The sequence below is a fragment of the Homo sapiens genome, chromosome X, assembly GCF_000001405.40.
Source record: "Homo sapiens chromosome X, GRCh38.p14 Primary Assembly".
In the NCBI taxonomy this organism is placed as follows: Eukaryota; Metazoa; Chordata; class Mammalia; order Primates; family Hominidae; genus Homo; species Homo sapiens.
The window spans coordinates 150273556-150517348 of NC_000023.11; the positions used below are offsets into that span (position 1 = coordinate 150273556).

A 243793-nucleotide genomic window follows, 5' to 3' on the forward strand; every position below is an offset into this window, starting at 1 on the left:
CAGGGGCAGAGCCCTCATGGAGAACCTCCACTAGGGCAGTATGGAATGGAAATGTGGGGTCAGAGCCCCCATACAGAGTCTTTACTGGGGCATGGCCTAGTGGAGCTGTGAGAAGAGGGCCACCATATTCTAGACCCCACAATGGTAGCTCCACTGACAGCTTGCACCATGCACCTGGAAAAGCCGCAGACAATGCCAGCCCGTGAAAGCAGCTGGGAGGGGGGCTATACCCTGCAAAGCCACAGGGGCAGAGCTGCCCAAGACCATGGGAACCCACCTCTTCATCAGTGTGACCTGGATGTGAGACATGGAGTCAAAGGAGATAATTTTGGAGCTTTAAGATTTATTTACTGCCTCATTGGAATTTGAACTTGCATGGGGCCAGTAGCCCCTTAGTTTTGGCCAATTTCTCCCATGGAATGCCTGAATTTACCCAATGCCTATATCCCCATTGTTTCTAGGAGGTAACTAGCTTGCTTTTGATTTTACAGGCTCATAGGCGGAAGGGACCTGCATTGCCTTAGATGAGACTTTGGACTGTGGACCTTTGAGTTGATGCTAAAATGAGTTAAGACTTTGGAGAACTGTTGGGAAGGCATGATTGGTTTTGAAATGTGAAGACATGAGATTTGGGAGGGGCCAGGGGTGGAATAATACGGTTTGGCTCTGTCCCCATCTGAATCTCACCCTGAATTGTAATAATCCCCACATATCAAGGGTGGGGACAGGTGGAGATAATTGAATCACAGGGGTGAGCAGTTTCCCTCATACTGTTCTTGTGGTAGGGAATAAGTCTCACAAGATCTGATGGTTATATAAACAGGAGTTCCCCTGCACAAGCTCTCTTGCCTGACACCATGTAGGACACGACTTTGCTCCTCATTTGCCTTCCGCCATGATTGTGAGGCCTCCCCAGCCATGTGGAACTGTGAGTCAATTAAACCTCTTTCCTTTATAAATTACCCAGTCTTGGGTATGTCTCTATTAGCAGCCTGAGAACAGACTGGAACAGTGGGTGAGTTACCAAAAATTCGGCTGTGAGGTCCACAGTGTTCTGCTTTAGGTGATGTGGGGAAAGGCCAAGGAAACTGAACATTTGAGTCCCGCACCCCTCCAGAGGTATGATCCAGTATGATCAGAGACAATTGTTCCAAACATCAAGTGTGTTCTGAGGCCTCCATTGTTGAGGCGGCTTGTGTTTGCTCCCCAGAATATTCATATTTTAAATATTGGAACAAGCAGCAAGTGTCACAAAAGTTTGGCTGGCAAGAGAGTGATGCAATTTGCCACCTACAAATGTGGGCAAGCTTAAGAAATGACAGCAAGAGGTGTTGGGGGCACCCAGTGAGGAGCTGGGGAGAAGGGAAGAAGGTGCTCCCATGTTTTCTAAGCACTTCCCTGGCCATTGGCTCTTTTTTCCTTTCTTTCCTTTTTTTTTTTTTTTTTTTTTTTTTTTTGAGATGGGGGTCTTGCTATGTTGCCTGAGCTGGTCTCAAATTCTTGGACAGAAGTGGTCCTCCCACCTCAGCCACCCGAGTAGCTGGAATTACAAGCGTTTACCACCACATCTGGCTGCCAATGGCTTTTTCTTTTTAGATGGAGTTTCACTCTGTTGCCCATGCTAGAGTGTAGTGGTGCAATCTCAGCCCACTACAACCTCCGCCTCCCGGCTTAAAGAGATTCTCCTGCCTCAGCCTCCTGAGGAGCTGGGATTACAGGCATACACCACCACACCTGGCTAATTTTTGTATTATTAGTAGAGACTAGGTTTCACCATGTTGGCTGGGCTGGTTTCGAATTCCTGACCTCGAGTGATCCACCCGCCTCAGCCTCCCAAAGAGCTGGAATTACAGTCTTGAGCCACTACGCCTGGCCATGCTATTGGCTCTTGACATCCCAATGCCTTTGAGGCAGGCAGAGCAAATACTATATTCATCTTTTGACAGCTGGAGAAACTCAGGCCCAGAGTAGGAAATATGAGGGATTACCCAATGAATTCAGTTCCAGTAAAACTGTTCCTGGACCCAGAACTCCTGCCTCCCAGTTTGGTAGAGGTTCCATTTCATCATTTGGCCCTAGGCAGTGGTATGCTGGAGCTGGTCCATACTGGTTCTCAAAGATGTTCATTAAATTTTCAGAAATTCTGGAGACAGTTGACAGAATGTTGGTAGTTTGAAATCAGTCATGATGTGACTATTTACACCATGGAAATTGGCAAATGCTACCAATATACCAGCAGTCCCAAGTCACTGCAGACCCATCTTCCATTGCCAAAGGCTGTGTCCACTGCCCGGGCCTGTGAGTTATGGTTTGGTAGCTGCATGGGAAAGTGGCTACCAGAGGAATTAGATGATAAAGGGATTTGAGGGTCAGCACTCTGGCTTGAGTCTTACAGAGTGTTTCTAGCACTTGTTCCAGAGACACCCAACTGGCCATGCTAATTTACTGCTGTTGCCAATAACCCAAAGAGAATTTCCACTTTTCCCATTAAAACACCAAGTTTTAAATTATGAGTTAGAGCAAAGGGGGACTCATTGGCATGGTGTCTCATTTCATTTCCACTATATTATTTTGGATATTAAACACATCTGTCTTAGCCTTTTAGCCTGACTTAGATCATTATGGAAAAAGGAAAACCATATCACACTAAATCCCAAGAAGGAAGATTCAGGATATGAGAATTCCAAGCAATGAAAGGCACCATTTAAGAAAGAAACCAGAGCTCTACAAAAATAGGTATATTATTTGCTGTACATCATCTTGTTTCTTATGTAAAAGCAAAATCAATTAGGGGGTTCACAGGCTTTTGGAGTGAAAAGAGTTAACAGAGAAGACAGTTTCTGCTATTCACCCTTAAATAAATAGCTGCTGTTCTTGCTTGTTAAAATGTAAAATTTCCAGATCCAAATGTCAGAGAATTCTAGGAAAAATTGCAAAACCATTACTTCATAAACATGTAATTGTGCTATTACTGCTAAATGCGATGACATTCTATAAATATCATAGTTCAGGCCTCATGGTCTATAAATAGACCCAGTTAATCACCGGAAATATATTTTATTTCTTGAATTATAATGGAGTAATTACAGAGTCTCCATTTTCCAGTGGCAGAGTCCATTCCCAGTTTTGGTGGTATCTTTCCTTCTGCTTGGGCCCTTCCATGGGACATAAATACTCTTCAGCAAGTATTAGGACAAGGACATTGCAGAGGATTCATTCCACTTGCCACAGCTCCAGCCTAGAACCCCGGGAAGTGTTTAGACTACACTTGTGAGGCCTTGTCACCCAGCACTGGTATAGATGGGTATTGGCACAGCTGACTGCACTGCATAGGGTGCCATTGTTAGGAGTGCACAGGCAGCTAGCTGATTAGATAAGTATGGGATGCTGTGGACTCAGGTGCAGATGGAAGGGCAATCTGCAATGCCTTCTACTCAGCACCAAGCTAGACTGGAGGACTGACTCAGGTAGTGACTACCAAGTGGTTTAAACTGAAGGCCTTAAATCTGTTGTTGATTCTTTCCCAGAATCCCCAGTTGTATCTGGCTGCTATAAACAACCTCACTAGGCCACCTATTTGGCTATTTTGTAGCTTAAACCACGTCTTCATTTACAGAGTGAAGGCCAGTACACAATTTGCTACAGAATAGAATGTATTTTCTCCTTCCTCCCTTACAGTATACACATCAGTGCCTTAATGATGCAGGGCAGGCAAAGGGCGGCCTGCGAGGGCTCTTGGCTTTGCCAAGGAAAGAATTCAAGGTCAAGCCAGAGATAGAAGAAAACAGCTTTATTGAAGAGGCAGTGTTACAGCTTCAGCGACTGCTCCCTCAGAGCAGGGCTACCCCTTAGGCAGAGAGTAGCAGCTCAGGGCATTTTTGCAGTAATATTTATACCCAATTTTAGTTGCATGCAGATTAAGAGGGAGTTTATGCAGAAATTTCTATGGAGGAAGTAGTAACTTTTGGGTCATTGAGTCATTGCCATGGAAAGGGGCAGTAACTCCTGGGTGTTGCTGCGGCAACAATAAATTGACATAGCACACTGGTGAGCATGTCTGATTGAAAGCTGCTTCTGCACTGGTTGGCCCTGTTTTAGCTAGTCCTCAATCTGGTCCAGTCTCCAAGCCCCACCTCTGGAGTCAAGTCCCACCTCCCACCTTAATAACGGGGTTATGTCAAGAAGTCAGGCATTCTTGGTGGCTTCAAGAATTCTGTGGACAAGGAGAGGTATCAAAGGCTACTAGCTTTTTCTGAGCATCAGTTTCCCCATTTGTAAAACTGGAGAGCAGAAGGGCTATGGTGAGACAGAGTGGTAACTAAGGAGAGATTCCTTCCAATTCTGACATTACCTTGGGCCATGACCTTGGACATGTTCTCTCCTTTTTTTTGAATTGAGGAAAGAAAGAGGGAGAATATTGGCCCCTTGACCAATGCTTCAGGCCTGCACAATGGCTCAGTCAGCTGGCCATCTCTTCTACGGGGCTCCCTACAGTTCCTCTCTGAGCTCCCATACTATTTGGTATCCCATAGAGAGAGTGTTCTTTGATCCAACCACACAGCTGGGTTATGAGTATTGTTCTAGAAAACTTTACTGAAAATATTGTTTGTATATTTCTACCATCACTCTATATAGACTTTGTGGTAGAGTGGGCATTGTCCTATGTTAATAAAATAGGAATACTAAGACAAAAATAAAGAATTAGAGGAGAAAAATCTTGATAATTCCAAGGGTTAACATGATTTGGGGACTAAAAATAACGTTTATCCAGCAGTTTACTGGCAGCCAGAGGATAAAAAGAAAAAATCATGTAGGACTCCAGAGTTTTCATCATCAGAAAAAATGGAAACATTTTTATCTTCAAAGAGGCCTGTTTTTTCTTCCATTGGCCCCAAATTCAGAAAGAAAATTTTTTTTTAACTGGGGATTTTTTTCATTTTATTTATTTTTATATTTTAATTATTTTAAAACTTTTAAATTTTTTAGTTGTTTAATTGACATAATAATTGTATCTATTCATGAAGTACATAGTGACGTTTTGATACATATAATGTAGAGCGATCAGATCAAGGTAATTAGCATATTCATCATCTCAAACATCATTTCTTTGTGTTGGGAACATTCAATATTCTTCTCCTAGCTATTTGAAACTGTATAATATATTCTTGTTAACTACAGTGGTATAGAACACTAGAACGTATTCCTCCTATCTAGCTGTAATTTTGTATCCTTTAACAAATCTCTTCCTATCCCCCACTTCCTTCTACCCTTCCCAGCCTTTACTATTCTCTGTTCTACTTTTTACTTCTATGAGATCAACTTTTTTTTAGCTTCCACATGAGTGAGCACTTGTGGTGTTAGAGTTAAGATATTCAGTGGAACACTCACTACAAGTTTGAAAGCAAATTCAGAAGACATTCATATGACGGCTTCTACGACCAATTTTTAATCAAGTTTAGGGTCCTTCTTGGCCATTCTGAGGGACTTGGAATTTATCTTGAGGACAATGGGAACTCATGGAAGGGTTTGGAGAGAGAAGTGACATGGTTAGCACCATGTGTGGGGCACACTTTGACTGCAATGTGTGGCACAAGCTAGAAGGGCAAGACTTTCAGGCAAAGAAGTATTGGAGTGGATCCTCAGCGATCCTACAGGTAACACGGCTAGTCTGTGGGTTGCACTGGTAGGAGGAGAGAGGGCAGCACCTTCCTTACGTGGAATTGAGCCATACTTTGCTGGTTGCTCTTGTCAGATTCCTGTATGCCATGGGCACAGGGCTTTCAGTTTTCCAAATGTGTCACTGTATCATGCTCCTTACTAAATCCCTGGGGGATTGGCTGGGCAGAATTCAAAACTGAGGGCAAGGGTCCTATGAAGTCATACACCTAATCAGGGCAGACGAGGGAGACAAGGGAGCCATGGTTCACTTCCAGTCTTCAGTCACCTCATCCAGGTCTCTGGCCCATTCTGTCCTGCCACTGGAAGTCAGACCCCTCCTTGTTGAATATGCCTGTGTGTGTGTGTGTGTGTGTGTGTGTGTGTGTGTGACCCATAAAAGATGGAATGCTAGTATTTAGAAAATAAACAGCTCTTCAAGACAAGGAGCAAGGTGCTCCCATTGCTGACTATGGCCTCCCTCTTTGTCTCCTGGCCCCTATGCTGCTCTTCCCCACCAGCCTGTGCCTCTTGTGCCTCACTCAGAGTAGGATTCTGCAGGCATGGGTCTGCTTACTCTCACCCAACCTGATGCACTTTCCAGCTAGAAAATATGAGGGTCCCTGGAGGCCCAGCTGGCTCTTTTTTCTCTTTGTTTGGAAATTAGTTTAGAGATACCAGCTAGCAGATTAAAAAGCCCATATCGGATCTGCTAAAATCTCTTCCCTTCCATATTTCATTTCTGCTCTTTCAGGAAATTTCTGCTTCTCTCTTAGAATGATGGATTTTCTTCCTCTTCGACTCTGGGAGAAGATGGCTGCCTTCATAAGGAGGGGTCTGGTGAGATTCTACATAGGGGGATGGTGAGGGCCTGCAACAGGACTCACCTTGCCTTCCATGTCTGGAGCCCCAGTAGGCCTCATTTCTGAGGAGCTGCAGCCCTTCCAACCCCCACCACTGTTTTCAGTTTGCTCTCCTTCCCAGAAAGGTGTCCCTGGCAACAGCTCCTCCCTACCTACTTATCCCTGCCTACTCTTACCCAGCCCTCCAGGGGTGGCACAGGATCTCGGTGCCTTTACCCTGGAGATCTGAGGGTGATCTGGATATTGCACCATTCATGGTACTTGAAACCAGGAATGGATGGGCACAATGCATGGTGCTACCTAAGCATTTGATCAAACTCACTTCATAGTGCCCAAAGCACAGGCTGGAGTGTTCCACCAGCTAGGCACATGTCCTTCCTCACAAGTGCTTTCTGAATGTGCGTGTAGAACGAAACCTCTTTGGCCGTAGTTGCTTCTTCCATCAGCTGCTCTCTCTACCGAATGGCTCCAAAAAGTGGGGGGGCTCAGAGCAGTAGGGACCTAGTTCCATGATGCCTTGCAATTTGTGGCTCTATTTGAGAATCATACTCAGAGGGATAAGGGTACAGTGATTGACTAAGGTCCCAGAGCAAGTAAGGTGCCAGGCTTTAATTCAAACCCAGGTCCGTCTGATACCAAAACGCAGATTTGTTCCACTATACCACAGCTAGATACTTGTGACTGCAGGATGGCTGCCAGGGTCTGTTTGCAGACTGGGCTGGCCTTCTGAAGACTCAGCATTAAGGAATACCCTAATGCTGAACAATAATAAGGCACTTTAGATGAGGTCCTATCATGGACCAAATGCAGGAATCACCCAAGAGACCAGCGAACATGGCACCAAACAACTCCGGTGGCAGTGAAGATGGGGAGACCCAGAGAATGAGGAGAGATCCAGAGGCTATAAGCTGGTCAGGTAAGGCACTAATGGAAACCAGTTACCTCTTCTGATTAGTCCAAAGGGGCTCTTAAAAGGATGTTTGGAGGGAACAAAAGCAGAGGCTGGGACATCATGGGCAGGTGAGGTGAGAGCCAATGGAGAGCCAGTAGGAAATAGACTGGAAGTTCTGTTGTGTGGGCACATAATCCAGGAGTCAGAGGCTCAGCTACATCCAGTCTAGCCCCTTCCTACTGAGCAGCTTTGACTTCCTGATGTGTAGAGTGGGGCTGGAAACCCTGCCTGACAGGCTTGTGGGAAGGATTTCAATTATGTAGAAATATGCTGCATATGGGAATGCATGCTGCCAGTTTGAGAGGTAACAGCCAATAAATCACCCAAGGAATCTACTTTGAGCCCCTGCTACACTCACTAAGTTGGGCTGCAAGAGAAGATATGTCCCATGGCCAGAGGGGCAGAAGATTCTAGGCAGAGGTGAGAGCAGCTCACTCACTTTCTGGATTGATGAGAAGTTTTTGGCTTGGGCAGGGGCTTTGAGTTCTTTGGAATTCCCTTCTCCCTTTCCCTTGGTATGACAGTGTGTGATGGTTTGAGCTGGTGCTGAGCTGGAGTCATTCTTGGGTGGGGCTCTGAGTTGAGTAACCCAGAGGTCCAGCCTTCCCCATAGTTGGCTTTGCAGCACTTTTCCCCATTCCTGTCCCCAGGAATTGCACCTTCCCCAAGGATTGGGCTTTCTTTTTTGTTAATCTGAAATTATCAGATATAGTCATGGCTTTAATGTTATGTATTTAAGGACTAAATTCTTCAACTTAAACAAAATTGCACTTCCCAGAAGTTATAGGCAAGAAGAGAGGCATGTAGCTGCCCACAAACCATCTTGACCTTCTATCTGATCAACGTGCATTGTCCTTGCTTTCCATTAGCCAGATGCACTCAGTCCAAGCTCCTGTGCCTGGCAAGCAGGACCCTCCATGATTTGGTCCTGCCTTCTTCCCCAACCACATCTCTCCATGTTTCAAGCCTCCCCAGGGTGGTCACCATTCCCTGAATTTCCTGTGTTCTTTCCAGACTTTCTGACTTTGGCTCATGCTGTTTCATCTACCTATAATTTCTTTCACTTCCTTCTCTGCTTATGGGATTTCCACTTATGTTTTAAGGCCCAATGCAATACCTCTCCTCTGGGAAGCCTTCCCTGATGGCATGACGTATAAACTGATTAGCACAGGGTTTGGTCTAGCATAGATGCTCAAGAAATATTTGTGCCCATTCCCTTTGCTGACTGTTCCTCATTTCCTAGGAATTATTCATCTCACTTTCCTCTCTATTCCCATTGCAGTTTGCTTATTCTTAGATCAAAGAATCCTTCATCATTGGGGGTAATTACAGGGCTCAGAAGTCAGATAGCTGTGAGTCTTCTACTAGTTGTGTGACCTTAGGGAAGTCATTTCAATTCTGAGACTCAGTTTTCTCATATTTCAAATGGGAATGTCAGTACCTGCTTCACAGAATTGTTATATGGATGAAAAAATGATATACAGAAAGCTTTTGGAAGAGAGAGTACTTGGCCTATGGCAAGCATTCAATATTATTGCTACTATGACTTTAATAAAATGTAGGGACTTGCAGGACTAGCCATCATTGATAGAATAGCCCCATTCCTTCCAGGTCCGCTCTGTGACAACTAGTAAGCCTGGATATAACACAACAAACAAACGTAGGAAGACTCCATAAGGTAGAGAGAAGAAGGAAGACTGTCTAGAGAACTTGATACTTGAGGAATGACATGGCAGAGAGTTTTCTGAGTTTTCTTATTTCCTTTCATATATCCCATACATGACACTACAGATACTTTCAAAATGGAATAGTCAACAGGCACAAATTTTTATAAGGCAAGCAAGAAAACAAACACAATACAAAAAAAAATTTTCTTTCTCTATCCAAAGGATTAGGAAGAAAATGACCTAGCAAAACAGAAACTTTTTTTATATGATCCACCCTTCTCTAACTAAACAACAAAGGAAAAACTTCCTTCCCCCCATCCTACAATGTCAGCAAGATCAGGTGGGGAGCTGAATTTTTGTCCCCATCATGATAGCAAGAAGGTGGAACAAGATAGCGAGAGGTTGTGCTAGTTGCCACTCCACTGATCCTGATAAGATAGTGTCAGCAGAGCCTAGCCACCCCCACCTGTTGGCAGCAAGCCAATGCAAGGTGGTGCAATTTAGCAATCTGCCTTTGCAGGGGTGGTAATAGCAGGGTATTAGTGGGGAGCAGAACATCTACCACTACCTGAACCTGCATACTATACCTCAACAGGGTGAACTGCCTACATAAACGCAGATTAAATAGGATACAAAATCTCAACATGATACCCCAAATGTCCAGGATATGTTCAAAAATCACTTGTCATGCTTAGAACCAGGAAAATCACAACTTGAATGAGAAAAGACAATAATTGTCAACACCTAGATGACAGAGGTGTTAGAATTATCTGATGAGGATTTTATAGCAGCTATTGTAAAAAATGGTTCAGTGAGCAATTATGAATGCTCTTGAAACAAATGAAAAAAATAGAAAGTCCCAATAAAGAATTAAAAGACCAACAAATAACCAAATTAAATTCTTAGAACTGCAAAATACAATAACTGAAATAAAAAACTCAGTAGATAGGCTCAACAGAAGAATGGAGAGGACAGTGGAAAGAACCAGTGAACTTCAGGATATTTTATATCATCAAAATCTGAGAAGGAGAGGAGAGGAGAGAGAGAAAATTATTGGGAAAAAAATATGGATGAAAAGCTCCGAAGTTTGGTGTAAGACATAACCCTACAGATTCAAAGAGTTAGGCAAAACCCAAGCAGGATGAATTGAATAAAATCCATTCTGAGACACATCATAGTAGAATTTCACGAAAGTAAAAACAAAGAAAAAAGTCTTAAAAACAACTAAAAAGAAATGACTCATTATCTATACAAGTATGTATCAGTCAGTTCAGGCTGCTATGAGAGAATATCCTAAACTAGGTGGCTTAAGCAACAGAAATTTATTTCTTACAGTTATTAAAGCTAGAAGTCTGAGGATGGGATGCCAGCATAGTAGGGTTCTCATGAGTGTCCTCTTCTTGGTTTGTAAATGGCCATCACCTTGCTGTATCTTCACATGGAAGAGAGAGACAGCAAGTGCTCTGATATCTCTTCTTATAAAGGTTACTAATCTTATTCATGATGGTCCCACCCTCATGACCTAAATACCTCCCAAAGCCCTTACCTCCAAATACCACCACATTGGGGATTAAGCTTCAAAATATGTATTTAGGTGGCACAAATATTCAGTCCATAGCAATGTAAACTAATTTGAATGACATTGTATTTCTCTTCAGAAATCATGGAGGCCAGAAGGTAGTGGGGCAACATTTCTCTAGTGCTGAAATAAAAGAACTGTCAGCCTAGAATCCCATACTCAGAGAAAAATATCCTTCAGGAATAAATGTGAAATGAACACATTCTCAGATGAAAAAAAAAAACAAAAAAACTAAAAGTATGTCACCAGCACATCTACTCTTAAAAAATGGCTAAAGGAAGTTCTCTAAATAAAAAGTAAGTGACAAAATTAAAAACCTTAGAGCATCAGGAATAAAGAACAGCAGAAAGAGTAATAACACATATAAAAATAGTAGACCATTTTTCTCCTAAGTTTTCTAATTATGTTAGATGATCAAAGCAAAAATTATGACATAGTCTGATGAATTCTAAATGTATGCAGAGAAAATACTTTTTACAATTATACTATAAAGTAAGGGGTGGGACAAAAGGACATAAATGAAGGTAAGATTTCTACATTTCATTTAAACTAATTAAGTGTAACACCAGTAGACTGTGATAAAGTTATGTATGCATAATGTAACACCTAGAACAACCACTAAAAAACTATTCAAATGGATATTCTCAATAACACTATAGATATTTCAAAATAGAATTTAAAAATGACAGGCAAAGTGGTTTGAAAAGCATAACCCAACTATTGTTGTCTACAGGAAACTCATTTTCATATAACAATATGAGCAGGTTGAAAATAAACGGATTAGAAAAATATCCTGCAAGCATTTATCAAAGAAGAGCAGGAGTATCTATGTTAATATCAGATAAAGTAGACTTAAGGGCAAAGAAAATTACTACAGACAGAGATGAACATTATATAATAATGAAAGAGTCAATCTAGGCCAGGTGTGGTGGCTCACGCCTGCAGTCCCAGCACTTTGGGAGGCTGAGGCAGGTGGATCACCTGAGGTCAGGAGTTTGAGACCAGCCTGGCCAACATGGTGAAACCCCGTCTCTACTAAAAATACAAAAAATTAGCCGGGCGCGGTGGCGGGCGCCTGTAGTCCCAGCTACTCAGGAGGCTGAGGCAGGAGAATGGCGTGAACCCGGGAAGCGGAGCTTGCAGTGAGCCGAGATTGCGCCACTGCAGTCCGCAGTCCGGCCTGGGCGACAGAGCGAGACTCCGTCTCAAAAAAAAAAAAAAAAAAATACAAAAAAAGTAGCCAGGTATGGTGGCATGTGCCTGTAATCCCAGCTACTCAGGAGGCTGAGGCAGGAGAATCGCTTGAACCCAGGAGGCGGAGGTTGCAGTGAGCTGAGATTGCGCCACTGTACTCTAGCCTGGGGGACAGAGCGAGTCTCCATCTAAAAAAAAAAAAAAAAAAAAAAAAAACAGTTAATCTACCAAAAAGACACTGCAATCATAAATGTATACAAACCAAACAACAACACTGCAATGCATGTGAAGCAAAACGGATAGAGCTAAAAGGAGAAACAGACAAATCCACAATTACAGTTGAAGACTTTAACGCCACTCTCTCAACCCTTGATATAACAACAAGACAAAAAGCAAGGATGTAGAAGAACTAACTCAACAACACTATCAACCAACAGGATTTAATTGACATTTGTAGAACACTTCACCCAACAAGCAGAAAAGGCATTTTCTTCAAGTGCCTGCGGGACATTCACCAAGATAGACCATATCCTGGAACATAGAACAAACCTCAACATATTTAAAAGAATTAAAATCATACAGAATGTATCATGTGACACAATGGAATAAAAGTAAAAAAAACACAACATATTGAAATTTTTTAGACACAGCTAAAGCAGTGCTAGAATGAAATTTATAACACTAATACATACATTACAGAAAATAAAAAGTCTCAAATCGTTAATTTAGGCTCTTCTTTTAAGAACCTAAAAAAGAAGAACAAGTATTCCAACACAAGCAGAAGGAAGAAATAATAACAGAAGTCAATGAAACTGAAAACAGAAAACAAGACAAAAATCTTTGAAACAAAAAGCTGGTTTTCTGAAAAGATCAATAAAATTGACAAACATCTAATGATACTGACAATAAAAAGAGAAGACATTTACCAATATCGGGGTGAAACAGGGGCTATCACTACAGACCCTGCAGTCACCAAAAGAATAACAAGGGAGTACTATGAACAACTCTACACACATACATTTGACAACTTAGATAAAATGCACCAAGTCTTCAAAAAGTACAAACTACCAAAACTTACTCAATATGAAAACAATAATTTAAATAGCCATATGACCATTAAAAATGCAATCATAGTTTAAAAGTATAACTGTGAGAAAGAAATCTCCAGTCTCAGATGGTTTGGTTAGAACATCTATCAAAAGTTTAAAGAAGGCCGGGTGGTGATGGCTTATGCCTGTAATCCCAGCACTTTGGGAGTTCTATGGGGGTGAATCACTTGAGGTCAGGAGTTCGAGACCAGCCTGGCCAACATGGCAAAACCCCATCTCTACTAAAAAAAAAAAAAAAAATTGGGTGGGCATGGTGGTGCATGCCTATAATCTCAGCCACTTGGGAGGCTGGGGCAGGAGAATCATTTGAATCTGGGAGGTGGAGGTTACAGTGAGCTGAGATCACACCACTGCATTCCAGCCTGGGTGACAGAGTGAGACTCTGTCTCAAAAAAAGAAAAAGTTTAAAGAAGAATTAAGACCAATTTTACACAGCCTCTTCCAGAAAATAGAAGATAAAACACTTTCAAATCTATTTTATGAGGCCAGTCTTATCCAATACAAAAGCTGGGAAAAGACAGTATAGAAAAGAAAACCACACACCAATATAACTCATGAATATAGACACAAACATTCTTTAAAAATATATTAGCAATATATGAAGAGATTTATACAGCATGACAAGGTGGGGTTTATTCCAGGTATGAAAGTCTGGTTCAATATTTTCAATCAATGTACTCCATCATATCAGCAGGCTAAAGAAGAAAAATCACATGGATTAAATCAAAAAAGCATGTGGCAAAATCCAACAGCCATTTACAATTTTAAAAACCTCTCAGTAACTTAGGAATAGAGGGTGTTACAGACTGAATTGTGTGTCCCCCTGCCCAAATTCATTATGTTAAAGTCCTAACCCCAAATTTGGCTGTATTTGGAGACAGGGCCATTAACAAGGTAATTATGGTTAAATGAGGCCATAAGAGTGGGTTCATAACCCAACAGGACTGATGTCTTTATAAGAAGAGGACAAGATACCAGAGATCTCTTTATCACCCCACAACTCTCATTTAAGCCATCCAGTCTGTGATATTCTGTAATGGCAGTCCAAGCAGACTAATCAGAGGGGAAGAGCATCTACATAATACCTATAACTAATGTCATACTTAATGGTAAAAGACTGAACACTTTCCCTCTAAAGCCTGAAAGAAAACAAGGATGTCTGCTAGTACCACTCTTACTCAACATGTCACTGAAAGTCCTAGCCAGCTCAATAAGAAAAGGAGATAACTGGAATAGATTAGAAAGGAAGAACTAAAACTGTTCCTGCTTGTAGATAACATGATAATCTATGTTAAAAATCTTGAGGTATGTATAAAACAAGTAATGAGAGAGTTCATCAAAGTTGCAGAACACAAGATCAACACACGAAAGCCAATCTTACTTCAGTATACTAGCAACAAGCATGTAGAAACTATAGTTAAAAGCACAATACCATTTAAAATAACTCTAAAAGAGAGAAGGAAATATTTAGCTGTAAATCTAACAACACAAGCACAGTATGTTTATGCTGAAAACTACACAATGCTAATGAAAGAAATTAAAGAAGATCTAAATAAATGGAGAGACATACCATATTCAGGGATTAAAAGATGCAACATAGTAAAGATGTCAATTCTCCCCATATTGAAATACAGTTTTAATGCCATTCCTATCAAAATTCCAGCAGGATTTGTTTGTAAATATAGACAATATTATCCTTAAATTTATATGAAAAAGCAAAGGAACTCGAATAGTTAAAACAACTTTGAAAAATAAAAATAAACTAAGAAGAATTTCTCTGCTTGGTGTTAAGGCCTATTGCATAACCAAAGTAAGCAGTATAGTGTGTTTAGGGCAGAGGAACAGACACTGATATAGATCAGTGAGACAGAACAGAGAATTCATAAATAGACCCACACAAATACGCCCAACAGATTTTTGACAAAGTTGCAAAAGCAATTTAATGGAGGAAGGATAGTCTTTTTAACAAATGGTACTGGAGCAAGTGGACACCCATAGTAAAAAAAAAAAAAAAAAATTTGACCTAACCGTCACACTTTTTAAACTCAAAATGGATCACAGACTTAAATATAACATGTCAAAGTATAAAGTTTTCAGAAGAAAACATAAGCAAAAATCTTTGGAACCTATGGCTGAGTGAAGAATTCTTAGACTTGACACCAAAATCATAATCTATTAAAAAAAAAATAGATTAACTGGGTCACACCGAAACTACTTTGCTCCTGAAAGGCACTGTTAAGAGGGTGAAAAGACAAGCTACAGACTGGGAGAAAATATTTACAAACCATATATTCAACAAAAGACTTGTATCTAGGATATATAAAGAGCTCTCAAAAATCAAGAGTATAATAATAATAATAAAAACTCCTGTCAGAAAATAGGCAAAACACACGAAGAAACATTTTGTGGAAGATAATCCACAGATGGCAAATAAGCACAACCTCATTAGCCATCAAGGAAATGCAAATAAAAACCACAATGAGATATCATTGCACACCTATCCGAATGGCTAAAATAAAAAATATTGACAACAACAAACGCTGAAGATGATACAGAAAAACTGGATTATACATTGTTGGTGGGAACATAAATGGTACAGTCCCTCTTGAAAAGAGTCAATTTCTTATAAAATTAAGCATGCAACTACTGTACAACCCAGCAATTTCTCTCCTGGCCATTTATGTCAGAAAAAATGAAAAACTTATTTTCACAAAACTATACACAAATATTCATAGCAGATTTATTTGTAGTAGTCAAAAACTGAAAAGACCTCAGCTATCCATCAGTGTGTGAATGGTTAAACAAACTATGGTACATCCAAACCATGGAGTACTATTCAGCAATAACCAGAAATGACCTAATGATACATGCAACAACTTGAATGGATCTCAAGGGCATTATGATGAATGAGGTAAAAAACAATCTATATAACAGTCTCGAAATGAAAAATTATAGAGATGGAGAACAGATTACTAGCTGCCAGAGGTTAGAGATGGTGGGATTGAGGGTGTGTGTCTGTGTGTGTTTAAAGGTGTAACACACGGAAGATCTTTGTGGTGATGGAACAGTTCTTTATCTTGATTGTGGTGATGGTTACAGGAATGTACACATGTGATCAAATGGCATAGAACTATACACACATTGTACCAATATCAAATTCCTAGTTTTGATATTGTACTATAGTTACATTTCATGTAACAACTGAGGAAAACTGGGTTAAAGGTACACAATACCATGCTGTAGTATCTTTGTAACTTCCTGTGAATCTATATTTCAAAATTTGAAGTTGAAAAGAAAAAAAGTAGGCTCCAAGATGTGTTAGAGTGGAAAGAATGTGGGCTTTGAGGTTAACCAGTCCTGGATTTGAAGCCTGTCTTGTCTTCCTAGTAGCCAGGTGTGAACTTGGGCTACCAAGTTATTTCATTTGTCTGAGCCTTGGTTTCCTGCTCTTTAAAATGGGGCTAATAATATGGCCTATTCCACAGGGTTTCAGGGAGGATCCAATAAGACGATGTATGTGAAAGTGCTTGGCTCAGGGCCTGGCCCATAATAAATGTTCAAGGAAATGAGCTACCTAATGGTGGCCTGATTTATTATGACTTCACACTTGTTTCATTTGTCCTGATATGAAAGCAATTCTATGCCTGGCCTTCCTCTCTCCACCAGACAAAAAGCACCTTAGGTGTAGTGAGTGTGCAACATTTGGTTTCATGGCCTGTTTCCCAGGCCATAGCCTAGGCTCTGCCCTGAGGCACATCCAACAGAGACCTGGACTACAGGCACTGCCAAGGGTGGCTTCTCCAGTAGGTAAACTCTATTCCTGTAGCATGGCTCCTGTGTGGATGAGTGAGGAGCTCTGTAGCAGGGACACATGGACACAACCTGGCATAAAACATCTGCTTTCACAAGTTCCCTCAGAATATGCACCCCATGACTTTGTTGGGCCCCATTAATCACGGCAGCGTTTCAAATTGCGTGTCGGAAAATGCACAGTGATAACAGATGTTATTGGAATGTTTTCATGAGGGATGGTTGGGAGTAAAAAATAATCCCACTTTCATTACTGTGGTCATTTTGCTTCCCCCACCCTACTTTTGCTCAAAAATACCACTTTTCCCTCAAGAGCCCTTCACTGGCCTTGAAGGTCTTCCCTATCAAGACTTCAACCTGCTTCCCTCCATCTGCTGATACTCCCCTTCTCACACACCTACTCTCCACTCTGGACAAAAGGAACTGCTCCATCTTCCACAAGTTACCCACTCCAGGCTTTGCCCAGGTTGCTCCCTAGTCCCAGATTTCTTTCCCTGCACGCTCTATGCTCTGCCCAGGCCTGATTCCTGTCCTTCCTTCTAGGCTCTCTCCTACCAGCTCTTCCCCACTCCCCTAACATCTGGCTGGGGTCTGTACCAACTTGTGCTTATGGATCCTTATGCTTTCTTCAGCCCCGCCCCCTGACCTGGTGAGCTTCTGGGCGCCTAGTCACTTCTTAGTGAATGTTTGCTGAATAAGTGCTCAATGCTCATGGCTTGCATACAATGAAGAGTGGCCTGAGCCCTGCCAGCCAGCAACTGTGCTTGCAGTGTCCCCACTTACGCTGTGGAAGATGGAGACTTTCCAGTCAACATGAAGGAGGAGCAAAGGCCTGAGAGTGTGAACTCTGTCATTGGTTTGGCAGCCACCCAGGATGCCCCTGGCCAGGAGGTGGCTGGGCAACTCTGGGCTCACAGACAGCCATTGAGCAAGCCTCATAAAGACGGTCTGTGTCCATAGGCCTGACACATCTGGGCCGGGTGCTTGCAAAGCCAGTTGATATGCTGGAGGGCACAGACAGTTTCCTGTGAGTTGTTATGGCCAAAGACCTATCCCTACCCCCACCTCTTTAAGCTTCAGCCAGACTTAAAGATATTCTGTTTGGCTGGTGTGGGCTGAGAGGCAGTAGATGGGGAAAGAGCACTTGACTGAGAGTCTGAAAATCTAGATTCAGTATGCAGCTCTAACTCATAAGGACTTTTTGGAAAACACATCTAACATGTCATGATCACAACCAAATTAACAATGATTCCTTATGAATCCATACTAAAATTATTTGATTTGAATCAGTGCAAACAAGGTTCTCATACTGCCTGTCTCTTTTAGTCAATAACACTCCCTACACTCTAACTTTTTGAACTTTCTATTATGGAAATATAGAATTATAGAGTATAAAATGGTATTATCAATCCCTTCTGAAGCATAACTACATCATTATTAGTATACCTGAAATAATTTATTACTCCTTAATGGTAAAAGAATAAGTGCTTTCCCCCTAAGGTCAGGAACAAGGCAAGTCTTCCAGATTTCAGCACTTTTACTCAGCATAGAACTGGAAGTCCTAGCAACTGTAATAAGGCAAGAAAAGGAAATAAAGGTATACAGATTGGAAATGAAGAAATAAAACTTCCTGTACTTGCAGATGACATGATCATCTCTATAGAAAATTCCAAAGCATCACTAAAAATATTCAAGATCTACTAAGTCAATTCAGCAAGGGTGTAGAATACAAGACCAACATACCCCAAAATTTAATAACACTTTTATACACTAACAATAAATATGTAGAAACCAAAATTCAAAACACAATACCATTAATAATCGCTCCAAAGAAAATGAAATACTTAGGTATAACCTTAAGAAAACACGCATCAGTATGCCAAAATTTACAAAAAGTTGACGAAGGAAATCAAATAACACCTAAACAAATGGAGAGATAAATCATCCCTATTCTTGGGTTAAAAGACTCAAGATAATAAAGATTTCAATTCTTATGTAATTGATACACAGATTTAGCATAATTCCTATCAAAATACCAGCAAGGTTTACTTGTAGATCTATACAAGCTTATTTTACAATTTACATGGAATGGCACAGGTTTAAATTAGCTAAAACAATCTTGTCAAAAAAGAATAAAGTTGAAGGTATCACTCTACCCAATATTAAGGTTGAGTTTATAGCTCCAGTAATTAAGACAACTCAGGATTAGTGGAGGGACAGATACATAGACCAGTGGAACAGAATGAAGAACTGAGAAATAGAAAGAACCATAATAGAACCACCCTTTGATTTTTGACAAAATTGCAAAAGCAATTCAACAGAGGAAGGTTTGTCTTTCAGCAAGTGATGCTGAAGCAATTCAATATCCATAAGCCAAAAAAAAAAAAAAACCCACGTTGACCTAAATCTCACAGGTAATGTAAAAATTAACTCAAAATGGATCATAAAATTAATTGTGAAATGTAAAACTATAAAACTCAGAAAAAAACAACACAAGAAAAAATCTTCAAGATTTAGGACTAGGCAGGGAGTTCTTAGCCATTACTCCAAAAGCATGTCCCATAAAAAGAAAACTAGATAAATTAGACTACATCAAAATGAAAAAATCTTGCTCTGAGAAAGACCCTATGAAAATGATCAAACAAGTTACAGACAGGGAGAAATTCTTTGAAAACTACAGTTTTGAGAACTCCTTATATATTCTAGATACAAGTTCTTTGACAGTAAAAAACAATTCAATTAGAAAATGGGCAAAAGACATAAAGATGTATTTCACTGAAGAAAATCCACAGATGGCAAATAAACACATGAAAAGATGCTCAACATTGTTAGTTATCAATGAATGCACGTTGTAACCACGATGGGATACCTTACACACTTATCAGAATGGCTAAAATTTTTTTTTAACGGAACAAAGCAGAACGGTCTGAAGGACTGAGAACCAGGAATATTGAGGGTAGGAGATCAACGTCTCAGCTCGAGCAGTCAGGCAGCATGAACTCACCCGTTCCACCTTTTTTGCTCTATTCTGGTCCTCAATGGATTAGATCATGCCCACCCACACTGGCAAAGACAATTCATTTCCTTGGTCTACTCATTCACATGCTAATTTCTCCTGGAAACAGCCCTACAGACACAACTAGAAATAATGTTTAACCAAATATCTGGCCATCTCGTGATCCAGTCAAGTTGACACAGAAAATTAACCATCTAGACCTGGAAAGTGATCTTAACCTTGCTTGATTAGCAAACACAACTACAACTTAACATGGTCTATTTCTTATAACGTCCATCTCAGAGAAAAGTGAAACTTAAGCTCAATCAATTGGAAGCCACCAACTAACCTATAATTATCTAACTTGGGATTTCCCAATGAGATAGACCAAACAAGGCAACTATACACATGTAACCAATCAAATATTTTCTTTGGCTTACTTCTGTGTTTACCCTGTAAAACATTCTCCCCACTCCTTCAGTAGAGCCCTAACCACTTTCTGTTTGGTGCTACCTGATTCATGAATCAATGTTTGCTCAAATAAACTCTTAAATTTTTGTTTTAAAAAAGGAACAACACTAGGTTGGCAATTATGTGGATAAACTGGATCACTTGTAAATGGCAATTAGAATATAAAATGATATAGCTATTCTGGAGAACAGATTGGCAATTGCTTATAAAGCTAAACTACCATATGTAGTTTATGTATGCAAATGCCATATAACTAAACAATTGCACTCCTGGACATTTATTCTAGGGGAAGGAAAGCCTATGTTCTCACAAAAATCGGTTTATGAATGTTCATAGAAGTTTTACTTATAATAGCCAAAATTGGAATCAGCCCAGATATCATTCAGTGGGAATGGTTAAACAAGCTGTGATACATCCACATGCTGGAATACTACTCAGCAATAAAAAGAAGCAAACAATTAATACACACAACAACCTGGTTGCAGCTCCAGAGAATTATAATGAGTGAAAAAGCCAATCATGATTGGGCTAAGGGATGCCCAGATATCTGGTTAAACACTATTTCTGGGTGGGTCTGTGAGGGTGTTTCTGAAACAGATTAGCATTTGAATTGGTGGGCTAAGCAAAACAAGTGGCCCTCCCTAATGTAGGTGGGCATCATCCAATCCATTTAGGGCCCACATAGAACAAAAAAGCGGAGGAATGTTTAACTTGCCTGATTGCTTGCGCTGGAACATCAATTATCTCTTGGCTTTGACACTCTTGGTTCTTGGGCCTTTTGACCTGGACTGGAATCTACACTGTCAGTTCTCTGGCTTTCAGGTGTTTGAACTACACCCACTAGCTTTCCTGGGTCTCTGCCTTACAAACAGCAGATTGTGGGGATATATGTACTACACACACACACACACACACACACACACGCATACACACACAGTCACATTCCACATCTGCAGATTCAACCAACCATGGATCAAAAGTATTTGGAAAAAAATGATAAAAATAACAATACAATTACAAATGATACAAGTAAAAACAATACAGTATAACAATATTTATATAGCATGTACATTGTATGAGGCATTGTAAGTAATCTTGAGGTGATTCAAAGTATACCAGAAGATGTACATAGTTTATATGCAAATACTATGCCATTTTATATCACAGACATGAACATGCAAGGATTTTGGTACCTGTTGGGGTTCCTGGAATTAATCCCCCATTGATACCAAGGGATGAGTATATGTTATATTGGCTGTTTCTCTGGAGAGCTGTGACTAATACACACTCACAACTGAATATCTGTAAAACTGGGGAAATAGGAATAACATCAGTGGATTGTAGCACAATGTCCATCATTTCATTAGGGTTTCAAAATGGTGATATTCTACTTTTCTCATTCCTTCTCATTTATTAGCTGGAATACTTCCATAAAAAGAGACTTCTCGTCATCAACTATTTGGTTACCTTTATATTGGAAAGGCAGGAGAAGTATTTATTTCTTTCCATTTATTTACCTGTTTTTAAAATAAGGAGTTGGGTTCCCTAGCATCCTCCAAATATGTGAACCAATGAGACCAATTTTTAAAACTTTTCACTATCATTAGAATCTCACAGATTTAGACAGATGTGTTCTGCTCCAATCCTTTCAGTAATTATTCTTGTTGATGCTCAAATTGTTATATCTTTGGCCAATGAGAGTTTATACAGGTTGGGTCCTAAGACCTTTTGCTATGATAGTAGTTTTTGACAACTTCCCTTGCTTTCTGGTATGACAGGCAGTTCCAGGGTTGTCTGGTACATTTTCTGCCCCAGACCTGAAATCAGCCACTTCTCCAAGGAACCTTTGTTCTTTTAATGATAAATGGTATTTAGAAATCAAGATCTGGGCACTAACAGTATCCTTGCCAATAGGTTTGCCATTGTTTCTAGGCCTTTTCAGAGACAGAGGTAGAAAATATTTTTTTAAGACAAAATAATTTATGAATCCATACTAACACTTTCAGTTCAGATTCAGGACTACAGGGTTTTTATTTAATCTCTTCCATCCAATGAAACCAGCACACTCGGTTAATTTTTCCCACAACATGAATGACAGTCTCAGAATAACAAAACTAGCACTGCTACCAACAATATGATTACCAAAAACAATTTAAGATTTTTTTTGCAGTTCTTTTTTTCCTTATAATAAATCCTATTAGCGATGCTCAGTCAAGTTACTATGTATTAAAGTCACTTGAAATAGTTCTCTACACAGATTCTTGTTATTTTGATTTTTGTTTTCATTTTACTTTTGATGTTTAGGGGCCGCTTTTTATGCACTTTAATTTGTTTTAAAATTCTGTAAAGGATTTATGTGGCACCTGTTATTGACTGAAGGTTTGTGTCCCCCTAAAATTTCTTTGCTGACACCCTAACCTCCAACATGATGATATTAGGAGGTGAGACCTTCGATAGGTGATGAGGTCATGAGGCTGGAGCCCTCATGAACGAGATTAGTGTTTGTATGAAAGAAGCCCCAGAGAGCTCATTTGCTCTTCTGCCAGGTTAGGACACTGGGAAGTAAACAGTCTATGACCCAGAAGAGAAGCCTCACCACAAATCAACCATGCTGGCATCCTGATCTCAGACTTCCCTGACTCCAGAACAATGAGAAATATATTTCTGTTTTTATAAGCCACCCAATCTATAGTACTTTGTTATAGCAGCCAGAATGGACTAAGACACGTCCAAAGTCAGTTGTTGGGAATGTGGCCTCTCTGTGGTGGCAGCCACAGCCCCGTAATGCAGCCTGGCTCTTTTGGTTTACCATAATTACCTGTTAACTCAGCAGTCTCCCCCACTACATTATCAGCTCCATGAAGTAGAGGCAGCAGATGTCTTGTCCACCTCTGTACCCCACTATCTAGCACGTAATACATAAAGTGGTGCTCAGTAAATATTGATTGAATAAATAAACTTGGAGAGATTTCCTCAGGATTTAGAGTAGCAATCATCTCAGTGACACAGCCCTGTACCTCCTTACCAGGGTCTAAGACAAAGCACAAGGCGCTCAGCCCTCTCTTGCTGAGGAAACATTTCTGCCCTCTTTGCCTAGTCCTCCCAACTCAAACCCCGTTCTGAAAACTCGTATCCCACCGTAACAGTAACCAAAATACCAGTCTTGATGTTTCCCTCAAGAAACCTACAGGTTCTTAAAGAAACAAGAATCCAGGTAGCAAATCTGACATCCCAGAATTCCTAGGGAAGGCAAACAGATTAGGCTCCCCACAGTAAACAGATAGCTAAAATATAGCCATCTTTTTAAAAAGTCCTGCTTATTTCTATAGAGAACATACTGTAGAGAAGGCTAAAGATTGTCCCACAGATTTCCCATATTGTTACACAGCATTAGATTAGGAGATGAAATTAAGACTACTGATTTTCTGATTGTGTGGATTTTAGGTGTATTTTGTTTGTTTGTTTCACATACTAAAGTAGGAAACCATGAACAGATCTCCCCAAACTGGAGCGTGGGTCCAAGGCTCTGGTTCTATCCCAGGGATCAAAGCAGCATGGCCCAGTCCAATGGGAGGACTGAGGAAGTCCTGGGTTCTGGCCTGCTCCTGGCACAGTGGTCTCATCTCTGCCCCAAAGAGGGAGAATAAAGTGATTTTTAGGGCCTTCCTGTCCTTCCAGCACTGTTCAGCTGAAACTCTATGGTGACCTCCTCCCCTGTAGCACTGCAGAAACTCTACAAGTGGGAGAAGTTGAAGGCTATCTGGGGCTTTTCAACATGGCCCCCATTCTTTAGTGGGGCATGGCCTGGGGAGCCTGACATGGGGTCAAGCCATCCCAAAGTTTTCCAAGACCCACATTTTTTTTCTCCAACCCCTTGAATGACTAAATTCAGCTGGTAACCCCCTCCCCAACCATAAAAGGTATTATTACTCCTGAAAAATATTATCTTCCCTCTTATGGGACTGTCCATGTAGGTGTGGAACTGTAGTCAGAGGAATTAAAATATGCAAATGAAAAATGCAAATGATAAAAGCTAGGCATTGCTCACCATGGCGTTCCCAGGGTTTTCTTGAATAGCAGCAAATTAAAGAAATGCTATGTAATCAAAGTTTATATCAAGCCTTAAGAAAGAAAAACTCCATTATCTCTAAATATAGCGATGTATTTCAATGTACGCCTTCGTGTCTTGAAATTATGTGCGGCTCACTGAACCAGTGTGCACACAGTGCATTGGGTTTCCTTGGGGTGGGGGGCCGGGGGGCGGGCAAGGTCTCTGCTTGCTCTACCCTTTGTTCTCATGTAATTAACAGATTACAATTAACAGAGAAATGTAATTTGCACCACAAACCCTTTTGGCCCAGATTTGGTCCCGGTGTTTTCCCTGTGCAACTCAGCTTGCAAATTCCCAGTTTAAATTCTCAATTTGAGGAGGGGGCTGGGGCAAGAACAGGAAGCGGGGCGTTCTGCAAGCTGGGTCTCCATATACTTGGTCCTTTCTTAGCAGGAGGGGGTTTAAGTACCACTCCAGACACTTAAGAGCTGTTCTTTCCTCTCTCCTGGGACTACCGGGGCTGCTTAAACTTCCCCAGGGATTTTTGATTCTCACATTGGGTTTGGAGTTTGAAAGTGTTACATTAAATAAGTCTTGCATTTCACTTCACACCATGGAGCCAGGGTAGCCATGACTTTCACCTCCACATAGCTCATATCTAGAATGGAGCCCTTATCAAGGATCTTGGGCCCCAGAAGGCTGATCTACAGCACAGCTCAGCAATGAATTCACCCTGCTTTCCTTGACGTAAGCATTTGTTTTGGGCATTTGGTAACGCCTGACATAAACAAGGTTGATGTTTTGACTAGGGCTTGAAATATCAGCAGTGTAGCAGAGGATTTCAATGCTGCACTGTTAGGAGTAGCTTTGGGCACAAGAAGATGGAGAGGGACCCCGTGTTTAGGAGGCTGAAAAAGAGCAGGCAAAAACATTCCTGCTTCTAAACTAAAGGAAAGCTGAAAAATAGAGACCGTTTACAAGTGTCTTTCAATTTACCCTAAATAGACTAGAGACACAGCCCCTCTGAAAGGGTTTATTTAACTCTCTGGCTTTCAGACTAAATTCAGGCAATCTTTCTGCTGATCAGGAAAGCAAACATTTTTGTGGCTTCTTCAAATCCAGGATGACTTCCTGGACTGATTTATTTATATTTTATTTAACCAACACTTACATAGTACTTAGTGTGTGCACAGTCCTGTTATAAAATCTTTCCAAAGATGAACTCATTTAATCCTCACAACAATCCTACGAAGTAAGCACTATTATAATCTAGATCTATGAAGGAGGAAACTGAGTGGTTACATGTCTCACCCAAAACCATGCAACCAGTCAATGGGGTGAATGGGTACACAAACTATGGTACCTCCATCTCATGGAATACTCCTCAGCAGTAAAAAGGAACAAACTATGGATACACACAACAACCTAGATGGATTTACGGAAAATTCTGCTGAGCAGGCAAAAAGAAGGATCCTTGTGGTGATGGAATTGTTCTGTATCTTGACTGTAAAATGTCAATATCCCGGTTGTGACATTGTAACATAATTTTGTAAGATGTTACCATTAGGGGAAACTGGGTGAAGGATATATGGGATCTTTCTTACAACTGCATGTGAACCTATAATTAGTTCAAAATGAAAAGTTTAACTCAAAAAATTTACCTCATGTGTTGTTGCATCCAGAAATCCTATCCACAAAGGCCTGCCCCACCTTCACCCTTTATTTAACCCTTACTTAACCCCCCTGTGCCTCAGTGACCTTATTTGCAAAATGGGATATTAATAGGACCTACCTCAGAGGAATGGCTGTGAAACCTCTGTGGCTTCTTTCTTAAGTGCTGAGAAGCAGTGATAGAGCTGTGGTCACAGAAGGCCTGAATTGAGGGTCAAGGCTAGAAAGACAGCTTTTAGCAGAACAGGTCTGGTCTTTGCCCTGCCATACTCATAATGGAACCATAGGCAAGCCTCTTCCTCTCTCTGGGCTGCAGACTCTCTGTTGCAGGAACAAAGGGGGATTGGTTGGCCCAAGAGCATGGAAAGGAAATTGCCAACACCTTTCCAGTACTCATACAAGTTATTTTGTTATTCTGCCATCTTGCCAGGAGACTCTTCCCTGGCATTCAATCTTAGTGTTAACTAAGTGTCAACTTAGTGTCAGCTAAGTTGATATGCTTGAATTGCTCATCTGGCTCCAGAAACTCTTATATAAATTACTTATTTTTAAATTTTTTATCAGAGTAATACTTGTAAATAGTTATCAACATCAATTAGAGCACCAGTTCATACTCCATAACGGCAGCCATTTCTAACTCTTGTATCTCTTCAGCTTCTGGTATGTACTTCCATATTTCTACATAGCATGTCTATACTGAAGTTTTTCATTTTACCATTTTAGAAAATTATTTGCCTCCCTACCCTGGAAGATAAAGATTTAACTGTCTTGGACCACCTCTATATAGTCTACTCTTTCCCTACCCCAAACTCCCAGTATAACCATATCACCATTTTTACTTAAATCACGATACAGTGTTTCTGTTATTATAATTATGTAAATATAGTTCACAGCAGAGCCAGGTAGTACACTATAATTATGTTTAATTTATCCTTTATCATACAAACTTTTTCTCACTAGAGTTAATCATTGCCTCATATTTTTTTTCCCTTTTTTTGGTAACGCATATCACTATTCATCCCCAAACAATATCTTCTTGATATGGTTAAACACATCACATAATTACAGCAGTCATCCTGGGAACTCTTTTTCCATTTCTCCTGTTTCTCATACTGTGTATTTCTCTTTCTTGGTTTTCTTCCTCAAATTGATGGAGATCATATTAATTTATCTTCCTGAGAAGAAGCACATCTGAGGCAAAATTTCAGAGGCCTTATTTATTAAACCCACATACCTGAATGAAAAATTGGCTGAGTATAGAATCCTAAAGTGGAAATAATTTTTCCCGAAGATGGCAAAGGAGTTGCGCCACTGTTGCCTAGCTTCTAGTGTGGCTGTTGAGAAGCCTGAAGATATTCTGATTCAAGATCATTGAAATTTTACCTCTGTTTCTCCCTTTGGAAGCTTTTAGGATCTTCTCTTTATTGCCAATGTTTTGAAATCTCATGATGATGTTCCTTTGTGTCAAATTTTGTTATTGTTTGGATTCACAGTGCTTGGCACTCAGTGGACCCTGTCAAGTTGGAGGCTCCTCTACTTTAATTTCAGGAAGTGTTCTTGTGTGATTTCAGCAATAATTTTCACCTCCATTTTCCCCGGCTTTGGGAATTCTCATTAGTTGGATGTTGGGCCTCTTGAATTGATCTAAAGATCTTATCTTTTCTTCCATTGGCCCATTTCTGTCCATTTGTTTTACTTTCTGGGATATTTACTCAACTTTATCTCCACCCTTTCTATTGGTATTTTTTTAATGTATGCTATTATATTTTTATCTTCCAAGGGCCCTATCTTGTCTATAGCATCGTAAATGCTTGCAGTGATGGATACACCCTTATTTTTTAATAGACTTTATTTTTTAAAGCAGTTTTAGGTTCACAGAAAAACTGAGGGAGAAGTAGAGAGTTCCCATATTCCCCTGACCCCCACATATGTACAGCCTTCCTCACTATCAATATCCTACACCAGACAGGTGCATTTGTAACATTTGTAACAATTAATAAATCTATATCAATATATCATTATCACCCAAAGTCCATAGTTTACATTAGGATTCACTCTTGGTGTTATATAGTCTGTGGATTTGGACAAATGGATAATGACATGTTCCCACCATTATTGTGTCATATAGAGTAGTGTCACTGCACTAAAAATCCTCTGTGCTCTGCCTATTCATACCTCCCTCCCCACTAACCCTTGGCAACCACTGATCTTTTCACTGTCTCCATAGTTGCACCCTTTTCCAGAATGTCGTATCACTGTAATTATATAGTATATAGTTGTTTTGAGATAATATTTTCTCTTATGTTTCTAAGGATATTAATATATTTTTAAATAACATAAACTTATTATCTTCTAATTCCAAAGGTCAGAAGTCCAAAATCTGTCAGTGGGCTAAAATCTAACTGTTGGCAGGCCTGTGTTCCTTTTGCTGGCTCTAGGGTAGAACCTATTTCATTGCCTTTTCCAGCTAAGTATGCTAATTTTAATTTTTTTGAAGTTTTCTTCAGCTCCTTGCATTGTCTTTGCTTCCTTTGACTTGTTTTTTGCTTGTTTTATGGCTGGCTCTGGTCTCTGCCTTTTGTATAAGAGGCTTTCCACAAATAGCAGACCCTTGCCTATCCCTGCATAGTGAGAATGGGGCAATAGCATTCTGTCATTCTGTTAGAAGCTCTATGTTCAGGATAAGGCCTTATCACTTGATGGACTTCACTGTAGGGTGATCTTATGGGGACTCAGTTAATTTATTGGGGGCTCCCAAGTGTCAGTTTCTGCTGCTCTTTTGCTGGCAAGATGGAGGTGTCCTCCCATCTTTTGCCTGGGGCAATATAAATCTGGCTGTGTTGGCATTCTGGAATGCAAGTAGGAGAGAAATTTGGGGGTCTTCCCACCATCAGTTATGAAGCTTTCAAGTAATCCCTGTTTTCAGTAAGTTACTTCACCAGTGTGCTTAGCTGGATATCTCCAGCAAGTGGAACCTCCTGTCTTCTGCCAGGGTAGTTGTGCCCTGGTACAGGGAGGAGACTAAGGGGCTAACCACTACCCTTGATACACATTCTGAGCCAGCACTCTTGCCCTCAGCCCTATCGCATGCCCTGCCTTTAAGGATACCCTGCTGCCTCCCATTCTTGAGTCTTCCCAGTTCCTGTCTTATAGTTTGCTTTGCTTCTTTCTGGCTTACACGGATTTAAATTTCTGTTCTCTTCACTCTGTAAATTCACCCAAAACTCATCCATTCACTTTCCAGCTGCATCTCTTGTTTGCAGTTGCCTCATTTCCCCCCATTATTTTGCTCCTACAGGTACAGGCTTTTCTTTATTTCTTTACTGTCATTTGAGTGGGGTTTGGAGAGGGAACACAGATAAACATGGGTGCTCAATCCACTGTGTTTAACCAGCAATCCTCAAGACTTTGAGGCCAAGAGTTTGTCTAGAAAGAGGAAAAAAGTTTACTTTTTTATCTCAACAACTGCTTTTACCCCAACAGGGCATCCCTTCCTGGCCCAATGCCAGCATCCCCTCTTGGTTAATGCAACACATTCAAGCCAAGGTGGTCACATAAAAGGTGTCTGGGGCCTTCTAGGGTACACATCCTAGACCTCTGGGGTCTCAGAGAGTGTTTTCTGTCACTTTACTATACCCAGATTTTGAGCTTTGGGGGTCTAAACCAAGGACATGCTCAAACCAAGGGCACAGACCTTTGCTTAATCCAACACATTCAAACCAGACTGGTCACAGTACAGTCATCACGTTAGAGCCCAGTAACAATAGTTATTAAGAGACTTTCAATCAGGAAAACACAATGGTTTTTGCTCAAGAGATACTGATTCTCTTTCAATTCTAAGAAATAATCTTAGCCTCAGTTGCTGTGGAAGATGGAGGTCACAGCAGGATATAGTAAGAACATCTTATTGTGGTAACTCAGTTTTCTTCTCTGCAGGAAAATGCCAGACCTTTTGCCTAGTGTCACTGTGCCATCGAGACCCTGAGTCACTGCTACCATAGCAATAAAAATACAAACCCATCTGGCATTTTTGGAAGCAAAAGGATTGCCAGTAAACACCTGCCACCCAATTGCCTCCACCACGGAATGAATGCAGCTTGAAAACAAACACTGGAGTTTAAGGTGACTTGACCTGAGAAAGCCACTGAGATTTTTAAGCAAAGCATGTACCATCCCCCTCCTCCATCTTTGCCATGCCCTGCACATCCCTATGAATCCCCCTAACCAGGGATGGCAAGAAATTTACACACATGACATCACCCCTCCTTCCTGCTTGCCTGGCAGACATTGCTAATCAATCATGGTGCTCATCCCACTGAGCCTGGATTCAGCCACTTCCAGTCTGTGAATGTTGGAATACAAGTCAAAATCCCTGTGCCTTCCTTGTCCCGGAGTCTAAGGATATTGGTTGTTGAAGTAACCTACCCCTGTCAGCAGGCAGAAGTGCCTTCAAACTGTGCACAGGCTTCAGACGTCTTCCTCATGGTCTGTCTGCCCCACACTCCTTCAAGAAGGAGCCAGATTGAAGCCACATCACTTCCAAGGTCAAATGGGAATGGCATGGGCAGACTATTCTCCTCAATTCTCCATTACCTCAAACTTACAGGCAGCATGGGCTCCCAGACCTCAAAATCTGGGTGGGGTAGAGTGACAGAACACACTCTGTGAACCCCCAGCTAGGAATCAGATGTGCTACATTCCCTTAAGAAGCTAAGAGGTAAGTCAAGGAGACACCACCACATCTAGAAACCTTGGTCTCCTAGGTGAAAAGACCCAATTCCCAGATGGCTTGAAGAGCCCAGTCACTCCAAATAGTGGTGGAGCCTTCTGTTCCTTAGTCAAGCTTGTCCATCCCTGGATGCACTTCCTTCCCAAGATTATGACCAAGACTTTTCCATGTCACTTTGTGGTCCCAAAAGGGTCACCAGCAATTCCCCAGGCAATTGTGGTGAGTTTCCCTAAAACAAGACTAACCTCTGAGCCCCAGGTGATATTCCTGCCCTGGTGGACATCTGTTGCTCCTCTTCTGAGAGACGAACAAGGCCTACCTGACAAGGATGACAGCGGGATCCTACTGGGGGTCAAGGTTAGAAATGAGAAGAGCTGTAGCTTGCTTCTCATCTTCTCTGTCTCGGTCATTTCTGCAGTTGCCACCGTCTCATCCTCTCTACTTCCCCGAGCACCCTGGAGATACGTGTACAGAGAAGCACTAAGCCTGCTCAGCTGTGGCAGTCTGAAGCCTCACTTCCCACAGCACCATGCATGCACCTGCCTCTCCAGACTGTGAGCTCCCAGCAGGCAGGGACCCCATGGGCCAGGCAGCCTGGCCTGTGTCACAGCTACAAACACCAGGCCAGAGAGACAAAACTGCAAGCCAGTGAGCAGACCCCATGCCAGTGGGCATAAGCCACTCGAGCCTCCCCTGCCTCGGTAGCCAGAGCATAGCCTGAAAAAGCACAGGGCTGGCAAATGGGGATTCAAAGGCCAGACCATGCTCAAAAACCAGCCCAGGCAAAGCTTGATGGCTCACATCTATAATCCCAGCACTCTGGGAGGCCGAGGCAAGAGCATGGCTTGAGCCAGGAGTTTGAGACCGGCCCTGGCAACATAGCAAGACCCCATTTCCACAAAAAACTTTTAAAAATTATCTGAATGTGGTAGTGCCTGCCTATAATCTCAACTACTGGGAAGGCTCAGGTGGGAGGATCACTTGAGCCTGGGAGTTCAAGGCTGCAGTGAGCCATGGTAGCACCATTGCACTCTAGCTTGGGCAACAGAGTAAGACACCGAAAAAAAAAAAAAAAACTTAGCCTAGACCCCAGTGGCTTCATTGGTGGCAAGGCTTCACAGCAGCACTTCTGCTGGGTTCTGGCCCCCAGCTCCTCACAAGCACCCACTCTTAACCTAAGAGCCCAGCTGTGAAGAGGGCCCTGGTGGATCTATGGCTCTGCCCCCAATCCTCACAGTGTGAGCAGAGCCCGTGTCCAGCACAGGGCCAAGCACAGGAGAAACCCCATGTTCCTCCACGCCCCTCGGCCCCACAGAGGAGCCTGACCTAGCTGGGGAGCCAGGGTTCTGTGACCTCAGGGACCCTGTCAGTTCAGCCTCCTTTACTCAAATTATAGTGAGGCTCAAAGAGGAAAAAAATTGTCACCTGGTCAGGCAGGACTCAGGCATTTGAGAAGGTGAGGCGGGGCAGAGGGCTCCAATTTATTTTCCATTTCCTGTATATGCTGCACGGCTTTCAGTGTTTTAATTGATTACATCAACTGTGCTCATTTCCCTGGACAAATTGGTCTTTACACAGAAGAGGCAATTACCTGGGCTTGTTCCATCCCAATCGTCAGGAGCAGGCAGGAACCTCTTTGGGGCTGCACAAGATTATGTTATCTGAAAAGACTCAGATTCAAAATGAGGGCAATTATTTCAGCCTTATAACTTTTTTCGTTTGCCTAACAATATCTGGTGCTGCTGTGGGTCCTACAGGGCAGGAGGAAGAGCGCCTAAGTCTGCCTAAAGGCCTCAAGAACAGGCTTTGCCTGGTCACTGTGAGCAATGTGGGCAGGCAGCAGTTCCGGAGGAGCTGGATGTAGGATGACGAAAAAGGGCAGGGTGAAGGGCTAGGCTCAAGCTGCATTCTGCCACCTGTGGGCCATGTAGCTTTGAACTACTCAGCCTCTCTGAGCCTCGGCTGCCCGATCTAGGACAAGGAGCTAAGATTCTTTGCCTTGTGGCAATTAAAGGAAGGTTGTAGAACCCCATGGATCATGAGTGTCAATTTGTTTTGTTGACTCTCAAAGCTTTGCCCTTGGGAGAGCAGCCCAGGAACCCAGAGGCATCTGGAGAGTAGAAGCCCCAGGTCTGATGGAGGAATCCTCAAGACTATCATGAAAGCCACTGGATTTGGGGTCTGGGATGGGGAATAGGGTGAAGCCAGCGAGACATCTAAGGAGGCCTCACCTCAGCTGTGCACAAGTGCAGGGTCGGCATCTTGGGCACCTCACTGGCCTCACTCTGGCCCTCACTCTGCATGGGGCCTTTTACTTTCAGCCAGGAAAGTAGGCAGGGCTTGGGCCAAAGTGGCTATGGACTATTTGCTTTGGATCCTAATTGTTCTAGAAAGTCTTCTAGGGGTCTATCTGTGCCTCTATCCCAAGCAGAAATGGCTCTCAGAGAATGAGGCAGGGGCTAGCAAGGATGCAGAGCAAGCCCTGGGCTAGGAGGGGGAGGCCTGGCTTCCAGGTCACGTTCTGCCACTGGCTCATGGTAAGCCGTGGCCAGGTCCACACTCTCTGTGGACTTCAGTGTGCCCATTGTTTGGTTAGGGCCTTGGCCTGGATCATCTCTAAGGCTAGTTCTAGCTCTGATATTCTCCAAAGTGATAACCTCGAGGGTTGCAGAAAGTCCCAATCACTTGGGCCACAGCCCTGGGCTGGTGTAGAGTTGCCAACAGGCAGTGAAGGTGGCTTAACACCCACCATCTACTGGACCACTGGCTGCACCTCTCTGGTGAAAATGCTGTGCATGTGCCTGAGCAGGACTGATTGCTTTGTTCTAGCCAAATTGAATCCGAAGCAGATGCTCTAATGTGAGTTTGGGGCGTAGGATCTGGATTTTTAAACTGCCAAAGGAAACAAGGTCACCTTATGCATGCATGGTTGTCCAATTTTGTTTCTGAAAATCAAAGCTTTCTTATTTTTTTTTAAAGTTTGAGATGCTCTCATGAGGACTTTAATGCAGATGAACATGTGGAATTTAGACTTTTTTTTTTTAGTTTATTTTCAAAAGGTGCTTGCAGCCAATTCCAAGTGTTATATAATTCAGGCCTTTTATATGAACTACCCTTCATATAAAAGTTAGAAACTCCAGAGAAGCCGAGTCTTTAAGGAAAGTGCTAACCCAGGCTTAACTTGAAGAGCATACATTGTTCAATTCTAGTGGTCCTGGGAAGTAGGCAGAAAAAGTGATGCTTGTCTCCTTGTCATAGATGACAAAACAAGGCTCAAAAGGTGAAGTCATGTGCCAAAGTCACACAGTGAGTAAGAGGGTTCACTTCATGCCCATACTGTGAACCTCACACCACCCACCAAGGTTGCCCTGTTGGCCTAGAAGCATGGGGTGTTGTGGGATCAGCCTTGCTTAGCACCCATTCATGTGCAACCCAGAAATAAGAGGTGAGCCCTTGATGAGTGGAAGATGGGAGCCTGTGGCTACATTCTTCTTCTCCTTCCAGACACATGCCTTGAGTTTATGCAGGGTCAAGCAGTCAGTCGCAAACAGCAGCCACCAGATCAGCAGTGCATCTCACGTGGGTCCTCCCTCCATTGTGGCATCACTGCCCCTTTCCTTCACTCTTGCCCCCTGTGGCATCCCACTGCCTGGTAAAATCTTAGTCGCTATAAGACTGCTTTCGGGGAAAACCAGACTAAGGCTTCCTGGCATCAGGCACAAAGCCTGGCATGTGGTAGGTGCTCACTAAATGCCAGGGAAAGGTAAGGTATACGAAAAAGATGACCTTCCAGAAATGTCATCCTGGAGTCCCCATGCACGCATGACTCAGGGGTCAGCCAGAGACTTGGGCAGTGTCTATACACAGGATCTAGGACTCCTCCCTGCCTCTCCCATCTATAGGATTCCCCTTCACTTTTTAGCAGCTGAGATGATTGCCCTGAAGGCCGTCATATTGTTGTTCATACCAGAAAGACTGTGAGTTTGCCTTGGGGTTACCCTGCAAGGTGCAGAGTGGGGCTGCCCCAGGCTAGAAGCTGTGTAAGCAGGAAGTACATCCAGGACTGTTTCCTTCCCCCAAGCGTTGACTTTCTTCCAGAATCTGCCTGCTTTGGGTAGCTCTCCAGTGCCTTCAGGTGTGTGTTTTGGTTTGGTTTGGTTTGAAATGCACAGTTGTCATCCGCAGGAGGCTTGGTCCCAAAGGAGCTTACTCAGCATTGCCAGAAGTGGAAGCTCCCCAGGGTGAATTGGATCCTATCGTCTCTGGGCCCAGGCCCAAGGCAAGATGCAGGAAAGTTCCCCTGAGGAAGACACAACCTTGAGAGGCTCTGTGCCAGGGACCCTGACATGTTGGCCTCGGCACCTCTATCCCTGATTGGCTGGCCCACAACTGACAATACCACTCATACCCTGTACTTGCCCAGACGGGGCCAGGAAGTCAAGCACCCCTGGCTTCTGGGCCGCTTCTCGATGAGTCATTATGGCCAGATGCTATGGGACCACAGGCTGGCTGACCACTGGTTCCCTGTGTCTCTGAGGTGTTGAGAGCACCCTTGGGCTGCCTGCTAAGTGATGTCGGCTTGCCTTCCCTTGGGAACGATTACCTGTGTTCAGCATCAGTCCTCATCAACTTCTTGAAATCCTCCTGTGGATCCTTCTCCCCCAGTGGCATCTCCCCTTCTTGGGAGGGTGTTTCTCTTTTCCTAGGTCCTTAACTTCTCAACAGAGCTGGCTATGGGGGCTGGTGGTTGGGGCCTGCCTCCCTAGCCTCTGGCATTGCAGGTACAGAGGGAGGCCAGGGTCGTAGGGCTGAGACAAGGCGGGAAGACTTCCCTGCACCATCTGGGGAGAACTTAGGATGAGGCTGAGGTAGATGCTTGGCAGGAAACAGGGTCAGACACATTCTCAGGAGGAAGGCACAGGACAGGCTAGTGCTGGAGGACAGCAGAAATATGGGGCTGTGTATCAGTTTCCTGTGGCTGCTGTCATGAATTACCACAAACTTGGCGGCTCAAAACAACACACATTTATTCTCTTACAGTTCTGGAGTTCAGGAAGTCTAAAGTCAAGGTGCCAAGTGGAGGTGGTTCCTTTTGCAGACTAGGGAGAATCTGCTTCCTTGCCTTTTCCAGCTTCTGGAGGCTGCCTCACCTCTTGGCTCATGGCCCCTTCCTCCATCTTCAAAGCCAGAAGCACAGTGTCTTCAAATCTCTCTTTCTCTTTCTGAATCTGACCCTCCTGCCTCCCTCCTTCTCTTATAAGGACCCTTGTGAAAAACTAGATAATTCAGGATAATCTCCTCGTTTCAGGATCCCTAATTTAGTCATATCTGCAAAGTCCCTTTTGCCATATAAGGTAGCATTCACAGATTCCAGGGAGTGAAGTCATGGCCATTTTTGGAAGAAAGGGGCATTATTCAGCCTATCCCAGTCTGGGAGGGGCTGGGGCCATAGACCAGGTAGGCCTCTGTCTCAGTCAGCTCAGGCTATGTAACAAATACCATAGACCAGGAGCTTAAACAACAGACATTTATTTTCTCACAGTTCTGGAGGTAAAAATCCCAAGATGAAGGTGTCAGCATGATCGGTCCCTAGTGAGGGTGCTCTTCCTGGATTATAGATGGCTGCCTTCTCACTGTGTCCTCACACTAGGGATATATATATATATCTAGAGAGAGAGAGAGAGAGAGAGAGAGAAACACTCGGTGTTTCTTCTTACAGGGGCTAATCCCATCATGAGGGTCCTACCCTCAGAACCTCACATAAACCTAATTACCTCCTAACAGCCCCATCTCCAAACACCATCATGCCAGGGCTTAAGGCTTGACATATTAATTTTGAGGTGACGCAATTCAGTCCATAGCAGCCCCTAGGCACACCGGCAGCAGCCCTTAGGGAGGCCTAGTACGGCAGGAGCAAGAACTGGGCTCATTGCAACAGATGGTAAACAGAGGCAGGCAGTAGTTCATGGCAAACAGCACACCAGGATCCGGAGATCAGTCAGTAGGGAAAGAGCTCCAATGCCTGGGCCAAGATGGAATGAGCTGGGCTGAGATTTAGAGATGGCTCCAGGACTGACAAGTTCCTGGGGATGGGCCTGCAGGTCAGGAGTTGGGAGAGGACGGAAGCAGGGGCTGGAAGCTAGGCAGGGCCTGATTCCAAGCCTCATCTTCATTTGGAGAGAGCTGCAGCTGTGGCTAATTAGAGCATAATTAGATTTGAGAAAGGTCACTCTGTCCCTCACTCAAGCCCATTTTGCTGTCATTATTGAGTACCTGTTGCATTCCAGGCCCTGAACTGACCCGAGGGGAATGCAGTGAGGGACCACGCTTGGCCTCTGCTCGCCAAGCTTGCAGGAGAGTCAACACCAACACACACACACATGCAACAACTAAACAACCATGCAGGGGTCTTTTGTTAGAGGCTCAAAACAAATTAAAACAGGTTCTAAAGCAACCAGGAAAGGCTTCCCAAACAAAGCAGCCCCCAAACCTGGCCCAATAAGATGGGAAAGATTTGACTTGGCGAAGCAGAAGGCATCTTGTGTGACAGGACAACAGACACAAGGGCCCAGATGTGGGAAGCATGTGGCACTGTCCAGAAGGCTTTGACCAGCCAGTCTGGCCAATGTGGACAATTGGGGGTCTATGAATCAAGGAAAGCCAGACTCCCTTACTGAGGCAGACAGGGCTGGCTCCCAAAGGGTTTTCAGTTCCCCTGCAAGGATTCTGGATGCCATCCTTCACCCAGTGCCTCTGCACTGGTTACCCTGAGTGGCTGCAGGCAGAGCTGATGGTCAGCAGGTCCAGCCAGTGCCCAGTTTGAATAATCAGTACCCAGGTCACTGCTCCAGGTCAAAGTAGCCTCATCTGCTCACAGATACGATCATTTTTTAGGTGGTCTAATACTTATAAAAGGTCAGGAAGGACCACTTTTCACAGTGAAGAATGATGGAGGCTTTTAGAGCAAAGAAATAAGGCTACTTTTGGCCCTGAAGTGCCTGAGTCTGCTGGCACTGGAGAGGGGTCAGGAAGTCTGACAGGAGAGCCTCCTATTGATGCAGGATGAGGAGTGGGAGTGAAGGTCCAGAGTAGCTGGCTTGGAAAAGGAGGGAAAGACAAAACCACAGAGCCTTGCTTCATCATCTGCATAATGTGGCGGACAGTCCTACAGGAGACAGCCCCTCCACATAGGCCAAGGTCAATGCCATCTAGAACCAAAGAGTTGCACAGCTTCCTGTGCTGTGTGGATTATTTTTGCCTCCAGTTCTGGGATATGGATATGATGCTTGGGCGACAGCTCTCAGAATTGTCCTGTCTCTTCTGCTGCTATACCACACTGCTGCACTCCGGTGCATTCCCTCTTGCTTTTAGGGTCTAAATGTCCATTAATAAACCCATGTTGTTTTATAGCCCCAGGTCCACTGTCACTTCAAGCTGGAACGTCACTAATGTGTTTCCTTCCCCTCATTGACTGTGCTGCCCGTTAATACCACATCTCCTCCTGGCCCATCCACCTGGTCGCCCAGCAGCTGCCAACCAGCCTGTAGCAGTGTCGTGCTGGAGTCTCAGTATGTAAAGTAGATGCAAGGGTATAGGCCCATCCTGGAAGCTGGAAGCATGGAAGGTGAACTCATGGCCTCCCCTAGCATGGTAGCCCAGGGTGGGGCTACTGAATGATCCTAAAGGTGTGTCATGGATTGAATGGTAGCCCCCTAAAATATATCCGTGTCCTAATTCTCAGAACTTGTGAATATTGCCTTATATGGCAAAAATGTGTGATTAAGCCAATGATTTGAGATTAAGAGTTTATTCTGGAGTATCTGGTTGGGTCCCAAATGTAATTGCAGGTATCGTTATGAGACAGACATAAAGGAGGGCATGTGAAGATGGAGGTAGAGACTGGAGCAATGCAGCACAAGCTAAGGACCACCTAGGGCCACCAGAGGCTGGAGGAGGCAAGGAAGCACTCTCCCCTAGAGCCTTCAGAAGGAGCACAGCCCCACAACACTTTGATCTCAGATTTCTGTCCTCTGTATCTGTGAGAGAATAATTTCTGGTGTTCTAAGCCACCCGATCTGTGGTACTTTGTTACAGCAACTGCAAAAAATGTATTAAAGGAGGGAAGGTTGTTTCAAGGGGACACAAATATGGCCTTAGTCCCAGCACAAAGTTCCCTAGATAAGACCCCACCTTAGCCCAATTCTGACCAAAAGGCTTTGGTCTCAGACAACTAGGTTTTTTTTCCTATAGGAAGAACATCATGGCAATTGATGAGTCAACATTGCCCTGTAGAGATACACTTCAAAGGCAACTTTGCTTGCTGAAATATATCCAGTCCTGAAAGGGCTGGAGCACTGCCTACCTTCAGAGTTCTAACTTAGTAGGTCTGTAGTTTGAGTTCAGGACTCATATAATTGTTTAGGGAAATGGGACCTTACCCTAAAGGAGGAGCAAGAAGACATGAGTGTGAACTATGAATGACACAGAGGTGAGAGGAGCAGCCGGTGTATCTAACTCCAGCCCCAGGAGCCCCGAAGAATGTGGGCCAAACAGAACAAAGTTATAAGAAGTAATGTGAGAGCCTCAACTGAGAGAGCCTAAACCAAGTGTCCCAGAATGTGGCAGTGGAAGTGAGCTTGGAGAAAGGAGTCAGCAGGGAGCTGTGGCAGCCAGACATGCCATGGTGTGCATTCAGAGGTAGAATCCCCAGAATGACGGGGGTGAGAGTCCTGATACCCCTCCATCCCTATAAGGCTCGGTTCACTTTGGGTTCTATACTGTAAGAGGCCTAGGTATAAACAACAGTCTTCTGGGAAGGACAGGCCCCAAGTGGGGAGGGGACCCAAGCCCACAGCATCTGAGGCAGGTGTGGGAGTCTTAAGCAATGTCCTCAGCTCTCCAGAGGGCTGGCCTGGGATCGAAGGCCCAGAATTGTCTTTCTTAGGCAATGGCATTTGTTTTCAAATGAGTAGCAGTGCCCTTTCCATCTGCTCCTGGCTGCCATGGTGCTGGTGTGGTGGTGGCCTTGGGGACAGTGGTGTAGGTGAAACAATGTGCTGGCGAGGTCAAGGTTGGGCTCCCCACTTTTTGGCATGCTGGATGTCAGCAGCCAGTGGGGAGAGAGAGCTTAGTGCCAGCCAGCCAGTCTTTTCTCCTGCTGTTTGGGCTGGTCAGTACTAGAAAGATGACAGCCTACCGAATGGGGTCCTGGCCTTGGAATGGCTGGCTAAGGAACACAGATCCTTTGAAGCTGCACACAGGAGCAAGCTTTTGTGTATTTGGTGTTAGTGCTAATGGCATTGAAGTGTGTTCTTGTGGCAAGCGAGAGACTGCGGGTGACAGAGGAGCAGCCAGCTAAAGGGTGAGTTATCTGGCGGGGAGAGGGCTGAGCAGGGGAGCCAGACAAATAGGCAGTCAGGCAGAAGTGCGAAGACTGATAGTGAGGGGGCCCGGTCCTGCCCACAGGAAGCTAGACCAGAACAGTGTCCAGAAGAGCTTCAGGCCTTGAGACTCAGGGGGGCAAAAGGTATAAAGCCATTTTCCCCTAGTGAGCACTGGTGACAGGGAAGCCACAGGCAGTGGGAGAATCCCTGGGTAGAGGAGCTTGTAAGATAAGGAGAAGACGGCCAGGAGCAGTGGCTCATGCCTGTAATCCCAGCACCTTGGGAGGCCGAGGTGGGCGGATCACAAGGTCGGGAGTTTGAGACCAGCCTGACCAACATGGTGAAACCCTGTCTCTACTGAAAATACAAAAATTAGTCGGGTGTGGTGGTGTGCGCCTATAATGCCAGCTACTCAGGAGGCTGAGGCAGGGGAATTGCTTGAACCTGGGAGGCGGAGGGGGAAGTGAACCAAGATCGCACCACTGCACTCCAGCCTGGGCGACAGAGCGAGACTCCATCTCAAACAAACAAGACAAAACAAAACAAAAGTCAGGAAGCCAAATCTCTTGGAAAGAACAAGTGTGCAGGCTGCACCCCTGCCCACCCCAGGAAGCAGGGGACTTGAGTTGGTCTCAGCCAGCCACTGCCTCATTGTGGACTCTCAGTGAGGCCTTTCCCTTCTCTGATCCTCAGTTTCCCCATCAGCAAGAGGCCTGATGCAGACCATTGTCATGGGCCCTCCCAGTGTAGCCAGTTCGTGACCACCCCTCCTTTTGCCAGAGAAGGGTACTCACATCAGCCCCTCTGTGTCAGTTTGCAAGGGCTGCTACAGCCAAGTACGGTAAACTGGTGAGCTTAAAACAACACATTTATTCTCACACTGTTCTGGAGGCTAGGAGTCCAAAATCAGTATCACTGGGCTGATCAGTATTAGCAGAGCCCCACTCCTTCTGGAGGCTCCAGCGGAGATTCTGTTCTTTGCCTCTTCCTGCCTCTGGTGGCTATTGGCATTCCTTGGATTATGGCTTCACCATTCCAATCTCTGCTTTTGTGAACACAAGGTCTTCTCTTCTGTGTGTCTGTGGCAAGTCTCCCTCTGCCTCTCTCTTAGAAGGACACTTGTGATTGTATTTAGGGCACACCTAAGTAACTCAGGGTAACCTTCTCCTCTCACAATTCTTAATCCCATCTACAAAGTCCTTTTTTTGCCCTATAAGGTGACATTCCCACGTTCCATGGTTCACAATGTGGATATCTTTTGGAAGACATTTTTTTTGTTTGCTGCACCACTATTTGGGCCTTTCTTGGTATTTCTACAGCCCTCCTATATCGACTCCAATGTTTTCACAAGATTCACTTGTTCTCAGCTGTCAAAAGAGGAAAAACACCCAGAACTCCCTCACCAAATCCAACACTTTGCCATATCCTGGTATATTAAAACAAAAATCCCCTGTGGCCCGTTTCAGACCTAACCCAGTGAAACCCAGCTCACTGCACCTCTGGACATGTCACAGAATCCAAGTCCAAACACCTTGAAGGCCTCAAAACATTCCTTCTAGCATTTGGTGAGCTTCTTAAGCATGTCTGCATATGCACACATTTGTGTGTGCACACATGTGTGTGCATGTGTGTGTGTATGGTTGGGGTAGGGAGCAGAGACATTTTGAGAACCCTGAGGTTCTGTACATCAACCCACCTCCTGATCTTCAAGGAGCCCTTCACATCCTAGATTTTGAAGCCAAGCAATGCCACATCACATGGCTGAAACACTGACAATCTGCAGTAAGTACCACATCACATGGCTGAAACACTGACAAACTGCAGTAAAGAGCTGCATCAAAGGGAATGAATGAGCCATATGTGTATTACCAAGGACAGGAGACCAAGAAAGACATTGGAAATAATCCACCAGGTTCAAGGGTAAAAGATAATTGCCAAAGGGGAAAATATTAAGAGCCTAAGCACCCAACTCCCTTGCCTGGTCCCTGTGCCCCACACCCACCACTTAGGGAGAACGTGCTCAGAAAAATGAAGTTTAAAGTGTGACCAGGAATTCAGCCCCCAGTGTCTGGCCACCATGTGGTGACATGACTTGGAGGCCACCAAAAATACTGTTACAATCTCACATCTGAGGAGCAACATCCAGGCTCCCAGGGTTTGCTTTTCTGATCAGACACTGACCCTGACAAAAGGCTGCAGCAGGCAGCTAAGGTACCCATGATGGTTAATTACATGTATCTATTATTCCACGCTTTATGTCCATGTGTACACATTATTTAACTCTCACTGGTGGGGTGGGGGTGGATGATGAGAAATTACTAAATGGGTACAATGTACATTATTCAAGTGGTGGATACAGTAAAAACCCTGACTTCACAATTTATGCATGTAACAAAATTACACTCTTACCTCAAAAATTTACGCAAGTTTAGAAAATTATATGTGTCAACTTGGCTAGGCTGTGGCACTCAGTAATTTTGTCAGTCTAGATGCCATTAACTTTTACAATCAGTTGATTGAAGAAAAGAAGATTAGTAATCCTTGATAATGTGAGTGGGACTCATCCAATCAGTTGAAAACCTTAAGAGCAAAGGCTGAGGTTTCCCAAAGCTAGACTGCAATGCATAAACCCTGCCTCAGTTTCCAGTATTTGAATCCAAGCCTGCAACATCAACTGTTACCTGAATCTCCAGCCTGCCTGCCTTGCAGATTTCAGACCTGTCAGCTCCCACAATCACACGATAGATAGAGAGAAAGAGAGAGATAGACAGATAGAGAATTTCCTATTGGCTCTGTTTCTCTGGAGAATCCCAACTAATACAATGCCTAGGTGGTCCTATAAGGCTTCTGTGTGAGTTCTGAGGAGGGAATGGGCAAGCCCTGAACACAACCTCCAGTCCATGCTGTAGGAAAAGAAGGAGGCATGACTGCCACAGACATGTGCCTTCCCAGCCCTTTTCCCTCTCAACCCCTTATGCATCCCACCTGCTCCCTGACTCGGCCCTGCCTTTTGAGTGCATCTGTCCTGTCCACCCACCCCTCTCACCACACACACTCCTCCACAGCAAGCTCCAAAGCTCTCCCGGGGGTGGGGGTGGGGCAGCCCTGGAGAGGTCACCCTCCCAGGGGCTCACTGCCAAGAGCTGGAGTTCAAGAGGAGGACAGAGGAGCCCTCGCATTCACTGACAGTCATTGCCTTATTCAGTATGCACATTAACCCTATAAGATAGGGACCATTAATTACACCCCCCTTTATCAGATGAGGACTCTGGGGCCCAGAGAGGGTATGTGGCTTGCCTGAAGTCACGCAGCTAGCACAGGAGTAGCTAAGAGCCAAATGCCGATCTGTGTGACTCTAGAGCCTGTGTTCTTTCTATCATGTCCGCCACCCAAGATTACTATTCTCTGTAGACACAGGGTAACAACAAGGCTGCTCCAGAAACGTGCTCTGCCTTCCGTGGTCACGCAGGGGCTCAAGCTCAGACATGAGAGGTGTAACTCAGCAGCAACGGTTACCTATGTGCGGCTGAAGGATACAGCCGCAGGGAGCATGAGGCTCTCGAAACACAGAAAGCCCTTCAGAAGCGGATTCTGCCTGCAGGAATGACAGACTACCACAGCTCATCTGACTAAGTTGGGGGAGTCTAAATAGAATTGAGCATCTAAGAATGAGAGAGACTTTCTTCCAATGACAGTGTTGCCATTGAACTGGATTTCAATAGGGGTGGTGTGGAGACCAGGACAGGCTCTTTGGAGGAAGAAAAGCCTGAATTCAGCTCCAGCCAGGATGGCGGCCATGCTGGAGTAAAATTCAAGAGACTCAGAGAGAGAGGCCTCACCCCCGTGGCTCCAGCCTCCTGTGCAGGAAAAAACACAGAGGCCTTGCCTAGGAAGGAAAGAGGAGTGCCTGTGAAGCTGGCCCTGTTGCCGCAGGGAGAGAATACAGACACCTGGCCAGTATCTGAGCTCCTGAGCTGGTGAGTGGAGCTATACAGACTGTTGAAGGCGTTTCTTCCAAAGGTATTTCTTTCAAAGAATCTTTGTTACAGCAGCCTGGCATTTCAGCTTCCAAAGGCATTTCAGCTCTGAATCCGAATCAACGAACAGAGCAAATGAGATATACTGGATAAAGGGCAAAACTGCCAGGCAGTGATGCAGCGATCTTGATTATGGAGAAATGCAGATGGATAGGCTGAGGGGTTCCAGGCATGTTCGTGGGTCTCCTCAGCCCTCCATTTGTGCATCTATCCACTCATTCTTCCATCCATCCTCCATTTTGTGCCTCCTTCCAAGCCTGCCTGAGACCTAGTACTGGCTTGTGCCCTGGGCTAGCCTGTTTTATAGGAGGAACACAGAGGAATCCCACACGGACTTTGACTTCAGAGCAAAGCACTCGCTCACTGCACCCTTGTCCTGAGCCGGCCCCCTCCATCTCAGCAATGCTCAACTGCTCACAGTTCCATCATGCCTCTGCTTGGAAGCCATTCTTCATCTTGTCCCCCTGGAAGACTAGCGGCAGCCCCTGCGTGGTAGGCTGGAAAATGTTTCCCAAAAGATATCAGCCCCTAATCCCCAGAACCTGTGAACATTACCTTATATGGCACAAAATGTGATTAATTTTAGGATTTTGAGATGGGGAGATTATCCTGGATTATTTAGATGGGCCATAAAATTAATCACAAGTGTCCTTATGAAAGGGAGAATAGACAGAGACAGAGACTGGAGTGATGCAACCACAAAGCCAGGTGTCTTGGTCAGTTCAGGCTGCTATAACAAAATGCCATAGATTGGGTGGTTTATAAACAACAGAAAGTGATTTCTCACAGTTCTGGAGGCCGGAAGTCTAAGATCAAGGTGCCGGCATGGGCGGGTTCTGGTGAGAACCCTCTTCTGGGTTGCAGACAGCTGACTTTTCCAGTATCCTCACACCACAGAAAGGGCAAAGAGCTCTGTCATGTTCATTTTACAAGGGCACTAATGCCAATCAAGAGGGCTCCACCCTCATGACAGAATTACATCCCAAAGGCCCCATCTTCTAATACCATCACATTGGGGGTTAGGATTTCAACATAGGAATTTTAGGGGGACACAAGCAGCTAGTCATTGCACCAAGGAATGCCAGAAGCCACCAGAAGCTGGAAAAACCAAGGAAAGGATTCTCCCCTGGAGCCTCCAGAGATAGCTTGGCCCTGCCAACACCTTGATTTCAGTGAAGTGATACTGATTTTGGACTTCTGGACTCCAGAACTGTGAGACAATAAATTTCTGTTATTTTAAGGCACCAAGTTTGTGGTAATTTGTTACAGAAAACTCATACATCCTGGCAGGTTGATTGTAAAGGTTCAAGAAGATGCTTTATTTATATGCAGGCTCTAGCATGTAGTATGAGTTCAATGAATTGTAACTTAACTGAGCACTAACAGAAGATGCTAGGCCAAAAGGTTACATATCAGAAGTCCAATCAATAATTGCAAACTTTCATTCAAGACTGCAGCGCACTATGATTGTGCCTGTGAATAGCCACTGCACTCCAGGCGACATAGTTGAGACCCTGTTTCTAAAAATAAAAATAAAAATAAATTAAAAGTAAAGAATTGCAAACTTTCCAGCCTCCCTGGGCCTAGTTGGATACAAACACTTGGTCTCTGAAGAGAATTGAAAAACATAAAGTTGATTTGATTCATAAGTAGAAGACTTTCTTCTTACTAAGTACACCTTCTGCCACCAAATCTAAAAATGCCACAGGGCTCAGGTAGTAATAGCTGTGTAGTTGGATCACATATAGTGTCTTTGGGGGTGGATGGCTATCCCAGGAACAGCAGACATGGAGCTGATACATCTACCCTTCCCCCAGGCTTCCCATCACACAAGCTCCCAGGGGAAAGGGTTCCCTAAACCCGTAATGCAGTAGGCCTGACCAGTTTATGCCAACTTGCCAGGTGGCATGTCCAGTCTCCCATACCATCCCACCAGCCTGGCAAGCCCCCAACACAGCACCTCCCTGGCTCTGTTAGTAGAATCCTGGCCCTGGTAGGTGGGGTTCAGGCCAAGTGAGCAGACCAGAGGAGTTTGACTCACCTTGGTCGGCAGGAAAAATATTGCTGCCTGCCCCTCTCAAGACAAGCCCAATGGTCACTCAGTGAAGACAGCCCCTTTCCTAGTTTCTGCAGTGCCCACCGTAACAAAGCTACCATGGAAATACAACGGGCCCCATTACCCCACAGTCATTCTATAATGCTGTAAAATAGTTTCTCTCTTGCCTGGTCATGGAGAAAAACACCACCAGAGAATTGCTTCGTGTGTATGTGCCTGTGTGTGTGTGTGTGGCCAAGTGCACCAAATTACTGGGGTTATTGGATGCTACCAAGAGCCTCACTGTGGAGGAGTGAGATGAATCCTCTTCCTCCAGTCTCCTGAGCAGCTCCCAGCTCAGACTAAGTAGCAGTTTATTATGAATCTTATCTGATAGCAGTATTTCTATTTAGCAGCACATATATAAGCTCAGCCTGGTCTAAAAAGATGTGACATGAGATATGTCTGCTCAGCCACAGTCTGGGGCCCTGTAATTGAACACTTGTAATTAACATGAAGTCACCAGCTTGGTGCCACTCAAAGGGCACCAGGTAGGGCAGGAAGGGGGATGGTTGCTAAAGGCCTATACACAAGAAGATTTTCTAAACACTGGGGAGAAGGCAGCAAAAGACCCTACCATTGCCCACGGACCCTGCTGCTATGCTGGCAATGCCCCTCTTGGTTAATGCCAAGCCTTAGGCCATCCATCCCTTGGTCTTTCTGGAAGTAGGGGGTGGGGCAGGTGTCAAAAGCCCCAAGGTCAGATGGGCTGGTTATAGTGGGCTCCCTCTTCATCTTTGCTTTCTGCCTGCACCCGGGGCTTGGCTTCCTGCACACAAACAAGAGTTGAAACTCTCTAGTGGGTTCCAGCCCCCACCTGAATCCCACCCACAATTGAGCCAGGGATAGCAGGAAAGCAGGAAACAGGAAGGAAATACTGTATCGGGCACTGAGCTCGATGCTGTATCGGGCACTCACCTCTGTATCGGACACTGAGCTCAATGCTGGTGACTAGGAACTGAATCAAGTATGGTCCCTCCATCAGCCCCCAAGGGGCTTATCAATAATAGGAAAGCCAGATACACAAACATTGAGGAGTTACAGAACTTTCTACAAGCCACTTTTCCTTTCTAGCCCTCAGTGTCCTCATCTGTAAACTGGGGATAATAATACTAACAGAAGTGGAGTCTCTAATGAGGTAAAGAATAGGCAAGTGCTTCCAAGGACATAAAGAGGCAGTGAGTGTCACAGATCAACCCTGCACATTTCTCACCATACCCACCTGTGCTCCCTGGAGCAAGAGAAGTGTGTAGGCCTGCTGCCACTGATCTGTAGCTTGGAAATGCCTGTAGGGCTTTGCCTTGGCTCTCAACATGATGCTCTCATGGCCTGCCCATCTATCTTCCAACTTGTGAACCAGGACCTTATGCTGAGAAATCCAGGTAAGAGACATGCTGGCCAGAAAGGTTGGCATGTGAGAGGATCCCATTCCTTGCCCTCAGAAGGCATGGGCGAGCAGAGCCATTGCCTATCATGAAACACCCTTGCATGGGACAAACCTTTGATTTGAAACCCTATGCCTGCTGTCTATCCTGGGTTCATTCTTTGACACCAAGTCCATTAGTTTTTTTAAACACCTCTCCTTTCAACTACCTGATGACAAGCTGATCCCCTCTTGCTGTGTTCTGCCAGTGTTTTATTGGGTATCAAAAAATATGGGACACATGGAAATGTGTTTTATGTCATTGAATAAACTCTGCACCAGGAGTTAAGAGTCCCGGGTTCTAGCCCAGACTCTAGCACTTCAAATCTGTTTGACCTCCCCTGGCTTCAAATGCTTCATCTTAAAAATGGAGAGGACATTAGTACCTGTCTCACAGGGTTGTTATGGGGGTTAAAAGAGATAAAGTCTAGCTGGAACAAGAGAGAATAGACATATTTCTCCCTATTTCTCTCATTAAATGCAGCTAAACCCCTGGACGTGATAAATAAAACAAACATACAAGATTCTGAAAGGCAGAGAGAAGAAATTAGACAAGTTAGAGACTGTAGGACCCGGGGAATAACACAAGGGTGTCTTCCCTGGGTTTTCCTTTTACCTTACATATCCCAGATTTAGAGCTGAGGAAACCAGCAACCCAGAAACATCTGCAGGAGCAGACCAAAAAAGGCCCCAAAGAAAAGCCTTCTCTCTCTAGCCAAAGGACTAGGAAAGGGGCAGCCTAGCAAGACAGAAAACCTTTACAAAGTAACGATTCTATTCCAGCCAACCATCACAGAAAACACTATGGTCCTCACCCCTTCCCTACCAGCAAAGACTGAGTGGAAAGCGTATACTTCCACCCTCACCAGGCTAGAACAAGGCACTCCAACCTCCCCTTCAGGTGGTATCCAAGAAGACCAGTCAGAGAGCTGGAATGTTCTTTCCCACCCAGCGCTAAGGAGACCACCACCCACAGTGTCATGGAGGCCACATAGGGAGCAGTAAGGCAGTATCTCTCCGCATTTCAGCCAGCAAGGCATCATTGGCAACTTAGTGGGGAGCCTGAAATCCCACCTCCACACAGCAGTAACAAGGTTCCCCAAGCCCCTCCCAGGGTGTCAAAGGAGATTAAGTGAAGAACGTAGACTTCCAACCCCACCTAGCAATAACAAGGCAGCACTTTCCTTTACCCAACAAGTGGTATCAGGTAAGGCCTGTGATAACAAAAGGCCTAAACAAAAATCCAAAGTCTCACAACATAATACCTAAAATGTCCAGGATATAATCAAAATCACTTGGTATACCAAGAACTAAGAAAATTACAACTTGAATAAAAAAGACAATCAACAGATACCAACATTGAGACAAATCAGATGTTGAAATTATCTGACAAGAACTGTAAAGCATCTGTCACCAAACTACTTCAGAAATCAATTGCAAACATGTTTGCAACAAATAAAAATCCAGGCAATCTTAGCAAATAAATGGGAGATATAAAAAAGAACCCAGTGGAAATTTTAGATCTGAAAAACACAGTAACTGAAATCAACATCTCTCTGGATAGACTCAATAGTAGATTGGAGATGACAAAGGGAAAATCAGTGAACTTGAAGGTGGAACAACAGAATTTACTCAAGCTGAAAAACAGAGAGAAAATTTAGTGGAAAAAGATAAACAGAGCCTAAGGGATCTGTGAGACTATAATGAAAGATCAATATTCATGTCATCAGAGTCCCAGGAAGAGAATTAAGAAAAGACCATGAGCCTGAAAAAGTATTTGGAGAAATAATGACTGTAATTTTTTCAAATTTGGCAAAAAACAGAAACCTCAGGAGGTTAAATGAATCCCAAACAGGATAAATTCAAAGAAATCAATGCCACAACACATAACAGTCAAACTCCTGAAAATGAAAGGCAAAGGAAAAATCATGACTGGAGTTCAGAAGAATGATATCTTCCCTATTGGGAAAAGACAATTTGAATGACAGCAGATATCTCATCAGAAACCATGGAGGCCAGAAGGAATTGACCCAACATATTTTAAGAACTGCCAATCCAGAAACCAATATCCAGAAAAACTATCCTTCTGAAAGAAAACTAAAAGGCTTTGTCACCCAGAGACCTACCTTAAAAGAATGGCCAAGGGGAGCTCTCTAAATAGAAAGGGAAAATGAATGATAAAAGAAGGAATCTTGGGACATCAGGCAGGAAGAAAGAATAAAAATATGGGCAAATGCATTAGACATTCCTCCTCCTCTTGAGTTTTCTGAATTATGTTGGCAGTTGCAGCAAAACAAACAAACAAACAAAAACTAATTACATTCTCTGAGGCAGTTCTCTATGTACATACAGAAAATAGTTAAGACAATTATATTATAAATGGGGGAGGGTAAAGGGGCATAAACACATCAATACCAACAACAGACTACCAATTAATTATGAGTATATAAAGTATACTCTTTTAATTAAAAGAGAGGGAGAAAGTCCATGAAGTGCCTTTCACATGGCAAGTGCTCCATCAACATCACTTGCAGTCAGTTGTAATATTGTTAATGTCCACAATACTATACAACAGTAGCTCAGTGCTGAGCCCTGGGGAAACTGGGTTAAATGGCTCCCAGTTACCTCCCTTGAGTAGATTACAGTTCAGTGGGAGAAACAGACTCAGAAACAACTGAGTGTGCTCAGAGGCTGAATTGTGCCCCCCCCCCACAAAAATTCATATATTAAAGCCCTAACTCTCCAAGAACTCCAGAATGTATGTGGAGAATTAGAGTGGGCTCTAATCTAATCTGACTGGTATCCCTATAAGAAGAGATTAGGACAGTGGGACACACACAGGGAAGACCATGTGAGGACACAGGGAGAAAATGGTCATCTGCTAAGCCAAGGAGAGGGGCTTCAGGAGAAATGAACCCTGCCCACACCTTGATCTTGGACTTTCAACTTCCAGAACTGTGAATAAATACGTTCCTGTGGTTTAAGCCACCCAGCCTATGGTATTTGTTATGACAGCCTGAGCAGACTAGTATAAGGGGTGTTCATTGCAGCATTATTTATAAGATAAAAATATTAGAAACAACCTAACTGGCACATCCATGCAGTGGAACATTGTGCATCCATCAAAAGGAATGATATTAAAGCATTTTAAATGATGTGGAGCAATATGTCTGTTCCAATGGGGGTAGTAGACATATCTGATGCCCCACATCACATTCCCACCGGTTTCAGTCACAATGCAGTGCACACTTCCATGGGAGCTATGACTCACCTACCACTGACATCATCTCCCCTGGAGATTAGGCCTCCTGTCTTTGCATGGTCAGCTCCAGAGCTTTACTCGAAGCTACGGGAGCCCTCCCAGCTGGCCTATAAACACAATCTGGAAGTGCAGGATTGTTAATGGCTCCAGGAGCAACCCTTGGCTGATGCAGCCAGGGGCCAATGGATAAATACTCCAACCTCCCACCCTTCAGATGGGCAGGCAACTATGGAACGCTTTCTAGGCACTTCCCAGGAGGCCCTGACGGAATCAAGTTCTGATTGCCCACAGCAGCTCCTTCAGTAGCATACACTAACATTGATGGTCCCTTTTTCCCTGTGTCATGCTCCCCACCCCTTCATACCTGCTTCCTGGGATCAGCTCCTGTGTTAGTCAGGGTTCTTCAAAGAAAAGAGAGAGAGAGAGAAAGAAAGAGATTGATTTTGAGGAATTGGCTCATGTGATTACAAGACTGCCAAGTCCAAAATGTGCAGGGTGGGCTGACAGGCTGGAGACTCAGGGAAGAACTGCTGCTGCAGATGAAGGCTGAAGGCCATCTGCTGGCAGAATTCTCTCTTGCTCAGGAGAGGTCAGTTTTTTGTTCTATTCAGACCTTCAACTGATTGGATGAGGCCCACCTACATAATGGAGGGCAACCTGCTTTACTCAAAGCCCCCTTATTTAAATGCTAATCTCATCCAAAAAATACCCTCACAGAAACATCCAGAGTAATGTTTGACCAAATATCTGAGAACCGTGTCTCAGCCAAGTTGACATATAAAATTAACTATCATATCTCCACGATAAACTACCTGCACCAAAATATTGTCTTGGGCTCTGCTTCCAGGACACCCAAAGAGATGATACATGAAAAAAGAAAAGGATACAAATGTGTATATATAGTAAAGAAACTATGTATGGAAATATGCCAAAATGTTAACAGAGTTCTTTCTGGAAGAGGGAATTATGGGTGATTCTCCCCCTTGACTTCTTTGTTTCTGCTTTTCTGTTTTTGTCTAAATAGTCTCCATCAGCATGCTTGGATAATCAGAAACAGTGATGTATACAGCAGAACAATAAAGGGTTAAATGAGTTAAAAGCAAATTGCTCTTGGAGATAAGAGGGGGAAGTGAGTCATTATCCTTGAGGTAATTCAAGAGGACTTATTCATGGAGGAGGGGGCATTTGATTTGCCACATAGAAGAATGGATGGGGGCAGACAGCTGGGGAGGACATTCCAAATTGCAGAAACAATGTGACAAAAATCACAAAAGTCAAAAAGTAGAGGACACATTCAACAAGGATGGAGTCATCCAGTGTGACCAGCCTATAGGGCTTGTGAAGGACATAGGTGAGTCACCACATTTACTGGGAGGTCCCAAAGGGGTCTTCTGTATTTGGTGGGCCCCAGAATAAAAAGGTAAAGGATGTGTTAGTTACTTCTGCAGACTGGGAGGCTTCAGTGCACAAAAGAACATGGAAGGTTAGTCCTAGTCTGAGGTAGGTCCTTCCTGTACCTTCCTACACTTCCTTCTTCCTTTCTTCCTTCCTCTTCTGAGAGTGTAGCTTCCCTCTGGGGGAGTAGGAAAAACAGCTTGATTGTTTTCCTCATCTGCTCCCCTCCACTACAATCAAATACACATTTCCCCTCCTCCTTCCACCACCACATTCTTTTTCCCACTAAGATATGTTGTCACTAGCACACATAAGACTTACCTCTCCAGCAGTGTACAGTTGTACAGTTCTCTCTCTCTCTCTCTCTCTCTCTCTCTCTCTCTCTATCTGTGTGTGTCTCTGTCTCTGTCTCTGTCTGTTTCTCTCCACCATGTGTGTGTCTCAGTGCTCTGGAGATGATCCAGATGCTGGTACCAGAGTGAGTGTAAAGATGTGAATGGGAGTCAGAATAGACTAAAAGCATCCAAGGCGTCTAACAGGCCAGCAACAAAGTAGAAAGAGTCGGGACTCTGGAACCAAAATGAAAGGAAAGGTAGCAGTGTCATTGCCCTTGTAAGAAAGTGAGAAGTCTCTTTAGTAGAGGCTTTTGTAAGTGGATCTCTAATGGTGCATTAAAAAGAGAGGTTCCTGTGCAGCTGGGCTAGTTCCTGTGCCTTGCAAAAGGCTGCCTCATTCTGCACTAAAATAGAAAACAAACTCCAAAGCAAGTCACTCAACCTAAGCTGGCTTTGCAAGGAATAAAGCACAGCTTCCTCTTTGGGGAGACATGAGTAGTGGGTCAGAGCCTGGGCTAGAAGCCAAAGTTCTTAAATTCAGTTCGGAAGGTTATCTGTCACTTCCAAGTTTTGGCTAGCTCTGAGCCACCTCTGTCACTTCCGAGTTTTGGCTAGCTCTGAGCCACCTCTGTCACTTCCAAGTTTTGGCTAGCTCTGAGCCACCTGAAAGCTGGTAGAGACAGGTGAGCAGCAAAGGAGTGTGTGGGGACCGTGAGAATGCACCTCACAGATGTCCAACTGCAGGAGGAGGCCTTGACCTGGGGCCCCAGCGAGTGTGCTCTGAAATCCATCTCTGTGTTTGCACGGGTCCATGCTTCCCACGGACTGTTTATGGCCAGTGACTGAGCTGGCAGGGGTACTAAATTAGGTCATTCCTGGGAGACAGGGGCCTCCTCTGGTGATTGACTCTTGTTGAGGACTTCCTGATGGCCTTGCCAAGCCTTTCTTATACTGCACGGTGGTCTAGACACTTTAATACAACCTTCCTTCTCTCTCTTTCACTCAGGGTCAGCCTTGCACTGTGGTGTGGTGGTTCTTCAGACTTCCTGGGCTACCTCCTCATTTTTCTCACAGGAATTTCTTATAAAGAAAATCCTGGCTCAGCGCGGTGGCTCACACCTGTAATCCCAAAACTTTGGGAGGCCGAGGCGGGCGGATCACAAGTTCAGGAGATCAAGACTATCGTGGCCAACATGGTGAAACCCTATCTCTACTAAAATACAAAAAAAAAAAAATTAGCCGGGCGTGGTGGTGCGCTCCTGTAGTCCTAGCTACTCGGGAGGCTGAGGCAGGAGAATCACTTGAACCCAGGAGGCGGAGGTTGCAGTGAGCCGAGATCACGCCACTGCACTCCAGATGGTGACAGACCAAGACTCCATCTCAAAAAAAAAAGAAAAGAAAAGAAAAGAAAAGAAAAGAAAATCCTTGGATAATAATCCCATCTTGGCCTCTGCTCGTGGAAGGGCATAACGCAGTGTAAGGACTTCATGTGGTGACATTCCCATTAGCTAGGCTGAGAGAGAGGACCAGACCGTAGCCCTCCACAGCCCCAGCTGGTCTGTCTGAGATGAACTTCCAGGAGGAACAATTAAGTGATAAATAAGAACCATGGTGCAGCCTGAACCTTCAGGTGCTCACGTGTTCCCCAGCCCAGGGTGATTACCAATGCCAAATGCCACTCCCATCCTACCCAAGATGTATGCAGTGGGGCTCAGTAAACTCCTTTCCCTCTCTCTCTATCTCCTACCACTAACCATCCCCTTCCTTCTGCCTTCTTCCCCGAGTAACCTCAGCTCCCCTACCAAGGGCCCCAAGGACAGCCGCATGACTCAGGGACTATGCAAGAGCCTCCTTTCCATCACCAGCACCTCTACCATCCACACCTGCAGCATCAAAACCTCCGCTTCCACCATCACCACCCTCATCTCCACCACTACCATCATTACTATCTCCCCATCCATCATCACCATCACTTCCATCACCTCCACCCCAACCTTCACTACCTTCCACCATCATTACTTCTACCAACATCATCTCTTCTGCCTCCACCTCCACTTCCACCCCACCCTATAATTTCCTCTACCACTTTCTGTAAGACTCCAGAAAATGCTCTGAGCATTATATTGTGCCACAACTGGCCATGTGATGGTATGGTGGAGCCATGACTTCAATTCCTGCATCTACCTACTGCTCACAGGCTGTGTGACCCAGAAGAGATCTGTCTGGCTGTAAGCATCAGCTTCCCAATTTATTAATTGGGAGGTGTGTTAGTCCCTTTGCATACTATTTTATTCTTTATAAAAATTTATGAAGAAATTACCCAGTCTCAGGTATTCTGGGGGTATTCAGGTATTCTGGGAAGCTTTTATCCACCCTCCACAGGATTTTTTTTATTTTCTCAGTAGACTATTTCTCCTTCTCTCCCTCAATTTTAAGATCAACAACTAAATCAGGTTCAGGGCCATCAACATAATTAATGCCATTTTTGGTGGGCTCTGAGGTTTGGAGTGTTGTCACTCCTGACTAGCCCTTCACTGTGAGCAGGATTCTGGTCCAGAAGCCAAGTTGAGGCTGTCAGTGGCTGTGGCATTAGGTGAGGCCCCTTGGAGGGGGTGGCCCTAACCGCAGCCTCCGTCCTAAGCAGACGCCCTCCAGAAGCTTGGAGGCTTCCCAAGCCGGAAGCCCCCATCCACCTTCCAGGGCAGCCTTGGAGCTGGCTCTTCCAATGGGCTCCAGGAAAACCTGCTTCCGCAGCTTGCAACTGAAGTGCTCATCTTGGGGATCCAAGCGGGGCTTCTTGTTTCTAGCTGTTGTCAGTTGGATGACGTGGGGGACAGGCTCCTCTTGTCTCTCAATTTCTAGCTCCTAGGCCCCTGAGCAGCACAGATATGGCCAGTCACCTGATTCCAGGGGAGCTGAGAAGTGGGGCTTTCACCACAGCCAGTCCTGCTCCTCCTTCCTGTGCCCCGTTAGTAGTATGACTAAGTGACAATTACCTAACTCTCCCATTTGAAGTTGGGATAGAAAATGTTGTGGCTGAAGTATTTCTATTTCTCACTTTCCAAGCTCGCCAGGGCATCCGCATGTAAGAGCTCTCACTCTATTTCTGGCTGGGTGCTTCGTGAATGAAACAGGATATTCTGCCAACTTCAGAGCACACCTTTTATCATGCACTGCGAGATCGGCTGACTTGCCTATCCTCTCCCCAATCCCCCCAGTCAGCAATATACCAGCTCCCAGCGGGTGGAGAGCAGGAAGTCACTGAGCTAGCCGACTTGTATGGGGCTCCTAAATTCCCCTGAAGCAAGGGCAGAGAACACACTTCCTTCGATGACAAGAGACCTGAATGCTGATAATGGGAGTTTCCTGCCTGCTTGGCTTCTAGCTTTCTCTCATTCTCCTTGGGCATTGAGCAGGGAGCAGAGATCTGGGCTTTTGCATGGTACCCCAACCCCTGGCTGGCTCTTCTCCCTTCTCCTTGCTAGCCAAGAGTGCCAATTCAGAGCCTCTTCTTCCTTATAACAGATGCAATGCTTCTAAAGCCTAGTATAGCTCTGTCACGAATGAGTTGTGTGGTCTTTGGACAAAACATTTCACCTCTCTTGCCTCCATTTGCTCATCTGTGAAAGGGAAGAAATACCTACCTCACTGGATTTTGTAGAATAACAGTGAGACTCCATTGGGCACATGGACCTCAATCCACACCTTTTGTCTTCAAATTGAAATGCTTCATAATGCCTATTTAAGTCTACTATAGACCGTATGCTGTACTCAGGCTGTCTTGAGAGCTGAGACATGAGCAGCTGCATTGGAAGATATTTATTATGAGATGACATCATATTCTTGCATGCAAAGGTCAGCCCATGGTTGGGATTCCTGCCTTTGTTGTTTTCTACCTTGGGAGTTTCAGGGTCATTACCCACATCCATCTGGGTTTGCCAAGCTTGGGCTGTAGCTAAATTTCTTTGCCAAACACACGTTCCCTCAGCTTGGGAAACAAGTTGATTGGAAGGCAGATTTCATCTCTGTGTGTTTGCCTTATTTACACTAAAACCCTCGAAGTTGGACCTCATGGTGAAATCATTTCGGGAATTGCTAGAGAAGTCCTCATCCTTTCCTAGCCATCAGCCCCTCTTTGCAAAGGGCCCAGCACCAAAGATCGGCAATGCCACTGTCCATGCCAACCCTGGCCAAGTGGAACAGACTGAAGGTACATAGGGGCAGGACCAGGCCTGGCTCTTCCCCCAGGAGCTAGCATGGAGGCTCCCACATCCTTCCCATGGGACCGTTTGAATCCCCTTCATTGGCTAGAGGAAAGTCTCAGTCTCTCTCTGGGAAAACTGTGCTCTGTCATGAGGAGAGAAATTGCCCTGATGAGTGAGCTGCATTTTTCTTGGCTATAAGCTAAAGGGTGCAGGTGCTGCCAAGCACTAGGGTAGGTATGGGTGAGAACAGAAAAGAAAACTAGTTGTTTCTTGTAATGAGGTAAATACAACTACAAGACCTCAGCACAGAATGCATTAGCAGCTTTTTTTAAGGGGTGTTGCTGTGAGAAGGTTTGAATGATTCCAGTTCTTGAGTCCACCAAAGGCAGGCCTGGGTCTGATGGCCTTTGCCTTCTCACCCCTCCTCTGCTTCATGCCACACATCACTTGCTGCCCTGCAAAGAGACCTCCAGGCTCTCATGGACTTCAGAAGCCCATCCTGGGGGTCTAGAGAAAAATCAACAGGGGTTCACAGATAAAGGTTTTCTGAGGTCAAAGCAGCTGGGAAAACCCTGCAGATTCCACTGTTGCCTTGGAGAATCCCAATGCACATGGCAAAGAAAAGGCCCTGAGAAGTCCTGCAGTTTAACTTTGTTGAATTTAGCATTTATCAAGTGAGTTTCAACTGGAAAATTTTGCTGTGACACCCCTGTTAACAAAGTGTCAGTGGTATGTGATGTGGGAAACAGGGCTGGACAGTATGTGTAGGGATTCCAGAAAGGGCATAGAGCTAGGAGTCAACACACCTCGATTCCAATCCTAGCCCCGTCACTGACTCACTAGGCGACTTTGAGCAAATCCCAATCCCGTCTGGGCTTCTGTTGCACCTCATGGCTCTGAGAGTCTGTGCTAAGAGGAAAAAGCGGAGAAAGTCAACTGTGGGGCATGCATAGGAGTCCAGAGTACCTGGTCCCAGGCCTGACTGTCACTTTCTTGTTCTGTGATAGGTGAGCTCTTTGCCCTCTCAAGGCCTCGGATTCCTCTCGGAGAAATGAGGAGTTGAGCTAGATGGGCTCTACTCTGTGGTTCCTCTGGTCCCGCTGGGATATCATGCATTGGAAGGGACCTGTGCTGGCCTGGTGCCTTAGGACCCTGGTTCAGGGCACTGGTTTGAGACAAGCTCCACTCCACATCCACTTACAGAAAGGAGCTGTGGCTCTTTCTCTCCATAACTTTTTTTTTTTTTTTTGAGATGGAGTCTTGCTCTGTTGCCCAGGCTGGAGTGAAGTGGCCCAATCTTGGCTCACCACAGCCTCCGCCTCCCAGGTTCAAGTGATTCTCCTGCCTCAGCCTCCCGAGTAGCTGGGACTATAGGCGTGTGCCACTGTGCCCAGCTAATTTTTGTATTTTTAGTAGAAACGGGGTTTCACTATGTTGGCCAGGCTGGTATTGAACTCCTGACCTCATGATCCGCCTGCCTCAGCCTCCCACAGTGCTGGGATTACAGGCATGAGCCACCATGCCCAGCCTTCTCCCCATAACTTTCTAAGGGACTAGATCGAAGGAGAGCCCTCTCTTGGTTCTCATTGATTCCATGGAGGGACAGGGCCCAAGGTAGAGTTTCCTGCGTGGGCTACAACCCCATTTTTAGGGGTTGGATTATGTCCTCCCAAAATTCCTATGTTGAAGTCCTAAGCCCCAGTACCTCAGAATGTGACTTTATTTGGAAATAGGGTCATTGTAGATGTAATCAGTTCAGATGAGGTCATACAGGAATAGGGCGGGTCCATAATCCAATGTGACTGGTGTCCTCATATAAAGGGGAAATTTGGAAACCAGCACCACAGGGAAAATGCTGTGTGAAAACAAAGGCAGAGGTCTGAATGATGCTCCTACAAGACAAGAAACCTGAAAGAGGGCCAGCAAACCCCCAGAAGCTAGGGGAGAGACATGGAACAGACTCTCCCTCATAGCCCTTAGGAGGAATCAACCCAGCTGACACACCTTGACCTCAGACTTGCAGCCTCCAGAACTAGGAGGCAGTACACTTCTGTTGTTGAAGCCATTCAGTTTGTGGCATTTTGTTATGGCAGCCACAGCAAACTCATATGGCCATGTCCTTGTCCCCACCTCTGACGTGGTCCTGCCACCCATGCTTGGTAGATGGTATGAGGACTGTATGCAGGCCATGCTTCCTATACCTTCAGGCCACGAAAGCTTGACCAAGAGGTTTTCAATCGATTAAGTGGCAGCTAGCCTGGCCAGCCAGAAGCTGACCTGCTCTGCTTTAGACAGTGCAGGATGAAAACCCTAAAAAAATGCTCAACATTTTGACCCATTAATTCTATCTCTGGGATTCTGTCCTGAGAAATTTGCCTAGATACAGAAAAGCTTCATACCAAGAAAGGTCCACATCAGTTTAAAATAGAGAAAAAGCAAGAGCCAACTATGTTTCCAACAGGTGGGACTGCTTAAAACAATGATGCTTCACCCATTTGATTAGAAGAGTATTGCCTTAGCTCGCATTCTCCCCAAAAGTAGAGTCTGAGACAAGTTTCTTTTGGGAAATGGTCCCAGGGAATAGGAGGGAAGGACGGGAAAAAACGAAAGAGGAAAAGAGGAAAAGCCAATCTAAGGTGTATTACTGAGTTGCTCACTGCTGTGGGCAAGTAAAGCTCAGATCCACTGGGAATTCTCTGAGGATCCAATGGAATGCACCTTGGATTGTTTGCCCAAGACATGGAAGAAAAGAGTATTTATCTTTTCATCAAAGTTTGCCTCAGTGAATATTGACTCTCATGTTTCCAGGTTTGTACATGTGGCAAGAATGATTTAGCAGACTGCCACAGTAAAATGACTCTGGGGAAGAAAGTAGGGGCACACTGATGCAGCTGAGGGTATGAGGATAAAAGCTGGTGACACAGATATGCAGCCATTATGAAGAAGACCTGACTGTGTGGAACACACTTATGATATGTTAAGGAAGAGAACACGGTACACCCTTGAAAGTTTGGTGGGATCACATATGTACATAATAACCTAAAACGTGTGCAAAGAAAACAGACAGGAAGGAAATATGATGAAGAGTTAACAGTTTATTTATCTCTAAGTAGTGAGATCATTTGTGGTTCTCTTTCCTTTTCATTTCCTTCTTTGCATGTATCTGTATTTCCTGGTTTCTTTAACAAACAGGTATTACTTTTAAAATGAAAAAGAGTTAATGAAGTAGTTTTCACACTTGAGTGGGCACGGAATCACGTGGAGTGGTTGTAAAAACACAGTTGATGGACAGAAGCCTGGCTTCATGAGTGTGCACCCCATGCAGTCACACAGGGCCCTTGCTCAGATGGGCCCCATGCTTGGTTTGATGCTTTGCTGTCACCATCTTGAAATGCTTAATAATTTTTGAACAACAGACTGCATTTTCATTTTGCTGTGAGCCCCACAAGTTATGGTAGTCAGTCTTGGCTGGGCCCTATACCCAGAATCTCTGCTTCAATAATCTGGAGGCAGGGCCTGAGAATTTGAATTTCTAAGATGCTCTAGGTGATACTAATACTACTGGTTTGTGAACCGTACTTTGAGAACCATGGTATAAGAATAATAAAAAAGATTGCACTGACTAAACAGCTCCCAGGTGCATTTAAGAATGTATTTATAGACCATTAAGTACTTTGGAGTAGAGAAAATGTATTGAAGATCAATCAGAAATGAAAATATGGTGGCTCCCAAATGAGAATGCAAGTCAATGAGAAATCCCAAAGTGTGGTTCAGTGATAATAGGTCCCTCAGAGGATGGCAACCTGGCACTGGTCTTGACACACCCACTTTGGGCTTCCATCTCTGGTCAGCTCCTTTCCAACTGAGCAACACTGGGCAAGCTGCCCTCAGTCTGTCATCACTTGTGAAATGGGATAACAAGACCTGCCTCACAGAGTTTTGGGTGACAGTTGAGGGCCTTGAAGTCCTAACTCATGATTCCTTGGGACACATGGCTCCTTGGGGAGCCCCAGCTCCCCCATCTCTTCTCCACTAGACCTTGAGTTCTCGCTGAGAGCAGGGACCCCCGCTCTGACCTTCTGGGGTCTGCTGGAGGGCAAGGTTGTTGAGAGGCTCCAGAGGATAAAGCTAGGACCCTGGATGGGAGGTAGTGGTGGTAAAACTACTTCCTACAACACCAGGACTCTCCTGCAGTTAGAATCCCCCAGGAAGGCCCCAGCTGCCCTGGGAGTGCCTGTGGGCTTCCCAATGAGCCAGAGCTTGGAAAAGGGGACCACACCCATCTTCTTGAGTTAGTGTTCTGAAAGGTGCTAGAATTACACCTGTGGCATTGCCCAAAAGGAGGTCCTGGCAGCAAGAAGAAAGGACAGGGTACAGATGTGGAAGCATCTGTCTCCCAACCCACCCCTGGCCTTCTCCTCCCAGATGCAAGTTGGGTGAGATGGAAGCACATGCCTCCCTCTCCTGCTGTGGCTGGTTTCCCTGTGGGGGTATCATGCGAAGGCAAAGATGACGTGGCCATCCATGTGAACTGAGGTGCCTCTCAGCCACTGCCCTTGTCACAGGCTGGCAATTGTCAGTGCTAATCTGAGTAGCTGGGAAATAAGACTTGTGTTAACACTTTGTGTTATTCAAACAGGTCTTTCAGGGGCCAGTGAAGAAATTCACTTTGCCACACTTGCTGCCATGCCAGCAGGCTAATTGTGTGTTGCTTGTGCCTGCTATTGAATCAGGTCTCTTTGGCTGTTCGACTCATAAATCAGGGCCAACAATCCCAGCCAACAGGGAGAGCCAGCTGCTGCTAAGCAAGAGCTGCAGGCCCCACCTTAATCTGACATTGACCCAGTTAGGTGACCTTGGGCGAAAGCCCTATCCTTTTCTGAGTCTTAGTGTCCAGGTCTGCTGGGGCCTTGGGACACAGATGTTGCAAACTCCCTGGGTTTCAAGGAATATGATGGGACAGAGAGGCTGTTTAGCCACAGCAGTTCCATGTGTTCTGTGAGCTCACTGCCCCAGAGGCATTCTGGCCAAAATTTGGGGATCAATGCCCAGGCAGGGGTGCTAGAAAAAGCATCACTGCTGGAGCTGCAGGCCACTGGAAGATGCTGACACCCAGGCTGGCCCAGGGGAGTCAGTGATGGAAGTCAGTGATGGAAGGTGAGTCAGTGATGGAAGGTGAGTCCAGCCTGATCTAGAATAGCACCTTCCTTCCCCAGCACTGAATGGCTGCAGAGGAATCTGCCCTCCAATCTGGGAAATTCCATCCCTTCAGCAGCAGTTGGGGAGCACACAGCCCAGAGTCCAGCAGGCCTGAAGCCAGTCCTTGTGCTATCACATCTCCTCTGGGTGAACATAGGCATAATCCTCGTCTGTAAAATAGGCATTATAGTAAGAGCTTTCCAAAACCATGGAGACTGTTCTATGAATCAAGGGAGACAATCAGTGGCAACCCCAGAGCACAATGCCTGGCATACAGTAAGAGCTTAAGAGCCAATTCCTTTCTGGATCGGTTTCCTAGGGCTGCTGTAACAAATTACCTCCAACTTGGTGGCTTAAAACAACACACATTTATGCTCTTACTGCTCTGGATATCAGAAGTCTGAAATGGGTCACACTGGGCTAAAATCAGGGCACCAGCAGGCTGTGTTCCTTCTGAAGGCTCTAAGGGAGAATCTGTTTCCTCGCCTTTTCCAGCTTCTAGAGGCCACCTGTGTTCCTTGGCTTGTGGCCTTTCCTCAAATCACTCCACTCTCTTGCTTCCATCCTCACATCTCCTGCTACTGACACTGACCCTACTGTGCCCCTCTCATGATTACATTAGGACTCATCCGGATAATCCAGGATGATCTCGCCATGTCAAGAGTCTTGATTTAATTCTACCTGCAGAGTCCCCTTTGCCTTGGAAGGTAACATACTCCCAGGCTCTGGGGTGTGGGGAGAGGCATTGTTCTACCAACCACATCTTCTCTCCTCTCTCTAGGGTTCCTATTCCTGATCAGGCCAGTTTGGAGCAAACTCAGGGGGCTCAGAGCCAGAAGAGCCCTTAGAGGCCACCTATTGTGTTTGGCTCTGTCTATTCCAGCTCCCTGGCTAGACTGTCAGCCCCTGAATGCAAGGACACAAACTAGTCTTGTTCACTGCTTAATGCTCACCTCCATACCACCTCAGCACAGAGAATGGACAGAGTCAGCACTTGGTACATCTGTGCCAATTTCATGTTGTGGAATGAACTTGAAGACACTAAATAGATGCCTCCTGACCCTCAAAATTCACTATCCCCCACCCCGTTTAAAAAGAGTAGCAACTGGTTTATCTGTTTCTTTTTAAAAAGTTATCAGGATGGCGAAACTGGCCCAGAGAGAGGAATGGACTTGCCCAAAGCCACAGGAACTAGCATGCATCCCAGGCTTCCACCATCCTAGAGCAAGTTGTGCTTCCCATTGACACTCATTTTGTAAATGAGACCTGTGTGGTTCAGGAGGTTGTACAGCTGACAGGCAGCAGAACCTGGGTGTACACCAGGGCTTTTTGCCTCCTAGATCAAGAGAACCTGAGTTCTCTGACCACAGCATGCTAGAGGCCACAACCAACAGGAACACAGGAATGAGGACAGACAAGTGCCCTTGGGGAGGCTCAGGCTGGCGACTACCCCATGCAGAGGAAGTGCACGGAACTTGATCTGGGAGAAAGAAGGCTGCCTGCTGGCTACCACCCTGAGTCTGCCCTGACCCCAGCCCCTCTCACAGGCTCTGAGGCCCCAGCACATCATTACTCTCCCTGGGCTGCTCACAGCCTGTCATCCCCACCTTAGCATGGGCCCTGGTGACATGCAGGTGGCAGTGGCTCAGCACTGCCAAAGGGGCACAGCAAGGGTTGCCACCTGCAGTTCACTCACACACAAATACACATGTGTGTGCACACACTCGCACGTGTACATTCACACGCGTACACATGCACACACACACACTCATATGTACCTCCCCTCCCCCACCCCACACACGGGCAGATTCAAGGCTGCCTACCCTCCCTTTTCCCCAGGATTGCAGTAGCTGCCTCCTCTGCCCCCATATTGTGCCCCTTTGCCGGCACTCCCGGGCTCGTGGCAGTGGGGGTGGGGAAGCACAAGCAGAAATGAAAGTACAGATTTTGATCCATCCTCATCAGGAACGGCTGTCCCATCTAGGAGTCCCCGGACAGGATTTTCCATGCCTTTCTGAAAGGGCCACTCAGAGTCTCAGCCTGTGCAGTGAATAGGACACTAAGCATCTGTTCTAGACTTTGCTTCCGTTCATGGAGTGGAGGCTTTTGACTGTTTGCCAGGAGCAGAGAGGCCTGGGGTGCTGTGGAAAGTGGGGCTCAATGTTCATATGCTGTGTGCATTCATTTGTGGGCATGTGCATTTATGTGTGAGTGTGCCCCTGGGCATGCTTCTGGCTTTGGGCACGTCTGTGTGTTGACAAATGAATATGTGTGTGTGTGTGTGTGTGTGTGTGTGTGTGTGTATGCCTGTCTGTTGGTATGTGTGCATGTGTGTACATACGCATATGTGTGTGCATGTGTGTATGTGTCTCCATGTGTGTCTGCACATTGCCTGTCTCAGTCGGCTTGGCTGCTATAACAACGTACCATAGACTGGGTGGCTGAAACAACACATTTATTCCTCACAATTCTGGAAGCTGGGAAGTCCAAGATCAAGGTGCCAGCAGATTCAGTTCCTGGTGAGAGGTCTCGTTCTGTCTTGCAGACAGCTGCCTTTTCACTGTGTCCTCACACGGCAGAAGGAGACAGTGAGCTCTAGTCTCGCTTCCTTTTCTTATAAGGACACTATTCCATTGTGGGTCCCCATCCTCATGGCCTTACCTAACTTTAATTATCTCCCAAGGGCCCCACCTCCAAATACAATCACATTGGGGTCAGGGCTTTAACATGAATTTTGAGGTGGACACATTTAGTTCATGGCAGTGCCCGTGTGTGTGTGCGCGCGTGTGTGTGTCAAACAATCAGCAGCTCTACCATGCTGCTGCCACCATCGTCCCCTCTGGATTTCCTGAATGAGGTTATCTTCTGCCTTCTCCAGATCTAAGCACTTGGATCTCTGGACTTGGCCAGTCTCCATCACAACCCTGCAATCACCTCTCTCAGTGTGGGTATCAGCATTGAGAACATGAACAAGGCCAGACGTCCCTGGCTACCTTCACAGCCAGGGCAGCACCATGACCTCAGAGCCTGATCCCAGAGCCCACTCGAAGCTTCCATATGCTTCCATCGTTCTCTCTGCTTCTCCCCCGGAAGATCCCTATTACTCCTTTAAAGCCCAGTTCCAACACCTACTCCCCAGGAAGCCTGGCAGCTTGCACCCCAGGAGGCTTAGTCACTCACTCCCTTGCCTGGGCTCCCACAGTGTCTTGCATGCAGCACTTTTACAGCTCTTGCCAGGTGGTACTTTAGGTACGCCTGTCTCCACAGCTACCAAGTGAGAACCCGGCGCTGGTTCATTCTGTTGTACCCAGCACCTGTTTGTCGAGTGACTGAAAGAGTGCCTACTATTGTCTCATGAAGATTCAAGGGCAGTGCCCAGGGGGAACATCTGGCTAGGTCTTTTCACTGGTGACGAATTTCTGACAAGATTGCACCATAGGAGGCAAGGACAGTCAGGAAACATCGTGCTGCAGTTTCTCTCTCCATCAAGGTCAGTTCCCATCTTCCTCCACCCCTGGCAAGCAGCACAGGTCACAGAGGAGGTGCAAAGCTCTGTGTCCTCCCAAACAGAGCCCCTCCCCACCATAGCCAGGAGGCCTGCTTCTCTTGACACTGGGAAGCCTCCATAAGCATTGGAGTGATCACAGACCCAAAGACTGGCTGCCCCTTCTCCAGACCGATAGGGACACCAAAGCCTAGAGGGACAGCATCTAACCAGGGTCTCTCAGCAGAGCAGTCACAGAGCTGGGTTCAGCCATTCCCCTGTGTGGCATAAGACGCCCCACCCTGTCCCAGGGAAGTAGAGGCTCCAGGCTCTTCCTTTCCTGCAGACATGTGAGCAGCAGATGGAAGCCAAGTCCAAGACCCTGAGAAGCACCATGGCAGCTCAGGGCACTGCAGCCTGCCAAGGAGATGAGGCTAAGGAGCCGAGCTGGCTATAGCCCCTGATTTCTCTGAATGGAATTGAAAAGAATGAGGCTATGGCTGTCACTCCCACCTCTATGTGCCATGCTGCCAGCACTGGGAAGTAACATCTCTGCTCATCACCAGCCTCGTGTCCTATGAACTTGGGGAGCCTTCAAAGTGCCCACTTAAATAAACGCAGGCACTTCCAAATCCCCACTGCTGAAAAAGGGCAAAACCTCAGATGGTCCCAACTGAACTCATGGCACAAGAGCCAGGCCAAGACAGAGCATGACCAGGAATGGCAGGCCAGGGGCAGGGAGGAGGAATCTTTGGAGGTTTTATTACTTTTTGCTTTGTGATGACTGGCTTGGAGCCCACACAGTTCTTGAATACATAATAGGGAATTGGGTGAGCCTGCAGAAATAAATTTTATTAGCACACAATCACTGCAGCCCCAGACAGGGCCTTCTTTCAACAGGTCCGGTCAATTAGCAGAATAATGCAAGGGCTGGTTTTCGTTTTAAAAGGTTTAATTAAAGTTTGGGTACAATGAACATGCAAGCCACCAATCTGTCTTTCAAGGCATGTATTATCTGGAAATTGATTGTAACTTATGCTTCTTTCTAGAAGTGTAATTCCTTAGAAGACATGGAAGGCACCCCTCTCCACCTCTCCCCACCCCACCCCCACGAACACTTCTCCCTATCTCCCCAGCTCCTCTCCCACCCGACCCAAACTGCCCTATCCCTCTGCCTTAATATAGTCAACAATGCCAAGGTTTCACGTGTGGTTCAGTGGGGACCAGTGTTCCTCTGGGGAGGAAACCCAGCCCCCAGGTCTACTGTGTGTGGGCAGGAGCTGGGAGCCCAAGGTACCTCTTCCCTCCCTCACAGAGCTGGAGGCCAACACGTCAGCTTTATTTGCCCTGAAAGAACAGAGAACACCAAGTCTCAAGTCAGCCACTGCTGCCGAGAGCAACAGGTTTGAGTGGGAGGGTGTGCAGGGCTGGCAAAGGACAGCCTTTTTGCAGAGACAGGCCTCCCTCATACAGGCCCCATTTGTCAGGACAGGCCTGGACAGGGTGCTGCTCCCTCTCTAGCTGGGTGGGCAGCTCCTTCGGCTGGACCACCCTTTAAGAGATGCCAACTGTTTGTCACTTTTCTGCCTGGCACAGTGCTGGGCATTGGACAGGATGGGGGTCTAGTGAGGGCCTCCCCTTTGGGGATCTTAGAGCATAGCCGGGAGGCAGCATGAGCCAGTTTGGGGGTTATGAGGTCAGTCAAGCCTGAACTGGAATACTGGCTCCTGGGGCCACCCCTGCTGGGCACTGCGTGGCGTTGGGCCACCGTTTCCTCATCTGTACAATGGCTAGACAGAGAGAACCTGCCTCCTCCACACTCACAGCTTCTGATCATCACCCGCATCACAACTCTGGTTGTCCTGTGAGGACCTCCCTGGACCAGCACTGTCTGCAGTGGGGCAGGCTGCTCTGCAGGGCTGGGGGAAGCACCCAGTCACTGGAGCTGTGGGGACAGGGGTGTCCCAAGGCTGGGCCTGCCCTGTCTCATCCCCTCCACCAGTGTGGTCTCCCGTGCCCAGGCAGCAGGCGGCAAGAGCTGATGCAGGGTGACTCCGGGGGCCCTGGCACGCCTCGAGCCTTAAGCCGGTCAGTCTCTGGGAGCCTGTGGGAAAGACAGGCAGGGCCTCTCGGGTCAGGCAGGCCCCCAGCACAAAGTGCTGACAGGTGGGGAGATCCAGGCCCACAGGAGGCAGGGCTGTGCCCGAGGTCCCTTGCAAGTCAAGGCCCCGGGGCGGGGGCGGTCCCTGAGTCCTCAGCTGGGGCTCTCAGCAGGGCCTCCCCAGGTGCCCTGGGCTCTGGAGGACCCAGTAGCCCCGTCCAAGATCCTCAGAAGGAACCAGTATAATGCTGGGGTCAGAGTGGGAAAATGTCCCACCTGGTTTGGGTGACTCTGAGTCCTTCTGCAAATTCACCTGGTGAAGGTGGCATCTGCCCCATGGGTGCACACTGTCCCCGGGAGCACAAGACACATCTCAGAAACAGCGGCCTCGGCCCCAGTGGTGGCTGATGGGGCTTTCCCAGTGGATGCTCAGGGGAACCATGGACCTCCTTCCCTCCTTCCCCCTCTCTCCCCCTCCCTCCATCCCCCCTCCCTCTCTTTCCCTTTCTTTCCATCCCTCTCTCCCTCCTTCTCTCCCTCCCTCTTTCCGTCTGTTTCTCCCTCCCTTCCTCCTTCCCAGGCTGTCAGGGAGATGCAGGGATGGGGCCTGGGCTCTGAGTTCCTTTGGGACTCCTGCCTGAATGTCTATCTGTCTCCCATAGCCCTTCGAAGGAGTGGCCTCCTGCCCACAAGCTGGAGGGCTCTGCCATTTGCAGGCTGGTGCCTTTCTCAGCTGCTCCTCTTGCGGGGCCACTCTCTAAAGAGAACAGGTGAGAGATCAGTCACAAACCCATAGGCACGTCCCTGGCCTGGCTAAGACATACAAGGGACTGATATGACCCTGGGCTCTGGGGGCAGAACCCTGCCCTGCCACAGCACAGATGTGGGTGGTTCTGTGTCCCCAGCACAGTGGGGATGCACTGCAGAGACACAGCATGCAGTCCAGGCTGTCCCCTCCCCGCCGCCGAGCTCGCCATTGCCGTCAGGTGCCATGGAGGGCCATCATTGTCATCACTGCCATAGAGGGCCAAGAGGAGCGGGAGCCACTGGGGAGGCAGAGGTCTGCTGGGGCTGAGGGTGGGCCTTGGAGAGTGACACCTCCACAAGACTAGAATGGAGCCAGAGAATGAGGACACATCAGCAGAGTCTGACCTGTCAGGGTCCCCCCAGTCCCCACTAAGGGCAAGTGGCTAGAGGTCCTCAGAAAAGTCCCCCAGGGAAGCCCAGAAGCCCCCAGCATAGAGCTCCAGGGATTGAGAAGAGTTTGGTGAAACCAGAAACTACCATGTGGCCCTGGTGACCCTGGTGCCAGAGGAGGGAGTGGGGTTGGGGGAGGGGACTGCCACTCCCTGGGGCTCCAAGCGCCACGTGTCCCTCAGCTCCAGAGCTGGGGCTGAGGATACAGTTTCACAGAGTCCACCCCTTCTTCCCTAGACCCCAAAATAAGAAAGTGGAATCTGAGAGCCTAAAGAATTCCTAGGATTCCTCCCCTGCCAAATTTAGCCCTGGAATGGTCCGGACAATTCATGGTGGAGCTGCTGAGATTTTCTGGGTAATGACAATTGGTCATCACTTCCTGTAGGGACTGGTCTCCTGGTCGGAAATCACTGGTTTGTCACAGCTAAGTTAGGCCTCAGTGCCAGGGTCTAAGAACTGCCTGTTAGCCCCACTCTAAGGGGGAAAGAGGCTGATGGGTCTAGTCACGGGGCTGGAGTCAGGGCTTCCTGCCCCTGGTGGAGCTCCTGAAAGAATGGAGTCCACGTAGCAGCTAAGGGAGCCAGTGCTCTAGTGTGAAAGAGCTGTCCAGAGTTATAGATTCTTTCGTCAATTCCAAGGAATATGGCTCAGCTGCTGTGAGCTAAGGCACAGGTATGGACAACTCAACACAGGGCAGAGAGACTTGAGAACATGGCTGGGAGCTAGGTGGCCTCAGGCATGTGGGTTCCATTCTCAGCCTCCAAGTTTGCTATTGTAAAGTGAGACTGCCCACTGAACATCCCACACAATGCACGAGTGGGGATTACTTGAGACAATCGGGCAAATGCTTAGCAGAGCTGGATGGAGGCAAGGCTGACTCTTGAAGGGCCTTGACTACCGTACAGAAATGCCTAAGGAGAATGTAAAGCAAGGACAAAGCAAGAAAAGAGGACATAGGTGTGGCATATCACCTTTGACCTCTACAGGCATAGCAGCGCTGGCCTTCACACCTGGAGTACCGTCCAGTGAATCCCTCAATACACAACTCCCTAACTCAAGGCCGGAAGGCCACCCAGCCCCCAGGCAGCCTTGTTCTTGCTCTTTTCTGACCCTCTTTGTTGCATTCTGGACTCCCTTATGCTAGGAACAGTCAATGTCAGGTCCCTCTCCCTTCAAAACCCTGTGAAATCAAGTGATATTGGGTAAGTCACATTTCTACCCATTCTAAGCATCAGTTTTCTTACCTATAAAATGCAGGCTTATTGCACACAGGAGGGGTCCAAAGTTGATTGGTTCCCTCTACATCCTAAACACAGTTATACCCACAGCTTTCCTCTTCAAGGCAGGTAATTCCCTCCCCAGCCCCAGCTTACAGCACTCCACCTTCAGGTCCCTTTAACCTGGCCTCACCCCAGGTGTCAGGAGTCTCAGGGTGGAGCCCGACTTTGCCAGCTAGAGTGGGAGGCTAAGGAAGGTTGATAAGCTGTTGTAGTTATCCATGGCTTGGCCTTCTCTCAAGATTGCCAAGAGCTTCAGTTTTGTCCCCTGGTTTGGCAACAGGAAGTCAGCACAGGATCTTATCATTGGCCAAGCTCATTGAATGAATGACAGTGAATGACAGTGCAATTGGCAGCAGCTGGGGGTAGGTGGAAAAATAAGGGGAGGGCAGTGAAGAGAGGTGGAGAAAGCCCTGAGCTGGGAGGTAGGACACCTGAGATCAAACAACCCCACCCCACTTAGTCTTGAGCATGGCACTCTTCACTGCCTTTTTGGGCTACAGTAGAGTCTCAAAGTCTTTGAAATATGTACCTCTCTTGGAATTCTTTGTTCCTTGTCTCACTTCCCTGTAAAATGGCAAATATCAGAAGGGCAGCAATAAGCTTGATCTCAGTCACTGTTCCACCTCCAATGCCAAATACACACAATCAGCATTTGATAAATATGCAGCAAACAAGAGAATCAACAGATGAATACATGAAAGGAAGGAACAGGAACATGTTTGGTAATTTGCAAAGAACTGTGCACACCCAAGGGAGCCCTCTTATGGAAGCATAGTGGACCAAAGGCAGGATCAAGAAGTCAGGCTCCTAGGCTCTTCTTCTTGAGACAGCCAAGCAGAGACAGCCTACTCAGAGTGCCTTGGCCAGGCCAGCTCTTACTTCTAAACTTAGTGTTGGTCAGTGCTGTCTTCAGGGGAGTTACCTGCATTCCCTGTGATCAGCGTTCAGGTCCAAGAGTGAGCCACAGTGGGGCCCAGAAGGAAGGAGAGGCTGAAGCCTGTCGCACCCCCGTCTACAGTTGTATGCTTTGAGGACAAGCTGCCACTATGGATCTAGGGCTCCAAGGTCAACACACATTTGTACTGCTTCCTGGAATCTTGGCATTTTTCTTTTAGAATAATGGGAGGGTGTGTGTTAAATGTGAGGAGGAGGCAGGAGAAGAATGCTGCCGTTCAGTCCCTCCCCAGATGGGCCAAGACAGCATGCCTGTCCTTGCTCAGCTGTTTGAGCTGACCTGTGCCTGGGGTAAGATAACAGACAGCAAGTAAGGAAGAGAGGGAGAGAGAGAGGGAGACAGAAAAACTGAAAGAAGGAAGGAAGGAAGGAGGAACGAAGGGAGGGAACGAAGGAGGGAAGAAGGGAGAGAGGAAGGGAATCTTTTTTTTTTTTTTGAGACGGACTCTCTCTGTCTCCCAGGCTGGAGTGCAGTGGCGCGATCTTGGCTCACTGCAAGCTCTGCCTCCCAGGTTCATGCCATTCTCCTGCCTCAGCCTCCCAAGTAGCTGGGACTACAGGCGCCTGCCACCACACGCGGCTAATTTTTTGTATTTTTAGTAGAGACAGGGTTTCACCGTGTTAACCAGGATGGTCTCGATCTCCTGACCTCGTGATCCGCCCGCCTTGGCCTCCCAAAGTGCTGGGATTGCAGGCGTGAGCCACCACGCCCAGCCGAGGAAGGGAATCTTAGAGACTGCATCTTCTAAATGTCTTAATTCCCCCCAAGATTTGTCTCAAGATCACCATCTCTTGCCTTTAGAATGCTGTGTTCTACTAGAAGTTTTTCGTGTTTGTTTGTTTGTTTTACACAAGTGTGAAAACAAGCAATGCCTAACTATTAGCTGTCAGTAACTGACTCCCAACACCCAATTCCAGAAAAAGAGTCCCCAGCCAAGCCCTCTGGAATGTCTTTCTTGGTGCCCTAGAAAAAGGAGGGCTGTACCTTCGAACTCTGCTGTTTTAAGACCAGTTTTAAGATGAAGAGCACCCTAAAGATCATTCTATTCTTTCCCTCTCATCATAAAGATGGGAACACTGAGGCTAGAGAGGGGGGCAGGGCAGGCCTCTCCTGAGATTTCCATGTCAGGTCCAACCAAAAGGACTGCCATATCATCAGCCCCCATTTCAGCTTCATCTGAGCTCAGACCCCCATCAGAATACAGGGCCTGCAGTATAGCCCTACGGCCAGCATGGAAGGCACTTCTGGACATTTCACAGAAGCATGCCCATATGGGAATTTGCCCATATGGGAAATTTATAGCCCATGGTCCTGGCTTGGGGTCTGAGCTGGGCATGCACTGGGACATAAGCTTGGAGTTTTAGACTTTGGGATGGCTCATGGGCTGTGCTGGAAGCACAAGGATATCAAGGCTCTATCTCATAACCAGGCTACGAGTGGGCATCCCCTACCCCTGCAGGCCTGAGCACACATGCCCAGAAAATACAACCCAGAGACATTTTCAAAACCACAGGCAAATAAAGCCCTGCAAGCCTGGCCCAGACAGGTGCCAAGCTTCTGCTGTCTTTGTGTGAACATCTCCTGTCAGTGGTCGGAGTATGTACCAGCTCCAAAGCCAGACCTAGGAGCCAGTGAGCTGCCACCCTGAGACCTGTGACACTGTGGGCAGGCTGCTCTGAGAGGCAGTGGAGACTCTAATGGAATCTGAAGTTAGGCTCCCTGTGTTCAGACCCTGCCTCTGTCACTGACTGCCTGGCTGCTCTTGGGTGTGTTACTTATTCTCTGGGCCCCTCAGTTTCCTCAAAAGCAAAATGGAGCTAATTGTAGAATTTTTGTAAGGCCAAAATGAGTGTGATGGTCAGGTTTATGTGTCACCTGGTCTAGGCTCTAGCCTAGCAGTTTGGGCAGGGCAGGGAGTTAGGAAAGAGTGGTAGTGCCCCCACTCTCCACTTATCCCCAAGGGTGCTCATGTATCCAGAGAGTTCGCTGCTTAGGTGGGGGGTGAAGAGAACTTCCTGAATCTCAGGAAATGATTTCCAATCCAAATCTGGCCAACAGAAGACTACAAATAAGTGACCCACAGGGCCCCCTCATCTTACTTGAATATACCGCCGAATCCCCTGGCGAGCTTGTTCGAGTGCATATTCTGAGTTGATAGGTCAGGGGAGGAGCCTGAGATTTCGAGATTCTGATGAGCTCACGGGGAATGGTGACATGGCTGGTCCCTGGACCACCGTTTTGGTAGCAAGATCCTAGACAACACCCTTGCTGAGGGATACTTGGCCCTCATTCAATCCTCCAGGGCTGCACAGGGAACTCACTACCAACTAAGGCAGCCTATTTGTTCCTTGGTCTGCATCCTCCCACCCCACCCCACCCCAGCCAACAACCTTACAGCTGCCTTTAATAACTGAATAGTTTTGTAAATGACCTTGGGCTGCAAGACCTTTTACTTCTCTGGGGCTTCATTTTTTCCTTTGTAAAAGGAGGGGGTCAAATTAGACCTGTGGATTAGAGCACTCTTTGGAACTCTGCTTCTGCCCAGATACTCTGTGAATGAATTTCGTAGCTCTTGAAATAGAGTTGGGAAACACTGTTCATTTTATCTTCTTCCTGAAAATTCAAAGCATATAACATAATAAAGGCTCCGATAAGTCCCACTAGAAAGAGAACTACTTAGTGTTGTTTAGCCCTAAAGCTCCCAAGTTATTTTTGATCTCTAAATCTTTTTTCTTAGTATCTTTTTTCCACATCTGGCAAAACTCATGTTCCATATAACACATTTCTGGAAATACTGAACTCGATGGACTTTAAAAGGCCTTCCAGAACCAACAGGTTTATTAATTTCCACAAGATTCATAAACGTGGATGGCTCTTAATTGTCATCCATTCACTGGGATGTTGAGGGATGCTGTGGCTCACAGACTGGATTCTGGCTGAGTACAAATAGCCACAACACCCTTGCCAGTAGCCCAGGGACTTTGGTGTAGCAACCATTTGAATGTCTGAATTTGACACTCTGACGGCAGATGAGCTCTGCAGTGATTCCTCCCAGTACTGCACCCAGAATAGAGAGTGTAGGCCAACTGCAGGCTGCTGTCCACCAAGAAAGGCAGCAGAGGATCTGGGTTATTTGAAGATTATAGATGTATTTTAAAAAGCAGATAAATGTTAAGGAACTTCTACCCAGAAAAATACACAGAAGTGCATCTGCACACATGCATACATATGCACATACAATATTCTGCACCCAAATCCAAGGGTCTCATAGATAAATTGAAGCCTCCATGGGCTTCCTAGGAGCGGGCATCCAAGCTTGACTCAAGAATCCCTGGAATGGTCTTCGGACTCCTGGGAGGGGCTTACCTCTGACCCCCTTTGAGTGCCAAAAATGTCTGGAGACTTCCTACTCGTCTAGCGCAAGCAGGGGCAGGAGTGGAAGGTGGGCTCAGTCCCTCCCTGCCCTTCAGAGCTGCCATTCTCACAGGGCCATGAGACAGGCACTAGTTGTCTCCCAGACCTGGCTAAATTCAGAAGGCAAAAGCAATTATAGGAGCGCATTCGACAAGAGGGCAAGTTTGGGGCTTCTGCTGAGGGGTTTGAGAATGGTCGGTATTAAACACAAAGATAGTTTCTTCGAGGTGGGGCTTTGAGTTGTGATTTGAAGAATGTGGGTTGTGGCTTGGGGGAATCTAAAACCAGTTGTTCCTTGCAGAGGGGGCTAAAGGTTTGGGGATGGGAAAGTGGGTTCATTTGAGAGAGTGGAGAAGGCAGTAAGAAGGAAAGACAAGTGTGGGTCAAGTGGAGGGTAAGTGTGAACTCACAGCAATTCAGGTGCGATTAGCAAACCAGCTCTCCTTTCAACAAAGTGCCCCAGGCTCTCCTCTATGCAAAGCCTGCAGGCAGGTAGGGCAGACAGAGCTCACTCAGCCAACTCAATCGCTCTGGAATTCCCCACCCCCCGCCTAGCAGCTGTCCTGTGCCTTCCCCACAAGCCTCCTCCAGCCTCAGCCCCACCCTTACTCTGCCAGCAACAGGCTTAGCTCAGGCTTTGCAGAGAAGAGGCTTTCAGCGTCCTCCCCACCTCAAAATGCCCACACACCTCCCTTCCCTCTTTCTTCTTCCACTTCAATCTCAAAAGAAGAAGGATTACTCCTTCCTCTGTGGAAGGCTGATCTCTTCCTCTGGTCCTGGACCCCATTCTGCCTGCTCTGGCTGCCTCCACTTCCCATGTACCCTCAAACCACCCCAACCCCTGCTTCCAACGCTGAAGCATCCAGCAATTTTTGGTGCATCCCCTTCTTCTCTCCACCCTGTAAAAATACCTGCCCCACAAAAACACTGGTCCACACTCCTTTCTCCTGACTAACCTTCTACCTATGCTTCACGTATCAGCAAAACTATCACAACTTAAGGGAACCCTCCGTCCAGATTACTTAGGGTTCCTATGATCTCCTTCACTCCTGCTGCACTGGGCACAGTCCTGTATGGTACACGTTATACCAGGTTTATAAATACCCTGTGTTTGTTTCCCCAACCAGACTGGAAACTCAGTGAGGGTAGGCATGTGCCTACTCTCATAGCCTGCACTCCTCAGAGAGTAGAATTGAAGACAAAGGCTTATGTGTGAATGTTTTGGGAGGAAGATGACTCCAGAAAGCAGAAGTGAGAGGCAGGGGAGCAATGCATAGGATAAAAAGCCAATATAAGCATGTGTTATCAAGTTGCCCTCCATGAAAGGCAACTGGCTGCTTGAATTTCCAGGGCTACCTAAGAAACCATATGAAATGCATCTTGGGATCATCCATGGGGGAAGAAAAAGAGAGGCAGTCATCTTATGGGATGTAAAAGCCCCCAAATGCCAAGGTACACATAAGTGGGTGCTGTGAGAGTTCCCATGCTGGCATCAGAGATGCCCAAGGGAAGGAGAGGAGAAGCAGGCATTGCAAGGCACTGGCAGGTTGCATTGGCATGGAGGTGTTCAGAATCTTCACAGAACCAGTTGTCACAGCAGTGGCTGAACTAAGGGTCAAGTGAGGCCAAGAGGACTTAAAGTGGGACATAAATGGTGTTTGATACAGTCCATCCCTTGTACCACTCAGGTTTGCTTGTATCTTCCATTATACTCAGCTCCCATGTTACAATATGGAGCCTCCATGTTTTGGGAAACAAAATGCTCTCACTTCTTCCTTGAGACAGGTGAGATCCCAGATCAATCTGTCTCAGAGGCCCCTTCAAGGTGGTGGCCAACTGCAATTTTTGCAAAGACCTAATTCAAGAGGGTTAATGAAGAAACTGATGGTCTCTGGTGCCACAGATATCAGCCTGGAGGCAATAAAAGACAGTGGAGTCAGGTCTTGAGGAGGAAAAGCATTGTATTGTAAGACACCTGCATCAGGTGACATCATCACAGGATCTCCACACAAGAACAAGCTGCTTTTCTCTGACAAAAAGAAAATGGCTACCAGCATGGAGGCTTCTGGAAAATATGGGAGTTCAAGTTCTCACAGTTATCTATCCAAATATTTACATCCTAGGTGTCAAGGTCCCACTGTTTTTCTGTCAGGGCCTTGATATAGGAAACTATTGAGGCTGCCATTCAATCTTCTTTGTGGCATGCTAATCTTACAATTTGGTGTTGGGTCTGATTTTCAGCATGGCCTGCCCTGCCACGGCAGGAGATAAGGATCCTTTTATATACATCCATAGAGGCCCTCTAGCTTTCACAGAGTGTTTTAAATTAATGGTTGGCTGACCCAAGCCTGTCATTTTCTTTACTGCAAACTTCCCAAAGTAACAAAAGCCAAGCAACTCTCAAATCCTTACAATCACCATTGTCCCCGTGCTAGTCAAGGGTCACAGTTACCACATAACCACATGTTTCACAGGTGAAAGCAAATAACTGTGATGCCACTGCATGCCAGGGCTCACCACAGCCCCCTCTTTTCACCGGAAATGGGGTTCTTATTCTCATCTTACTGGTAAGAGGTCCAGTTCTATAATTCCATCCTTAGGATTGGTAAAACCCTTCCTACTAGCAACTATCTGGTTCCCTGGAAAGCAGAGCCTAAGACATCAGCTTTTATGTGAGTACCTTTATTGGGAAATGTGATCCCAAGAACAAGAGTAAGGGATGAGATGGGAAATAGGAAAGGAAGAAGAGCCAAAACAAGGATATTATATCTAATTGCCCACCATAATTTGTGACTGATTGCTTGATGGCATATAACCCTCTGAGAAGCCAAATGAACTGTGTCTCAGAACTGGGGGAAAATAAGGGAATCAGTTATCCATCACCTCCTTTCCTCATTGGCCAAAGTTTCACTCCATAGAATCTTAACTCCCCTCTGTGTACACATGCAAAGCAAGTTTCCCTGACATTCTATGCCAATGTCAAAAAAGAAGGTCAGGTAGAGGCATGGGGTGTAAGCCTGAAGGGACGTGCTATCAAACTGTACCTGCATGAAATTTGTTGGAGACCACACAGAAAGAAGTGGGTGCTTCAGAGGTGGCAGGAATAAGAGACAGACAAGACTAAGCAGATGTCATAAAATATATAAGAGGTTTCTGGTAGACCTTCCTTTTTTTTATATAGCTCTTTCTTCTGCAACCAGTATGGTGCTGGAGGAAGGTTCTCAGGGGACACTTAGGAGAGAATGTATGAGTGCCCATTCTTTCTCACATTGGAGGCTGGATCTGGGAGTCACAGACAGGGCTGGGAAAAGATTGAACAACCTCACTTTAAGATTCCTTCCAGGCCCAGGAGCATGGTGGTAAAGAAGGCCCAAGGCCACAAGATAATACAGAAAACTGGCCCAAAAGTTCCTGCTTCCTGCCAGGGTAGGGAGGTCACCATTTTCCATGCTGAGGGACAATGGACCATTAGGAAGAAATGGGAATCCTTTAAGAGAGATAAAAGGAGAGAGGCCTCCAGGGAGCAAAGAGGCAGGGTGAGTCCTGGGAGGTGGGAACAGGATCCAGTCAGGGCCATTTATAAAAAATCATAAAAGCATCCACTTAAAACCCTGTGTGCTCCCATCTGCAGCTGGGGCTTTGGGGGAAGTGGGATGGAGGGCTTTTCAGGGAACAGTGAGTGGAAACTTAGGAGCAGGAAGTAGTGATGGTTTCCTCTCCTGGTGTTTTCAGCAATGGATGAGCTACTTGCATCTGAGCCCATGGCCTCAAGCAAATGGATGTAGATCTACAGGCAGGATGCCTTCGATTTGCTCCATCCCTCAGCCCCTGGAAACCACAATTGAAAATCAATAATCACTAATAAATCGCTAAGTAATGTTACACTGGCAGAATAGCCATTTCATTAGCAGGAACAAGCCCTGAGCGGAGAGCAGGAGTTGGCATGGAGTTTGACAGGGGACAGCTAGTTCTGGCCTCCATCAAGGGTAGGAAATGTTCTGCTTGCCGTTTACCCTACTATAGAAAAACGTGGCCCCTGGTGTTCTCAGCTGCTTTAGGGTTACAGAAGCTTCTCGAGGCTTCTGCTCTGATTTTCTCAGCCTCTGCTAAGGGTTGCAAAAGCTTCTTGAGTCTTCTTCTCTGATTCTCCTAGAGTCACTGGGCCTATGGAGTGGCATGGTAGAGTGGAGCCTATAGGGTGGCACACTGCCACATTCACTCTTCAGGAATGTGAAGCCAGTGTGGGACTGTGGTTTCACAGATAGACCAGGGCAATGACATGGGCAATGACGTGTTCTGGGAAGGATGGCTTCTGTGGGGCAGGGCTACAGACAGGAAGGATGTTGAGCACTGCATGGCTACCTATAGGAAGCTTCTAGATGTCCACTGCAAGGGTCAGTGTGACACCATGTCTATCTTTCTTGGACCTCCACGGTTCTAAAGCCAGGCACCATGGCCCTCCTAGCCAGCAAGGCATCTGCCACTAGGTCCAGGGGATTTTATTACTAAAGCCGTTTGTTTTGCCACTGATGCAACGTGACACCAGCCTGTGTGATCCAGCTCTGGGCATCACGTCTCCAGCACACAGCAATGAGATGGAAATTTGGCTGCTGCAAAAGGCATCGATTTTGCCTTATTCTGTGAATCTCCTTTCTCTGAACAGCAGGGACATTTCAGTTCCTTGTAAGGCACACACTCTCTTCCTCCTGGCAACTGCCCAATACCGTAATTCCCCATATAGTACCACCTTGGAAGTGCCTTGAGCAGCATCCCAGGAGCAAGAGGGCCACTCTACATCCCATGCCCTGAGGCATTAAGGGCTTAATGAAGTACCCAGGCAGAATGCACTCAGGGAGGAAAGCATCCCTAGCCTCACCTGCTTCCTAGTTCAGGAGAAAGGGCCTGAGAGACAAACACCCTAGCTTACAGAGAAAAGCAGCAAGCTACTTCCTTGCCTTCCTTCCTTTGGTTTTGTTACTCTAATTTCACTGAGTGGCATCTACACTCAGTCCTTAAGGGAGCAGGGTTTCCTTGCTGGCAGATATGCTATGGGGCTGTGAGGCAGGGTACTGGGGGTATAGCTATAGTGCCAACACAACTGGCGACCACCCACAGTCCAGGATTGGTCTCCTGGCTACCAGGACTGGTCTCCTGGCTACCAGGGCAGGTGAGGGGAGCTCCCTGGAAAATGCTAGAAATGGGAGGTCCAAGCTTGTGAGAGAGCCAGAAACTCAAGCCCAGAAAGGGAAAAGAGCTTGTCCCAGGTCCTACAGTGGGCCACTTGCAGGATGGGGCCAATAACCCAGAATCTTGTTCATGGGGCTGCCACCACCTGACATGGTGCATCACTAGCTCTTTAGGGGCCTACTCTCCTCCCACATGCACATATTTATTTGTACTTACCTGTTGCTTGTTGGTGCACTGAGTTATTTCACATAGAGGACAGCAGCACTTCACAGGAGAACTGGAGGGGCCCTTAGGACTTATTTTGCCCAGCCCTGACGCTCAGCAGTTAAGCATGTTTTGCTCTCAGCAAGCATTTTTCAGCAGGAGCAGCAGCAGGTTCTAGGATACCTATTAGACCCTGGCTATATCTGAATAATAGCTAACATCTGAAAGATGTTAACTGACTGAATCCTCATGCCACCCTGTGAGGTAAGTGCCACTGCTAGTCCCATTTTACAGATAAGGAAACCAAAAACACAGAGGGGGTTAAGTAAGCTGCCCAAGGTCACAGAGCTGGTAAGAGGCAAAGCCTGGATTCAAAGCAGGCTGGCTCCTGATTGCTTGCCTTTACACTACCCTATGTTATATCTCACAGAGTTGGTGTAATGATCCAATCAATGAGTTAATAAGTCAGGTGTCAGCACCTGCTGCTAAGGCCCTTCCAGCTCTCAAGTATGGTACATATGTTGTCTCTAATGATGAATGTGAGAGAGTTTGTCCTTGTGTCTGCTCTTTCCAAGAGTGTACAGCCCAAGTCCAATGCTCTGCACACAGTAGGTATTCAGAAAAAGCTCCTCTGTGCATTTGCTATCACAGAAACAGGCATTTGTATATTGCACACCAGCTCTGTGCCCAATCCCATTTTGCAAAGACATGACAAAAATGAGAACTTGTGCTTAATATCAAGTAGTTCATAGTCTACCGAGAAAACGGGTAAATCAACAGTTACAAGCCAAGGTAGTAACGGCTGCAATAGAGTCAGCTCAGATGCTAGAGGTGCTTTTCACAAATGGGGCAGCTCCGTTTCCTGGGCCTCAGGGAGGAGGGAGTCAAAGAGGGCCTCACAAACAAGGACCTTAGGCTTCAGCTGAGGCCTAATGACTTCAGAGGAGTACCCCAACTGACCAGGGGAAAGGAGGGCCTCCTGCTGCCTGAAGGGAACAACGGGTACACAGCATGGAGGTGTGAAAGAACAGTGTTTTTCAGAACAATGACTTGTTTGCTCTGTCCACCACATGAGCTACCTTTGTAGAGGCTCGGGGGCAAACCCAGAGGACAGAGCATCAAGCCAAAGAGGATTATCCTCAAGCCTTAAAATCAAATGAATCAAATGGAATTTGTGCTGCTAGTTTTCAGACTTTCTCAGGATCCATGACTCCTTTTTCCCTTCCAATTCCTCCTTCTTGGAATGGGAATGTCTGTCTTATGCCTGTCCCACCATGACATTTTGGAAGCAGAGAACTTGTTGCCTGGTTTCACAGGTACACAGATGGAGAGAAACATTGCTCCAAGATGAGTTATACCCCCAGTCTCACCCATATCTAATTTAAATGATGTTTAGATAAGATTATGGACTGAGAGTTGGTGCTGGAATGGGTTAAGGCTTTAGGGGGTGTGGAGATGGAGTGACTGTCTTTTGCATGAGAAAAATGTGCACTTTTGGGGGCCAGAGGGCAGACTGTTACTGGCTGAATTGTGTCCTCCCACCAAATTCATATGTTGAAGTCCCAACCTCCAGTATTTAGAAGTACCAAGTTGAAGTTGTATGTTGAAGTCTCAACCTCCAGTATCTCAAAATGTGATCTTATTTGGAAATAGGGTCATTGCAGATGAAATTAGTTAAGATGTGGTTATACTGGAGTAGGATGGGGCCCTAATTCAATATAACAGGTGTTCTTTATGAAAGAGAGAAATTTGGACATAGAAGTATGCATTAAAGGAAGACTGTGAAGAGACACAAGGAGAAGATGGCCATCTAAAGCCAAGGAGAAAGGCCTAAGACAGATCCTTCCCTCACAGCTCTCAGAAGAAACCCCACTGACACACCTTGATTTCAGACTTCTGGCCTCTAGAACTGTGAGACAAGAAATGTCTGTCGTTTAAGCCCCCTAGGTTGTGGCACTTTTTTATGGCAGCCCTAACAAACTATGACAGATTTTGGTATTTTGGAGTAGGGGCAGGTCAGGTAGACCACATATCCTAAGCAAAGGAGGTGGGACTTTAGCCCTCAGGGTTAGAGGGAGCCAAGGAAATAGTTTAAGCAAGGAAGGATCTGTATATGGGAAATTTACGCTAGTGGCTGTCAGGAGAATGTATTGGAGAGGACAAGACTGGAAGAAAGGAGACTAGTTAGGACATGGTTGCTGTACTCTAGATGAAAGTGAATGGCTGCCTAAATATAATAATGAAGATGATAATAATAATAAGTAGTAGTAGTAGTAGTTGCAGTATAGTTATGTTTACAACTAATGTGAATTGATTACTTATGCTGTGCCAGGTAATTTACATGGATTAATTAATGATTGCAACAACCTGATGAGGTGGGCACTATTGTTATCTCCATTTCACAAATTAGGAAACTTGCCCCAGGCCACCCAGTAAGTGCTGAGGCCAGGAGTTGAACCAGGCCGTCTGACTCTGACACCTGTGGTGCAGTGGTATGTTGGTAAATATTTAACAACCAGCCCTGATTTGTAGCATTTGCCCATTTTGGTGGTGTGCCTATTCCCACTATTGCCAATTTCAGGCTACCAATGTGTCATCAACAGGTTGACAAGATTTCTGAAAATGTAACCATCCTTTCTCACAAGGTGATGCAAGCCAGCTAGCGAAGCACCAGGCACAGAACTAGCCATGTGTGAAGTACATGTTACTTCCCTCCTCCCTGCTGAGCTTTATGTTAATAGGATACTCTTGAGGCCACTCAGTTCCAGACTGCCTAGGACATCCAAATCTTGGTTCCACAGGGAGTAACTGTGTGATCTCAGAAAAATTGCTTAACCTCTCTGAGCCTCAGTTCGCTTAGCCCTGAAATGTGTTTTTACAAGGCTTCATTGAGCTCGTAGATGTTAAGCATAGGGCCTGCCACATAATAGGTGTGCCCTCAAGCTTTAGCTGCTTTTATTGCTTATATGATTGTGCTTTCCAAACACAGGTCACCTGGAGCACATTGTCTGGTTTTCTCCAGACGTCCTGGAGAGTGTGCCTGCCTGACGGTGGGCCCAGCTGGTTTCCTGGAGTTAGGTCATATTAACCTTGAGAATGATTGTAGTGATGGTGCAGCAGCAGCCTAGATGGTTGCTAGGACAGGCATAGGCCAGAGTTGTGTTGTTTTCGCTTTTTAAGTCACAAAATTGCAAATGATCTGAAGCGTCCTAGAACAGTGGGTAGAACCTCTTCCCATGTGGGTCCTGAGTTGGGCCTTTTCTCTTGGAAAATAATGTCATTGCATGAAGAGTAATAATTAGCATGCCATCTGCATACTTTTTTCTATATAAGAGCTTTGACAATGTCTTTCAGTCCTATGCATGGTGCAAGTGGGAAACTGGCAGCCATCTGGATTTACATTAATTCCCTAAACTGTTTATCCATCTCTGTTTAAATGACCATATCCCATCCTTATCTAGGCTTTGGTAGCATTACCTATGGCATTTTGGAAACAGCGTTCATGGTAAGTAAGCAGCTACGGAGGGAAAAATTGACTTGTAGCCACAGTTTTCTGGTTTCATGGTGAAATCGATGCAAACCATTCTACAGGCCCTTAATTAACTGCTTGCTTGCTAATGAGGGCTTTTTTTTTTTTCTTAAAGGTTCCTGTATTTTAAATCAGTGAAGTCGCCAGGAAATTACAATCAATATTTTAACCATTTCCCATTTGTTTCTATTGTGTTTCTTCAACATCCCCAAGAATATTAAAATTGTTCAAGAACACAGCAAAAAGAAATAAGTCAACTTGTTTCCCAGTGGCTCTCCTCTGCCCCACCGGGGCAAAATGCCGATGTGTCCTCTGTGAGTGCCCCAATCTGTTTCCTTACCTGGCACAGACTCATCTTTTTTTTTGCCAGACATATCAAGCACTTGCAGAGTGTTCAATATCACAAGATGTTTTGAACGTACATGCAAGACCTGAGCTTTTGTCCGAATACTTTTCATTTGATTAGGTTCAAGGCTGGCTGCCTCTTGTCTTTTAGGGTATGTAGGATAACAATCACGATAGCATCCTCTTCTCTGAGGGCTAATGACTCATGGGGTAGACACCTTGACTAGGGTGGTCCTGTCCATGACAGAACTAAAACCCTGACTACACACCAATAAGGCCGTTACTACTGTGACTCCATTTTGGAAATGAGACCTGTGAGGCTCAGGAGGTTGTACAGCTGGGAGACAGCAGAATCTGGGTGTACACCAGTGCCTTTTGCCTCCCAGATCAAGTTCACTGCACTTCCTCTGCATGGGGTAGTCGTCACCCAAGGCCTTCCCAAGGGCACTTGTCCGTCCTCATTCCTGTGTTCCTGTTGGTTGTGGCTTCCAGCAAGCTGTGGTCAGAGAACTCAGGTTCCCTGGGGCTAGGACTCTGTGCAGATGAGGAGTCCACAAGCCCTGAGCCAATGCCCCAGGAGCCTAGAGCTCAAGAGCCTGGGGGTGGGGGTCTCTGGCTTTGCTGAGGGCCTGGGGTGTGGCATCTGCCTGGCTGAGTGAGGCATGGGTGTAGGGGGCTGGGAGCCAAGGGAGCAGGTGGACGTGGTGGCCTCCAGTTGGGCATTGGCTAATGGCCTCTGAGCATTAGAGGTGAAGTGGGGGATGCCAGAAGGTGCTGGCCACATCCATCATCTCACTTTCTCTCTCTGGATTCATATTCTGCCATCCAGAGGGTACCCTGAACACCCCCCAACACACACACCCACTGCAGCTGAGGATTAGCCATGGGTCCATCAGGGAGGCTTTGGGGAAACCCCAAAAAGCACTGTTAAACTGTGAAACAAGGAAGAGCTGAGGACAAAGGCCTACGGTGTCAGAAAAGGACAGCTAGGGCTGAGGATGTCCAAAGGAGGGAGGGCACCTGTGCTGTGATGGGACTCAGGACAAGCTTCATTGAGGAGAAGGCCTTTGAGATGAGCCTTGAAGGCCAGGCAGGATTTTTTTTATATATATAGAGATGGGATCTCACTTTCTTGCCCAGGCTTGCCTCGAACTCCTGGGCTCAGACGATTCTCCCTCTTTGGCTCCCCAAAGTGCTGGGATTGCAGGCGTGATACACTGTGCTCAACCCAGGCAAGATTTTGAAAGGAGAGCTGGCATGGGGAATATATGAGCAAAGGGGCAGAAGTGGGAAGAACCAGGAATTGTTAGGTGTCCAGTCAGCAGTCCAGCCAAGCAGGAGACCCAGGTGCATGTGTGAAAGTACCAAGAGAAGAATCTAGAAGTAAACAGAGACTGGTGCTCACTATGAAGGGCCTTGCATGTCAAGCTGAGATGTTGGGATTTAGTGCTGTCAGCAGTAGAAAGCCGCAGGAGGCTTTTGAGCATGGGAGTAATGAGAAATAGAGTCACTGGATGTGTATTTCCTCTTTCCAGTCAACATGTGTGTTCTCCATGCGCCCCTACCTGCGCAGGCCACACCCAGAATTCCAGAGGCTGCCCAGTTAAGTCCCAGTATTTGTCAGATGAACTTGGGAAAACTTGCCATCTGTTCACAAGAATATGACTATAAATGACAGGTGGCTGATGATTGTATTTTTCAAATCCATTGAGCTCCAGGTTTGGGTCAGAGCAAAGACAGGGCTCATATCAGCCCCGGCATGGTATCTCTGGACCCCAATAGCCTAAGCCCAGCTTTTTGTTTAGCAACCACTCAGCAAAAGGACCAGGAGTTCCCCTAGGAGGACAGCTCCTTGAAACCCCATGGTATTCTTTTCCTTGCCTGGACCCACAGGCCAGGACTGCACACACTAAACATGGGTGGCCACATAGCAAGTGGAAATGGCCCAAGCTTTGAGGCCCAATTGCTTTACTGCTCTACCACTCATGGGTTGTGTGCCCCTGGATATGTGCCTCTACCTCTCTGAGTGTCTGATTTCCTCATTTAGAACATGGAGATAATGATCAACACCTCACTGGGGACACGGACCCTGCACGTAAAGCACAGGCTAGTTCTACGTTAATGGAGGAAGATGTGCTGCTGAGCTCCAGACTTGGTCTTGCATTTTGGGTGAAAAAAGGGCCCTGGCTCTCAGAGCCAGTCTACTCAGTGAAGAGAAAGCCCTCACCCTGCCTCTGTCTCCGGCCTCCTCTCCCATTTGTCCATCAACCTTGGGATACCCTAGGTGACAACCACAAGGAAACCTCTTTCCACCAGTAACTGAAGGAATCACTCTCTGTACCTTTGTGACTGCCTGTAAGACTGCCACCAATGCATGTGTGCCACACTGCCCCTTGGTGACATGACCCGAAGCTGGTTTCATGTCATTAACACAAAGCTCTTTGCCTGCCCTCTAGCCTTCTTAACCTTTGTTTAGGTCATGAACCACCTTCAAATGTGATGACATCTATGGGCCCCTTTTCCAGTGGGTGTGTACAGTGCAGTGGCCCCCAGAGTTTCCTGAAAAGTTCCAGGAAAGCAGAATCTACTAACATTCATTGAACAGATACTCCATGCCAGGCACCGTGCTGGGAGCTGGGAAGACAGCAGTGAACAAAACAGACGCTGACTGCTACCCTCTTGGGATCTAACCTATAGAGGAGGTCAGCTAGCGGTAAGCGCTAAAGAGAAAACAAAGCTGGGAAGGAGAGAGGAAGTGCCAGAGATGGGCGTGGGGCTTTGAAATGTTACATAGGGTGGCCAGGTGACATTTGTGTCAAGACTAAAGGAAATGAGGGAGCCAGCCCATAGATATCTTGGGGAAGTGAATTCCAGCCCAAGGGAACAGCTAAAGCAAAAGTCCTAAGTAAAGCAGGAATGTATCTATGTGTTGAGGAAGAGTTGGGAGGTCTGTGTGGCTGGAGCACAGTGAGTGGAGGGAAGATGACGTTATTGAGATAGTGGAGGGACATGCCTGAAGGGCCCCAGAGGCCACTAGAAGCACTTCAGTTCTACTTTGAGTGCAATGGGGAGTCACTGTGGGGTTTGGCACAGAGATCGGGGAATAGACTGCAAGGAGAGGGTTGAAGGGAGGGAGGAATGAGGGCAGTCTGTGCGGCAGCTACTGGAGTTATCCTGGGGGGAGAGGCTGCTGGCTGGTACCCGGGGGGAGCAATGGATGAGCAGACTGACATTGTGGATACATTTTGATGATGCAGATGGCAGAATTGTCCACTGGACTGGCTGTGAGGTGTGAGCAAGAGAGAAGAATCGGGGAGGATCCCAGGGCCTTCTGCCTGGGCAACGTGAAGGATGGAGTAGCCATGAACTGAGGTAGCAGACTATGGGCTCAGCACACTTGGGAGACGATCAGGAACTCGGTTCAGTCAGGCGATTTCTAATGGCCATCCAGGTGCTGGTGCCAAGCAGGCAGTTAGCCATCTCGCAGACGTGTGGCTGTGATATTACAGGCTTCTTAGGATGCTCTAGGGGAATGGGCATCATTTGTCCCACTGAGGAAGATGAGAGCAAGTGGTCCAAGGGTTGAGTGGAGGTGCTGGGAACAGAAACCCACCTTCCATCTCCTTGGCTAGTGCACTTGGAGGTTGCAGATAGAATTTTAAAAGCATCCTGCCAATGCTCCGTGATAGGCATGGCCATCTCCCATTCAGCTTTGTTTAATCAGATTTCCTTCAAGGGACTCCCGCACTCTCGCAGTTCTACCGGGGCACTGGCAACCCTGAGATGACTCTAGCTCTCCCTGGAGGGCCTTGAAGGTAAGGTTCAGTCACCAGAGAGCAATAACCTCTTCTGGCTGCTTGCCCTTTGCAGAGCAGACAGGACTGGACCCAGACAAGGCGGATTCCTTCACAACTGCCCTGACGAACTGTGTACCCCCAGCCTCGCCCTGTTGGGCTGGGCGCATCCTGGCAGCGCTGGGGCTGCGAAGCCACAGCCCCTGCATGTGCCTCGCGGTTGGGCCTGGACGCCGCTCTTCCTCCAGGTAACTTCGTGAAACGCTAGGAGGCAATCGCCCAGCCTCACTGCGCCTACGTAGCCCACGAAGGGATCTTGCTGGGTTCTCGGAGGTGGCCCCAGCGCTTTCCGAGGGCCGAGAGCGTGGGCGTGGAGGGAAGGAGGGGCCTAGTGGGCGGCGGGCCCACCCCTTTATTCGTGGCCTGCGGCTCCGCTGAGCGTGACCAGATGTGTTGGTGACAGGTTGCTACTCAGAGGTGCGGACAGGAGCTGAGCGCTGCTGCTGTCGGAGCAGACGCGGCGTTCCCGGGTTGTGCTCAGCCCCTGCAGCTGCCATCGGCTGGAGAAGTCCAGGTTAGGAAACGCATCCGGGGAGGGGATCCTAGAGAAGGGGCGCAGCCAAATACCCGGGAGGTGGGATAGGTGGGAGGGGAGTCGCTGGACTCGGCGCCAGGGCAGATGGTGGACAGGGCGCGCTGGCCCGCCCGGCAGTTCCCAAGGAACCTATGTTCCTGCAGAAGCCGCAGGTGTCCGTCTTGGGATAACTGCGGAGGGAGCCAATCCAGCCCAGCTTGGGCGGGAGCATCGCGTGCCCTGGTCCAGTGGAACGGGAGACTGGCCAGCGAGCCTGGACTCTGAGCTAAGCGTACTGGCGGGCGACGCCGACAGCGTCCGCGCTAAGGGTGGGGGACTGGGAAGTGGGGAGTGGGGCACTCGGCCGGGATGGAGAGAATGCAGTTCACTAACTGCCACCTGAGAGCCCTGGTCCCCGCTGCCGCCACAGCGGGTCTGTTTGGCAGTCAGGGCGCGAGCTGGTGAGCGGATGCGTGGGCGGAGGGACTGGCGCTACCCACCCAGCAGCCACCCACTGCAGGTGAGTGCCCCTCCCAGGGCGAGGGGAGGAGAAGGGCCTGGCCGCTAGCCCTAGGGTCAGGCTCTGGTGAAAATGGGAAGGGGGATGGGGGCTGAATAGGCTACTTTGTGATGAGACTCCCGTCCCTGTGACACTTCAGGGTCCTCTGGGGATCTGTCATTCCTCTTGCAAGCTCTCTTGTTCTCTGGTCCCTCTCCTCCTCTCCTTATTTCCTCCTCTCCTCTCCTCTCCTCTCATCTCCTCTCCTCTCCTCTCCCTTCATCGTGTCTCTACCTCTATCTCCGCCGGTGCCTCTCTCGGTATCTGTCTCTCAGTCTCTGCCTTCTCTGTGTCTCGTACGGTCTCCTGTCTTTCTTGGTCTCTCGGTCCTGAGCGCTCTCTCGCCCTGTCACTGATGACCGCTGGCTTTTGGCTCTCCGTGCTCGCTCTTCGTGTGTCCCGGCCACGCACGGCTCACCAGCTCGTTTTCCCCAGACGCGGAAAGTCTACCTTCGGCGTGCGGGTTTCCCAAGCGCGCCGGGCCCCGCCTGCGGCCCTCCGGCGGGCTCTGTCTGCTGGAGGCGCTCCGCTAACCCTGCTGTCGCCTCTTTCCACCAGCGCACCGCCTAGGCAAGCCAGCTGACGCCGGGGGCACAGACCACCCTCCACTGAGTGCGGAGCAGCCAAGGTGAGTGCACCGATGCCCCTTCCGCCCCTCCGATCCCTCCCCAGCTGCCCTGGTTCGAGCCGACTGGAGAAATGAGGCTGCAACAGCGAAGCCAGCCTGCGGCCGCTTTCTCCTCTAAAGACTGGTGGGAGGGCCCGGGAGGCCCCTCGGGCGGCCGCAGCTCTTTGGCTGCCCGCTGCCCCATCCCGGAGTGGAAACCCTGAGTTTCCAGGCTTCGGGCTGGCGGGGTCGCGGGCAGGGCAGCGCGGCTTCCCCTTTAAGGCCGGAGCCGCTCGTCGCCGTGAGTGTGAGGGTGTGTGAGTGTGCGGCGTGCGTGTCTCCTCCTCCCCGAGTGACACAGCAGTGAGAAATGCCTATCAGTAACTTAAACCCCCGAAACTCCACCTTCCGGGCGCGCGGCGCGGAGCCGGGCGGTGGGAATGGAGCGAGCAGATTGAGGCCGCCACTGCAGCGCCGCCAGCATGAACTTGGCCGCGAGCTGAAGCGGCCGGCGGCGGGCGGGCGCGGGGGCACCGGCCGCTAGCCAGGGGGTGATCTGCAACAGGGCTGGGTTCCTTGGCGGCCGCCTGAGTCCAGGCTGCCCGCGCCGGCGGCCGCCCGCCCCTCGGACACTGCCCCCGCCGCCGCCGGAGCTCTGCAGCACGGTAAGGCTGAGGGCGGGTGCAGGAAGTCTGACTGTTCTGGGGGTTCCGGGGTACACTTGTAGCCCCCAGTTATGGTCCCCATCGCTGAGGATCGGGGTCCCAGGGGTGCTTCGAGTCGGTAGACCCTAAAGTTTGCTCTGAGCACACGGCCCACCTGGCGCTGCGGGCGGCCACCCCCTTCTCGAACCAGCCCGGCTGGGCTGGGCGCAGCTCGAAACGCCGGAGACCACGGCCTTTGGCTCGGCGCCCGTCGGGCGTCTGAAATCCGGCGGGGACAGCCACGTACCGGGGAGGAAAGGTAGAAGGGCGCAAGCTCCTCGGGCTACGCTGGGCTACTGGGAGGCTCCCACTCTGTCCCAGCACCCCCGGGTCGCTTGCAGCCTGGGTGTCACCGGCGACGGTGCCTTCACATGCCAGCTGCCTGAGCCCAGGCCAGTAGGCAGTGGGCGCTGGATGAAGGATTTCCCCACCCCAACGCTGTTTGCCGCCTCTGAGCGAGAGTGTGGAGTGTGCGCGCCGAATCCGCTGCCCTGCACTCCCTCCCCTGCCAACTCCTGGGAAGCGCAGCCCGGAGCTGAGCTGGTGTTCAGGGCAGCCCGGACTGGGTTCCTGCGGAGCAGCCCCGGCGCCCCTGCGTCAGAGTCCGCGCTTCAGGTTCCCCAGCATCCGCGCGACGACAGAGCTGGGCGCCCGGCGCCGGCTAGCGCGGGCGGGAAGCCCCCCGGAGCGCCGCCAAATACTTTTCTCGGCCAGTTGGCTTGGCCAGGCTCCGTCCCAATGCAGTGTGTCCGAAGCCTCCTGGAAAGCTGGAGATGTCGTCTGATTCTGATCCGTGATTAAATTCGGACTGAGCAGACACTAATAGGATTAGCCTGCCAGAAAGCTCGGCCCTGAAGCCATCGGAACCTGTGCAAACACGCGCCTCGGGCTGGAGCATTCACTCCCGCCCCGCCGCGCTTCTGCAGCTGGGTGCGGCTGACCTGGGCACCCGGAGTGTGGGTGTGTGTGAGCGGGCGGGAGCACAGCGTGGCTGGGGGACGTGGGGAGAAGGGGCTGCTTTTGCTGGGGTGGCTTGTCGTTGTTGTTTGGCACCACGGTGCCCCCCGGGGGCGCGGTCCCCACGGTGAACGTGCTGCTCACGGGTAGGCAAACCCAGGCCGGCTCCGGGACATTGTCTGCAAGGGCGAGCGAGCCGAGCTTACTAGAGGCGGCTGCGCTGGAACAAAGGCGCAAAGTCTCCCTGAGACCAAGCAATTTTGAAAGAGTTGGCTAGGGAGAGGGCCTGGGTCTCCCGGGGTAGACCCCCGCGGGAATTGCGCCGCCCCCAGCGGCCCCGGCCCGCGCCTGGGGAATTGTGTTCCCTGGTTGCGGTGAGCCGGCGAGCGACATCGCAGCGGCGCGGCCCAGCTCTTGGCAGGCGTGGGTTGCCGCCCGAGTGCCCACCGGCCGGGCGGGGTCGACCGTGCACCCGCCGGGGCTTCCCGGCCGCCACCGCAGCTCTGGGCCCCTGGAGGCCGCGCAGCTTCTTTCCTTCCCTCCCTCCCACCTCTTCTTGTCTTTATAGATCCCCCCTCCCTCCCACCCCCGCCGCCGCCGCCGCCAACAATCCGCTTTATAAAAAGCCCCTTTGTTTCCCAGGAGGCTGGAGAGAGGGAAGGGGAAAAGGGACGCAGAGGCAGAGGGCGGGGGCGGCTGTCTCCAAGTGGTTTCGAGCCGCTCGGGACAGGAGGGCAAGTGTAGGCGATGGGGGAGGGGGCTGTGTTTCGAGGACCCTCTGTGGGAACCCACGAAGGCGCACGGAGCCTCAGCCCCGGCCCTCGCTGCACGCCCGGCCTGCCAGCCCTGGACACCCTAAATCCTGGCGGCCGGGACGGCCGAGTGGACTGCACTGCGAGCTGGCGGGCGCGCGCAGAGGCCCTAGGCTGCAAGCGCTCCGCGGGGTGGGCAGACGCGACTCGCCGATGCGCTCGCCGGGCTCGGGCATAGGGGGCGCCCTTTCCTTGGTTTCGCTTTGCAGCGGGCGCCCCTCGCCGCCGGAGCTCAGGGCAGCTGTCGCGCCCGCCGGTGGCTAAGACGGAGGCGGCAGCTCGGAGGCTTAGGCCACCCGCGTCTGGCTACACGCCTCATTTCTTCCCGCGCCCTCCTGCCACACCCTCCGCCCCACCACACACAAGGGCTCAAACTCTCCGAGCGCCCTTTGTTTGGAGGCGCGGAGGCAGTGGGAGCCGCCACCTCCGGGGTTCGTGTAGCCTAGGCGGGCAGTGAGGATGAGCGTGCTACTCTGGACTGCGCGCTGGCCTGCTGCCTCTGCACCTAACCCAGCGCCTGACACTAAAGCTGCCAGCTTTAGTTAGATTGACCATTTAGCGGGTCCTTGTCCCTTATAACTGCCCCCCTAAAACTTTCGAGAACCAGGGCTTGCACTGAGGAATGTCAAATATAATGTTAGAAGTAACCTTTCGCCATTCTGTTGGCCTGCTCCGCCCCTGTGCCCCAAAGTGGTCGGTGTCTCTCATAGAGTTTGTTCGGGAAGGGAATACTGAAAAGAAAAAAGTGACAAATAAGGAAAGTGGGCGGGGCCCAGGCTCAGGCTGGTGGGTCTCCCAAGCGAAGTCAGATTCCACCCGCTCTCTGGCCGCCTCCGCCCCTCCTACTTCCATTTAATCTGATGTCGACGTTTTATTTGTGCCTTTTTGCATATCTTTCTCCTACTCCCCTCCCCTCCCATCTCTGGAGGTTATTGATAAGTGCTGCTCAAACATTTGTTCTCTGCGTCTTTGGAGTAGAAGATGAAGCGTTAACACCCTCAACGCGCATACACACATCCCAAATGCGCGCATACACACATCCCAACTGCATCTAAAACCACAAGAAAGTAATCAAAGGGTAAACTACTGGTTCTGCCTTCTCCTCCCTCCTTTGTGCTTCTCTTCTGGAGCAAGATCATTGGAAAATAAAGCTGCTGATGTGCGAGATGGAACATATGGTGCCTCCATAAGAGAGAAGCTGAAATGGCCTTGAACCTGCCGGACAGACCAGCTGTTTGCTGCCAGCCAGAGCAGCTAATCAGCTTCTTCCCCTTAAAGTAACAGCCCTCTTTTCACTTCATGACCAGTTTGCATATTAAATAGGATATTCTCCAGAGGGGAAAAGTGATGGGCTCCTATACTGCTTTGTGCTTGGTGGTTCTCCAATGCCTGCTCCCTGCTCTGGGGGCCGCCCTGCCCTCTCCCGGTGCCTGCCTGCGATGTGCGAGTGTTTCTTTCAGTACTGAAGTAAGAATGTTGCTCAAAGTGGAACTTGGGACAGACGAGGCAGGAAAAAAGAAAGAAAGAGGTGGGGCTGAGAGATTTCCAGATGCCTGGGAGGAAATCTCTCTGTTTTGTTCAGCTTCGGAAAAAACTAGCATTCTTTCCCCCCTTTCCCCCTTTAAAAATATCACAAAGAGCTGAAGCTTTTCCTTACAAGATCTCCTTAAAAATCATCCTCTTCCGGCTGTGACCATTTTCAGTTTTTCTTCAGTACAATGTGTTGGGGTGGGGGGTGGGGAAGAGTTTGGCGTTGGAAGAAGAAAGCCTTTAGGAGATACAAGGAAATTCCATGTTAGGAAATCATTAGCAAAGGGTGACTTCGTCTGTTTTCCTGCCACTGACGCTGACAGTGACACAGATGTGTGGGTTGAAATAGGAACGTCATTGAATTTTTACACTCCACCAGGAAATACCCTGTTTCTGGGGTGGGGGTGGGGTCTACAGATTCACTGCAACTTAAGGTAGGAGATTCACTACTGTCAATCCTTTTTACTAAGGAAAGGGATTTTTTTAGCTTAGCCAGCATGTTTAATGTATTTTCTTCCCTTTTAAATTGATCACCTAAAGGCATAAAATGCACCTGTTAATGGATGGTCCCTAGGAAACTCAATTACTATTTGGGGTTATGAAAGGGAATAAACTGGTCTTAGACAAGTGGCTCTTCTGAAAATAGCTGGACTATGCCTCTTCTTTAAAGGAGCCTCAATATACAGTAAAACCTTTTTTTATTATTGCACTTTAAGTTCTAGGGTACATGTGCACAACGTGCAGGTTTGTTACATATGTATACATGTGCCATGTTGGTGTGCTGCACCCATTAACTCGTCATTTAACATTAGGTATATCTCCTAATGCTGTCCCTCCCTCCTCCCCCCACCCCACGACAGGCCCCGGTGTGTGATGTTCCCCTTCCTGTGTCCATGTGTTCTCATTGTTCAATTCCCACCTATGAGTGAGAACATGCGGTGTTTGGTTTTTTGTCCTTGCGATAGTTTGCTGAGAATGATGGTTTCTAGCTTCATCCATGTCCCTACAAAGGACATGAACTCATCCTTTTTTATGGCTGCGTAGTATTCCATGGTGTATATGTGCCACATTTTCTTAAGCCAGTCTATCATTGATGGACATTTGGGTTGGTTCCAAGTCTTTGCTATTGTGAATAGTGCCGCAATAAACATACGTGTGCATGTGTCTTTATAGCAGCATGATTTATAATCCTTTGGGTATATACCCAGTAATGGGATGGCTGGGTCAAATGGTATTTCTACTTCTAGATCCTTGAGGAATTGCCACACTGTCTTCCACAATGGTTGAACTAGTTTACAGTCCCACCAACAGTGTAAAAGTGTTCCTATTTCTCCACATCCTCTCCAGCACCTGTTGTTTCCTGACTTTTTAATGATCGCCATTCTAACTGGTGTGAGATGGTATCTCATTGTGGTTTTGATTTGCATTTCTCTGATGGCCAGTGATGATGAGCATTTTTTCATGTGTCTGCTGGCTGCGTAAATGTCTTCTTTTGAGAAGTGTCTGTTCATATCCTTCGCCCAATTTTTGATGGGGTTGTTTTTTTTTTTTCTTGTAAATTTGTTTGAGTTCTTTGTAGATTCTGTATATTAGCCCTTTGTCAGATGAGTAGATTGCAAAAATTTTCTCCCGTTCTGTAGGTTGCCCGTTCACTCTGATGGTAGTTTCTTTTGCTGTGCAGAAGCTCTTTAGTTTAATTAGATCCCATTTGTCAATTTTGGCTTTTGTTGCCATTGCTTTTGGTGTTTTAGACATGAAGTCCTTGCCCATGCCTATGTCCTGAATGGCATTGCCTAGGTTTTCTTCTAGGGTTTTTATGGTTTTAGGTCTCACATTTAAGTCTTTAATCCATCTTGAATTAATTTTTGTATAAGGTATAAGGAAGGGATCCAGTTTCAGCTTTCTACATATGGCTAGCCAGTTTTCCCAGCATCTTTTATTAAATAGGGAATCCTTTCCCCATTTCTTGTTTTTGTCAGGTTTGTCAAAGATCAGATGGTTGTAGATGTGTGGTATTATTTCTGAGGGCTCTGTTCTGTTCCATTGGTCTATATCTCTGCTTTGGTACCAGTACCATGCTGTTTTGGTTACTGTAGCCTTGTAGTATAGTTTGAAGTCAGGTAGCATGATGCCTCCAGCTTTGTTCTTTTGGCTTAGGATTGTCTTGGCAATGCAGGCTCTTTTTTGGTTCCATATGAACTTTAAAGTAGTTTTTTCCAATTCTGTGAAGAAAGTCATTGGTAGCTTGATGGGGATGGCATTGAATAAACCCTTTTTTTTTAAGATTCTGATTTTTTTTTTTTCTGCAACAGTGCATTGCACAGATCATTAGCCTAGGAGCTGGGAAACTTGTGTTCTAGAAAGTTCTGCCCACTAATTAACAGAGTGATCTTGGACAAGTCCATCCTTTCTCTCCCCCAATCCCATGACCTCTGAGTCTGAGTCCCTTCCAGTTCTAAAACACTATGGTTTGTGAATGAAATAGTCATTTTCTGGGAAAGTGAAACATCAAGTTCAACCTTGTCATTGGGAAACAGCTAGACAGATAATAAAAAGGGGCTGATATTTTGAAGGGCAAGGATAAAAAGGAGGAGTAAAAAAATGGCAGAAGGCCAATCAAAACAATACAAAAGTGTGAAGTGTTCACCTTTTTGTGTCTTTTGCAAGTGTGAACTTCTAACCCAGAATCAGAGACAGCGGACATCAGAAATCAACCCAAAGTTTCTCTTGTCCAGTACTCCTATTGATGGCAGGCCTCCTAATCATTGGGTTGGTATACAGATAACGGGATCTAAACTCTTTAGAGTAGACTGGCATATTTCCAAAGGACTCATCTAATGTAGAGCAGATTTGCTGCTTTGCAGTTATTTAGTGAAGGTTTCAAAGACAAAAAGGCCTTCCATCCACACACACGTGCACCACTGGGGTGTGGGTTCTGAACCCATTGTTGAACCTTTTCTTTTCTTCCTAATCCAGCTGTTTTTTTTTAAATCACATTTCCAACTTTGGGGATACAGCAGCCATGTAAGAACCTGCTGCTGTCCTACTTGATGTTAATATTGATTTTTTAAAGGGGCAGGGGTGAACATTATGAAGAAGGACTCTTTATCCTCTGAGTTCTTTGGCAATTATCTTGCTGCCATAAATGTTGATACACATATAATGGATGTAACTAAAAAACTCCTTATCCAAGCAGAAAAGGCTGAGTGTTTGTTGGAGCAGATAGAATGCTGAGAGTGTGAATAGACCAACCCAGATGTCACTGGGGAGGGAGATAAATGATGGAGGAACAGGAGCCGGTTACTATGGATCAGCACAATAAACCAATTCCCATCATACACCTCTCACAACGCCACCGAGGGGTAACCTAGGCAGCACCAGTCAACTGTATGGCAGGAAAAAAGCATTGCAAAGCTCAATTGGAACTGGCCTGGTTTTGTAGGCATTGGGTCCTTAAACATCTTCAGTACTTCGAGGAGGAAAATTTCATAAATCCGAATGAACCTGAAGAGACTGTGTTGCAAATACTTATTACTTCTTATTTTTGTTGTGTCATTGTTGTTCTTTAGTCTGTAAAGGTGTCAAAGGAAGAAGAAAAGGCCCCATGGAGCTGTCAGGACAGTTAGTCAGGGGGTTGTCCATGGAGGTAAGAAACAGTAGCTTGTGTTATAGGATATTTACATGCCAAGATTGGAGGTGCATAGTCCTGTGGGGTCCTGCTCCCAAATTACCAGCCCAGGGCTGCTGAAGCCCCAAGAGCATTTTCTTCCAGAGGTGGAGACAGAAGCAAAAGAGTTGGGTTACCTTATTTCCCTGCCTCCACCCCCCCAGCTCTGGTTGCTTTCTTTCTCCCCTTCACAGAGCCTCCCTGGTTTCCTTCAAACCTCGAGTTTTCTCCTAAAATCTGACATCTTTATAACATCCAAAGCAATCAGATATGAAACAGTTCAAAAATATTCCCCCCGGGGGAGGGAATAGCAAGGGGCCTCCCTGGCTGTAGGCACTGAGCTCCCAGAGTAAAGGCTTCCAGAGACAGGGCCTAAGGAGGGTTTGGGAGCAAGAAGCAAAAAGCTCTTTGCAAAGTTTAGGAGAGCTTTCCTTGCCCAGATTGGCTATCTTGAGCCTCCCTGAGGCCCCAGCTTCAGACTACTCCCTCCCTTCCTCGGCCTGCAAGAGGGTGGGCTCTTCATACCCCTGGAGGAGGACCCCCGACCCACCCACCAAGGCAACTCAGTCCTGCCCGGCTGCCCTCTGACCTGGACACAGCCAGTGCCCCTTTCTGCACAGCCCAGTTGGAGCCTCCCAGACCCCCATTTCCTTGGTGGGCAGGTGGGGTAAGCTACCTTACCCTCCCATGTGCCCTGCTGCTTGTTCTGCCAAGTAAATAACCAGTAAGTGGATTTTGGGAAAGGCCATTTTCTTAAGGCTGAGAATTGTTCCCTGAGGTTCAGAGAAGGATGGAGTGGACCAGGTGATATCATCTTGTTGGAAGAGGGCCTAGCAGGCCAGCCGTTGATTTTTTCCCCTTTCTTCCACCTGTGCGAGTACCTAGACACTAGACCACAGGGACAGTTTTCTGCTGATTTTGGAAGAGATCATTGGAGGCCACAGCACCTGAGCTAGTTAATGGCATCCAGGTCAAAAAGGCCTGGTGGCCCCAGCTTGTGTTCACCTGTGAGAGGAAAGTGTGGGTCTTTGGAGCATAAAGACAGGAAAAAAACAAAGTCAAGTAATTCTGAACACATTGAGGAATTCCAAGTTCTTGGTCCAATTGTCCCAGCTCCACCCTCACCCCACAAGTAATGCATTTCTATTTTTTCCTGCATTTGAATCCGAAATTCCACTCTCAGCTTCGGCAGCGTGCTGTGACAGAGTGGGGAGGAGGAAGACAGGACCCAGCTCTGCCTTCCTTTCTGTGGCTATGCCAGTCAGTTGACCATTGCACCTGTACATAGTTAGCACAGGTGCACCACCTCACCTGCAAACTCAGATGTTGAAAGATGGAGAATCTTACAGCTGGAAGAGTAAAACCCCATGATTTTACAGAAGAGGAAACTGAGGCCCAGAGAAGCGTCTGACTTTCCTATGGGGACATAGTAAAGGGAGCCCAAAGTTGACAGAACCCTGGTCTCTAGTTCTCAGTCAAGTGTAGAACATCCATTTTGCACCCATGTGTGGGCAGACAGGCTTTCCTTTTGAGGCAGAGCAAATGTGGTAAAAAGAAATGCAGCCAATGGAGGGGGAGCGCTTGTAACTGTGGCGTAATATAATCTACCCTGTATCAACGTGTGCTTTGCTCAGCATTGTTAGGACAGCAAAGGGGCATATTAGAATCTGAACTCGAAGTCTGGAAGTAGCTGGAGAATGGAGATTGTAAATTAAGAATTAGAAGGTAGTGTGTGTCTCGTTTTCGAGTTGCTGTCAGAGAGTCAGGCAGCCAGCCCTGTGGAGGGCTTGGCTGGGTGGGCTCCTCTGGCAATGGTGGGAGGTTGTTTGGGTTTGGCTCTTAATGAGATCTCAGTGTTAATATCTGCCTCTGGAAGTTCCAGCACCAGCCTCGGAATTTTAAGTGGGACAGTAGTTTTGGTGCAGTTGCCAACGTCACATGGTTTGCGTGTCTAATTCTGAAAGACTGGCATGCTTTATGCTAGGCTTCGGGAGGAGGGCACAGCGTTTCTAAGCTGCTTGTCTGTCAAGGATTAATTTAACCTCTAATTACTACATTTTCTTCGCAGTTTGCTGCACGAACATGTTGTAACAAAGCTCAAAGAAGTATGCCATTTTATTTCCCTGCCACTCTAAAATTAATTTCCGGAATACGGAGTCAAACCTGACACACTTGGTGTTAAAATAATTGTGCTGACATTCGAGCTAAAGTGAACAATCTGGTTGTTTCTAGTGATCCCCCAGCCATGGGGTAAAGAGCATTATCATGTTAGTTGCCATGACAGTTCTCGAAATGAGCCCTGAAAATATCAAGGAGTGTCACTGCACTAATCCCACCAGGGGAGCACCAGACACAAAGGTAACACCCGAGCACGTGGCTGGGGTGTTAGTTTTGGAGTATGACTGATGCCCTGTGCAATAGGGCAGCCAGGGAGTCCTTTCTCACCCACTAATAGGGCTCGTGGTGAGGTCTTGTCCCACAGCACGAGGTGAGCACATTATCAAATCGGAGGCTCCCAAGAGCCTGCCCCTGGGGCCAAACCTGTTCTGAGTGGCTGTGACAATGAAATCACAAGATGAAGTTAATGGGGATTCTCCAGGCAGGCTTTTCTCCCTCCTCCTGCCTGCTCTTCCTGGGCGTCCCGCACCAGCAATCCCCAAGAGTAACAGCCCTTTGGCAGTCCCACATATATCTTTTATCCCCACCTTCCCAAACAGCAGCAGTGGATCCCAGAGTGGGAGGCCCGTTCCCCATTCTGGGTGCTTGAGAAGACTGCATTCTCAGGCCCTGGTTGGGGAGACTTAGCAGCATTGTTGGTTGCCTAGTTTGGGTCCACCGAAGCTGATTTGTGGGATTTGAGAGTTGGCCAGGTTAGCCATTTGAGTTCTCATCTCCTTGCTCAGGTGGTTGTGAAGAGCTCTCTCTCTCTCTCACACACACACACACACACACACAGGTACACACACACAGACACACTCACACACTCACCCTCTCTCAGGAGTAGAACTTTGCCAAGATAGCAAAGGCTAGGTCTGAAGCCCTATTCTGCATACGGCTGGGGACAGGCTCACTGGCATTTTCAGCCATGCCTTTGGCTGCCAAATCCCGAGCAAATCGAGTTTAGGTTCAGTACCCCTACATTTTCCTTACCGGTTTCTAGACTTGCCTCCTGCTTCTCACACCCCCTCTCCACCTTACCTAGAAAGATGCCATCCTCAGCCCGCTGTACCTTAGTGGGATTCCCTTCCTCTGGAGAATCTGGAGCCTCTAACTTGAATTAAAAGATGCAAGAGTTACCATGCCTTGGAGAGAATCTGCTGTTTAGGGCACAGGTAAGGAGGTATTCAGGGCTTAGGGAAGCCCTCTAATCCACACCCCACCCTCCACCCCACCAAATGGTACCATGCCTGGCATAAAGCTGGTCCTATTTATGAGTTAGAGAACTGCCTGGTTGCCAAGGTTTTTCTGAGCTTGCCCTCAGGGAAGCTAACCCCAGTTGGTCTCTTGAACCTCAAATCATAACAAAAATGACTCCCTATCCTCTGAAGCAGGAGTGGCTGTTTGCCTCTTAGGGATCACAGACTTCTTTGTGAATCTGATGAAAGCTCTGGGTCTTCTCCTTAGACAATTGAAAAATAACACGCAATGTTGCATCTAATTTAGGGTACTACTAGGCCTTAAGCCCACTCATGGTTCTCTCGAGGATCTTTTGTCACAGGTTAAGAAAGCCTCAATATGAGCTTTCGGCAGGAGACATTGACCAACTGTGGGATTTTAGGCAAGTCTGTGAACCTGCCAAGTCTCAGTGCCCTCAGTTGTCAGATGGAAATATCAGAATGTCAGTTCCACCAAGTTTGGAGCATTGTGGGAGATTCAAAAGAGACGGTGTTGGTGAGATGGTCCTGTAAATATCAGGCTCAGGGCACACTCATGGGTTGCTCTCTTTAGTGTCAGTGTTTACTATTTATTTTGCATTTCCATTTGATGTGAGAAATTTAACAAGAGAAAATCAGGCTTCTTTTGACTTGAAAAGTCATTTTGTCCCTTTCTTTGATACTGCATAAGTTACGCCCAGGCAAACTGGCATTAAAGAGACTCTGGCTTGGGAGGGACCTCAAAGAGCATGCAGTGTGTCCAGGATCTAGACAGTTTTAGAGATCCCAATTACCCAGCCCTCGGCAGTTCCAGAATGGGTCAAGGATGTGTGTAGCCAGTCCAGTGCCTTGAGGAGGTTCCACATTTGCCTGCTGCAGAAGTGAGAAAATGGGATCTGAGGAGGCAGATAGTTGTTTGGTTTTTCACATTTCAGTACGGTCACACCGGGCATGAGAAGGTAAAGTGGATCCTGGGTGTCTCTCTCATAGTCACTGAAAGGGCCTAGCCAGACCCTCATGAAAACTGGGAAGTAGTCTCACCCCAGGATCTGTCCAGGGCCCCATCCTGAGGAAGTGGGGTCGTGTCCTTTTGGAGAGGAGCCTCAGGTTGGGCCTGCTGGTGTGTGGGGGGTCTGCTTAGGAGGGAAGAGGATGGCTGGACTCCATTCAAATAAGACTTCCACAACCTTCCCCGTCTAACCCTGGAAGTGTGGAAAGTCTTCTCATGGCAAGGCCACGAGGGCTCATATATCAAAGATGGGGAAACTGAGGCCCAGAGAGGAGCAGGTGCTGGCCCTGGGTCTCATGACAAGTCATGAAGACATTTCCTTGGCCCTTGTTGATCCTGTGCACCTTCCAAGTTCTCTGTCTGGCTCCTCACAATAGTGTATTTTCAATTCTCCTAGAAACACAAGCCCATCATCATATTAACCTGGCCCTGATGAATGCTCAGGTCCTCAAAGTCAGCCCTAGAAAGTAAATAGCAGGTTTGGAAAGCCCTTTGAACCCTCAGAGGGAGATCCTGGCCTTGCTCAGCCTGTTGCTATGCAGTTCCAAAGTGGAGGCTGCCACGCATTTGCAGAGCTTTTAAGTCCCTTCCCCCACCCCATGTGCATTTTAGGAACCTTTTGGAAAGAAATGTGTTGCTAGGAGCTTGGGCTTTCCCTCTCCTTTAGAAAGAGAGAACTGTTTTTGCTTTGAATTGCCTTGCAAACAGATTGAGGTGTCTCCCTACCCATTCTTTCTTTTGTTAAACCAACCCGATTTGCCACGGGTAGTTAAGTGGAGATCATGTTGAAAAAGAGTGCTTAGCACAGGGTCACTACGCAGAGTGGCTCCCATTCCCATCCTTGGCAGAGCATCTCACCCTTAATTTCATTATTAATCTGGAGGGAGAGGAATCGTGCAAGTCAGTTGAAAGCAGATGCCACCTAGGAATTTTAGGTCCATCACGTCATCAAACAAAATGAGAGTAGTTTGTAAATTGGAAAGTTTGGCAGTGGGTGGTTGCCCTTTGGAAGATTCACTGTTTCAGACCAGCTTTCTGAGTCTGGGAGGAGTCCCTGGTGCTACAGTGGGAAGAATACCCACCTGAGGGCCACCGACATGTGGTCTGGCTTCAGCTTTGATACCAACTAGCCATGGCACTTGGGGCAAGCTATTTCCTCAGACTGGGCATCATTTTCTCCATCTGTACAATGAAGGAATGGTGTAGGGGCATCCAAAGGGCTCCTCCAGCTCTGGCATTTCTGAATTCTCCAGTAGCAAGTTAAACTCTAAGTTACTTAAAATATTTGAAAAGGATAAGTAATAATTTGTTCTTTTTGAAATTACCAGAGACTTGAAAGCATGGGGTTGTATTTTTGTTTGGGTAGGTGGGGACTGTGACTGTTACATAAGTGATAACAGTTTTAGAAGTTTTAGCTAAAGACAAAGTTGACATGTATTTATGTAGGACCAAATAATAGAAAAAAATTCCTTTAGAGACCCCTTGTTTTATGCTTGAGGATGCTGCAGCTGAAGAAAAATATCATGCTTGCCCAGGCTTCCCTGGCAAGCTGCTAGGAGCTGAGGTGGTCCAGGACCCAGGAGGCCCAGCTTGCAACCCACTGCTTGCCCCACACCGCACTTCCTAGGATCTTACAGAAGAAGCCTCCAGGCCCTCAACTCCAAATGGGACCTGCAGTCAGCAGAATATAGGGCTGAGTGATTCTGATTTCTAGCTATCAGATACTAGCTTATCAGAATGGAATTTTTATTCTCCACCCCTGCCCCCAACATCCAAGGGTTCTCTGTTAACAGTAAATATTTAATTTTCTTGGTTTTGTACCAATGCCTAATTTAAAATAAAACAGATTTTTTGAATATTGGGGGGTGGTCCTTAGGGGCTTGTTATTTGGATTTATTTTATTTCAAACAGATGGGCTGTTTTAGGTTTGACTTCATATTTGCTAATTTTCATTATGGAAAAAAAAAAAAAACAATCCCAAGCCACCCCACCCTTATTTTTGTACTGAGTAACAGTTTGTCTTGTCTAAAAGAAGCTTTTATTTTCTCAACTGTTTGCACCCAGCGTATTCAGCCTTATTTTGTATTTTTAATCACATAAATGTGTTGGCCACCTATAGCTTATGGGATGTTCACAAAATGCGCCCCACTCATTCCCGAACAGCCACCAACTTTGGGACTGTATCTCTCAGCTCCAGCCCAGCTACCTCTTGTCTAGTTCCCAGCCATCCACTCCTCTGGCCTGAAGCCAGACTGTATGGAGGTGCAGAGTCAGAGAGGCCTTGGCCTTGGAGGGAGGCACCCTGGTGCCTGGCCCAGCTCTACTGCCTTGCTGTGTGACCTTGGGCAAGTCCCTTCCCCTCTCTGGGCCTCACGGTTCCCACTGTTACAAAGAGGAGGCTGACCTAAAGGGGCTTTGTGGAATTTTCCTCTTATTATGTTAGATTGTTATATTTGGAAGATGTGACTTGACCAGTACAGTACATGACCTTTAAATCCTTTCTAGAAGCAATATTTAGTGATGTTTCTGAAAGAGTTAGGAGGTCTATATCTCTGAGATGAACTAGTACTTTCTGAAATTTATGAAAACAACAGTTACCACTCTTTGAATACCCACTGTGCCTGGAGACTCTTGTCCTGCTGTTTCTTAGAAACTCACCCATCAGCTGTGAGCATTTTCTAATGGTTTCCCCTCAGGCCTTTAATCTTTGATCTCAATACCTTCTCCCTAGGAGATTAATTGATCACTTCTAACTCTTTTTTTAATTTAATTTTTCACTTGACATAAATTCAGACTCTCAGAATATTTGCAAGAATAATACAAATAATGTTTAAATACCTTTCACTTGATTCCCCAAATGTTAACATTTTACCACATTCTATGTTATATCTACCACCCCCTCACACACACACACACACACACACACACACACACACACAATTTTATTCTGAACTTTATGAGAACAAATTGTAGGTATGATGCTCTTTTATCTCCAAATACTGCATTATATATTTCCTAACATTTCCTAAAACGTTCTCCTGCATAAGCACATATTGATCAAAATCAGGAAGCTAATAGTGGTACTAATCTATCTAAAGACTTTAATCTAAAGGCTTTATTCAGATTTTGCCAATTGTCCTAATAATGTCCTTTATAGCAAAAGAAAATCCAGGATCATGCAGTGCATTCAGTCGTTTTGTCTCTTTAGTGTCCTTTAATGTTGAATGGTTCCTCAATCTGTCTTAGTGTTTTGTAGCATTGACATTTCTGAAGAGTACACGCCAGTTATTTTGCATAAAGTCCCTCAGTTTGAGTTTGTTGCCTGATGTTTCCTCATAGTTAGATCAGGGTTATGTACTATTGGCAGAAATACCACAGAAGTGATGTTGTCCATCAGTGTATCATATCAGGAGGTCCACGATGTTAGTTCCATTCATCCTATTCCTGGTGATTGTCACTTTGATCACTTGGTTAAGGTGATGTCTGCCAGATATCTCCACTGTCCAGTTCCTATTTCTTCCCGTTGCAATTAATGAGTATCTTGGGGAAATAAATATATTTTGAGGCTGTTAGTATCCTAGTACACCTCAAACTTTCACTCACTAGTTTAGCATTTATTGATGGTCTGTGCCTGGGGCAAGATGGTCAGTGCATTATGCTGGTTGCCAAATAATGAATTTCTGATTCCATCATCCATTCTACATTTATTAGTTGACTTTCTACTATAAGAAAGAACTTTTCTTTCACTCCCATTTATTTACTTATGCTTTTATTTATATTAGGTTGACTTGTGCATTTTTACTTTGAGTTATAATCCTTTCCTATCATTATTTATTTTGATGCTCAAATTGCCTGAGGTTTGTCCCGTGGGAACTCCTTCAAACTAGTTCCTATGTCTTTCTGACATGCCCCTAATCATCCTCTGAGCGCGCCCTTAATTTCTGGCACATCTGCTCCAGGCTCATCTTGTGCTTTCCCTGCCTTAGCCTTAATATCAGCCATTTTCCCATGGAATCTTAACTTCTTTTAGTGAAGAATGGTATTTAAAAACTAAGATCTGGGTACTAAAAGCATGCGCATTTCTACAGATGTGGCATTGTTACTAAACCCTCTCAGTCCACAAAGCTAGGAAAATAATTAACTCACATCTATATCTATTCCTTTTTATTTATTATTTTGGTAATATCTATTTCTCTATCTATCTATCTACCTGCCTACCTACTTACCCATAAACCATGAGTTCACACTGATAACCTCCAAATTCCAATACAACAGCAAAGTTCATTCTATCTTCCCCCTTCCCATATTTGTAGTTTCCTTGCAAAACAGTGAGAAATCTCTCTGCCATTACCATAATATATTTACTCACTTAATCCTAGAATATATAGAAGCTAGTTTCAGAGTTGCTAACCCATGACTCTATGAAGAAGCCAATTGACAAGAGTACAATATTTGTTCAGAATTATTTTTGTCTTTTCGTAAGAGTGAATCCTTCAAGCACTGTTAAAAAGTTACCTGGGCTAGTTCATCTCCCGGGCCCCACTGAGGTCATTTGAATATGGTTTAGTTCACTTGTTTCTGTTTAGATTCCTTTTTGTCTGCCCCCCACCCCTGAACCATCTTTCTTTGTTAATTTTAATTATTTTTCTGTGAGCATGTGAAATAATAACATAGTTTCAAAAGTTAGAACTGTACAAAAAGAAATCCTCAGAAAAGTGACATCTCCCATTACTTCTGTCCTTTCCACCTCATTCCACTCATTTCCTGTAAGTAACCAACTTCATTAGCTTTTCTGTGTTTCCTTTTGCACAAATGAACAGATATCTGTGTATTTTCCCATACCCCTTCCTTACATAAGGGTGGCTTAATAGACATACTCTTTTGAGCTTTGCTTGTTCACTCAAACGCATGTCCCAGAAATCACTCCATATAGAGATCTTCTTCATTCTTTCATTACAGCTGCATAGTACTGCATTGTGTAGATGTACCATAGATTATTCAACCAACCTCCTATGTGTAGCCATTTAGATTGTTTCCAATATTTTGCAATTAAAAATAAAACAAACAACCCAGTACATATGTATTTTCATATTGTTAGAGGTATATCTTAAAGAGTACATTTCTATAAGTGGGATTAATGTGTCAAAATGTAAAAACAAATGTAGTTTTGTTAGGTATTGCCAAATTCCCCTCCAGAAAGATTGTACCAATTTGCATTCCCATTAGCAATGTATGAGAGTGTTTTTTTCCCCAAAGCCTCACCAACAAAGTATTTGCTTTACTTTTTAATTTTTACAAATCTGATAGGTGAGAAATGGTATCTCAGTGTAGTTTAATTAGCATTTTTCTAATTAGGAGTGGCTTGGAACATCTTTTCATATGCTTAAGAGCCCTTTTGATATTTTTATGTGTGTGAATTATCTGTTCATGTCTTTTCTCCCTTTTTCTATTGGGTTTTTAGTCTTTTACCCTCAATTTTAAGAGTATTTTTCTGTGTTAGGTATATTAGCTTTTTTTATTTGTGATATATGTTGCAAGTAATTTCACTTAATTGGTTTGTGGTTTTTTTCAATGTTTGTTTTGTTTTGCCATGCAAAAAATTTTTTTATGTCGTCAAGTATCAGTCTTTTCTTTTATCATATCCGGATTTGAATCACAGTTAGAAAGCCTTTCCTCACATCCAGTTTAAAGAGAAATTCACCAAATTTTCTTCCAGTATTTGTATGGTTTCATGTTTTACATTTAGATTCCTAATCCATTTGGAGTTTATTCTTATGAATGGTATATGGGAGGGATCTTACTTTACCTCTTTCCTTTTTTCTTTTTGTTTCTCTTTTTTATTCTTTTTTAGAGACAGGGTGTCACTCTTTCACCCAGTCCGGAGTGCAGTGGCATAGTCATAGTCAGTGGTGGGGTGGTGTGCCACAACCACACTTGGCTAAATTTTTTTTTTTTTAATGTTTTGTAGAGAGTGGATATTGCTATGTTGCTCAGGCTGGTCTCAAACTCCTGGGCTTAGGCGTTCCTCCTGTCTCAGCCTTCCAAAATGCTGGGATTATAGGCATGAGCCACAGCACCCATCCCCTTCCCTTTTTTCAAGAGACTACCCAGCTATCGCAGCCCCATTTTACAAATGTTCATCTTGCTCCAGTGATTTGAAAAGTCACCATTATTATATATTCAGTCTCCACATATACTTGGGTCTATTTCTACATGCATATTTTATTCCACTGGTCAATTTGCCTATTCTTCTTCCAGTACCACACTGTTTTAATTATAGAGGCTTTATTGTGATTTTTAACAGCCTTTTATTTTGAGATAATTGTAGAGTCACATACAGTTTTAGGAAACAATACTAGAAAGATCCTATTTACCCTTCACCCAGTTCACAGCCAGGACAGTCACATTGATACACTCCATCCACCTTATTCAGAGTTTACCAGTTATACATGCACTTATTTGTGTACATGTGTGAGTATTTAATTCAAAGCAGTTTTATCAAATGTGTAGAGTCATGTGACCACAGTCAAGAAAAAGAAATAGTGCCATCACCACAAGGATATGCAATCCTTTGTGTTGCTGTTTTATACCAAACCCACTTCCCTCCTGATCTGCTCTACCCCAACTTCTGAACCCATGGCAACTAACCAGTAATCTGTTCTCCATTCCTATAGTTTTGTTATTTCAAGAATGTTATGTAAATTCAATCATATAGCATGTGATCTCTTGAGATTGGCTTTTTTCCCTCAGCATAATTCTGATAGTGGTGTAGTGCAATACAGGAGTAGTCCATTCTCACAGGTGTGTAGAGATATCTCATTGTCATATTAATTTGCATTTCCCTAACGCCTAATGAGATTGAACATATTTTCTGGAGTTTATTTTTCATCCATATAACTTCACGGAATGTCTGTTCATGACTTTGGCCCATTTTCTAGTTGGATTATTTGCATTTTTTCTCTTTTTTTTCACTGTTGAGTTTTGCAAGTTCTTTATATATTCTAGATACTTGTATTTTGTCCAATATGTAATTTGAAAATACTTTCTCTCAGTCTGTATCTTATCTTTCCCTCCTTTTAATAGGTTCTTTCACAAAAAGACTATTTTGGGGGTCAGATTTTTGTGGTTGAGTCTAAGAACTCTACCCCAAGTCTTAGGTCCTGAAAATTTTCTCTAATATTTTTTAAGTTTGATGGTTACACATTTAAGGCCATAATCGATTTTGAGTTGATTTTTGTATAAGGTGTGAGGTTTAGGTTGATGTTTATTATTTTTTTGCCTATGGATGCTCAATGGCTCTAGTAGCATTTGTTGAAAAGGCTATCCCCACCTCACTGAACTGCTTTTACACCTTTGTCAAAAATTCGTGGGAAATATTTTTATGGGTCTATTTCTGGGCTCCTTATTCTGCTCCACTGATCTATGTGTCTATCCCTCTGCCAATACCACACAGTCTTGACTAATGTAGCCATATAAAAATGTTAATACTGGGTAAAAGTACTCCTCCCATTGTATAATTGTTTCTCAAAATTGTTTTAACCTAGGACTTGTGCCTTTCCATATATTTTAGAATAACCTTGTCTACGTCTACAAAAAACTTTGCTGAGATTTTGATGAGAACTGCATTAAACCTACAGGTCAATTCAAGAATTGACATCTTTACTATGTTGAGTCTTCTAGGCAGTAAACATAGTATGTCTCCTCTTTTATTTAGGTCTTTATTCTTTTATGAGCACAAAAAAGGTGTTTATTATTATTTCTATTTGATGTTCAACTCTTTTTTTCTGAATTCTTTTTATTAAAATTCAAAAATGTCAATATTTTCAAGGGAAATACAATAAGTGAAAATATTTTAAATATATTCTTATAAATGTATTCATACTTGTTGATGTAGTATAAGACTGCAGCAATAGAGTACAAAATTTGAAACACTTCAGATTACAAATATTTTGTCCCATTTTATTTTATTTTTTTTTTTTTTTATTTTTTATTTTTTTTTTTTTTGAGACGGAGTCTCGCTCTGTCGCCCAGGCTGGACTGCAGTGGCGCGATCTCGGCTCACTGCAAGCTCCGCCTCCCGGGTTCACGCCATTCTCCTGCCTCAGCCTCCCGAGTAGCTGGGACTACAGGCGCCCGCCACCACGCCCGGCTAATTTCTTGTATTTTTAGTAGAGACGGGGTTTCACCGTGTTAGCCAGGATGGTCTCGATCTCCTGACCTCGTGATCCGCCCGCCTCGGCCTCCCAAAGTGCTGGGATTACAGGCGTGAGCCACCGCGCCCGGCCCTGTCCCATTTTAGAGTAGAGTTTTAAAAAATCACTATTTTCATAAAGAAAATATAGAGTTTTTTTAAAGAGAGAAAAGAAATTGCTTATAAATGTCAGTTGCAAGTATAATTTATTGTGATTGGAACTACTATCAAGATTTACTTCGTATGTAAATTTCTTTGATAAATTTTATGGATTTTAATAGGTCACAGGAAATCTCATTGTGCTCCTCTTTGATTTTTTATATTTTATTTTATTTTAAGTTCCAGGATACATGCACAGGAGTCTTTATTTCTTACAAAAGCATTTTGTAACTTTCTGGATGCAGATCCTATACACATTATATTATATTAAATATCTAAGTATTGCATTTTCTATGCAGCAGTTGTAAATGGTATGTGTTCTCTTAACACAGTTTTATTGATACCATTCACATACCACCGAATTCACCCATTTAAAATATTCAGTTCAGTGGCTTTTAGTATATTCATAGTTGTACCATCATCACCAGTATCTAATTTCAGAATATTTTAGTTACCCTGAAAAGGAACCACATATCCATTAGCAAACATCCTCAATTACCCCCTGCCCAAGCCCTTAGTAACTATTAATATGCTTTCGGTCTATATGGATTTACTTATTCTAGGTATTTCCTATAAATAAAACCATAAGATAAATAGCCTTTTGTGACTGACTTCTTTCCCTTAGCATAATGTTTTCAAGCTTCATCCATGTTGTAGCTTGTATTAGTACTTCATTCCTTTTCTTTGCCAAATAATATTCCACATATTATTTGTGATACACCATATGTTGTTTCTCCATTCATCAGTTGATAGAAATTTGAGCTGTTATCACTTTTTGATTCTTATGAATAATGCTGTTGTTAACATTCATGTACAAGTTTTTGTGTGGACATATGCTTTCATTTCTCTTGGGCATATACCTAGGAATGGAATTTTTGCATCATATGGTAACTCTATGTTTAGCATTTTGAGGAACTGCCAAACTGTTCCAAAGTAGTTGTGCCATTTAACAATCTCACCAACAATATATAAGAGTTCCAGTTTCTCCACATCCTTGCCAACACTTGTAAATTTCTGTCTTTTTTATTATGGCTGTTCTAGTGAGCATAAAGTGGTATTTCATTATGATTGTGATTTGCATTTCCCTGTTGGCTATGATTTTGAGCATCTTTTCACGTGCTTTATTGGCCATTTGTATATCTTCTTTGGAGAAGTGTTTATGCAGAGCCTTTGCCCATTTTTATATTGGATTATTTGTCTTTCTATTGTTGAACTGTAAGCATTGTTTATATATTCTGAATTCTAGACCTTCATCAGATATAAGAGTTGCAAATATTTGCTCCCATTCTGTGGGTCATATTTACACTTCCTTGATGGTATTATTCGCAGCACAAAAATTTTAATTTTGATGAAAGCTAATTTATTTAGTTTTTCTTTTCTCACTTGTGCTTTTTGTATCATATCTAAGAAACTATTTCTTAACCCAAAGTCAAAGATATATTTCTATGTTTCTTCCAAGAGTTTTATAGTTTTAGTTCTTACATTTAGATTTATCTTCCATTTTGAGTTTTTAAATTTTAAAATGTTTAGTTAATAAAAATTGTGTATATTCAAGGTGTACATGATTCGATATATGTATATATTGTGTAATGATTACCACAATCAAATTAATTAACACATCCATTACCTCTCATAATTACCATTTTTTTGTGTATATATGTGTGTGGTGAGGACACTTAAAATCTGCCCTCTTAGCAAGTTTCAAGGGAACAATGCAGTACTACTAACTATAGTCACCATGCTGTACATTAGATTCCCAGAACTTATTCATCTTATAACTGAAGGTTTGCACACTTTCACCAAGATCTTCCCATTTCCCCCACCTCTAAGACATTAACAACCACTATTCTACTCTCTGCTTCTAGGAGTTCAGCATTTTAAATTTCTACATATAAGTGAGACCATATATTATTTGTCTTCTTTGTCTGGCTTATTTCCACTTCAGGTCATGCAGGTTCATCCATGTTGTTGAAAATGGCAGGATTTCTTCTTTATGCCTGAACAATACTACACACACACACACACACACACACACACACACACACAGAGTTTATGCTTGAACAACATAGTGGTTTGGGGTACCAACCCCCTGCACAGGCACAAATCCACTTATAACTTTTGACTTCCCAAAAACTTAACTACCAATAGCCTACTGTTGCCTGGAAGCCTCACCAATAACATAAACAACACATATTTCATATGTTATATGTATTATATACTGTGTTCTTACAATTAAGTAAGTTAGAGAAAAGAAGAGGTTATTAAGTAAATCATATGGAAGAGTAAACATATTTACTATTCACTAAATGAAATGGAATCATCATAAAGGTCTTCATCCTTATTATCTTCATATTGAGTAGACTGAGGAGAAGGAGGAAGAGGAAGGGTTGCTCTTGCTGTCTTGGGGATGACAGAGGCAGAAGTGAAGGAGGTGGAAGAGGAGGCAGGAGAGGCAGGCCCACCCAGTGCAAATTTATGGAAATACATCATAATTTCTCTCTAACTTTTTGCTTTTTTATTTCTCTAAAAAATGTTTCTATATAATACCAATCCTTCTTCCACCATTTGCTTTAGCTTCAGGTCCTGTATCATAGAAGGGTTCATGCTGTAAAGGAAGTCAGAAGCTGTCTTGAGTAATCAGAACCCTTCTGTTCAATTGTCTAATGTCAATTTGTTTCCCAGCACTGCTTCTTTTATGTCTTTGTCCTCATGGTCCAGCACTAGTTAGGAAGCACTCATCTCCATAAAGTTGTCTTCTGTTATTTCCTCTGGCATGGTGTCTATTAGCTCTATAATTTCTCCAAGATCCATATCTTGAAATCCTTCAACACCCATCTTTTTTTTTTTTGCCATATCCACAACCTCTTTCATGATTTCCCTGTTTATTGTCATAAATTCTGTAAAGTCATGCACAACATCTGGACACAGTTGCTTTTTCCAGCAGTAATTTACTGTTTCAGGCTTGATGGCTTTCACAGGTTTTTCTAAACAATTATGGCATATTCAATAGTGTAATCCTTCCAGACTTTCATGATGTTCTTTCTATTGAGGTTCTCTTCCAAAACATTGACAATCTTTCTATACAGTAACCTGTGTGGTGAGTCTTAGAAGTCCTTATGACCCCCTGATCTAAGGCTGAATTAGAATTGTGTTTGGGGGCAAGTAGACCACTTCAACACCTTCAGTGTTGAACCCATGGAGTTCTGGGTGGCCAGGAGCATTGTCCAATATCAAAAGAACTTTAAAAGGCAGTCTCTTACTGACAAGGTACTTCCTGTCTTCAGGGACAAAGGATCGATGGAACCAATCCAGAAAAAAATTTTTTTATTGTCCAGGCCTTCTTGCTGTGCAACAAAAAGATCGGCAGCTGGTGTTTATCTTTTCCCTTCAAGGCTCAGGGGTTAGCACCTTTATAGATAAGGGCAGCCCTGATCATGAACCTGGACTGCCTTTGCCCGAAATTGCAAAGTTAGACTATCCCTTCCTGCCTTAAATCCTGGTGCTCGCTTCTCTTCCTTACTACTAAATGTCCTTTATGACATTTTTTTTTTTCCAGTATAAGGCACTTTCATCTGCATTAAATCCTGTTCAGGCAGATATCCTTTCTTATCAATGATTTTCTTTTTTCTTTCTTTCTTTCTGTTTTTTGGATAACAAAGGATCTCCAAATTATATTGAAAAATAAATCATAATTAATATTACTCAAAAATTTTCAGCATACTTTTCAAAAATGATTTATGTAAAAGAGAAGAAAATACACATAATTTTAAAATATCTTAAACTCTTTTATTCCTTACTATAGACATTAATTTTGTCTTTTGTTTTCTTTCAATTTTCTACAATTTTCAACTTGTACCTGTGTTTAATAGGTAAGACATTAACTGATTGCTTTTCTCAATCTAAGGATTATATAGTTTTAGTATAAATATATATCACATATTTTGGTAAAATTTTGACAAAACTGAATAATCATGCCTTGTTTTAAGTCCATACTCCTTCCACTGTTTATCAAATCTGATTTAATGGTCAAAAAATTCTTGGTTGTCATTCTTCTTTTACAAGTCTTCCTGCTAAACTGCCAACCAGTTTTTACGTAGTAATAAAAAGCAGTAAGAAAGCCAAAGAAATGGTGTCTGGGAACATCTCTGCTACCTCTTAGTCAACAGAAGCTGCTTCTCCTGTTATTTTGATATTTTTTAAGCCAAACTGCTTTCTAAAATTTGTGAAAATACAGTATTTGTGGGATGCGTATACAGAGGGCTGACTTTGCTCACACATAGGTTCTGAAGGGCTGACTGTAGGACTGTAGTATGTGTGGATTTTGATATATGAGTGGGGTCCTGGAACCAACCCTTCATGTATACCAAGGGAGGATTGTAAAATATTATCTGTAAAGTTTCTGTAGATGCTTGTTATCAAGTTCAGGATGTTCTCGTTTGTTCCTAGCTTTCTGAGATTTTTTTTATTATTATAAATGGATGTTAAATTTGCTAAATGCTTTTTCTGCATCAACTGTTATGATCCTGTGATTTTTCTTTTTTAAACTGTTAATATTGTGGATAACATGGAGTGTTTCCAAATGGTGAACCAGCCTTGCAATCCCGAGATAAACTCCACTTGGTCATGGTGTATTATTCTTTTTATATATTCCTGAATTTTATTTGTAAATCTTTTGCTGATTTTTAAAATTTAAGTTCATAAAAGATATTTATTTATAATTGTCTTTTTCTGTACTGTCTTTGTCTTGTTTTGGTATCAGAGTTATAAAATGAGTTGGGAATTCTTCCTTTCTCTTCTACTTTCTAGAAGACATTATGTAAAAGTGGCACTAATTCTTCTTTAAACATCTGGGAAAATTCTCCAGTGAAACCATCTAGGTATGGATATTTCCTTTTCAAGAGTGTTTAACTACAAATTCATTTCCTTAAGGTATATAGGGCAATTTAGATTATATATTTCATGTTGTTTAAGTTGTGACAGTTAGCTAATAATTTCTTATAAATTTTTGCATCTATATTCATGAGGGGTTTTGGTCTGTAGTTTTCTTTTTTGTACTCTTTTTGATTTTCATATCAGGGTAATACTAACTTCATAAAATGGATTGGGAAGTAAGTATTCCCTGCTCTTCTGTTTTTCAGAAGAGAATGTGCAGAATTGGTTTGGTTTTACTTTTTCAATGTTTAATAAAATTCTCCAATGAAGCCATCTAGGTCTGGAGATTTTTGGAGGGAGTTTTACAATTATGAATTCAACTTCCTTAACAGTGATAGTGCTATTCAAATTGTTTATTTTGGTAGTTTGTGCTGTGCAAGGAATTGGTCCATTTTATCTAAGTTGTCAAATTTCTGTGTAGAGTTTTTGGTAATATTCCCCTATTTTTCTTTTGATTTCTGTCAGATCTGTGATATTCTCTGCTTCATTTCTGATAGTAGTGATTTGTATCTTCTCTCTTTTCAATCTTGCTAGAGGTCAATTGTATTGACCTTTTAAAAAAACTAGCTTTTTGCTTCATTGATTTTCTCTTGCTTTTCTATTTTCAAATCCATTGATTTTTATCTTATCTTTATTATTTCTTACCTTCTGCTGCTTTGAGTATATTTTGCACTTCTTAGATTCTTGAAGTATAAGCTTACATGATTGATTTAGCTTACATATTAATTTGATACCTTTCGTTTTTCCTAATGTACATATGCTTTTAGTGCTATACATTTCCCTCCCAACTCTGCGTTAGCCATGTCCCACATGTCTTTATAACTGCTGTTTTCATTTTCATTCATTTCAATGCATTTTTTTTTTGAGACAGAATCTCACTCTGTCGCCCAGGCTGAAGTGCAATGGCATGATCTCGGCTCACTGCAACCTCTGCCTCCAGGGTTCAAGTGATTCTCATGCTTCAGCCTCCTGAGTAGCTGGGATTACAGGCACACACTGCCACGCCTGACTAATTTTTTGTACTTTTAGTAAAGATGGGTTTCGCCATGTTGCCCAGGCTGGTCTCGAACTCCTGAGCTCAGGCAATCCGCCCACCCTGGCCTCCCGAAGTGCTAGGATTACAGGCGTGAACCACTGTACCCGGCCCATTTCAATGCATTTTTAAATTTTCTTGGAGACTTCCTCTTTGACTGATGGTTTATTACGAAGTGTGTTGTTTAATTTCCAAGTATTTGGCGATTTTCTTGATTTCTTTCTGTTATTGATTTCTAGTTTGATTCCATTGATCACATTAGAGAATGCTGTGATTTCAATTATTTTAAATTTGTTGAGGTGTGTTTTAGGGCCCAGGATGTGGCCTATCTCAGTATATGTTCTATGAACACTTGAAACAAATGCGTAATATGCTGTTGCTGGATGGAGTGTTCCATAAATGTCATCTAGAACCTTTCAGTTGACGATGTATTGTTGAGTTCTTCATCTTTGCAGATTCTGTCTAGCAGTTGTATCTGTTGTTGAGAGTGGAGTGCTGAAGTACCCAGCTATAATTGTAGATTTGTCCATTTCTCCTTTTAGCTCTCTCAGTTTCTACTTCATGTGTTTTGAGACTCCATTGTTTGGTACATACACATCTAGGACCATTATGTTTTCCTAGTGCATTATTATTTTATCATTATGTAATGTCTGCCTGTCTCCAATAATTTTCTTTGCTCTGAAGTCTTTTTTGATGATAATGTAGCCACTAATGCTTTTGTAAAATTAATATTTGCATGGTATGTTTTCTCCATTGTTTTACTGTCAACTTACCTATGATGTTGTATTTAGAGTAATAGAATAGAGTTTGGCCATGTTTTCGTTTGTTTGTCTGTTTTTGTTTTTGTTTTTTTGAGACAAATTTGCTGTGTTACCAGGCTGGAGTGCAGTGGTGCAATCGTTGCTCACTGTGTCCTCAAACTCCTGGGCTCAAGTGATCCTCCCACCTCAGTCTCCCAAGTGTCTGGGACTACAGACATGCGCCACCATGCCTGGTTAATTTTCGTATGCTTTGTACTCTGCCAACCTCTGTCTTTAATTAGTGTTTTAGACCATATAAATAAGAGGTATTGTTCACATGTTCTGGCTTAAGTCTGCTACTTTATTATTTGTTTACCCTTTGCTTCCTCTGGTTCTTGTCCTCCATTTGTTTCTTCTTTGTATTCTCATGCTTTACTTAAATCTATTTTAGGATTCCATCTTGGTTTATGTTTTATGGTTTTTAGCATATTACATTGTATAATTTTCTTAGCATTTACTCTAGATATTACAGAATATGTATTAATTTATCATAGTTTACAGTCTACATTTTATAAGTTCGAGTGAAGTGTGGAAATTTTACTTCCATTTAGGTCCTTCTACCCTTCCTACTTTTAAAATGTAATTATCTTAAATATTTCCTCTATACACATTCAGTATCAAATAAGATGGCATTATAACTTTTGCTTCATTCATCCAAGATGATTTAATAAACTCGTGAGAAAAATAGTTTATTATACTTATCACTATGTTTGCCTATTCTGAATTTCTTCTTTTCTTTATGTAGTTTCAAGCCTTTTTCTGTTATCATTTCCTGTCTGTTTGAGAACTTCCTTTAGGCATTCATTAAGGGTGGGATTCTTAGCAACAACATCTTTTAGTTTTTCTTCATCTGAAAATACCTTTATTTCCCCTTCATTATTGAAGGATATTTTTGCCAGATACATAATTTGGGGTTGACAGTTCTTTTCTTTCAGCACTTGAAAAATGTACCACTTCCTTCTGTACTCCATGGTTCCTGAAGAAAAATCCACTGTCATTTGAATTAGTGTTCCTCTTTAAGTAATGTGCCATTATTCTCTGATTGCTCATAAGGGTTTTTTTCTGCTTCTTTTAGTTTTCAGAATGTTAAATGCAATGTGCCTTGGCATGGATTTCTTTGGGTTTATTATGTTTAGATCCCTCAGATTCTTTAATCTGTAGGTTTATGTTTTTCATAAATTTTGAAAATTTTCAGCCATTATTTCTTTGACTAATTTTTCTTACTCTCTCCGCTCTTCCTCTCTTTCTGGGTTTCCAATGATAGAAACGTTTGGATCTTTTGTTATTGCCCACAGATCCCTGAGCCCCCTCTTCTTCTTCTTCTTTTTTTTGTTTTGTATTGTTTTGTTTTGTTTTCTTTAGATTACTTTCTCTTTGTTGTTCAGGTTGGGTGAATTATACTGATGTGTCCTCAAGCTCATTAACTCTATCTTCTTTCATCTTTACACTACTAATTAACCCATCCAGTGAGTTATTTTATTTTTGTTATTGTATTTTTCAGTTCTTTAATATCCATTTGTTTCTTTTTTATAATCTCAATTTCTTTGCTGAGATTTTCTATTTCATTAATTTGTTTGAAGTGTATTTGTGATTGCTGGTTGAGCATTTTTATGATGATTTATTTAACATTCTTGTTAAATAATTCTAATATCTGAATCACCTTGGTGTTGACATCTGTTGATCATCTTTACTCATTCATTGTTGTGATTTTCTTGGTTCTGGGTATGATTAATGATTTTATTATCATACCCTAGACAATTTGCATATTATATTTTGAGACTTTGGATGGTATTCAATTTTACTTTTTAGCGGGCAGTCTTTGTGTTAAAGTGTAATGTAAGGGCCAGGTGGACATATTGTTCATTTTCTTGCTAGGCCCCACTAACACCACTCTGGCAAAATAGAGCGCTGACTGACAAAGCCTTATTGCTGATAGGTGGAGTGGAAGTTCAGCTTACCCTGGGCCCTGCTGGGGAAAGTGGGGTACTAAATTGCCCTGCCTTGTTGCCACTGAGTAGGATGTAAGCCCAGCTTCCCACCAGCCCATGCTAGGGAAGAGGGAAATAGAGACTGATCCATATTGCCTTTTTGCTGCAAGGTGAAAGAGAAATCTCAAATCCCTGCTGGGTCCATCTGATACCAAGTTGAAAGGGAGGAACAAAAGTGCAGTCTAGAGCTGCCTATTCTTCCTTATTCAGTCTTGTTGCTGCTAGGCAAGGGTATGGAGGTTCAGCTCCCCACTAGTCTTTGCTGATACCAGTGATTGGGTGGAAAATGGACTGCTGGCCATCCCTGACTTGCAGGACTGAGTAGGGGTGGAAGTAAAGGTTTCCAATCCACCTCACTAATACCTGAGGTGGGGGTTACTTGGTAAAGTCTAGTGCTGATTTAGCCCCATCTCGTACCACCTCATTAAGTCTGCCAGGTGGGAGTGGAGACTCAACTCCCCTCCTGACCTTCCTTACACTACCCTGATGGGGAAGTGGTAGCATGCTTGGGCCCCTGACACCTCTGGGCAGGGGAATCAGAGGACCGACATCTGCTTACATGAGAATTGGGGATGGGGTGGAGTGGAATATCAACTTCCCACTTTGCTAGGCTGAAACCACAGGAGAGGGATGGTTTTTCTGTTGGTGTTGACTAAAGTAGGGTGGGTAATTTCAGAAAGGTTTTCTGTTATTTAGGCCACCTTTTCCACAGTCCTTTTACTAGGGGAAAAGGCTTTTCCTGGAGGAGTTTTTTAATTAAAAAAAAAATACTTTTTTTAACAGCAGCTTTAATATTACAGCAAAATTAAAAGAAAGACAGAGTTCCAATATACCTCTTGCCCCTTCATGTGCATAGCCTCCCCCCTCCCCCATTACCTGCATCCTGTATCAGAATAACACATTTGCTACAATTGATGAACCTACATGGACACATCATTGTCACCCAAAGTCCATAGTCTACGTTAGGGTTCACTTTTGATGCTGTACATTCTATAAGTTTGAACAAATATATGATGACATGTATCCATCATTACAATACACAGATCACTTTCATTGCCTTAAAAATCCTCTGTGCTCTGCCTATTTATCCCTCCCTTCCAATCCCTGGCAACCACTGATCTTTTACTACCTTCATAGTTTTCCTTTTCCAGAATGTCATATAGTCAGAATCATACGGTATGTAGCCTTTTCAGATTGGCATCTTTCACTTAGCAATATACATGTGAAATTCCTCTGTGTCTTTTCATGGCTCAATAACTCATTTATTTTTAGTGCTGAATAATATTCCATTGCCTGGATGTGTCACAGTTTATCCATTCACCTACTGAAGAACATCTGGGTTGCTTCCAAGTTTTGGCAATTATAAATAAAGCTACTATAAATATCCATGTGCAGGCTTTTGTGCTGACATAGGTTTTCAACTCCTTTGGATAAATGTCAAGGAGCATGATTGTCAGATCATATGGTAAGAGTATGTTTCGTTTTGTAAGAATGCCAAACTGTTTTCCAAGTGTCTGTACCACTTCGCATTCCCACCAGCAATGAATGAGAGCTCCTACTGCTCCACATCTTCACCAGTATTTGTTGTTGCCAGTTTTCCAGATTCTAATAGGTGTGTAGCCGTTATCTCATTGTTGTTTTAATTTGCATTTCCTTAAAGAAATAAGATGTGGAGCATCTTCTCACATTCTTATTTGCCATTTGTGTATCTTCTTTGATGAGATGTCTGTTCAAGCCTTTGGCCCATTGTTTAATCAGGTTGTTTGTTTTCTTATATTGTTGAGTTTTAAGAGTTCTTTGTCTATTTTGGACAGCAGTCCCTTATCTGATGTGTCTTTTGTAAATGTTTTCTCCCACTCTATGGCTTGTCTTTTCATTCTCTTTGCAGAGCTGAAGTTTTCCATTTTAATGAAGTCCAGGTTATTAATTCTTTCTTTCATGGTTTGTGCCGTTAGTGTTGTATCTAAAAGTCATTGCCACATCCGGGGTGATTTAAGTTTTTTCTTATGTTATGCTCCAGGAGTTTTATAATTTTTTCTTTTGCATTTATGTCTATGATTCATTTTGAGTTAATTTTTGTGAGGGGTGTAAGGTCTATATCTACATCCTTTTTTTTTTTTTTTTTTTTTTTTTGCTTATCAATGTCCAGTTGTTCTAGCACTATTTGTTGAACAGACTATCTTTGCTCCATTTTACTGCCTTTGCTCCTTTGTCAAAGAACAGTTGAGTATATTCCTGTGGGTCTATTTCTGGGTTCTCCATTCTGCTGCATTGATCTATTTGTATATTCTTTTACCAGTAGCACACTGTCTTGATTATTCTATCTTTATAGTAAGTCTTGAGGTCAGGTAGTGTCAGTCCTTTGACTTTGTTCTTCTCTGTCAATATTTTACTAACTATTCTGGATCTTTTGCCTCTCCACATAAACTTTAAAATAAGTTTGTTGGTGTCCACAAAAGAATGTGCTGGAGTATTGATTGGGATTGCACTGAATCTATAGATCAAATTGGGAAAAACTGGCATCTTAACAATATTGAGTCTTCCTATTCATGAACATGGAATCTCTTTCCATTTATTTAGTTCTTTGATTTTTTCATCAGATTTTTTGTTTTCCTTATATAGATCTTGTGCGTATTTTCTTAGATTTATATGTAAGTATTTCATTTTGGGGGTGCTGATATAAACAGTAATATGGTTTTTTTTAATTTTAAATTCCACTTGTTATTGCTGGTATGTAAGAATGTGATTGACCTTGTGTCCTGTAACCTTGCTATAATGACTTATTGGTTCCAATGGTTTTGTTGCTGTTGTTGTTGATTCTTTCAGATTTTCTACATAGAGGATCATGTCATCTGCAAACAAAGGCAGTTTTATTTCTGCGTTCCCAATGGGTGTACCTTTTGTTTCCTTTTTTTGTCTTATTGCTTTAGCTAAGACTTCCAGAACAATGTTGAAAAGGAATGATGAGAGTGGACATACTTGCCTTGTTCCCAATCTTAGTAGGAAAGCTTCTAGTCTCTTACCATTAAGTATGATAGTAGCAGTTTTTTTTTGTAAATATTCTTTTTCAAGTTGAGGAAGTTCTCAATTCTGAGTTTAATGAGAGTTTTTATCATGAATGGGTGTTGGATTTTGTTAAATGGCTTTTCTGCATCTATTGATATGATCATGTGATTTTTCCTCTATAGCCTGCTGATGTGATGGATGACGTTAATTGGTTTTTAAATGTATAATCAGTCTTGCATACCTAGGATAAATTCCATTTGGTCATAGTATATAATTGTTTTTATACATTATTGGATTTGACTCATCAGTATTTCATTGAACATTTTTCCATCTATGTTCATGACAGATAGGAATCTGTAGTTTTCTTTCCTTGTAATGTCTTTGTCTGGTTTTTGTATTAGGGTGTTGCTGGCCTCATTAAATTGAGTTATAACATATTCTCTCTGCTTCTATTCTCTGCAAGATAATGTAGAGAATTTGTGTCATTTCTTCCTTAAGTGTTATGTAGAACTCACCAGTGAACCCATCCAGGCCTGGCGCCTTCTGTTTGGAAAGGTTATTAACTATTGATTCAATTTCTTTAATAGATACAGGTTTGTTTTGATTGTATATTTCTGCTTGTGTGAGGTTTGGCAGATTGTGTCTTTCAAGAAATTGGCTCATTTTATCTAGGTTATCAAACTGGTGAGCCTAGGGTTGTTCACAGTATTATTTTATTATGCTTTGAATGTCCATGGGGTCTGTAATGATGTCCCCACTTTCATTTATAATATTAATAGGTCATGTTCTCTTTTTTTCCTTAGCTTTGTCCAGAGGCTTATCAACTTTATTGATCTTTTTAATAAACTAGCTTTTGGTTTCAATGATTTTTCTCTATTGATTTCCTGTTTTTAATTTCTGCTCTAATTTGTATTATATATTTTATTCTGCTTACTTAGGGTTTAATGTGCTTTTTTTTTTCTTTTTTCTTTTTTGAGACTGGGTCTCAGTTTTTGCCCAGGCTGGAGTGCAATGGTGCGATCATAGCTCACTGTAATCTCAAACTTGTGCACTCAAGCAATCCTCCCACCTCAGCCTCCTGAGTAGTTGGGACTACAGGCATGCACCACCATACCTGGCTAATTTTTTTTTTTTTTTTTTTTTTTTTTTTGTGGAGGCTTGTCTTGCTATGCTGCCCACACTGGTCTTGAACTCCTGACCTCAAGTGATCTTCCCAGCTCAACCTCCCAAAGTGATGGGATTACAGGTGTGAGCCACCATGCCTACCTAGCCTCTTCTTTTCTAATATTTACATTCAAAGCTATAAATTTCTTCTTTATCACTGATTTTGCTGCAGTACACAAAGTTTGATAAGTTGTGTTTTCATTTTCTTCAAAATATATTTTCAACTTCTCCTGAGATTTTTGACCCATGTGTTATTTAGAAATGTGTTGTTTAATCTCCATGAGTTTTGGCGTTTTCCCATTATCTTTCTATTCTTGATCTCTAGTTTAATTCCATCGTGGTCTGAGAGCAGACATTGTATGAATTCTGTTCTTCTAAATTTGGAAAAGTTTATTTTATGGCCCAGAATGAGATCCATCTTGGTGAATGTTCCATATGAGCTTAAGAAGTATGTGTATCTACTGTTGTTTGGTAAATGTCAGTTATATCCAGTCGATGGTGTTGGTGTTGAGCTCAGCTACGTCCTACCTGTGTGGGGTTTTTATTTCTTTGTTTTGTTTTTTGTTGTTTTTCTTTTGCCTGTGCCTGTTGACAGTTCCATGTTGGAAGCTTCTGTAGTGTCCTGTCCAGAATATATGGGAGTCAATATGGAAACCTATGGAACTCATTGCTATGTTATTTCCCAAGTCTAGGACTCTAGGTTGGTCACCTTTTCTTTCTACTTTCTAGAGGCTTTTTATGCTTTTTTATTATGTTATGCCCAGATTTTTGTTTGTTTCTGTAGTTTGCTTTTTAAAACACTTTAAATTGTGGTAAAATGCATATGACATAAAATTTACTATCTTAATCATTTGCAAGTGTATAGTTCAGTATTGTTAAGTATATTCACATTGTCGTGCAATGTCTCCAGGTTTGTTTAGTTGTAAGGAGAGAGACATGGGAGAAGTAAGGCTACTTCATATTGGTCAGAACCAGAAGTGACCTATAGTATGTTTTCCTGGCTCTTCTTTTATGTTTTATTTTTTTCCATATGGAATTTAGTATCAAATTGTCTAGCAAAATTAAAAAACTTGTTGGTATTTTAAAAATTGAGATTTCATCTTATATGTATAAATTGTTAAACAGAACTGACATCTTTATGATGTTGAGTCCTCCTATTCAAGAGCAAGGTGTGTCTTTCCATTCATTCATGTCTACTTTTGCATCTTTCAGGAGTGTTTTAGAATGTCCTTTGTAGAGGTTTTGTACACTGCATGTCACGTTTATTTCTAAGGATGATTTTTTTTGTAGATAAGGTTTTATTTCCTATTGTGTATTCCCCTTTCATGGTTGTTTGGGAATATGGAATAAACTAGTGACTTTCAAATCTGGATCTTAGCCCTATCACCTGAGCCCAGACCCAGATTTGTGACAGTTCATCCCACCTACCCATTTAGCTAGTCCTCTCATACCTTCAACTCAATGTGTGCAAAGGTCAACTTGTGTTCTTCCCTGATCACTCCAACCCTCACTTGGACACTCACCAGACACTGAATTTATTTCTGACTCATCCCTCTACACCCCCTTACCAGCTAATTGGTCATTCAGTCCTAATAATTCTCTAGCATTCTGGAAGCTATGGTCATGAAATCTATGTGTTAGATGGAACCATCAAGTCATCTATCATAACCTCATTTCTGATGCCTAAATTCACTATTCAACATCCCCATTAAGAAGTTTCATGGCATATGCTTGGACATATATTTCCAGGGACAGGTAACTTACTACCTTATGAGGCAGCCCATTTTATTTCTGGCCATTTTGATCATCACATACTTTTCCATGTATATGTCAGTCAAATCCATCCCCTTCTTTCTAAAATTATCACCCCGTGCTTGCTCAGCACCCACTCCACCCACAGTGACCCTTCTGCAACAGTTCTGCCAGGTTCCAGCACACACAGACTGAAGGGTAAAATTTTTCACCTAATATCCATCGCATTTTGTGATGCTGGCCCCAGCCTACATCTACCACTTCATGGCTTACCACAGAGAGAGGAGAAGAAGGAGAAGGAGGAGAAGGAGAAGAAGAAGAAGAAGAAGAAGAAGAAGAAGAAGAAGAAGAAGAAGAAGAAGAAGAAGAAGAAGAAGAAGAAGAAGAAGAAGAAGAAGAGGAAGAGGAAGAGGAAGAGGAAGAGGAAGAGGAAGAAGAAGAGGAAGAAGAAGAAGAAGAAGACAGGGAACGAAGGAGCAAAAATACACTAGCTTTCCAAAGGTCCATACGAACATTAGTTGTGGATATTCCTTCTTTCCTGCTGTATCAGTGGGGGTTGCAGGGAACTGGGAGCACTGGTATTTTCAGTAGGAAGGCTGTCAGTGATAGTAATTACCCTGGGGTACTCTCAGTGTGGACTCAATAATGGATGCTACTAAGCACTTGACACAATTGGGATATAGAGATATACACACTGCTATCAGACCAATAACTCAATATAACACCAATGACTATAAATACAAAGCAGACTATAGATTACTACCTCCTCCGTGAACTCTCATAGGACATTTCTATGTCCTATGACATAGAAGGTACAGAGTGCTTGCAGCCTTATGGTGTAATTATTTATAGAAGGTTAGTTCCTGTAGGGCAGTTCTTTTTTATCCATGTCTGCATCTCCCACTCTGTCTTCTTCCCTTATCAGAATCTCATGCACTCTTTAGGGTCCCACTCAGATGTCACTTCTGCTGGAAATCTTTCTCTGGTCTCTTTAGCCAGAAGTCAGTCTACAAACACTTCCCTAAGCACCCTCTCTGTGCTAGGTACTGTGCTAAGCACTGAGTATGACATGCTGGTAAACCTTTGGAACTTTCCCTGGAGAAAGTGGGAAGCCACCATATTTTCAAGCAAGGAAGATGGTCAGAGCAGTGTTGTGGAAAGGTTTCTCTACCACAGTATGGAGGACAAATGGGAAAGCCAAGACTGGAGGCAGGGGAAGCCCCCTGGGAGGTGGCTGTGGCAGGAGTCCAGGGAAGAGATGATGAGGATAAACCGGGGCAGTGGAAGGACACAGACCTGGCAGACGGTTGAGAGGCAGAATTAACAGATGGCTATTACTCCAAAGACAGATTTGAATGATGTGTCACTCATACAGAGATGCGGGCTGGAATCTGTGATAGAAATATTATCATCGGCAACTGTGGATGGTATTCAACACAAGGACTTGAATTGGGCTGTGAGTTGAATTGTGTCCCCCAAAACAATACATTGAAATCTTAACCCTTAGAACCCGTGAATGTGAGTTTACTGGGAAATAGGATCTTTGCAGATGTAATCAAGTTAAGAAGAGGCCATTAGGGTAAACCTTAATCCAATATGACTAGTGTAGTTATAAAAAGAGGGAAATTTGGAGACAGAGAAGGACACAGAGACATACAGGGAAGAGAAAGCCATATGAAGACAGAGGGAGAGATAGGAGTGATGCATCTTTAAGGAACACCAAGAACTCTTGGAAGCCACCAGAAGCTAGGAGAGGGCAATGGGGCATGGAGGCCTCAGAGCCTCCAGAAGGAATCAGCCCTGCTAACATCTGGATTTCAGACTTCTGGCTTCCAGAACTGTGAAAGAATGAATTGCTGTTGTTTTAAGCCCCACAGTTTATGGTCATTTGTTATGGCAGCCCCAGCAAATGCATACAAATGGTGCGAAAGAACAATTGAGCAGGCTTTCAGAGGCTATTGAGGGGCTGATGAGGAGACATTCATTTTGTAAAACTCTGGCATTGGTGGTACTCAATCATCTTATATTTAGGACCCAGCCTGCCCTGTTTTCTTGCAGGGAGGTTCGCTCATTAGAATAAAAAGTTGTCACATGCTGTTGTCAGAGAAACAAGACGGTGGCCTAAGAGATCTACAAATTCACTCTGCTCTAGGGCTGAAGTAGCTCCCTCTTGGTCACAGACTGGAAGGGTTCAGCACTCTTTTGTGCAGAATGGAAGTTCCCTGGGGAGGTCAGAACTCAGAACTTCCAGAGGAATGTACTTCTTGCTCTATCTCAGCATCCCTTATCTCATCTCTTATTGTGACAGCTACAGAGACTTCAACTAATTTGAGTTATAGTGAGAGGATTTTGATCTAGAAAGTGGAGAAAAGGCAAAGATGTTAAAAGTCATTGTGGTTTAAGGAGATTTTGGGCTGAGACAATGGGGTTTTCTAGATATACAATCATATCGTCTGCAAACAGGGACAATTTGACTTCCTCTTTTCCTAATTGAATACCCTTTATTTCCTTCTCCTGCCTCATTGCCCTGGCCAGAACTTCCAACACTATGTTGAATAGGAGTGGTGAGAGAAGGCATCCCTGTCTTGTGCCAGTTTTCAAAGGGAATGCTTCCAGTATTTGCCCATTCAGTACGATATTGGCTGTGGGTTTGTCATAGATAGCTCTTATTATTTTGAAATACGTCCCATCAATACCTAATTTATTGAGAGTTTTTAGCATGAAGCGTTGTTGAATTTTGTCAAAGGCCTTTTCTGCATCTATTGAGATAATCATGTGGTTTTTGTCTTTGGTTCTGTTTATATGCTGGATTACGTTTATTGATTTGCATATATTGAACCAGCCTTGCATCCCAGGGATGAAGCCCACTTGATCATGGTGGATAAGCTTTTTGATGTGCTGCTGGATTCGGTTTGCCAGTATTTTATTGAGGATTTTTGCATCAATGTTCATCAAGGATATTGGTCTAAAATTATCTTTTTTGGTTGTGTCTCTGCCTGGCTTTGGTATCAGGATGATGCTGGCCTCATAAAACGAGTTAGGGAGGATTCCCTCTTTTTCTATTGATTGGAATAGTTTCAGAAGGAATGGAACCAGTTCCTCCTTGTACCTCTGGTAGAATTCAGCTGTGAATCCATCTGGTCCTGGACTCTTTTTGGTTGGTAAGCTATTGATTATTGCCACAATTTCAGCTCCTGTTATTGGTCTATTCAGAGATTCAACTTCTTCCTGGTTTAGTCTTGGGAGGGTGTATGTGTCGAGGAGCAACTTCAGCAAAGTCTCAGGATACAAAATCAATGTACAAAAATCACAAGCATTCTTATACACCAACAACAGACAAACAGAGAGCCAAATCATGAGTGAACTCCCATTCACAATTGCTTCAAAGAGAATAAAATACCTAGGAATCCAACTTACAAGGGATGTGAAGGACCTCTTCAAGGAGAACTACAAACCACTGCTCAAGGAAATAAAAGAGGATACAAACAAATGGAAGAACATTCCATGCTCATGGGTAGGAAGAATCAATATCGTGAAAATGGCCATACTGCCCAAGGTAATTTACACATTCAATGCCATCCCCATCAAGCTACCAATGACTTTCTTCACAGAATTGGAAAAAACTACTTTAAAGTTCATATGGAACCAAAAAAGAGCCTGCATCGCCAAGTCAATCCTAAGCCAAAAGAACAAAGCTGGAGACATCACAGTACCTGACTTCAAACTATACTACAAGGCTACAGTAACCAAAACAGCATGGTACTGGTACCAAAACGGAGATATAGATCAATGGAACAGAACAGAGCCCTCAGAAATAATGCTGCATATCTACAACTATCTGATCTTTGACAAATCTGAGAAAAACAAGCAATGGGGAAAGGATTCCCTATTTAATAAATGGTGCTGGGAAAACTGGCTAGCCATATGTAGAAAGCTGAAACTGGATCCCTTCCTTACACCTTATACAAAAATCAATTCAAGATGGATTAAAGACTTAAACATTAGACCTAAAACCATAAAAACCCTAGAAGAAAACCTAGGCATTACCATTCAGGACAAAGGCATGGACAAGGACTTCATGTCTAAAACACCAAAAGTAATGGCAACAAAAGCCAAAATTGACAAATGGGATCTAATTAAACTAAAGAGCTTCTGCACAGCAAAAGAAACTACCATCAGAGTGAACAGGCAACCTACAAAATGGGAGAAAAGTTTCACAACCTACTCATCTGACAAAGGGCTAATATCCAGAATCTACAATGAACTCAAACAAATTTACAAGAAGAAAACAAACAACCCCATCAAAAAGTGGGCGAAGGACATGAACAGACACTTCTCAAAAGAAGACATTTATGCAGCCAAAAAACACATGAAAAAATGCTCACCATCACTGGCCATCAGAGAAATGCAAATCAAAACCACAATGAGATACCATCTCACACCAGTTAGAATGGCGATCATTAAAAAGTCAGGAAACAACAGGTGCTGGAGAGGATGTGGAGAAATAGGAACACTTTTACACTGTTGCTGGGACTGTAAACTCGTTCAACCATTGTGGAAGTCAGTGTGGCGATTCCTCAGGGATCTAGAACTAGAAATACCGTTTGACCCAGCTATCCCATTACTGGGTATATACCCAAAGGACTATAAATCATGCTGCTATAAAGACACATGCACACATATGTTTATTGCGGCATTATTCAAAATAGCAAAGACTTGGAACCAACCCAAATGTCCAACAGTGATAGACTGGATTAAGAAAATGTGGCACATATACACCATGGAATACTATGCAGCCATAAACAATGATGAGTTCATGTCCTTTGTAGGGACATGGATGAAACTGGAAATCATCATTCTCAGTAAACTATCGCAAGAACAAAAAACCAAACACCGTATGTTCTCACTCATAGGTGGGAATTGAACAATGAGAACACATGGACACAGGAAGGGGAACATCACACTCTGGGGACTGTTGTGGGGTGGGGGGAGGAAGGAGGGATGGCATTGGGAGATATACCTAATGCTAGATGACGAGTTACTGGTGCAGCACACCAGCACGGCACATGTATACATATGTAACTAACCTGCACATTGTGCACATGTACCCTAAAACTTAAAGTATAGTAATAAAAAAAAAAGTCATTGTGGTCCATACACTGAAATATGATTCAGCCCCCAAAGGAAATAAAGTACTGATCCATGCTACATCATGGAGGAATCCCCAAAACATGATACTGAGTTTAAGAACCCAGACACAAGAAGTCACATACTGTATGATTCCATTTACATGGAATGTGGCAAATCAGTAAATCATAAGAACAAAAAACAAGTTAGTAGTTGCCAGGGACTGAGGTGGGGTGTGGGGGATGATGAGTGACTGGTAGTGACTAGAGAGTTTTCTTTTGGGGTGACATAAATGTTTTGGAACTAGCTAGAAAGTATAGTTGCACAGCAGTGTGAATGTACTAAATGGCACTGAATTGTAAACATTAAAATGGCCAATTTTATGTTATGTAGATTTTACCTCAACAAAAAAGTCATTGCAGGCTTGAAATCATATTTTTGTACTCAGTTTATGGAAATTGAAGGTCAAATTTGTGGCCCTAAGGAGGGCAGGGCAGTCTTCTCACTTTCAGCTAAGCAGTGGGCAGCACAGACAGCCCAAGTGAGCCAACATTAACTCCCATTTGCCAACATGGAAAGATGAGCAAGGCCAGTCACTGTGGCTCATGCCTGTAGTCTCAGCACTTTGGGAGGCAGAGGCAGGAGGATCGCTTGAACCGAGGAGTCTGAGGTTGCAGTGAGTTGTGATAGTGCCACTGCACTCCAGCCTGGGGTGACAGACTGAGAGAAAGAAAGGAAGAAAGGAAGAAAGAAAGAAAGAGAGAGAGAGAGAGAGAAAGAGAAGGAAAGAAAGAAAGAAGAAAGAAAGGAAAGAAAGAAGAAAGAAAAAGAAAGAAGAAAGAAAAAGAAAGAAAGACAGAGAAAGAAAGAAAAGAAAGAAAGAAAGAAAGAAAGAAAGAAAGAAAGAAAGAAAGAAAGAAAGAAAGAAGAAAGGAAGGAAGAAAGAAGAAGGGAGGGAGGAAGGGAGGAAGGAAGGAAGGAAAGGAAGGAAGGAAAGGAGGGAGGGAGGAAAAGGTAGGAAGGGCAAGGCAGATCAGCCCTTCTGAGAGCCACCACAGGCAGCCCACATGGCAAAACATTTCACAGGACATCTTACTTCTGAATGGATCAACTGCACCCTGTAATGGAAAAAGGTAAAAACTGAAGGGTAAGGAGGCAAGGTCCACTGTATTCATTGGATCTCTACTAAAGGTATCACAAATGATTGTTATTTTAAAGAACAATTTCCTTCATAAACAGCTTCTCTCTAGGCTGTGGCTTCCTGAGAGCCCTTCAGAAAGTACAAGTGAAAATATATTGGAGATTCTCACCCAGAAAGCTAAGAAAGCACAGGGCCATCAGAGCAATGAACAAAGCATGTTAGTACATTATATATGAAAACATTGCACACATTCCCATTTTCTGAGGCTCAGGGATGTCACCAACAACTGCAAGATGAGCTGCTGGGGTGATTATTCTACAGCTTTGTTGAGGTGTAATTGATGTACAGTAAACTGAAAATATCTAAAGTACAATTTGATCAGTTTTGCATATGTGTACACCATCACCCCAGTCAAGATGATGAATATATTCATCAGTCCCCAAAGTTTCCTTGTGGCCCTTTGTAGTCCCTCCCTCTGGCCCCTCTCCATCATCTGCAGGCAACCACTGATCTGTAGTTTGCATTTTCTAGAGTTTTGTATAAATGCAACCATAGAATAGGGAATCCTTTATGCCTGGTTTCTTTCATTCAGCATAATGACTGAGACCCATTCAGGTTGTTGCATGCATATTCATCATTCATTCCTTTCTACAAATTACTGAATAGTATTCTATTATATGAATTATACCACAATTTATTTATCTATTTACCTGTTGATGGGCATTTGGATTGTTTTCTGGTTTGGGGTGACTACAAATACAGCTGCTATCAACGTAGCTATACAGGTGTTTGTATGGACATACACTTTCATTAGTCTTTGGCAAATACCCAGCAGTAGAATGCTTGGGTTATATGGTGTACGTTTAACTTTTAAAGAAATTCCCAAATTGTTTCTTTCAAAGTAGTTGTACAATATTACATTCCAGCACTGGTGTAATTGTTTAAAAATCCATGGCTCTCTATGGAGTTGGCAGAGGTTCATGATTTTTCACACATGTTCTGCAGCAAATTAGACATTGGGCTGGATCCAGAAATAACCTGTGACCTGATTCTGGAGGCTATATTATTACACATGATTGGGAGGAGGGTCAAGTGGTGAAGGGAAAACTGGATGTGGGGAATAGGGCTGCATTGGGAATAGGGGGCCATCAAAAGGAGTCAAACTAGGTCCTTTGAGGGGAAGGCTGACAGCTGCAGGTGGATGAAGGAAGGGAGGGGACAGCCAAGTGTTCAGAGCCCCTGATTGCCTGCCTAAGGAATTGGAACTCCCTGAAGAATGAATGGGCAGTTTTTCTGGGCACTCACTTCCAGATCCTGGAGCCCACCTGTGCAGCCATGTTATTGCCTGGATCTGGGAACCCATCGCAATGGGACAGGATATACTTGGCCTATAACTTGGAATAAGCTAGAAAGAGAGGGTGGTTGTGATGTTATATGTTTTCCACGCTTTGAGCACTTACTGTTTTTTACAGCCCTTCTTCTCTTTTCTTATCATCTCTTTAGAGGTCAGTTGGAGAGAGGCAAAGTGGGGAGTAGACGAGGCTTAATATCAGCGAATTCCTCACCTTACAGAGGCCCCCTGCTGGACAGAGGCCTTTGTGCTGGGCATTCTGAGGCTCTGGAGGTGTGTCAGAAGGTGCCTGAGGACTGTCAAAGTGGGGGAGCAAAAAGAATGCCAGACCTGGAGTCAGGAGACTTCCACTCTAAGGTCACCAACCCTCCCCAGCGTGGCCATTTTCAGCTCCTCTGCTCCTGAGAGCAGACTCTGACCATCCTTGGATTTAAAGTGATGGGGTGAGAGGGTGGGATGAGGAGGAAGAGAAAGGTCTTGAACGTTTATTCAGCCTACCCTCTTGGCCAGGCATATGTGCTGTGTGTCTTTCGCATCATGCTAAGAACTATGACAACAGTTGATCTTTACTGAGTTCTCCCTCTGGATTGAACATGGTGCTTAGGACCTTATAGTGTCTCTTTTTAACCCTCGCAGCATCTGATGGGTAGATGCTATTATTGCCTCCATTTTACAAAGGAGGACACTAAGGCACAGAAAGGGTAAAAGCCTCACCCCCATCACATAGCAGGTAATGGAAGAGCTGGGAAAAAAAAAAGAAAGGAAATCTTTCCCAGACAGATGCAATCTAAAAGTACAAGTCAGAAAGGAAAGGCACACTGCTCCAGACCCCATCACCTCAAAGAGCCTTCATTGTGAGGTAGAAATGACCAAAACCAAGTAACCCCACATCCCAAGCTGCAGCTTCAGCTTGTTAGTCTGTTGAAATACAGGTGTCCCTGGGCTCATGATCCCTGATGGTCAAGTCAAGCAGACGTGGGTCCCATAGTCCTTGGAAGACCCCCACCATTGATATTTTTCCATCAAGATAGTAACACACATGTTCTAGAATTTCTCTTTGGCACACATTGGCTGGGTTTGGGGCCCTTCATTTTGGCCTCAAATGAAGGCCTGGAGCCCTACCAAGGGAAATTCAGGCAGAGGCAGAAGAGCAGAGCCACCCTGGTATGATTCAGCCCCAAGAGGATGAGACAGTACCCCTAGAAGAGTGGTCGAGGGTCTGACTCAGCTTCTCCCCTGCCCCTCCTTCATTTGCGCTCTCCACTTCATTTTCATCTCTGAAAGCTTCTTCTCAGCCATTTCCCAGGAAGGACTGACTCATGGCTCCCAAACTCTCTCAGTGGGGAAAAATGGTGGAGTGCCCATCGACTATTACAGGCGACGGCTGTGTCCTCTGTCCATATGGGCCCAGCCATTCCGGAACTCAAACATAAAGCTCTCAGGAGAACCTCTCTAACTGGCCATAAAAAGTTTCATTATACCTGAAGAGGAAGCAGAGAGGCTATAGATTCATGGATGCCCTCGATTTTCTGGTGAAACTTAATGACCCCATCTCAGGAAAAAAATAATAATAATAAATAAATGTTTTTAAAAGCATAAAATAAAACAATGGGATCAAAATAGTTATTAACATATTAACAAAACAAATTTGCGATATATTAATTTATGTGCTTCTTAACTCATTAAATAAGACCTAGCAGTAGGTCTCATAATTACTGTAATTTCAAGGTAGTGATATTTGAAGATTCCTGCTATGACTGTAATGTGAAATTAAAATATCTATGATTTCTCTTGGCGACAAAGTCACAGATTATGTAAATACTACTGTGGTTTGTTGCCAACATGCATAATTGAAGAAAGGCTGAATTTCAATTAGAGGTTAGTGAAAACAGAAATATAATTTTTTCCTCATTCAAGTTTACAGACTCCCTGAATTCTATCCTTGAATCCTAGGATAAGATCACCTGCTAAAGAAACACTGAAACCTATTTGATTACTTAGGCTTTTTTTTTCCTGATTCCTCAGCTAAGCCAAACTGTTGTCCTTACCACTTTTTCTGATACTGTGTTTTCTTCTTACTGCCAAAGCACAACCAAGGAGCTTAGGTTCTAGTCCTAGCTCACCCACTTACAAGCTGTGTGACTTTGAATGAGTTGCTGAATCTGTTTGAACATCAGTTTTCTCCTCTGTGAAATGGGGATACTAATAGTACCTACTTCTTGGTATTGATTAAATGAAATGCTTGTAAAACATTCTGGCACTCTGTTAGCACATAGAGGTTAGTTTAGCCACAATAATTAATGTTGGGGAAAGAGTTTATAAACCAAAAGGTAGCATGTGTGTGTTGATCATTATAACAATCTGTCTTATTCTTATGTGATTTCTCTCTTTGCTGGCTCTATGATCCCAGAGTGGAGAGCATAGGAAACATACAGGCAGAGGAGGGGACAGTGGTGGGCTAGAGTTATCTCAAACGGGCTCCCAAAAGCCAACTGTTATGTTTTCAGGAATTTTGCAAGGTGGGTGACATCATGTTGGTAGCTAGAAATCGGCCACAACAAGAGTATTTACAACACGGCAGTCAGTGCTATCACTTTAATCAGAGCTTTTTTTTTTTCCTCCTAGAGAGCCCCTTGTTAAACACTTCACAGTGCATCACTGGGAGAGGGTGACTGGGGCGCCGCTCTTATCAAAATGATGGTGAGGCCACCTGTACTATATCTGGGGAAAATGAAACATCAAATGGATTTCAGGGGCAAAAACATTAAATATTCTTTGTGGTCCAAGTTAATTTAATTTGCTCTCCATTTTTTTTTCATCTTTTTCTTGATTAATGCTCTCAGTTCTTGACAATTACTTCCATTTCATCAATTCTACAAAAAGAGTCTGTTTTGAGATAAGAAAAAAAGAATCTCTGTTCCCTTTATCTGCAGAGTGAAATATACTTTACTTAAAATCCAACATTTCTATATATTAGTAACTTGCCTCCATGTCAACTTTTATCTGTAAGAGTCTACTGCATCTTTCCCAGAGAGTGTTGCAAAGGCACAGAGCAGAAAAGTGAGTTTACTGATTATGCAGCCCTGTTGGTGTTACTTGAGTCCAAATGTTGGCTTAGATGGTGTTTTCAGAACTCCTAAGTGGATGTTTATGTCTGCAAATGGAAGCACTGAGTAGCTAGATTTTCAGGGCCAACGCGGGGGAGTCAGTCCTGAGTGGTGGTTTGCTCAATCATTGGCATTTGGTTGCATGAGCTGTTTTCAAATGTGCCTCTGCTACCTTGACAGTCCTGTAAGCCACTTGTATATGCTGTTCTCCATCTGTTAAGTATGCTAACACACAATGGAGAAAGGAAATAAGATAGGGAGTGGCAAAGGAAAAAACTTAAAGCTATGAAGATGTGGAATCTGGCGGAGAAGAATGGCTATAGAGTCGTGGGCTCCCATGAGTCCTGGAAGGGACTAGACAACCTCTTCTGCGGGGCTGCTATACAGGTGCTCCAACAGGGAAGGCATGTCACTAAATTTGCTCTGGCCTTGAGTTGTTCCATGGAGACTTTGGGTGGCTGTTGAGCTATTGGCCCAATGCTATCCCCACGAGGATTCCATTTCTCTTGGATTGTGTTGGGTTTTATGCAATGTGGTTACAGTCAGTGTGGTGCTTCAGAGTGTCTCAAGCTTACCTTTGCTGGGTAGTCAGCATCATTGTGCTCCATGCGCCAGTTCATGTCTCTGGCTTTTCCCCTTGTTAAGACCCCATTCAATTGAATAAGGCTGCCTGTGGCAGGCAGGCCTGGCAGGCTGCCGTGGCTGGACTTGAGAAAAGTGAGGACTACAAGCCTAAAGCCAAGCTCGCGATTGGAGGCCCGCCCATCTGATCAGTTCTGGTCTCTCAGTGGGAAGTTCAACCCCTCACCCCAGATAAGTATTGCATGTCTGAAAAAGGCTTTGAAGAGAGATGCAAAGGGCTTAAGGGTGCACTGGGACATTAATATTATGATTACCTAAAGACAGTAAGGAGCCAGGGATGTGAACCATTGCTGCCAGAATGGGATCTGGTTTCTGAAAGCAAAGGTGATAAAATTAGCATCCAGCCACTTGACTAGTCCACACTCATCCTTTCCTCTGATAATGGCATGGCTGGTATACTTCATTCAGATAGTCACTGGCTCGGCCGGCTCTCCACTAAACGGGGCTCTCAGAAGCAAACCAAACAGTATCCACTTGTATGTGTTTATGCCTGTGGCAATTTCAGATTGTTCCTGTCAAAATGTACCTGTTTTCCAAAATGTCTTTTTAAATCCAAGTTTCACATTTGTGGGGAGGTGGGGGAAGTAATTAACATTTTATAAAGTAAGCTGGAGAAACTGGCTCCTATAATTGACATAGAAATGGTATGTGGATATTGCTGTCAGAAATTGAGCAGGACCTTGAACCTGATAGTAGTGAGCCCAGGCCTAGGAACTGGGTGTGTTCCTTGATCTCTTGTTTGTTCTGGGCCCTGATAGGAAAGGAACTCCCTGGAGGTCGCAGACCTTGGTCCCACCTTACATTGTTTGTCATTCAGAGAGGACACTGAAGCTCAGAAGAAGTCAGGAGCTGGCTCAAGGCCCCACAGCAACGAAGCAGTAAAGCCTCTCAAAAGCCAGCCTCTTGACTCCTAGGCCAGCTCTTAAGTCTACCCCAGTAGAATGTCTGGCACCTTTATAGGTCCCTTTGTTCTCTGCTACCCAACTGCATTTGCATTGAAGTTAGTAATTTTTTAAGGTTGGCATTCTTTCCAGAGCCATTTGCCACAAGGGGGAATTCTTGCACTCACTCATTAATTTATCATTGTGCACCTGCCACATGCCAGGCTGGCTTCTACGGACTGGACATTCAGCATGAGTCTCCTATTTTGGAGGGGAGAGACAGACAGAAAAACAATCAGCATTGTTTTCTGCACCATGACAATGTTTCACTCCATCCAGCAGCTATCATCACAGTGGCCAGGTTTCCCTCTGCTAGGACTGGAATGGAGGCTTGGAGGAAGACAGTGCCACTAGCTAACATCGGTAGGGCTTACCACATGTCAACAACTGTTCTAAGCATATTACAGATGTGCCTTTGATCCTCACCACATCCTTACAAGGCAGATGCTATTATTATCATCTCTCTTTTACAGATGAGGAAATAGATAAACACAGAGAGGTTGAATATCTTCCTGCAAGGCCACACAGCTCATCAGTGGCAGAGCTAAGATTCAAACACAGACCACTGGGTGCCAGAGTTCAGCTTGAACCACCTGACTACACTGCCTGTCAGGATGGCTTAGAACAAGCTTGTCCAACCCATGGCCGGTGGGCTGTGTGGAGCCCAGGATGGCTTTGGATGCGGCCCAACACAAATTTGTAAACTTTGTTAAAACATTATGAAGTTTTTTTTGATTTTTTTAGCTCATCAGTTATTGTTAGTTTTAGTGTATTTTATGTACGGCCCAGGACAATTCTTCTTCCACTGTGGCCCAGGGAAGTAAAAAATTGGACACCCCTGGCTTAGAGTCTAAAGCCTCTCCTGCATTCCCAGACCCCGCTAAGTCCAAGGAGGCATACCAGCCAGGCCAGGGTCCTCCCTACTAAGGGTAAGCACCTTCACTCTGGAAGGAAGTCAGAGGCAGCCATGTACTGGCTAGGTATCGCCAGGCCTGACCAGTGCTCCGTTCCCCTTCCTCAGCCAAAGTGCTTTCCTCTGGGATAGGAACCACAGCCCCATTTGCTTCACAGGATGGTTGTGAGGCTCCAGGGAGCTGGCTCCAATTACACCAGCCCCTGTCCCCCACAAGTTTGCCAGCACTGATGGCCCCCCACCCCAACTCTGGATTCCAAGCTGGGACATCAGGTTTAGCAGAGGATGATAGATTGTTGCCTTGCTTGATGAGTTCTTTGCCACTGCTCCCTGTGCTTTGGAGCAGTCTTGCCAGCAGCAAGTCCAGTTCAGCCTTTGGTATGCACAATGCCTCTTGGCCTCCAACCACCTGGAAAAGCTCTAGCTGAGGCCGCTTTAATGAACAGAGGGGATATGTACAAGTAGGACCAGAGGTTGCTCAGAGGCTGTCTGTCATGTCTAGGATGCTGCCACCACATCCCACATTGCCCCAATCTCAAGATTTCCCTAAAAACCTGCCCAGTGAGACCCTTTGCTGCCAAGGACACTTTCTCTGGCTGATTTCCTTGCTTCCCCGGTCCCAGCAAGCCACCTGTCAGGAGTTGTGAGCCCCAGAAGCAGAAACTAAACTTACTTATTGACAGGAACAGCAGGCAGGCTGCCAGTGAATGGAATTCACTTCATTTAACTGGCCTGTTTGCTGTGCAAATCACATGATTTTTAGTCAAATTTAGGGAATAAAAATTTAATAATTAAAACCATATGATCGAGAACCATATTTTTAAAAGTTAATGATTTAAAGTGCCCCCACAAAATGTTCTAAAACTAAAATGGTGTTTGTGTGGGGATACAGATTTTCATAGAAGGAAACATAATCAAACACTTATTAAGAAGAGAGAAGTCCATGTGTCAGCATGTTGACAATACTGGGATTCTATTTTGTACTTTTGGCTACAAACAACAATGTGAAGGCTCTGAGACTCGTGACTTGACATCCAAACACATCAAAACAATTAGGAGTGTGAGAGGGAAAGATTTCAGTTCTCCCTGAAATCTCATACCTAACTAACTGGGAACAACATGTGAAGCTCTCCCCAGTCTTCCTTGCATTGTACCCCCACCCCTCCAGGCTTCCCCTAAGCTTCAAGCACTGACACAGACGGAGAAACCACCTGCACTCCCTGCAAATCTACCTCTTCAGCTCCATCATCAGGCTCTTTCCCTTCTTGCATCCCTCAAGATGGACTCTACATCTTAGCTGGCTCTCCACCAGCTGAAACCTTTTAGGTGCTTCTTGCCAGTTCTTCCACTGGTCCAGCCATACTTCTCACTGGCATCTCAAGCTCAACCCCATAGACTCCATGTGGACTGATGGAGTTTGCCTTAAGCCCTTACAGAGTTGTTACAACTTCCCCCACTAACTTGATTTCACGGCTACCCTTTATTTCCTCGCCCTCTCTTCCCCGCCCCATCCATAAACAGCCTTACGAGTTTTTGTTTGTTTTTTTGTTTGTTTGTTTTTTTTAATGAAACAGGGTCTCATTCTGCTGTTATTTAGGCTGGAGTGCAGTGGCACACTCACAGCTCAGTGCAAACTCGACCTCCTGGGCTCAGGTCATCCTCCCACCTCAGCCTCCCACATAGCTGGGACTAGAGGCGCCCACCACCATGCCCAGCTAATATGTTTTTTGTGTATTTTTTGTAGAGGTGGGATTTCCCTATGTTGCCCAGGCTGGTCTTGGAACCCTTGGGCTCAAGTGATCTGCCTGCCTCAGCCTCCTAAAGGGCTGGGATTACATGCCTAGACCACTGTGCCTGGCCTGCTTTTAAGTTAAGGTAAGTACTATTAATTTTACTCCTATCACAACTCTCCTTTAGCTACCTGAGGCATTGCAAACCTGACTTGGACATTTTTGGGGTGTTCACTTGCTGGTATCTGTATTTCTTGTTACTGTGGGTGATCAGATCACCGCTCCTACTTATTCATGGATCTTGAGAGATCATCTGAGATGTCTTTTTGCTTACAGACCACTCAGTTGCCCTTACTTGACTTCTCTTCCACAGTATTTCTTGAATCCTTCCCTTCTGTGTAAGTGTCATATGGTCGCTGTTTTGGAAATGCAATGATGGAAGCTCAGCCATCACTGGAAATCTGTGGGCCCAGGGCAATTCATAAGCCTGGACATTGATGAGTTTGCTACGGAGGTGCAGCTTCTCCCTTTCCACGCTACCCAGGAACACTGTTTGAGAACAAAAGACTGAATCAGGAATGCAAAGAGAAGCACGAGGCAGGGGAGAAGAGAAGAAACCCTGTTCCACTAAAAAGAAACAAACAGTTGAAGGCTCATCACACCAAGAAGAGGAAAGGGGAGAGGTAGCAGCTTCTTCAGGAGAGGCAGCAGCACCTGATGAATGCAACCTATCTATATGAATCACAACCAGAGTCAGGGGGAAAGGGGGAAGGGGTGGGAGGAGCTACAAGAATGTACCCCTGAAAGAGAAAAGAGATAAAGAGACACCACACCCCTGGAGTCCCTGAATAGCAAAGAGACTGTCATACCCCACAGAAGGAGAAACCAGAGTCTTTGGAGAAAAGTTTCAGGCTTCTTCATAGAATAGGAGAATGATCTTTAATGTACAAAGGATAGAACTCCTCAGTTGGCCTTGAAGTCTGTGATGGAGGAAGTGATTGTGAGAGAACTGCCTGGTCATCGATGGCCAGGGCAAACGACATGCTAGGGTGCTGAGGGAGAGAGAGAGAGAGCACTTGCTAACAAGACTGTGAGCTTTTATCATGGAGCATTAAGGAACCACAGAAAACTGCAAAAAAAAAAAAAAAAAAAAGAGCCATAAACTACTAGATGGGCATGTACTGCCAAATTTCCGAAGGAAAATTCCTTTAACTGAATATCTTATGTAGCTATGGTTTGCTTGATGTGGCCCCCCTGGAAAAATTCAGGAACATACTATTAAAAGAATAGTGAGTGAGTGCTTAGAAAAGGAAGCCAGCGCAAAGTGTGTTTAAGACAAAAGCAAAAAAGAGCTCATTAGGAGTAGCTTGCTGTGTTAGAATAGCTTACCTTTTTTGTTGGAAGAGCTCACCAGGCAGGTGGATCACAGAAAAGCAGGCAAGTGTTTTTGAACCTCAGCAAAGCACTAGGCAGCATCTGTTGTAAAATCTTCATTTACAGCCCAGTTATGTGATTGCGTAACCAATTAAAAGACTGAATCTAAAGGCCATGGATAATGGATTAACACCCTCCCTTACAGAGAGGGACCTGGAGGCAAGTCCCAGGGCTGCCTCCCGGCTTCCTTCACTTTTTCTCAATGATCTGGAGGAGGATTGAGAATTCACTCTTACCACATTTGCCCCTGAGATAGTGCCAGAAGGTGATGAGTTCTCTGTAGCATGAAATTGAGATCCAAAAAGATCTTGACGAGCTCAAGATGGTCATGGGAAATTTAACAGGGATAAATGGCAAGTTCTACATTTGGGTTATCTGCTGAAGTATAGTGTGGAGGAAATGTGGCTTGAGAAAAAAACTAGGGACTGTTAATTGCAGTCATCTTGGTATAATTCAGCGGTGAGCTGGGCCTGCCAGCAATCCAGTACCATCATCTCAGGCTGCTCTACAAACTATGACCTGTAGGCATCAGGGTGAAGGTGCTGCTTTTTGACAACCCTTAAGCATGGAGCTCAGTTCATATCAGTCATATAGACAAGTAGAGGTATCCAGGCTCTTGAGACACCAGGGTGATGAGGAGGCTTATAACTGCATGCATGCATGCAGCCAGTGAATGATCTCCCTGGGCTGAGACTTGAACCCAGGGCTCCCAGTTCCAACTTCAGCGCTTTTTAGAGAACATCTGTGCAAGACTCAGCAGGCAGCATGTCTGCTGCATACTGGATACCAAGCCATGGATTCATTTTATTCTGATTCTTCTGGGTATATTGACAAATGCTGTGAGAATTGGAAAACATTTTAATGGAAAGCAAAGACCCTATTGACCTTCGCAGATGTGTGGGCTACCCCCTCTAACTTCCAATGCCCAAGAGAAACTCAGCAGAAATACTCTCTCATAAAAAGCAATTTCTTAAACGAATATAAAATGAATTCCATAAACCGCCAGAGGCATCTTCATCATTTAAAAGGTAAGCGTCATTAAAACAATACCTTTCAGATGCATTAAGGTTACATCGTTAACAGGACTTTACTGTACCTTAACTTTGAATACAGAATGCAATACAGAATGAAAAGTTTGTCTCTTTTCTATACCTTTTCTACAATTCTCTCATACTTGCTTTGCATAAGCAAAAAGAGGAAGGATGAGTACTGGAATCAGTATGACATAGGCAGCTTGATTAGATGAATAAACAAATGGCTAATTGGATGAATGAACTGCAAAGTCTTGGCACACAACTGCTTATTCGGAGTGTTTCTGAATTGATAATCAACTATGCTTACAGTCGAGGAATGGTAGTGGATGACATTCCACTGGACAGCTCTGTGGGTCTGAAACATGTTAAAGTAACATGCCTTTCAAGCTCTAGCTGTGTGAATCCTTAAACCCCAGAAATATAAGTTTGTATTTGACCCAAAATGGAGTTAAATATTTATCCTTGAAGGAATTGGAGCAAAAAAGGCTATCAAAGTTGTGGAGGTGCTACAGATTTCGATTTTGGAGAAATCAGTTCAGAAGAAATAAATACAATGGACAAAGTCAAGCTCAGGAGAAACTAGAGCTGCTTACTCTCTGGCTGGCTCAAGATGTCTCTTCAGGTGAGCACAGTTGACTGGGGGCCCCTGAGAAGAATGGAATAAGCCTGAAACCAGATGTTGGTCGTTTTCCTGGAACTTCCTCCTCCTAGTTAACTAGCACATTGCACATGTGGCCTCAACAGTTATAAGCTTTGTCCAGGGGCATGTTTTCCTGTTGACTCCAGGAGGAGAGTTTTGGTTTTTTTCAAATGTCTTGTTCACCCTGATATGAGCTCTTGGGCTTATGGGATAGAATAGTTTTGAGCAACGGATCAAATGATTTACATCTAAGATCTGCTTGGGACTCGGCAGGTTCTCCTTTGCTCACCATAGATCACAACAATGGAACTTTGTGTTTGATAAATAGGGGAACTCGACGTAACACAGGCAATAGAAATAGAATCATATTGTTTTAACTGTGGAAATAAACTCTTCCTAATTTCAACCAGGGTAGCCTGTTGAAAGTGTTCATGTCAGTTTTCCCTTCCAGCTCTCTTAGAAGCCAAAAGCTGGCTGGCTGCAAAACACTCGTCTTGTCTATTTATCATGCCATGCAACAGAATGGCTGCCTATAAAATTGCATTTGTCTTTAATGCCTGCTTGTATGCGTTTGGTTGCTTACGTTTTCGAAGGGAAGTGTCTGGGAACCATTTCCGAAATGCGCAGCAATTTTCCCACTGTCTTTGGAAACCAGAGCCATTGTTGCCAACTCACAATAGATACATATCTTGAAAATTAAATTGTTCCCTCCAAAGCTGGTGGTAGCAGCCTTCTCTGTTTTCTTTCATTTGTGAAATAATATCTAAAATATTTGCAAAGAAGTGGTTCCAAGAATGGAGATAATTTATTTCATCATTATAAGTAATGAAAGCACATTTTCTTCACATGAGATGGGATTTCACATGAAGTCTCTAAGCGCAACACTACGGTTTTTTTCCTATTATTCTAAATCCATCTAAAGAGTGGAATGTATTAAGGAAGACAACTTAAATGTGAACTCTTCACAAATCTTTTCTTGCCTCACATAGTCTTTTTTCTTTCTTTCTTTCTTTTTTTTTATTATACTTTAAGTTTTAGGGTACATGTTCACATTGTGCAGGTTAGTTACATATGTATACATGTGCCATGCTGGTGTGCTGCACCCACTAACTCGTCATCTAGCATGAGGTATATCTCCCAATGCTATCCCTCCCCCCTACCCCACCCCACAACAGTCCCCAGAGTGTGATATTCCCCTTCCTGTGTCCATGTGATCTCATTGTTCAATTCCCACCTATGAGTGAGAATATGCAGTGTTTGGTTTTTTGTTCTTGTGATAGTTTACTGAGAATGATGATTTCCAATTTCATCCATGTCCCTACAAAGGACATGAACTCATCATTTTTTATGGCTGCATAGTATTCCATGGTGTATATGTGCCACATTTTCTTAATCCAGTCTATCATTGTTGGACATTTGGGTTGGTTCCAAGTCTTTGCTATTGTGAATAGTGCCGCAATAAACATACGTGTGCATGTGTCTTTATAGCAGCATGATTTATTGTCCTTTGGGCATATACCCAGTAATGGGATGGCTGGGTCAAATGGTATTTCCAGTTCTAGATCCCTGAGGAATCTCCACACTGACTTCCACAATGGTTGAACTAGTTTACAGTCCCACCAACAGTGTAAAAGTGTTCCTATTTCTCCACATCCTCTCCAGCACCTGTTGTTTCCTGACTTTTTAATGATCGCCATTCTAACTGGTGTGAGATGGTATCTCATTGTGGTTTTGATTTGCATTTCTCTGATGGCCAGTGATGATGAGCATTTTTTCATGTGCTTTTTGGCTGCATAAATGTCTTCTTTTGAGAAGTGTCTGTTCATGTCCTTCACCCACTTTTTGATGGGGTTGTTTGTTTTTTTCTTGTAAATTTGTTTGAGTTCATTGTAGATTCTGGATATTAGCACTTTGTCAGATGAGTAGTATCTGAATGATGCTGGCCTCATAAAATGAGTTAGGGAGGATTCCCTCTTTTTCTATTGATTGGAATAGTTTCAGAAGGAATGGTACCAGTTCCTCCTTGTACCTCTGGTAGAATTCGGCTGTGAATCCATCTGGTCCTGGACTCTTTTTGGTTGGTAGGCTATTGATTATTGCCACAATTTCAGCTCCTGTTATTGGTCTATTCAGAGATTCAACTTCTTCCTGGTTTACTCTTGGGAGAGTGTATGTGTCCAGGAATTTATCCATTTCTTCTAGATTTTCTAGTTTATTTGCATAGAGGTGTTTGTAGTATTCTCTGATGGTAGTTTGTATTTCTGTGGGATCGGTGGTGATATCCCTTTTATCATTTTTTATTGCGTCTATTTGATTCTTCTCTCTTTTCTTCTTTATTAGTCTTGCTAGTGGTCTATCAATTTTGTTGATCCTTTCAGAAAACCAGCTCCTGGATTCATTAATTTTTTGAAGGGTTTTTGTGTCTCTATTTCCTTCAGTTCTGCTCTGATTTTAGTTATTTCTTGCCTTCTGCTAGCTTTTGAATGTGTTTGCTCTTGCTTTTCTAGTTCTTTTAATTGTGATGTTAGGGTGTCAATTTTGGATCTTTCCTGCTTTCTGTTGTGGGCATTTAGTGCTATAAATTTCCCTCTACACACTGCTTTGAATGCGTCCCAGAGATTCTGGTATGTTGTGTCTTTGTTCTCATTGGTTTCAAAGAACATCTTTATTTCTGCCTTCATTTCGTTATGTACCCAGTAGTCATTCAGGAGCAGGTTGTTCAGTTTCCATGTAGTTGAGCGGTTTTGAGTGAGATTCTTAATCCTGAGTTCTAGTTTGATTGCACTGTGGTCTGAGAGACAGTTTGTTATAATTTCTGTTCTTTTACATTTGCTGAGGAGAGCTTTACTTCCAACTATGTGGTCAATTTTGGAATAGGTGTGGTGTGGTGCTGAAAAGAATGTATATTCTGTTGATTTGGGGTGGAGAGTTCTGTAGATGTCTATTAGGTCCGCTTGGTGCAGAGCTGAGTTCAATTCCTGGGTATCCTTGTTGACTTTCTGTCTCGTTGATCTGTCTAATGTTGACAGTGGGGTGTTAAAGTCTCCCATTATTAATGTGTGGGAGTCTAAGTCTCTTTGTAGGTCACTCAGGACTTGCTTTATGAATCTGGGTGCTCCTGTATTGGGTGCATATATATTTAGGATAGTTAGCTCTTCTTCTTGAATTGATCCCTTTACCATTATGTAACTGCCTTCTTTGTCTCTTTTGATCTTTGTTGGTTTAAAGTCTGTTTTATCAGAGACTAGGATTGCAACCCCTGCCTTTTTTTGTTTTCCATTTGCTTGGTAGATCTTCCTCCATCCTTTTATTTTGAGCCTATGTGTGTCTCTGCACATGAGATGGGTTTCCTGAATACAGCACACTGATGGGTCTTGACTCTTTATCCAATTTGCCAGTCTGTGTCTTTTTATTGGAGCATTTAGTCCATTTACATTTAAAGTTAATATTGTTATGTTTGAATTTGATCCTGTCATTATGATGTTAGCTGGTTATTTTGCTTGTTAGTTGATGCAGTTTCTTCCTAGTCTCGATGGTCTTTACATTTTGGCATGATTTTGCAGCGGCTGGTACCAGTTGTTCCTTTCCATGTTTAGTGCTTCCTTCAGGAGCTCTTGTAAGGCAGGCCTGGTGGTGACAAAATCTCTCAGCATTTGCTTGTCTGTAAAGTATTTTATTTCTCCTTCACTTATGAAGCTTAGTTTGGCTGGATATGAAATTCTGGGTTGAAAATTCTTTTCTTTAAGAATGTTGAATATTGGCCCCCACTCTCTTCTGGCTTGTAGGGTTTCTGCCGAGAGATCCGCTGTTAGTCTGATGGGCTTCCCTTTGAGGGTAACCCGACCTTTCTCTCTGGCTGCCCTTAACATTTTTTCCTTCATTTCAACTTTGGTGAATCTGACAATTATGTGTCTTGGAGTTGCTCTTCTCGAGGAGTATCTTTGTGGCATTCTCTGTATTTCCTGAATCTGAACGTTGGCCTGCCTTGCTAGATTGGGGAAGTTCTCCTGGATAATATCCTGCAGAGTGTTTTCCAACTTGGTTCCATTCTCCCCATCACTTTCAGGTACATCAATCAGACGTAGATTTGGTCTTTTCACATAGTCCCATATTTCTTGGAGGCTTTGCTCATTTCTTTTTATTCTTTTTTCTCTAAACTTCCCTTCTCGCTTCATTTCATTCATTTCATCTTCCATTGCTGATACCCTTTCTTCCAGTTGATCGCATCGGCTCCTGAGGCTTCTGCATTCTTCACGTAGTTCTCGAGCCTTGGTTTTCAGCTCCATCAGCTCCTTTAAGCACTTCTCTGTATTGGTTATTCTAGTTATACATTCTTCTAAATTTTTTTCAAAGTTTTCAACTTCTTTGCCTTTGGTTTGAATGTCCTCCCATAGCTCAGAGTAATTTGATCGTCTAAAGCCTTCTTCTCTCAGCTCGTCAAAGTCATTCTCCATCCAGCTTTGTTCCGTTGCTGGTGAGGAACTGCGTTCCTTTGGAGGAGGAGAGGTGCTCTGCTTTTTAGAGTTTCCAGTTTTTCTGTTCTGTTTTTTCCACATCTTTGTTGTTTTATCTACTTTTGGTCTTTGATGATGGTGATGTACAGATGGGTTTTTGGTGTGGATGTACTTTCTGTTTGTTAGTTTTCCTTCTAACAGAGAGGACCCTCAGCTACAGGTCTGTTGGAGTACCCTGCCATGTGAGGTGTCAGTGTGCCCCTGCTGGGGGTGCCTCCCAGTTAGGCTGCTCGGGGGTCAGGGGTCAGGGACCCACTTGAGGAGGCAGTCTGCCCGTTCTCAGATCTCCAGCTGTGTGCTGGGAGAACCACTGCTCTCTTCAAAGCTGTCAGACAGGGACATTTAAGTCTGCAGAGGTTACTGCTGTCTTTTTGTTTGTCTGTGCCCTGCCCCCAGAGGTGGAGCCTACAGAGGCAGGCAGGCCTCCTTGAGCTGTGGTGGGCTCCACCCAGTTCGAGATTCCCGGCTGCTTTGTTTACCTAATCAAGCCTGGGCAATGGCGGGCGCCCCTCCCCCAGCCTCGCTGCTGCCTTGCAGTTTGATCTGACTGCTGTGCTAGCAATCAGCGAGACTCCGTGGGCGTAGGACCCTCCGAGCCAGGTGCGGGATATAATCTCGTGGTGCGCCGTGTTTTAAGCCCGTGGGAAAAGCACAGTATTCAGGTGGGAGTGACCCGATTTTCCAGGTGCCGTCAGTCACCCCTTTCTTTGACTCAGAAAGGGAACTCCCTGACCCCTTGCGCTTCCCAGGTGAGGCAATGCCTCGCCCTGCTTCGCTCGCGCACGGTGCACGCACCCACTGACCTGCACCCATTGTCTGGCACTCCCTAGTGAGATGAACCCGGTACCTCAGATGGAAATGGAGAAATCACCCGTCTTCTGCGTCGCTCACGCTGGGAGCTGTAGACCGGAGCTGTTCCTATTCAGCCATCTTGCCATTTTTCTTCTTTCTTTCTTTAATGGCTATTCTGGTTCTTCTCTTAACTCACTGCTACTTTTGGCCACTTGTTAAACACTCTTTCTCTCCCTACCCACCTTCTTAGGTAGTTTTCTCTGTTGGACTTACCACCAGTATAATTGGAGACAGAGGCTAGACATGTATGCAAACCTATAGGGACATCCCCTCAAAATGCCGAGTGACAACTGCCCACATCTCTTTCTTAGCTGTGAGTTTGTTTTCTGACACTTTCTTTTTAGAACGTGTTGGGCTCTAAGTTTGCTGAATAATCTTGAGCATTGTCCCAATTAATGATTCAGGGCTTCAATTCCCCAGATTGCTTTGCTTGAAATCTGGGGGAAGAGGGATGTCTCACTAGTCTTTGGTTTAATGTGGAAAGAAGGGACCCCAAGCTCCACCCAACCCCACTGGGAATCTGGAGGCGGTCTAAGATCTTTCCAGCAGCCACTGAAGGGAAGTCTGTTCGTACCCTCCTCTGGCTGGGGAATTGTAATCGGTGGATGACCATAGAGGAAAGCTAGTCACCAACACAGGGATGATGCCAGCTGGCAAGCCTCGTAGAGTCCTCCTGGCCAAGCTCTTTAGTACATCGAAAGAAAGTGCAACTCAGAGAGGTGAAGCTACTCGTCTGTCAGCTTGCCAGGGAGAGGTTGAAACCTCAGTGATGTCGGCACTTCTTTAAGGAGAGGCGGTCACTGGACAGCCTGGGAGGCTGCCTTGCAGATTTATGAGGCTTCTATCCAGGATCTTTCAGAATGTGGACCCAAGGAAATATTACATAGAGCGTCTGTCTTTAAGTCCGGTCTGCTGGGCTCATGCCCTGGCTTGGGATTCAGGGAATCTGACTTCTAGAGTCATCTCTCACCATCTTTTGCTAGCATATGTTCCTGGGTGAGTCTCTTCCTCAGTTTCCCTATCTGTACAAGAAGGGGATTGGACCTTTTTGGTGTGTGTGACAGAGACTCGCTGTGTCTCCCAAGCTGGAGTGCAATAATGTGATCTGTGCTCACTGCAACCTCCACCTCCCGGGGTTCAAGCAATTCTCCTGCCTCAGCCTCCCAAATAGCTGGGATTAGAGGTGAGCACCACCATGCCCAGTTAATTTTGTGTGTGTGTATTTTTAGTAGAAATAGGATTTCACCATGTTGGCCAGGCTGGTCTCGAACTCCTGACCTCAAGTGATCCACGCACCTCGGCCTCACAAAGTGCTGGGATTACAGACGTGAGCCACTGGGCCTAGCCTGGACTTTATAATCTCTAGTTTTCCCTCCTGATATTAACATTCTAGGATTCTAACCAAGCTTTGCTATAAAAAAGGAGGAGAACAAAAAGGGATTGCTGTCCTTCAGCTCAGTTGCTGTCTCCATTGCCTGCATTGAAAAAAAAGGGCTGCCCTTCCCTTGTGCCTTTAGTGCACACAGCACCACCCTGTCCAAGGGGCTTTCTGGTTCAAGGTCTCATTTGATCCTTATGTGCACCATGGGAGGGGAGGAGAGTAAAGAGGATCAGCCCCATTTTGTAGATCAGGAACCTGAGACTCAAAGAGGTCAAATGACCTATGGATGGAAGTGGAACTCAGGTCTCCTGGTCCTCAACCCCATGTTCGTTTCATTATTTCTCCTAGACCGCCAGCTAAAAATGCTTTGCAAACCTTTGTTGGGCCAGCTGGTATGACTGGCACCTGGGCCCAAGTGTAACATGTTTGCAAACTGTTTCTACACTCTGAGGCAACTGCCTGCTGAAATTACTACAAAACCAAACAATTTCCAACATTTTCCTCCTGCCTAGTGCAACATTTCCAGTTGTTCCTGTAGGGTAAGTCTAGGGACACATTGTTTTTAAAATCATTTCCAGGGGGGAAAAACATTATACTCTGTGTGTGTGTGTGTGTGTGTGTGTGTGTGTGTGTGTTTGCACCTTTGGGGCTACGGTTGAGCAGTCCATAAGGGCAGAAAAGGAAAAGACCAGCTGCTGCCCGTTTCCTTTGCTAGTCAGCTGTAGAACAACCGGAGTAGCAATTTGAGAGGAAGATAGAGGAATCTATGCCTACCAGTACTGATGGGGATAACCCCAAGCTTAAAGAGGGGGCCCTTTTCCTCCAGGGCTTCTAGTGCCATAGTGCTTTCCAGAAGAGAGAGAAAGAGAGAGAGAGAGAGAGAGAGAGAGTATACCAACTAATGAGTGGTATGTTGTGTCCCTGCAATGGACACTGGAACAGCACCCTCCAACACACACCAACTTTGGTGGTCGACTATGGAAAAGCTTAAGGGAATTAAGCCTGTAGGCATTTAGCTCATGAGAAAACTAGCACGGAGATCACTTGAATTTTCAGTTTGGACTGCCACTTTAAATCCAAGGTATCTTTGAATTCTCAAAGTGTATGATGTTTATAGCATAGGAAAAGATGATGCTTATAGCATAGGAAAAGATGATGCTAAACAAGTTCAACTTTTCTTTTTCAAGAAATAAGGACTTGAAAAAACTTGGACTCACATTACTTTGAAGGCTAGTTCTGCAGTCAATCATGTGACAAGATGAGCATTGCTATTGTTGGTGTAAGATAGTCTTGCTCTGCCTTCGTTTCTTGATGTCCCCAAGTTCCAGAAAACTCTGTTCTCTGCCATAATGGGAGGTCACTGTGTGCTGTTTGATTTTAGAGTCAAATAAGTTTTCAGCACATGGTCAGCTTGAGAGACAGTTTGCCCTCAATTGGCTTATTGGTTTGTACAATTCTTGGCTCCTTCAAGCAGGGTCCTGCCATCTGAGCCCACTCTGTGGGATTATGGGATACCTGTACTTGCCAGGAAGTCCTGGCCTCAAGCTGATTCATCACTGGGTAGCACATGACGCCCAGATGAGAGGGGGGCATTTTTAACCTCAATGGCATGAAAATTTCCTGAAATCAAAAGGACAGAGATTGGGAGTTCCTGGGGAGCAGCAGCAGCAGCAATGTCAAAAGTAGGATCAACCAGAGCTTAGAATATTCCTACACCAACTTTGCAAGTTGTTCATTGATATGTGGGTTGCTGGAAGAAAGTTTCCAGCACTGCTAGGTCAGCATATAAACAAGGAAAAAAGGGTGTGTTGATGGCCCATTTCAAAGGGAACCAGTCTTGCTAATGGTAGAGGGTATAAACATTTTTCTCCTTCAAAACTTAAAAGATTTTGTTGTATCTTTTCTCTAAAAGAAACATCTTTCTAAAATGTCAAATTAGAGCAAAGAGTGATAACAATTTGGACTAGAAAAAGCAGCCTCATTAAGATATAATTCATATACCATTCAATTAATCCATTGAAAGTTTACAATTCAATGTGTTTTAGTGTTTTCACAGAGATGTGCAACCATCACCACAATTAATTCAAGAACATTTTCATCACCCTCAAAAGAAACCCTGTACCCATTAGTAGTCAGTCCACATTCTCCCTTCCTTCCCCTAGCCCTAGGCAACCACTAAGCTACTTTCAGCCTCTATGGACTTGCCTATTCTGGATATTTCGCATAAATTGAATCATACAATATGTAGTTTTCTGTATCTGGCTTCTTTCACTTAGCACGATGTTTAAACGGTTCATCCATGTTATAACATGGATCAGTACTTCATTCTTTTTTATGGATGATAATATTATACTGTACAGCTAGACCACATTTTACTTATCCACTTACCTGATGATAGACATTTGGGTTGTTTCTACTTTGGGCTACTACTATGAGTAGTGTTTCTATGAACATTCCTGTTCAAGATTTTGTACGAATCTCTGTTTTCAATCCTCTTGGGCATATATCTAGGAGTGGAATTGTAGGATCATATAGCTACTCTATGTTAGTTTTTCATAACAACTTCACTGTTTTACATTCCCACCAACAATGTATGAGGGCCCCAATTTCTCCACATCACTTTGAGCTTTTTAAAGTCAACTTTTCAAAGCTAAAAGTGATGTTTTAGAATATTGATATATCTATTAGCACAAGGCTATAATTATATGCCTCACAGCTCTTGTATAGTGTCAAAACAGTCCTTTAAAATTCACAGAAATATTAAGCAATGTGTTATGCATTGCTAAGCTCACTTGTGCTCCAGCACACCAAGTCATCCAGGCTCTAGGTTGGGTGATGCCTTCAGAGAGTTCTAGTCCAGCCCTCCACCCAAGCTTGAATCCACCCTGCAGATCCATTCGGGAGATCATTCCCGAGACCTTACTATGCTCTGAACACTCTGGGGCTACAGCCACATATAAGACATGTTTCCTTCTCTCACAAGAATTTACAGTCTAGAGGAGGAATCAAATGCTAGACAAATACTTCCTGCCAAGGACCTGGGGAACACAGAGGGAGCACCTGTACAGAAGGCTCTTCCTATGTACCTTGTGGGGTTGTTGGAGCGAGCCAGTGAAATGCTCTGTGTAAATTGTCAAGCCCAGTGTCTGGATCATAGCAGGCACCCAAAGATAGCTGTTATATTCCTGTATAGAACTTTGCATTTTACCTATGAGGAAACTGAGTCCTAAAGTTTAAACAGCTTTCCCAGAGCCCTGTAACTCATGACTGAGAAGCCAACCTTTCTGTTTCAGGTCCTGCTTGTTGGGCTCCAAAGCCTTGGCTATACTGACATCTAGGAGGCCAGCCTTATTAACCTTGCCCTGCCTGTCTCCAGACTGGGCTCTTCTGCTTCTCCCAGGTCTGGTTTCCTGGATCAAGGCATCCTACTTTATTCATGTCCTAGCATAACACTAAGATTGTTAGTGGTATACAGTAACTAGTAACAGTTAGCTAGTCCCTAGTACAGCAGGGTGATCTGCTCTAATTGCAGCCAGAAGTGGTCATGACTGATGACAGTGGCTTGAGGAGTCTATTGCTGGTGCAGCATTCTCTGCCTATCAGCAGCCCCACATTTCTTCCCAACATCCAGGCCGGAAGTCTGGAAAGTAGGAATGGCCTTAGCCTCCTGGTCTGTATTCAGCTGGCCATCAAGCCATGCAAAATTTCCATGAAGATGCTGCCTTCCGATTGCTTCTTCTCCATTCCCATATGGCCCCTGTACCACAGTTTTGTCTACAGAAGTTTATAAGCATTTGCCATGAGCAAAGTATTTTGTTGGGTTTTCTGGTTGAGAGCCACCTGAGATAAATGATCCCTGGTTTCAGGCTCATAGGGATAGCAGAATAATAAGAATCCAGAGCTAGGTGTCCTCTAAATGCCAAGAGCCAAGGACTGCTCTGGGCTCAGGATCTCAGGATGTTCCAGCTCTTATTCATCATAATGAGAGATGGTCAGTCCCTCACCACAGAAGACTAAGCAGGCCCAGAAGCTCAAAGTAACCAGCAAGTATGGTCTGCTGTGGAAATGGGCCAGTCTCCACTGGCATCTTCACCTTGCCTGCAGAAACATTTTTATCCCCAATGTATTAGTTTGCTAGGGCTGTCATAACAAAATATTAAAACTAGATGACTTAAGCATCAGAATTGATTGTCTCACAGTTCTGGAGGCAGAAGTCCAAGATCAAGGTGTGTCAGCAGGGCCACACTTCCTCTGACAGCTCTAGGGAAAGACCTGTTCTAGGCCTCTTTCCTTGGCTTGAGGCAGCAGAGCTCCAATCTTTACATAGTGTTCTCTCTGTGTGCATGTTTCTGTGTCCAAATTTCCCCTTTTTATACAGACACCAATCATATTGGATTAAGGGCCCACCCTACTCCAGTAAGACTTCATCTTACCTCATTATATCTGCAATGGCCCTATTTCCAAATAAGATCACATTATGAAGTACTGGGAGTTAGAATGTCAACATATTAATTTGGAGGACATAATTCAATCCATAACATCAACATGCATGTTTGAAGATAGACTTGAATTACTCTGCCATCAACATTATCTTCACCCAAGTAGATGTGTTCCATTCTTCTGCAAGCTCATTTGAAAGCAGGAGTTCTTTTGGCTTTTCTTTTCTTTGAGGGCCAAATTTCACCCTTGAAAAATGATGGCTCTAATATTCAATGTCTTCTGCCTTAACCCCAAATCTGCCCAATAGTCTGGAGACTCCAGGTAGGACATGATGGCCTCACCTCAGAACTTTTCTTGGGAATGCCTGAACCACACCTGTCTCCTCATCCTCACCCTATCCAGGGAACAGAGGAAGAAGCTATTAGGATGAGGGACAGACTCAGGCATGTCCAGCAACTTACCTGGAGTCACTAAGAGTACAGCTCAGAAACAGGCACAGAGCTTGACTTCACAATGCAGCTCACCTTTGGACGTTCCAGGCTGAAGCCCAAAGTTGTTTCTGCCCCTTAGTTCATTTTTCCTCTGATTTGGTGAGGGTTGTGGGACTCAGACACCTTTGAGCTTCTAAAGATTTCAGCCTTTTGGGGTTGCTCAATCAATATCCACATACTCCTCTTCCTTTCTTGCCAGGTGCCTTTGATTTGGTTCCTCATTTACTTCCTGTCATGCCTAGAGTCAGGTGGCAGCAAGGTAGATCTAGCTCCAACTGGCACTTTGAGATGGGCATTAGGGATCCAGCAGGGTCCATGGTCTGGGAGCTAAAGGTCCCAGATAAGCAAGAGGTCGTAGATAATGTAAGGAGGGGTAAACCAGTGATAACTCTGGGGTTACTGGGGTGCCTTCAGAGCCCAGCACAGAGGGTCTTTGCTCTCTTTCATATCTTCTTCTGGGTATGGGTGGCTAAGGGCTCCCAGGTGTGTACTTAGAGCCTGATGTGGGAAAAGAGACTGCCCACAGGCCTCTGTTTCTGTGACTAAGGTGTGAGTACAGTACTCACTCCACTCCACTTCCTGGGTCCACAAGTAACAAAGCCATAGAGCAACACATGTCCCTGGAACAACCATTTACTTGAGGACGCAGGCATTTTTTCCTATATTAAAGCAAACATGGATGTAATATAAAATCGAAAGTTGAAGACCCACAGATTTATTTGACTAAACTCCAAATTGCATGTGGCAGATGGCTTTGGAGTTCCTCTTTATCCCTGGATTGTTCATGAGTGAGAAACATTGCTGAGGATTTGGTTTCTTTCTATCAGAGGCATAGGCTTCCTGGGCAGGTGCTCATGAACATTGCCATGGGAAGATGGTACACAGCCAGGCATTTGGATGCAAAAGGTGGCTTACTCCTGCTTTGGACAGAAAGGTCTGCTTAAGGGCTATTTCATAGGCTTGGATTCATCTAGAGGGAAAGAAGAAACAAAGCTGTGTCCACAGGCTAATGTGCTGAGGTTGTGAGATACCTTTCAACTTGGACCAAAGTCAATGTACAGGCAGTGATCCCTCTCCAGTGTCCCCTCCATTGGCCCTGCTTCCTGGGTCCAGCCAGTACCTGATGAAGATTGTGGTGGTGAGGGAGTAGGCAGCTACTGCACACCAGAGAATTGAGCCTTTGTGTAGGAAGTTTTGGCCACTACCTCACCAGTCCCCTTTACATTGGCTCCGGGTGTCACAAAGGGGGAAGGCATAAAATCAATAGAGTGGAGTCTTTGAAAGCCAAAGCAGCATTTTAAACCTTTTTTCTTTAGGGCTGAATGGGCAGCTTGCTTGAAGTTGATAGGTTTTGTGTTGCCAGTCCTATAATGAGATCTGAGCTTCCATCCTCCAGAGAAGCTGGAGATGCTGGGCCTATCTGGATGAGGGAGTTAGTGATGGCCTTAGCAGTATCAGAGGCCTCTTTTTTTTCTTCTTCATTTGGGTGCATTGTATATCATGCCATTTTATCTTTACTGGGATGTCTCTAGACCCTCACATTTGTATGAGGTCACTCCTGAGGCCTCAGGCTTGGCCCCTGAAGCACCCAAGAAATATTTGGGTGGGAATTGGTTTTTTTTTAAATAAGAAAGTCTGTACAAACATCAAAAGTTGATTGAAAAAAATAGTGCTATGTAGGAAAGGTCCCAAAAGCAGTAAGAAGAATTGATGTCCCCCTGCATCTGGACCCTGAAGTCCTTTTGGAATAGCAGTTAGTTTCTTACTTGGGAAAAATTAGATTCACAGGAAGTTGCAAACACAGTAAAGAGGCCCCCCTGTACCTTACATCTAGTTTTCCCCAGTGGTTACAACTCATATAACAATAGTGCAATATCAAAACTTGGAAATTGATATTGCTACAGGTTTCCGTATAAAAATTTTAAAAATTTATAAGAAACATTTTCTATTCTAAAATATAAATTTTTATATATAAATTTTTGATATAAACTTTCATGTCTCTGGGATAAATGCCCAGGAGTACAGTTGCTGAGTCATATGGAAGTTGCATGTTGAGTTGTGTAAGACACTGTCAAACTGATTTCCACCAGCAGTAAATGAGTGATCCAGTTTCTCCACTTCCTCACCAGCATTTGATGTTGTCATTGTTTTTTAGCTTAGCCACTCTGTTAAGTAGGTAGTGGTATCTCATTGTGGTTTTAAATTGCATTTCCCTAATAGCTAATGATGTTGAACGTCTTTGCATGTGTTTACTTGCCATCTGTATATCCTCTTCAGTGAAATTCAGTGAAATGCCTCTTCATATCTTTTGCCCATTTTCTTTTCTTTCTTTCTTTTCTTTTTTTTTTTTTTTTTTTTTTTTGACAGTCTCACTCCTTTGCCCAGGCTGGAGTGCAGTGGTGTGATCTTGGCTCACTGCAACCTCCACCTCATGGGTTCAAGCGATTCTCCTGCCTCATGAGTAGCTGGAATTACAGGTGCACACCACCACACCTGGCTAATTTTTGTATTTTTAATAGAAATGGGGTTTCGCCATGTTGGCCAGGCTGGTCTTGAACTCCTGACCTCAGGTGATCCACTCACCTTGGCCCCCAAAATGGCTTCTGCCCGTTTTCTAATTAGATGGTTTGTCTTCTTACTGTTAAGTTTTGATATTCTTTATACACTCTAGATACAAGTCCTTTATTAAACATAAGGTTTGCAAATATTTTCTCCCAGTCTACAGCTTGACTTTTCATTCTATTCACAGGGTCTTTCACAGGGTCTTTCACAGAGCGAAAGATTTTATTTTTGATGAAGTCTAGTTTATGAATTTTTCCTTTTATGGGTTATGCTTTTGGTGTCACGTCTAAGAAAGAACTCTTTGCCTAGCTCTAAATCCAGAAGATTTTCTCCTATTTTTCCTAAAACTTTTATAGTTTTATATTTTAAATTTAGCTCAATGATCACTTTGAGTGAATTTTTGTGTAAGGTATAAGGTATAGATTGAAGTTCATGTTTTGCCTATAGATATTCCAGAACCATGTGTTGAAAAGGCTATTATTCCTCCACTGAATTGCTTTTGCACTTTTGTCAAAAATCAGTTTGGCGTATCTACGTGAGTCTATTTCTAGGTTCTCTGTCCAGTTCCAATTATCTGTCTGTCCCTCTGCCATTACTGCACAGTCTTGATTAATGTAGCCCTATAATAAGTCTTTAAATCAGGTACACTGGTTATTCTTCTTTTTCACAATTGTTTCAGCCCCTCTACTTCCTTTCCATAAAATTTTGGAAAAATCTTTTTTATATCTACAAAAAATCTTACTTGAATTTTGATAAGAATTGGTTAAACCTGGATGTCTATTTGGGAGAAGTCAATGTCTTTACTATGTTGAGTTTTCCAATCTATGAACATGGTATATTACTCCATTTCTTTAATTCTTTGATTTCTTTCATCAGTGTTGTGTAATTTTCAGTTTATACGTCCTGTACATGTTTTCCTTGATTTACACGTAAGTGTTTTTTGAGCAATAGTATATGGTATTGTGTTTTCATTCCGATGTCTGTGTGTTCATTGCTAGTATACAGGAATGCAATTAATTTTTATATGTTGATCTTGTATCCTGAGAATTTGCTGAACTCATGTATGAGTTCTAGCAGTTTCTCTGTAGATACTTTGAGATTTTTCAGATAGACAATCATGTCAACTGCAATCGTTTTACTTCTTCTTCTTCCTTGTTTTTTTTTTTTTCTACTTTTTAAAAAAAAATTAGGTCAAGGGGTACATGTGCGGGTTTGATATATAGGTAAATTGCATGTCACAGGGGTCTGGTGTACAGGTTATTTTGCCACCCACGTAATAAGCATAGTACCTGATAGGTAGTTTTTTGATTCTCACCCTCTTCCCTCCGTCCACCCTCAAGTAGGCCTCAGTGTCTGTTGTTCCCCTCTTTATGTCCATATGTACTCGATGTTTACCTCTGACTTGTAAGTGAGAACATGCAGTTTGTGGACTTTTGTTCTTTTCACTTAGGATAATGTCCACCAGCTCCATCCACATTTATGCAAAGGACCAAAGGACATGATCTCCTTTTTTTTTTTACAGCTGCATGGTATTTCACAGTGTATATATACAACATTTTCTTTATCCAGTCTACTTTTGATGGGCATTTAGGTTGATTCCATGTATATGCTATTGTGAATAGTGCTGTGATGAACACATGCGTGTGTGTGTCTTTATGGTAGAATGATTTATATTCCCTTGGGTATATACATGATAATGGGATGGCTGGGTCAAGTGTTAATTCTGCTTTGAGTTCTTTGAGAAATCACTAAACTGTTTTTGTTCTGTAGATGTCTATTAGTTCAGTTAGTTATATATTCCCACTAGTAGTGTATAACTATCCCCTTTCTCCACAACCTCTGTTTTTTTTTTATGTTTTAGTAATAGCCATTAAATGTCTGGGGTGAGATGGTATCTCATTGTGATATTGATTTGCATTTCTCTAATGATTAGTGATGTTGAGCATTTTCTCATATGCTTGTTTGCCACATGTATGACTTCTTTTAAAAAGTATCTATTCGTGTGCTCTGCCACTTTTTAATGGGGTTATTTTTGCTTGTTGATTTAAGTTCCTTATAGATTCTAGATATTAGACCTTTGTTGGATGCATAGTTTGAGAATATTTTGTCCCATTTCGTAGGTTATCTGTTCACACTGTTGATAGTTTCTTTTGCTGTGCAGAAGTTCCTTAGTTTAAATAGGTCTTATTTGTCAATTTTTGGGTTTTTTTGCAATTGCTTTTGGCATATTTGTCATAAAATCTTTGCCAGAGCCTATATGCAGAATGATATTTCCTAAGTTATCTTCCAGGATTTTTATAGTTTGAAGTATTACATTTAAGTCTTTAAACCTCCTGGAGTTGATTTTTCTATATGGTGTAAGGAAGGGGTCAAGTTTCAATCTTCTGCATATGGCTAGCCACTTATCCCAGCACCATGTACTGAATATGGAGTTCTTTCTTCATTACTTGTTGTCAACTTTGTTGAAGATCAGATGGTTGTAAGTGTGCAACATTATTTCCGGGCTCTCTATTATGTTTCACTGGTCTATGTGCCTGTTATTGTACCAGCATCATGCTGTTTTGGGTACTGTAGCATTGTAGTACAGTTTGAAGTTTGGTAACATGATGCCTCCAGCTTTGCTCTTTTTCCTTAGGATTGCCTTGACTATTTCAGTTTCTTTTAGGTTCCATATGAATTTTATTTTTTTTTCTAATTCTCTGAAGAATGTCATTGTTAGTTTGATAGGAATAATATTGAATCTGTAAATTGTTTCAGGCAGTATGGCCATTTTAACAATATTGATTCTTTCTATCCATCAGCATGGAATGTTTTTCCATTTGTTTGTGTCATTTCTGATTTATTTGAGCAGTTTTTTTTAGCTCTTGTTCTAGAGATCTTTCACCTCCTTGGTTAGCCATATTCCCAGGAATTTTTCTCTTTTTGTAGCTATTGTGAATGGGATTACATCCTTAATTGGCTCTCAGCTTGGATGTTGTTGGTGTATAGGAATGCTACTGATTTTTGAACATTGATTTTATATTCCGAAACTTTGCTGAAGTTGTTTATCAGATCAGGTAACTTTTAGGCAAGAATATGGCATTTTCTAGGAATAGAATAATATCGTCTGCAAATGGATAATTTGGTTTCCTCTTTCCCTATTTGGATGCCCTTTATGTATTTCTCTTGCCTGATTGCTCCTGATAGGACTTCCAATACTATGTTGAATAGAAGTGGTGAGAGAGAGCATCTTTGTCTTGTCCCAGTTTTCAAGGGGAATACTTCCAGCTTCTGCCCATTTAGTATGATGTTGGCTGTAGGCTTATCATAGATGGCTCTTATTATTTTGAAGTATGTCCCTTCAATGCCTAGTTTGTTGAGATTTTTTAACATGAAAGGATATTGAATTTTATTGAAAGCCTTTTTATATCTATTGAGATGATCATGTGGGTTTTGTTTTTAGTTCTGTTTATGGGATGAATCACATTTATTGATTTGCATATGTTGAACCGACCTTGCATCACAAGGATAAAGCCTACTTGATCATGATGAATTAGCTTTTTGATGTGCTGCCGGATTCAGTTTGCTAGTATTTTGTTGAAGATTTTTGTATCTATATTCATCAAGAATATTGGCCGTAAGTTTTCTTTTTTGTTGTGTCTCTGCCAGGTTTTGGTATCAGGATGATGTTGGCCTCACAGAATGAGTTATAGAGGATTCTTTCCTCCGCAGTTTTTTGAAATGATTTCAGAAGGAGTGGTACCAGGAATTACACATCTGGTGGAATTTGACTGTGAATCCATCTGGTCCTGGGCTTTTTTCTGGTTGGTAGGATTTTTATTACTGATTGTATTTCAGAACTCATTATTGGTCTGTTCAGGGATTCAATTTCTTCCTGGTTCAATCTTGGGAGGTTGTATGTTATCAGCAATTTATCCATTTCTTCTAGGTTTACTAGCTTTTGTGCATAGAGGTGTTGGTGTAGTCTCAGGGGATTTTTTGTATTTCTGTTGGGTCAGTGATAACATGCCTTTTGTCATTTTTTATTATATTTATTTGGATCCTCTCTCTTTTTTTCTTTATTAATCTATCTAGTGGTCTATCTGTCTTATTAATTCTCTGAAATAACCAACTTCTGGATTTTTCAATCTTTTGTATGTTTTTCACATCTTTTCCCTCAATTCAGCTTTGATTTTGGTTATTTCTTGTCTTCTGCTAGTTTTGGGGCTCATTTGCTCTTGTTTCTCTAGTTACTCTACATCTCCTGTAGTGGCGATGTTAGGTTGTTAATTTAAGATCTTTCTAACTTTTTGATGTGGACACTTAGTGCTATGAAATTCCCTCTTAACACTGGTTTAGCTGTGTCCCAGGGATTCTGGTATGTTGTATCTTTGTTCTCCTTAGTTTCAAATAATTTGTTGATTTCTCCCTTAATTTCATTATTTACTCAGAAGTCATTCAGGAGGACGTTGTTTAATTTCCATGTAATCATATGATTTTGAGAAATTTTTAGCATTGATTTCTTTTTTTATTGCACTGTGATCCAGGAATATGGTTGGCATGATTTCAGTTTTTTTGAATGTGCTGAGGATTGTTTTATGTCTGATTGTGTGGTGGATTTTAGAGTATGTGCCATTTGCAGATGAGAGGAATGTATATTATGTTGTTTTGGGGTGGAGAGTTCTGTGGATATCTGTTAGGTCCATTTGGTCAAGTTCTGAGTTCAGGTCCTAAATATCTTTGTTAGTTTTCTGCCTCGATGATCTGTCTAATACTGCCTGTGGAGAGTTGAAGTCTCCCACTATTATTGTGTGGTTATCTAAGTCTCTTTGGAGGTCCCTAAGAACTTGCTTTATGAATCTGATGCTCCTGTGTTGGGTGCATATGTATTTAGGATAGTTAGGTCTTCTTGTTGAATTGAGGCCTTTACCATTATATAATGCTCTTCTTGTCTTTTCTTATCTTTGTTGGTTTAAAGTCTGTTTTGTCTGAAATAAGAATAGCAACCCCTGGCCAGGCACGGTGGCTCACATCTGTAATCCCAGCACTTTGGGAGGCCAAGGCGGGTGGATCATGAGGTCAGGAGTTCAAGACCAGCCTAGCCAAGATGGTGAAACCCCATCTCTACTAAAAATACAAAAAATTAGCTGGGCATGGTGGCAGGCACCTGTAATCCCAGCTACTCGGGAGGCTGAGGCAAAGAATTGCTTGAACCTGGGAGGTGGAGGTTGCAATGAGTTGAGGTTGTGCCACTTCACTCCAGCCTGGGCAACAGAGAGAGACTCTGTCTCAAAAAAAATAAAAGAATAGCAACCCCTGCTTTTTTGTGTTTTTTGTTTGCTTGGTAGATTTTTCTCTATCACTTTACTTTGAGCCTATGGGTGTCGTTGCATGTGATATGGGTCTCATGAAGACAGCATACCATTGGGTCTCACTTCTTTACTCAACTTGGCACTCTGTGCCTTTCAATTGGGGCATGTAGCCTATTTACATTCAAGGCTAGTATTGATATGTGTGCATTTGATCCTGTCATCATGTTGTTTACTGGTTATTATACAGGATTTTTTGTGTGGTTGCTTTATAGTGTCACTGGTCTATGTACTTAAGAGTGCTTTTGTAATGGGTGGTAACAACCTTTCCTTTCCATATTTAGCACTCCCTTCAGGATCTCTTGTAAGGCAAGTCTGCTGTTAATGAATTCCCTTCACATTTGCTAGTCTGAAAAGGATCTTATTTCTCCTTCACTTATGAAGCTTAGTTTGGCTATAAATAAAATTATTGGTTGTAAATTATTTTCTTTAAGAATGCTGAATATAGGCCCCCAATCTTTTCTAGCATGTAGGGTTTCTGCCGAATGGTCTGCTGTTAGCCTGATGGGGTTTCCTTTGTAGGTGACCTGCCCCTTTTCTTTATCTGCCTTTAACATGATTTTTTTTTTTTTCATTTCGATCTTGGAGAATGTGATGACTGTGCATCTTGGGGATGGTCTTCTTGTGTAGTATTTTCAGGGGTTCTCTGTATTTCCTGAATTTGAATGCTGGCCTGTCTAGGTAGGTTGGGGAAATTCTTGTGGACAATATCCTGAAATATGTTTTCCAAATTGTTTGCTTTCTCTCCTTCTCTTTCAGGGATGCCAATGAGTCATAGATGTGATCTTTTTGTATAATCCTATATTTCTCAGAGGTATTGGTCATTCTTCTTTATTGCTTCCTCTTTATTTTTGTCTGAGTTATTTCAAAGAGCCAGTCTTCAAGCTCTGAGATTCTTTCCTGAGCTTGGTCAGTCCTGCTGTTAATACATTCAGTTGTATCCTGAAATTCATTAAGTGAGTTTTTCAACTCTCTCAGATCAGTTTGGCTCTTGCTTAAGATGGCCATTTCGTCTCTCATTTCCTGTATTGTTTTATTGTATTCCTCAGAATCCTTGGATTGAGTTTTGACTTTTTCCTGAATCTTGATGATCATCATTTCTATCCATATTCTGAATTCTATTTCTGTCATTTCAGCCATTTCAGCCATTTCAGCCTGGTAAAGAACCATTATGGGGAAGTAGTGTGGTCACTTGGAGGTAACAAGACACTCTGGCTTTTTGAGTTGCCAGAGTTCTTGGCCTGGTTCTTTCTCATCTTTGTGGGCTGAAATTCTTTCAGTCTTTGAAGTTGCATTCCTTTGCATGTTTTTTTTTTCTTTTTTGATGTCCTTGGGGGTTTGATTGTGATATAAGGTGAGTTCAGTTGGCTGGTTTTGTTTCTGGGAGATTTTAGTGGGGCAAAGCTCAGCTCAGGACTTCTGGGCTGTGTGTTCTAACTCTGAGGGGCTGGTATCAAGTCCTCAGTTTTGTTCTCTGGCCCTTCAAGGTTAGAAACCTGCTGTGCTGAAGGGGCTGAGGTGTTCCTGGACTGCTGGTCACAACACTGCAATGGATGGTGCCAGCCAAAGCACTCCATCGGACAGTAGCAGCAGGATCCATGCTCATTCACATGTGCCAGCAGCAGTAGCAGAACGGCAGGGTGCACTTTCTTTGGTTGGGGTGGGTGCCGGTAGGTGCAGGGGTTGCCAGCCTCCATGCAGATGTTCACAGTGTCAGCGATGGCAATGTGGCATGGAGGCAGCTACTTCTTCTTTTTTAAAATGTGTGCATTTTATTTCATTTTCTTGCCTTATTGGACTAGCTAGAGCTTCCGGTATTATGTTGAATATCAGTGTCAAGAGCAGATAGCCTTGCCTTGTTGCCACTCTTAGAAGGAAAGCAGTCAGTCTTTAACCATGAAGTGTGATGTTAACTGTAGATTTACTGTAAATATTCTTTATCAAGTTAAGGACATTCCCCTCTGTGCCTGGTTTTTATCATGAATAAGTGTTGAATTTTGTTGAAGGCTTTTTCTGCATCACATAATAGGATACTATGATTTTAATTATTTTTTTGAGATGATGTAGATTCAAATGAAGTTGTAAGAACTAATACAGATAGATGCTATGTACTCTTCAGCCATATTCCCCTAATGATAACATCTGGTGAAATGATCATACAATATCACAAATGGGATATTGACATTGACACAGTCAAAATACAGAACATTTCAATCACCATGGGTAGCTCTCATTTTGCTCACATATAGACATATCTACTTCCCTTCCATACCCACTCTCTCCTTAATCTCTGGAAACCACTAATCAGTTCTCCATTTCTATAGTTTTGTTATTTTAAGAATGTTACATAAATAGAATAATATAGTATGGAACCTTTGGGGATGGTCTTTTTTTTTTTCACTTACAATCATTCTCTACAGATTCATCCAGGCCGTTGCTTGTATCAACTGTGTATTTCTTTGTATCGCTGAGTAGTCTTCCATAGTATACATGTACCATCATTGAAGCATTACTGAGTTGTTTCCAGTTTTTTACTATTATGAATAGTGCTACCACAAACACTTATGTGCAAGTTTTGTGTCAACACAAGTCTTTATTCCTCTGGGATAAATGCCCAGGAGTGCAATTACTGGGTCATATAGTTGCTGGATATTTAGTTTTTAAGGAAACTGCCAAACTGTTTTCCAATGTGGCAATACCATTTTACATTCCCACCAGCAATGTTATGAGTGATTCAGTTTCTCCACATTCTTACCAGCATTTGGTGTTGTCACTATATTTTTACAAAGATGAAATTCACATAACAATCTGTGATATTTAGTACATTCACAATGTTATGCAACCATCACCTCTATCTAATTTCTAAACATTTGCATCACCATAAAATAAAACCTCATACTCATTCGGCAGTTAGTCCTCATTCTTCCCCTCCCCTCAGTTCGTGGCAACCACCAATCTGCTTTCTGTCTCTATGGATTTACCTATTCCAGACATTTTATGAAGATGGAATCATACAGTATGTAACCTATTATGATTGGCTTCTTTCAGTTAGCTTAATGTTTTCAAGGTTCATTCATGTTTCAGCATGTTATCAGTACTTCGTTCCCTTTATGGCTGAATAATATTCCACTGTGTGGATATACCAAAATTTTGTTTATCTGTTTATTAATTGATGTACATTCGGTATGTTTCCACTTTTGGTGCTGCTAAGAACATTTGTGCAAAAGTATTTGTTTGAGTCCTTATTTTCAATTCCTTTGGGTATATACCGAGGAGTGGAATTGTGGGGTCAAATGGTAATTCTATGTTTAACTTTTTGAGAGACCGCCAAACTGTTTTTGATAGCAGGTGCAACATTTTAAATTCCCACCAGCAATGTATGAGGGTTCCAATTTCTTCACCTTCTCACCAACACTTGTTATTTTCTTCTTTTTTAATTATAGCCATTCTAGTGGGTGGGAAGTGGTATGCTGTGGTTTCGGTTGTCATTTTTCTGATGACTAATAATGTTGAACATCATTACATATGCTTGTTGGCCATTTATATATCTTCTTTGGGAATAAATCTATTTAAGTCCTTTGCCTGTTTTTTATTGTGTTGTCTTTTTTATTGTTGCATTTTAGGTGTTATGTGTATATTCTAGAGACTAGGTTTTAATTAGCCATATGATTTGCAAATGTTTTCTCCCATTCCGTAGGTCTTTTCATTTTCTTGATAACGTCCTTTGATGCCCAAAAGTTTTTATGAAGTCCAATTTATCTATTTTGTTGTTGTTGTTCATGTTCTTAGGGTCATAAAGTTCCATTGCGAAATTCAAGGTCATGAAGATTTACTTCTATGTTTTCTTTTAAGAGTTTTACAGTTTTAACTCCTATGTTTAGGTTGTTGATCAGTTTTGAGCTGAATTTTGTATATGATATAAGGTAGGAGTCCAACTTCATTCTTTTCTCTGTGGATATCCAGTTGTCACACTACCATTTGTTGAAGACTAATCTTTGCCTCATTGAGTGGTGTTGGCACCCTGGTTGAAAATCAATTGGCCATAGATTAATGGGTTTAGGGGCCAGGCATGGTGGCTCACGCCTGTAATCCCAGCACTTTGGGAGGCTGAGGCTAGCGAATCACTTGAGGTCAGGAGTTCCAGACCAACCTGGCCAATGTGGCAAAACACCGTCTCTACCAAAAATACAAAAATTAGCCGGGCATGGTGTAGTCTCAGCTACCTGGGTGCCTGTAATCCCAGCTCCCCAGGAAGCTGAGGCAGGAGAATCGCTTGACCTGGGAGGTGGAGGTTGCAGTGAGCCTAGATCGAACCACTGCTCTCCAGCCTGGGAGACAGAGCAAGACTCTGTCTTAAAAAAAAAAAATGGATTTATTTCTGAATTCTCAAGCCTATTTCATTGGTCTATATGTCTATACTTATACCAGTGCTACATTGTTTTGATTACTATTGCTTTGTGGTAAGTCTTAAAATCAGGACGTGAGTCTTCTTGTTTTTCAATATTGTTTTGAGGTGATCACATGATTTTTAGTCTTTGCCTGTTAACATAGCATATTATGGTAATATGGTGGTATGTATGATTAACATGGATTGACTTTTGCATATTGAACTACCCTTGCACACCAAGAATAAACTCAACTTGATCATGGTATATAAATCTTTTTTATAAATTGCTGAAACTTTCTTAAGGATTTTTGTGTCTATATTCATGGGAAATATTGGTCTGCAGGGTTTTTTTTTTTTCTTGCTTGTACAGTGTTTGTCTTTGCTGTCAAGGTAATACAATGAGTTGGGAGGTGTTTCCTCTTCTCTTTTCTGTAGGATATTATGTAGAATTGGTGCTAATTCTTCTTTAAACAACTAATATAATTCTTTAGTGAGGTCATCTGGGCTTAAAGTTTTCATTTCAGATTTTTAAATTATGAATTTGATTTCTTTCATAATTATATAGCCATTCAGATTATTTCATATTGGGTAAATTTTGGCAGTTTGTGCTTTTATAATGATTGGTCCATTTTATCTAAGTTTCCAAATTTATATGTGTATTCATAGTAGTAGTCCCTTATTATCCTTTTCATGTCTGCAGTCTATAGTAACATCTCCCTTTTCAATCAGAGTATTGGTAATTTGCATCTTCCCTTTTTCCTTTGTCAGTCTTGCTAGAGATTGGTACATTTTATTAATTTTATGAAAGAACTAGATTTGTATTGGGTTTCTCTATTGTTTTTCTCTCTTTAATATTATTATTAATATTAAATTATTATTTATTTAATAATTAATAATATTTAATATTTAATATAATATTTATTAAATTTAAAATATTATTTATTAAATATAATATTATTATTTATTATTAAAATAATTTAATAAAAATTATTAAATATAAAATAATATAATATAATATTTAATATAAATATTAATATTTAATAATTTAATAATTAATAATAATAAAAATATTATTAATATTATGTTTATTGATACAAATATTTGTACATCTTCATGCGGTACATATGATATTTTGTTAAATGCATAGACTGTGAAAGTATCAAGTTAGGGTACTTGGGGTGTCCATTATCGCTAATATTTATCATTTCTATGTGTTGGGAACATTGCAAGTCCTCTCTCCTAGCTATTTAGAAATATACAATACATTGTTGTTAGCTATGGTCACCATATACTCTGCTATCAAACTGTCTTCAGTATTATTGATTTTTATTATTATTTTCTTCCTTCTGCTTGCTTTGGGTTTATTTTATTCTTATTCTTGTAGGTTCCTTAAGTGGAAGCTTATATTATTAATTTTAGATTTTCCCTCATTTCTAACACAAAAATTTAGTTTTATACATTATCATCTCAGCACAGCTTTACCTGTGTCCCACAAATTTTGATACATTGTATTTTCACTTTAATTCAGTTCAATGTAATTTTTATTTCTTTTAAGACCTCGTTAACCCATGAATTTGTTTCAAAGTATGCTTTTTAATTTCTAAGTGTTTGTAGATTTTCAAGTTGTCTCTCTGTTATTGTTTTCCAATTTGATTCCATCATAGAGAAAACATCATTTATTATTTGAATTCTTTTAATATTTTGTGGATTGTTTTATCACCAAAAATATGTCTATATTGGTATATATTTCTTGGGTGTTTGAAGTAATGTAAATTATATTCTTTTCAGGTGGAGCAATCTATACATTTTATTTAGGCCTTATTGAAACCTGTTGTTGGGCTCTTATACATCTTGCTGATTTTCTGTGTAGTTGTTCTATCAGTTGTTGAGAGAGGGTGTTGAAGTCCCCATCTATAAAGGTGAATTTTTCTATTTCTCCGTTCAGTTCTAAAAACGTTTGCTTCCTATATTTGCAGGTCTTCTGTTTAAAGCATACACATTTAAAAGTACTATGTCTTGTTGGTGGATTGACACTTTCAGCATTATGTAATGTCCCTATCTGTCGCTGGTATTTTTTTTTTTTTTTGCTCTGAAGTCTACTTTATCTAATATCACTAGAGCCACCTCTGTTACTTTTTAAAATTAATATTTGCATGGTGTATCTTTTTCCATTATTTTACTTTCAGCCTTTCTAAATCATTATATCTGAGGTGAGCATCTTGCAACAGCATATCATTGGATCATGTTATCTTCTTTGCCAATCTCTGTCTTTTAATTGGTATGTTTAGACCATTTTCATTTATTGTATTTATTGATAAATTAGTGCTTAGTTCTGCCAATTTATTTTTGTTTTCTGTTTGTTCTCTGGTTTTTTGTTTTTCTATTTTCTTTTTTCTGACTTCCTGTGGGTTACTCAAACAATGTTTAGAATTCCATTTGGTTCATGTATAGCATTTTTGAATCTATCTTTTTGTATAGCATTTTTAGGGATCACTCTAGGTATTACATTATATATATGCATAACATAATAATCTACTGGTGTCAACATTTTGCCAGTTTCAGTGAAGTATAGAAACCCTACCTCTCCTTTCACCCCTTTACTTTCCTCTATTTATAATGTAATTGTGTTAAATATTCCTTCCACATACATTTACAGACACATCAGACAATGTTATAATCGATGATTTAACCTTCAAACATAATTTGGAAAACTCAAGAGGAGAAGGAAAGTCCATTATATTTACCCATAATTTTTTCTCTTTCCATTGGTCTTTATTCCCTTCTAATGTTCAATATCCTTTCTTTTATCATTTCCTTTCTGCTTAGAGAATTTTCTTTAGATATTCTCTTTGTAGAGGCATATTGTTGACTAATTTTGTTAGTGTCTCTTGATCTGAGAATGTCTTGATCTCCCTTTCATATCTGAAGCATATTTTCACTGAGTATAGGGTTCTGGGTTGACAGTTCTCTTTATTCAGCATTTGAAAAATATTATGCTACTTCCTTCTGGAATCCATGGTTTATGAACAAAAATTCACTCTCATTCAAGTTATTTTTCTTCTATAGGTATCATTTCTCTTTCACTGTATTCAAGGCTTTTCTCTTCATGTTTCAGAAGTTTTGTTGTTACAGGTCTTGGAGTGGATTTCTTTATATTTATACTGTTTGAGGTTCACTCAGCTTCTTAAATTTCCAGATGTATGTCTTTTGTCAAATTTGGGGAGTTTTCAGCAATTATGTCTTTGAATACTTTTTTTTTTTTTTTTTTGGTCTCATTCTCTTTCTCATCTCCTTCTGGAATTCCAGTGACATGAAAGTTAGATCTTTTGTTTGTAATTCTGTATGTCCCTGAGTCTATGTTTACTTTTTTTTCCAGGATATCTTCTCTCTGTTGTTCAGATTGATCATTTCTTTTTATTTTATTTTATTTTATTTTATTATTATTATACTTTAAGTTTTAGGGTACATGTGCACAATGTGCAGGTTAGTTACATATGTATACATGTGCCATGCTGGTGTGCTGCACCCATTAACTCGTCATTTAGCATTAGGTATATCTCCTAATGCTATCCCTCCTCCCTCCCCCCTCCCCCCACCCCACAACAGTCCCCAGAGTGTGATGTTTCTATTGTTCTATCTTAATTCTTTCCTCTGTTCTTACCATTATCCTCTTGATTTGATTCACTGAATTTATTTCCATTATTGTATTTTTCATTTCTAAAATTTCCATTTGGTTCTTTTTTATATGTTCTGTTTCTCTGCTGAGAATTCTGATTACTTTGCTGAGACTTTCTATATTTTTTTCATTTGCTTCCAAGCATGGTTGTAATTGTTGGTTGAAGCACTTTAATGATTACTTCTTTAAAATCCTTGTCAGGCAGTTCTGACATCTGTGTCATCTTGCTGTTGGCATCTGCCGATAATATTTTCCATTCCATTTGATATCTTACTGGTTCTTGGTCTGACAAGTGCTTTGCTACTGAAACTTGGGCATTTTGGATATTGCATTATAAGACTGGATCTTATTTAAATTTTCTGTTTTAGCTGACTTCCTCTGACACTGCTCTGGCAGGGAAGGCGGGCACCATCTTATTCTTCATTGACATCAGGGAGGATGGAGCTCCTCATTACTGCTGGACAGGGGTGAGGATTCCAACTCCCTACTAGGCTTTTACTGATACTACTCTAGTGCGGATAGGGAAGGGCACCTCATTACTGCTATGTGGGGGTGGAGTCTAGGCTCCTCATTTGGCTTTTGTTGATGGAATATAATGGGACTGCATTTTCTTCTATGGTGTTTGGCTGGAGTAGAGCAGTTATTGTCTAAAAGTTTTCTGTCTTGCTAGGTTACCTCTTTCCTGGTCTTTTGGCTAGAAAGAGCAGGCTTTTGTTGGGGCTTCTTTGTTAGTGCCCATTGGCATTCTGGGTTTCTGGCTTCTTCAGCTCCAAGTCTGGTATATATGAGGCAGAAACAAAATCCAGAGAACTCGCCACTGCATCATTGCTCAGGTCCCAAGGTCCCTAACCAGTATACTTTTTTCTTTCCACCTTTTAATGTCTTATTATGTTTGTTTTATATATAATGCCCAGAGGTTTTAGTGATACTCAGTGAGAGAATGGGGAAAAGTACTTCTCCATATTTCCAGAGGCAGAGGTTTAGACTTGAGATTTTAGAGGCTGATGCTGTACTGCCAAGGAGGTTTATGGGAAGTAGAGCTGTCCTTATATATTAATGTCTTAGTGGAGCTCTTATTTCATGTCTACATCATGAAAAACAAAAAGAAATGAAACTTTACCTGGGTTTGCATATGTCTGCTTATCTGTCACTGGAGGAGTAGCCATGATCATAACCTGCTCAGTCAGTTTCCTTTACATCAGTGCACCAGGGTTTCATGAGCCCCCTTTCAATATCTGTTGCTCCCTTCCTGTGTCTGTCAGGCTTTGAACTGTTAGCTCACTTGGCTGTATCCTAACAGTGCCACAGTTGGTGGCTGCTTCTTCTATGAACCATAAGGCTTACTCTAGTAGAGCTGAAGAGGCCCTAAGCCATCACCTAATTTAGCCACCATGTTTTCATATAAGGAAATTGCATCTCAGAGAACAGAGGAAGTTTTCCTGGATCTCACTGCATATCACACAAAAGCAAATCCAGACGTAGGACCCAGATATCATACTTGTAGGCCCAGTGTTATTTTAGTCACATGAAGCTGCTCCTCCATCCACCCCTCTACCTTCCAGTGAACTTTGTTCTTTCCTCTGGTCAAGGACTGTCATTTTATCCCAGCCAACTGTCTCACAAAAATGCCCCTCATTCTTGGGGGTGGGGGTGCTCAATGAGGGTGGTGGGTGGGAGGAAGGGAAAAGGAATGTGGCTGACTCCACACAAACCTGTCTTCAGAGTGAAAGTCTGTGATTCACGGGGTCAGTGGTCTCATCTTCATATCTGAAAGACAGTGTACTTTTTGTCTCCCTAAGCCCTGTGTCTAGGTCGTTTGGGAAACGCCTTGGAGAGTCAAGAATAAATTTGCAGGTCAAACAATGGATGACTGGAAAAGTCGGCTTGTAATCAAGAGCATGCTTCCCCATTTCGCCATGGTGGGAAATCGTCAGGAGCCCAGAAAGCTCCAGGAATCGGTCAGACAATGGGCCATGGGGGGAGGGGGGTATTTAATGCTTCTAATCTTAAACTTGAACGTAAGATGTGTTATTGAAATTTTCTGTGCAAACTTGGTGGCAGGGATCCAACTCAAAATATAAGGAATTCAAATGTGATCTAGAAGAGATCTAGGAGATGAGCTGATCCCACCCCTTGTGGGTTTCTAGAAGAGCTGGAAATATAGTCTAAGGTTCCATATAGCCTCCCAGTCTAGTAGTGATCACTGCATTGCACCCATTCAATAAGAAAAATGAGGAAGGATGAGAGAGGGAAGACGAGTTTACTTTTTCTCTTAATAGAAGCCAGTCAGAATGGCAAGCACTAGATATATTGCATGAGCTTCCTAGTATGACTGAGAACAAAAAGCTAGTGAGTAGGCACAGAGAGGTCTTCCCATTCAACTTTCTGGCCCTGTTGTCCTTTTAGAAACTCATCTGACACACTTCTACTTTCCTCCCTGGGAACTCAGACATCATCCAAGTGTTCTGAACCTCAGGATTAGGGATTCCAGTGGTAGTTCTAGGAGCAGGATGATGATAGAAGGGACTATGAGAGCCATTGACTAGTTTAATTTGACAATAAAAGCCTGCAACACCACCAATCTACCAAGATTAGCTCTGTTAGCAGGAATTGCAGCAAACACAATAGCTGTTATCTCAGGGTATTAGGGCCACAGAGGAGTGGCTTGCTTAATCTCTGGAATTAATAGAGCAGAGAGGAAATGGCTCTTATAGAGCCGTGGGTCGGCTTCCTTCCTTTTCATAGAACTGGAAGCCCTGGGCTCTGAGGTAATGCCATTTCACATAACTAGAGGGCCTGTCTTCTCCAATTCCCAGGGCAATCCACTTTCAGCAAGTCAGCTTTCAATTTATTTTAAAATTCTGATATGTGCACAGATGTGGATGGAGGTGATTGAAATCTTGTTTTCTCTTTGTTTCCTCATTGTCAACCACCAACAATGTATTGAGAATGTGCTATCAAGTTGAGCATGTAGACATTTACAAAACTGTTTACTGCACTCCCCAGCTCTCACAGAGATTGCAGTCAGGTGGGATGGCAGAGATGGAGACATTACTTGGCCAGCAGCCTGTCCAAATTGCCAGGCCTTAGGCCTCTTCTAGAAAGAAATCTCTAACCTCCATCCTAATTACCCTTTATATTTCATGCTTCTCTTTTATGATCAACAATTGAGTCAGTAAAGAAAAACCTGATAATGCTCCCAGAGTCCGTGATCAGTTTTAGCATGACTTTAAATTTCTCTTTTATTTCCCACTTGTTTCCATTCACTTGGGCCAAATTGTAGAAGAAAGTGTTGATGGATTGTGGATGCAGGGGTCCTCTTCCCCTTCTCCCCAACTCCATCAACACTCTTAAAAAGTGTGGCCAGTAAGTAACTGCTTTGGTTTTGATCAGTGTACAGTTGAATGCACAGATTCCAGTGGGGGTTGTCCTTAGAATAGGTCCTTGGAGTGGCCATCTGTGCATTTACTCTGGAAAAGTTGTCATTGCTTACGTCATTTCCAGGCTTGGCTTCTCTTTGCAGATGGCCTTTAGAGCCCTTTGTAAGCTTTGCCAAAAATTCACATTCATTGCTTTAGAGTCACACTTTGGATTTGATCAAGATCAGCCCTCTGCCTCCTCTATGCCACACCTTGTTCTCTGAAAGAGTTCTCTGTTGGTTCTGAGTGGCTTGACTCTTTCTAAAACTTCAAGCTGTCCTAGAAGACCAAGAATTCACCCCAGTTGAGGAGAACAAAGAATTTTAAAAATTTGCCTCAGCCTCCAAAAGCAACTCTCTCAGATGGTCTTCTTCACAGTTGAAACAGCATTGGATGACATTGAGAGAGCCCACTCCTTTGGCTGGACGTGACAGGTGCTGCTGTACGGTATCCCTGTAGCCTCAGAAAGGTACCCAGTGCTAATATGAAACTCTGCTGCACATGCTGAGGATCTCAGCATCTGGGTGCTTGTGAACTGAGGTTGACCAAATAAAAGCAGAATGGCCTGTGAGTCCACCAAGAAACCTGCAGTCCAAACAAGTTATTGTAAGGCCTGGAAGGTGAGTGGCCAAAGGAGGTCCTTTGCAAGAGCTGGGCTTGCATTTCCAGGGTGTAGCCTTAGCTGGATCTCAGATGTTTCCCTTGTTTGCTCTCCTTCTGACACTTAATAACACCCAGGGATGACACCCTGAACCCTAGTCCCAGGAAACCATGTGCATCTGGAAGCACGTTTCTTGCACCACTCTCCCTCATCCTGAAAACATCGCTAACAGAGATTTGCTTCAGGCATTCAGCTTAACTGGTTCTCTTGTTCTTTCCTAGAAAACAAACAAACAAACAAAAAACATGTTTCAAATCAATCTTGAAATAAAATGATATCAGTCCCAGAGGAGAGTTCTCTTTTAGCAGTCCTTGAATTTACATGGAAATAATTGTGAGCTCCCTTGAAGGAAAACGTGCATCTCACGTAACAGTTGTTCTTGGCCTAAGACTAGGGCTCAGAACACCTGGGTTCTAGTCTTGCAGCTACTCCTCACTAGCTATGGGGCTTTGTCTATCCTTTGCCCTCCCTGAGAACAAAGTTCAAATGAACGAAAAGTAAGAATAACCACCTTTAATTCAGCATTGACTAGGTGCTAGGCACTTTACTAAGCATTTTTGGGGCATTATCTCCTGTAATCCTCATGATAACCCTGGGAAGAAGAAGCTATTATTATCTCCAGGAAACCGAGACTCAGAGAGATTAAGCAATTTGACCAAAGTCACAGATATAAGAAGTGGCAAACTCAGAGGCCAATGTCATCACCACTATACTCTAATGCACATTGAAAACTACAAAATGCTGAATACATATCAGGCAGGGGCCATCACCATAAGAAATCTCAGTAATGCAAGTACCTTTTCAGCATCTGTTCATTCATTTAATAGTGTGACTGGTTAATGACTCTGGCGATCTGGGGAACAGAAGAGTTTGACCTTTTGAACATTTGGGCATCTACCCAAGGTTAATAAGGCATCCAGTCTCTGCACTTAGTGTATGGAGTTTTAACAGGAGGCAGAACATTTTGTCCTTCCCTTTGAAGTTAAGATCACGATTCTTTCCCTAGATCCCTAGATCAGTAGGTCAAAGGATTGCTAGTGTGAGAATTTAAAAGGCATTAGTACTCCAATTTGAGAGTGCTCCAGAGCCTGCATGGAGTTGAGACTCAGTGCGCATGTCACATGCCATCTCTGTCTCAGTCCATACCCCACCATAAGTGGCAAAGATTCCTCCAGCTCGGAGCAGGTACCTATTCCCTTCATAAGGCAGCTCCTAGACAAAATGAGGGTGCAAAGGGCATGAAATGTTCAGTTGGAGGAGGAAGGGGACACAGTACTTTTTGCACATCTTCTGTGTTCAGCCATTTAATATTAAGAAGCGACTCACTCTATAGATTACAATGGGATGCCGTGCCCAGTATTTCTTCTGAGCTTCCCAACCAGTCAGTGGTTGGGCAGGGTGGGGGGATTATTATTATTCTCCTTCTTTATGGATAAAGAGAATAAAGTCTGAGAAATTCAGTGACTTTCAGAAGGATGGCCATCCAGAAGGTGGGGTGCTACATCAAGGTCCACATTTGGATGGCCCCAAGGGCAGTGTGCTTTCCATCTACAATACGATGAAAAACAACCCCTCAGCCCATATCTTTCTCACCTCTAAATGCAAGTAGGGCTGAAGACGGGGGAGAGAGGAGCCCTCAGTGTAACAGCGTATGTGGACATTTGGATGGCTGCAAAAATACTGGCCTCATTCTATCCATCCCTTTTCTTTAGACTGGTGACCTTAGACATATCCAGTAGGAGGAGCTCTAGTCACCTCCTCCCTTTGTGTTTATGTGACGGGGTTCAAGATTTGCGCCCATCAGCTTTGGAGGCATATACTTCTTGCAGAAAAAGTGCTGGACTCAGGAAGGAGTCCTCAGACTCGATTCAGGGTTGGAACAAGCTCTTTGTGAGATTTTGAGCAGGTTTCTTTCTTCTTGAGGTCAGAGGGCATGGGTATGAGCTCTAAGGGCCTGTCTATCTCTGGCCTCCTGCCACATTTCCAGGGTCCCTTCTGTGTGCCTGGCCCTGTGCTCGATCTTGAGCCCCAGGAATTCATAGTCTAGGGGCAAATTATTCCCAGGCTTCCTCCACTGGGAACAAATCTATCTTACTCTGTAGTTCTCGGTGAAACCTGGAGGCAAGTGTTTGAGCGTCTCTCTTGTGCAAGGTACTTTGTGCACATTCGCTCATTTGCTTCTGTGTCACAGAGATTGATATTTCCACTTCCCCAGGGTGGAGACTGAGGCTCAGAAAGGATGGAGACTTTCCCAATGTCACACAGGCAGGAAGTTGTAGATCTCAAACTCAGGTGCCCTGCCTCCAAAGCTCTTCCTACTCCTATTCCCAGATTAGGAGCTCAGGTATTTCCAGGGCCTTCTGCAGGCCAGGCACTGTTCTCAGTGCCTTTCATTCCAGTGGCAGAGACAGCCCATAAACAGGTAAAGAGTAGAAGCAAACTTACTTCATTCTGGTAGCTCTCTGGGATGTTCTGACCAGCGTTGTCCACTGCCAAGCCTGGCAGAAAGCTAGGCTGCTTTAAAACCCTATGCAGGGGCAGCCAGCTGGGAACAGAGTGAGTTGTCGAAACAGCTCCCTTAGAAGCCTCAAGAGAAAACCCAGATTTACAGCTTTGAGTCTTTGCCAGCAGCCCCTGCTTCATGCAGGCTGAAGGCGCGGCACAGGTGCAAATCTGGCCCCAAGAGAGGGGAGCTCATGTTTATGGGTCCCCTTCCAAGACCCAGGTGATCCTAGGGGCTAGTTAATCTAGAGGCAACTGTCCCTGCCACTTACTGATAACTTGCATGAGCCTCTGGGCCTCAGTATCCACATCAGTAAAGTAGGGTTAATAACTCTGCTCTTTGCCTGCGTCAGGGTTTCTGGGATGGTGATGAACAAGGTGTGGTTGTGCACGTGTTCCAAACCACACAGGGCATGATCCTAAACCACACACTGCTGTGAGCACTTTTTTTTAATGATCAGAGGTTGGCATTGGCTCAGAGGTTTTTTGCCATCAGAAGAGTGATGGAAAATGTGTGTCCTGACCCCTGAGGATGCCACAGTCTCATCAGCAGCCCCACTACACTGAGGAGACCTGAATCTGTAATGTAGCTGTGAGCATTCTGGGTCAAGGGCTGCAGTGTGTATGCGCCTTTCTACTTTGGGGATCCTCCCCATGGAGCACGCAGCTGTTCGCTCCCTTTGCTCCCTCCTCCTTTTTCTGCAGTAAGGGCTCCTTCCTGTTCCAGACACCCAACTGGGGTGAGAAGCCAGGCAGAGGCCTTGCCTTCACACAGACCTTTTTTTGCAAGAACTGAGCACTGCTCAGCTTGCAGGACACCACTGGGCTTGGCATCTGGGTCCTGCCTGGGTAGCCTGGCTTGGTAAACCAGTGACCTGCAAATCACAGTCTGTTTGAAGGGAGAGTGCTGGTGAGGGGAGCTCCATTTTTCAGCTGGTTTATGCAGGCACCTGGGAGCATGACACTGCCTATTTCTAAACTTTTAGGAGCCCATGCTGGCCTCATCTGCATTCCTGCCTAGCTCTTTCCCACAGTTTCCTTGACATAAGGCCCAAGGTAACAGGTTTCTGGAGGTGGAACTGCCCCAGGAAGGAGAGGGATGCTGTTAGACTCCAGGACAGAGTTGAGGCTCAGAAGTGTGCACATTTCTAGGGAGTATGCAGACCCAGGGGCCAGCCCTGTGGGTGTGGGCCTGGGGTTCCTCAAACTCTGGGCTGGCCTGTGTAGGCTGAGGCCTCTTGCTTTTACTGGGAATCCACAGCTGGAAAGCCCAATGTTTCTCTTTTTACAGATAGATATTTGGGTTATAAGCTACCCCTGGAGTGCTGCATTCCAGACTTCTGGGGAGGAGGGACATGAGCTTCTAAGATTTGGGCAACAAATTTTGATTTCCGCAGTTGATATAGAATAATTTGTTGGAAACCTTCCTCCTCCCCTTTTGCTTTTCCTTTCCCTCCCCTTCCTTCCTGCCTTTCCCTTCTCCTCCTCATCTCCCTCCTACCTTCTCACCAGATCTCCAACCCCTAAATTCCAAAGTTAGAAAGGCAAGCATCAGCCACAGGGAAGTGGATTTGACCACTGGGCACTCAAACCCAAGGCGCAGGCATGTCTCTGCTGTCATTGCCTCCCTCTCTCTTGCTCCGGGCCCCCTCAGCACAGGCCTGTCTTTGTCTGCCTCCCTCCAGTGCTGCAGGCTTCCATCACCCTCTCAAGTCCCCATCCAGAGGCAGGGCTGGCATAGGTGCTCGCTTGCTCACTCACTGCCCTGACCCTGAGAGCTCCTGCTTCTATGCCCCTAGAGCTGTGGCTGAGTATATGGCACATAGTAAATGCTCAGTAAGATGCAGCTGCTGTTCATCTTGGCCAGAAGTCCCTTAGAAATCATCTAGGCCACCCACATTGCTGGACACAAGAGAAGGCCAGTGTCATACAGAGGGGAAGGGGTGCAATTAAAAAGTCATTGTCTCTAGGCCTTACACAGGAAATGGGAAAATAACAGAGTTATTTGCAGAGTACCATTTTCTCCAATGGTTCATTCACATCCGCAGATGCCAGCTGAGCCCTGTCACGAGGCTTTGGGGTTACCAAGATGAATAGGAAACTACCTGGCCTTCAGAGAGTTATGTGGTGGAGGTGGGAAATGCATAGACCTAACATGGCAGCCTCAAGGTTGGCCATAGCACCTAGGATGGTGATGGAAAGGGTAGAAGGTGAGACTGTATTATCATAGAGACCCTTGAGGGCCTGAGGGTGGAGGGTGTGCTTTAATCCACTAGCCCATGCAAATTGTTCAACAATGTACAAGACTATAAGAACAAGGCCCAAGGGTATCCTGGAGGGGATGATGTTTCTCTCCTCTCTTTTTTTTTTCTTTTATTATTATACTTTAAGTTTTAGGGTACATGTGCACATTGTGCAGGTTAGTTACATATGTATACATGTGCCACACTGGTGCGCTGCACCCACTAACTTGTCATCTAGCATTAGGTATATCTCCCAATGCTATCCCTCCCCCCTCCCCCCACCCCACAACAGTCCCCAGAATGTGATGTTCCCCTTCCCGTGTCCATGTGATCTCATTGTTCAATTCCCACCTATGAGTGAGAATATGCGGTGTTTGGTTTTTTGTTCTTGCGATAGTTTACTGAGAATGATGATTTCCAATTTCATCCATGTCCCTACAAAGGACTGGAAGCTTCGGAGCACCTGAGAACGGGCGCACAATGAGAAGTGAAACAACTTTTGGGACTGCTGGATCACTTGCACGGTTTAGAAATGGTCACCTTACTTGCACTACGGAAGAAATCTTTACGTTTTTCTGCTCCAGAAAGGTTGCCCACCCACTCTTCTGTGAATAATGGGCCTACATGGCCCCCTGCAATGTGAGGAGGGCAACTTGGAAAGAACTTATTTCCCTCCAAGAAGATGCTCAGTTCATGCTCTAGGTCAGAGGTTGGCAAACTACAGCCTGTGAGCTAAATCCAGCCCACGGGCTGTTTTTGTAAATAAACTTTTATTAGCACACAGTCACGCCCAGTCATTAACATATTGTCTACTACACAGAGCTTCAACAGAGACCACATGGCCTGCGAAGCCTGAGACATTTACTACCTGGGCCATCACAGAAGAAGTTTGCCAACACTTGGTCTGTATCACTGGGCATTTGGTTCATTTGTTTACCCTAACAAATGGTACCCATTTCAGGTAGAATTACAGGCCCTCATGCGGCCACGTGTTTAGCTTCCCCTCCTGTGCCAAAGCTGGCCCCAACTCCACACTCCCAATTCCACCCTTCTCAAAAGTTCTTGCCCCTAAAAGTGTTTCTTTTCCTTCCATTTCTCCTCCCATCAGCATCCAGAGAGAACTTTTTCAAAGAGATGAAGCCAATCCTTCCTCTGCTTAAGTCCCCCGATGGCTTCCCTACAAACAAAATACAATCCAATCCCTTTCCCATAGCCTGCAAGACCCTCTGCAAATTCACGACTACTTCCCTGGTGCATTGTGTGACAGGCACACTGGCTGCCTGCCCGTCACTGGAACAGTCCAAAAGCCCCACCCCAGGGCCTTCCCACTTGCTGCCCTCCTGCCTGGGATGCTCTGCCCCCAGTCCTTCTCCTGGCCTGCTCAGAGCCACCTGCCATTCTATCACATCACTATTTTTTCAGTCTTTGAAAGAATACTGCACACACTCTTAACTTGTTCTTGTTGTTCACTTACCGTTTGTCCTACTAGAATTCCAGCTCCTTCTCTCTGGTTCCCCACTTCTCTCCCTGGCCTGTGCTCATTCTAATGGAAGTGTCAGTTCTGGGCCCCCTAGGCAGCCCTGCCTGCCCTTTACTGTCATATGACTTCATCTCTATAGTGGAGGGGAGCCCAGTGCCACTCTGTAGGTGCTTCTTTCCTAGAATAAGCTTCAGGCCCTAAAGTTGTCTAGCCTTAGGGCTGCCCATGTGATGCTGTCAGCAAAACTAAACATGTTCTTGCCTCTTTTCCTCCCTCAAGTCAAGCCCTTAGAGTTTAGAACAATGAACTTGGCCTATATAAAATACCTCCAGGAAATCAGTCCTCAAACACCAACTCCCAACATCTGCTTTCTGAATATATGGCTTCAAACAGCTAAGTGTACAGTATCTAACTGCTGTCCATCCTTTTGTTTTTTTTAGCCACATGACATCTAAGGAACTTAGAAAATGCCTTGCCCTTTCCTGTAGTTAAATTTGACATAAAATTACTTTATTGGCAGCATATTAACAAACAAAAATCTCCTGTGTTTTTCCCGGTAATTCAGTTTCAGTTTTCCAGGTAAGAAAAAGATAATTTTGAATGACTACAAGGAGACAGACTGTTTTGAGGTTTCTGTTAATAACACATTCAGAGTGTGCCTTCTTCCTCTGTCCCAGTCAGTGGTGCTGTTGACAGAGTGGTACAACAAGAATGAAATATACTGTGGGAACTCACCCTGATCCCAACACCCTCATCAACACCATCACCACCATCACTATTGCTACCAGCACCACCACCTCCACCACCACTACCCTCACCTTCACTACCACCACCCTTTAAATCAACACCATTACCACCATCACCATGGCTACCACCATCCCACCATCCCAATTGCCACCACCACATCCACCACCATTACCACCACCACCATCATCACTACCACCCTTACCTCCGTCATTACCACCTCCATCACCTCTACCATTACCATGATTACTATCGCCATCCCCTCTACCACCACCACCCTACCACTTCTCTCTCTATCTCTCTCTCATGTACACGTACATGGTTATATGACACTTCATGATGCAATCATAGACACTGTCCACATACACACATACAGTGAAATAAGTACATGTTTTTAAATTGTCATTATTTTCAATATAGAACCTACTCTTGTTGCTATGTGCTTTGGGGTGGGGAACATCAACGTGTGTTTATGGCCAAAATTGAATTAGGATTCATAAGAAAGGGCTATATCTCCAAATGCGCACTTTTAAAAAAGTTAAGTTTGGATGAGGGATCTTTCATTTCATAAAAGGATATACTGAGGATTTCCTTTCAGTGACAAATTTTTGCTGCATTTTATTTTGATTTGGTTTACAAAAGTTAGCCTTTCACACAGCTGTTCAGGAGCGCAGCCAATGACTAAAGGCAGATCTGCCTTGAATAGCAAATGCTGCTGAGTAAACCATGTTACAGGCTATTTTAGGACCACCAAGAATGTGTTTGCATTTTCAAGAGTAGAAGGAGAGATCATATTTATTTGGTATCTACACTATGCCACACACTATGCTAATTACATTTCTAAGCTCATGTAATCCTTACAACAAATTTACGAAGGCTTTACTTTCCCCATTTTGTAGGTAAGAAAACAGGCTCACAGAGGGAAAAATGACTTGCCCAAGGTGACCACCAATTAGAGACAAGGTTTAAACAGACCATGAGGGCTCAGGGCCTACCTCAAGCCCTCTAATCACCCTACACTGCTAAGTTCTTCTATTAGAATTTGTTGTGCAGAAGGTTTTCTTCTTCTTCTTCTTCTTTTTTTTTTTTTTGTATAATCAGATTATCCATTTGCCTACAAAGCCTATAGTGTGCAAGGAGTGTGTAGTGGTCCAGTCAGTGTACCCTGGCACTTGAGAGCTCATTAAGGGCCCAGGAGAATCAGCAAATTCTCAGCAGCCAAGCTACCCTAACGTATATCATAGAAACTACAATAGGAGATTTCTTCTCTGAGGTCACTGCTATCTGGCACTATCCTGTGATGTATGGTTTGGAAAACCGTGGGTCAAATACAACCGTCCCTACAGGCAAGTCAAAATATCGTGGCTGAAACTAAAAGTGATTTTTTATCCTCAGTCTAAGTGTGAAGAGCTGAAGTGATCTGCCTTTCCTTTAGCACCCCAGAATTACCTCTGGGTTCATTCGGGGAAGGCTGGCTTACTGCTGAGGTGTCCACACATCTACCACTATACATGCCTGGGGTTCTTGGGGGTTCTGTTACCTGGGCTGAACTCTGGAGTCCTGAGTGCCAAGCTCTTCTCTGCCACTATCTATATGACTTTTAGTAAGCCACCTGCAACTCCTTCACCTCAGTTTACCCATGTGTAAATCAGGGACCCCAAGCAAAGCCCTGCCTACCTCCTAGGATTCTTGTTAGAATCAAAGGCTGATGAATGAGAAAGTACACTGTCCACTGAAAGGGCCTGGGATTTTATAAAGGCCTGTAGTTGGTAACACCAAGACTTGGATCTGAAGGTCTAGAAAAGCACAACATCCTGAGACTCTGTGTGGATCCCTTTAGCCTACTGTGAGTGCTTATGTCATGTCATGAACATGATATACCCCCCATACAGCCCTAAAAAGTCTTTGCTACTAGAAGCCGCATCCTGTATGTGTATAAAAATACAGAACCAACCTCCCAGGTACACACCCGTTGCACAGGCAGTCTCTGCTGAGTCATTGTGCAGACACGTCTCTTGCTGCTTCTGGCCATGTTGTTCCCAGAAATGGCTCTAGAGGGATTTCCCGCATGGCTGAATAGATGGGGAGCATACGAGGAGCTCACCTTTTCAGGGTTCCAGATATACAGCTGGGCCGGAGGGGCTGGGAGGCAGAAGAGTGGGTGCAGCAGAGTAGGCTTGTGGAAGACAAAGCCTTCAGAAAAGTTTCTTGCCCGAGGCAAATGCAGTCCATGCTAGATGGTACATTCCCAGCCAGGAAGAGAGTGCAATGTCCTCTCCAACTCAAATGGCAGTGACCAGTGGGTCTCCCCAAACTCTGCCATAGGACATTAGGGCTTTACCAAGCACTGTCCAGGTTGCAGTTTTAGATGGGAAAGGGCACTTGGCCTTGAGAAGGTACAGAAGCCAACTCCCTGGTCACCGCATTTGTTCATGCTTTTTCCCTTGGCCCTCAGCCTCTGGATGCCATCATTTGGCCTGGAGATAGGAAAAGTGTTGCCTACATCTGCCTCTGGTACTAGCAAAGGGCATGGTACAGTGTGGTGCAGACCAGCAGCAGGAACAGAAAGGTGCTTCTCTAAGGAAGCTGCAGAGATTTCTCTGCCAGTCTGGAGATCAGCTTTGGGTCCCAGCTCTCCCTGCTACTCTTCCATATACCTCCAATGATGCAAGTTTCCAAGAAGACCAAGGCTGTGAAAAACAGTGTGGTGGTTCCTCAAGAAGTTAGTTCAACATAAAATTACACCATGACCTAGCAATTCCACTCCTTGGTATACACCCAAAAGAACCGAAAACAAGTGTTCAACAAAAACTTGTATGCAAATGTTCACAGCAACACTATTCACAATAGCCAAAAGACAGAAACAACCCAAATGTCCATCAGATGAATGGACTGACCAAGTGTGGCACGTCCACACAATGGAATATTATTTGGCCACAAAAGGAACGGAGTACTGAGGCATGCCACAACATGGATGAGCCCAGAAAACATGATGCCGGGTGAAAGAAGCCAGGCACAAAACGCCACATATTGTATGATCCCATTTATATGAAGTATTCAGAATAAGCAAATTCATAGAGACAGAGGGTAGATAAATGTGTTGCCAGGAGCTGGGGGTTTCCATTTGGGATGATGAAAAAGTTCTGGAACTAGATAGTGGTGATAGTTGCACAACATTGTGAATGTCCTAAATGCTACCGAATTGTACACTTTTAAAAAGTTAATTTCATGCTATGTCTATTTTACCTCAATTTAAAAAGAGAGGACCTAGACCATGGGAAGAGTCTTTGGACTGACTCCTTATCCCATGTTCCCTCCAAGTTTCAGCTGCTCTGATGCCAAGACTCTCATGGCATCAGAGCTCACCAGCCTGGCTCTAAATCTACTAAGTGGGGTCGATATCTCTGCAGGCTAAAAGTTGGCACTCAGGAGCTAAAATGTGCTTATTCAATAAGCATGTGACCCCTCTGCTAAGCTACATAGGCATGTTCTGGACATAAATTGTTTTAAATGTGGCCATTGATAGCAGCATCTCTCTTTGGTGTGTCCTAGCAGGAAGAGGTCATAGACAGGATGCCCCTCTAGAAGGTTCTGAACTAATCAGGTGTCTCTGGAATCTTCTCCCACCTACATAGCAGTTGAATTTCTCAAGCAGGGAAATATTCTGCATGGTCTGAAGCTTGTTGCCATTTTATTTAGCCTACTGTTGGGGCACAGAGAGAGGTAAGGTCACCTCTGGCCTAAGCTTCAAAGTTCATCCCTCAAGCCTTCTAAGACCCGGTACCTAATTTTGTTTTAATTTTATATTCTGTTTCATAAAGAGGGCCCCAGATTATAAAAGCTTCAGTCCCAAAACTAGAGACCCAAACACCTCACTATAGGAAAGAAGGCTCTGATTAACCAGCAGCTGTTTTTTTTCTTTCTCTTTATTCTTTCCAGCTCTATTGAGGTATAAGTGACAAATTAAAAATGTATATTTAAGGTATACAGTGTGATGATTTGATATACATATATATTGTGAAATGATTACCACAATCAAGTTAGTCAATGCATCCATCCATAACTTCATCTAGTTATATTTGTTTCTGAACTCATAGAACTGTTTTAAAATCATAGAAACAGTAGAAGGCTGGTTACCAAGAGTTGCAGGGGGTGGGGTGTGAAATGGGGAGATGTCAGTCAATGGGTACAAATTCTCAGTTATAGGATGCATAAATTTGGGCAATCTAATGTACAGCACTGTGGCTATATTTAATAATGCTGTATTGCATATTTGAAATTTACTGTGAGAGCAGATCTTAAATGTTCTTATAGCAACTATTTTTCTATTTGCCCCATTTAAACTACTCTAGTTGGTGTCCTGGCAATGAGGAGGACTGTCACCTTGTTTCCTGACCTTGCCACTGCAATCCAAATGGGGTCTGTTTTTATCATGCCAGGAAAGGAGGGGGAGGCTGCGTGGGTTCAGCAGGGGTGTCTCCTGACTGCGCCTTCCAGGCAGTCTGTCACTGTGTGTTCCCCCAGGAGGCCCTGGACCAAAGGCCTTTTCATCTCAGTACCCCAATTTCTAACCTCATAAGGTTACACTGAAGATGAAAGGAATTGATGTAGTTAACAGGGCTGAAGCAGAGGCTTGGTAACTAGTTGCTCTTGTTATTTCCTCTGCTTGTAGAGGAAGTTGGTATAGTCTCTCTCTCTCTCTCTCTTTCTCTAGCTCTGGCTCTCCTTCAACCATTGCCCTATCATCTGAATGGCACCTTGGCCCATTTCCTCCAAGCCCCACTTCTGCTTGAGGACAGGGCTCTGGAGGCTGACAAACCCAAGTTCACTCCCTGGTTCCACCACTTTTTAGCCAGCCAAATGCCCTTAAGCAAGTGACACTCCCTGTCTTCAACTGGGCACCCTCATCTGTACAATGAGGGTGGGGGTGATCACATTAGTACTGACTTTCTTGAGTCACTGGGAACATTAAGGTAAAGCCTAAAATGCATTTGGAACTGTACCTGTCACTTAGTAAGTATTCCAAAGTCACTCTTGAAGTCTACTTATAAATCAGGTCTCCCTTACTAAAACAAAAGGAAATGGAGAAAGAGAAGAAAGGAGAAAGATGGGAATAAGAAAGGAAGAGAGGGAGGGATGGAGGGAGGGAGGGAGGGAGGAAGGAAGGAAGACAGGCAGGCAAGACTCTTTAATCTTTGCTCCTTGTTCTCTCTAGCCACTCACACTCAAGTTCCAGCCCCCACCAATTTGGAGATGATTCCCTGATAAACCTCTAAACTGCAGGCATCTCTGTTCTTCATTTCTAAGATGAGGATGATAATGGGAATATCTTTCTCATAGAGTTGTGAAGATAACTATGTGAATGCATACAAAGTGCTTAGTACCACAATAGTCATTTGTGTCTTGTGATTCCAGGAGTTTTGGGCAGAGGATTGTGTGCCCTGGTCAGGGTGCCCACAGGCAAGGTTGCCACTGATCTGATGGGGCCAATCCAACAGGCATGGAGCCCAGAAACAGGCTTCCATGTCCAATCCCATGTCCTGCTCTTGGGAAGGCTTTCCCACTCCGAACCACAAAACCACTGGGTTTATCTGGGCCACTCTGATGAAAGTCACATTCCCCTGAACAAAGATCCTCACCACAAGGGCACCTGGGTCATCCTGCTCTGTGAAGCACTGAAAGAGTGAGGCAGAAAATGGAGTGACTACTTCCAGAAATGGAATCACCTCAAGTCATATCAATTCTCTTGGGAAGAGCCCCTTGGGTTTGTATAGTTCTTTAAAGTCTGAGGGACAGTGGAGAGGCAGGTCCCAAGGAGTGCTAATGCAGAAGTAACATACTATGGCAGCCTGGCATGGGTCAGATCATAAGGGGGGCCAGCCAGGGCGTGGAGGCAGGACTGGCAGGGCCTGGCAGTAAGAAGAGATATTGCTACTGCATTCACACAGTCCCAATCAGAAGTCTTAGAGATTATCTGTAGAGAGAGCTGTGGCTACCCCATATAGTACGTGACTTCCACACAGCCCAAACTACCCTAATTAATAATGACCCAGAAGCTGATTGTTTCTAGCTCTCAGATTAGCAGTGGCTCCTTATTGCCCCAGCTTAGCTCTACCAGATGTCCTGTCCCTGAAATGTACCAGTAGCCCCTCTAAAAACCCACTTGGCTCATCAGGGCCCAGTCCAGGGCCCTCCCCACCTATCCCATTCCTAATCCCATCAGCATTAGCGAGAAGCCTGCCACTGCCTCAGGGACCTCGCATCTGGAGACTCAGCCAAGATGGTGGCACCTGTGAGAGGATCCACAGGTAGCCAAGTCCAGGTAGCCAGAGGCCAGGTGGCAATGGGGAAGAGCATAAGTGACCCCTGTCCAATATGCCCTCATCAGCCAAATCTGGGGCCTCAGTTTGGGCTTTGTGGTGTGAAGGTACCACCCGCCAAATGGGCCTGGAGCCACCAGCATAGCTGCCCTCCTTCTCCCTGGGTGGCCCTGGAGGTGCCACACTTGCAGCATTCCTGGGTGGTCCTTCTGTGCATGGGCTGTAGGTGGAGGTGTGGAAAGCTGAAGACAGGGTCAGGCACAGCCCAGGGCAGCCTAGAGATATTTACATCATGATGATGGGATTAGACAGCCCACTCGCTTGTGCGGTATCTGGACGCCACTGGCTTGCAGAGCATTTGGGGGTTACTGCTTGAGAGTGTTTTCCACTGGTCTTGTCACTCCCTAGGTGAAGGAAAGTCTGGCTTTTGTAGGAACTGCCTGGGTCTCTGGTGGAGTATTTCCTTCCTCACCTCTGGATTATTCTGCCTCTTTAGAGCATTCTAGAAAAGGGGTGTTTTCTCGGTTCATTGGCCACACGGCATGGCTGCATCCTGGTGACATTTTCCCAGCATCAGATGGTTGGAGACTGCAATGAGGAGGCTCCACACAATTCATAGCCTTCAGCCAGGCCCCTTGCTGAAGTGCTGCATGGGACGGAGAAGACCAAACCAATTGGAGAGGGACTCGATGGAAGCCACACATGGAGTTTTGTGTTGTTGTCCAGTACTTACTGTGGTTGCCCTGCTCCCATTGACCTGGACGATCCATGTTACCATCTGCCCCTCCTCCCAAAAAAGGGAAGCTTCCTGTTCTTGGAGTTGGCACTAGGAGCCACCCTCAGTGGCTTAAACAGATTTCTTTTAACTATGAGGTAGTGCACTAGATGAACCAGACTACAGGAGATGCCAGCTCTGTAGCCATCATTTCACAATGCAGCCATACCTAAGAGCCTAGGACAGGCCATACCCGGTGGGCGGAGCAGGGATGGGCCACAGCTGGAGGACTGAAAGTGGGATCTCAGCCTCAGTTACAGAGGCACTCCCTGATGGCCAGGCAGCAATCCTGTGGAGGGCTTTGTCATCAGAAAATAGGAGCCCATCATCTCTGGAAGGTTGGAAGCACCATGGTGAGATGGGATGTGTGTCCAAGAGTTAAACTGGTCTGGAGTTCTCTTTTAACACCATCATCACACCCCTTCATTTAATCTATGCTGGACTTTGACCATAAAAAACCAAACTTGAAATTGGGATCCCTGCACCGACTGGTGAGGCACATAGGAGAGGGTTGGTTTGGGTTCCATATGACTGACATAAAGCAGAGCAAATATTGGCTTGGGACCCAAACCAACCCTCTCTTAGGCTTGTTAAGGCCCCATTCAGGATAGTTCCCTGGAGGTGGTTGGAGAGCTGGCAGCCTTTCTGGTGACTGGTGACCTGGTAGTACTCTCTAATAGAATATGTCAATAAGCACAGCTCATTTGACCAGAATTGTAGGCCGCCTTTCTCGATCCAACAGGTGCAGACCTGCTACTCTCAGGATTCACTTTGCTAGTCTCCCGCACTCCACACCGGATCCCACAGTCTATGTTCAAGTAATCCCCTATTTAAATGTCATAGATATATTTGGGGAGGCTCATAATTTGATTCAAGTAACAGTCTGATCTGTGCCTCTCACTGAGCTGGTGCAGGTAATACTTTCTTTAAGAGTGTGTGCAAGTGGCTCTCCTCAGCCTACTCTCACCCCCAGGGAAAGAAGCCCTCGTGGATGGAGGAAGAAGATTTATCTTTTCTCTACAAGAGCAGCCCAGGAAGAAAGCATCAGGTAAGCATAAGCTTACCAAAGCTGGGACCCATTCACTTTACAGTGGGGAAACTGAGGCCCCGAGTGTGAAAGGGACCTACAAGAGGTCACACCACAAGGTCCTTTAAGAGAGGCAGAGCCCAGGGAGAAGTGAGAAGGTTGGGCTTAAATGATCTCTGCCCGGTGGCCCTGGTGGCCTCCAACCTCGGTTCTGCCTCCACTTCTCCCTTTGCCTGTGTGATTTTGGGCTTGTTAGCCAAATTTAGGTGAAATGTAGATTAAGCTTGTGAACCTGGGTCCAGCAGAAGTGGAGTCATCTGGATTGGGACAGGGCCCTCTCCTTTGACCTTTAGCTTCTATTACAGCTACCTCAGGCAGCACCTACTTCCTCTATAGATCAACCTCACCAAATCCATCCAGATGTTTCTCTTCTCCCCACAGTAATCATCTCTATCCCACTAATGACAGAACCTGGGAATGTGTTTGGGGAAGACTGGGTGAGGATTTCTTCCTGTGAAAACAGAGTACAGGCCTCACCAGGCTTAACATGAGTGGGTGTGAGCAGCCCGTCTTGAAGGGCCCAGCAGTTCTGACGGTCTAGGAGTTAGAGGCTAGCTCTCAACAAATGCTTGTTCAATGGCAGAATACCTTGATTCTTCTCAGGAGATGGTACAATACAAATTCTGAGCTCATTAAATTCATATACATCTATAGGTTGAGGATCATCCTTAGAGCTGTCAGTTCTTCCAACTGGCATGTCTACACTACAGAAAAGGAGAAAGTAGTTCTAGAACACTGCCCACCCAGGTTTGCTCATCTCTGCCTTTGTCAGTGCACTTCCAGCCACTCCAGGCTGCTGCTCAGATAGTTCTGGCAGAAGCCTGTTGAAGCCCCAGCCCTCAGGTCAGGGTGGCTAAAGGCTGATGACTGTGGCAGCCTTCAGAGTGGCAGGTGGTGGCAAGCAGCAGGAGGCAGGAGTTTCCAGGCTCAGCCACCAAGACAGCATCCCTGGCTGTCAGGTCAGTGCTGTCAGGTCAGTGCTGTCAGGACTAAGCTGCTTGCCTCCCCCTACTTCCACTCCATCCCCCTATCCTAGTGAATGCATCCTTATTTGTAAGAAAGCAACAGAGGCCCAACACGAAGACACAGGGCCTTGAGAATGATATCAGTAGTGATTACTGCTCCCCAAGTGCTCTCCTCAGTGAGTACAATGGAACCTTTCACTAATGCTGTGAAGCACACATGGTGGGCCAAGTACCCATTTTACAGAAGAAGAAATTGAGCTTCAGGGAGGGGAGTGGCTTGCCCACAGCCACACAACAAACGGAGGAGCTAGGACTTAACTGCAGGTCTTCTCATGTGCATTCCAGGGCCCCTTCCTCCACCGCAGCCTGCATCTGCCTGCATCGAGTGCTGGTTCAGGGCGAATCAGGGACACCAATAAATCCCCGATTTGTAGGTCGAGGTTCTTGCTCCAAACCACCCATTATCAGAGATTTGCTCCTGAGACATAACTGACTCCTCTTGAAGCCAATCAGCATTAGCATTCAGGGTTCCCTGCCATTCCCAACCACCCTGGTATTCTCCAGAGCCTCATGTCTTGCAATTCTGGAAATGCTCAAAATCCTGTTTGTTCTACAGAAAGATCAGTTTCAGTTTGCTGGGACATTCTGCTGAAAATAAACATGTAAATAACACATCCCCAAATACAGGCATTGATACTATACACACGGATATTCCTTTGATCCCATGTGCAAATGCAAACATATTCATTCTGTCTTTCTCTCCTCCTCGCTCTCACTCTCTCTCTTTCTCTCCATCCCCCATCTCTTTGTCTCTTCAAACCCATTCCTGATACATTATTTTCTTATCTATTCTACAGCTACCTCCATCATGCCCCACGACATCTTCATTACTTTCTTCTGAGATAGTCTACTGGGGGCCATCCTTGTCCTCAGAGGGCTTGAAGTCTAATTTAGTTGGCCAACATCAGGTGCCTCAAAATTCATAGGGGGAAAATGTAACAATATTGAATAAAGTTGTTCATGGAGTATGGATGTAAGGGAAGAGACTAGGAGAACTGGCTAGCAAATTGGCCTGAACTGAACTGGTGAGGCACTAGTGAAGAAAGAGCAGACTAAATAAACCACAGGCGATTTTCACCTTTTTGACAATTTTGCCCAGGGCCTACAAGCCCAGTGCCCTCTGGAGGGAAAATAAGTCTCCCTGAGTTTATCTTTCCTGGTTACCTTTGACCTCCTATCTTCTTGCCCAATAGGAACAGTGCATACCCTTTGCTGACCTTTTTATTGGTGTCCATGTTAAACCTCCAACTACAGTGTCCAAAATCAAGCATTTATAACAGCCTGCCAGACTTCTTTGGATAAGTTATATTCTTTACTCTCCTTATGCTCATTTCATGGACTGTATTCGTATAATCTCTACCTTCTCTAAGAAATTTTTCCCCTTTTTTGTCATTCTGGACTAGAACTATAGAAAGGGAAGAGTTGCCATATGTCATTGTTCAGACAGAACCAGAAATAATGTTGACTTCAGAGCTGAACTTGTCTCTATCAGAAGAGAAACCTTTGTTTTCTCATTATCTAGGGGGTGGGGAGGCCATCACATGCCTTGAAATGCATTTTAATGAATGTTTATAAGGTCATGGGGATCACATTGGTGGCTTTGTCTGCCGGATTCTGAAATGGGACTCTGCAGGCATTTATGTATGGAGAGAAAGGAATTCGTTTCTAAAAGATGCCAGGGCACTGTCACTCACTCCCTCCCCCTTCCTCACCACCAAAGGCCGGGCCTGTGAGGGCTCTGGCTGGGAGTTGGGACGTCTGGGGTCCAGTGTCCTTTTAACTAATTGTCTGAAAGCAAATCGAGATATGCTCTGAGGAAATCCTGCCAGTGGCTACTGATTGTCACAGGGAGAGGCCTGAAAGAAGTAGGAGCTGTGGGACAGCTAGGACTAATACCCTGCTGTCATCAAGACCGCAGAGACTGGAGAAAAGCACATGGGTGAAGCAGGGAGATTCATTTAGAAAGGGCTGGGAGCTTGGTTGGGGACCTTCCGCCCCTACCAGGATTCTGGGAGGGGAGGTCATTCCGGAGCAGTGAGCTATCTCCTGCCCTTGATCTAAAATGGTGGCTGTGGGATTTAGTCAGAAACACCCAGTCTGGGCAGGCAAAACCTCAGCGGCATCAGCCACAGGCACAGGTGACCCAGTGAAGGCACGAGTGTGGCACTGGGCACAGGGGAAAGCCCAGCCAACTTCTCGCAGTTGAGATGAGTAACAGATCATGGGACTGTGAAAGAGAAGACACGAAAGCAAGTCTTTATCTAGGGGCAAAATTAACTGGATAATAGATTTCCACGCCTCACTGATGTCTGGTGAAGGCAGACGCTATTACAGCAAGGCTGAGCCTTCCGTGTAAACACAGCCGCCTCTCCTCGGCCTTGTTTAGGGTTGGCTGGTGTTCTTGCTGTTCAGCCAGGGCACTTCAGGCTCACTGTTGAAAGCTCATTCCATGAAATCCAAAACATGGAGCTGCATGGCCTCTGACAAAGTGAGTTCTCACTGAAGTCCATTGAAAAATGAAAGCTCAGAAGAGGCTTGCAGCTTGCCACTCTGCCAAAACAGCAGCCTCTATCGGCACCCCAAACCCCACCCCTGAGAAAAGCCAGGTGAGCCTGCCCCCTTTATTAGGCATCCTTATGAAAGTCAGTGAGTGTACATGCCAGCAGCTGTCCAGCCACAGACTTGGCATAGCAAAAGTGGCATCCGCTCCAGCAGTGGCGGCCTGCTGGGATCTACTTTGTTATTGAGTAGTCAGTTGGTTTCTAGAATTGGAATTGATCAGGGACCATTTGCTTGGGATGCAGTTGATGAGTGCTGGAAAAGGTGTGTGTATACGGGCTCTCATGTAGGAGAGGTGCAGCCTCCTTCCCTTTGCCAGTGGCCCCAGCTGGTACCTTTAGTGTCTGGTGGTCATGCCCTGCCTCCTCCATCCCTGCACCTTACTCCCAGCAGGTTAGTGGCAGACCAACAATTAAGTGAAAGCTCTGGGAGCCCATAGAAGCTGCCAGCAAATTTCAGAGGCTCACGTGGCAGGGATGCCAGACCATTGCCCCTCACAGCCCCTTCCCTCCCTTCCTTTCCCCAACCCCCACCCCCTCCTTGGCCTGCCTGGTTCTGCATTGCTTCGCCATTGTTAAAACTGTCTTGCAGTTCGAGACATCATGGACAGCACTTTGGGCCTGACTGTTGCCAGCTCAGACTCCCTGCAGGGGATCCTTATGTCAAATCCACATGCAATCATCCCTGATTGATCTATTTCATACATTTCTATTTTTAACCTATTGGATTCTTTGGGAGAATGTAGAAGAGACACAATTTCAGTTTGGGACCCAGTGGCTTGTTTGTAGGTTACTCCATAATGGATTGAGTAAATGGCTGAGCTCCCTGTGTGTTGGGTAATTTATGTTCCTTTGTCCATTGATTCGTTCAACTGCCATTTACTGAGCACCTGCTGTGGGCCAAACAGTTAGTGAGCTGCTCCATGGACCAGCTCAGGGACACTATGGGTGCTGTGCCCAGTCAGACTCCTGGGAAAGTGGGCACTGATGACTGCATGGGCCTCAGCCCTCTTATTGTGCCTGCTCTACACCTCTCCAACCCATTCCTGCCTGACCCATGGTATTCAGGCCTCAGATGAGTTTGGTGACAGAGCTGTCCCTTGAAGTGCCCTTGTTCAGATTGTGGGCATCTCAAAAGAAAAGTCAAAGAAGTGTGCAAGTCCTCTCACTCAAGTTGGCAAGCCCCTTCTGTGGGGGCGATGCAGTGTCCTACCAACAACATGGCGAAGGCAGTGGGTCTGGAGGCAGCTGAGTGGTGGTGGAGGGGCCCTGCATCTGACCTGGGCCTTGTTGCCCTCTGGCTGAGCAACTCTGGGTAAGGCCTGCCCCTCTCTGGGTCTCAGAGACCTCTCTGTCTTTAAGAAGGGTATTGGACTCCCAGAACCCTTCCATACCTGCCCTTTATAATGCCGGGTACCAGTTAGTGAGGAGCTATTAGGTGTCATACAATGTGCCCCGTTTCACTTAATAGTCAGAGCACCTTCATGAGAAAAGAACTATAATTACACTCATTTTACACATAAAGAAACTGGGGCTCTGAGAGGTTCAGTGGCAAGGCCAAGGTCAGAGCCCTATGCCACGCTGCCTCCACCCTTGCTCTGGGCCAGTGGTTTTCTGTTGAGAATCAGCCATGGAGCTGTTGGAAAAACTCCCGATGCCTGGGCCACACCCTGGATGAAGCTGTCAGTTTGTGGTGGGAGGGCCCAGGAATGTGGATGTTTCTAAGTGATTCTGATGTGCACCAAGGCCTGAGACATACAGCCCTGGGGATCTGCTTTGATGTTCACTTGGCCATGACAGTCATGCCCCTCATCGTGCTGGCAAGTGGCCCCATGCATGCCTTGAGCTCCTAGTGGGCTACAAGCTCATCAAACCAGAAGAGCCAAACTTAAGGTGACATCAGAGGATGAGCACTGTATGTCCTAGTGAAACTTCCAAAGCTGGAAAGGGGTTATTTGGGGGGTACCGGGTGGGGGAAGCTTTAAAAGAATTCTACCTGTTCACCTATCGGCATTCAGGTGATTTCCAGATCCCTCTCTTCCTTTCCTTATTTTGATCATTCCTGCACATACTCCTTTGCCCCCACTTCCTTTCCCATTTACCTGCTAACATACAGGTCATGGTCATTAACACAACAGCGATGGATGACTGTATGAAGCCATGAAGAGTAGGAAGTCTCACATTGCTAGTGACTTTGCTTTGTTCCCAAAGGCTGTGCTTCTATAAATGATGGGCAGCTCCCCCAAGGTTCAGATCCCAGATTGGGGCCTTTTCTCATTGTTTAATATCTCCCCAACCTGAGGATGCATCTTCAGAGGAAAATTTCTTATTTAGATAACTTTATACTTTTTTAAATTTTTGGATTATGAGTCGTTCTCGTTAAAGACAAACAAGCAGAAATGAAGAGAATAGAAAGGGAATTGCCAGTCATCCCAAATAAATGACCACTCCAAATTGTTGGGTATAGGTTCTTCCAAATTATTTTTGTGTACACATAGCAATGTGTGAGAGTGTGTGTGTGTGTGTGTGTGTGTGTGTAAAAATAAATGGAACAATGAATACGATGCCTACAATGACTGTTCTGAAACTTGTGCTTTCCCAAAAACAGTATTTTAAACAGCTCCCCAAGAAAACACATCCAGATCTACTTCTTTCCTGTAAGGGCTCTGTTGTATTCAATTTTACCACTGCAGCCTGATGCATTTAACCAAGACTAGAAGGCAGCCTAAAAGTTCAATTCTATACTATGGTATTCCTTCGTTAAAATCTATGTGTCTGTAGACAGGAAAGAATTAAAACTATTTAGCTACTTCTAGTTTTCTCTCCAATGCCTGCCTTTGGCAGCATGGTTCATTTAGTGACTTCTGCATAGTTTTGTTGAACTCTCCTTGAAGTGGGCAGATTACCCTTTGCATAACGTTCTATCCCGTTTTAGTATACAGACAACATAATGCCTTATTTGAAATGTAATTAGACAGTTTAGATGAAACATAATAATGAATAAATAAGCACTATGGTTCCAAAGACAGGCTGTATTTTATAGTTTTCACAACTATAAGTCTTTAAACTGAGAGGTCTGTTTTATCATGCACATTTCCTGTTCATTAGCTTTAATGTGCCAAACCTTTATAAAAATTCCTCTCTCTCTCTCTCTCTCTTTCTCTCTGTCTCTCTCTCTCTCTCTCTCTGTGTGTGTGTGTGTGTGTGTGTGTGTGTGTCACCTCTCTTCCCTTCTCCTCTCCTCTCTTCTCCTCTTCTCTTCTCTTCCATTCACAGGGAACTGTTAAGAGGAGACAAGAAGAAGACCACTTCCAGTTTCCAGACATGGCTGATGGGGGCTACCCTAATAAAATTAAGAGGCCTTGCCTTGAAGATGTCACCCTTGCAATGGGCCCAGGTGCTCATCCTAGTACTGCTTGTGCAGAACTGCAGGTCCCTCCATTGACAATAAATCCTAGCCCTGCGGCTATGGGAGTGGCTGGCCAGTCATTACTGCTGGAGAATAACCCTATGAATGGCAACATCATGGGCTCACCATTTGTAGTACCACAGACTACAGAAGTGGGACTGAAAGGGCCCACTGTTCCTTACTATGAGAAAATCAACAGCGTGCCGGCTGTAGACCAGGAGCTTCAAGAGCTGCTAGAGGAGCTCACCAAAATTCAAGACCCTTCTCCAAATGAGCTAGATCTTGAGAAGATACTGGGGACGAAGCCAGAAGAGCCACTGGTTTTAGATCATCCCCAGGCAACCCTAAGCACAACTCCCAAGCCTTCGGTTCAGATGTCACACTTGGAGAGCCTGGCTTCCAGCAAGGAGTTTGCTTCTAGTTGCAGCCAAGTTACTGGCATGTCACTTCAGATCCCATCCTCCTCCACAGGGATCAGCTATTCGATTCCTTCCACCAGTAAGCAGATAGTGTCACCGAGTTCTTCAATGGCACAGTCCAAGAGCCAGGTCCAGGCCATGCTCCCTGTCGCTCTGCCCCCCTTACCAGTGCCTCAGTGGCATCACGCCCACCAGCTGAAGGCGTTGGCAGCCAGCAAGCAGGGGTCTGCTACAAAGCAGCAAGGGCCCACCCCCAGTTGGTCTGGTCTGCCTCCTCCAGGACTCTCTCCACCTTACCGCCCAGTGCCATCACCACACCCACCACCGCTGCCACTGCCACCACCACCACCCCCATTCAGCCCCCAGAGCCTCATGGTGTCCTGCATGTCGTCCAATACCTTGTCGGGTAGCACTCTCCGAGGCTCTCCCAATGCCTTACTGTCAAGCATGACGTCCAGCAGCAATGCTGCCCTGGGGCCCGCCATGCCCTATGCTCCTGAGAAGCTCCCCAGCCCTGCTCTCACTCAACAGCCGCAGTTCGGCCCTCAGAGCTCCATTCTTGCCAACCTCATGTCCTCTACCATCAAAACCCCTCAAGGACACCTGATGTCTGCTCTGCCTGCCAGCAACCCTGGGCCGTCCCCACCCTATCGCCCAGAGAAGCTCTCTAGCCCAGGCTTGCCACAGCAGTCCTTCACCCCACAGTGTTCCCTGATCCGAAGCCTCACTCCCACCAGTAATCTTCTAAGCCAGCAACAGCAGCAGCAGCAGCAGCAGCAGCAAGCAAATGTGATCTTTAAGCCCATAAGCAGCAACTCATCCAAAACCCTGAGCATGATCATGCAGCAGGGGATGGCAAGCTCCAGCCCAGGAGCCACGGAGCCATTTACTTTTGGCAACACCAAGCCCTTGTCCCATTTTGTTTCTGAGCCGGGTCCCCAGAAGATGCCCTCCATGCCTACCACCTCTAGGCAGCCTTCCCTGCTCCACTACCTGCAGCAGCCGACACCAACGCAGGCCTCCTCAGCCACTGCCTCCTCCACGGCCACTGCCACCTTGCAGCTGCAGCAGCAGCAGCAGCAACAGCAGCAGCAGCCTGACCATTCTTCATTCCTTCTGCAGCAGATGATGCAGCAACCCCAGCGTTTTCAGCGATCAGTGGCCTCAGATTCCATGCCTGCTCTGCCCAGACAGGTAAGACAATCTCATATCTGGCTGTGTTCTTTTGTTTTGGAAGTAACAACTGTGTTTCATGTTGCCAATATCTGGCTCTGGAGGGTAAATCCAGGCTATAGTTCTCTCTGAGACTGGAAAAGACTCTGAAAAAGTCTACTGAAGTCAGCTAATCCTGTGTGGTTAAAAGCACAGTGTTAATAAGGCCAAGGTTATGGTTTCAGTGCCTGTTCAAGTCACCTAACTTCCCTAGAAGGAGAGCTGCACCCACAAGGTGCTCCCGGTGGAAGGAGCCAGGTGGGACAAGTCCGAATACAGAAATGCCTTCCCTGCACTGGGCCATGTAGAAAGACTAGTGAATCCTTCTTAAGATGTAAGGAAATTGCACTGAAGCATTTAATCTTATCCCTGCTGGCAGAAGGACAAACACTGAGCCTTCTAGAAATGCCACAGCAAACTTTTGCTGAGCAACCTCAGCATGCCATTTGTCACTGTGCTGGATACTCAGTCAGGTCGTGAAAGGAAAAAGACAGGTATTTGCAAGGTAGTCACTCTCATCATCTCCATTTTACAAATGAAGAAACTGAGGCTCAGAGAGTTGAAAGACTTGCCCAGAGTCACATAGTTCGCAAGGGACAGAGCAGGAACTTGAAGCCAGGTGGTCTCACTCCAGAGCCTGTGCTCTTCTTGAAATTACTTTTGACTTCTCACCCTCCCTCATCTCCTCCAGGCTTTTCAATCATGAAATGCAGCTGATTCCACCTGGGTCGTGTCTATCACAGTTCCCAGTTTTCATTTCTGTGACCCCTGCCTGTATTAGTTATCTGTGGCTGCATAACAAATTACCCCAAGCACCAGCTTCGAACCATATGCATACGTTACCACCACATCCTGATTTCTGGGTGTTAGGAATCCTGGCATGGTTTAACTGAGTCTTCTGGCTGAGTATCTCCTAAGGCTGCAGTCATCTCAAGGCTCAGTGGGGAAGGATCTGCTTCCAAGCCCACTCATGTGGTTGCTGGCAGGAAGCAGTTCCTTGCAGGTTGTTGGACTGAGGCCTCGGTTTCTCATGAGCTATTGGCCAGAGGCCTCCCTCAGTTCCTTGCCACACGGTCTCTTCACAGAGCATCTCACAACATGGCAGCTGGCTTCATCTGAGTGAGCATGAGAGAGTGTGCCAGTGAAGCAGGGTAATGGGGAGAGAGGGAGGAGGGATAGTGCCAGCAAGTCAGAAGTCACAGTCTCTATGACCTGGTCTAGAAAGTAACATCCCACCACTTTTGCTGTATTCTATTCATGAGATGTAAGCCAGAGGAGATTGCATGAGGGTGTAAATACCAGGAGGCAGGGTTCAGTGGGGCCAGGTCACACATGTGCCTACACAGAATACTCAGTCACCATCTACCATCCCTCCTTCCCATTCCTCTCATCCTTGCCCAAGTTCAGGTCCTCTTGATTCTTTATCTGAACTCATACAGTTGACCCTTAACTGGTCTCTCCCAATAAACCATCCATTGCTCTGAGTCGTCTTGCTAAAACAGTGACCTGATCATGTTTTACACTTGCTCAGAAGTCCCCAGAGGCCCATAAGCTGGCCCCACCAGCCTCCTGGGCCCTTCAGCATCCATCAGGCCCTGCCTTGCACTTTGTTTCTATTACCCAGAAGTGCCTGCAGCACTTGGCCCACGCCATCTGGTCTCAGCCTTTACTCTGGCCGTTCCCTGGGCCTGGTCATCCCTTCCCACATTTTCTCTCCTGTCCAACACCTGCAGCTACTTAGGGCTCAGGCACCATCCCTCCAGGAAGCTTTTCCATGACTGTCCTCAGTACTTCCATTTCCCACTGTGCCTCCCTCTTCTGGAGAGTGGTCAAGGAGGAGATTATAAAGTGCTTGGCCAGAGACCTGGCCCAAGGGAAGCACCTGTCAAGGGCTGACCTCTTATTTAAGAGCTCTGTATGAGCACACCTGTGGCAACCCCTAGAGTACAGAGGTTGTGTCTTTTCCATCCAGGTTTCCTGGAGCATAACCATGCAGAGTGCTTGACACCAGGGAGTTGGTCGTTTGATAGACCATGCGGCAAGCAGAGCTCCCATGGGGGTGGCCGGGGGAGCGGTGTGGAGATAGGCAAAGCACATAGGACACGGCAGGCCACCTGGGGCTCGGGCCCTGGTCTGCAGTTCAGGAGCACTTTGGTTTGATTTTATTATAGGGCTGTTGCCATCTGTTTGCATGGACTTCTGCAGCTAGCTCGGTGAAGCCCCAGCATCAACACGGGAACTCTTTCACTAGCAGGCAAGATCCTCAGCCTGGAGACGTGTCACCGTCTAACATTGTGAGCCTTTCTGTTTTGTTTTGTCTTCAATTGGGTACATTTTTGTAGACTGATTGTGTTGTCCCAGAGCTGGATCAGCTGGCTCAGAGGGAGAATTCTTAATTATTGGGGTCATGCAAATCATACCCAACCAATTACCTAGGTGGGGTTGGAGAAAGTGTTCAGGAGAAAGACCGAACAGTCAAGCTCCCTGGGGCTAGGAGCACAATAAAGGGGGCAAGCGACTTTTGCCAGCAGAGGCAAGAAGCTGGGTCCCCAAATTGGAAATGCTATTGCCACCAAGAGCTGCCTTTCCAGCCCATGCTGGCCTGTGCCCAGGGGCCAGGCATGGGACCTGGTGCTTCACCTGCCTCTTCTCATTTTAATCCTCAGAGGCAGGGGCTGTTACCATTCTCCTGAGAGTTGGGGGGAAAGGCACAGAGAAGTGACCGAAGTTGCCCACAGTCACACAGCAAGCTGGGGCCAGAGCAGACAATCTGGCTACAGAGCCCACACTCATACTCCCATGCATGGGGCACTGCCTCTGTAGCCTTCTGTTTCCACTGTCACCTCTTAACTGTTTCCTCCTCTACAAATCAAGGTGATGATAGGTTGTCTGAGGACTAAGTGTGTTAATACATCTAAAGCACTTTGAACAGGGCCTGGCATAAAGTATGTGCTGACAAGGGATTTGCTGTCACGATGACTCTACCTCCTGACCCTGTGCTCCCAGATCTGTTTCATGGGACTAAGATGTGGTTCTAAAAACCAGTAGCTGTGGCAGGACAGACACAAGCCACGCTATCTCCAGACCCTGTACCCACCATGAGATTGATAGGAGTTGTGCAGCCTCTGAGCCTTGTGGGCTCCTTTTGCTCTAGGCCCTGCCTCTCCTGGACAACTCCCAGCCTGATGGGAAAGGGGAAAGGGGAAAGGTCCATCCCTGCTTTGCAGACTGGGGATCTCACTTTGCTCTTTCTTGAGCTCTCCGGCACTCTCACTCCGCTCCTCTCCCTAGCACTCTGTTCTCTACCTGGTATTCTTCCAGGCCTCCAAGCTGGGGGAATCTCAACAGTCCTTCTGTTTCTTCTTATGGCCTCTCCCTATTAACTCTAAGACCTAAGAACTCAGCCCTGGTCATTCTTCCAGGGGAGAGAAAAAAATAAAGAAAAAAGCGAGTGTTTGAGGCAAGAGCTGGGACCGCTGTAGAAGGACAGATGGTGGCCCCAATGGTGGGGAAGAACATATTTCCCACTTCCAGCAGGCTAAGCAAACCTCCCAAGTTTTACTGATGGCCAAGCTGAGCCTCAGGAACACTAATTACCTATGATATGGCATTTACTAGCCTGTTACATTTGCCGTGGACGATAATGGTTACCATGGAAAAACTGGACATTCATTTGAATCTGGATCTTTGAGGTTTTGTGCGGGGGGTGGGGGCTTTTTTGGTTTTTGTCTGTTCATTTCTTTAGAGGCAGGGTCTCACTATATTGCCCAGTCTGGTCTCAAACTCCTGGGCTCAAGTGATCCTCCCACCTCAGCCTCCCAAAGCACTGAGATTACAGGCAGGAACCACCGCACCTGGTCTAGATCTTAGTTTTCTAAAGGAGTTATTTTTAAATGTGAGATGAGACACAAACGCTTGAGTAAGCTGAAAAGCCAAATCCAGCCTTCTATAGAGGAGCTCATTTTTATGTACAGACCAGCATCTCTCTATTTGGAGGATTTTGCTTTACCAGTTGAGTGAACTATTCAATTTCAATGCACCATTCATGTCCACGTAAGGTAAAAGGCAAATGCCACATGACTTTGGGGCAGCTGTTTAGCATGGGAGGTTGAGCAAGCAAGGGCACTGGAGGCAGACAGAACTGAGGCTCAAGTCTGGCTACAGATGCTGACTGATTCAGGTCCCATGAGCAATGTTACTCAACTCCTGAGCCTCAGCTGAAAATGGGGAAAGGAATAGTCCCCTTCACATAGGGCATTGGGAAGGCAAAGGAGATGCTAACCTGAAACTGCTTAGAACGGTGCCCAGCACACACTACAGGCTCAATCAGGGCTAGGGCAGCCTTGTGGGCTTGGACCTGAAACCTCCGGGGCCTGATGAATTTCCAAATTCAGAACATTTGGGACTTTGGGAAGGTAATGTGGTGCAAATACCAAATGTCACACAACCCTCCAGTGTAATCTGAAGCAGTGTTTCATTACTTTTGCAGAGAAATATGAATATTTAAGGAAGTCCAGAGTCAACTTTTGCCCCCACATAAAATTTGGCACCAAATTTACAAAAGTAAAATTGGCTTTCAGAGCTTCTTGGACTTTAAATTACAGATAAGGGATGTGGACCTGGAATTATTAAGGGAGGGATCTTTAACTCTTTATGGAGTTGCAACACCCAGCACTGGTTTGTCAGATTTTAATGACCCCAAATTGCGTCACTGAATTCCCCACCCTCCCTCCAGGCTGGGTGATATATCTTGATGTTTAATCAGACTGAGGCAAAATGAATTTTGTTTGCATCATCTGATGTCCCTTCTCCCTGCAGATTACTGGAGATACCTTGGCGTGTTGCAAAAATCGCGGTTAGGACTTACTTCAGTTTCACTATTCACGACTGCAGAACAGATCTTACATTTACTCAAAGACACAAACAAGTATGTCAAGGAGATGGGAGTTGGACTGTGGAAGACTGGGGATAGCAAGAGGCAGCCTCTGGCCAGAGTGCCCTCAGTGCACGTGCATTTGAGCCCCACTCAGATCTGCAGAGCTGGGAGTGTGGTTTCATGGGGAGGAGGGATGTGGATGGAGGCCAGTTGGAATAAGAACAAAAAAAAGCCTGGAATCTGATCCTTGAGGCAGGCTGTGCAGCACAGAGGGAAGAGGGCAGCTGTGGAGAAATAGACCAAGGAGGCACATGATGTTGTTTTGACAAATATGGAGAGGGTAGAGAAGGGGGAATCAAACCTGCCTTGGAGAAGGCTGGATTAAGCCCCTACTGGGTCTGATATGCTTTCTATCTTAAGGATAAGCTTTAGCTTAGGCAGTCGTGAGCACCAGGCAATTGCAGAGGCAGTGAACTCACCATCTTCCCTTTCTGAGGGGTTGGGCCTATGAAGAGGATCTGGGCAGCTCCCTCTAAAGTGGGGCCTTGGGGAAGCCCCCACTATCCCCACCTGTGGCCTCTCTCACCCCTGGTAGACTGAACCCTCCGAAGTGCAGTACTTCCAGCACCCAGGGCCTGAAGATAGATGGCACAGGGCGGGGGACACAGGGGCCTTACCCTGGGGCCTTGGCAGGGGACAGGCCCTGGGGCTGGGCTCAAGGCCAAGTTCAAGAAAGCTCAGACTTTGGATCACTTGGGTCCAAATCCCAGTTCTGCCACCTTTTCCGCGGGGCAAGCGATTTACCCTCTCCAGGCTTCAGTCTGTAAAATGGAGATTAGCATACCTTTCTCATGGGGCTGCTGTGAGGATTAAATGAGATGAGGTAACAGCGCTTGGCATAGGGCCTGGTACACAATTATGCTCCATTGATATTAGCTGTCACTCTCAGGAAAGTTCCCGAAACCCAGAACACCAGTAACCCAATGGAATGAATTTAGTCAGCCTCGGCTCAGCATCCAGGCTCCTCTCTGACCCCCAGGGGTGGACGGTGACTTGGAGAGAAAGGGCAGGGGAGAGCTCAGTCCCTCTGGGGCTGCGTGCTCACGGACAGTCCCTTAGGGGCGTTAAGGAAGACTTTTGCCAGGTGGCTGAGGAGCAGCCAAGGCAGCAGACACAGGTTGGTGACTCCAGAAGGAAGTAGAGCCGCCAAGCCAGGCTGTGGTTTCCTGAGTGCCCCTGACCGTGGGTAGGGGAGAATGTTGTCTTCTCTTCCCTCTAAGCACGGCCAGCTGAACTTCTAGGAGTTACGTGGATGCTGAATAACAAATGCAACCACAGGACGACTTTAGGTGGGCAGAGAGGAGGGGGAAGGAGGAGCTAAGTTCCACCTGCAGCCAGCGTGGATCTGACCCCACCTGCTTGCAGCAGGCTCAGGGGTGCCTGACATTTCAAGACTCAGGCAGAGGGCTTACTGATACACAGTGACAATGAACAGGGCGGAAAGCGTGTACATGAGTGGCCAGGAAGGAAAGCTGGTCCTGCATAGTCATGGCGCACAGAGCACGCATCCTGAGGGGATACCTCCCCTCTCTCCTCTCGTTTCCGTCCTTCTTCTGCACCACTGACTCTCACTCCTAAAGCCTCCAAAAAGAATCTTTGCAGAAACCCAAGATTCCTTTTGGTTTGAACTTCCAAGGCTACACTAGCCCACTCAGTAGGGCATAACCTTTAATTACTGCTGTCTCAATTAGCTCTGCAAATTAAATTCTTTATATTTGAACCATGACTTTTCATGGAAAACAAAAAGGAACAAACCAGGTTAGTGAGGCCAAGAGAATTTCCGATTCTGATCAAAGTTACATCTGCTCCATTTACAACTAGAGTCAGGAGAGGCAGAGACAGCAAGTGAGCCTTTTCCTAGTCTCAGAATCACTCATTAACATTTTCAAAAAGTAATTATTATATTACTAAAATACATGACCTCCACCCCAAAATCAGATCCACCACATATTTTCAAGGAAGGGCCTGTCACCTTGGACTTACAGGTCTTCTCCCTCACTTCCCTGCATTCCTCTCTCGTTTTGAGAGTAAGGCTTGCGGGAGAGCAATACTGCTGTCTGTGTTCTCAGAGAAATTTTGTCTTTTACTAATTCTGGCGAGAAACATCACAGATTTTATTTCAAAGGTTAGTCCTGCTAAAATGCAAGAACAGAAGCCTCTAGAGGAATCTCTGTGTTGTCCACCAGTCAAATGATAAGTAAGGAAGTGCCTCCACTTGCCAGATAAAGGACTGGGGACCAGGCAGATTTCAAAGAGCCCGTGGGTCAGAGCCGGGGCCTGCCCTGTGCGTATTCTCTGGCAGACAAGGAAATGTTTTCCTGAATGAGCATTCTTATTTTGTATTTAAACATGATGGTACATACAAGCTTAGTTTTACCATTCTTTCTAAATTAAGCTGCAAAGAGCTGTTTGGTTTCGGGAAACTTTTTCTTAGCTGTTTTGTGTGGAACTATGATTAGACACCGTGTAACATGCATTTTGAAAATTCGGGGACCGATATCTCAGTGTTGAAAATGTTTTGTTTTAACCTCTCTAAATTGCCAGGAAATGAAACCACATGGGCTGTTGAATTTGGGAAACACAGGCTTAGAACTTGGTATTAATCTTACCAAGAATCAAAAAAAAGTTTTTTTTTCAGTTTCTTTTTCGGTTTCTAAGGGCCATTAGTGATCCTCCACCTCAAAGCTATTTTTCTTTTTCAAAAAGCGGAAATTTAAAATGAGCTGCTTGTTAAATGCTAACCTTTTAAATGTCAACATTTTTTTTCTATTAAAAGTTAAAGAATAAGTGAGACGACACTTTCAAATGAAGGTGACTTTACATTGTTCCCCTGGAGGAATGAGCCATCAGTTAGTGTGGTCAACCCCAAAACTTACGGGGATGCACAAGGCCGCCTACTTAAGATGCATCAGTAGTAGAGATCAATAGATACAATTTTTTTCATTGCTTAGTAACTGGCTTATGAAAGCTGAAGAGGCAATCATTTTCAGAAACCTCCTGTCAAGTTTTTTGTTTTGTTTTTTGTTTGTTTTGTCTTAACATATCTGAAGAGAAACAAGGAAACTTGCTGAAGTTAGGACACCCAAAATGAGCCCTTTTAAAAATGAAGTGCACAAATTATTTTATGCTAAGTTAATTAAGACAACCTACTTATTTGTCACTGTAAAGCAAGGCAAGGAATCTCATTGCGCTTTTCAAAGAACGTAAGAGGACAGAAATAAATCATTGTGTCGTGCTGCTTTAAGCTGTATCTCCTTATGAATACCTACAAACCCAAAACACAGAACACCATATGGAGCGAGCAGTCCAGTTTTGCGCACACAACAAACATGAAAGAGAAGTGCTGTCGCTCTACTACTACTATGTCCCCAGGTGAAAAGTTCGCAAAATGTAAACAAGATCTAGAGCAGATGAAACTCACGGTAGACTTGCTCCATTCAGCTGTGGCCCTAACACCTACAGCCAGCACTGTCACTGAGTGCAGGAGTGGATGGTGCAGAGCGCCAAGGGGAATCAAAGACGTGACCCTTCCATCCAGGTGAGCAAAGGATGAGTACTCAGAGGGCTGGACTGCACCCTCCCCTCCCCATCCTGTGCTTCTGACTCTCAGATCCACTTCTGACTCTCACTTCCAGCTTCTGACTCTCAGATCCACTCATGGTCCCATATCGTGGATTTATGGAATCCTTTCCCGAGTCTATTTGTACTTTTAGCCTGTTCTGTCCCTTAGGGATTGACAAATCCCACGATCTGGGCCTGCCCTGTAAAACAACTATGTGGGGCCTGACCTGGCTGCTTTTTAGCTTGAAGGGGATAGCAGAGGGTAGAATGCTGGTTACATTTAAAGCACCCTGCTCCCAGATCCAAAAGAAAGTTTCTGCTTTTTCCTAAGGAGTTGAAACAGTCTGGGATTTTATCTGATTTTGTTATTTTGCCTACAATGACAAACACTGCTTTTGTTTGTTTTATCATGTTGTGTTTTTTGCTAGATGAGTGTTTATCATGCCGGCTGCACCCATCCAAAGCAGTAAGGTTGTTGAAAGCCAAAAGCAGCAGAAAGGCCCAAAGAGATCACCCCACCTCACCCACAGGCTCACCTCTGCAGGTGTCTTCAGACAGCTGACTCTTAACTCTCATCTCAGCAACAGTTTCTAAGATAGAGAGTGGAATAAAGAGTCAGCATTCATCCATTTCTTCGATGTTTTCTCCTTTACCCCATGTGAACCAAGTTTCTTGGTAACGTGCAGCTAGGACTCACACAGACGAAAAGCACAGAGCCACAGGCCTTGGCTGGGTTATTGGAGCTAGGTGCACAGGAAAAATAAAAGTGGGTGCTCCAGGACATTATATATATAGTCCTGGGCTAAAGGTGGCCTTCAGGGCCTGAAAGATGGATAGCTGTACCTCACTAGGAATTATCCCACCTCTTGCTTTGCTTGTGGGAGCTTTCAGTTTGCAGCTAAAGGCTCAGGTTCCGGCCAGCTTTTTCCCCTGTAGCATGCTACCAAATCCGGCCATCTTCCAGTTTTGAGCAGAGGAGGTGAGCGTAGCTGTGGAGACACATATTCTTCTGCAGGCCCATGTCGGGGTGGCCCATGAAGAGAATTTGCCAAAGCCAGCTGGCTCAGCAGACCAACAGATGAAGGTGGACTACTCATTTGCAATTGTGATTAATGATCATTTATTTCCATGTGACAAAGCTTTGAACGATGTGGGAGGCCCTCACCCATCCCTGAGTGGGAATAACTGGGAATGATTCCATGACCCTTTCCCTTTATCTGGCAATCCTTTCAAAGATGAGCTCTGGAAAATGTGAACAGACAATGCACTCCACTATAGCTTTCTAGTTTCACATCTTCAAACACCAAAATGTTGACACCCATTGGGATGGTTATTATAAACACATACACACAGAGAGAGAAAATAACAAGTGATGGTGAGGATGTGGAGAAATTGGAACCCTTGTGCATTGTTGGTGGGAATGTGAAATAGTGCAGCCACTGTGGAAAAAAGTACGGCAGTTCCTCAAAAAATTACACAGAGAAATACCGTATGATCCAGTGATTCCACTTCTGGGTATATGCCTAAAAGAATCGAAAGCAAGGCTGGACACAGTGGCTCACACCTGTAATCGCAGCACTTTGAGAAGCCGAGGTGGGAGGATCGCTTGAGGCCAGGAGTTCAATGCCAGCCTGGGCAACATAGTGAGATCCCACCTTTACAAAAAATTACAAAAATTAACCAGGCATGGTGGCGTTGCCTGCAGTTTCAGCTACTCCGGAGGCTGAGGTGGGAGGATTGCTTGAGACCAGGAGGTTGAAGCTGCAGTGAGCTGTGATCACTGCCCTGCACTCCAGCCTGGGTGACATAGAGAGACCCCATCTCAAAAAATAAAAAAAAAGAAAGAAAGAAAGAGAGAAAGAAAGAAAGAAAAAGAAAGAGAGAAAGAAAGAAAGAAAGAGAGACAGAGACAGAGACAGAGAAAGTAAGAAAGAAAGAAAAAAGAAAGAAAGAAAGAAAAAAGAAAGAAAGAAAGAAAGAAAGAAAGAAAGAAAGAAAGAAAGAAAGAAAGAAAGAAAGAAAGAAAGAATTGAAAGCAGGGGCTCAACCAGTTATCTGTTCATAGCAGTTTTGTTCACAATAGTCAAAAGAGAGAGACAACCCAAATGTCCATCAGCTGGTAAATAAATTAAAAAAATGCAGCATGCCCATACAATAGAATATTATTCAGCCTTAAAAAGGAAGGAAATTCTGACATGTGCTATAACATGGATGATCACTGAAGGCATTAAGCTAAGTGAAACAAGCCAGCCACCAAAGGACAAATATTGTATCATTCCACTCATGTGAGGTCCCTAGAGTAGTCCAATTCATGGAGAAAGGCAGATAGAACTGTGAGTGACAGGGGCTAGGGGAGGGAGGAAATTAGGAGTGCATGTTTAATGGGGACAGAGTTTCAGTACAGGAAAATGAAAAAGTTCTGGAGATGGATGGTGGTGATAGTTGCACAACACTGTGAGTGCACTTAATGCCACTGAATTGCACACTTAAAAATTGTTAAAATGGTACATTTTATACATATTTTTACCACAATGAAAAAGTAAAGGCTGCAATTTTAAAACACTTGCTAGTCCTCTCCTAATCAAAAGCAGTCTTTTCTTTTGCAATAATATTAGTGTACAATCTAAAAGAAGCAGCAAGCTGAACTGCTCATTTTCCATCCCTGGTAAGAGCAGTATTTACTGCACATCCACTCATCATGTTGTATGGGCCATCTGGGTTTTTTGTATGTCTTACTGAGGTGCATGTTTGTTAAATGCACAGGCATAACCAGAAATAACTTTCCTGGAAAATTGAGCATAATGGCTGTCCCTCTCTTGACATTTTGGAGAAATGATAATACGTAGGTGGGGGAAACAAAGAAGTGACTGTAAACAAGAACGGACATTATCTCTGCTTCTGAATGAGATGAGAAACCCACTTGCTTCATTAGCTCTCTGGTATATCTGCAAGTCTGGAAACACCGGGATGACTCACAGTTTGCTGAGTAATACAGGAGCCGACAGAATGCTGCTAGTGACTCGCCATCTCTGACTGGCTTTCTGTGCAAACTGTCACTCTAGAGCAAGTGCTAGGCCTTGGAATAGAGTTCTGAAAAAGGTTACGGTTCTCAACTACAGGGAGAACCAGCTCCTAAGGCCTTGACACTGGTACACAAAGTAGGACACCTCTGACCAATGCCAAAATGACTTTTAGAAAGTTCACACCTGGTCATTGTGTCCCTGCTCATGCTCCAGCTCACAAGATCTCTGGTTTCTGCCTTTCAGGGTGTGGTGATGTCCACTTCTTCATCAGAGTTCTTTGTGACTTGTCTGCTTCTCCACTTGGTAGTAAACTCCTCAGGCATAGGAAGACGTCTTCGCTAGCTCTGTAATGTAAGCTGAATGATCCTTGGAATGAATGAGTAGAATATAGAGGGGAATGAACCAATGAATGAGCTGTATCTGCTAGCCATTGCGGAATGCTAAGTTTTGGAAACTGTTTTGAGCATTTTAGAGGAAGTATTGATAGACACTCTCAGTCTTCAAGGCTTGGAGGCCGATGAACCCATATTCTTGCACTGGGCAGAAAGGAGAACTTTGCATCTGCATGTAGGGCCCATTTACCCACTGACCATGATGCATTTCTCTGGTCCAGTTAAGCTCCTTATCCTTCTATAGCACTTGTGCAATGTCTGAAAACATGTGATTTCTTCAACTTCCAACAAGTACACAATTTTATACCGCCAGTGGTAATTTGTCCTGGTGGTTCTGTTGTTTCTGCTGTTGTTGTTGTTGTCGTCATTTAATGCAATTTACAAGGACAAAACAAAACTTCTGGCTGCCATTTCACATACCACAGTGACAGCTTCACATGGTAAGAAAAGCCAAAAACAGCTAGTTTCGAAATTCAGGCCACTCATTTTATTACTTTTCCCTGATTAAGATTCATTCATACCACTTTGGGGTGGTGCTGATATTCCTAACATAAGCCAATCGATTTTGGTCAGTTCTGAGAGCAGTGAGTGGTCTTCACTTACACACAGTGTGTTTGTAACTCTGCTATTTCTTTATGACTAGCACAGTATAAAGTGAACGTTTTTGGAAGGCTGTTAAGCATATGTTCTCCTGGTAGGCTTAAATGTGACTTATAAAAATACTTGATAGTATATGAACAAGCTCCCACTACTGGTTTAAACCAAAAAAAAGAGGTTTATTTTACTAGTTCATAAGCACAGATTCTACATTCTTTGTGAGAATTATCTTTTTAGGTTTTTGTTTTTATTTGTTCTTATCATTTTGATAGCCATTTTAATCATTTCTTTTATTCTTTTGTTTGCTTTGTTGACTTTTAATTTGGAAATGTCTGCTTTGGCAGAATAATTACATCACAAGGAGGCCCTTTCCCCACCCACCTACCCAGAAAGGTCTCCTGACTCCCTTATGCTCTATGAATTGCCCTAGTTCAAGATTGATACAGATCAAAGCAGCAGAATGGGGTTGAAAGAGCAGCCTCTGGCAATGGCCTTGACCATGTCAATTCCCTGTGCATTCATATAGATCTGGAATCATGTAGATCTATTCTGCCCAGCTTGTTCCACAGCAGCTGGTGGGCAGAACCACTCTTCCAAGCCGTGTAGTTATTCTGCACTGCAAGAGGCAAGATTACAACCGAGGACTCATTCATTAATAAAATTGTTTAAGTTGGCTTTCTGAATGACAACGTGGTCTCAGGAACTTAAAAGACTTCACCAAGTCCCTGCTGCAAACAAAAAGTCTGCATTGTGATTTGTCAGAGCTAGATTGACATCCAGTTTAGAGTTTAGAATCCTTCTCCATGCCCCACTTTTGAGACAAATTACAAATCTTGAGGTTCATCAACATTCTAGTACAATATGACCCCCCAAGGTTTAAGAGCCCTTTAGAGATTTGAAGACAACTGTGATGTTCCCACTAACTCTCCCTCCTTCCCCCAGTTCTTTGCCCCTATCTTGGCTGCTGGCCTCTGAACTCATCACAGAGCACTGGAGTGAGGGCCTCTGGGTAAGTAAGGCTCTGCTAAACTGATCAAATGCTCCACGTACATTTGTCCCAGTAGAGAGGAAAGCTCCTCTTTTCCAAACAATCTACTTTATTCCTGCTCCCCTACATCCCACTTGCAAGGGTAGCAGCCACATCCCCCATCTGTCCTGCCCGAGCTCATTGTCCAAGCCAACTCCAGCTCAGAAATTTCCCCCAGAGAAGAGGTTCCTGAAGGCTAAGCATTGCTCTGTAACCCTGAACTTGATTTATGTCTATTTCTCACTCTCTCATTATATAAAGTTTTTCAAATAATATTAGACTAGGAATTGAGAAAGAGAATGAGCTCTCACAATTGTTTCTAGAGCCATCACAATCCTACCCAGCAACACCTTTTACGGGCTTTTAATTTTTTTGTTTACAGTTATTACCTTTGAAACCAAATCTTGACTTTCTGGTATGCTCTTGGACTTTTTAAGGGATTTAAAAATTCAGGAGTTTGATGCCAATAATTGCTTTTATGAGCTAGCATTGCTTCTTTTCTATAGATGAATCCCATTTTAAATCATCAATTATTTTCTTCACAGAAACCCACAAAGTACATATTCTAGTTTGCATCAGAATTGAATATGACCCAGAAATTCTTAATGTTATTAAGCTAGACTATTGTATCTAAAATGTGTATCACATTCAACTAATGCATATTGAAGATCTTGAGTACCACACTTGAGATCTGAATGAAGAGCCCAGGATTGTGATATTTGATCCATACTGAATGTATTTGCTAGAGTGCATTGTACAGATGGTTCAGGTGTGTTAGATTTGTCTCTGTAAATGAATTGGTCAGTAGATAAAAGAACATGACTCAAGGCTGAGCAGGGTTCAGCAGGCCCCAAGCTTCATCATTAAAAATCGGGTGTTTTTTAATATGAGGCTGGCTGTGTAAAGCAGACCTCATGAACTCAGGGGTCTGAGAGGCCAGGCCAGATTATCAGTTGGGATGTTTTCAGTCCCAATTAGCAGACAGCGCAGTTCACACTGGCTTAAACAATAAAGGGGACTTACTGATTCCTGAAAGTTAAAGTCCAGCGGTTGGGTGGACTTCAGGGTTGGTTTGAATCAACAGTTCCTCAGTGTCATCAAAGATGCTGTTTCTTTCTGGCTGTCTACTCTGCCTTCAGTGGCATGAGCCTCATCCTAAGGCTGGCTCCCCCTTGTGGGCACAAGATAGTGCCAGCAACTCCAGAGGCTACAAATTTCCTCCTGCCCCATTCAGAGAGCAGGAGAATGGCTTCTAGAATCTCTGTCAGAAGAGCCAGGAAGCTTCTTTCCCAGAAGCCCCCCCAGATTTCATGCTTTTTAGTCTGAATGGATCCAACGCCTACTAGCCTACTGTGCTGCTTCATGTCAGCTGTGTCCCCCGCTAGAACCTTGTGTGGAGCCAGGTTCCTCCTAAGCACAGAGGTGGTATGGGCCAAACGAAGCTGCCTAAATGAAAATGGGGAAAGGTGTCAAGAGAAGGAAGACTTAGTGCTGGCAACCAACAGTATTTGTTGCAATCAATCTCTTGGCCATCCTCATTCATACACACCTTCCTTCCCACGCATACACCTCCCAAAATGCCCACACTTAGGGAAAACCTATTTACCCCTTTCCCAAAGGGATCCAACTCCAATCCGGAAACCCTAGGTGATGTGTCATCCTCTGAATTTGGTCAGTATATAGCTCTTCATGTTTCAGGGACCACTGGTCACCATGCTCACCTTGGCATAGAAAGTAAGAGTGCAATAAAAAGAAAAAAAAATTTCAATTGGGAAAGAGGAAGTTGGAAAGCAGCACACGGTGGTCACTGATCCATCATCCATATCACATCCTGCTGGACAGCAGTAGCAAGGCTTGACCAGGGGTCAGACTCAGTTTCCTATTCTGTATAATGAGAGGATTGGATTAAATTAGTGGTTCTCACATTGGAATGTGGCCTGGAGAGCTTGTTAAAATGCAGATTACTGGGTTCCATCCCCAGAGTTTCTGACTCCACAGATACAGGTGGGGCCCTGGAATTTGCATTTGTAATAGATTTCCAGGGGCTGCTGCTGCTGCTGCTGCTGCTAGTACAAGGACACCCCTGCCCTTCCACTTTGAGAACCTCTGATTTAGATTATCCTTATGGGCCCTTCTGATTCTGACATTTAGGACTCAGGGATTTTTCTTAGCTATCTCTTCTGCTCTATACTGACTTATGATGGATTGTTTTATAAATGGGACACACCCAACTCTACTGTGTGAACAACTTAAAAACATATCATGGAATTCCTGCTTTGGTTTGTAATCTAATTTTCAACAATTGAGGCTGAAAATGAAGGACACCTTACAGCTTCAGGAAAGTAAATTTTCTGGAATTGAAGAAATTAGAAACAGAAAGATAAAGGCTTTCCCATCCTCCCCAACCCCATCTACTACAGCACAGCGGTCTGTGGGATGATTCCACGTGACTGCAGAAAGCAGCTCTTTTCCCAAGGACATCCAACATTTTGCAAGCATTCTCCCTATGTGACCCGGGTATTCATTGGGTCTTAGAATAGGAGTAGCACTGGGTGAAGCTGTGACATAGATCAAGTTGGTTTAGGAATTTTGCCAACTTTCTTCCCCAGGGCCCCTCACCTGGCCAACATCTATTCATCCTCAGGTCACAGCTTAAACCTCATGTCCTCCAAGGAGCCTCCTCTAACCAACGCCCCACCCCAGCCTAAGTCAGGTTCTCCTGTTCTTTGTTCTCTAGTGTCCTACAATGTTCCTTTATAGCACTTACCAGCCTTTGTTAAAAATCCTCACTGACGTGCTCCACCATCTGCCTTGTCCATCAATGTTTTCACAACACAGGTCCTGGATCACTGTAAATGCTCAGTAAATGTGTGTTGCACAAGTGCTATCAAAGGCAGACTGGGAGCAGATTCCAGTCACAGTATTTTATTACAGTGGTGAACTATCAAGCAATCTATATAACACATCCCACAGTGTATGATTATGCATGCTCCAAAGGAATGAAACATAAGTCTTCAGAAGACACAAACACACAGCTGGAGAGTCCCAGTGTCCCTGGCATCTACAGCCAACTTTTTCATGGCCCTCCCCCTTCTCTCTGGGAAGCTGGTGCCTTCCAGTGCCCAAGGTATCTCTCTACCAGGCACCCTGGGCATTGGCCCAGCTCCCTCTTCCCCCATGCCCATTTGGGTTGTTGATTGACACTTAGGTGAAGACAATAGAAGACCCTCCAGCTTACAGAGTGCCCAACTCAGCAGGGCCTGGAGAGCTAATCTGGGTCAACACCACATTTTTCCCCTGAGAAAGTGGGAGTCCAGCAAGGCTGTAAAATGATGAGCTCCAAATAACAGCCTGAGTCTCCTGACTTCTGGCTGCATCTTGAATGCATCTGCAGGCAGCTTCAAATGTGAGAATAAGATATGAACTTATGACACTCTATAGTTTATCACCATTGCTATAATTCTCTGCCACTAAATATAATTTTACCATTAAATCAAACCAAACCAAACACTTAAAATAATTTCTTTAGAGAAGCCAGATTATTTATTACAAATAACGTCTACAAACTGACTAAAAGTATATCCCACATATATTGAATTTGAAGACTGTGCCTAAGTTTAAGGTAATTGATGGATTCCATTCTCATTAGATATTCACACATCAAAAAAGTTGTCTGCTTTCCCAGGCACAGTGGTAGGTTATGCTTATGCTCATCGTTTTTCTTCCCAGAGCTGGCTCTTCCTTTGAAACAGACCCATATAAGCCACCCATTTGCTGGGTCGCAAGCCCTTCATGAGGGAGAGAGAAGTATGGTGGGACACCAGCACCTTCTCTACAGAAACGAGCAGCATGTTTGCTAAGGGCTGCTGGACTTTGGCAGGTAGAGACCATCAGAGGACTCAACTGAATCCCCTTTTATCAGGAACCCTAGGAGAGTAGAGTTGTCAGGAGTTTCCCCATGACTTACATTGTCTTTTTTAAAACAACCAATTCATGACTGAGGTGAAGAAGGAAAATAACAGAAAAATATATCTAGCCCAAGAAATCTACAGAATAACAATAAAACTCAGGCAGAAATGAACCCACTGATCTGTGAGCCAAGTGCTTAAGGGAGGGGTTGGGGCACTTCTCATGTGGCTCACTGTCTTAGTCAGTTCAGGCTGCTATGACAAAATACCATAGGCTGGGTGGCTTAGAGACAATGGAAATGCATTATGCATAGTTCTGGAGGCTGGGAACTTCAAGATCAAGACACTGGCAGATTCAGTGTCTGGTGAGAGCTCTCTTCCTGATTAGTAGATGGTGCCTTCTTGCTGCATTCTCATGTGATGGAAGAGTCAAGGTAGCTTCCTTGGGCTTCTTCTTATAAGGGCACTAATCTCATTCAGGAGAGCTCCACCCCATCATCTAATCACCTCCTCAAGGTCTTGCCTCCTAATGACATCATATTGTGGGTTAGGTTTCAACATATGAATTTGGGGGGACACAAATACTAGGTAGGTGCAAAAGTAATTGCGGTTTTTACCATTAAAAGTAATGGCAAAAACCGCAATTACTTTTGCACCAGCCTAATATTATACCACAGCTCTCTCTGTGGTTGTTCACTGGGGCAGTGGGGGTGTGGCAGAGGGGTGAGGGAAAAAGGGTTCCCTCGATGTTTGTGGTAGAAAGAAGAGCTAGGTAACCAAGTACTCCTTTTTGTCTGCTTAGGTCTGCCAAAAGTCAGGCACCCGTATCGGGTTAGACATTCAAGGAATGTACTGGGGGAAATGCCTGTGAAAGATAAACAGGGAAGAGCAAGAGAAGGTGGGGAGAGACTCAGACCACAATGCAGGTGGTCTGTGACAATTGGGGCGAGAAAGAGGATTGGGTAAGAAGAGTCTCAGACAGTAGCACAGTTCAGGAAAAGTTCAACCAGGCCAATAGAGAGTCCTTGAGCCAAAGTCACCTACTGGAGGAGTCCTGCTCCTCACAGAAATGGGCCTGCATTACTATGCTCACCATGTTCAGTCATTGGCCGGGAGTACAGCCCAGGCCAAGTGCAGCAAAAATGATGGATCTAAGGGGGAGGCTGCTGGAGGCAATTATGTTTCCCATGGCAGGAGATGTCAGCAGCCACTGGTATGGTCACCACATCCTTCCATTGGTAGTTGTGGGTGGGAAGGCAGAGTCCCTGGCAGGCAGTAGACAGCTACAGGAACAGAAACTGGTGGTAGAATTAGACTGACTACTTTGGATAACAAAGCCAAGGCTGGCTTGACTGGCTGATAGCTAGACTATTTCTTTGTTACTTTGTCACTCAGTGTTTAGATTGTTGTTTTTCCCCCTTTCCATTGTTTGTCAAATTCCCCATCTGAACCCAGGTCTGGAAAAATAAAACCCTATGCATTTGGAAGAACTTTAAAATGAATTAGCTTTTAGGCTTTAGTTGCCATCATAAGCATCTAGAGATATTCAGGCCTCGGAGTTGGGGCAGACTGGAGAAACTAAGGTTATTTGAGAAATAAGCACACTGAATATTTGGCTTCCTAATTATTCTACAAGGAGTCTAAGTTTTGCCTGCCTTGTGCCTATGAATCACTATTTCTTAATTTTCTTAGTTTCACAGAATCAGAGGACATGAATACTGAAAGATATTGGAGGTTGTCTAGTTCGACTACATCATTGTAGGGAAACTGTGGCCATAAAAGGGGAAGGTACACCAATATTCCTTATGAATCAAGACATAAAAATCTTCAACAAAATACTAGCAAACTCAACCCAGCAACATTTGTATAAAGGATTATACACCATGACCAAGTGAGATTTATCCCTGGAATACAAGGCTGGTTCAGTCTATGAAAAGCAATCAATGTAACACACTATATTAACAGAGTAAAGGACAAAAAATGCATGATCATCTCAATAGATGTAAAAAGGAAAGGGACTTTCTCAAGTTCACACGGCTAATGGCAAAGCTGAGATTAAAACTCAGGTCATCTGACTTGTAGGCCAGAGTTCTTTATACTGGTGAGGGTAGGGGTGGAGGGCTGAACCGGACCTTGCAAGACTGTCCACTGCACTGAATCCTGTACTGAGGGATTTCTGTTTGTTTTTTCATCCTGTCCTCACAACACCCCCAAGCAGTGGGCTCCGTTGTTATTCCCCCTCCTTTTGCATGAGGAAACTGAGGCTTAGAGAGGTAACACTGGTTGTCTGAGGTCATACAGCTGCCAAGTATATGAGGAGCTAAGCCTAGATTTCAGGTCTCCTGCCTTGTCTCTGATATTTTCCAGTGCCCGCCACTGCTCTCCTCACTCAACAGTGCCACAGGATTAACCTGGTTCCATTGGTTCTCAGATCACCTACTGCCAAGCACAGTGGATGGGCTTTTTGTTGTAAGTGGATGGGAGTGCCCTCCAAATTCTCTGGAAGAATAGCCTCCTCTCCTGTGCCAGTGTGTGACAATTCTCAGAGCCCCAGCTGTTGACCTCACTGTAATCTGGGCTAAGTGGCCATTTATATACACTAATGACTAGAAGGTCTTTTCAAGGAATGGAGGACCACAAAGAAGCAGGCAGCTCTGGGGAAGCCAGAAGCTGAATGGCTGGGAGGTGGGGCAGGGGCAGGGGACAGTGGGGATAAGATAGAAACAAGGCTGTTCTTTGCTCCTTGAGAAGCTGGGTAACAAGCTGGCTTGGCTTCTGGTGGAGTCTGGCCCAGTGATAGCTCTTGCCTCCTGATGGGACAAAAAAGGGGAGACAGGCATCTCAGAGAATGAGGTGGAGAGAGACACAACTGGGCCAGGACCCAGAAAAGAGAGTTACCTTTTTCGTCTCAGACCTGGGCATCCCAGATGGAACCGTGCTGAGCTTCTGGTTAGTCTAGCTTCCTCCAGGTGTGCAACACAGGGGTCCTGCTAGGGAGCCTTCCCAGTTGAGATTAAGGAGGTTGCTTTCAAAATGGCCAGCTGCCCAAGATTGCACCTCTGTCACTGTTGAGGACAGTGGGGGTAAACATGCCTGATGTTCTGCCCTGGAAGGGCTCCAGAGCCTTTGGATTGAAGCCACAAAGGAGGCCTGGCATTTGGCTACCATTCCTTCATCTGGTTCACTATCAAGGATCCCTCATCTCACCCATTCTGCTCCCCCGTTCTAATGTGGGCTTCCATAAGCCTCTGTCCCATCTTCCAAAATGCAGTCTGGAGAGCGAGGCACCAAGGCTGCAGGCCATTTGCAGGGCACAGCCCTGGAGGCTAAAGTGGAGGTGCAGTGGCTTTCCTAACACTGGTCTGCATGTTGAACTCAGAAATACACGGTACCCTTTTCAGCAAGAATCAAAGCAAGGTTGAAACAGGCCAGCAACGTATGGGACACTTTCTTCTCTTCCCTTTCGTGAAATTTGCTTCTTGTATAGATCTGTTTTCACCAGGAAATGAATCAAAGCCGCATACTCTGCCTTCCATCCTTCTCTTCTCTTCTCTCTTCAGGTCTTTCAGACCAGGGAAAGTGGCTGCCTTTGGGATAGTCACAACAAGGTGCCCTGGACTGAAAATTGAGAGTGATGAGTTACACTCTGCCCTGGCTTGGGGCAAGGCCCTTTCCTGCCATGAGTTTCAGTGTCCCCACCTACCAAGTGGGGAGTTGGTGTCAGACAATGTTTCTTAGTGGGTGGCATTCCAGGAGTCCACACACAAAGGCTAAGTCCCTGCAAAACAGTGCAGATAGATGCTTTCTGTAGGTCTTGCTGACTCTCATACTCTCTGTCTTTAACTCGCTTGGCAATTCTTGAGCAAACCATTGGGCCTCTTCATCTACAGAGAATGATGACCTGACTAGGTGATCTCTCATTTCTCCTCAAGTTACAAAAGCGTTAGGGTGGTAAGGAGAGGAGGTGGCCCCAGGAAAACCAGATGGGTCAGAAGAAGACAGAAGGTGGAGCCTTCAGTGACAGGAGAGCAGAGAATGATGTCCCCCTCCCATAAATGTAGGGAAGGAAGGATACCAGAAAGGTTACCATGAAAGAGAGGAGTAATAGGAAAGTACAGGTCATTTGTAGTTGAAATACATACTTGAGTGTCTGTGTGGACCAAATCTGGGGTGGGAAGGCAGGCTTCAAATCCTGAACCTCGGAAGGGTCGGCATTCCTGACAAGAGCTCAGAGAGCCAACACCAGACAAACTCTAAGTCCCCTGAAGAGAGTGTGCTGAGCTAGGTACTTGCAGCCTTGAACCCACCCTAATCCCCTCTGCCTGGAGCACGTCCAGAAGGAGCGTGGTTTGCTGCAGAAAAGACAAGTCAGTTAGACCAAAATTCCAAAGCAACTTTTTAAGCCTATAAATGATGATGATTTTATATAAACTTGAGTTGTTCCTTCAACATAGCACCATATTTTCTACTTATGTGATTCTGGTTTTCTCTAAAGGAAATCTTTTTTTGGAATCCACACCATACATACGGAAGAGTATATAAAACATATAATAATAAAACCAACAGTCATGTACCCACCAACCAGGTTCAGAAATAGAACATTCAGAATGTTTTAGAAGCCCCTTGTGTGCCCCTCCCTCTTCCCAGAGATAACAACTATCCTGGCTTCCAAGAGCCAACCCTAGAAATAGACCCTAGGCTCTGGCAAGCTTTGTGCTCATCCTAGTGAGATCATGCACGTCACCAATCTCTTTAGGTAGTATTCTGTGCGGATTTCCACAGATGGCTCATCTGTTTTGTGTTGATCCTTATTAGTTTCAATTTTGTCTTTTTAAATATATTTTATGACTTTCTGATTATAAGAGTAATATGTGCTCTTTGTAGTAAACTTGGAAAATGCAGAAAAGTGGAGAGAAAACACAAACCTCATGGCATAATACAATATATAAACATTTAATATATAAATAATCCAGAAACAACTACTGTGTGAACACATTGGAGTGCAGTATTTCAGTCATTTTTTTTTCTATGTAGAAATATATGTTTCACATTACTGGTATCAAGTTGTGTATATACCTTTTCCCTTTATTGTGGAATATAACATTGATGCAGAAAAGTGTGCAAGGCCTATATGTACAGTTTAATAAGGAAGTAAAAAATGGGCCGGGCACGGTGGCTCAAGCCTGTAATCCCAGCACTTTGGGAGGCCAAGGAGGGCGGATCACGAGATCAGAAGTTCGAGACCAGCCTGGCCAAGATGGTGAAACCCAGTCTCTACTAAAAATACAAAAATTAGCTGGTCGTGGTGGTGCCTGCCTGTAATCCCAGCTACTGGGGAGGCTGAGGCAGGAGAACAGCTTGAACCCAGGAGGCGGAGGTTGCAGTGAGCCGAGATCATACCACTGCACTCCAGCCTGGGAGACAGAGCAAGACTCCGTCTCAAAAACAAACAAACAAAAAGAAGTAAAAAATTAAAACCTGCTGTCAACACTGATCAGGTCAAGAAATAGAATATTGACAACCCCCAAGTAGATCCTCATGTGACCTTCCTGATCCAAGATAATTATTCTGCTTTTCTACATAGCTTCATCACTTATTAATAGACTTAAACTTGTAATTGCTTCATTTTCAAAACCTTAGTGGCGGGGCCGGGTACGGTGGCTTACACCTGTAATCCCAGCACTTTGGGAGGCTGAGGCAGGCAGATCGCTTGAGCCCAGAGTTTGAGACCAACCTGGGCAACATGGGGAAACCCTGTCTCTACTAAAAACGCAAAAATTAGCTGGGAGTGGTGGTACAAGCCTGTAGTCCCAGCTACCTGGGAAGCTGAGGTGGCAGGATCACCTGAGCCCGCCAGGGAGGTGGAGGTTTCAGTGAGCCGTGATTGCACTACTGCACTCCAGCCTGGGTGACCAGAGTGATACCCTGCCTCAATACAAAACAAACAAACAAACAAACAAACAAAAACCTTGGCCGGGTGTGGTGGCTCACACCTGTAATCCCAGCACTTTGGGAGACCAAGGTAGGCAGATCACCTGAGGTCAGGAGTTCAAGACCAGCCTGGCCAACATGGCGAAATCCTGTCTCTACTAAAAATACAAAAATTAGCCAGGCATGGTGGCATGTGCCTGTAATCCTAGCTACTCAGGAGGCTGAGGCAGGAGAATCCCTTCAACCTAGGAGGTGAAGGTTGTGGTGAGCTGAGATTGTGCCACTACACTCCAGCCTGGGCGACAGAGTGAGATTCCGTCTCAAAACAAACAAACAAACAAACAAACAAACAACAGCAACAGCAAAAAACCTTAGTGGAAGACACAATCTAAGCATTTAAGGGAAGAGTCCCAGGCCATTAGTAGATGAAGGCTTTCAGAAGAAGAGAGGTTGACCTGTCCTGGTCATTATCTGCCTTCAGCTTCCCGGGAATGTGTAGAGCCCACCACCATCAGGACACTAGCAGAGTTGTGGACATGGTATTGGATATGCAGAAGAAATATGGCCAAAGAGATTGGACTGCCCTCTGTGTTTTGCTTTCAAGCTCACCACAGCCTGCCTCCAGTACCTCCAGTTCCCAGGTGTAGGGCAACACAGAACATCCCTGTGGGGTGAAGTGAGTGGCCTCCACTGATCCGGCCAGCAGGACCAGGAAAGCAGAGCAGGAAATTCACCAGACAAAGGGTCAAGCCAGACCTCTTCCAGGGTGGGGGACAGGCAGATGCCTGGGGACACAGAGTCAGAGAGGGGATTCAGAGATCTGCCTGCTCCTTAACCAGCTTCCAGCCCAACCCCATTACGCTGACCATGTCCCCCCATTCCACTTTACCTCCCAGATCTGGGAACATCTAGAGCTCCTCCTCCTGAGGCTTGGGAAGATTCTGCCGTATAGACCACGATCCTTTCCAGTTTTCTCCTCTGCTGTCTTGTGATTCAGCTTCCTTGGTGCTGTGTAGTCAGTTAATCCTGGTCTATCTGCATTTTAGTTTCATAAATTATGATGCTGTTATCTCCTCTCCTATTCTCTCTATCCTGGTGGGATTTTGTCTTTAAAAACAAAACAAAACACAAACTCTTACTGTAGTTTTAATGAGACTCTGGGAGGAAGAGAATTTAGATGCTTGCATTAAACTGCTGTCTAATTCCAGAAGTCTCCAAAGGAAATCCTGCCACTCCCTTCTTCGGTTGCCCGAACATGACGGTTAGTTGGATGGCTCCCTTGGAAGCCCAAGGTGCCATCAGGGAGATACTGAGAGAATTTGAGGCTGGGAAGGCAGGTGGGGGTTGGGGTGAGGGTTATGTTTTGAATATTGCTTCATATTGAAGCATTTGTAGTATTTGCGGTTAAGAGCCTGGATTTTCATGTAAGTCAACTCCAGGTTCAGCTTCCAGCTCTGCCAGTTACATATGGTGTGACTTTGAGCAAGTTACTTTGCTTTTCTGAACCTTATTTTCCCCACCTGTTAAGTGGGGATCATAATGGTACCCATCTTTCAGGCTTGCCATGGGTATTGAATGTTTCACTTAGTAAACATTTACAGCGTTTCACTCAGTGCCTGGCACATTGTATGTGTTCAATACATGGTAGCTATTGTCATCATCATTATCGTCATCATCATGAGAAAATAGAAACCTTCCAGAAACTGTCAGGGCAACGATTGCCACAGGCCGTTGTTGGCTACTAAAACTCTAGACTCTGGAGAGCCTTGATGCCCTTCCTCTTTTACCCCGTCCCTGATGCTCCCCCAAGTAGCATGATGCCCAGTGGCCCACCAACCTCATTACCCAGCATTGCTGACAACAGGCACAGCCTTGGTCACTGTGAAAATGCCCCACAGCCTCAACCTCAGAAGTGGGAAGTATACTGCAGATTCACTCTATGCCAAGCACTATGGGATATCCACAGGAATGTGCCACAGTGAGGTAACTGCCCAGGGGATAGTAATTCCTTCATTTCTTTATACATTATGGATTCTACCATTTTGTTATTGGGTTATTTTTCCCCTTGTCAAAGTAGCAATTTATCAGTTGAACTTAATTCTCTAATTAAATTTCAAATCTGAGAATTTACATGATGAAGTGAATTTGATTTTGGACCCAGTCAATTTCAGTCAGCCCTAAACATATTTTGAAATGTTAAAGTTAAATTATATACGTTTGTGGAGGAAAAACTCCAGGAAAGCCTAAATTTTTCCAGGTCTTGCTTAGGGGATACCCTGCTCCAAGAAAACTTTTACAAAATGCAAATTTACAGAACAGATCCACCAAATGGGTGGGATTGGTGCTACCCTAGAGTTTTCTGTAGAATTTCTTTTTTAAAAAATTTTTTTCTTTTTTTTCTTTTTTTTTTTTTTTTTTGAGATGGAGTCTCACTTTGTCGCCCAGGCTGGAGTGCAGTGGCGTGATCTTGGCTCATTGCAAACTCCACCTCCTGGGTTCAAGTGATTCTCGTGCCTCAGCCTCCCAAGTAGCTGGGACTACAGGCACGCACCACCATGCCCGGCTAACTTTTTGTATTTTTAGTAGAGACGGGGTTTCACCATGTCAGCCAGGCTGGTCTTGAACTCCTGTCTTCAGGTGATCCACCCACCTCAGCCTCCCAAAATGCTGGGATTACAGGTATGAGCCACTGCGCCCAGCCAGAATTTCTTTAGTGAGATTTATCTACCCCCTCCACCCACCATACCACACGTATCATAACAGAGGTCCCCCAACTTGGAGTTCTCCTCATTTCAAGGTACAGTTATTATAAAAAGAAGAGGACACCTGGGTCTCACAGCAGCCAGCTCTGCGGCCATTGCACAGTAGAACCTCAGTGGCCTTACAAAATATTCTTGCTGTTAGTCTACTTACTGCAATAACAAAAGTTTCACTTGGGCACTTTGATCACACAAAGCTTGGCACAGGCTTTGAAATCAGACAATACCTAGGTTCTAGTCTAGGCTCTGGCACTTAACTAATGGGTGATCATGGGCAGGTCGCTTAACCTTTTTGTGCCTCAGTTTCCTTATCTTTACAATGGGATTATAATAGTACCTCCTTCATAGGATTGTCCTGAGGATTCATTAATTGAAATGACCCTAGGAAAGGGTCAGTGCCTTACACTGAGTAAGTTCTCAGTAAATATTTATAATATCATCATCATCATCAATTATTATTATTATTAATTTACTTTACCAAAACACAGGTCCTGCTGAGCCATGTTGGCCAGACCACACCTAGAACAGCATGTCCAGTTTTAGGCTAATCTGTGTAAAATTCAGTGCCTGGACCATTGAAAGGGGCTCGATATATGGTGGAGGTATTATTGTTAATTAATGCTGCTGCTAACCTTCCTGGAGTGCATACAACATGCCAGGCACTGCATACGTGCTAATTCTATTAGTCCTCTTAACCTTTACCACTCTATGAATAATATACAATTATTAATCCCTTTTGCAGATGAGAAAATTAAGGCACAGAAACGTTAAGTAACTCTCCCACAATTACAAAGCATGGAAGTGGCAAACCCATAATTCAAGTCTAGACTCTCTTTTTCCAGAGCCTGGACTCTTAGCCACCATGCCAAAGAGCTGTGCTGTCCACTGCTGTAGCCAGCAGTCACATGTAACTATTTAAATTAATAAAAAATTTAAAAAACAAGAATTCAGTTCTTCATTTTTACTAGCCACATTTCAAGTGCTACACACTTCATGTGGCCAGTGGCTACCATATTGAACAGCACAGCTCTAGAGCATTCTATTCTTTCTGGGATGATTCAGCATCAACTCAGGAAGTTCTGTTGGATGGTGATGCTTACAGAGATTCTGTTTCTTACAAAATCTCAGACTTCAGTTGTACAGCTTTCTTGCATTGTTATTAATAGATGCATACTTATGATATATTGAAATCCCATTTGCACTTGGCCAAGTAGGGTAATGGCAAGAAAAAAGCCAAGAAGCGTGACTTACATTACGTTTTCCTGTTTCCCCGGTGCATTATTTCAAATTCACAAAGTTGTCTCCTATCACCTCTCTTTGATATGGGGCAGGAGGCATTCATCAACTTGCCCAAAAATCCAGGTTCTTCCACATGTCTGCCTTCACCTCTTTGGGCTATCTGGATAATATTTAGTGCTCTAGCATAGTAACCTCACAAGTGACTTGAACAACGGAGGTTGGCTTCTGAAGTCAGTGAGCCACAGAGGACCTTGGACTCTGAGCATCTTTGACACACTCATCAAGTCTCCAGTTCGCTTTCTTGGGTTTTCTCTGCTCATTTCTGTTACATGGTTAGTAAAGGCCAGGGAAAGAAAAGGTGTTGAGGATCCATTACCTTAATTCCAGAATGATTAAGTCAAGAAACCTACAAGCTCTCAGAAGCCAGTGGAATTAGAGTGCACTACTATAACCTTGCAAATGTGCATATGCCTCCTTCCGAATCACCAGAGTGGAGATTGGGCCAATATCCAATCTCGTCAATAATTTATAAAGCCAGAGCATTCATCCACTTCTTGCAAAGCAGCTGAATATCTATGGGGGTTAGTCATAATCTGAGCTCCTTGCACCAGAGCCATTTGAGCTACAGAATAGCACAGAGTGTCACAGAATAGCCAAAAGTGCAGAGTTATTTCAGTATGAAAGAAGGAGGAGCACCTGACTGCTCCTCGCCATGTGCAGAGGAGGAGCCCATGCATTTCCAAACCCAGGGGTTGCTTGGTTTCTAGCTTGGTTTCTGTCTGTACCCCATCTTGCTATTGTGTGACTTGAGTAAGCCCATCTCCACTTCCTCATCTTATTAGCTAGGAACAATCTATCTCAAATTCACATGTGCACAGAGTTCAGTGCCCAGCACACTAAAGCATGTTCAGTAAATATGTTAGCTGATGTTATTTTCACCATATGATTATGATCACTCTCTGTTCTACTGATGGGTTTTATAAACCCACCAGCATTGAAAAGAGATGAGTAGATGTGCTAAAATGAGAGTAAAGGCTCAGTTTATCATTGGTGTTTATCCCAAAAAAAAGACTAGCACAATGCTCACCAGATTATAATCTCCCAAGTGCCTAGAACATCATGCCAAGCTAGTAACATAGTAAAGTTTATTGAATTTTGCAAGTATTTGCTGAGCCCTTTGCCTGGGCTAGATACTGTCGGGGCACCAGAGGGATTTAGAGATGATTAAGACTTGGCCCAGCAAGAATGTTCAGTCAGCCAAGGGTATTCAGCCACAGGAGCTGGACCTGGAAAGAGAGGCAGAATTTCCAGGGTGGAGGAGCTTCATCTCGAAAGACACACAGAATTCCCAGAGTACAATCATGGAGAAAGGGCATTCCAGGCTTGGCAAACCAAGGAGCACAAGCACAGAGGGCCGACCACACATGGCAGCCTGTCTGGAGAGCTCCAAGGAGATTGGTATGACTGGGGGTACGTGACATTATGGAACGCAAAACCTGGCTGCTGAGAGGGTGGATGTGCTTGCACTTGCATCTCTAGTCTTGGTGCGAGCCATTGGAGGATTTTTCAGGGGAAGGGAAACTGGGCTGACCTGGTTCCAGCAAACTCTCTGACAATCATGAGAAGCCCAGGGTCCAGGGGGATGAGTAAGTGTGACCTCCAGGAAACGGGGCACCACTATCAGACTCTATCTGTCCCATGGCTTACTTCTGTGAGATTCGAAATAGTGTAGACCTTGTCAGTCCATGAGCTAGTAATTATGCCCACCAATTACTGATTTATTTGCCTTTCTGAGATGTGCAGTGATCCCAAGGACAAAGATGGATTTACCTTATGTTTAGAAACTTCTAGAAGTTGAAATGTTCCTAACAACCTTTCCTGTGGAGGTTGTACCTCACACTTAGAGTGTGTGATAAGCAGTTTCTTTTCCTAATTAAATAAAATGGAGAAAAGACACAAGCATCAGCTATAAAGCTCCCAGTCAGTCACAGTCAAGAGACTGAATCTCATCTCTTTTATTTATTTTTTGTGTTAACTGGGGATTGCATTGGTCTGCACAGTGCTTGCTCCCATCCTGCTCCACTTGATTGAGTGGCTCCAGGCCCCCTCTTGATTGCTGCTGAAATAGAACTGCCCACACTGTCGGGGTATCTTCCGCCGCTGGTCATTTCCATGTGCCATCTGCAGTTTTTTCTGCCTGATGGACTACTGAGGCACTGCGTATGTTATGCTGATGGGGGGTCCTGTTTCTTGACCCATCACTAATATCTTGCAAGTCACAGGAAGCTACCAGGGATTCCTGAGCAAAAGCTTAAAATGCTTCAGTTCTCTACAAATAAGCCCCATTCATTGCTTTTAGAGTGTGTTATCATGGAGCAGACAAGTAATCAGAACCTGAGTAATATTTGCATATTGAGGTCTTCAAAACTCCAGTGTGGCTATAAAATGGTATTTAAAGTTATCAAGGAGCTAGGTATGCAGGCAGAAAGAACTGTCCATTGTAGAAAGCAATGCCTCTGCTCATGTCCCAGATAACCTTGCTCCAAGGACAAACTGGAGCTTGATAACATGAAGCTGCAGATGGCCGGTGAGCTCAGCTCTGTACTCACTAACCACCCCATGGGAGGGGCACTGAGCCCTCTATGGTTGGCATAAATCCCATTAGAATGGTAAAGAAATCCTTTTCACAAGTACATAGAAATCGCTTGCTAAGATTTCATGGGTTTTCTTGACTTTGTTGTTTTTGTTTGGGTTTTAGAGGGTGGGCATGAGTCATCTCTAAAACTGTTCAGGTAGTTAGGTTGTCTTCTTATTCCCATTTTTAAGTATTTATAATTTGTTCTTAAAAATTTGTCCGGAGGTCCACACCTCCCCTTGGAAAACCTTGCCTGTACTTTTCTTAATGGCACATTTTAAGTTTCTATGTTTCAAAACTTGCTTATCATATAACATGCTAATGACTAAACACATGCACACCTCCACACCAATGCAAACGACATGTGGGCTTGGGAACGAGGCAAGCCTGGGTTTGCATCCTGCTCTGCCACTAGTGGGCTGTATGATTTTGGGCAACTTAGTTAACCTCTCTGGGCCTCATTGGCCTCATTTGTAAAATAAGGGCAATAATAGTCCCTTTCTCATAGATGGCTATTTATACAGATCGAATAAGACCAAATATTTAAAGAACCTGGGTTAGTGCCTAAAGCACAGCAAATGCTCAATAAATTCAGTGGTGGCAATTTTTATTGTTATTTCAAATATTACATCAAAATATCTACTGAACTATTATCCATTGCAAAGACTTGCCCACAATAGGTGCTTAGTAAGTGTTTATTGCAATAAGTTGAAGTGATTCCAACTATGTAGCTTAGATTTCGGGTATGAGTGTTTCCTTCTCCACTGGGATGTTTGCTAATGGACATAGATGATCACTCACAGCTCAGGTATTAAAAGCAGGAGAGTAGAGGTGTTCCTTCATGTAGAAAGAAGAGCAACTTCTCATCAAGGCAGGCTTCCAGCTGGTCCTTTGGACACCACTGTTGCTAAGCACTTGGTGTGCTCGTCAGGGTACCAGGGCTCTTAGCAGCCACCCATTTGCGTTTTGCAGCTTTTGCTGACATGGATATCAAGTATGAAGTTATTTTAATTGCCTTTGGCTGAAAAAAATGGGTCATATGTTCAATATGTTCAATTCTGGTGAAATCCCTGTCTTCTAAAGCATGATAGAAAGGGGAGGTCCCACCCACACACAAGTCCTAAAATCTTGGGGCCCTAGTGGGGTATAGTTCAACAAGGGCTGCAGCTCAGGACGTGGTTGTTGTGAGATTTACTCGTGACTGTTTGGTTTTGCACTCACCATTTGGTTTTGCAGATTCCTCAGCGTGTTCACACACACATACCTACAAACCAGTTTAGAGTTGTGTGCTCCATTGTGGGGGGTGGTCACTGGGGTGGGGTGGGGTAGGGTGGGATCAGGCTTGGTCAAAGTCATTGCTGATGAACCAGCTATCTGACTTAGCTTTGTTCCCATTTTCAACAAGACAGTGATTTCTCAAGCCAGGGGAGTCTTCACATGAGATCCATGGATGGGTATTAAGTGGTCCAGAAAACCCCCCCAAATTAGATGTAAAATGTTGGTGGGCTGGAAAGGGGGAGACACCATAAGTGCTTTTTCTGTGGAGAGAAACCATAGCTTATAACTGGTTCTCAAAGAAGTCTATGACCCAAGACAAGCTAAGATCACAAAGCTGTTTGGTTTCGTTCCACCAAAGCAGTTGGTGGGTATAACCACAACACCCAGATGACCCAGCTAGACACTCAGGGCAGTGACAAGATCAGTCAGAACCATTTTGTGGCCAAGCAGCTGATGGATTGTTCAATCGGTTGTTGTAGACTCATGTAGACAAAGCCTGCAAGCTTGGGGAAGCCAGGCACCCCCAGGTCAGCCTCGGGCGACAGCCCCCGTCCTGCCAGGCCCTGGGGAGTGAGTCCTTCCTGCCCGGCAGCTCCTTTGCTCATGAGCTGGCCCGAGTCACCTCCTCGTACAGCACCTCAGAGGCAGCGCCCTGGGGCAGCTGGGATCCGAAGGCCTGGAGGCAGGTGCCCGCTCCACTACTGCCTAGCTGCGACGCCACAGGTAAGTCACTTCCCCCTGAGCCTCGCTTTCCTCATCTGTCAACGGGGCACAGTCCCCTGCTCAGCCTGCCCGCCTGCCTCACAGGGTTGTTGGGAGGAACACAGGAGGTGACAGCTCCGAAGGTAAAGCTCTGTCCACCCATGAGGGACTTCTAGTGCTTCCTGGGCCTGCTTGTTCTCTACTTTCTGCCCGGCATTCTTTGGCAAAGGGACAACCCAAGCAAGCAGAGTGCTCCAGGTGCCTCAGCCCCACCTCCAGGGAAATGAGTGGGGGATTGACCAGGGTGCAGCTGCTCTCTCCCTCAGCTGTATGCCTTCCAGTACCCCGTTTCCATACCTACCTGCCTGTCTGTCCCTGAGGCCAGACTGGGAACCTGAGGGGGACAGGGGCTGTGCTTCTGCACCTCCGAAGCCCTGCACCTGATACCTGCCTGCTTGGCACCTAGTGGGTGCTCGGGAACTGCCTCTCCTGCCAGCCATCTGCTGTGGATTCCAAACCCCGCCCAGGACTCCCACACCCTAGAGGCAGGAAGTTGGATTGCCCTGCTGGAGGACTGGCAGTCTGGGTAGTACAGGCAGAAGGAATCCAAAGCAAGCTTGTCCAAGAGGCCTGTGAGTTGGGATCATCCTCTAGATTCTAGAGTCTAGAAGGAATGGCTTGACTTGCCCCCAGAGTCGCATCAGTGGTCATGAGAGCAAGCGGATGGACACCAGCCAGAGGGGACCTTTGCAGAGAATTGCATCTGGTGCATAAAATATCAATGTGCACAGGATGTCTGCACTATCTGCAGAGAAAACTGGAGACATGAACATTTTCTAAGTGATAGTGATCAGAAGATGGTCATTAAGCTGAAAGGGCCTCCCAGGATTCTGGCCTTTAATGGAAATTCGGCTTTGGTATGTACAGCCTTGTTCTCTTTATCCTGCCTGCCCTGGCCTGGAAGAACAAGCAGTGCTTTCCTTTCAAGGGCTATTGATTTCTCTCTCTCTCAGAGTCACAGAGCTCCTCAGCTGTTCACTCTTCAGCTGAAACCAGAGAAATCTTGTCCAGCACAAAGCTGCCAGGGAAACAGAATTAGCAAAACGGACGTCGTCCCCTCAGGATGTCGCTGTTTCCACCCTGGTCTGCCTTGCCTTTCCCTGTCTTTGGAAGCCACAGATGAAAGGATATCAGCTAGCTTGCCTTGAGAATTATTGTCCCTCACCTATTCTCTCTCTTCTCAAGCCAACAGCTTTCACCCAGCAGTGAAGTGGCAGAGCAGATTTGTGGCCCCAAATCTTCTCTAAGAACCTTGGAAATTGGCCCCACCTGAGGGCCTTTGAGGGTCAGGCCTGGCATCCACTAAATCCTCCCTGTCAACACAGCCACTTTGTCAGTCCAGCCTGTGAGTCAGTGCGAGACAGAGGATGCAGGCACCACAGGGGAAGAAGAAAAGCAAGCTGGAAATATATTTGTTTCCTTTGCCCGGGATCATTCCCAGCATCTAAACCAAGTTCTTCCCAGACCGGCCAAGACTGAGGAGGAGTCAGAATAGAGTTTGCAGCAGTCATAGATCATGTGGGAAGACAGAAAACAAAGGGTAAAAAGAATTTCATATACAGATCTCTGCCGTTTGCTTTCAGTGGCATTCATTTTGTGAAGCCCCCAGTGACAGCTTCAGACCAGTTCAAACCTGAGGGCAGCATCATTACCATGGGTGAGGTCTCTAGAAGGGCAAGGAAAGACCCCTAACATAGAAAATGGTGTGGCAGTTTCCAGTTCCCCATTGGGGTCCCATGACTTGACCTTAGGTTTCTGCCAGCACCTGCCCACCCTCCATCCCTTCACCCTACTGGGTGGTCATTAGAACATTATCTGCTTTGATTGATTTACTTGTGTCCATAAGAGTAGAGACACACGGTGTTATCCCCATGCCCGGAACAGAGCCTGGCCCATAGTAGACCCATGACCATGTTTGTTAACTGAGTGACAGAGGGACTGACTGGACTGTCATGTAAGCAATACCTTCCCGTCAGGGTCTTGGGAAGGTAGGTTCAGGGGCCCCAGAGTTACTGTGGCCCGTATCCCTCTGGCTGCATTCTGGGCAACGCAAAAGGGCAGGTGTTCAGTGGGTTCCACCCCAGATCTCGGCGTTAACAGTCCACTGGGAGAAGTGGCCCAATTCGTGCTCATTACTCCCAGTGGTCCTGCCTCCCTGCAGGCATTCTGGAGAAGCTGAGTCACAGGCTCTGAGAGTTAGGGGGAACTTAGGAAACAATCAAAACTTGCCTGCCATTCATTTTAGGAAGCCGTTGTAGTTTCTGAGGGACGACTAAAGGGAATTTTTTCCTAAAAGCATCCATCCGTCCTCCAACTAGGCTTCAGATAGCAGTGTGTATGTTGTCACTATCTATGGGCCATGGCCAGTCAGAGCCCACGGGTCTCAGGGGGCTCCACCCATGTGGGGGTGGGGGTCCCCACAACTCAGATCTTGAATGTGTGGTGGTCCCATGCAGTATACTATCTTCCTGTCATTGCAAAGGGAAAGTCAGAAGGGTGAACGAGTTGTTTCTAATTCTGGCTTCCAAACAGTACAAAAGAAGGTTTTTTTCCTTGTGGAATACACTAGTGCTCAACCTTTGGGACAGATAGCTGAGCACCTTCTGCTGTGTGGCAGGCTGGCTCTCTGTGGGGGCACTCATGGAGCAGTGTCTGCTGGAAAAGGAGACAGGAGTTCCCTAGCATGGAGGGGTAGATAATCTCCCCGCTCCCTCCCCTCTTCTGTCCTCCCTTCCCCTTCTCCCTCCTCCTCTACCCTCCCCTTTTTCCTCTCCCCTCCCCTTCCTCCTCCTCCTCTTCCTTCTCTTCCTCTTCTTTATTCTCTCTCCCTCTCAGTCTCCCCTTCCCTCCCTTCCTTCCTCCCTTCCTCCACATTCTTTATAAAACAAGGCTTTGGATCCATTCACTGCCATCCCCCAGAAGTCTTGTCATTTGAATTCTTGTCTGAGTCAGGATGCTCTCCTCCAAGGGCTCATAGGGCAAGGAACTTCAGCCCGAATCCGGCTAAAATCCAGGAACATTTTGTGGGCATCTGTCTCAGTCCCCGAATCGTTTGTCCTCTGCCTTTCCCCCGTTGGAGTCCTTTTGCCTGCTTAAGTGGTTGAATTGGTAATGAGATCATTCTTCCCATGCAGTGGTGAGAAAGCAGCACTCAGGTGATTGCACCTGGGTAAACAGGAGACATTAGCATGTGGTAGCTGGTGAGTGAAGCTGGTGCAGTGCCTGGCGTGGGCTCAGTTGTGCCAGCAGGCAGTGGTGGAGTTTGGGCTCTTTCCCCTCTCTCCTGCCCAGCACACAACCCCCAGGGACAGGTGGGGGCTTTACAGCTCCCTGGCGTCAGCCTAAAGCTTCTAGAAAGGCATCCCCAGGACTTCCAAGGTTGCCATCTTGGCTGAGACTGTCTGTGAATGTGGTCCCTTGTCTGACAGTGGGGGCTGGGAGGGGTGTGACAGAGGAAGAGCTGGGCCTTAGTTCTCTGGGGGTCACCATGAGAGAAGCACACCTGGGCTTGCATAGAACTCAGTGCTGCTTGTCAGTGTCACCTGGCACAACAGGACGTAGTGCCACAGTTGCAGCCCTAGAAAATTTGACGACCCCTTCATAGCTTTGTTTATAAAAGGCCACACGGCCTAGGCTGTCCTTCATAAGAGAGCAGAAAGCGAGTGTCCCAGTCACTAAGCAGCAACTTTCAGGCACGGTTTCCTCCTGGTCACTGAAACCATTTGTCATTTCCTGTTTTCTCCATTTTCCAACGATTCTAATTGTCAGTGTCAAAAGGCAACAACTGTTTTCTTGGGGCTTATCTTTGGAGCACATTGATTCAGAACAAAGGATGGGAGCCTCCATCTGCAAAACAAAGGAAGCAGCCTCCTCGGGAGGCCTGGAGAGAATGCTCTGGCTCCTTTGGCCAGGGACAGCAGGACCAGCATAGGAGCAGAGGACTGGCGGTGCCTCTGGACACTGCCGTAAGGTGAAGAGACCATGGAGGACCGTCGCTTGCTGGTGGCACCCCAGACTTGAAGATCCTGCAGAGCTGGCCACCGGCACCCAGGCTGGGTGTCAGCAGCGCTGTGTGGCCTTGGCAGTTTCCATAGTGATAGGCTGGCCAGCTTTTCCATTAGACTCCGGGGTCCTCTGGAATGTGTGCTTCCCGGGATGAAGACGCCCCAGCACCCGCTGAAGCCTGCCCTGCCCCGGCGTGGCCTTTCCTTTTGTCTGGCACGCCCCTGGGCTTGGCTTTCTCTTTCCGTCCCTCCCTTCGGACTTTACCGCACTTCCCCTGCTGTTTCCTTAGTCACACTCTCCAGCCTCCATCTGCCCCTGCCCCTGAACCCCTACCTCTGTACAACTGTGTTATTTGATGAAACTAATGCAGCAACCGGTGGGGATGGAGTTAAGGACCGTTTAGACCTAGCCAGCCACGCAGGAATCTGTCCCCAGAAGCAGCGGAAGCACCTGGTCTGCAGTTAGGAGATACTGTACTTCTTAGCCGTGTCACCTTGGGCAAGTCATTTAACCTCTCTGAGCCTCTGCTGTCACATCAGTAAGCTGGGGACTGTAGATCTTCTGCCCTGATGTCCTGAGACTGGTACAAGAAGAGCCAAAGCGAAAGGACTGCCTTCAGAAATGGCTGCCAACCCTGACCATCTCAGGCAGATCCGGATGGTGTGGCCTTGGGCAGTGGTCATGTGACCCCCATGCTCCTCAGTGTCCACATGGGGTGTTGCTAGATGACATAAAATAATGGGTGAGACGTGCTCAGTATAATGAGAGCTTGAGAAGGCAGATCCCACCCCCCATCCCCACCCCCACCCCTTGCCGCCTTGCCAATGCTTTGGCAGGGAGAGGGCAGCTCCATAGGGCAGCTGAGAAACAGCCCCTCACTGCCCACACGGCAGCTCCAGTGGAGGGGGAGGCAGGGACCAGGACAGGAAGCAGGCTAAGGGCGGGATAGAAAAGCAAACCCCAGTCTGGTGGAATCGCTTCTGGTGTAGTCTTCCCGGTGCCATGTGTTTGTCCTCTCTGCCTTGGCAGGAACCAAGGCCAGGAACTGCTGCCAGGCCTGAGAGCCGGGCACAGTCCCAAGCACTGGGTCGCTACCCCGCCCCACTCCCACCAGCCCCACTGAGTGCAGAGAAGGGTTCCCAGAAGCCCTTTGCTGGAAAAGCAGGCACTGCACGGGCAGCCCGTGTTGTAGAGGCAAGTCCTCTGGCATCTTCGGGGGGACACAGACCAGAAAGTGGACTTGGAGCTTGTGCTCCCAGACAGAGCTGCCTTGGTGGTTGAGAAGGGGAGAGAGATGGCAGCAGTTGAGCAGAGATGGCCGGGCTCCCCTCACTGTGTGGGGTGAGGCTTCAAGCACTGGACTGGGAGTCAGACCTGGATCCGAGTCACAACCTGACACCAACTGGCTGAGGGTCTCAGAGCAAGTCATGCCTTTTCTGGGTCTGGGGGCCTTCATGTTATTCCCTCCTGGCTATGTTCTTCCCCTTTGCTCCTTGAGCCGATCCCAGACTGAGTGCTGAAACTGCGGCCTTGAAACTTGGCTCGCTCCTCCCCCTGCCCACCCAGCCAGCTTTCAGATGGAGACAGGAAGCTCCTCCCAATTGCCTATGCTGCAACTAGTCAGGAGAAGGGCGGGAGGTTGGCAGTAAGTGTTTGGCTACTCCCAGTGTTGGAGACTGTGTCCACCTGACCATGTGATCATCTGGCCGTTCATGCCAGGACCACCAGGAACAAGCCTCAGTCCTCTTCTCAATGTCCTTTCCCTATGACAGCCCTGCAGAGGCTAGGTATCCACCACTACATAGCCCACAGTCTGCTCTGCCCCAGCCACAGCATCCTTGGCTTGCTCAGCCATTCTTTGTCTGGGTAGTTTGAAGTCCAATCCCCACTCTCATTACTTACCATCCTCTGAATGCAGCCAGTCTGTCTGGGTCTCCCTGAGACTGGCATGCCCAGACTCCTGTGGGTATAGTCTGGCCAAGGCAGAGTTAGCATAGGACTGTCACCTCCCTCCTTCTACATACTCTGCTTCTATTAATGCAGCCTAATGTTACATTTGTTCTTTTGGTGACCGCATCTCACTGCTGACCCATCCTGAGCAGATGGACATCCAAAATGCCTAAAACTTTTTTCTGTGTGCTCTTGCTATTAAGTTCTGTCTCTCCTGCCCCATTCTATGCTGTTGCAGTTGTGTTTTTAACCCAGGTGCAGAATCTTACTTTATTTATACCTGTGGAATTTTGCTCGAGAGGGTGGGGCATGCATGCGAGTGTATGCTGGTGTGTTTATTCATGCTTTCTGCTGCACCAAAGCCAAGTCCTAGGTCCCCACGCAGCGATCCTAAGGCTAATTATTAATTGGTAGCTGTAATCTAATTTGTCTTTTTCATCTTCTGTTTAGCAAGAGGAACAGAGATCAGGTCTTATGGCAATGACCCCTGAACGGCAGAATGCATATATCTCCCAACAGATGAGTCCATTTGAAGGTAAGCAGTTAAGGCCAGTGTTCCCAAAGGGGTGGGCAAGGGGTGCATATGTGGAAGTGGGGTGAGAATTCATTTCAGAGTAAGCAGTTACTGTGCTTCTGAAAGCATTGAGAAAGAGGAGATCTGAAAATCAGTTAAATAATTCATCCAACTCTAAGAGCAGGATCCCAATTGAAGGCCTGGTCTAAATGACTCCAAAATCACCACTTAATTCAAGAGACTGATTTCCCTGAGTCAGGCCCCTTAAAGCAGCTATTTCAATGGGACAGGGAAACAACCCTAGGATCTGGATTAGAATCACTTGGGGGCTGCCACACCCCCAGGGCTCTGATCCTGCCCTTCTCCCACACGCACATTCACATACTGCTGCAGTGACCTTCCATTTCTAATGGGTTCCTGGGCCATCTGTCAGGTATAGGGAATGGAAAAGGGGTTGGGGAGGCTCTGCTTCAGAAAGTTTGTGTCAGGGGCTCCCAGAGCCTCCACAGATAGATAGCAGGGGTCCCCACCCTACCATGGCAGCTATAAATGTGATCAACATTTATTGGCCTAGGATACAGCAGTTAGCAAAATGCCTGATGTAGTTCCCACTCCGTGGAGGTTGCAGGCTAGCCAAGAAGTCATGAGTTCAGCAACCCTTACGCACCAGTGGGATGAGATTGGACCAGGCCGAGGGTAGTCTTGGGAACACTCAGCATTTGTCTGAGGGCCAGAAGAGGCTGCTTGCCCTCAGACAGGAGGTCAGCATCTTTATTGTAGCCCATGACACCTCTACACCATTGCTCTTCTGGTCTTATGGAAGACATCTTTGGGCCTGATAACAGCGGAGTCTGTGTCCCACTTGTCCAGGCTGGAGTGCCACATCAGGCACACTCCAGTTGCAGGGACAGCACAGACAAGTTTCAGGAAGGCTGGTGGCCTCCAGGAGGTTAACCTTATAAGGCCAGATTGTAACCTAGTTGAAAAACATACACATGCCATGATAATAAAAGAACCTAGGCACCATTACAAGAGAAAAAATCATTTTTGTAGATACGAGCATGGATTCTTGGGTGGGTCAGACACACTGGGCTTGTGCTCTGACTGCACTGTCTCCCCTACCTGACCTTGGGTAAACCATAAGACTGCTGCATGACTCAGTGTCCACCCCAAAAAAGTACCGGTAGATATTGGCCACAGTAGATATCAGCTAGAGTGGACTCTCATGACAATGAGGGGAGATGTATTCCCCATCTTAGGCACCTGGGACTCTACCTTCCATCTTCTGCTCCGTGTCTCTCCATCCCCAGGCTCTTCAGAACTCAGGGAGTCCAGAATGTCAGCTCCCAGATTTCAGCCTTCAGAAAGGAAACCCATTACCGTTCAGTTGAACAAATGTTGTCTGAGCCCCAGATCTGGGCTCAGAGGCCATCTAGGCTATGAGACAAGAGGGGAACAAAGCACCGTCTGCACTCACTCACCACACTCACTTGCTGTCCCAGGTCACATCCATCGGGTAGAGAATCTAAGAGGCTGAGCTAGCTCCCGCCACCAGCCCAGCCCACCCCACCTGGCCCCTTCCTTCCTTCTACAAAATATGCACCACCTGTCAAAGGGTGGGCAGTGCCAGGCCTGCATACAGAGCACTGAGTGTAAAAGCAGACATGGACCCTGACCTCCAGGAGCTTCCAATTTTCTTGAAGAGACAAATCAGCTGGCATTTCAGTCCAGTGTGATCTGCTCTTGGTGAGCACAGACCTAGGGAGTTGGGGCAGCTTCCCAGAAGAACTGCAGTCCAGGCTGAGGGCAGAGAAATGAGGGGAATGGCGAGGAACTGGGGAGCAGGGGGGAGCTCAGTAGAGAGCCAAGGGCGGGAGGTGAGAAGTCCGTGTTGGGCCAGGAGCTACCCTCCGGTGGCCACAGCCCAAGTCGAGGATGCCTTTGGAACTCATCCCCACTTCTCTCTTTCTGTATGTAGCCGTCCAAGAACAAGTCACCTCCAAGTGTAGCCGGATCAAGGCAAGCCCCCCATCTAGCAAGCACTTGATGCCACCCAGAACTGGGCTTCTTCAGAACAATCTGAGTCCAGGAATGATCCCACTCACCAGGCACCAGAGCTGCGAGGGCATGGGAGTGATCTCACCAACTCTGGGGAAGCGGCAAGGAATTTTCACCTCCAGCCCCCAGTGTCCCATCCTCTCACACTCAGGCCAGACTCCCCTGGGCAGACTTGACTCTGTCTGCCAGCATATGCAGAGTCCCAAGGCCACCCCACCAGAAGTGCCCCTGCCTGGGTTCTGTCCCAGCTCCCTGGGCACCCAGTCCTTGAGTCCCCACCAGCTCAGACGGCCTAGTGTGCCAAGAATGCCCACTGCGTTCAACAATGCTGCATGGGTCACAGCGGCAGCAGCTGTGACCACAGCAGTTTCGGGGAAAACACCCCTCAGCCAAGTGGATAATAGCGTTCAGCAGCACTCACCTTCTGGCCAGGCCTGCCTTCAGAGGCCATCTGATTGGGAGGCACAAGTGCCCGCTGCGATGGGAACACAAGTGCCCCTGGCCAACAACCCCAGCTTCAGCCTGCTGGGCAGCCAGAGCCTCAGGCAGAGCCCGGTACAGGGCCCGGTGCCTGTAGCAAACACCACCAAGTTCCTCCAGCAGGGTATGGCCAGCTTTAGTCCCCTGAGCCCCATACAGGGCATCGAGCCACCAAGCTATGTGGCTGCTGCTGCCACCGCTGCTGCTGCTTCTGCCGTTGCTGCCAGCCAGTTCCCAGGTCCGTTCGACAGAACGGATATTCCCCCTGAGCTGCCACCTGCCGACTTTTTGCGCCAGCCCCAACCCCCACTAAATGATCTGATTTCGTCACCTGACTGCAATGAGGTAGATTTCATTGAAGCTCTCTTGAAAGGCTCCTGTGTGAGCCCAGATGAAGACTGGGTGTGCAACTTGAGGCTGATCGACGACATTTTGGAACAGCATGCTGCTGCTCAAAATGCCACAGCCCAGAATTCTGGGCAAGTCACCCAGGATGCTGGGGCACTTTAAATCTGAGCAGGATGCCCATAGAAACCCCCATGGTGACATCACTCTAGGAAGTGGTGTCGATCCATACCCGCAGTTGTCTCCCGTTACAATTTGAGTGGTGTTGTCAGCCCATGCTTATCCCTCTCTCTACCTGTGACAAAATGGAAAGCTGGTGATTTTTCAAGCTACGTGTACATATTTGAAAATTTTGTAAATGGTTTTCCTAAACATTAATGACAGAAGTATTTATACTTCATTTTGTGACTTTGTAAATAAAGCGACGGCTTTTGTTTCAGTAGAGTTGTGTTTACTATGCATTGTTTTGTGTTTATTATACAATGTTACAAATATGCAGACCGTGTTGTTTGCTCCAGTGATACCTTGTTAAGCTAGGTGGCTGAGTCGCTTATGGTTTTAATGCAATGAGCAATGTGGATATGACCAAGAGTTGTTGTGCAAGTTGACAAATGCCAAATAGAAAACCACTTGGCCATTTATTTCTATGTTCACTAAAAATCCTATTGCCTTGTGTGATTCTTAATCTCTTTTGCGAACCTTTCAGTCTCCGCTAGCTCTTTCCTAATGAGCTTTACAGCAGAAGCCGTTTTATCGTTAAGTGCCCCACAGAGACACTTTACCAGGAGGCTGGGAGAGTTCTCCAGATTTGGGAGAGGCGCAGAGACAGTGTGTGAGCCGAGCCCTGTCTCAGCAATCCACCTGGAGGAGCTAGAGTATCCTCCTCCCTTTACCATTCAGACCGAGAGAAAAAGCCCAGCTTGTGTGCACCCTCGTGGGGTTAAGGCGAGCTGTTCCTGGTTTAAAGCCTTTCAGTATTTGTTTTGATGTAAGGCTCTGTGGTTTGGGGGGGAACATCTGTAAACATTATTAGTTGATTTGGGGTTTGTCTTTGATGGTTTCTATCTGCAATTATCGTCATGTATATTTAAGTGTCTGTTATAGAAAACCCACACCCACTGTCCTGTAAACTTTTCTCAGTGTCCAGACTTTCTGTAATCACATTTTAATTGCCACCTCGTATTTCACCTCTACATTTGAAATCTGGCGTCTGTTTCAAGCCAGTGTGTTTTTTCTTCGTTCTGTAATAAACAGCCAGGAGAAAAGTGCCTCTATGTTTTTATTTTTCAAGGGAGTATTCAGTACCTACAAACCCAAGTCAGGAAGCCTGCTAGTGGCTTTGGTTCTTTCAGAGGCTGCTCGATGCCTTGTGTGTCAGAAAGAAAGATTCAGCAGTTTTGCATCATGGCAAAGAAGCCTGTTATTTTGGGGCTCAGCCCCTCATTTTATAGAGGATGAAACAGAGGGGGATGGGAGGTCACAAAGACAACTGCCTCGGGAGCAGGTGTGGGGGAGACTTGCCCTGAGGGTCTAGACTCTCTGCACCACCGTCCTGTCTCCCTTGCTGAAGACCACACATGCCCTTCTTTGACCAGACCCTGCCACCTGATAGGCCAGGACCTGGTAGGCGGGTACCCAGGTTTCATGGATGGAACCACATCTCCCCAAAAGTGGGGAGGTAGCTACTGGGATGCACGCCTCCCGCCATGTGCTATAGGAGAGCAGCTGAAGCAACAGTTGGGATCAGATGTAGTCACAATTGAATGCATCATCACATTTATCCCTCTAAGTGGCTGGGAGAGTTGATATCCTCATCCCTAAGGTACAAAATGTTCCAATTTGATCAGTGGCTTTCAGGAGCTGAGAAAGGCATGTGCTCTGAGGCAGAGCTGTTATGTCCCGCAGAGCCTAAAAATGCTCTAAGAACATGCTCCCTGCCAAAATTCTCAATGGCTGTGACAAGGGACAACGATCGACCAATGGGGGTGGAAGCAGACCTCCGCAGTCCAGGGGCCAGAGCTAGGACAGAGGGGTCGGAGAAAGAGTCATTTTCCCAACACTCCAGCTCTTGGCCAGTCCTCACACAGTCCCCTCCTGCTTCCTGCTGAGAGAGATATCCTCATAGGTCTGGGTAAAGTCCTTCAGTCAGCTTTCATTCCCTGTCACCAACTTTGTCTCTGTTCTCCCTGCCCGTCTCAGGCAGCACTCCTCAGGAAACCTCTCCAAGAGCCAGCCTCACTGCAGCGCCCACTATTGTCCCTCTGCCTCAAGTGTCCCATCCATGCCAGGCCCCAGGCAGGCTGCAGCTTTCCCTCAGGGCCACACCAAAGCACTTGGGCTCAGCTGTGCTGTCCCCCTCCATCACTGAGCTCAGGGGCAGCAGGGGTGGGGTGCCAGGAGGCCCATTCACCCTTCTCTGGCTCTGTGTTGGACCCACCTGCCCAGCCACTGCTGCTTAGAACCTACCCGCTGGGAAAATGAAGCCCTCCCGGAGGGGCCACCTCAACCTGAGAGCCTCACGGATCACAGTTGTCCCCACTCAGCTCTGCCAGCCCTCAGAGACCCACAGATAAAAGCTGAGCTTGGCTCGCAGAGCTGGTTCCATCTTCCATTCCCAGAGGGTTCAACTTCCTACCCCAACCACACAGGGAACCTCAAGGCTGAGCCAGTGTGGGCTGCAGTGCAGACCAGCTTCCTGGACACGTCCTGCCACCTGACCCCAGGCTGGCCTCACTGCCCCTGGCACTCCTGACCCTATCCTCATTCCTCCTGGCAGTGCGTGTTCTGCCATTCTGCTTTCCCTTAGCTGTCCTCTCACTGTACTGTCAGCTTCTCCTTTTCCAGGTGCCCCCCAGGGGCTTTCCACATGACCCTGTCACCCCACAGCCCATCCAGCACCAATTCCAGCTCTCTGCCACCCTTCAAAGGAGTGACAGTGCCCTGCTTCACCTCCCACTCACCCCTCAACCCAGAGCAATCTGGCTCCAGTCTTGCCTCCTTCCCCCTAAGTACTCTAGTCACAGTTCCAAATTCCTCCTGGTCATAAAGCCAAATGAAGCTTCCTGGTCCTCAGCGGACTTGCCACTTCAGCAGTACTGGACTCTCTCCTCCCAGAAACCTGTTTCCCCTTGGCTCCTGGAGCCCACACTCTGCTGGAATCCTTCTGCCTCTCTGGCCTGTAGCCTGGCCCTCTCTCCCAACCTGAGGTCCATTCTCTCCTGCTCCTCCACAAGATGTTGCTCCTTCCATTACTTCCTCCCTCTCAACCAAAGCTCCTTCATTAGCTCTTTATCTTCTGGTTTCTTCCCCTGGGCAGACGAATGGATTCAAGAGCCTGTGGCCCAGCAGCCCAGCACTCCAGGATCTCAGCACTTCAGCATCCCAGTACCCTAGCATCTCAATACCCCAGCACCCCAGCACCATAGTATTCCAGCACCCCATTGTCCAAGCATCTCAGCACTCCAGCATCCCAGCACCCCAACACTCCAGCAGCCCAGAATCTCAGCACCCTAGCACTGCAGCATCTCAGGACCCCAGCACTTCAGCATCCCAGCACACTAGTACTCCAGCATCTCGGCACCCCAGCACCTAGGCATCCCAACACCCAGCACCCCAGCACTTAAGCATCCCACCACTACAGTATCTCAACACTCCAGCACCCCAGCACCATAGTGTTCCAGCACCCCAGCATCCCAACACCCCAGCACTTAAGCATCCCAACACCTCGGCATCCCAACACCCCAGCACTGCAGCATCTCAGCACCTTAGCATCCCAGTGCCCTAGCATCTCAACGCTCCAGCACACCAGTACTACAGTATTCCAGCACCCCAGCACTCCAGCATCTCAGCACTGCAGCACTGCAGCACTCCAGCATCCCAAAATCCCAGCATCCCAACACCCCAGCAGACCAGCAGACCAGCATCTCAGCACCGCAGCATCCAAGGACTATCCCAGCATCCCAGCAACCCAGCACCTCAGCATCCCAACACCCCAGCATTTCAGCATGGCAACACCCCAGTACCCCAGCACTTCAGCACCCCAGTATCCCAGCATCTCAGCGACCCAGTATCACAAAACCTCAGCATCCTAGCACCCCAGCACCCCAGCACCTTAGCACCTTAGCATCCCAGCATCTCAGCGCCTCAGCATCTTGATATTCTGGCTGAGGTCAGCGTGGTGTATCTAGTCAGGGTCCTAACTTTCACTTCGCAGGGAAATGCTGCTGGACTGGGTCTCATGTTGGGCTGAAGCTCTCTAGACCCCTTGAAGACAGCATAAAAGAGCTTGGAGACGCTGGGTGTCCCCCATGGAAGAGTTCACTCTCATCCTGCTTTGACAACAGCCTTCTCTGGGGTCCCTCACGGGCCCCTCTTTCTTACTGCAAGTTTGTCTCTGAGAAGACTGTGATGCAGAAGTCACTCAGCTGCCTGTGGCTCCTG

At 45.0% G+C, this 243793-nt stretch overlaps 1 protein-coding gene and 1 long non-coding RNA gene across 12 annotated transcripts; both read left to right on the forward strand.

Annotated features, from left to right (window-relative positions):
- MAMLD1 (mastermind like domain containing 1) lies at window positions 88017–240618 on the forward strand. Of its 11 annotated transcripts, none has more exons than XM_047441709.1 (9): window positions 88017–88144; window positions 88575–88664; window positions 89262–89331; window positions 100183–100312; window positions 171899–172057; window positions 189217–189291; window positions 196190–197935; window positions 236407–236491; window positions 238449–240618. In XM_047441709.1, the coding sequence occupies exons 5-9, from the start codon at window positions 171962–171964 to the stop codon at window positions 239516–239518; spliced, it is 3072 nt and encodes a 1023-aa protein (XP_047297665.1). In that variant the 5' UTR covers window positions 88017–88144; window positions 88575–88664; window positions 89262–89331; window positions 100183–100312; window positions 171899–171961; the 3' UTR covers window positions 239519–240618. The 11 variants fall into 11 exon arrangements, with proteins under 11 accessions (XP_047297665.1, NP_001387444.1, XP_024308085.1 ...); NM_001400515.1 differs by lacking the exons at window positions 88575–88664; window positions 100183–100312 and adding exons at window positions 200125–200247; window positions 229719–229962; XM_024452317.2 differs by lacking the exon at window positions 100183–100312.
- On the forward strand, window positions 208943–225859 carry LOC124905223 (uncharacterized). The gene is made up of 2 exons (XR_007068346.1): window positions 208943–209824; window positions 211405–225859. It is a non-coding gene; the product is annotated as an uncharacterized LOC124905223 (long non-coding RNA).

Excerpts from the sequence above, each read along its gene's own strand:
- MAMLD1 (XM_047441709.1), top strand. The coding sequence starts at position 171,962 with ATGGATGACTGGAAAAGTCGGCTTGTAATCAAGAGCATGCTTCCCCAT. Across the intron at positions 197,936-236,406 it reads TGCCTGCTCTGCCCAGACAG|CAAGAGGAACAGAGATCAGG; the intron begins GTAAGACAATCT and ends TCTTCTGTTTAG. Across the intron at positions 236,492-238,448 it reads ACAGATGAGTCCATTTGAAG|CCGTCCAAGAACAAGTCACC; the intron begins GTAAGCAGTTAA and ends TTCTGTATGTAG.